The 288358-nt window shown below is 37.7% G+C and overlaps 1 protein-coding gene and 1 pseudogene across 5 annotated transcripts; both read right to left on the bottom strand.

Annotated features, from left to right (window-relative positions):
• Positions 1-9316: 9316 nt before the first annotated feature.
• On the bottom strand, positions 9317-234821 carry KCNC2 (potassium voltage-gated channel subfamily C member 2). 5 transcript variants are annotated; one of them, XM_043879717.1, is made up of 6 exons: positions 234649-234812; positions 232805-233483; positions 19254-20181; positions 17042-17203; positions 11518-11612; positions 9317-10446 (listed from the first exon to the last, which is right to left on the bottom strand). In XM_043879717.1, exons 2-5 carry the CDS (start codon positions 233462-233464, stop codon positions 11551-11553), a joined length of 1812 nt encoding a protein of 603 aa, XP_043735652.1. In that variant the 5' UTR covers positions 233465-233483; positions 234649-234812; the 3' UTR covers positions 9317-10446; positions 11518-11550. The 5 variants fall into 5 exon arrangements, with proteins under 5 accessions (XP_043735652.1, XP_043735622.1, XP_043735642.1 ...); XM_043879687.1 differs by having other exon boundaries at positions 9317-12479; positions 234649-234814; XM_043879707.1 differs by having other exon boundaries at positions 9317-11612; positions 234649-234813.
• A 43921-nt stretch (positions 234822-278742) lies between these two features.
• On the bottom strand, positions 278743-279730 carry LOC122685928 (annotated as a pseudogene).
• Positions 279731-288358: the final 8628 nt, after the last annotated feature.

Here is a 288358-nt window from a genome sequence, read left to right on the forward strand (position 1 = left end):
CTGGGCTCTGCTGATAAAGTGAGTACAGTTATCTGTTAATTGCTGGTAACCTCCAAAGCCTGCCTCCTTGGTGGCCTTGGTGAACTTACCTCCAAAGCCTGCCTCCTTCGTGGCCTTGGTGAACTTCACCATTCCACAGAGTGAGCAGTTCCAGCTTTTGCCCTCCAAGCACGTATTCTCCTCCCCCATGGAAATAGGAAGCATATTCACTGCAAATGAGCCTTAGACCCTAAACTGAGATCTCTTTCAAAGGGTGAGACAGAGAAAGAAGTGAAACAGGAAAAGTAGAGAATGATGTTAAATACTTTTTTTTCATATTAATTGCTCAGTTACACTGTTATAACCTATCCTGCTTTGGCATAAGTGTTGATATTTAATTTAGTCATTCAAAAGAACAATTTTAAACTCCAGAGTCTGCCTCAGTTAGTGAGCAATCACCTGAATGATAGACACACCTAGTATGTTGTTGGTTAAAATACCAAATAACAAATTGCTGTGTTTCAAACCTTAAGCTTTCCTATACAAAAATAATCACAGACACAACCAAAGTTAATTTGAAAACAGATTTTATCACCAGGGATAAAAGAAAAAAGTATGATATCAACTTTATGTTAGCCACTTGAAATCATGTTTAATCCAGAGCCTATGTCCTATGCTCATGTCAGGCACAATTTAAAAACATCTACCTTTATCTAGAAATAAGCAGAACTTATTTGCAAAGTATTTAAGAATATTGTCTCATTTTTTTCTGGCTAAAGAGAAATGATGTCATTTCTTCCATTTATTAAAAATAATCACTCAACTCCACTTTCCACATCTACAGTTGCCCTATTTCTCTGCTCCTTTTTCTAAAGAGAATTTCTCCATGTGTTATCTCCAGTTCTTCATTCTCTTAAACCTATCTTAATCAGATTTTTACCTCTAAGTGTCACCAAAGCTGATCTTGTCAAGGTTGCCAATGTCTCCTCAGTGCTAAATCCAATGATCAGTTCTCACAATTGATTGTTCCCTCCTCCTTCATTCATTTTATTTCTAAGCTTTCAGTTCCCTGCATGCTTTTGTTTCCATCCCTCCTCACTCTTTGGTCATTCTCAAGCTCATTTGTTGGTTGTAACAATCTCTCCCTACCTGCAAGTGTCCCAGGAATCCGTCACTAGATCTCTTCACTCTCCCATCTACACATAACTCCCTTGGTGATCTCACCCATTAGGATAGCTTTAAATGCCATCTTTATGTCAACAACTCTCAAAGGTATGTTTTCATCTCAGACCTCTTACTCAATCTGTCATATCTAGCAACCAAGCTGATTTACCCATCTACATCTTTACACAATCCACTTGCTGTTCATTGGAAATCTTATATTTATACATACGTGTGTGTGTGTGTGTGTGTGTGTGTGTGTGTGTGTGTGTGGTCACTCAGCTGCGTCTGACTCGTGACCCCGTCGACTGTAGCCTTGCTGTCCATGGAATTCTCCAGGCAAGAATACTGGAGTGGGTTGCCATTTCCTTCTCCAGGGTATCTTCCCGATACACACACACACACACACACACACATACGTAAAGAAATTAAAAATCAATTTTCCTAAGAAGCCAAAATACACAATCAACTTATTTTCTTAGAAAGAAATTTACAAGTAAAAAATATAAATACACTTTTTGTGCCTAGTCAGTTTCTTCAGTAACTGAATCTTTCACATATTAATATGAAGTTTTAGAGACAGTGCTATATATATTCTAGAAAGTATTTTTACATTAGTAAATGTGCTTTAGAAAAAGTTAAGTTTTCTTTTCCCAAGTGTGCTCTATCTTCCTTCATTCAAAGAAAAATATGCCAAGTTATATGCCTCAAGAAAGAGTTAGCTTATCTTTGCTTATTTTTATCTCAGAAGAAAACAAAACCAAAGTCTCTTACTGACATTGTTAACAATGCTGGCCACTGCTTCCACCCTTCTCAAGCTAGATGAGGGCGTGTTTTCCATTTTCACAGGATTGTGAGAAATAACTAAAGCAAATAACTATGTTACTACAACCATTGCTTTAACCAGCTCAGAATTAAACTCCCTCTTAATGTGAAAAAAAAGACAAACCACTTTTGTGGACTTGGTAATTTTTTACAGAATTCTCAATAAATTAGGCAAGTACCAATACCACATCAAAGATTATGTCAAATTTGGGTGGTCCTACTGTGACCCTGAGGATAATCTTGCAATCTCTTAAGCCTACTTTGCAGAATTAAATAGAAGTTATATATAATATTTTTATGTTCTTCAGAAAATATGCTAAGACTTTCTAAATCATATTGAACCTTTAAATTACCAGAGAGTTGGCTGATTTCTATTTATTGTTATAAAATGTAAACAACTCAATCTTTGGAGATTTAGTTTGTAAACAGTAGAAAAAAAAACCTTTGAAAATACATTCATTTTTATGCTTGGATGAATTTGAAAGGAAGGTATCATTATCTTTAAAGGCAACCTGGAAATGGATTTAGAAACGACTGCCAAAATTTTGTTCCATAATTATTACCTGCACACACACAAAAAACAATACTAGAAATAAAAACTATGTTACTACACTATGAAAATTCCTTGAAAAAAAAACGATAAGATAATAATTATAATCATAATTGCAGTTGATTTACTGAGCAGAATCTCTGTTTCAATGCTCTGCTAAGGATGCGTGCGTGCATGCTAGTCACTCAGTGGTGTCTGACTCTGTGTCACTCTCTGGACTGTAGCCCCCGGGCTCCCCTGTCCGTGGGATTCTCCAGGCAAGAAGACTGGAGTGGGCTGCCATGCCCTCCTCCGGGGGACCTTCCCGGCCCGGGGATCGAACCTGAGCCCCTCAAGTCTCCTGCACTGGCAGGCGGATCGTTGACCACTAGTGCCACCTGGAAAAGCCCCTGTGCTAAGTATGCTTCGTGCATTTTCTCATTTAGAACTCATGACAAAATCATGATTAGATATTACTATTCTCAGCAGTTTACAAGTTTCTGTAAAATTTAAATTACTTGCCCAAAATCCATATCGCTAGTAAAGGAGAACAAGATTCCAACTCAAATATACTTTGACTCTAAATGCCATTTGCTTTACCATAGGGCAACAAAGGTCCGTCTAGTCAAGGCTATGGTTTTTTCAGTGGTCATGTATGGATGTGAGAGTTGGACTATAAAAAAAGCTCAGCACCAAAGCATTGATGCTTTTGAACTGTGGTGTCGGAGAAGACTCTTGAGAGTCCCTTGGACTGCAAGGAGATCCAACCAGTCCATCCTAAAGGAGATCAGTTCTGGGTGTTCACTGGAAGGACTGATGCTGAAGCTGAAACTTCAATACTTTGGCCACCTGATGTGAAGGGCTGACTCATTTGAAAAGACCCTGATGCTGGGAAAGATTGAAGGCAGGAGGAGAAGGGGATGACAGAGGGTGAGATGGTTGGATGGCATCACGGATTCAATGGACATGAGTTTGGGTGGACTCCAGGAGTTGGTGATGGACAGGGAGGCCTGGTGTGCTGCGGTTCATGGGGTTGCAGAGTCGGACATGACTGAGTGACTGAACTGAACTGAACTGAATTGAAGGGCTTCCTAGGTAGCTCTAGAGGTAAAGAACCTGACTGGCAATGCGGGAAACATTAAGAAATGCGGGTTTGATCTCTGGGTCGGGAAGATCCCCTGGAGAAGGACATGGTAACCCACTCCAATGCTTTTGCCTGGAGAATCCCATGGACAGAGAACTCTGGCAGGTTACAGTCCTTAGGGTCACAAAGAGTCAGACAGGACTGAAGTGACTTGACACAACACACACCACAGGTTATGTAGGTTTATCTACAAATTACAATAGAATACTTATTTGTGCTAATTGGTGGGGGTGGGGGGGGAGGGTAAATCAGGGGATATCTTTAAAGTGAATTTCTGATCCTAGAAGTTAATTCTGGCATTGCTGTTGAAAAGTTTAGATAAATATATAAGAAGTTTAAAATAATAGTAAGCAGAAAATCTGTGGCAAATTGAAGTTTAACTTAGACAGTTATTTAGTGTCCAAGAAGGTCCAAACCAATAGGTGAGGCAGGACAGCAAGAGGTCCAGGGTCAGTGATGACACTGTGTCTACCATATCCCAGAGACTTTATGAAGCCCTGGAGATAGTGAACAAAGGAACGAAAGAAAATAATGAATTACTGACTATAGACAAACAAGAAAGAGCCAAATGGTAAGATATGTTGAATGGTAAACTTAAACATCTGTTTTATTCCATTGATAGATTGACAACTAGGAAAGAACATGGTGAGATGCAAATTCCAAAGATTCAGCCTAAGTAACAGTTCAATTTAACAAACATGTATTGAGATTCTTCAGTGAACTTGGAAGTTTGCCATGCAGTAGGGATACAGTGATGAATACACCTGTTGGGGGACTCTAAGGGACAGTGTCCAGAAAAAGAGTGTATCTAACGAAATCATTTTATCATATTTTGGGCAGTAAAATGAAAAGAGATGAATGGCAGCAACTTAGTTTAATTACAGCTCCCTTTCAATTTAATCATTTCAAAAAAGGAAATTTAACTCTTTCAAAAAATGAAAGCTGTTTTTTTATTTCTCAAATTATATTTATTATAGTATAAAAAATCTTCTAAATGTCTGTTTCAAGACTAACAGAGAGGGTGGAATTCCTCCTCACCTCTGTGTAAATCCTCAAAATGCTTTCTTCATTCTGTTTTTTGTGATTCACCGCAACTTACAATATCAGCTAAGGAACTAGACAAACTGCATTTCACTGGACCAGGCAAGGAAGATTTTATTTAAGATTATTGCAATAAGGGAGAGAGATTAAACTCAACTACACTGAAACATAAGTGGTAGAGTTTTTAAGCCCTGGGGTGAGCCAGTAAAAAATATCAGAGGACATTAGAGAGGAGGTTGGTTAACGTGACTGGATCATAGGTGTTTGCTAGTTGGCAGTTAAGAAAGTTAGGCTCCTACCTTCCCAGAGAGACTAGGAGTTAGAGGTGCTATCTTTTGTGATTATTATATTTCAAAGAAATGGATCCCAGGAACTTGAGAAAGGTATTCCTGGGTTGTAGAAATGGTGAGAGCTAGAAGGCTTACTACCCTTCCAAGAGGCAGAGAAAGAATTTACACTAGCAAGTTTTCAAAAGTAAATACTCTAAGAAAAAGGGCTGTCAGGGGCCAATGCCAGAAACATGTGGTGACCTAGAGGAGTGGGATAGGGGCTCGTGAGAAGGAGGCTCAAGAAAGAGGGGCTATGTGTATACTTATGGCTGATTCATACTGTTGTAGGGCAAAACCCAACACATACTGTACAGAAATCATTTTCCAGTTTAAAATAACTTAAAAAATAGCGTTTTGTGGAATTGAGGGGAACGTTAAGGCATCTTGGTCATAACCATCAGTTGGTAATTCAAAAGATAACATTTGTGATCATGAAACAGTCTCACAGTTAACCTGGTTTAGTTAGATGAAGGATTATTTGATGGTGTGAGGCTGCAGAAGTTTCTGCCCATGGATCTCGAGTGAACCACTTACATCAGAAGATGCTTTCTAAGAAGTAATTCTGTGTCCTTTTTCCACAGGTCCAACATACTGTGTGTCCATACCAGAACATTTGGTGCCAAGAAAAAATGATATTAAAGGCAAAAACGCTATTTTACCTTAACATTTTGACACTCAATGTTATGGTTGCTATGTGTTATCAGTTCTAAAAACCAAGTAGGTGGATCTGAGCCTGAAGAAATTTAATTTTGGAAAATAAAGCTTCTACTGATATTTTTCCTAGGAATCTCATTTGTGTCATTAGGGAATTTCACATTAAAAGGCAAAGTGTTCTCAGTAGTACTGTCATTTTGTGCTCTTATAACAAATTTTTTAAAAACTTATGTAAATTCATTTTATACAAATCAAAACAAATATAAAGTCAGTAGTATTAAAGCCAGTAGTATTTTATATTTTGACAGTCAACTAGTTCTGAAAATATTTAACATTAATGTAAAAGTAAAGAAAGGATATTACTTTGTCAAAACTGAAAGAAGCAAATTAAAAACAGAGCATCTAAGAGGAAACTGTATAAATTCACTAGAGAATACGAAAATTCATAGTCTCTTCTCTAGCATCCGTGTGACGGAATGTGAACCTCTCAAGGTCTCCAGTGAAAAGAATATCTGGTCTTTTTGTGCAGAATTTATTCTAACGTGACTTATGAAGCCGAATTATATAATTATTTCTTTACCTTTGATTTGTCCTTTTGTTTATTTCACACTAGCTGACCTTGCTTCAGGCGATATTCAGTGTTTGCTACTTTATCTCTGGCTTTTCTTTGTGTTTGCAGCAGTGTGTGTGTGTGTGTGTGTGTGTGTGTGTTTTGATCATTATTATCTTAGACTCTGGGGGGCTCTCTACCTGTCACCCATCTAGAATTCCTACAACTTTTTGTTACGCTTCCTGCCACCCAGTGTGAGAAGGAACATCTAGAGCAACAGGAGGAAATATCACTGTACAGTGTTAAACTAGTGTCTTTGTTTCCAGATAGAGACCAAATTACTGGTAAAATGTGGCGTCTCAGGGAAAAAGAGAAAAGAAAGGAAGAAATACACAGTCAGTCCTTAGGTCCTGACTTCATGCTTAAGTCTTTGCAATAAAATTACAGGTTTTGCTTTATTTTTTATCAGAAAATTAAGTATATATTTAAGCAATATACTTTCTCTTGGCCATTAAGAAATAACTGGTTTTAAATTAACAGTTCAGTTCATTGCTAACAGATCTCAAAAGGAGATTAAAAACACAGAGACCATTGATTAAAGTTTAATCAAAGGTTTTAGGAACTACGATCTTCAAATTACATTAAGAATCCTTTTATATCCTAGCTGTTATATCCTCACTATTCACTACTCCTAAGACAAATGTGAAATTGTCACTAATGCCAAAGTCATTTTAATCATTTTGGTGTGATGACAACTCTTCTTAACTCAGAAAAAACTGTTTACCAAATTTATCACAAAAATTAAAAAAAAAAATTTTTCCTCAAAAATAATTTATTTGAGTTAGATGGAATGTCCTTATATAACTTCTTGATCATAAGAAATACATTGAGAAATGAAGATTTAAACTCTATGGATTTATAATACACCTACAAATTTTTTTTAGTGGCATCTCAATTTGGAATCACATTTGATGACTATGAAAAAAAAAGAATTTCCTAATAAAGGTACTTGGCTGATCTGCTAGTAAAAGACTGGCTAACGTATATGGTAAATAGGGGCATGATATTTATCAAATCTCCAAGTTAAATTCATGCTCATTTTTTTTCTTTTTTATGTTTCATTTGTTAATAATATACATGTAAGTCTTCTGTAAAATAATATATATGCCTAGGCCTCATCTCCAGATATAATTTCAAAGGGTTAGAGTTGAGCACTGGCATTTGTTTTTTTAAATGACATCAACAGTTTTTCTGATGCACAGCCAGGATTAGAGATCAATATTCTAGGTGAAGTTTTCAGTGCTTGGAATGATGTCTTATGCATCTGTCCTGCCCTGGGCTGCTCTGATGGAAACTATGGACTTTGGATACGCACATATCAGTGCAGATTCATCAGTTGTAACAAACACCACTGGTGTAGGATATAGAGAGTGGGGGATGTTGTGCACCTGTGGGAGCAGGGGTAAACGGGAAGGCTGTATTTTTTGCTTAATATTTCTATGACTCTAAAGCTGTTCTAAAACATAGTTCATTTTTTAAAAAATTGAGTGCTAGGCACTGGGGTTCTCAATGGAGAGGACATAGTCTTTGAACATTTTAATGTTCAAAGTGCGTATTCACTGGTCTGTCACTTGGCCATGACAGTTTGATGAATAAAGAAACCATGCAATACTAATGCAATTAAATTATTTAATCTTTAGATAATAATGAAAACTATCATATTCTCAGAAAAAGCTGTTTCAGGGGAGAACAGGAAATAAAAGTTAAGATCAATAATAATGATACTGCAACTATGTCAGAGAAAATGTATATAAATCTATAGTATTCCTTTAGCTCTGTCTTCAAACATGTTATAAATCCTCCAAAGTCCTTGCTTTGTATTATAGCATTTTAATATATTCACTGTCTCTTTCCAAGTTAAGTTCACTCTTGCTATCCCATTCATCTGTCTTGTGATTTATTTCAAAGATAAACTGAATTTCTTCCCCTTTTTTCTATAACTATTTAATCTTGATATTTTTAATCAAAATTTGATGGCAATTATCTATTAAAATGCATTCTTTCCCCATCCTATATATTTCTCTTTTTTACAGTAAATCCTATATCCTGACACCATAGTTAACAACTTCTTGTCAGTAATTATTTTTAGACAGATTTCCTTTTCTGAATATTGGTTTCTTAATAGTCTCTTAATAATCAACAATCTCTTAATAAACTTCATAAGCAATAGTCTCTTAATAATCTAGCTTTTTTAGAGCTAGAAAAGATTCAGTGAAGTGTTGGATTTGTCAACCTTATTTCTCTTTTCCATTTTCACTTTACTCTGTTCTTGTTGGTGACATAGAACTCACATGTAAATAAAAACATAACCCCGCCATGTGAATGGAATGCCAGCCACGTGTGGTGTACTGCCGAGACACTCATCTGTTACCCAAAAGCGAGAGAGAAGTCATATTTAGAACATAAGGCCTTTACAAGAGGGCTTCCCAGGTGGCAGTGGTAGGGAGAAACCTCCTGCCAAAGCAGGGGACAGGGGTTCAGGGAAGATCCCCTGGAGGAGGAAATGGCAGCCCACTCCAGTACGCTCGCCTGGAGAATCCGTGGTCAGAGGAGCTGGGCAGGCTACAGTCCATGGGGTCACGCAGAGTGGATAGCACTGAAAGGGCTTAGCACAAGAAGCTCAGTAGATAGTTAAACAAGAAGAAACTATGACAGGAAAACTGTGACAAATACATAAGTGAACAGTCTTGCGTCTGTGATCTTTCACTTCACCACCAATAAAATGAAACAAAAAATATTTACCTCCGGAATCACTGTGATGATTAAATTGGAAAGTGTAAGTGAAAATTCAGTATTTAGTCATAAAATACCATATAACAATCAAATATCATAATAATAATTTTGCCACTTCAGAATTATAAGAGAAAAAAAATCACTTAGAAGAGGAAAACACTGGCTACATGTCTAAGGCTTGAATGAAAATGTGACCTATGTATGTTTACAAATCCTTTCATCTCAAATTCTTTATTATGCATGAGTGTCTTGTTATCACGATGCATAAAAATGGTAAAGCCTGTTGAAAACTGCAAAACAAAGAGACGAGCCAAGGAAAAAACATGAATAATTTATTCAGATAGGATTCAAGTTTATCCCCAACTTATTTGCCTTTTATTCTTCATTTTAGTTAGTTACATTTTCATTGATTATCATCAAGGTCATGCATGCACCTTGAGATGGTCACAAAAGGTCCATGATACAGGGATTCATAATTAGGTTTTATGTTATATTCAGAGTCCCAGGGGAACTAATAGATTCCAGAAATACGGATTAAGCAAGATGAATTTTTATACAGTTTCAACTACAACAGTTTTAAAGACAAGTGCAAGCTTCTTTGCCACAAAATTCACAAAAAAAGTAATAGATTGAAGAATATCTTTTTTATGCAAAATATACATTCTAGGGTATAATTCAATTAATATTCTACTATATACTGACATTATTCTTGATAATTTAATAAAAAAATATTCTCATTGCCAGAATTTTATTTTTTTATTATTTATAATTGAGGTAACAATGACAAAATACTTGAATCATGAATAATATTAATGAGTTTAAGTCAAATAACTTTTAAGAACTTAAAACAAATGTGGGACTCCAAATGGGTCAGTTTTGACAAATAGGCACTGAAAATTTTGCAACATAATATGACAAGCTGGTATAAGTGGCTTATTAAAAATAAATGATACAGTTAGTGTTCGTGGGTCTAACCAACAAAGGAGAAATAAAGGAAATTAAGACAGACTTATAGTACACCAATATCACTGCTTTTATGATCACAGCACAATCTACTGCAGGTCCACAAGGGGTAATTCACAGAGGTGCGGGCCTTACTTGAAGCTCCAGAGATGCTGATCGTGACTCTGGCTTCCTTCGATGTGAGATGGCCAAAACTGTTGACCCATGCATACATGTTGGTATTTACAGCTGTTTCACGGACACCGGCCAGTCCTCAGCAGACCACTCATATGGGGAGCACCAAATGAGTTCCAGCCACAGTTCTTGCATAGGCTTTTTTCATGCTTCATGAAGACGCCAGGATCTCTTCCAAGTGCAACCTGGTGACGTCAGGGCACATTCAGCAGCAGGAGTCTGTTTCCAGAATAGTCCTTGGTATGGCTAAATTCCACTGTCCCTTTTTCAGCAGTCAAAAATCCATGATAAATTCTGTACAACACTGCAGTCAATAACAGCAGCACCAGACAGTATATTAATTCCTTCACCATAAAGCTGTGTTTAATTATAACTTTCTATGTGTAGTGTTATCAAAAGCATCACTGAATCTCTAAATATCAGTTGTTTATGTCTGGGTAAATACATTGCTGTACAAGGTCTCTGACATGCAGGTCATGCTCTAGGACTTGGGGATATAAAGTAATACATGTTCTGTGGCCAATTCTAAAAGTGACAATTGTCTCCCTAACCAGAAATAAACATCAGCATTAGGAATTAGCAGTCTCAAGGATCCTAAATGCCTTAGAAATATTGTTTATCTCTCAGTTTATAGTATGGTATTTTCTTCCCTCGCATGTCCAATACATCAGACACACTACTGCTATTGCATTTGTAGGGATGTGCAAACAGAATGTCTCCCACTTGCACTGAATGAGACACCCTGAGGGTTTCACTGGCGTGTCCTGATGAATTCTGGTTGCTAGGGAGTAGAAACTGACACTGCAGCAGGCAATCAAATGCAAGGGTAAAACTGCTGCTTAAATCCTGCCTATGAGACAGGTTCACAGCACCGCTTAACTTAGGTAGTCTACGGGCATCACTAATTCACACACCAAGCACATAGGCTGTTCCGAGTAGTGAGGAAGGCAAGGGGCAGGGAAGAGGACCCAGTCCTAAAATCATGAACACCTCATCAAGGCATTTCTGTGCTTCATGGAGACAGATGGCATATACAAATACGACAGGGAGCTAAGACATACGGACAGAACGACATACAGGACAAAGCACCTGATTAAACACTGCCTGAAAATCTGATTAATGCTGTCAGTCAGAGATTTAAGGCTTGTCAAGAAAGCTTCCTGTGAACAACAATGCTCTTTGTTGTTTGCAAAAAAAAAATAATAATAATAAATTAAATAAAGGAAGGGGGTAAAAAAGACAAGAATTTTGAGTGATACTTTGGCACCCTGACTCTGAAAACGATGACAAATTCTGGGATTAAAAGAAAGAAAACATGATTCCAGTTCCAAATAGCAATTCCTATCTAAACGATGCAAGCCTGGCTGGCAGTTACCTTTCTCTCATGTTTTGTGCCTTCCCCAAGCCATTAAGTAAGAGATCTGGCCTCAGCTTGCGTGTAACCAGTAATGACAATCTCTTTGCAGTTATCTGTGTGCAAACAACCAGAGACATTCAGAACTCCAATACAGCATTTTGGAAGAAAAGTAAAACAATCAAGAAATTAAACTATTTAAAACAAATATTTCTTTTCAAAGAATAAAAAAAAAAAAATTGTCAAGGAGAAATTCACCCTCCCTGCCCCACAATTCAACATGCAGAACAGTCAACCAGTGCTTTCACATCAGCAGAATGGTTCGATGCAAGTACACATATCCCGAGCCATCTGTGGTCCCCGAACACTGCGACATTGCTTTCAGGTGATAGAGACAAGATGGTCCATGCAAATGAGCTGACCAAAGTCATGTTGTGTGCATTCAAAACAGAATCCCAGACATCTTCAGAATGGTTCAGAGTCACAAGAAATGAAGTTCCCATGAAGTAGCTGGCATTTGGAAGCACAATGATTTAAATTATTTCCCTGAAGATGTGTTTATGTATTAGGGTACTCGCCAATATCTGATGCTATCTGTCATTTTATTGCAAAAGGAGATCAGGGCAATTCATATGGAGAAGTAGTAGCACTACTAGGATAAGGTTCATTTAAAGCCAGGGTAAGATTCGTCAGCTACCCAAATGGCATTTTTGACTTCAGATAGTAGTATCATGCAGGATTTATACTGTATTAATGGCGTCTGGAGTAACTCTACATTTAATTATTTCCATTATGGGGTAAACAGTACTTGAATTAAGACAGTTTAGCCAACTGATGCAGTTTGGTTTACAAGATAGATGGGATGGGAGATCGAGAGCGCCTCAGAGGACAAGGAGAGTTGTAAGGTGAAGTTACTGGAGAGAGCCTCAGAGCATTGCCTGCCAAGCCCGCTATGTTGTTTAAGCTTCGGGATTTTTCATATCCTTTTATGGAAAAATGCACAGACATCAGTTGAATTCAACCAGAAAATAGACACAGACAAACAGTATCATGCAGGGTAATCAAAGTGCTATTTTTGAGCGCAAGGAATTTGTTTACAAAGAATTCAACATTGAGACAATTTACAACTCTAAAAAAAAAAAGAAGAAGCTTGCTGTAGCTGTCATTTCCAAAAGATTAAGCCAGATATCACAAATTACTATTGTAATACTTCAAAAATCTATTCTTTTCCAAATTATAGTTTGTATTGATGAAATTTTGGCATATTCAATATCAGAAAACTTATAAGAATTATGCAAAGCAACTTAAATAAGATATAAATTTGGCTAATATTTTTAAATTTCAGAATATGTTCCTGAAAAAAAATGAGCTATTTTTTTCTCTTTTTATTCTTATTTTAGTGTTTACTAAGTTAATAAAGCATGCTTAAGTTTAAGTGCACCACTCTTTCCCAGCATATTTAATCTTCCAGCTTTATGGGGTTAAAAGGATGATTCCTCAATAATGACTTTTAATGTCATTATCTAGGTAATGTAGAATGAATGCCCATTCCTAATCCCTTGTATTTAAAGAAAAAGAAAATAAATAATATAAACTGAGTCATCATTTCAGTAAATTTAAATCTGATTTTGATTATGTATTTTCAGCTGATTCTTCCCTGCCAGGAATGAAGAATAATTTGATATTAATCCACCTTTTCTTCCTATTATCTTGCGTTCTAATCTTCTGTTCATGATAATCATTGACTTACAGAATCCTTCCCACTTACATGTCTTTCCCACAAACTTTAACCCACTGATTTGCCTTAGCTGCTCAAGCCACACCCCATCAAGGACACTATTGGAAGTATATATTGTGGTATTTTTTATTAGAAAAGACTAGTGGCAGGTAAATGAGGTAGTGAGTACCTACTGTAAAGGTAGAAGTAAAATTGTATTAAAAGTCAGGCAATCATTAACTGAAAAAATAGTCATATTATACAATTCATCAAATAAATGTTCTGACAGCTCCAGTGAAAAAGTGGTATAGATCTGGAAAATGAAACAGCTCTACTGCAGGGTAAGGTTTGACTAGTAGGAACCCCCTCTCTACATATACACCCACAAACTTTCAGCAGATTAGATGTTTTCTTTGATATTTTGTAGATGAAAATTTATGTCATCCACTGATTACAGTACAGTTCTCTAGGACACAATTTCTGCTAATGAGAAAATTATCTACCTATATGTTTTATTAGTATTTTGAGCTATAAAGCATGTGAGGTGGCATATATTTCATTCTGCTCTGGTGGGTGATGGAATAGTTAATGAAAGAATGTCTTAAATAATTAAAAAGGAATTGCAAGTCATTCATTCTTACATAGGGACCCTCACATTCCTAGAGGGCTAATTATCATTATTCTTCTGTAATGTGATTGGAAATAAAACTGGGACTTGTAGAAAGAATAATTTATCCAAGTTGACTTGGATTTTTAGTGTAACCTAAAAATGTAAACTAGACTATAAACATTGATTGGTTTTGATTAAAAGCAACCTCATGAATATACATGAATCAAAGAAGTTGTTAATAACTATAAACCATTCTTGTGAAAATATACATCTTGTTCCCCACAATAACTGTGTTGCCTATGAGACTTCCAAAAAAGGTAAAAATCTGTTTAACAATTTATATTAATCATGTTATTTACATGTAAATCTTGGTTGCCCTTGTAAATGTTTAGTTACTTTTCTGAATTATAGTCATTAAGATAAATATTATTTATTCTGTTTACAAGTCCTTTTATTTTTAATAACTATGATTTCAGTGTATGAGAAGGGTTCCCTTATAATTTAGTAACAAGTATTTAATTAGTAAAATTATGTTTTTCATATAAATTTATTCTTCCTTTATTCTGCAGGTTCATTTATGATTAGAAAATTTGACAAAATTTTGCCTCATCAAGCTTTTATTGAATGGAATGACTGAAAATATAATTTATGAGAATAAACAATATTGAACTCAATTTGAACTAACATCTAAATACATGATATACATTTTATACAGGTTTTAAGAGCACATATTTGTTTAGGGCAACATTGAAACTGCCTATTTGTGCACTATCAATGAGTATGTTTGTGTTCATGTAAAATGATATATAAATAAAAATACTGTATAAAGAAAATCATAGGTTCTAAGTTTTGGGAGTTCATTCTTTTAGGTAATCCACATGTTTTCTTAATGTATGCCCAACTGCATTTACACTTGTTGATAGAAAAAGAATACAAAGGGAATCCAGTCATTTTTCTCATCTATATAGGGGAGAATTTATATAACCGAAAAGTCAGGTCAGTGTAGAAAATGATTAGAAACATACAGAAGATAAACATGTGAGTGGGAATAATAGGAGATATCTCTAATCTATATAAAGGAAACAGGAGAAGAAATGAATGGATTTCTAATAGACGTAACAAAATAAACACTGAGAAAATTAAGTGAAAATAGCCAGAAATGTTACCAGATCTAGGAAAAAAAAAACACAGACCTACAAAATAACTAAGCAAGAATGAAAAAGAATTTGTTTACAGTGAGAAATAATTAAAAATAAAAAGCTCATAGGTGGGTTTTCAAAGATGCTCTCATTGATAGAATTTGTGAAATAAGATCACGTGTATAATTTTCTCATATAAACACAATATCTTATTAATTGCTTTGCTATGGAAATTTGCCATTTTATGGGAAAACTGTATTCATATAGGTGCTTTATAGTTTGCAAAGTCTTTTAAAATATGTGACCCCTTTTGACAGTTTAAAATTCAAAATATTATCTAACATGGAAGAAAAACATTCTAGCTAGAGTCTTAACATGTAACCCTAGTATAAATGTTGCATGTGATATTTTATTAAATGATGCTTAAAATATATCCAAATATAATCACATAATACATAAAAATACATATATATACATATGGATATATGTATATACATATATAGTGATTTAAGATTACAAGGCACTTTAAGTACTATATTCTATATTATTAGCTATATACATATATTTTGCTTAAGTACTATGATAGAGTATTAATTATAAAAATATTTAAAAACTATTGTAACAATATAAAATAGTGAAAAATCAGATAATTGAAACACATTTTGGTACAAGAGATGCAAAGAGTGACAGTTCTTGGAATGAAGTATAATTTAAAATATTACACATTAAAGAAACAAAAGAAGAGTCCTCTGTCTTCTCTTTTGTTACTCACAAGTATGGAGACAGAAAGAAAAATATAAAGTCCTCAGAAGAAACAAAAAAGAAGCACAACATGGGTAATGAGTTATTTCAAAGGAAGTAGGCATTATAAATATTTTAGGCTTAAAATGGTAAGGTATTCTGTAGGGAGAAACTGCAATGAATAGCAAATAAGCACAATATTTTTAAAATGCAGTTGCACTAACATGAAAGTTTTAGAGTGGCTTTTCATTCAAATTCAGTCAATTGCCTAAGAAATTATTATTTCTTCATAAGAAATTTGTAGTTCTTTCTCTATTCTGTCGGTAAATAGAATAAAATAACCTTGGCACTAAAGCAACTGGAATTCTCAAAGTAGAAAGTATTCTAAGAGCATACCAGAACTTTGACAAGGGTGGGTTATAAGTGTCACGAAACTAAGTTCTTGAGGATAAAAAGGGTCCAATTGTTTGGTTGGTAAAGTTTACTAAAATGAAAATGAAAACTAGCAACTAAGGAATAGTCATAGATGGTTGACACAATCTAGGGAAATAAAACCACATGCTGGAGGGGAGCTTCAGTAGCCTGCTATATTCCTTAACCAAGAGGCCTATCTAACACAATGCATCCATTCAACAGATATTAAGGATCTTCTATGAGCCAGGAATTGTTCAGTGTCAATTAAAAAATAATAATAAACTTAAAATGATTATTGCCTGGAAGAGAAATTTTGTAAGTACATTTTGTAAGTACAGTAAGTAACCTTTCCACTGATTGGGTATACTGTTCTGTATGGCTGGAGGATCATGTACCTTAGCGAACTCCTGACATTCAGATTAATTACTGGGGAAAATCTGCCCAAACACTGGATAAGAGACCATTAGAGTATGTTTAATGTTTTACTTTGGAAAAAAAGTTTTATTATTGTTTTATAATTATCAACCACTTATCAAACAGATGCATAGAGTCAATTAGTGACTTTAATTCATTGTAGGAAAAATGATAACGTTTCAAGACTGCTGAATGTATTATATTAAAATAATTCGATGGTTGACTTAATTATTTAATACTTCATTACAATTCTGCCTATAGACAAGTGAAAAACCAAATAATAAAAAAAAGAAAGAAGGGTGAAAAGTCTTTCAGATATGACAATCAAGTTGGCTGTTATGATACACATTTTTAAATGTTTATAATGAGATAAGATGTAATGAGGCAAAAAGCACTATGATGTCATAGTTGTTCCCAGAAAATGATGAACGAGCATTTTACATCACTCCATACATTTGCAGCATGTAATTGCTATGTCACCTGTTAGGATCTGATGAAATGCATGCCTACCTTTCCTGATCCCTCCATCAGAAGCACACGTGTAATCACCTGCCGTCAGCAGGAAACACGTCTCCCCTCTTCTGGTTTTGTCTCTGGTGCTAGAGCGCCTGATGGGGAGCCTTTCTGGGGGCGATAACGGCGGCTCACTTCCCGCACTGTCACCTGCTAACACTGGTCACAGCACCACGCCCATTGACAGACAGTGATGATGAGGGAACGAGACAATACAAAGAGTTTACGCCCAGTGTCCAAAGTGCAGTCACTCGATAATACAAAACACAATAATCACAACATGATAAGAAAAGAATTTTCATCACTCGTCACAAAAACTTACATGGAGCAAAACGGAAATGTATTGAAAAGGAGAGATGTTCTCAGGGAAATTTTAACTTCATGTTGGATTTTATCTAATATGACAACAACTTTTACAAAACTAATATGATTCAAAGTAAGTGTGATAATGAAGTAGCACACGAATTAGTATCTTTCCACTTTTGACAGGTTATCTAGATACTGCAAATAGACATCTTTAAAAATGGAGCCTCCTGATGGAAAAAGTCCTAAGTAAATATTTGTCTTTGCAGTGCTAAAAGACATATGCTTTCATTGCTTGCTGGAAGTAATGTTTCCCAAAATTCATAATGAAAACAACCCCAAAGTTTACAGACTTTGTGTCCAGGTTCTCTGTTTTGAGCATAACAATGGAACAAGATCAACTTCTCCAAACGCCCTTGAAACGTTTATGTCTAAATACTTGCCAAAGACTTTCACATCCTATCGCCTAGATGCTAGCTCATAACAGTGCTTGCCCAAGCTGAGTGTGTCCACCTTTCCATGCCCTTCAGAAAAGCTCTGATCAAGCAGAGAACAGTCTAACAAGGGCAGCAACACAAACTACATTCCATCTTTCGTAAGGACATTCCTGGCATAGCAATTCTCAGATACATACTGACAGAATTTGCAAAACAATCTGCTAAATAAACACAAGGACTTTGAATAAAATCTTTTAAAAAGCAGTTCAGTTCCAGTCAGGTTTTATTTCCCCCCCCCCCCAATTTAACCCATAATAGCTTCTGGGAGCTAAGGAGACAACCTGTGAAAATGTCACTTGCTTTTCCCGTTTGTTTGCTAGTTTGCTTGGTTTGTTTAATTAGTGTTATTTCTAAATAATGCTAAATTATTCACATGGGATTGTCATAAATCATTTTTCTACAAAAAAAAGATTAAACCTATCTAAGTTATAGGGAATGCATATATCTTAACATTTCATAGATGACAAAAAATTAGTTAAATTGTGAGATCTACAAAATATTTCATCTTTACTAGACATAACAGACTAGAGAAGACACTATTGACTACCACTTTGGCAAACTGAATTTACAGTCAATTAACTCTAGATTATCTATGGCAACAGAGAGAAGCAGGAATTCAGCTAATTTCAAGCAGGAAGCTATCCAAAATTCCATTCTGGGAGGGAAAAGAGCCCAGTGCAGAATGCATAAATGAAGGCAATCCACAGAGAAATTCAGCCTTCCTATTGATTAGCCAAAGCAGCTCATCTAGACCCTGCATAATGCTGGGCTGATTGTACTACACAGCACTTTACCCAGAGCAAAGGAATTACATTGAAATACCCTAATTTAAGAATAATGAAAACTTAACCAACACTCCCTAATACTACTGAAGAACACCTTTACTTTCCAAAGGGCATTCTTACATATCACCTCTTCAGTGTTGAGGCCTTTGAAATGTAAACATCCATTTTTTTCACATAACTTCTTCTTGTGAATTAGGTCAAAATGCATGGCCCCATGTGGCAGAGATAAAACTGAGAAAAACACACCAAGCCAAATGACATGGAGATCAACATTTTGAGAATGAAGGATGGAAAATGTCCAATATCATACCGCCACATCGTGCAGGGAAACAAAGGAACATCGGCACGAAAGCAACAAACAGGCAAAAGAAGATATTAGCGCCGTCAGCACAGGGCATCCCCGTCAAAGCAGGAGAACTCTATAGACTAGCTATGCGGACTTCTGCTTAGCATTCATTTAGAAAAGCTACAGTCTAGCTATCTACAAGCCCGACACAGACACATCTGCAAAGGGATGGAACTGAAAACTCCGAACATCTGCAGAAAATGAGAAGGTGCCTTCTACCTAAGGGACATACTGGTCTATAAAGTATTTAACGGCATGCATTTGAACCCATGCCTTACCTGATCTGTTATGTTCCAGAAGCCGACTGTCTTTGCCCAGACACGTGTCACCCTGCTTGCTATTGCAGGCCACGTTTAATTCCGTCTTGCAAAAAGTAGGCGAGTTTGCCTGAGGAGCAGGAGGGATGTGCTTCTTTCTTTTCCTTGGAAGCTTCTGCTTTGCCATGGCCAAGGAGTAGTACATTCCAAAGTTGTTGACAATGACAGGCACCGGCATGGCTATGGTCAGTACTCCAGCCAGAGCGCACAGGGCGCCCACCAGCATGCCCGACCACGTCTGGGGGTACATATCTCCATAGCCCAAGGTAGTCATGGTCACTACAGCCCACCAGAACCCAATAGGGATGTTTTTGAACTGTGTGTGCTCGCTAGCTGAAGGATCGTTGGGCTGGGCTCCCACTCTCTCCGCATAGTAGATCATAGTAGCAAATATCAAAACTCCTAGAGCCAGGAAGATTATCAGCAGCAGAAATTCATTTGTGCTCGCTCGAAGAGTGTGTCCAAGCACCCTCAAACCTACAAAGTGGCGGGTGAGCTTGAAGATCCTCAGGATCCTCACAAATCTGACCACTCTGAGGAAGCCAAGTACATCTTTAGCAGCTTTAGATGAGAGCCCGCTGAGTCCCACCTCTAAATAGAAGGGTAGGATGGCCACAAAGTCAATGATATTCAAGAGGTTTTTGACGAATTCAAGTTTATTGGGGGAAAAAACAATACGGACTAAAAATTCAAAAGTAAACCATACCACACATACTCCTTCTACATACGTCAAGGCAGGATCTGTTTCAATTTCATACTGTGGGACCACACTGGTGCCATTGGTAACTGATTCTGTCTTGTTTTTAACAATATTGAAAGCTTCATGTGTCTCCAGGCAAAAGGTTGTGATTGAAACCAGGATGAAGAATAAAGAAGCAAAAGCAATAAACTGTAGAGGAAAAAAAAAGAAAAGAAGAAATATAGAATGATCTGAACCATAATATACTTCAATCCAAGTTTAAAAGCACTGATCCCTGTAGATGAAGACGTATAAACACATATTTGGAGATTTAACTCAGGATGTTACTCAACTGTAAGAACTTAGACATGTAGGTAACATCCATTAAAGTTGCACGGGAAGGATGTTTCAAGTTCTTCTTTCAGCTTATATAGATTAAAAGTTCTGATTTATGTTGGAAAACAATTTGACTCTTCTGTGTAAGAAAAAGAGCAAAAAAATAAAAACCTTGCAAAAGAATGTTAAAGGGCAGCAGGCTGAAAAAAAAATAAATGTAGAAAATGGCTCCAGATATTGGTTATGATCCTAGAAATCTTCACGTATTAGGTCCAGATTTACAACCATAAATATAAGGTGTAGTCTACACTGATAGAAATTTGGAAGCCACCCGTATTTAACTGCAGGCTTCTTCTCAAATGTTCAGATTATCATGACGTATGAACATGAAAAAAGTGTTTGAGCTGTGCTACCATTTAAATTATATCAACTAAAGGTGAAGTCCAAAAAGAGCAAACCTAGGGAAGAAGAGATGGCATTAAGACTGAAGAGAGAGAAAGAATTAAGGAACAAATTAAAAGGCATTCTTCCTCTCCTAAAAAAGAACTTCAAATGTTAGAAAAATATGTTATAAAACTATAAAATATATGTTATAAAGGTTTTTTTAAAATTCAACATTTCTTTGGCCAATAATATATGAATATGCACACACCTACTAATACAAAATAATAATGAAAGCTCTCACTTATATAGTTCTTACTAATACCAAACGCTCTTCAAAGCAATTTACATTATTAGCTCATATCAATACTCATAACGACAAGCTGGCAGATTCCCCATGCTCTCTGAGTGAGCTCAGATTGAGCCTGCTCACTGAGCATCAATAGATTACCAAGAGTCCTTGAATATCTAAACAAATGAATTATTCAGGAGGAAGAGGTCATCAGTCAAATAAAGGGAGATCCTTTTTAGAAATAGTATGACATATCCCAAACCCAAAGCTCTTCCCTAATACCTGCTCCTCAACTAAACACTGAAAAGATCTAAGTTTCAAGAAGGAAATGGCAACCCACTCCAGTATTCTTGCCTGGAAAATCCCATGGACAGAGGAGCCTGGTGGGCTAAAGCCTATGGGGTCGCAAAGAGTCAGACACGACTGAGCGACTTCACCTTCACCTTCAAGTTTCAAGAAGAGATTGAAATCATCTCCCTTTTTCCCTGGTTGAGTTTCAATGCAAGAGATACACAGATCTTGCCAAGTACATGAGATACACAAAAAGACTGGAAAAAAAAAAAGAAAAGGACTGAGATTATCTGCCATAAAGAAACTTCTCAAGGTGGGGGGGAAGATAGGGGTAAAGGATTAAGAGGTACAAACTATTGTGGATAAAATAAGTAAGTTATAAAGGATATATAGTATAATTAGGGAATACTATCCAATAGCTTTAATAACTAAAAATTGAATACAACTTTTTAAAAGTTGTAAATCACTATGCTGTAGATCTAAAACATATAATATTGTACATCAACTATACCTCAACTAAAAAGGAAAAGAAAGTGAAAGTGAAGTTGCTCAGTCGTGTCCCACTCTTTGCAATCCCATGGACTGTAGCCCACCAGGCTCCTCCGTCCATGCGATTTTCCAGGCAAGAATACTGGAGCAGGTTGCCATTTCCTTCTCCAAAAAATGAAAGAACCACCCCAAATTATGGACTAGTTTCTCTGCAGTGTGCTAGTAAAGTACATCATTCATATTAATATTATAAGTCATGCAAATCAAGGCTTTGACTTATTTTTCCACTCCTATCTTCCAACTTCCCTTGGTTTTGACATTACAAATTGACTATGATCTTTTCCAGATATATTGTGAGATGATGGCATTTTTTTTCACTCAGCTTTTCCTTCATATAAATAAATACACTTTTCTTTTTAAGTCAAGTACTTGTTCTAACACTTAACATCACGAGGACATCACAGATTCTTTAAAATATTACATCTTTTAGAGAAAGAATCAACTACCTTTGATTTGTGCATTACCTCTTTATCTGATCACAATTTTATCTATGGATTTGAGAGTCATGCTTATTTCTGACTCCCCCCACACTCTTCTTTTGTCATTAGAGCCTTTGCAGTGTGACATGCTGACTCCTCCATAGCCACTCCCCACACATTCCACCACGGTATCCAGAATTTTCGGCTAAGCATCTAAAGTTTCAGTGGGCAAATTCTATCTATGAGACAGAGAATACAAAGCAATTAAAGCAAGCTGCAATTTTATCTTTGATTCCAGTGTTTCTGAGTCAGCATTTTTTCTGGCTAGTTTTCGGTCTCAATGCTGTCCACCTATACTCTGCAGTGGATAGAGTGGGACCTCCAACGTTGCTCATTCAAAATTAGTCCTGACTTACCACCTCTCATACAGCAAAGACAGTTTTCAAGTATACTTTTACGCTCATCAATGTAAAGTGCTAAAATCTTTTCCAGTCAGATATTTTCCTACACTTCATTCATTAATTCAAGAAGTATGCTGAGTGCCTCTGTATGCCAGGCCACAGGGGTAGGGTCTTACTCTGACAGTAGTAAACAAAACACAATCCCATCCTTGGAGGAACTCACAATCCAATAGGTATATAGACATTAGATATTTAACTACACAAAATTACACAATTGCAATTATAATAAATTCAATGAAAGGAAAAATAACCTAAAGCTTATTTAAACTGAGAGGTTATAGAAACCTCTGAGAAAATATCAATAGACTGGACTTTGAAGGATAAGCGGAGGTCATCCTGATAGAAAGGAGAGATGTGTATCACACAAGAGAGAAGTTTTAACAAAAAAGTCTGGAATTTCTTAAGTGATGCCTTGAAGGGAACACCAAAGGAAGAGTGGATTTTCCAGGTTTGCCTCTTTTACACAAAGTGTGATGAATACATTCCAAATTAGCACAGAGATCCTCACTTTCCAAAGGTTTTAAATCAACCAAAAATACTACCTGTATTTGAATTTAAAATGAGACTGTAGGGTGACTTTTGAGGTTTGAGTGCTGGTAGAGTCCCTTTGGACTTTCTATATTGGGAGACCTATAGAATTCACTTGTCTTAAATTATTGCACCAGCCCATTGACTGGGATAAAGTGAAAATAAAAGATATATATATTAAGATGGCTTCTAATTTAAAGCACTATGAAAATATTTGAAATCATCATTACCTCAATAAGAATTACTGGAACTTACTATTTATGTTCATTAAATGAGTTATGTTACCAGGAAAAGGTCAAAAAAGCCTTAAGATACTGTGGTATACCTAGATGGCTAGGATTTAAGTAACATGAACCATTTTGTACTAGGACATTATTTAAATACCCCACTCATATTTCCAAAAATGTGCTCACATTCATTATAACACACCTGGGCAGCTTACATAAACGTGAATTTCTTAGCCCTACATCAGATGTCAGATTCCACTGTTTGGGGAGATGAAATTTGCATTCTATAGGCTTTCTAGGTGATTGCTCTGCGTAGTATAGTTTGAAACCTCTGTTTCTGTGTTTTTTCAACAGACTGATAATACAAGATTGATAATTGATTATTAAATGACTTGGAGTAGTTTTTAAATTCTAAGCATTTGTAGTCTTCCAAAACCTTAACAAGAATAGCTAACTACCTCCTATGTAACAGGATGTTTATGGCCCAAGTGTGTTTATGTGTGTTTGTGTTAAGACATAATTCTGGCTTCTACACAAATAACTGAGTAAGCAAAGCAACCGAACAGTTTCTAAATATACACAATTCTAAGACACAAAACTTTAGAAACCAAAAGTTGTCTGGTTTTATGTCATTTGGATCTTTCAATCAAACATTTTATTAGAAGTATTTAAAGAACCACATGATGATTTTTGCATTTGTATTATTCTACATTGTAGTCTTTATAACTCAATATGTCTTTAGCTTTTAAGGACTTTGTAAATCTGCTGGTGTGGTAATATTATAACAGGAAAATACAAAGAGTATGACAAATAGAAATAAACTTCGATATCCTTAGACATATACAAGATTCATCTGTATAAAATAATAGATGGTTATTTTGTTTAAAAAACAGCTAGATAGGCCATTAATAAAGGTTAAGGACACTTGATAGGGTCAAGAATAAGAAAGCTGTAACTGAAAGCCAAAGTTTACTTCACTATTACATGGCAGGGAATTGGAAGTTGGCCTCTGTCAGCCTGCAAGTGAGGATGTTAGAAGGAAGTTGAATTCTAACAAGAAGGAAATGGAAAAGGTCTCTAAAGACAAGGAGGGAATGTCCATAATGCAAGGACAAACAATTAGAAATGCCCCCACAGATATCAATCAGTAAAGAATCTGCCTGCAATGCAGGAGACCCAGGTTCGATCCCTGGGTTGGGAAGATCCCCTGGAGAAGGAAATGGCAACCCACTCCAGTATTCTTGCCTGGAGAATCCCATGGACAGAGGAACCTGGTGGGCTGCAGCCTATGGGGTCGCAAGAGTTGGACGGTTTAGCGACTAAACCACCACCACCACCACAGATACAGGAAAAGAATCTAGGGAGGCTAACGGAGAATATTAAATCCTAAGATGCCGCTTGCTTTCTGATGCCTCAATAAAAGGTGGGTTTACAAACAGCCTGGTGTTGAACGCGCTCTGAGTAATGAAGCTATTGAACCATGGGAGGATCACAGGAGGTGAGCAGGCAACCAAGGAGGCAACATACATAGTCAGATTCAAAAACACAAGATAGCAACAAGTAATAGTAAAAGGGAGTCAGGAGAACTTGAGCCCCTAGTAAAGTCCTTGGAGATATTGGGAGACAAAGCTTCCCATGGAGTGAAGAACAGGATCTCAGTTTACCAGGAATTTAGTCTGAGCATCAAATGAAAGCGTAGCTCCAGAAACCTTGAAGATCTAGGATTATCTAGAGGCTACACTTGGATTGTTTTAACAAAGAATTTAAATACTTTATTTGAACTTAAATCTAACAGTCTCAGAGATAGAAAATGTCTTCCTTTGTTTCTAATTTACAAGTTGTATCCAAATGAGTAAATGTGAGGTTAGACTGAATAATATTAAGAAAAAGAAATTCAAAGGGAAATAAATAGGGGGAAAGATGTTATTTATTTATTTATTTTTCTCTTCACTGAACTGGTAACTGTTTAAGGACTGGAATGTTGTCATATTCATTTCTAGAGCCCCTGATTCTGTCACAATAGTTAGTATTTAGTATGACTGGATGGATGAATAGAAGGGTGGAAGAATTAATTAAAAATGTATAAAATGAAAATAATAATAAGGTAGAATACATTTTGATGGGTATAAAAAATGATGTGAAAAGGAGAAATGAAAAAATAAAACATGCATATTGAAGTAAAAATTCAAATTTATAGCAGAAACAAATTAAATTGGTTTCTAGGTCCAAATGTTGCCAATGATAGCTTCCATTCATTCAGCTGATAAAGCTTGTGTCTTACCAGGGATTTGAGGAAGAAAACTATACTGCCATCTTTCCCTTCCTTTTCACCTGTGATAAGACTACAAACTCCTACAAGCATTAAATGAAAATAAAAAGAGGCATGTTAAATACTAATTAAAAATTTTAAAAGATTTCCAGACAAGATGCTGCATGTTGCCTGAATTCATAGGACTGCTACATCACCTAAGGCAGTTTCAGGATGGGAATATCCTGATAAAATACTGGCTTGTGGTTCCAAGAAGTAGTTACTTTTTCTCCATTAGCTCAGTGTCCATGCTTAGCAACATAGAGTGCCCAACACTCTCTAGTTTTTTTTTTTTTTTTTTGATTAGCAATTATGGAGAAGCAGTCCTCAGAGCCCAGGTTGTACATGTCTAAAAGCCTCAAAGCAAACATTCCAGTAGTTTCTCCAGATATACATAATAGGCTGAAAGAAAGGTGAAGAAAAATGTGGTATAGTTTTATGTTTCATCATTTTCTCTTTCGTGTAAGTATTAAAATACATACAGCTGAACTCAATAGCTAACTAACATTATCTACCATCATACACACACAAAAAAACCTCAAAATGATTAAAGACCTAAATGTAAGGCTGGAAAACTTCTAGATGAGAACCTAGGCAGAACACCCTTTTACATAAACTGCAGTAATATTTTTTTTGGATCCATATCCTAAAGTAGAGGAAATAAAAGCAAAAATACACAAATGTGACCTAATTAAACTTAAAAGCTTTTGCACAGCACAGGAAACCACTGACAAAAGAAAAAGACAGCTTAATGAATGGGAGAAAATATTTGCAAAAGATATGACTGATAAATGACTAATACCCAACATATATAAGCAGTTCCTACAACTCAACATCAAAAAAAAAAAAAAAAAAAGAAAAATTCACCTAAAGATAGGCAGGAAAAACTGAGTAGACATTTTGCCAAAGAGGAAATGCAGATGGGTAACAGGCACATCAAAAAATATTCAGCATCACTACTTATCAGGGAAATGCAAATCAAAACCATGATGAAATATCACCTTGCACTTGTTAGAATGGCTACTATCAAGAAGAATACAAGTAACAAGTATTGGCAAGGATGTGGAGAAAAGGGAACACATGTGCATTGCTGATAGGAATGCAAACTGACACAGCTACAGTGGAAAACTCACAGAAGTTTCTCAAAAAAATAAAAATATAACTACCATATGACTCAGCAATTCTACTCCTGAGTATAGACCACCTCCAAAAAACCAAAACATTAATTCAAAAAGATAAATGTACTTCAATGTTCATTGCAATATTATTTACAGTTGTCAAGATATGGAAGTCACCTAAATGTCCATCAGCAGATGAATGGATAAAGAAGATGGGTGTATGTATATATACATGTACATATATACATACATACAATGGAATATACTCAGCCACAGAAAAGACTGAAATACTGCCATTTGCAACACCATGGATGGACTTATATGGCACTATGCTAAGTGAAATCAGTAAAACAGAGAAAGACAAATACTGTGTGATATCACTTATATGTGCAACCTAAAAAATACAACCAACTAGTGAATAGAACAATAAAGAAGCAAGCTCACAGATATAGAGAACAAGCTAGTGGTTACCAGTGGGAAGGGAAGCAGGGAGGGGAAATATACAGGGGTAGGGATTAACAGGTACAAACTATTAGGTATAAAATAACCTACAAGGATGTTGTACAACATGGGAAATATAGCCAATATTTTATAATAACTATAAATGGGTGTAAGCTTTATAATTGTGAATCACTATACTATATACCTGTGACCTATGTAATACTGTATAGCAACTATACTTCAGTAATAAAGTTTTCTCTGATTCTACTCCCTGCGACCCAGTGACTGCTCCAGAGGGATTCTAACACCTTCGGGCACCTGGACGCACATCTTTGGCACTTCTCTCAGCCCAACGCTTTGGCCAGATGTTGCCAAGGAACACCGTGGTTAAGTGGAACAGCGGGAGCCCTGCACGCTCTGCTTCTTCATAGTGCGTGGGTCTTCGGCTTGTCTACAGTTGTGTTCTGCAGCCCAGGCCAAGCCTTTGGATGACTGTAGCTCCAGTCAGTTTCTCAGCAGTCTCATGAGAGACCCTGAGCCTGAGTCACACAGAGACCAGGCCCTGAGCCTCTGGAGAGACAGCACTCACTCCAAGACCCTGGACAACCAGAGAGCCAATGTTAGGTAGTATCACATAGTGAGAACTCACACAAAGGAAGCCACTTGAATACAAGACCCAGCAGCACCCAACCACCAGTAGCAACCTGTGCAGAATGCCTCATCTAAACAGCAAACAAAACAAAATACAAATGAATCATCAGCAAACAGGATTACCACCTCACTCAGCCTTGCCCATCAGAGGAGAAACAAACAAACAAGCAAAAGAAAATCGAAGTCGCTCAGTCATGTCCAACTGTTTGTGAACCCATGGACTCTTCCGTCCATGGAATTTTCCAGGTAAGGATACTGGAGTAGGTTGCCGTTTCCTTCTCCACGCAATGTTCCTGACCTAGGGATTGAACACAGGTCTTTCACACTGCAGGTAGACTCTTTGCCATCTGAGCCACCAGGGAAGCCCAAAACAAGCAAACAAACAAAAACTCAGCACAAATCTCACCCTATTTGAAGCTCACACAAACCACCGGACCAATCTTGCTGCTGCTGCTAAGTTGCTTCAGTCATATCCGACTCTGTGCGACCCCATAGACGGCAGCCCACCAGGCTCCCCTCTCCCTGGGATTCTCCAGGCAAGAACACTGGAGTGGGTTGCCATTTCCTTCTCCAATGCATGAAAGAGAAAAGTGAAAGTGAAGTCGCTCAGTCATGTCCGACTTTTAGCGACCCCATGGACTGCAGCCCACCAGGCTCCTCCATCTATGGGATTTTCCAGGCAAGAGTACTGGAGTGGGGTGCCATTGCCTTCTCTGGGACCAATCTCAGGAGCGCAGAAACCAAAAGGAAGAAAGAATTCAACCTTCTTCAAGGAAAGAATTCAACTTTCCTTGAAACCTGGGAAGAGGAGACCTCAAACACAATAACTTAAAAAAAAATTATGAAAAGGCAGAGAAATGCTGCACAAATGAGGGAAGCAACTAGAAACACAGAAGTCCAAATAAATGAAGAGGAAATAGGCAAACTACCTGAGAAAGAATTCAGAATAATGAGAGTAAAGGGGATCAAAAACCTTGAAAACAAAGTGGAGAATTTGCAAGAATCAATTAACATAGACCTAGAAGAATTAAAGAAAAAACATACAGAGACAAACAACAAAATTACTGAAATCAAACATACTCTAGAAGGAATCAATAGCAGAATATCTGAAGCAGAAGAACGAATCAGTGAGCCGGAAGAGAAAATGGTGGAAATAACTTCTGATAAAGTAAAGTAACTTCTTTATTCTGATAAAGTATAAAGGATGGAAAAAGGAAAATAGTCCATCAAGTCCAAGAGGCACAAAGAGTCCTGTACAGAATAAACCCAAGGAGAAACACCCAAGACACATACTAATCAAATTAACAAAGACTAAACACAAAGAAAGAATATTAAAAGCAGCAAGGGAGAAGCAACAAGTAATATACAGGGGAAACCCCCTACATTTAACAGCTGATCTTTCAGCAGAAACTTTGCAGGCCAGAAGGGAATGGCAGATAAATTTAAGTATTGAAAGGGAAAAATGTACAACCAAGATTACTGAACCTGGCAAGGATCTCATTCAGAATCGATGGAGAAATAAAAAGCTTTTCAGACAAGCAAAAATTAAGAGAATTGTGTACCACCAAACACATATAGATTGAAAGTGAGAGGATGGAAAAATATATTCCATGCAAATGAGAAGCAAAAGAAAGCTGGAGTACCAATCCTCATATCCGACAAAATAGACTGTAAAATAAAGAAGATTATAAGAGATAAGGAAGGACACTACATAATGATCAAGGAATCAGCCCAAGAGGAAGACATGACAATTGTATATATCTAGGCGTCAAGGCTGTATATTGTCACCCTGCTTATTTAACTTATATGCAGAGGACATCATAAGAAACGCTGGGCTGGAAGAAGCACAAACCGGAATCAAGATTGCCGGAAGAAATATCAATAACCTCAGATATGCAGATGACACCACCCTTATGGCAGAGTGAAGAGGAACTAAAAAGCCTCTTGACGAAAGTGAAAGAGGAGAGTGAAAAAGTTGGCTTAAAGCTCAACATTCAGAAAACTAAGGTCATGGCATCTGGTCCCATCACTTTATGGGAAATAGATGGGGAAACAGTGACAGATTTTATTTTGGGGGGATCCAAAATCACTGCAGATGGTAGCTGCAGCCATGAAATGAAAAGACGCTTACTCTTTGGAAGGAAACTTATGACCAACCTAGATAGCATATTAAAAAGCAGAGACATTACTTTGCCAACAAAACTCCGTCTAGTCAAGGCTATGGTTTTTCCAGTGGTCCTGTATGGATGTGAGAGTTGGACTGTGAAGAAATCTGAGCGTCAAAAAATTGATGCTTTTAAACTGTGGTGTTGGAGAAGACTCTTGAGAGTCCCTTGGACTGCAAGGAGATCCAACCAGTCCATCCTAAAGGAGTTCAGTCCTGGGTGTTCACTGGAAGGACTGATGCTGAAGCTGAAACTCCAATACTTTGGCCACCTCATGCGAAGAGTTGACTCACTGGAAAAGACCCTGATGCTGGGAGGGATTGGGGGCAGGAGGAGAAGGGGACGACAGGGGATGAGATGGCTCGATGGCATCACCAACTCGATGGACATGAGTTTGAGTAAACTCCGGGAGCTGGTGATGGACAGGGAGGCCTCGCATGCTACGATTCATGGAGTCGCCAAGAGTCGGACATGACTGAGCGACTGAAGTGAAATGAACTGAGGCACCCAACACAGGAGCACCTCAATACATAAGACAAACACTAACAGACATAAAAGGAGAAATTGATAGTAACACAATAATAGTGGGAGACTTTACCACCTCACTCACACCAAGGGACAGATCATAAAAAGAGAAAGTTAATAAGGAAACACAAGTCTTAAATGATACATAGATAAGATGGATCTCACAGATATCTTCAGGACATTCCATCCAAATGCAGAAGAATACACCTTCTTCTCAAGCACACATGGAACATTCTCCAGGATAGACCACATCTTGGGTCACAAATCAAACCCCAGTAAATTTAAGAAAATTGAAATCATATCAAGCATCTTCTCTGACCACAGCACTATGAGACTAGATAGTAATTACAAGAAAAGAAGTGTAAGAAACACAAATACATGGAGACCAAACATTATGTTTCTAAATAACCAACAGGTTACTGAAGAAATCAAAAGGGAAATAAAAAAATTTCTAGAAACAAATGACAATGAAAACATGACAACTAAAAATCTATGGGATGCAGCAAAAGCAGTTTTCTAAGAGGGAAGTTTATAGCAATACAATGCTACCTCAAGAAACAGGAAAAACATTGAATAGAAAACCTAACTTTACACCTAAAACAACTGGAAAAAAGAACAAAAAACCCCCAAAATTAGTGGAAGGAAAGAAATCATAAAGATCCAGGCAGAAACAAATAAACAAGAAATGAAAGAAACAATAGTAAAGATTAAGAAAACTAAAAGCTGGTTCTTTGAGAAGATACACAAAATTGACAAACCTTTAGCCAGACTCATCAAGAAAAAAAGAGACAAGAACCAAATTAACAAAATTAGAAATGAAAAAGGAGAGGTTACAACAGACAATGTAGAAATACAAGGAATTATAAGAGACTATTATGAATAACTATATGGCAATAAAATGGATAACCTGGAAGAAATGGACAGATTCTTAGAAAAATTCAATCTTCCCAGACTGAACCATGAAGAAATAGAAATTATGAACAACCCAATTACAAGCACTGAAACTGAAGCTGTGATTTTAAAAAAATCTCCCAGAAAACAAAAGCCCAGGACCAGATGAATTCCATCAAACATTTAGAGATGAGCTAATGCCTATTAACATTCAGAAAACTAAGATCATGGCATCTGGTCCCATCACCTCATGGGAAATAGATGGGGAGACAGTGGAAACAATGTCAGACTTTATTTTTCTGGGATCCAAAATCACTGCAGATGGTGACTGCAGCCATGAAATTAAAAGACGCTTACTCCTTGGAAGGAAAGTTATGAGCAACCTAGACAACATATTAAAAAGCAGAGACATTACTTTGCCAACAAAGGTCCATCTGGTCAAGGCTATGGTTTTTCCAGTGGTCATGCATGGATGTGAGAGCTGGACTGTGAAGAAAGCTGAGCGCCAAAATATTGCTGCTTTTGAACTGTGGTGTTGGAGAAGAGTCTTGAGAGTCCCTTGGACTGCAAGGAGATCCAACCAGTCCATCCTAAAGGAGATCAGTCCTGGGTGTTCATTGGAAGGACTGATGCTGCAGCTGAAACTCCAGTACTTTGGCCACTCATGCGAAGAGTTGACTTATTGGAAAAGATCCTGATGCTGGGAGGGATTGGGGGCAGGAAGAGAAGGGGATGACAGGGGATGAGATGGCTGGATGGCATCACCGACTTGATGGGCATGAGTCTGAGTAAACTCCGGGAGCTGGTGATGGACAGGGAGGCCTGGCGTGCTGCAATTCATGGGGTCGCAAACAGTTGGACATGACTGAGCGACTGAACTGAACTGAACTGAATGCCTATTCTTCTAAAACTGCTTCAAAAAATTGCAGAAGGAACACCTCCAAATTCATTCTACAAGGCCACCATCACCCTGATACCAAAATCAGACAAAGACAACACAAAAAAGGAAAACTACAGGCCAATATCACTGATGAACATAGATGCAAAAATCCTCAACAAATTTTAGCAAACAGAATTCAGCAACACATCTAAAAGCTCATACACCATGATCAAGTTGGGTTTATTCCAGGAATGCAAGGATTCTTCAGTATACGCAAATCAATCAATGTGATACACCATATTAACAAATTGAAAGATAAAAACCATATGATCATCTCAATAGATGCAGAAAAAGCCTTTGACAAAATCCAGCACCCATTTATGATTAAAATTCTTCAAAAAATGCACACAGAAGGAACCTACCTCAACATGGTAAAGGCCATATATGATAAGCTTGCAGCAAGCATTATTCTCAATGGTGAAAAACTGAAAGCATTCCCCCTAAGATAAGGAGCAAGACAAGGGTGTCCACTTTCACCACTATTATTCAACATAGTTCTGGAAGTTCTAGCTACAGCAATCAGAGAAGAAAAAGTAATAAAAGTAATCTAGATCAGAAAAAAAGAAGTAAAGCTCTCACTGTTTGCAGATGACATGATACTGTACATAGAAAACCCTAAGGATAGTATCAGAAAATGACTAAAGCTAATGAGTGAATTTAGCAAAGTTGCAGGATATAAAATCAATACACAGAAATCACTTTTTTATATACTAACAATGAAAAATCAGGAAGAAAAATTAAGGAATCAATCACATTCACCATTGCAACAAAAAGAATTAAATATCTAGGGATCAACTTACCTAAGGAGACAAAAGAACTGTACACAGAAAATTATGACACTAATGAAAGAAGTCAAAGATGACATAAACAGATGGAGAGATATCCCAAGTTCCTGGTAGGAAGAATCAATATTGTGAAAATGACTATACTACCAAACACAATCTACAGATTTAATGTGATCCTTATCAAATTACCAAAGGCATTTTTCACAGAACTACAACAAAAAATTTCACAATTCATATGGAAACACAAAAGACCCTGAATAGCCAAAGCAGTCTTAAGAAAGAAGAATGGAGCTGGAGGCATCAACTTTCCTGACTTCAGATTATACTACAAAGTTACAGTTATCAAGACAGTATGGTACTGGCACAAAAACAGAAATACAGACCAATGGAACAAGATAGAAAGCCCAGACATAAACCTATGCACCGATGCATACCTTATTTTTGACAAAGGAGGAAAGAATATACAATAGGACAAAGACAGCCTCTTCAATAAATGGTGCTGGGAAAACTGGACAGCTGCATGTAAAAGAAGGAAATTAGAATACTTCCTAATGCCACACACAAAGATAAACTCAAAATGGATGAAAGACATAAATGTAAGACCAGAAACTATAAAAACTGTTAGAGGAAAACATAGGCAAAACACTCGATGACATTAATCAAAGCAAGATCTTCTATGACCAACCTCCTAGAGTAATGGAAATGAAAAGAAAAGTAAACAAGTGGGACCTGATTAAAGTTAAAATCTTTTGCACAGCAAAGGAAACTATAAGCAAGGTGAAAAGACAACCCTAAGAATGGGAGAAAATAATAGCAAATGAAACAACTGACAAAGGATTAATTTCCAAAATGTACGAGCTGCTCATACAACTCAATACCAGAAAAACAAACAACCCAATCAAAAAGTGGGGAAAATACCTAAACAGACATTTCTCCAAAGAAGACATACAGATGGCTAACAAACACATAAAGAGATGCTTAACATCGCTCATTATTAGAGAAATGCAAATAAAAACTACAATGAGATATCACCTCACACTGGTCAGAATGGCTATCATCATAAAGTCTACAAACAATAAATGCTGGAGAGGGTGTAGAGAAAAGGGAACTCTCTTGGACTATTGGTAGGAATGTAAATTGATACATTTACTATGGAAGATGATATAGAAATTCCTTAACAAACTAGGAATAAAACCACCATGTGACCCAGAAATCCCACTCCTAGGCATAAACCCTGAGGAAACTAAAATTGAAAAAGACAATATGTACATATTGTTCACTGCAGTACTATTTACAATAGCTAGAACTTGGAAGCAACCTAGATGTTCATCAATAGATGAACGGATAAAGAAGTCATGGTACATATACACAATGGAATATTACTCAGCCATAAAAAGCAACACATTTGAGTCAGTTCTAATGAGGTGGATGAACCGACAACCTATTATACAGAGTGAAGTAGGTCAGAGAGAGAAAGGTAAATACCATATTCTAATGCATATAAACGGAATCTAGAAGAATGGCCCTGAAGAACTTATTTACAGGGCAGCAATGGAGAAGCAGACACAGAGAACAGACTTATGGACATGGGGAGAGGGGAGGAGAGGGTGAGATGTATGGAAACAGTAACATGGAAACTTACATCACCATGTGTAAATAGAGAGCCAACGGGAATTTGCTGTGTGGCTCAGGAAACTCAAACAGGGGCTCTGAATCAACCTAGAGGGGTGGGGTGGGGAGGGAGACGGGAGGGAGGTTCAGAAGGGAGAGACATATGTATACCTGTGGCTGATTCATGTTGAGGTTTGACAGAAAACAACAAAATTCTGTAAAGCAATTATCCTTCAATAAAAAAATTAATTAATTAACAATAAATAAATAAATAGTAAAAAGAAAGCTAGATAAATAAATAAAATTAAACTCAATAACTAATTCAAAAGTCCTAGAACTTAAAACTATAATGAGAACCAGACTGATTAAATGACCCTCCTCCATCCTCCCCTAGCCCAGGATCACTGATAATACAGTAGCACTTTTAAGCAGGAGTCGCAATACTCTAACAGTTTTGTTACTGATGCTAAGTTCCTCATTAGCATTTTGAAGAACACTTTCACAAGTTCTTCAAAGAGAAGGACTTGATATCTATCCTTAAAGCTAAGGACCAGACCTAACCCATGGCAAGAAGTAGGTGCTCAGTTCTTATGAAATTAGTAAAGCAGCACTTTTTAAAAATATGTTACATAAAAATTATGTTGGCCACAACACAGAATCTGTCTTTAAAATTCACTTCATCTTATTAATTCACAGAAATATGAACCTTCATTGCAAGTTTTAAAGGGGGAAAAAGTTGAAGAAAACTTAAACTAGCCTCTATTTTTTAACAACAGTCAATGAGATAATTTTATACTTGGACATAAACATTATAAGAAGTTTTTCTAAGGCATGCTAGCTAAAATAGATGCTAAGGAATTTGTTTTTACAATTCCACATGAAGTGCACCTATTTTTAGCCTGTATTTCAAGGGCATTATATATTTTCCAAATGAGATGCTTCATTCCTATTATGCTCATTCTGCTTTACTCTCTTAAATGAAATAAATACATGAGAAGAGCAAGGACTTCCAATGATAAAGTATCAGAACTCATGGTGCCTCCTGATCCAAAATTTCCACTTTCAGAAATTTACTCTGGTAAAATATATATATAGAAATACAAGGTTATATGTAGGGCATTCATTTAAGCATTATTTGTACAAAGAAGAAACAGAAAAAATATAAACATCCATGAGTCAATGGTATGGTCATGGTATGGTCATAAAATTGCATCACAAAAGAATGATATGAATCAGCCATGGATTTACATATCAATGTATGACAAAACCCACTGGAAAAAAAAAATAAAAATAAAAAATAAATTAAAAAAAAAAAAAGAATGATATAACAATATGTACTGACACAGAATGATCACTAATGAAACATACTGAACAAAAGCCACCTGGTTCCTAGTAATTACTCTGTACCAGACTCTATCTAAATGGCTGTGGCACAACAGTGCAGAGTTCAATCCCATTCCTTTCTTTATGTATAACTAGTACGTACAAATGCTATATTCTTAACAGTGGTTATGTTTGGGTGTAAGAATGTGGCCTTGAGTGAGTGTGTTGCTAATGGAGAATCATAACTGATTTTATAAATGCATGCTAAGTTTACATTTTTCACAAAAATTTTAATTGTGTGTTTTAAGTTTTAATTTTAAAACAAAACTCACAGAAAATAATGACCAAAACCTGGATCTTCATTCTTGATGACCATTAAGTTTATTTAATTTGTCCACAGAAATTATACATTGGCAGTTTGTAATTTTTCTTCTTTTCTACAGCATCTGAAACTCAGCAGATGCTCTTAATCATGTCTGTATTCAGATCCCATACACCAGCTTTGCTGTGTTGTTCACAGAACTGTGGTCTCTAGAGAGAGAAGTTTCTCTCATTAGTTAGTCTATCCTCAAGGGCCAACCAAACAGGGACAGCGAGAGCCCAGTGTCGGCTGGCTCCATGCAGAGTTGACAATCACTTTGGCTTCTTACACCAGTAAAATCAGTTTCTCTTCATCCAAGTTTATCATTAAGAAGAAGTTTCACATACATTATTGCATTTATGGTACAGAATTAGGTTGAAGAAAGCTGATCACCTAATGTGATTATTAGACTCAGAAATCAGTGAAGAAGATTAAGCTAGAGGTAACAGAGGAGAGTGAAAAAGCTGGCTTAAAGCTCAACATCCAGAAAACCAGTATCATGGCATCTGGTCCCATCACTTCATGGGAAATAGACAGGACAACAGTGGAAACAGTGTCAGACTTTATTTTCTTGGGCTCCAAAATCACTGCAGATGGTAGTTGCAACCATGAAATGAAAAGACACTTACTCTTTGGAAGGAAAGTTATGACCAACCTAGACAGCATATTAGAAAGCAGAGACATTACTTTGCCAACAAAGGTCTGTCTAGTCAAGGCTATGGTTTCTCTAGTGGTCCTGTATGGATGTGAGAGCTGGACTGCGAAGAAAGCTGAGCGCCGAAAAATTGATGCCTTTGAACTCTGGTGTTGGAGAAGACTCTTGAGAGTCCCTTGGACTGCAAGGAGATCCAACCAGTCCATCCTAAAGGAGATCAGTCCTGGGTGTTCATTGGAAGGACTGATGCTGAAGCTGAAACTCCAGTACTTTGGCCACCTCATGCAAAGAGTTGACTCATTGGAAAAGACCCTGATGCTGGGAGGGATTGGTGGCAGGAGGAGAAGGGGACGACAGAGGATGAGATGGCTGGATGGCATCACCGACTCAATGGACATGAGTTTGAGTAAATTCCGGGAGTTGGTGGTGGACAGGGAGGCCTGGTGTGCTGCGATTCTTGGGGTCGCAGAGAGTCGGACACGACTGAGCGACTGAACTGTATGTAATCATGTATGTGTTTATAACATGTCATGTGTTTCACATATACATATAAAATGTGTTTATGTATGGTAGATGGGTATTATATATAGTAGCTATAGATTAAATATAGACACAACATATTATATAAATAGATATAGAAATAGGTATATATAGAAATAGACAAAAACCCCAAAGACATAGGACAATAAAAGATTTAGATTTCTTAAATCAAGAAAATATACCAAAATATTACTTTTGGCTACTGAGACTTACATGATCCCTAATAAATATCTTCCATCATGTTTTTTGGTATCTTCATCCAACATATACATGATTCTATCTGCACTTTTTTTGAAATACACTGATTTCACTGAAATTTTAGTTGTTTGTAATCAAGGCCTATTCACTCACACCCAAGTATAATTTTCCAGGATACAGGCAAAAGAGGCCTGTGTATAATATTAGTATCATCATAATGGACTGTGTTATACAAACTTAGAGAACTAGAATTAAAAGTCATCAGATATGAATATGCAATGTCATTTTATGTCTCTAAGTCTCACAATACAATCTAAACTGTGTTATTAATATTCTTCATGAAAATAATTTTTGCAACTGCTTCATTAGACTAAAGAAAAATTCTATACTTTTTCAATCATAAGAATAACAGATCACATATAGCCATTTCACAACATAAACATGAATTATATACCTTAGATGCCAAATATTGAAAACTCTCCTCAAACCAAATATTCCATCTTTAGCATATATTGATTTGCCTTAAATTTATTTTTTAAATGATTCAGTTTGTCTTGAAATGATATGATGTATGCAACCATGACCTAGAATTCCTGGAGGGAGCACATTTTAAGTCCTATATCACAGGAACCCCAGTACATCTTTCTGTAGACTAACAACTACTTTCCAAAATGAATTATTTAAGAACCCTTGATTTTACTTAGTTGAAAGTGAGGGAGGTGAAGGGAGGATTAGATGAAAGTGAAAGAAGGTGACTAGTGTGAAAACACCTGCCAGAGATTCACTGACTCTGAAAAAAATGTTTCAACACTATGGCACTGTGGTTAAAACACACTCTACCCAATGACATGCACGCCTGTCTACCCTGCAGTATCACCTCTGCTATACACCAGTGTTCCCCAGCTTCACTCTCAAATATTACTGTTCCCTTTTTTCCATATGTGCTTGCTCAGTAATCCTTTCTAAAAATACGACCTATGCCCAGGTAACTGAATCCTGAGTCTTCCAACTCTAGCCATTGCTCCAATGAATCTGTCCGTTCCCCATACATACTAACATATTTGTTGGGGTTTTAGTATCCCCCTCTCCTCAAGATCATTTCGTTTAGTAAATACCTTGCTCTTCCATGTTACTCAACCTGGGTCAGGCCCCTTCAGTCCATCCTACTCTACCTCTGTGTGGATACAGGACACTAGATTCTCAGTTCCTCCTTTGCCTGAAGATCTTGAGCACTCTTGCAAATAGTTGCAAATTCTTCCCAGAAGGCAGAGGCAAATTTTCTATATGTCACAAAACAAAGCCCATGTGTAACTTGCAATTTCCTTATAAGACAGAGAAATGACATATTTAAAAATGAAAGGGGATTCATTGGCTGTGTAATTGGAAACCCAGTAGGGTTGACCTTAATATTGCTTGCCTTAGCAATTTAACGACATCAACAGCTATCACGGTATAACCTGGGGACTTATAGTGGTCCTCAGAACTTTGCGTGGGTCTATAAAATCAAAATTGACTTTGTAATAATATTAAAATAATTTTGGCCTTTTTCATTGTCATTGTCTCACCAGTTTACAGAGAAGTTTTCTAGAGGTTACATGACATGATGTGTTACAACAGACGGAATGCTCAAGGAGATGTGAGACTCCAGCCGTCTCCAGGTAAGCCAGGCATGAGATTTGCAAAAATGTAAAACGATGCCACTCTTCTCACTTTTTCTCTTTCAGAGCTGCTATTCCTTTAAAAAATTATTTTTATTAAAAAGGTTTGCTTCTATCACTGAGTCATATTCTAATCCAGGAAAACAGGTATCTCCTGATCCTTCTATAATAATTAATAGGACTCACCAATGACTCTATTTTTGGTGTTCAGTTGCTCAATTGTGTCCGACCCTTTGTGAGCTCATGAACTTCAGCATGTCAGGCTTCCCTGTCCTTCACCACCTCCTGGAGTTTCTCATGTCCATTGAGTCAGTGATGCCATCCAACAATCTCATCCTCTGACGTCCCCTTCTCCTCCTGCCTTCAATCTTTCCCAGCATCAGTCTTTTCCAAGGAGTCGGCTCTTCACATCAGGTAGCCAAAGTACTGGAACTTCAGCTTCAGTATCAGTCCTTCTGACAAATATTCAGGACTGATTTCCTTTAGGATGGAATGGTTGGATCTCCTTGCTGATCAAGGGACTCTCAAGAGTCTTATCCAGCACCACCATTTGAAGGCATTCTTCGATGCTCAGCCTTTTTTATTGTCCAGCTCTCACATCCGTACAAGACTACTGGAAAAACCATAGTTTTGACTACATGGACTTTTGTCGGCAAAGTAATGTCTCTGCTTTTTAATACAATGTCAAGTTTTGTCATTGCTTTCTCTTAAGGAGCAAATGTCTTTCAATTTCATGGCTGCAGTCACCGTCCACAGTGATTTTGGAGTCCAAGAAAATAAAGTCTGTCACTGTCTCCATTGTTTCTGCATCTATTTACCATGAAGTAACGGGACCAGATGCCATGATCTTTGTTTTGTGAATGTTGAGTTTTAAGCCAGCTTTTTCACTCTCTTCTTTCTTTGTGACTCTACACAAGACCACAAATTCTCCATGGTGATCTTTAATAGAATTATATGCTTTATTAGATTATAAAATAAATAAATCATTCATTTATTATGTTAATAATTTTAAAACTATCATGCATGAACTGAGCTATAACCTAAAGAATTCTTGGTATTCACAGAAATCTGGAATAATCAGAAATACTTGCATCCACTGATTAAGTATTGAAATCACTGGAAATCTGGTAAGCTTCTTAATTTCCACAATTCCAACTACCACCAATGCATGAAATGTTAATCTTCAGCTTATACTTTTCCTTTATGACTTATAATCATAGTTCTCCAAATCCATACAATTCTTCCATCTCAATTAAGTAACAAGTAATATGGAGGTAATCAAAACAATAACTCTCTTGGTCCAGGTTCTCTAGAGAAACAGAATCAATACGATATATCTAGGTATATACAAAGAGATTTATTATGAGGGACTGGCTCACAATATTCCCAAGGCTGAGAAGTCCTATGATCTGCTGTCTGCCAGATGAAGGCTTAAAAAACCCAGAAGAGTCCCAGTCCAAGCTTGACAGCATCAGAATTAGAGTAGCCAATGATGTAAGTCCCAGTTTGAGTCTGGTGGTCCAGGAATCATGAGTCCAAATGTCCAGGGCAGGAGAAGATGAATGTCCCCAAACAAGCAGAGACAGCTAATTTACCCTTCTAGTTTTCTGACCCTCAACAGTCCACCCACACTGGTCTACTGATCTTCTTTAATCAGTGGATAGACTAAAATGTTATTAACTTATTCCAGAAACACATTCAGAAATAATGTTTTACCAGTGATGAGGCATTCCTTATCCTAACTGACACACAAAATTAACTATCAGAGGAGATGTTATACATTTATTATTGAAGGTTTCAAAGGAACTTCAAACTGTACTTGCCTAATACATATTCAAATCTGATATTTCTCTTACACTGTATTTTCTGTTATTTTGAACCATCATTTGCCAACAAACTGTGGGAAATTCTTAAAGAGATGGGAATACCAGATCACCTGACCTGCCTGCTGAGAAATCTGTATGCAGGTCAAGAAGCAACAGTTAGAACTAGACATGGAACAGCAGACTGGTTCCAAATAGGAAAAGGAGTACATCAAGGCTGTATATTGTCACCCTGCTTATTTAACTTCTATGTGGGGTACATCATGTGGAGAAATGCCGGGCTGGATGAAGCACAAGGTGGAATCGAGATTGCCTGAAGAAATATCAATAAGCTCAGATATGCAGATGACACCACCCTTATGGCAGAAAGCGAAGAACTTAAGAGCCTCTTGATGAAAGTGAAAGAGGAGAGTGAAAAAGTTGGCTTAAAGCTCAACATTCAGAAAACTAAGATCATGGCAACTGGTCCCATTATTTTATGGCAAATAGATGGGGAAAGAAACGTAACAGCCAGAGACTTTATTTTGAGGGCTCCAAAATCACTGCAGATGGTGACTGCAGCCATGAAATTAAAAGACACCTGCTTCTTGGAAGAAAAGCTATGACCAACCTAGACAGCATATTAAAAAGCAGAGACATTACTTTACCAACAAAAGTCCATGGTCTAGTCAAAGCTATGGTTTTTCCAGTAGTCATGGATGGATGTTGAGAGTTGGACTATAAAGAAAGCTGAGCGCCAAAGAATTGATGCTTTTGAACTGTGATGTTGGAGAAGACTCTGGAGAGTCCCTTTGCCAGCAAAGATCCAACCAGTCCATCCTAAAGGAAATCAGTCCTGAATATTCATTAGAAGGATTGATGCTGAAGCTGGAACTCCAATACTTTGGCCACCTGATTGACGAAATGACTCATTGGGAAATACTCTGATGCTGGGAAAGATTGAAGGCAGAAGTAGAAGGGGACAACAGAGGATGAGATGGTGGGATGGCACCACTGATGCCATGCACCTGAGTTTGAGTAAGCTCCAGGAGTTGGTGATGGACAAGGAAGCCTGGCCTGCTGCAGTCCATGGGGTCGCAAAGAGTCAGACAAGACTGAGCGACTGAACTAACTAATATTTTCTGTTATTTTGAACCATCATTTGACCATCAACCAACTTGGTACCTAGATTCCTTATTTATTTTCCCAACACCTTCAGCTGTTGAATCACTGAGTCTTATAGTTTCTCAGACTTAACATTTCTCTAGTATTTTTCTCCTTTGTCTCTATCCCCAGTGCCAGTGGTTTAGCTTTTAATTTGCCTTTAATGAGCTTGTCCTGGATTATTAAGAATAAGCACCCCTTTAAGGGAACAAATGTGATTATGTCACTCATCAGCTTAAAGGTTTAATAACTCTCAATTACAGGATAACACACTATGTTCTTAGTATGTCATTCAAAAAATTTCTTTATGTAGACCTTACACACTTTTCTACTGTGAATGTCCCTATCTTCCATGCTGCATGGATGTTCCAATCCTCATGCATTTGTACATGCACCTCTTTGCTTTGTATGACTGGCAAAGAACTACTTAATATTCTAGACTCAACTCAGAGATCACTTGGTCTTTGAAATAAATCCCTAAAATGTGAGGCAAAATTAAGCACTTTCTTGATAGGTTCCTGTTCATATCTCTACCATAGCACCTCCCTCATTTCTATAATATTTTATTGCTGTTCCTTTGGTTGAATATAATCTTGTGACAGCAGGAATATTTATTCCTATTTTCTGTCAGTGTCATTGAGTTGGTGCTTAATAAATATTGGCAATAGAATATGGTCACAGTAAACATAAAGTTTAACACACCACTTTGATTCACTTATTTACACCCAGCTACTTCCTTCAAATGGATGTTTAAAAAGGCTTATGGAAACAACACACACAATAGATTGGAAAGAAAAGTACAAACTAAGACTAATAAAGGAACAGATTGTCAGTCTGAGTGACAAGAGCAGGGCAATGTCAGAGATGAAAAAAGAAAGAGGAAGATTCAAGGAAGAGAGATTAAAATGTCAATTTCCACAGAGTTCAAAGACGATAAAAATGGAGAAAGGTCTTCTAGATGAGATAATTAGGCCATCACTAGTTTCCCTTGATTGAGTACTTTTAGTGAAGAAATTGGAGAGAACCTAGATTTCAAGAGATTAACAAGCTGTGGGTACTGAGAAGAATGAGTTGTAAATAAACACACACACACAAATTACTGCTTTCACAAGGGTAAGTCAGTTTTGCTATTATAGATTTAGATTTTTAATTTTTTCTCTACTTGCTGTAAGAATAAACAAAATGGGCTAGCTCTGGAAAATGTAAAAAAGTTATTCAGCTAATACAGCAGCAGACCACATTTTTTAAACTGTGAAGTTAAGAGCTTAGTAATGAAAGCTAATACCAAATATCCCAAATATGATCACTGAAACTGTCTAAACCATAGACATTTTCTATCCACAACCAATCAGCAAAATATGGTAACTTGTTGTTCAGTCACTCAGTCGTGTCTGACTCTTTGGGACCCCATGGACTGCAGCACGCCAGGCCTTCCTGTTCCTCATCATTTCTCAGAGTTTGCCCAAGTTCACGTCCATGGTTTTATACAGTTTTTAACTAATTCCACCTCCCAAATCTAATTCAGTGTCCACTGTCCTCAGAGGCATCAGGAAAGTAGGAAATTGAGGGCAATACCACCAATGACAGTTTGTAGGACTAATGAGTGATTAAAAAAAAAAAACTAGGATTAGTTTTAAGATGTCAAGAGCAATATCGTCTTTGTCATTTAAAAGGTAGCAACTAAAAATAATAAAAACAAAAATCTAAAACAAAAAGCAATAATAACACTAATAGGTAAAATTCAATGAGGCTATCTGTCCTAAAAAATAATTCGCATCTGTTTTAATCCTGCAACCATATTGCAAGTAGATTCCATTATCCCATTTTAAAGAAAAGTTGCAGAGACTAAGGTCAAAGTTCTCTGTTTTCTAACGTGAATTGATTCTCTGAATTTATCTCTTATTAAAACAAGAATCTTCAACTAAACTGAACACAAATATTTAGAAAATAAGTATTACAATATTCCAACAAATAGCATTTTATACACATATATATATGTACACTCATGCACAGACACATGCTAAACTTTGGTCATCAATAGTGCAAAAGTAGCTAAGCCACGAAAATGAAATTCCTAAGCTTTATTCCTGACTTGTCTTATGGGTCTTTATATATAGTACTTTTTCAAGGTCCTAATAAAATAAATAGAATAATAACCAAATGCTGATTCTACATAAGCAAAAATAACTAAGCAAAGAAGTATCAGGCTAGAAAGCAACTGTGTGTTCATTATTTGGACAAACCATACATTTTGCTCCTAAAGTATCTTTAAAAAGTCTGAAGCTTGCATGAGTGGACACGTATGAGCTAGGTTCTTTTCCTTTACATATTTTTTAACAATCTATTTTCTAGCTAGAGAAAGAAATGGTTGTTTTCACAGATTATTTAGCTCATTTAGAGTTTCCAGAGCAAGGTTCGTAGGACTTGCCCTTGATAGAGAGACAATGAAGGGAAGCTTTGAATATTTAATAGAGCTAGAAAATCCTACAGTTAATATTCTCTTGAGCTTGCACAGTGCTGACTCAGAAAGAAACCTAAAGTGTCTCTTTTCCACATTGAAGAATCTTAAAAATGCTGTATGCTTTAAAATGATACTCACAACTTGAACTGGTTTCATTCTTAAAGATAAAACATTTCTTTTAAACTATGGGCTAAAAGTCCTTAGTTAATCAGGAAAAGGTAACTTTGACCTGTGCTTTATGTTTTTGCTAATGTCTCATTTTTTATCACTTTATTTCTTGTTTTTAGAACTTCAGCAATTTGGCAACAGCTCAAGTTTTATCTAAGTTTTGTTTTGTTCTGCTTTGTCACTTTTGCTTTGTTTGAATCAGGGACACATTTTAGGTGCTAAGCAAATCAGCCATCTAATGCCATTTTAACAGTTTTTGCACATCCAACATGCTTTGTTGATTTTGATTATATAAATGTGAAAATTTCTTTAAGACAGTAAGTTTTGAAAGAACTAGGACTGGAGAAGGAACCCCCATACAAAAAAGTCCTTCTCAAGTGGTTACAGTAGTCCTTCACTGAATATATTTAATGACCTACTGTTTTAGTTCTTCTCTGTTCTGCAGTTTTATTAATTGTGCAAGAGTCTAATTCAATTCAGTAAATGTTTCTTGTTTGACTATTAAGTTGAAGCCTCTCTGCCTGAGATTCTGGAGAAACCAAGACAAGTTCTTATATACAAAGAGCATGTATTTGGGGGGGAATATAAAAGAAATAAATGCCTCAAATAGAGATAAAAAGAGTTCATTCAATAAGAAAGAGACAAAATGTTTAAAAGTCAGCCATCCACCCACCTCATGTTTCTCCAGTTAGAGCACCCAACTCTCACAGAGGTCATCAGTTGCAAGCCAATTCGAATGGATATTTTCATGTTCTCATTCTTAAAAGCAGTAAACACTAAAGGTCCTCTCTCTTTGCGATATTCATAGTAAATGAGTTTCAGGCTACCATGTTCTTCTGATCTCCCTACTCCTCTGGACAATACTTTCCAGTTTTCTTTGCTAGGTCCTCTCTTCCACTTGATCACCAAATGATGGAGCAACATACGACTTGGCTGCAGACCCATTTTTATATCTAGGTGGCCTCATATGGTCCAATGATTAAAAATTCATCCATTTGCTTCTGATTCCAAACTTGTATCCGCAGCTCTGGCGTTGCTGAACTCTAGACTGCATTCTTGCTCAACGGCTTTCCTGTCATTGTCACTGGACGTGATGTCAAGTAGGTTCACCAAATATTTTAATTTCCCTCTGATCTGTTCTTTCTCTCTTCCTCTTTATCTCAGTGGAAAGAACACTGGTAGATATCTCAGTGGATAGATCCACCACTGGTAGATATCTCAGTAGATAGATTAACCAGTCCATCCTAAAGTCCTGAATATTCATTGGAAGGACTGATGCTGAAGCTGAAACTCCAATACTTTGGCCACCTGACACAAAAAACTGACTCATTGGAAAAGACCCTGATGCTGGGAAAGATTGAAGGAGAGAGGAGAAGGGGACGACAGAGGATGAGATGGTCTGATGGCATCACCGACTCGATGGACATGAGTTCGAGTAAGCTCTGGGAGTTGGTGATGGGCAGGGAAGCATGGCGTGTTGCAGTCCATGGGGTCGCAAAGAGTTGGACACAACTGAGCAAATGAACTGAACTGAGAAAACTGGTGTGTGTGTGTGCGCTCAGTTGTGTCCGACTCTGTGACCCATGGACTGCAGCCCGCCAGGCTCCTCTGTCCATAGCATTTTCCAGTCAAGAATACTGGAGTGGGTTGCCATTTCCTTCTCCAGGGGATTTTTCCTGACCCAGGGATTAAAGCCACATCTCTTGCGTCTTCTGCACTGCAGGCAGATTCTTTACCACAGCATCACCTGGAAAGCCCTGGAACACTGGTACTCAAGTACTCAAGTCAAAACTGAGAGTTCATCTTAGTCCTTCCTTTTACTTCTCACTTCAGGGTCTAATTCACCAACTCACTGGAGTCAGGAGGCAATCATCCCTTTGAGAAATCACCAGTCTTTAATTAATCTCCTTACTCCCATGCTTCCAGACACGAAAGTTATTATAATTATCTATTGCTATGTGAATATTGCCTCAAACTTAGCAAATTACCAGGTATTTATTATCCCGCTTCCATATCAGTTAGGGTAGGTAAGGGTGGTTTAGGCAGAGGGCTTCTCATGAAATTGTAGTAAAGATTTCAGCTAGGAGCTGTGGTCACTGGAGGCTTACCTGGGGCTGCATATATACTTCTAAGGTAGTGCAGTCACAGTCTGTTTCCAGGAGACCTCAATTCTTACTGTCTACTGAGAGAAGGCCTTAGCTTCTTACCATGTGGGCCCCTTTCCACATGGCCTTGAGGGCCTTCAAAACATCCCAGCATGGCAGCTGCCCACACCAGGGATCCATGAGGAATCCAAGAGAGAGAAAAAACAAGGAAGAAGATGCAATGTTTTTTATGACCTAGTCTCAGAAGCTGCTTTATGCACCATCACTTTCTCCACATTCAGTCTGTTAGAAACAAATCACTAAATCCAGCCCACTTTCCAAAGGGAAAAATCAAACACCACTTTTGAAGAGAGAAATATCAACATTTCGGGGAACATTTTAAAACCACCACAGCCTTTCTTTGCCCCAAGTGCAGGGCCTTTATACAAAACAACTCCAAGACAATTATAACATATGGAGAGTGGAATTAAAGGGTTCTGAAAATGATCGATTCAAGAATCGAGAGTTTGTGCAGATACCAATGCAGAGAATAATCTTTACTAAAAGAAATTTAGGTGGAAAAACCTAATGTTAACAAGCAAGACCAGAAGAGATTCAAAAATACTCTGGGTAATTTCAATGAAAAGGGATGGTCTAAATGTATAACCTACAGGGACAAACCTTCCTTCAAATGAGGAAAGCTTCAGAACATGTATTAAACTTGGCAGCAAAGAGGAAAGTGAAAAGCACCTGTTTTCAAGGAATGGCAAAAGGAGGCCCTGATAATTAAAAGCAATCTCAGGAAAAGTTAGGTTTCACTTAGGCAAGGACAAGGAAGAATGACAGGAAAGTGAGCTATAAACTATATTAGTCTGGTCCACAGGCTAGGTCACTTAAGCAAAACATCAGAAATTTATTTCTTGCAATTCTGGAGGCCAGAAGTACAAGAGGAAGGCGGGTTGTTTCTGATAAGAGCTCTCTTCCTGGCTGCCAGATGGCTACCTTCTCCCTGTGTCCTTACGTGGTCTTTCTTTGGTGTCTGCTCATTCCTGGTAGCTCTTCCTCTTCTCATAAAAAGATGACAGTTGTTGGACTAGAGTTTCACCAATGTGGCCTCATTTAACCTTAATTACTTGCTTAAAGGCTCTGTCTCCAAATACAGTCATATTAACAGTTAGAGCTTCAATATAGGAACTTGCAGGGTCGATCAGGAGACACAATTCAGTCCTTAATACAGAACTGGTTAATTCACAGTCAAAGTGCATTGTGGGTTTCATGGGACCAAATGATAAAAGAGAAGAGCATCACAGTCCAGGTTGTTGTAGGAAGGAGTTAGAAGAGATGTTAAGAAAGTGGGAACATATAATATAGAATGAGATCAGAAAGCAAGGACACAGAGTCAGATTCAAGTGTGGAAGGTAACTGACATATAATGGGGTGTTGATCTTCAAGCAAGAAAAAAATGCACTTGCAATGAGATGGAGAACATTCCATACTGAGAGAGTATAAGAAGTTGGAAATTAGAGGTTATTCAATGTTCAATTTATATATTAGAAACTTGGTTTGAATTGGGGCAAAATTATTAGCCTCCTCAGAGCATCCAGCTGCCTTGTCTGAGCCTGGAAGGGAAATTATTCTGCACACAGAAGTTATCTTCAACATCCAGATTGAAAGAAGGACAGTGATAGGAGTGTGTTAGCAATAGGTTTAGGCTGGAAGGAGAAACAGATCTGAATAAGCAGTAGCTTGTCATTTCATGAACTGAATCACCTCAAATACTTCATTCAATAAGCAATCATTGACAATGCTGGTGGTAAATTCAAGAAAATGTTTGAGATCCTTAAGCTTCTTTTTAAACATTCTGGCAGAACAGGCCTATACACCAGAGACAGGACAAACTCTGTCACAATGTATGACTAACATGTTCAGGCAGGTTAGAAGTTGAATGAGGAAAATTAGATGCAGAGGCAGGATTGGTCAAGAACGCCTACACTTCCTTAGCATGCCAATGTATTAATTTTCACAATCAATTATTATTTTTGCCCAACAAATGATTCACAATAATTTGGATGAATTTTGAAATATTTCAACTAAAATTACATAATTTTCACTTTCTTGGTGTTAAAAAAGTGATTTCCTAACTATAAGTCCCTAACAGTAGGATACAGTTAAAAAAACAAAAACTACCCATCACATTTGAAACTATTATTAAATTGTTAAAACCAGACTGATTCCAGGGCTTCCCTGATGGCTCACTAGGTAAAGCATCTGCCTGTAATGCAGGAAACACAGGAGACATGGGTTTGATCCCTGGGTCAGGAAGATCCCCTGGAAAAGTACATTACAACCCACTTCAGTATCCTTGCACCAAAAATCCCATGGACAGTTCATGGGCAACAGTCCATGCGGTCGCAAAGAGTCAGACACAACTTAGTGACTGAACGACGAGACTGAGTCCAAGGTAAATAAATACTGAGAAGCAAAAATTGATATGTATGTCACTTATCTTTCTTAGATTCTATTTTGAAATGAGCTTTCATTAGCTCCTTTGTTCTTTTTTTTTGACATGTAAATATTTAATCATAAATTTAAACAGTGGCAAAGCATGTAACAGCTGATATGTCATTAATTCTGATATTGAAAAATCAATATTTTAAAATAAAGGTCATATCATTCCTTTAAGTGTATCTAATGATATTTAAACACCATATCAAATTGATACGTAATAGCACCTTTTTTTTTTTTTTCAGGATGGGGAATACATGTAACTCCATGGCTGATTCATGTCAATGTATGACAAAACCCACTTCAATATTGTGGAGTGATTAGCCTCCAACTGGTAGAAATAAAAGCTCCTTTGTTCTTTTATTCCATTACTTCACTAATCTAAAGTGCTATAAGATCCAATCTCTCTTTGTAGATTCTAAGAGACTGTTCAGCTAACCATGCCACATTGGATAAGCAGCATCACCTCCCCACAGCACCTTTTAGTTTTTGTGACTCGGCTCCATGTTCTGGCTGTGACATTGGAATAAAGCATCCCAATTTTTCTTGAAATAATTATAACTTTTTATTTCCTGGAAAAAAGCTTGAGTATACTAGATTCTTCTGATCAAGAAGTATAGTAAGTGTTTCAGCTAATTGTATTAGGAAGACAACAAATATTTCTCTAAATTATGTTAAAAAGAAGATACAGAAATGTTTAACTTTTTGTTACTGTTGTTAGATTATGATTTCTTTCCATTGAATTTTTGCTTGCTGTTGTCAGCAGTAGCAATTATTTTCAACAAGATAGATGCTTTCAAACGTGGCCTTTGAAATGGCAATAGAAATTATGCTCAAAAATGTCATTTGCAAGCTTATTTCCTGTGACAGGGTGTATAGCCTTTTAATTTTGAATTTAACTGATCAGAAATGTTCTCTTCTTTTAAATTTTGAAGTTCCATGTTTGAATTTTGAGGACTTAACCCTAAATTAAAGTACACCATTTGCAACTTTTACTCCAGGCAAAAGTTTTTGGAGTGTTATTTAGATTCTGAGTGTATACACTCCACTATATACATGTGTGCGCAGCATAACACCAATATGCTATAAAAGTTATATAAAATTCATGAAATTGTGTGTATATTTTCCCAAATAACACAGGCAACTAGATAGGTGGAAAAGAGAAACTAATATCAGTGAATTTCTTTACCATTTGAGCATATAATAACCTTTACTCACTAATTTTATTTTATTAGCTAGAGTTTACATTATGAAAACAAAATACAAAATTAAATATAATTATCAGTATTTGAAAAATAGATTTCATTGGTAATGTAAGACTGAATCGCTGGATTCAATGATTCCCTAGTGGGGATGGAAATAGGAACAATATTTTTTGGCTCAGTTTCTTCAAAAGACTCCAAAAACGAGAGATTCAACAACAGTGTGAATGCAGTCTTTCAGAGTATCAGTGTGCCTCAGGGGAAGCCCCATTTGATTTAACGTTTTAGAAACTGATAAGCAAGTGAGTTCACTTAAATTTGATTACTTGGTGTTTATAAATTCTACATTATAATATTATAAATAAGCATGATGTTGCCAGTTATTTGTTTGCTCTGAATTTTTAATTGTATAAATGCTCAAGATAGCATTCCATATGATCAGGCTTTTCATGACTAACAACTAAAATTACATCCTTGTTTTCAATTTGCTACAAGCCCCATTTGCACCAATTATTCAAAATGAGAAATATAGTTATCAAAATCTTACCTTGCAACACTTAATATCAAATGTCTATCTCTTAAAAATAAGACATTATTCTTTTTTTATAGAAATATAAGAATAATTCAAGAAGACCTAACTTTACAATAGTAATATTTTCTTCTCAGCCTTCTTTATGACTTTTTTTATCTTTACCATTTGGCACTATTTTCTATAGTTAGCCAATGTTTAAAGTGTCATAATAAAATTTTTACTTTGCCTTAAGTGATGCTACAAATTTTGATTTTATATGATGTCTGGTATAGTAAAAATTAATATTTTCCTACAAAGACAAAGTTCAAACTATAATGCACTCCTTACACCACATAAGAAATAGTAAGTTTTTTTTTCAAGAGAGCAAGATCACTTATAAGTTGGATTACATAAATGTCATAACCTATGTCTAAAGTTTCCTAAATAATTTAAGCTTTGGGGCTATAATCGCAGTTGGAACAATTCATTTGCACATAAAAATGAAAAATCTGGATACTGAGCGAAATCCAATAATTCACTTAACTTCAATTAATGTTAATGAAATAAATAGCATACTATTACTATTTGAAAGATACAGTTACATTACAGAGATCTGATTTTAAGCCATGTGTTCTTTCTCTTTAAATAATTATTCATCATTTAATAAATAAACTTAAACTGTTAATTTCAATAAATCTAACAAATTTAAGAACTGGAATTGATCTATGTATTCTTATCCATACTAGTTAATTGAAAATAAATAAAGATTTTTCAAATTTAACAGGACGTGGTTTAAAAGTGATATTGTTACCTTAAATGTATCAAGTAAATGTATTCCAATTGGTTTTTGTCTATTACAAGTTAATAGAAAATGAAATTTTAGAGCTATAAAGAAATTTAAAAGCATTTTGTCTAATCTCTTCAATTCATGGATGAAAAAAGCCTAAGAAGTCTCATGTCCAGAGTCACCTAGTTTGTGACAAAGTCTCTAAGTAAACACCATAGTATTTACATAGTTATTTAAAAACATTTAAACACAAGTAAACACATAAATTATAAAACAATGTAGTATATTATGTCCTGTTTGAGAAATTCAGTGGGCTCAGTGGTAAAGAATCCATCTGCTAATGCAGGTGATGCAGAAGACACGGGTTTGATCCCTGGGTCAGGAAGATCTCCTGGAGGAGGAAGTCGCAACCCACTCCAGTGTTTTTGCCTGAAAAATCCAATGGACAGAACAATCTGGCGGGCTACAGTCCACGGGGTCACAAAGGAGTTGGACGAGACTGAGCGCACAGTATGCGTTTAACCAGCACTTACTGAACACATACAGTAGGTAAGACCCAGGAAAAATCAGCTAACATGGCAAATATCAATAGAATTCCTTACCAGCTGAGCCACAGGGAAGCCCAAGAATGCTGGAGTGGGTAGTCCATCCCCTCTCCAGCGGATCTTCCCGACCCAGGAATTGAACTGGGGTCTCCTGCTTTGCAGGCGGATTCTTTACCAACTGAGCTATCAGTGAAGCCCCTTGTGCACATAGAGAGCGCCTACAAAACTTCTGTTAAAGTAAACTGTGTCTAATGGAATGATCATAAGGTTTATCTCTGAAGCAATGAAACTGATTTTCCAGGGAAGGAAGAAAAAATGGAAAATGTACAGTGTTAATAGACTCTACTAGTCTGAGACAGAGTAGAGCCAATTACCCGTACTTGGAGGGTTAAACCATGGTATAGAAAGTGGTGGCCTGTTACTGGGCTTCTGCTTCCCAGTAGCTCAGACAGTAAAGGGTCTGCCTGCAATGCAGGAGACCCAGGCATGTCACTTGTGAAGTAAATGACGGGTAATGAGTTGGATCCAAATAGGGAATGGTCTTAGATGCCATATTGGAGAAAGGAATGGCAACCCACTCCAGTATCCATGCCTGGAAAATCCCATGGACGGAGGAGCCTGGTGGGCTACAATCCATGGGGCCGCAAAGAGTCGGACACGACTGAGCACCTTCACTTTAGATGCCATAATAAACAGTGTGTATTTTGTGTTCACCGTAGGTATCCAAGAAAAGTTGTAAACATGGTAGGGACATAATAAACACTGTTTTATGAATTTTAGTTAATGAGAAGGAGGAATTTGGGGAGAAAAAACTAAATAGAGTATATTCCAATCAACTAAGCAAGAGAAGATGAAGGCATGAGTGAAAGGCAGCAGTGTGAGGATGGAAAAAGGAAACAGGTTCAACATTGGTTTCTGAGGTGAGACAGATAAAAGGGACAAACACACTTTCTTAGGAATTATTTGACGAGGTGAATTTGTAGAAAGCAGGAGTCAGAAACAGTAAGAGGAGAAGCTATGCAGACAAACTGTGCTCTGCTTAGTCGCTCAGTGGCGTCCGACTCCTTGGGACCCCACAGACTGCAGCCCGCCAGGCTCCTCTGCCCATGGGGATGCTCCAGGCAAGAACACTGAAGTGGGTTGCCTTGCCTTCCTCCAGGGCATCTTCCCAATCCAGGGATCAAACCCAGGTCTCCCCCATTGCAGGCGGATTCTTCACCATCTGAGCCACCACAGAAGCCCATATAGACAAATTAAGTGTGCCTTACATCTGTGGGAATTGTCTACCAACAAAAAGATTATATTTGTGCTGATAAAGTTAAGTTGCAAAAAGCCAAAGGAGGAACAAAATTTGAGGAGAAGAGTATTATTAACTAGTTGCAAATATCAGGGGGAAATCAAAGAAAAACTTTAGATGGGTCTTTGGACTTGGGTAATGGGAACTAATCAATAACGAGAATGAGAATCTTTTCAAGAGAGTATTCAGCCCAGAAGCAAACTGAGTTTAGAAATGACTGGCATATAGGAAAGAAGGGCTAACTGTTCTTCACAAAACCCACCCTGACAGGAAAACAAAGTCTTAAAGGGCAGGAACATTTCAAGAAGGTCTGTTTGTCTGCCTGGCTTTTGTCTTCTTTTAGAAGATATTTTGAGTACAATACTCAACATAGCAGAAAGAAAGAAATCAGTGGAAAGGAAGAGCATTGAATACACCGGAGTAAGCACACATCTACGTGAAAATGTCTTTAAGAATTAAATTAAAGGACCACTGAAACTAGTCGAACTAAAACGTAGCTTTGCTTTCATATAATCTAAAAATCAAAACAACTGTCACCTTAGGCTTAGTGTACTGTTTCCACTGAATGATTACAGCGGACTGAAACTTCACTGTGCAATATTACTGCTGCACAATGACCACTGCAGACAAATTTCAATGGCTTACAGAGATCTTTATTTCGGTTCTTCCTATCTAAGCATAACTGGGCTTAATTAACCATTCTTTATTATCAAACACTTAAAAGGATGAAAGGAAATCTCTTTACTGTGTAAATCAAGAAAAGGAAAGCATTCCCTCCTCCACCTTCACCCTCTGGATAGAACCTTCTTGCAGCTCTAGGGGATAAATGAAGCTTCAAGACGAGGAGTTATCTTCTCTATGCCTCAGCTATACGGTGTGCATCTTTCCTATTTCAGGAAGACCCAGAGGAGTAAGGTTGGGCCTCAGAGGGTCATTTTTACCGCTGTAAAGTCAATTTCAATAGCCCAAATTATACATCAAGAAAACAATAAACAGGATCTAAGTGACTCTTCTGCAAAAATTTCATGAGTAGGAGATTTCTCTCTCTGGCTTTTTACTCATGCATAGAAATGTGGCTCTTACCAATCATTAGCTAAACTCTCTGAGCAAACTTAAGAAAATGCACTTAATTAATAAAAGAATAAGAATATGCTTGTTGACAGTAAAATAAATGTTTTATGATACATTTTTAGACAAAGCATAGTCACTCTTTAACTTGTATAATATTAAAAACTGCAAAAGTAAATTCTTTCGAGGAGAATGAAATATTTTCAGAGAAAAATTCCTATAGTCTTACACCTACATTGCCATTTCATCTCAATCCTCAAGGTGATACAAATAGAACTTCAAAAAAAAATGCCTGACATATTCTTAAATATAGAACTATAAAGTGATAATATACCAATGTATAAATGCATTTATAATACATTTAATGTATATATACCTTTATAAGATGTCTATGTATTAGTTTCATTTGAGAAAATGACTTTATAAATTATAAATGTTGATTAAAACAGCATTTGTGGGAAATAAATGGAGAGTGCAAATTTCAGACTAAGTGGCTGAAGTATACTCAGAGAACATATAAATGCAGAGGGAGAAAATTACATATTAAAATTATAAGCTTTAAAATTAATAGCCTATTTTATTAGCAACAAATGTATTTTTCACATTCTTATATTTATTTTCCTAAATTCTCTATTTTCATCTTTCTCATGGTTCTCCTATACCTAATCACATTTTCATGGTTTAACAGAAAGCAAATCTTACTGGAATGAAGTTGAATCGTATCTTCACCATTCACTATCTGTGCAACTCTGGCCATTAGATTCCCACTTTAAGGAGAGAGATAATAAAACTCTACCTAGTTACTATTTGATCTCCAGAATTACCTGATCTATGCAAAAGGCATTGCATAATGCCAGGGTCTCTTCTGGCATAAAAGATGTCTTGAAAGTAATTTAAATCAACAATCGCTCTGGACAGACTAATTTCCAAAAATACTACCATGCTTCACCAGGTCCCAGGATTTAAGGAACTGAAAGAAGGGATGTCGGATCCCAGCATACACCCCATGACAGAAGCCAGCACAAGCAGCATGAGCTAAGAAACCTAAATCATAGTCCTGAGCATTTATTGAGGCGGCACTTAATAAATATTAAGTTTTTTTTTTTTTAGTTTTTTTTTTCTTCATTTATTTTTATTAGTTGGAGGCTAATTACTTTACAATATTGTAGTGGTTTTTGTCATACATTGACATGAATCAGCCATGGACTTACATGTATTCCCCATCCCGATCCCCCCTCCCACCTCCCTCTCCACCCGATTCCTCTGGGTCTTCCCAGTGCACCAGGCCCGAGCACTTGTCTCATGCATCCCACCTGGGCTGGTGATCTGTTTCACCCTAGATAATATACATGTTTCAATGCTGTTCTCTTGAAACATGCCACCCTTGCCTTCTCCCACAGAGTCCAAAAGTCTGTTCTGTACATCTGTGTCTCTTTTTCTGTTTTGCATATAGGGTTATTGCTACTATCTTTCTAAATTCCATATATATGCATTAGTATACTGTATTGGTCTTTATCTTTCTGGCTTACTTCACTCTGTATAATGGGCTCCAGTTTCATCCATCTCATTAGAACTGATTCAAATGAATTCTTTTTAATGGCTGAGTAATATTCCATGGTGTATATGTACCACAGCTTCCTTATCCATTCGTCTGCTGATGGGCATCTAGGTTGCTTCCATGTCCTGGCTATTATAAACAGTGCTGTGATGAACATTGGGGTGCACGTGTCTCTTTCAGATCTGGTTTCCTTGGTGTGTATGCCCAGGAGTGGGATTGCTGGGTCATATGGCAGTTCTAATTCCAGTTTTCCCTCTTACACTGTTGGTGGGAATGCAAACTAGTACAGCCGCTATGGAGAACAGTGTGGCGATTTCTCAAAATATTAAGTTTTATCTCCCCACTTCTACTTAGACACACCAGGTTTATGAATAAGGGAGTATCCTAAAAATATATGTACACTTTTTAAAATTTATGTTTTTACATAAACACTTCAAAAGGAAACCCAACGCAGTCTTTCTTACCTTAAATGGTTAGCTTCATGACTTTTTGGGAGTTATCCTCTGTACTTTATGCATATTATATGTTTTCAAATAATTAGAAAATAATGAACTATGCTTCTTACTAAAAGCATACCCCACCAAATAAATTTCTTTTGTCCTTCACTAAACACTTCAGAGTACACTAATTCCCCAGAGCTAGCACCACAGAAACAAATAACCCTCCATCCAAGTGAGAGTCAGCTAAAGTGCTGGTTAATAGAATGCCAGATACAGAAATTATATTTTTATAAATATCTTTCAAATGAAAGCTCAGTAGGGGTATTTCTTAAAATACTGTCAATTTGATATGTGCAGCATTGCTGAGGTAGAATTAATGTCATGGAGCTAGCTGCAAAATTACATAGACTTCTATCTTTCTGTTAATGCCTCTGTTACTTGACTTTTCACAGCTGTTATTAAACATCATGTCATCAAAAGAGAGAAGAATTAAAGTGACTTTGACATTTGTGAGCACTGTGGCAAGACAATGTGATATCTAATTTGATTCAGTTAAGGCTTAAAATTATGCTAATTACTCATAAATAAATTCAACATAGATGATTTAAAATTATATTTATGGAAAAAAGCCTAATAATGGTAAAAAGGAAATTTATTCTTCTGTAATTATAAAAAAAATACTTCATAAATATATTCTTCAAGAAGATCCTTCCTGAGATCTTTCAGGAAGTCCTATTATTTAAATGTGTGTGTTACAGAGGCTTAATCTCACTACATAGCTGAAGTCTTAGAAAGATAACATCTGGGAAACCCAAAGATATGAAATGTCAGGATATTTAAAAAAGAAAACCAACAGAAAAGTCAATTAAGTCCTATATACGATAGGTCATTTTATTATTAGCTTTTCAGGAACTCTCTTATAGAGCTCAAAAATTTCTCTGGAACTTGCTGAATGCCTGGGAATGACAACCTTAACTTGGAATCTTCTTTCGCTTGTCAGTTTCAATCAGACCTTTAATGCTATTTCAGTAAAGCTTTTTGAACCAAAGATCTTGAAATGGCTTTGATCTGACATGATTTTAAGACACAAATCTGTCAAAATTGCCAAATAAATATAACTTGTAGACTATTCAGGGATTTAGGATCTCCTGATAAGACAGTTTCCACTGCAGTGGGCAGAATGGTGCCCATTCAAAGGAATAGAAATATACCCCTCATTACAAAAATGCCTATTTATATTAAAGGAAAACAAATATGATCTAAATTGCAGCAAACTGAGCTGAGAATTCTAAAGCTCATTCCCTGATTTCATAACTCTGCACAGGTTGCTTATCTGTTTTGACCTGACATTCTATCATCAAATAAAAGAGTTACTGCCATATCATTGATTATTTGATCTAAGCACACAGTATCTGTACAACTTTTTAACTTCTCTGAAACAAATGCTACCATTTGGTAATAACAATATTGCTATTTTTAAAGTAAGCATACTTTTAAAATAAGTTCTTGGCTGGTTGGATTCTGCCTAAAAAAACTTCTGACTGAAGGTAGGAAATACATTTTTAAAAAGCTTGCAAAGTCAAAGGAATATTTCTATATAAATTTCTGAAACCCACTCTCAAATTCTGTATCACTTCCTTAGATAGGCAAGATTGTCACAAAATTAAACTTGTTTGGGGCTTTCCTGGTGGCTCAGTGCTAAAGAATCTGCCTGCCAACGCACAATTAAACTTGTTTCACCATGACACCTTAACTGAGTGCTGTTAGTGTGTTTAGTAGAAATTTTCCCTCTTTAGTTGTAATCTTACATTAGCTTCAGATAGATACAGATGGTTGCATTTTGAGTATTTTGCTTATTTCTTTGCTTAAAATATTTTTCACAATTAGAAAGCCTGCACCTAAATTGAGGAGATTGTGAATTATGCATATAAGCTATGTGCAACTAAGGTATCTCTTTAAAGAAAGAAGAATATAAAATACAAAAATAGATGATTTCAAATGCCTCTATTAAATAAACCATGGGAATCGTTTAAAATTCTAGAGAGCATAGAAATGTATGGGCTACTAGATCTCACTAGTTAATTGTCCTAATATATGGCTCTGTTCCTAAATTGACAATTCTTAATTCAATGAATCCAAGTGAAAATAGATACACTTAACCTAATCAAAGTTGATATTTTACATTGGAGTTCCTCCTAAATATTCTGGGCAAGTGACTTTTCCACTTGTCAATTTCACATTAATTGCTGTTGTTCAGACCCTAAGTCATGTCCACCTCTTTCCAACCCCACAAACTGCAGCATGCCAGCTCCCTTCAATATCTCCAGGAGTTTGCTAAAATTCACATCTATTGAGTCAGTGATGCTATCTAACCATCTTTCCTCTGCCGCTCTATTCTCCTTTTGCCTTTAACCAAGGTCTTTTCCAATGAGTCCACTCTTTTCATCAGGTGGCCAAAGTACTGGAGCTTTAGCATCAGTCCTTCCAATGAATATTCAGGGCCGATTTCCTTTAGGATTGAGGTTTGATCTCCTTGTTATCCAAGGGACTCTCAAGAGTCTTCTCCAGCACTACTGTTCAAAAACATCAATTCTCGAGCACTCAGCCTTCTTTATAGTTCAGCTCTCATATCTGTACATGACAACTGGAAAACCCATAGCTTTGACTATATGAACCTTTGTCAGCCAAGTAATGTCTCTGGTTTCTTACATGCCGTCTAGATTTGTTATAACTTTTCTCCCAAAGAGCAAGCGTGTTTTAATTTCATGGCTGCAGTCATCACTTACAATGTTGCAAACGTTAGACTTGAGATACTGACACCACAGAGATATATAGGATATATTCCCTGACCTCAAAGAGACTGAGGTGCTAAACAAGTGAGCTTAGTAAAGTAATGCTTACTGTAAAGGTTTAGTAAGTACTGTGTTTGAGAGACAGTTCGCCTACAGAAGAAGAAAAGAGGCCTAACTCAGGAGCACAGGAGAACTCACGTCAACCAACGTTCAGCTCACTGAAGGAGAGAAAGGTGTTCCCAGATCAAGAAAGAGAAGGAGCAGAAATGCTAGAAAACAAGATGTGCATATTGTTGAGTGACAGTTTTATGTGGAGGAGGAGATGAATGTGAGTCTAGAAAGGTCAGACAAAAAGGAAATAATTTAGGGGTCTGAATTTAATCTACAGACACTAAACTCTAAGCCCAAAACAATATTGAAAGTCTATGCAAAATAATGATAGAATAAGATCTATGATTTATAACTCTACTAAAGTGTGAACGAACCACATGTTTTTTTTTGTTTTTGGTTATTTAATTTTGTTTTATCTATTTATCCTAAGCCCCATCCCACCAGGCAATGTTGGTAGTTAAACTATTCCAGTCAAGACGTGTTATGGTTCCTCCTCTTATTCCTTCAGAAGAAAACACCCTTTCAGGATCTGGATAATCTTCTTAACCTCTTTGTAGGAAAAATGAATGTCTCTAAACATTAAATCTAAGTCTCAGGAGAACAAAACACAAAATTCCTCATTACATATACTTTCTAATCTGAAGACTGAAAGGGAATTAACAGAAACCTCTTTAGAAGGAAAACACATAGCTAGTCTTGAATCTATTGGGGTTGGGTGGAAGGCAGATGACAGCTATGATTGTATTATTAGTTTCTAAAACGTTAAGAGTTTTGACCTTAATGTTGAAACCTCAGACTTTATAATTTTAAAAAATAATGAAATTATGGTTGCATTCATGCTCTAAATAAAATAAATTGTATACCATTACTCATATTCAGGGCTTCCCTGGTAGCTCAGACGGCAAAGTGTCTGCCTACAGTGCGGGAGACCCGGGTTCAATCCCTGGGTCGGGAAGATCACATGGAGAAGGAAATGGAAACCCACTCCAGTATTCTTGCCTGGAATATTCCATGGACTGAGGATCCTGGTAGGATAGAGTCCATGGGGTCGCAAAGAGTCAGACACGACTGAGTGACTTCACTTCACATCTTCACTCATATTCATAACTTAGGAAGTATACCTAGGAAGAGGTAAAATATAGGATCTTTCCCCATATCATTTTACAAGCATCTATTAGAATGGACCTAAATAAATTAACTCCTATCTAAATTTACCTTAAAGATTACTTTTCTACTTAACATTTGCAAATAACATGCTTATTATAAAAACAATGGCAATGTTTCCTAACAATCAAACTACTGGTAAAGTGCTCTCAGATAGAGATGCTAAATGAAGGCCCGATACACACTGAAACATTTTAGTTCCCACCAACTTAGACCAGACGTAAAAATATCAAAATGCATAAGCAGTGCCAGAACTTTCTCTGGACACAGAATTCTAGAACACTGACAGAGCCTTGCTATACGCCTAGAGTTTTCAATCAACTTCATGTCTGACTCTGTGATCCTATGGACTACAGTTCTCCAGGCTTCTCTGTCCATGGGATTTTCCCCATAAGAATACTGGAGTGGGTTGCCACTTCATGCTCCAGGAAGTCTTCCCAATCCAGGGATCAAACCCACAGCTCCTGTGTCTCTTGCATTGCAGGGGGATTCTTGACCACTGAACCATTGGGGAAACCATAATAAATGGTAGGATTATTGTTAGGTATAAATTTCTAAATTTATGTTATGATTAACCTCCAGAATGTGAGACTCTTGAAACATTCATTTCAATAATCCCAAAGCACATTACTGTAGTTTCAGCATGAAAACTGTTGACTTGTTGTGTATTTTAATATCTTATTCTGCAGCTAAATCTATCTATTTCACTCTACCAAATTAAATATATTAAAGCATTATTGAGTTTCAATAAAGCTTAAGAGTAAGATATCTTCTGGTTTGAAGTAGTTGCAAATTTAACCTAATCAATGAAAAAACATGTCAATTCATAGTTTCACCAACTTTTAATAGTAGATCTATTATATCAGTAGTACACCTTGTTAATGCCAGTGCTAGTTTCATTAGTATTTGCTGAGAAAAAAATCATTTTTGTCCTTATTATTTAAACAAAAATGCAACCATATCTATAAACCTCATTAAAATCAATTTCCTAAGACTTTATAATAAATTCCTGTTTTCATGGACCTGAATGACTCATACAAAAATTACTTTCCACACAGGGTCATTTTGGTAATATCTCATCACATGCTGTCTGGCCAAATTTGTTTCCTAATTGAATATTCCACGGCTCCTAGAAACTTTGAGAAAACAAGGTAAGGTTTCTGATGCAAATCAACTTCTTGGCAGTTCATTTGTTCTTTTATTGTTAGTCCGTTTTAAATTTGAAGGACAAAACTTCCTCTCTTCTAAAGGATTCCAAGATACACCTTAATTTGTAACCATGGACCTGTCCACTATCTTAAAATAAATATAGCAACCATTAGACCCCTGGAGGGGAAGCCTAGGTTTATTTAGGCAATACCCTTAGTTAGACTATCTAGGTAATGATGGGATAAGACCTCCCAAACATACTACAAAAATTTACAAGGAAAGGGGCAAATGAGGTGAACCTCCACTTCATAGGGTACTTCTGACAGGAAAGGAGGATGGAAAGCAGGATACTGAAGGGCAGAATACATAGTATCCAGGCTAGGAGGCTGGTGCTGCAGAAAGATATCATATGCTCTGAGTCATAAGCAGAGTCTATTCTTATTACTGCATTCCTTTCTCTGCTTCAGAACTCAAGCTCTGCGGCTGCACTGTTCTTGTCACGGGTCTTCATGCTCTGGTTCTTTCTTCCATTTTTGTGTGACTATGTTTAATAAAACATAACACATTCAGCCCATCCCAGGCAACTCATATATAATATTCATGAGGCAGAATGGTCAAGAATAAGAAACCATAAACTGTGAATAAGTGATAGGAAGAAGTAGTCTGAATGAAGATTCTGTTAGGGGAAGCACACTGATTGAAACCGCCCACCCTGGCCAAGCACCATAGTAACCATTTGTATGAGTTGTTTTATGACAGGAGATCCTGATAAGGAATACGGAACTAATAAGCCACCACCAGCCGGAAGAGTTTGGGAAAGGTCAAGAGGAGACACTACCTGTCCGTCCACTTCCCAGAATCCCTCTCGCCAGCATCCATCTTGGCTGAGCGATGCGTGCGCCACCAGGAAAGACTTTGAATTAGAATGACTGGCCAAAGACCACCCGGAAACTAATCCCGTCACCATAAAACCCAAGACTGTGAGCCACGCGGCAGAGCAGTTCTCCTGGGTTCCCTTACCCTCCTGCTCTCCACCCGGGTGCCCTTCCCAATGAAATCTCTTGCTTTGTCAGCACATGTGTCTCCTCAGACAATTCATTTCCGAGTGTTAGACAAGAGCCCAGTTTCGGGCCCTGGAAAGGATCCTCCTTCCTGCATCAATTCCAGAATGCTGGGTATGTTCCTTCACAGGCTCACAAAGCCAGAGTGGTAGTGGGAGACCAAACTGGTTGGAGTGCAGTTTACAATAACTTCGGTTTTTAGGATATATAAGTATAAAGGAGTTTAACTCAAACTTCTGTGTTTGAACATTCAATTTGACATTTCCACATAAATCTATATTCTGTCATTGTAATGATTTTCAAGAAAGTGTGATACTAAGTAAAGAATACAGAAAGAGTTGTTGAATGGTGATTGCAATTTCCTTCAGTACAATCAGTCTTCATCATCATCACAGTCAACACATATTGAGAGTTCTTATTACAAAACCAGTGTTTTCATAAATGTCCGATATATGTGCCAAATCCTGTAATCCTCAGGGAAATCCTCGTCTATAAATGAAGTGAAACACACAGACATTAACTTGTGCAAGTTCACATAGGCAAGGCTGGGATTCCCATCTAGTTTCAGCTTCTGTTTTAACTAGGAGCATAAATCTGTAAGCAAAAGGAATGACTTGAAGGTATTAGTGAGGATATTTTTTAACATAATTTATATCCCTGAGATACTGGAGTTTCAACAGCCTTTTTTAATACTACAAGTCAATCAAGTTGGGTATGACTAGAGAATATTTAAGCAATGATAGCATAAATCCCTCTAGATTCCATCTATACCCAAGGGCTTCCCCAGTGGCTCAGCAGGTGAAGAATCTGCCTGCCACGCATGAGATGCAGGAGACAGGGGTTCAATCCCCGGGTTGGGAAGATCCCCTGGAGGAGGGCATGGCGACCCACTCCAGTATTCTTGTTGGGAAAACCCCACGGACAGAAGAGCCTGCTGGGCTATGGGCCATGGGGTTGCAAAGACTCGGACACGACTGAAATGTCTGAGCACACATTTAGACCCAAGTTTAATATAAGAGCATAGGGAATTTTATGTGTATATTCTTACATCACCAAGATAAATATGTACTAAACACAAAAGCTTCATGTTTTACCATAAGAAGCTGAAATTTGACTAGGAGGTCAGAGAAATTATGTGTTTCACATACCGCCAGATGGTATATGCAACTTACAAAATGTTTTTGGTGTTGTGCTAACAGTATATAGGAATATGTTAAGCCATATTTATGGTCTGTGCCTCTTCCACTGTTAAACATGAATAACAATCAAAGGCTTGATCTTTCCGATGGATAAATTACCAAATGCTTTAGAACTATAATTTATCCATGATTCCCCAGAAGTTCTCCAGTGACCTATCTTAAGGAATGCAATTTTCTTCATTCTTGAGTAGAAAGACTATATGTAAACTTTCAATATAAAAAAAAAAAGTTCAACTGTGAAAAACAACCTAAGGTCTCTAGATCTTTAGAACAGTATATTTAGTATAATAGGCATGTAATACATATTTTGGAATACTTTGTTGACTAAATGAATGAGTGAATGAATAAATACACACTCAGCCCCTTTGCTAATGTATCTCTGTGTTTAAAATAGGTATGTTTGTATGATGGTATATATGCTTATAAGCTGTTTGATCACCATAACTAACTGCAAGGTAAATTTTATCCTGAATCATAAAAATAAGCAGTCTCTATACAAGGCCAGAATTCTAAACAAAAATAAAACAAAAACTCAGCTACTGAACATCAAAATCTGGAATAAATACAAGCATATGAAAGTCTACTGAATTTAACAGCTCTTACTCAGAGTTTCTCAATATAAAATAACCAAATAACCAAAAGTTAAGATAACTATCATATTTTTAACATTTTAGATATGGAGAGAGGGGGGAAGTATAGCACCCCTTTTTGAAATAAAGCATTTTTTTTGTGGGTACATTTCTTTCGGTGGGGAACAATGAGTTTTCTTATTTTTGTCTCTGAAGACTTTTCACATTTTATCAGCAGTGAGAATAAAGAGGAATAAATGAGCTTAATTTTACACAACCAGTTTAATTTTACACACAAAAAATCCCTTTCTTAATTTCAACATATATTGCTTTTGTTCTTATTTTCTTGCTCAACCTTGTCATCAGTTCTGTTGGCAATGAATTACCCCTCCAAAATAACTTGAGAATTTAACTGAAGATAATTTTTAAAACTCAAGAGTGTAGCAAAAATAATTAGAGAACACGCTAAGACAAGTAGATGAACTATGCAAACAATCTTTTATCTGTGGCATTTGTGCACCAAGGTTGAGGATCAGAACATCTTGTTTTGAACATGTGAGCAAGGAAATGCTTGTATTCACTATCATGCACAAGCTTCACTCACAGTGATAAAACAGAAGAAAATGCAAAATGCTGAGAAACTACTCAAGTTGTCTCTTGATATAAACCAACTAGCCATGCATAAAGAGAACACAGTTCAATTCAACACAGATGTTGAATCTGAGCTTCAGCTTTACAATGAAAAAAAAAAGGCATTTTTCAACACATATAAACATCTCTATAAATGGAAATGTTGTACTGGGCTAGAATTGTACTAAATGACACATAACAGATCAAATTTTAAGATATGATTATCCTTGAAGAATTACTTTGTAAAAATAAATACAGGAAACCTCATTTAAAAACAAACAAACATAACTAAACAAAACCAGAGACATTGATACAGGGAAGAAACAGTTACTAAAGGAGAGGGGGTGGGGGAGGAGAGAAACAGGTGAGGGAGATTAACAGTACAAATTTTCAGTTACAAAATAAATGAGTCACATATGTGAAATGTATATTGTGGGGAATATAGTCAACAATTACGTATCTTTGTATGGTGACAGATGATAACTAGACTTATCCCAGTGATCATTTTGAAATGTATAGTATATGAAATCACTATGTACCAGAAGGATTAATTAATACTTCAAAAACAAACTCATAGAAACAGAGGTCAAATACGTAGTTACCATAGGCAGGTAGAGAGAGGGGTAAAAGAGGAATTGGATGAAGGTGGTCAAAAGGTGCAAGCTTCCAGTTATAAATAAGTACCCAGAATGTGATGTACAACATGATAAATGATGTACAACACGATAATTAACATAGCTGTATGTTATATATGAAAGTTGTTAAGACAGTAAATCTCAAGAATTTTCATCAAAATATTTTTCTATTTATTGAGTGCTGTTGTCTATTTAAATGATGGATGTTCACTTTATTATTGTGGTGACCATTTCATGTGTATGTTAAGTCAAATCACTGGGCTGTACACCTTAAACTTGAACAGTGCTGTATGTTGATAATATTTCAATAAAACTAGAAGAAAACATAAAGTTGGGAAGCTCTGAGGAGGAGCTCTCACCACATATTACTCATCACAGGTCACATACTGCAGCAGGAGGAAAGGTTCCCTCCTGACCCGGCAACAAGCGGCCCACGGCCTGCAGCCAATGAAGAGCCGCCACGGCTTCCCTAGTCTCCTCCTGATACCGACTAAAGGCCAACCTCGCATCTGTCTCCTCGGACCTGCTATAGTTTGCCACAGTTTGCATGACCCAAATTGCAAATTTCTCTGATCTTCCCAAATAAATTTATTTTGCTGGTAAAATAACTGGCTCTTTTGTTTTTCGAGGTAAACAAACTTGAGGAACAGTTCTACACTGAAGCTTTCCCTGGCCCCTTTAGCACACACCACCTTTCTCTAACCCTCTCTCCTCTGGTTACACACCAGTCACCTCTCTCTGCCCACCCCCCCACCCAGCCACATACACACACTACTGCAATATGCCTATACTAGAATTTCATTCCTAGATAGTGCTTTGAGTTTGTATTTGATCACCCCATGATGGCACAACCCTCAGCACAGACTGCAGAGCTGAGCATTACTCAGAAGTCACACTAATTAACAAAAATTGATGGATCAATTATGGCTTCTTAATATTCTTATGGCAAATTCCTCCCAGAAAGAAGATATGCTAGCATAAGGTAAAATTAGTGGTTTTCAGAATGACTTTCTATTGTCTGTAATTATATTCTATAGCCTCCCTATAACTTTACACATTATGTCTTCAGTGTCCATTCTATTAGAAGAGTTATCTTTAACAACTTTTTCCCAATAATCTTTAAACGTCCTGGTACAGCATTCCAACTAAACCAAATCCCTTCCCAGAGAGTTTCTTTTCACAGCAGGACTCTGGTATGTCAACAGATTTAAATAATCAATGTATTCTGCCACATTCAATTCCGGGGCAATTTATATTTTGTTTATATCCCTGTGTTCCTATTGGAATAAAATAGAAGCACCATCTAACACTTCTTATTCTTTTCTCTTCTTCCAAATTGCTACTTTTTAAACATTTATTTTGACCTTAGAAGACTCTGGCAGAAGACGAGCTTTATAGAGATAATAAAGTATAATAATGAGACCTAAGACTGACTTGACCAACCTCAAAATACTTTTTTTCTATAGATTTACAGCTTTTGTAATAATTTGGTTGCTGGGGATAGTTTGCTAAACATTTTATCTTCAAACAGCCTGATTCACTTTTTGTAATAAATTTCCTCAGCTATCCTGGAAAACTCTAGCAATAAAAATTTCCATGGCAGGTAATGAAGTTATGCCTATATAATAGCTTGAGACTATGAGAACTATTTATACCTAAGAAGAGAGAAACATAAATGCCTCATGGAAATATACACAAATTGAAAATAATGATGCATATCTTCTAAGTTTAGAAAAACAAATACAATCCATATTAGCAGACGTGTGTGTGTGTGTGTGTGTGTGTGTGTGTGTGTGCGGGCTCCATCACTCAGTCGTGTCCTACTTTTTGCAATCCTTTAGACTGTAGTCTTCCTTGATCCTCTGTCTGTGATATTTTTCAGGCAAGAGTCCTGAAGTGGGTTGCTATTTCTTCCTCCAGGGGATCTTCCCAATCCAGGAATTAAACCCACGTCTCCCACGTCTCCTGCATTACAGGCAGACTCTACCACCGAGCCATCTAGGAAGTCCATTAGCAGACATACTTTGATCTAATTCTTTGGTACCTATAAGCGTGTGCTGGACACAAAGCCAATACAATATGGACTGGACCTTTTTACTGGTTCCTATCCATACTAAGCATCTTCAAAATGATTATGTTACCAAACTAAAAAAGTATTCCAATTTCCTAGAAGTATGCATTTCCATAGAATCTCTTGAGGACCACTTAATTTCTGCTCAAGCTTGAATAAGTTGCCTTTCTGCTAAGTACTTTCAGAATGTGTGAAAGATGAAAATTAATACTTATATCTTATTATTACCTCAGTGGTGTGAAGATTAATTAAAACACTGTTTGTTGACAACTTTGAAAAGTGCTATATAAACACAAGGTATTACAATTCTGAGGAATAAGAAACTACCTTCAGTTCAGTTCAGTTCACTTCGGTCGCTCAGTCGTGTCCAGCTCTTTGCGACCCCATGAATCGCAGTATGCCAGGTCTCCCTGTCCATCACCAACTCCCGGAGTTAACTCAAACTCATGCCCATTGAGTCGGTGATGCCATTGAGCCATCTCATCCTCTGTCGTCCCCTTCTCCTCCTGCCTTCAATCATTCCCAGCATCAGGGTCTTTTCAAATGAGTCAGCCCTTCACATCAGGTGGCCAAAGTATTGAAGTTTCAGCTTCAGCATCAGTCCTTCCAGTGAACACCCAGAACTGATCTCCTTTAGGATGGACTGGTTGGATCTCCTTGCAGTCCAAGGGACTCTCAAGAGTCTTCTCCGACACCACAGTTCAAAAGCATCAATTCTTTGGCGCTCAGCTTTCTTCACAGTCCAACTCTCACATCCATACATGACCACTGGAAAAACCATAGCCTTGACCAGACGGACCTTTGTTGGCAAAGTAATGTCTCTGCTTTTTAATATGCTATGTAGGCTGGTCATAACTTTCCTTCCAAGGAGTAAGTGTCTTTTAATTTCATGGTTGCAGTCACTATCTGCAGTGATTAGGGAAGTTTAAATCATGGAAATCAATGATTCATCAGAAGGCAGTGTAATAATAATTTTAATTAAATTTATGCCACGGGGCACAAGTGCAGCCAGGAGGAGCTACCCCTCGTCCAAGGTAAAGAGTAGTGGCTGCGCTTTGCTGGAGCAGCCGTGAAGAGACACCCCATGTTCAAGGTAAGAGAAACCCAAGTAAGACAGTAGGTGTTGCGAGAGGGCCTCAGAGGGCAGACACACTGCAACCATAATCACAGAAAACTAGCCAATCTGATCACGGGACCACAGCCTTGTCTAACTCAATGAAACTAAGCCATGCCATGTGGGGCCACCCAAGACGGTCGGGTCATGGTGGACAGGTCTGACAGAATGTGGTCCCCTGGAGAAGGGAATGGCAAACCACTTCAGTATTCTTGCCTTGAGAACCCCGTGAACAGTATGAGGAGGCAAAATGATAGGATACTGAAAGAGGAACTCCCCAGGTCGGTAGGTTCCCAACATGCTACTGGAGATCAGTGGAGAAATAACTCCAGAAAGAATGAAGGGATGGAGCCAAAGCAAAAACAATACCCAGTTGTAAATGTGACTGGTAATAGAAGCGAGGTCCGATGCTGTAAAGAGCAATATTGCATAGGAACCTGGAATGTTAGGTCCATGAATCAAGGCAAATTGGAAGTGGTCAAACAGGAGATGGCAAGAGTGAACATTGACATTCTAGAAATCAGCAAACTAAAATGGACTGGAATAGGTGAATTTCACTCAGATGACCATTATATTTAATACTATGGGCAGGAATCCGTTAGAAGAAATGGAGTAGCCATCATAGTCAACAAAAGAGTGCAAAATGCAGTACCTGGATGCAATCTCAAAAACAACAGAATGATCTCTGTTCGTTTCCAAGGCAAACCATTCAATATCACGGTAATCCAAGCCTATGCCCCAAACAGTAACGCTGAAGAAGCTTAAGTTGAACAGGTCTATGAAGACCTATGAAGACCTTCTAGAACTAAGACCCAAAAAAGATGTCCTTTCATTATAGGGGACTGGAATGCAAAAGTAGGAAATCAAGAAACACCTGGAGTAACAGGGAAATTTGGCCTTGGAGTACAGAATGAAGCAGGGCAAAGGCTAGTAAAGTTTTGCCAAGAGAACACACCGATCATAGCAAACACCCTCTTCCAACAACACAAGAGAAGACTCTACACATGGACATCACCAGATGGTCAACACCGAAATCAGATTGATTATATTCTTTGCAGCCAAAGATGGGGAAGCTCTATACAGTCAGCAAAAACAAGACCACGAGCTGACTGTGGCTAAGGTCATGAATTCCGTATTGCCAAATTCAGACTTAAATTGAAGAAAGTGGAGAAAACCACTAGACCATTCAGGTATGACCTAAATCAAATCCCTTATGACTGACTATACAGTGGAAGTGAGAAATAGATTTAAAAGACTAGATCTGATAGAGTGCCTGATGAACTATGGACGGAGGTCCGTGACATCGTACAGGAGACAGGGATCAAGGCCATCTCCATGGAAAAGAAATGCAAAAAGGCAAAATGGCTTTCTGAGGAGAGCTTACAAATAGATGTGAAAAGATGGGAAGTGAAAAGCAAAGGAAAAAAGGAAAGATATTCCCATTTGAATGCAGAGTTCCAAAGACAGCAAGGAGAGATAAGAAAGCCTTCCTCAGTGATCAGTGCAAAGAAATAGAGAAAAACAATAGAATGGGAAAGACTAGAGATCTCTTCAAGAAAATTAGAGATACCAAGGGAACATTTCATGCAAAGACGGGCTCAATAAAAGACAGAAATGGTAGGGACCTAAAAGAATCAGAAAATATTAAGAAGAGGTGGCAAGAATACACAGAAGAACTGTATAAAAAAACATCTTCATGATGAGATAATCATGATGGTGTGATCACTCACCTACAGCCAGACATCCTGGAATGTGAAGTCAAGTGGGCCTTTGGAAGCATCACTACGAACAAAGCTAGTGGAGGTGATGGAATTCCAGTTGAGCTATTTCAAATCCTGAAAGATGATGCTGTGAAAGTGCTGCACTCAATATGTCAGCAAATTTGGAAAACTCAGCAGTGGCCACAGGACTGCAAAAGGTCAGTTTTCATTCCAATCCCAAAGAAAGACAATCCCAAAGAATGTTCAAACTACTGCACAATTGCACTCATCTCACATGCTAGTAAAGTAATGCTTAAAATCCTCCAAGCCAGGCTTCAGCTATACATGAACCATGAACTTCCAGATGTTAAAGCTGGTTTTAGAAAAGGAACCAGAGATCAAATAGCCAACATTTGCTGGCTCATCTAAGAAGCAAGAGAGTTCCAGAAAAACATCTATTTCTGCTTTATTGACTATGCCAAAGCCTTTGACTGTGTGGATCACAATAAACTGTGGAAAATTCTGAAAGAAATGGGAATACCAGACCACCTGACCTGCCTCTTGAGAAACCTGTATGCAGGTCAGGAAGCAACAGTTAGAACTGGACATGGAACAACAGACTGGTTCCAAATAGGAAAAGGAGTACATCAAGGCTGTATATTGTCACCCTGCTTATTTAACTTATATGCAGAGGACATCATGAGAAACGCTGGGCTGGAGGAAGCATAAGCTGGAATCAAGATTGCCAGGAGAAATATCAATAACCTCATATATGCAGATGACACCACCCTTATGGCAGAAAATGAAGAAGAACTGAAGAGCCTCCTGATGAAAGTGAAAGAGGAGAGTGAAAAAGTTGGCTTAAAGCTCAACATTCAGAAAACTATGATCATGAAATCTGGTCCCATCACTTCATGTCAAATAGATGGGGCAACAGTGGAAACAGTGTCAGACTTTATTTTTCTGGGCTCCAAAATCATTGCAGATGGTGATTGCAGCCATGAAATTGAAAGATGCTTACTCCTTGTAAGGAAAGTTATGCTGTCTAGGAAACTGCGACAGCATATTAAAAAGCAGAGACATTACTTTGCCAACAAAGATCCATCTAGTCAAAGCTATAGTTTTCCCATTAGTCATGTATGGATGTGAGAGTTGGACTATAAAGAAATCTGAGCACTGAAGAATTGATGCTTTTGAACTGTGGTGTTGGAGAAGACTCTTGAGAGTCTCTTGGACTGCATGGAGATCCAACCAGTCCATCCTAAAGGAGATCAGTCCTGGGTGTTCACTGGAAGGACTGATGCTGAAGCTGAAACTTCAATACTTTGGCCACCTCATGCGAAGGGCTGTCTCACTGGAAAAGACCCTGATGCTGGAAATGATTGAGGGCAGGAGGAGAAGGGGACGACAGAGGATGAGATGGTTGGATGGCATCACTGACTCAATGGACATGAGTTTGGGGGGACTCCAGGAGTTGGTGATGGACAGGGAGGCGTAGCATGCTGCGGTTCATGTGGTCGCAAAGAGTCGGACACGACTGAGCGACTGAACTGAAGTGAACTGATAGAATGACATTGGAAGTGAGATTCCTCTACCTGAACCTCTTACTATCATGAACAGGTTTGTGTAAAAGAAAAGTCAATCACAGAAACCAATCTCCAGGAAAATACTGCTGCCAGCACTCTTAACACACATATGAAAGAAGGATGTGCGTGCTAAGTCGCTTCAGTCGTGTTCGCCTCCCTCTGACCCTATGGACTATAGCCCGCCAGGCTCCTCTGTCCGTGGGATTCTCCAAGCAGGAATATCGAGTGGGTTGCCAAACCGTCCTTCCAGGGGATCTTCCTGATCCAGGGATCAAACCCACATCTCCCTATTTCTCCTGCATTGGCAGGCACCACCACCTGGGAAGCCCCACCCTAGAAAAGGACAGACAGTATCTAATAAGCACTATGGTACTAGTATAGCAGACTGTGCCAATTGTTTTTACATAAAGATCTCATTTGAGACTTACAACAATCCTGAATGTAGACCGGTATAGTTTTAACTATTTCAGAGGTGATGAAACAGTCTCAACATGTTCAATAATGTGCCCAAATCAAACAGCCTTTAACTACCACAGCCAGGAATTCTATCCAGGTCTTCTGCTCTTTGCATTTCAACATGTTGCATTTATTTTAATGGTCATTGACCAAAATATAATTGATATTTCTACTATTTAGTGAGAATTTAAACTTCATAAAAGTAGAGAGACTACTCTGTGTAAGTGTAGACTCCTTCCTAGGAGTGAGTGGATATCACCTGCTATGTAGGTAGATAATGCCATAATTAAAATTCAGTGGTCACTACCACTGTGCAGAGGACAATTCAGATTGTTGACATCACATAAAATGAAGAGACAATAAACAACTTAAGAAAATGGCATTTGTAACACATGTGACCTTGATTAGCATAATTGATATGTAAAAAACTTTTATAATTATGCATTTTTAAACATATGAGTCAAAGAACACAAGCAGTGAATTCACACAGAATACAAATGTCCATTTTCCGTTCTTTAATGTTTAGCTTCACTCATAATAATAAAAAACACAATTCAAAACCATAAGATATTTGCTGCCAATCAAATGCATATTTGAGCCAATGTTTATAAAATTGGAGGATGTTTATTTTTCTTCCTGGAGTATAAATTCATACAACATTTCAGAGTAATTTAATAATCAAATAAACCCAAAATTTTAAAAATGTAAATTCTATTTGATCCAGAAACTCTTCTAGAAAATCAAAGGAATTAAGCTTTGATGTGTTAAAATTTTTGCTATGAGAATATTCATTGTGGTGCTGCTTTTCATGGTAAAAACATGGACACTACCTCAATACACACGTAATGAAGGATAATTAAGATAAATCCTGCAGCATTCATATATGGAATTACTTGCTAAACAATTAAAACAGCATTTTGGAAAAATACTACATGATATGAAAAAAAGGTTCATAAATTTACTAAAAAGTAATCAGAATGCAAGTTAATATTGAGGATGATTCTATTTTGTTTGTATAAAGACAGCATATATTTCATTTTTTATATCCAGAGATAGAGATATATATAGAAAGAGATGGAAAGACATCTCTATAGCTGAGATAGAACCAGAGATAAATTGAGAAAGACAAAGACATATATACCTCCTGAGATAGGTGTGGAAATAAAATACAGATAGAGGTACTCACATAGAGAAATAAAATATATCTATAGAGATAAAATTACACTTTCAGAAATACATGAATATAGATATGTATATATATATATATCTTTAAACAACTAAAATTTAGAAGTGGCTATCTAAAGGTAGTGAGGATTGAAATTTTTTTTCTGTTCATCTGTCTTATTTTGCTTAAAAATTTACTAATTTTAGAAATTTTTTAAAAATTAATATGCAATATTATGTTTAAAAAGTCATTTATAAAGACAAAAAATTATGAATAAAGGTCAGCATCATCTTACCAAGAACAGTATCACTGCTGTTTTCTGTTATCTGTTTTAATTCACAGAAAGAAGAAAAAATCAAGACCCTTTTAGATGTCTCCAATCACAATTTCTGTTTGTTAACTGTATCTGTAATTAATTGGCAAAATATTTTAAAACTTTCAGGTTTACAATAAAAAGTCCTTAGACACAACCACACTAGACACATTTAACTGGACAATGTGTATAGAACGTAATTATTTGTAGTTAATTTGATAAAATTAATAAGGGTACATGTTAAAGCCAAAAGAGAATAGTAAATTAGAAGTCCTGAAAATAAGAGCTATAATCCTACTTCTGCTATTTGCCATGCACAAAGCTTTGAAATGTTTCCTGAAAATTTCTATACCTCATTTACTTCATTTATGAAATTGGGCTAAAAATAACTGCCCTAGTACCTTAATAGATATATGTAAATACTAACTCTGGTAGTATGTATAAAATCTAAGAAGACTTACATAAGCATTATAATCAGTGTAATTATTATTATTATTTAACAATAAATCAAGAAATTGAGAACTTCAGTTAATTATCATGTTTGTCAATCAGTATAAAATACTTAAATTTAACATTTTAAGACTTTAAAAAATTTTACTATAATAAATACATGATTTTCTAAGTTTTTCTTACCCTTCTTTAATATTATAGACTATAAATGCACTGTACTATGATTAAAAATTCAGAAACATCAAGGTAAATAAAATATTTCATTAAATTCAAAGAATAAATAACTTCATTTTTATTCCCTCTATACCATAGTCTTGGGCCAAGTGGAAAATGTAAGCACTAATGTTCCTAAATTGGAATGTACGCTTTAATTAGAATCCTCTGTTTAATTTTTGATTTGAGTACTTCATACTTCTCTTGAAGTATCCTAGAGTTAAACCACTTCAAGTGTGTTCACAAAGAAAGCTGGAAAATGTGGACAAGAAAGAAAGTAATTCACCCAAAAGTATCTAAGGAGCAACTTCTTTACCAAATACTATATGAAAAGGAAATCTTGCTCTCCAGGGGTTCATAATCTAGTTGATTTTATATCTGTATCTACCTATCTGGCTATCTAATAAATAAAATACATATATATACATATATTTAAAAATGCAAAATGTTAGAATTTTAAACCTCTCCAAATGCTATAGGAATTCATAAAAATAGGACATCATCTTAGTTCTAGTATTTTTTGAATTATGCTGCTACAGTTAGGGAGTGACTGAGCTAGGAGTCAAACTTTTGTCATTTGAATTCAGAGCCTATGATCTTGCCATCTACAGAGAGGCTGACATTTTTGAAAATTCCATTATCTCTCTTCAGTCACATATATTTTACTGTGGTTAAGAGTGATTTCTCATATAGTGTCTCTAGGAAGTTTATTGGTCCAATAAAAGGTCATTATTATTCATCTCTCACACTAGTCTCCTATAGATAGATTCATTTCAGTTGATTATAATCCCTTATTTAGTAGCTTTCCAAATTCTCATCTCAAAATACAAAGAACAAGAAAATTAGAAAATTAAAGATGAATCTAAAGCTGTGCCATTAATGCAGTGATTGTGATGGAATAACATTATGTTGGGATTCAAAACACCTGATTTTCCCACTCTACACATTTCTTAGTGAAATTTCTTTTCTGGTGAAGGTATGAGCATAACTCATGCCCATGCTAGTTGTAAAATTTATAGTTTTAATATAATTCAGCTTTTTTAAACAAATATTTTCCACCAGTAGTATGTTCCATTCATATTCTAGAATAAAGATTTAGGTTGTAGGAAATATCAACAGTGACTATAAAATTTCTCTATGCCAAAATTCAAGAAGTCATCATTTTGCTCTAAAACCACCTGGAAGGGCTTGTGTTGGTGTGTGTGTTGGGTGAAGTGGGAGGAAGAGTAGAGGGGACAATGGGTGAGAAGTGTGATCATTAGAAGGCGTGATTTTGTGCCAAATGTGCCACAAATGGCTGGTGGCTGTTGAGCCATCTGCATTCCCTACCATCTGTCAAGTAAGCAGTTTAAGTGACTTGGAAAAACATGCATAATAAAAGGATAATGAAAAGAATTTAGCCAAAACGAGAAATAAGATGTGTTTTTCTACCTTCATTTGCTTGTTATGTTCTACTGTCTTGGTGCTCTCCTCTTGAAATACTAAAATGGATGTGACTAAGTCAGATCTATCGAATGTGTTCTTAACCTGTATTTGGTCACATAATAGACAAGCTCAAGGAGGTAGTAAGTCAGCACCAGGATTCAGGGCTAAGACATATGTTTAGTTCACCTTCAAACAAGTAGAATACAGCCCCTTAAAAAGTAGATTCACTTACCAAAATATATATAATTTACCATAAAAGATAAGAGGAAGTTTAAGAAGTGAAAAACAATGAACATCTGAAATTTCCCACAATAGCTAATAATACTATTCAAGTGAACTGAGTTTATTTAGTTAAGTCATCCTTCTGTAGTGTGGAGTCCTCAACCTCAGGATCAGCCAAAGACAGATTGAAATACTCAGGCTGAGAACTGGTTGATAGGGGTGCCTAATACTACCCCATTTCATATACTCATTCACAGATTTGGGTATCCACGGGGTCCTTGAACCAACTCCTCTCAGATACCAAGGAGAGCTGTACCTGGCTCAACCAATAAACTGGAGTGGAGTAACTATAAAATTTTTTCTTACAATGCTTCTTAATGTTCAATAGCACTTTTAGATCACTTATTCATGTAGTTATTCAACAAAAGGAAATCATCAAAATAATTCTTTTGTACCAAGTTCTTCGCTACATACTAGGGATGCAAGAATAAAGAACTTTGTCAGCCTTTACACTTATGGAGCTTGGAGTCTGAGAAGGAAAACACGTAAACAAATCATTACTGGTCTACATGAGGAGGGCCATATGAAACAATGTTCAGTGCTGAACCACTTATCTTCACCAAAACCTCCGGTTAAACTTAGTTAATGTTTGCATCCCCATACTAAAGGTAGCATTGGCCTTTGGAGGTATAGCAGATTTTTCCAAGGTCTGAGAGCTAAAGCAGAATCCTAAGACTTTCATCTCTAACATTCACCTTAGCATTAGTGCATGCCCTCTCTTCCAATTAGTAAGGATAATATTCTAGAGGTTTAGATTTATAAATGCTTTGGCTATTATTTTAGGTATACAGAGTAATATCAGTTGGTGATCTCAGCATCATTTTATAAGCAATTGTTCCTATAACTGGTCACTTCATAATTTTTAAACCTCAAATAATTGTGTAAAGACATGATACTTTTTTCTTGTTTTTTTAATTATTTGTTTTAATTGGAGGCTAATTACTTTATAATATTGTAGTGGTTTTTGCCATACATTGACACGAATCAGCCATGGGTGTACATGTGTTCCCCATCCTGAACCCCCCTCCCATCACCCTCTGCATCCCATCCCTCAGGGTCATCCCAGTGCACCAGCCCTGAGCACACTGTCTCATGCATCGAACCTGGACTGGCGATCTGTTTCACATATGGTAATATACATGTTTCAATGCTATTCTCTCAAATCATCCCACCCTCACCCTCTCCCACAGAGTCCAAAAGTCTGTTCTTTACATCTGTGTCTCTTTTGCTGTCTTGTATATAGGGTCATTGCTACCATCTTTCTAAAGAAAAACACCAATACAGTATATTAACGCATATATATGGAATTTAGAAAGATGATACATTTTTTAAATTAATCTTTTCCTAGTGCTTTCATTATTTTGAGGTTCCTGACCTTTAGCACCCAAGGCAATTACCTTTTGGTTTTTCTTTTAGATGCTTATGACCTTAGTTCAATTTGTCCACATTCAGTTCAGTTCAGTTGTTCAGTCGTGTCTGACTCTTTGCGACCCCGTGAATCGCAGCATGCCAGGCCTCCCTGTCCATCACCAACTCCTGGAGTTTACTCAAACTCATGTCCATCAAGTTGGTGATGCCATCCAGCCATCTCATCCTCTGTTGTCCCCTTCTCCTCCTGCCCCCAATCCCTCCCAGCATCAGGGTCTTTTCCAATGAGTCAACTCTTCACATGAGGTGGCCAAAGTATTGGAGTTTCAGCATCAGTCCTTCCAATGAACACCCAGGACTGATCTCCTTTAGGATGGACTGGTTGGATCTCCTTGCAGTCCACATTAAACTCTTTCAAATTAAATCTTAGGGAAACCCAGGGCAACACTGCTACTTACCTTACAGATCCCCATCCATAGGGGAATGTTACTGCTGGGTTTAACAATGCAAAACCTGTGAAGAGGCTGGGAGTGTGCCAGGGATGAGAACATGAAGATAGGCTAGTGGAACTGCCTCTTCCCCCAATAATCTGACTAAAAGTGTTTCAAATGCAACCCTGTGGCCACCAGTGTCATCCTCTTCCTTTCCCCTTAAACTCTTGATTGTCCCAAGTGACAGAACTATAACTTCCATGGTAACAGAAGTTAGCCTAATACTTGAGTGACAGACTTTTTATTTGATGGATCTGGGTTTATATCCAGCCTATGACATTTATCAGCTATATAACATTGGGCAGCATGTTTACCCCTCATCTGTGAACTGGAGGTTAAAAACGCTATTGATCCAGTAGGGTAATTATGAGGATTTAATGAGGCAATGAACGCTGTGTTCTAGCACAGTGTCTGGCTTATAGTGAAATCAATGGGATTTTTAGCAAACTGTACAAAAAATGAGGTTCTAAGTTTCAATTTCCACATCTGTGTAAGCAAAAATAAATTATCATTTAAAGTTTGAGAATCTAATGAGGTAATGCATGAAAGTATTTCACCTGGTGTCAGATCTATAAAATGAGCTCAGTATATGTGAACTTTTAAAATATTGCACAAGTGTAAAGTTACAGTGGAAGCTCGCTTAACCTCTAATTAACTAACTGCCCAGATTAACCAAAAATTCTGTTCTTTGTGCAAAACATATCAACTGATGTCCAAAGCTTCCAAACACCATGGCTAGTAACACACTTTGTAACTATGGTAAATGCAGGCCTTACTTTGCCTGGAACAATCATAATTTTATTCTCAAAAGCTTCTAGGTGTGGATGATAAATTATATGCCTACTATACAAATATGCCCATGCCCGCCACACCTGCCAGAAAATTTGTATGCTCACCAAGAACTCTCTGGATTAGTTAACAGAGCTGTTTTTGCAAGTTTTCCTTATTATTATAAACTCATTATCCAAAAAAATTTATAAAAACTCATGAAAATGCTATATTTGTTTCATATATACTTTATCTTTACCTATAAAATGCTATAGAATTAAATATAATTTAATTAAAAAATTACATAGACTAATGAAAACTTCTACAGCATTGGACATGAGAGAGGAAAAAAAAAAGATCAGAAAATGGGACTAGAGACTTTTTGAAAATATAGAAGCTTCAGCACTCTTTACTTTCCAAGTTTAAGTGCTTGTTCTCATTCACTGAAATTCAAAGTAAAAATTATAGAGAACGAAGGAAAGAAAAAATTAAATTTGTCACTGGATTCATACTCACATACATACATTACCACTGCACCTCAAAATAACCTTGCAAGGAAATAATTTGTCTAAGTCCACCAATAAGCAACAGTGCTGAATCACAAACCTAAATGTGTCTGAAACTGAAGTCCTTGCTCTCAGGAACTAGAAAATAGCTCCCCTCACTCCGATGACGAAGACACAGTATGTAAAGGCTGGCTGCTGCTGCTGCTAAGTCGCTTCAGTCGTGTCCGACTCTCTGCGACCCCATAGACGGCACCCCACCAGGCTCCTCCATCCCTGGGATTCTCCAGGCAAGAACACTGGAGTGGGTAGCCATTCCCTTCTCCAGGGGATCTTCATGACCCAAGGATCGAACCTCAGTCTCCTGAGTCTCCTGCATTGCAGGTGGACTCTTTAACCACTGAGCCATCAGGGAAGCCCATAAGGGCTGTAGACAAATATAAAGTTGTGTCCTTTAAAACATAAGCAAATACTATCCACTTTGGTTGTAAGACACAAACTTATGAGATATCAGCTAATTTTGTGATTAATGGTAAATGTTCAACTCAATTGTGGTTAACAGTTAATTGAGGAAAGCAATGTTGACTTTATAGTAGTTCCCTCAAACACCAACATTATTTCATTATAACCAATATTTCATGATAACCATGTTTCTCAAAGTGTGTTTCCTAGATCAACAGTATCAAGGTACATCTGAAACACTTGTTTGAAACATAGATTACTGGAAAATTTTGAATTTTGAAGGTAGGGCCTAATCTGCATTTTAACAATCTCCTCAAATAACTACCAGGTATTCAAAATTTAAAAACAATGCACTATGTTATTTAGAATGAAAGCAATTAAGTGATAGAATCAAAGGCAGATAAAAGGTCAGGTGGACCATTTCCCTCTCTCCTTTAAATCACACGGAACAGTTGAAGTCCTTACTTTAGACACAGGGTATGTGTGCTCAGTTGCTCAGTCATGTCTGACTCTTTGCGACCCCATGGACTGTTACCCACCAAGTTCCCCTGTCCTTGGAATTTTCCAGGCAATAGTAATGAAGTGGGTATCCATTCCGTTCTCCAGGGGAGCTTTCTGACCCAGGGATAGAACCCTTTTCTCCTGCAAGTCTCCTACATTGGCAGGCAAATTCTTTACCACCGGGCTTCCCTGGTAGCTCAGCTGGTTAAACAATTCACCTGCAATGCAGTTCAGTTCAGTTCAGTCGCGCAGTCGTGTCTGACTCCTTGTGACCCCATGAACCGTAGTACGCCAGGCCTCCCTGTCCATCACCAACTCCTGGAGTTTACCCAAACTCATGTCCATTGAGTCGGTGATGCCATCCAACCATCTCATCCTCTGTCGTCCCCTTCTCCTCCTGCCCTCAATCTTTCCCAGCATCAGGGTCTTTTCAAATGAGTCAGTTCTTCTCATCAGGTGGCCAAAGTATTGGAGTTTCAGCTTCAGCATCAGTCCTTCCAATGAACACCCAGGACTGATCTTCCTTAGGATGGACTGGTTGGATCTCCTTGCAGTCCAAGGGACTCTCAAGAGTCTTCTCCAACACCAGAGTTCAAAAGCATCAATTCTTCAGTGCTCAGCTTTCTTTATAGTCCAGCTCTCACATCCATACATGACCACTGGAAAAACCATAGACGGACCTTTGTTGGCAAAGTAATGTGTCTGCTTTTCAATGCGCTGTCTAGGTTGGTCATAACTTTCCTTCCAAGGAGCACTGCAGGAGACCCCAGTTTGATTCCTGGGTCGGGAAGATCCCCTGAAGAAGGGATCGGCCACCTACTCCTGTATTCTTGGGCTTCCCTAGTGGCTCAGATGGTAAAGAATCCACCCGCATGCTAGAGACCTGGGTTCAGTCTCTGTGTCGGGAAGATCCCTTGGAGGAGGACATGGCAACGCACTCCAGCATTCTTGCCGGAGAATCCCATGGACAGAGGAGCCTGATGGGCTACAGTCCCTGGGGTCGCACACAGCCAGGCCAACGAGAGACTAAGCACAGTGTGCATTCAGGGTGTGGTCAGCATGGTCAGCGTGGTCACTGTGGTCAGTGTGTTCACTGTGGTCAGTGTGGTCACTGTGGTCAGTGTGGTCAGCATGTGCAGTGTGGTCACTGTGGTCAGTGTGGTCACTGTGGTCAGTGTGGTCAGCATGTGCAGTGTGGTCACTGTGGTCAGTGTGGTCACTGTGGTCAGCATGGTCAGTGTGGTCACTGTGGCCAGCATGGTCAGCGTGGTCAGGATGGTCAGTGTGGTCAGCATGATCAGCGTGGTCACTGTGGTCAGCGTGGTCAGTATGGTCAGTATGCACAGTTACCCTGGAGCATAAAAGATCTGGTTTTTAAATCTTCTTGACAAAGTTTTGATAGTTTAAATAGGAAAACAGACTGATACTTATATTGCCAACATAAATTTACTTGTAAAAATATCTTCATCAGTGTAGCACTTCTCTAGGGGAAAAAAAAGTTGATTTTTCATTGCCTTGCAAACATATTCAAATATATTTTACTCAACCTAGCATTAAAATTCATTGATGACAACTTGCACAAATATCTTCAAGGCAAATTGAACACAGACATCTATTCCTAAAGAATGAGACTCTCCCTTGGCAGAGTGATAATTATGATAATCAGTTGTACAAAACTCTGAACAATGATAAAAAAATTAAAATTTCATGGTTGAGGAAAATAAAAGAATAATTGTCAATCTCCCCTTCTCCCTTTCATATTTCTGCCACAATCTCTAAGGGAAAGACATATCAAATATTACATTTAGTCCTGAAGACAATATTCTTTGAATAAAAGGAACAAATTAATAACTTTGCTCAAAATTAAACCTACTATGTGAATAAGCTTATCATATTCAATATTCTTGCATACTTTTCAATCAGCTCATCACAAATCTATCAGAATGATGCTAAAAAAAAAATAAAGAATGATGCTGACTTGAAAAGGTCATGAATCCAGTATATCATTGTAATTTGACCTTCAGTATTTTTTTTTTAAATTGGTTGAATAGTTATCTGTTATTTCTCCTATCCTTGAAACCTCTAAGAAAATTAGGATAGAGAGCGCAGAGAACCAATACAACAATTGGCAAATGTTCCTTTTTATTGTTTTATGAATTATAGACTCTAAATACTTTGGCAGACATAAACATAAAAAAATATGCATATTCAGATGGAACGGCAGCAATTCATAAATTAAATGAAATTCAAGAATGTCTTCTTTTAAAATCTGTTCCCTTTTTTCACAATATCAGTTGTCTCAGTAGTGTTAACTCTACATATGTTATAGGATTAGTTTATGTCCATTAAAAAGAAAAAACTGCATTACAGTATGTTCCTTCTCTCCTCTATTTCATGGAAAATCAATCTCTGTAAGAAGCTAATGGCCCAACAAGCCTGGTTTCTTCGGATGCAACATCTATTCTTTAGACCTCTTCAGCACTGATTGGTCATCCATGAAGACTTGAAACTCGTTTTTAATTTACTCAGGGATAGAAGGGCTTATTTCATCTAGAAGTATAGACAGCAACATAATACAAGTAAATTATTCTTAAAGTAAAAGGGCTAATGAAGTTTCATAAGACAATTTATACCTGGGACAGTATTTAGGTAGAGAACATAGCACAACCTGACACTGACTAGAGCCTACTGAACTATTTTTGGTTTAATTTAAATGACCAGCCAAGACACACGGCAATGCACAAAAGAATCAAGCTTTTCAGAAAAAAATTAACGTCTAATCTTCATGATTTACAATTAGTAAAACATACATGTGTGACTTTTCAGATGGCACTAATAAAGAATCTGCCTGTCAAAGCAGGGGGCATAAGAAATGCGGATTTGATCTCTGGGTAGGATGATCCCCCGGAGTAGGAAACTGTAACCTGCTCCAGTATTCTTGCCTGGAAAATTCCGCGGACAGAGGAGCCTGGAGGGCTACAGTCCATGGTGTTGCAAAGAGTCGGACACAACTGATCGACTGAGCACACACTAATATGTATGTACTGACTGGTGAGAAACAGGTGACGCGAGGCTGCTTTATTAGGAGGTTCCACTTTCAGAGAGCAGCTTAGTACATTCTGAATTTATAATAACGCATAGTTTCAGTATAATGCTTTACTCGGCCCTTTTTAAAAAATATTTTAAAGTAATTTAAAATTGTTCTCCAGTACACACACACACAAGCAAACTCTTGCCACCCTTTTGGGTTGAGGCTCAGAATACAGTCTGCACATTTAATGACTAGTTCACAGTTTGGGTGGATACAACTTTCTGCTTGTTAAAAGTAAAATTAAATGTGATTTCTCTTTTAAAGTTACCTTTTGATTTTTCAATTACATAAATATTGAACATACACAAGTACATATTGAAAGTAAAAAGCTATCTGCTCTTATACTAACAACAAATATTCCACCAACTAACACTTTATGAATGGACTACCAAAGCATATGGCTACCGAGATAATACATGGTTAAATGAATTGTCATTCTCAAGTTGAGTGAATTAGAAGTCTGTTTGCCAAAGGTGATACAGCAAAATATTCTGCTCTTGTATGCTTATGAGTAAATGCGCCTATTCTCTTAGCTTAAAAGTGGAAACAGAATAGCAAAATTCTCCCCTACCCTCTCGTATTTATATCCAGTAATATTTTGCCTTCTCATTTATATCCATTCTATATATAAACCTTCCCTTATCCAGGGAAATGTCTGACTCATAGAATTCTTGTTTCTACTTAGCAAAAACATTCACCTTTCTAACAGCAAGGTTTCCAAAAGGGTAATTCAAACAACCATTGAGAAGTTTCCAGGAATTTTTAATTGAATCAGAACTGATAAAAATTAATTAGCTACATCTGTCCTCATGACAGTCCTGATGTGGGAACAATAATCAAATGAAAACTCTGTCAACAGAAATTGGCAGTGATAAAGACTTACTGCATCCCTCTCTCAAATGTAAATCCCCACCGCAAAGACATTACAGAAAATGATGTTACAATGAGATGGATGATAAATGACCTGCTGTGCTTGGAAACAGACCAATGCAGTCTAGGAACATCTAGCTTTTTAAAAAGCAACAATGGGTAAAACTGGGAATTAACAACACCTAATGTCCCCTTGATTGATCAAAGTCTTAAAGGCATCATGCTTCACAGAGTGAACAATACATTGTCAGCACATTTAAATACTGAAGGAAGACTTGTGTTTATGCATTTCTGTTATATAGATAACAGAAGAAGTGTAAGGGTAGAGAATTATAAGGATGGAAAATGATTTATAGCTGATCATTAACAAAGAAAATCATACAACCATACTTTCTGCTGTCCTGTCCAATTTATGATTTTAATCCTTAAAATGTCCCTCAGTGCTGGCAGGGAATTCTACTGTAATCTCTTTTTCACCTTAAAATGCATACGTGTATTTGCACTTAGGACTCATGCTTGGTTTCATGCATAGCTTTCATAGACTTGAGTTTTTTTTTAAACAATTTATTAATAGGACTCTCACATTTTGTGTTGCCTATGCTAGTCAAATCTCTATATTCTTCTACTTTCCCAAATAATTATTATTGCTTTCTTTTATTCTTCTGGTGTCTTCTCCTTTCATCTCTCAGTTTGAAGATTTGGGTATATTATTTTACTAAAAAGGAAATGAAAACAATCAAAAGAATTTCTACCTCCTCCTGAAACCATATTCAGCAACCTACATCTGTATACATATAAAGTTGGACCTCCTTCTATTAAATTAAATAAATGTTTCTCATTTTATCTAAAACCACATAACCCACAGGGAACATAACTTCTACTTAATGCCTGGTCTACACAATCCCATGAAAAGCTGATAAATCTGCCTAATTGTGGAATGCAGTATTAGGAAACCCATTTTGCCCTTGCAACTGAGCTACAATCTCCATTCCACCTCTATTAGTACTAGAGGTAATATTTTAGGATCTCTGTCTATTCCTTCTTTGTCTTATTTTTCAGAACAAAAAAAGTTTAATGTTGTTTGAGTCCCTCAAAGACCTCAACAGCGATCTCTTAATTAAATATTTGTTCAAAGACTGAATAAGTGAAATGTGTTCTTTAACATTTGTTTACATTTACCTAATCTACCAAGTAACCTTAATTTTTAAAATTTCCTGAGTTTTACTTCCTTACCATAATTATTATATTTTTCTTATCCCATTAATAGTAACATAGATGGGTATAGGAATCTGTTTTAAGTAAGACAGTGATGCTCAAAGACTCAGTTTAGTTTACAAAATAACTTAGAATGGCTTACAGTAAAATGGTAAATTATGGATACCTCTACAGAATTGACTTTTCACCCTCTCCCTACAACTTCAATTTATAGCTTGATTAAAGTCCTTAATTTTCTCCATATACCACAATGAACAAATTCCACAATTTGCACTCTGTTACACTACTTCCCTGATCAAGGGCTTCACTGATAGCTCAATTGATAAAGAATCCGCCTGCAATGCAGGAGACCCTGGTTTGATTCCTGGGTCGGGAAGATCTGGGAAGATCCCCTGGAGAAAGGATAGGCTATCCACTCCAGTATTTTGGGGCTTCTCTTGTGGCTCAGCTGGTAAAGAATCCACCTGCAATGCAGAAGACCTGAGTTCAATCGCTGGGTTGGGAAGATCCCCTGGAGAGGGAAAGGTTACCCATACCCACTCCAGTATTCTGGCCTGGAGAATTCCATGGACTGTATACTGCATGGGGTCACAAAGAGTCAGACCCGACTGAGTGACTTTCACTTCACACTACTTCCAACCAAGTCAACTGCAAATAGCTCAGCTCAATTTTATCTCCCTTTAGGAATAAAGATACACTTTAATTTCCCATGCTTATAGGAGTTTCAAATTGAGAAGAATGGATTAGATTAATATTTTTAATATTGTTGATTTCACAAAAATATTTTAGCAAGAGTTTTGGGGAAGTGGGGAAAATAGGAACAAACTTCAGTGGATTCTCCACTTTTTATCAGAGCAAATATGTATTTGCTTTCATTATTCATTGAGTTTTCTCATAACATTTGTTTAAGATATTCTTCTGCTAAAACTTGTCTAAGTCCCCTTAATAGTTCTAAATGATTAAATAAAATATTATTGTTGAATATAGGAAAAAAGCATATAGACAATTTGTTACTCAAGGATCTATGTTAAGAAAGAAATGGCACTATGGAAAACAGTGTGGAGATTCCTTAAAAAACTGGAAATAGAACTGCCATATGACCCAGCAATCCCACTTCTGGGCATACACACTGAGGAAACCAGATCTGAAAGAGACACGTGCACCCCAATGTTCATCGCAGCACTGTTTATAATAGCCAGGACATGGAAGCAACCTAGATGCCCATCAGCAGATGAATGGATAAGGAAGCTGTGGTACATATACACCATGGAATTTTACTCAGCCGTTAAAAAGAATTCATTTGAACCAGTCCTAATGAGATGGATGAAACTGGAGCCCCTTATACAGAGTGAAGTAAGCCAGAAAGATAAAGAACATTACAGCATACTAACACATATATATGGAATTTAGAAAGATGGTAACGATAACCCTATATGCAAAACAGAAAAAGAGACACAGAAATACAAAACAGACTTTTGAACTCTGTGGGAGAAGGTGAGGGTGGGATGTTTCAAAAGAACAGCATGTATACTATCTATGGTGAAACAGATCACCAGCCCAGGTGGGATGCATGAGACAAGTGCTCGGGCCTGGTACACTGGGAAGACCCAGAGGAATCGGGTGGAGAGGGAGGTGGGAGGGGGGATCGGGATGGGGAATAAGTGTAAATCTATGGCTGATTCATATCAATGTATGACAAAACCCACTGAAATGTTGTGAAGTAATTAGCCTCCAACTAATAAAAAAATTTAAAAAAAAAAAAAGAAAGAAATGGTACACTTTTTCAGAAGAAAAACTGAGTAAAAAGCAAGTGATTAATTATACAATTATAGGGGGAAGAAAAGAATGAGTAATAAATGACAGAAGAATGAGAAAAAGTTGCAAAAGCACATATTCATCCCTATTATCATTACCCTACTCCCCTTAAGCATTTAGGAAATGAGCTTAACCAGATTTAGGAATGTTAAAAAAATTCTGCAATTCTTAGATGGAGAGATGAATTTAAAATCAAGTATAACTCATACTGCTTAGTGAATAAATAGTATCCTCACTATTTTCAGGCCTTTAAGGAATTTCCACTATGATATTATGGAGAATAATTTAATTTACATAAATATAAAACTAAAAACAGAACTACCTTATGACCCAGCAATTTCACTCCTGGGTATATATCTCAAAAATACAAAAACACTAATTTGAAAAGATATACACACCCCAGTGTTCATGGCAGCATTACTTACAATTGCTAATATATGGATATAACCTGAATGTCCATAAACAGATGAACAGATAAAGAAGATGTGGTATATATGTATGCATATATATGTATATATATGAATTCTTTACCAGCTGAGCTACCAGGAAAGCCATGTATATACATATATATTCCAATGTGGAATATTAGTCATAAGAAGAATGAAATTTTGCCATTTGCAACAACATGGATGACCATGGAGAGTATTATGCTTAGTGAAATAAGTTAGACAGAGAAAGACAAATACTGCATGATATCACTAATATGTAGAATCTAAAAAATACAACAAACTAATGAATATAACAAAAAACCAAACAAAAACAGACTCACAGATATAGAGAAGAAACTAGAAGTTACCAGTGGGGAGAGAAAAGGGGCAAGGTCAATATAATGGTAAGGGATTAAGAGGTACAAACTGTTTTGTATAAAATAAGTTACTAGGATATATTGTATAATATATAGGATCTGGCCAAAATTTTATAATAACTGTAAATGGAATATAACCTTCAAATATTGTTAATCCTTATATTGTACACCTGAAATTAATAATATAGTTATATAATAGAGTTACATAATAGAACTTACATAATCCAGTGTAGCTCAGTAAAAATAAGTAAATAAATAAAATAAGGAATGAGATATGTTCATGCAAAAACCTGTATATGAATGTTTATATCAGCTTTTATTTTATTTCTAAAACTTGGAAGTGACCAAGATATCCTTCAATAAGTGAGTGGATAAACAGGTACGTTTGTACAATGGAATATTATTCAGTGATTTTAAAAATGAGCTATCAAACCAGGAAAAGACGTGGAAGAAACTTAAATGCCTATGTTGGTAAAAGGCCAAACTATAGAGACAGCAAAAGATCAATGGTCCCCAGGAGTTTGGGGTGGGGAGTAAAGGATGAATGGATGGAGCATAGGGGATTTTTAGCACAGTGAATATACTCTGTGTGGTAATATAATGGCAGATATATGTCATTGTATATTTGTCAACACTATAGACTGTACAACACAAAGAGAAAGTGTGAGTTGAAGACTTAAATAATGATAATGTGTCAGTACTGGCCCATCAATTGTTAACAAACGTACCACTTTAATGCAAGAAGTGGAAATGGGAGGAGAGGAAGGAAGATGCAAATGGGAACTCTGCACTTTCTGCCCAATTTTTCTGAAAACCAAAACTGTTCAAAAGTAAATAAAGTCTATTTTTAAAGTCCATAAAAATGAGAGGAGAAAATAAAAGTAAACTTGTGAAGTAGTTTTACCTTATAAAATAGCACTAGAAGCCTATATATACCATGATTTCTAACAGCAAGGATTTTGAAGAGAGCTCAATCAGCATTTCAACTGAAGCTTTGCTATTTACCACCTGTTTCACCTTGGAGAAAAAGTTTTAATCACTCAAAAACTAAGTTCCATCATTTACCAAAAAAAGATGATATTTCCCTCTGTCTGTTTTATCTCAACATGAAATATTAAAATAACCAAATAATGTTCTTTTATTTGTTCTTTTGGAAATAAAAACAGTGTCATGTTATGAGATGGTTCAGTTTGAACCATTGTTTTAAATTACTACCTTCTGCCTACTCAAGTTCTATAGTAAGAAAGCTTATTATTTACATTATTATTAATATGTATAATTAAGAAGTCTTGCTCATTTTCAAGACTTAAAGAGGCGGTGAATTTATAGCAATAAGGCTCCAAACTGAGCTTCATTATGTAGATGCAGTTCTCATCCAGATAAGGGCAACTTAGAGACATGATAATATTATTGAATATTTCATGTTAAAATACATTACCACCATTTAATAGAAGAGAAATTTGCTTCTATTGTTCATTTAAGAAGTATGAGAAGCCTTTTAAGCACTTACATGTTTCACTGGGCACTTATATTACTGTGCAATCTCTTGCTATTTGTAAAATATTTATTTCACATCACCTCGGTTTGTTGATTCAGGTTTTATTTCCATGAAGAACTACAAAGAAGCTTTTCAAACACTCTTAAACTACCTTAAATCCCCCATATCTGTGGAATTCTTAAATTGTGTTGGTCTGGTGCAGGATATTATTTCTCAGAAATCATGCTGGAAGAATTCTGAAGCAATGCAAAAATCATAAGCCAGTGTGGTCTGAAAAAGGCTGGTAGAGCTGTTGATACACAGAGTAGGGCTTTGCCCTCAGAGAACTTGGAAAGATTCTGTTCTCAGTGTCCTGCTGATTCATTGTTTGACCTCTCTCAAGGACTCTTCCTCACTAGTTGCTGAAAATGAGCAAAAGATGTCAGTATCTTCTACATTCTTTAATGACAAATTATAAATTAATAACCTTATCTTATGACATAAATCTGAAACAGAAATATTGCTAAGAAATGCAAAGCATTATCATTATTTATGCAAAGTGTGATAAGAAACTGGAATGTATTAATTTGAAGAATTATGAGTAGTGTCTAGAGGGCTGGCACAAATGCAAGGCATCATTTGTTCTGAGACAAATTTACTTTCTATTTCTAAGATTCAAATGAGAGAAAGAACTTGAATATTTCACCCACAAACACACAACTCTACAATGCATCCAGGGATTTTGGAGTTGAATTTAATTCACATTCAAATAAAGTTCAGTTTTTGCACATTTTTGCTTTGTTTTGTCCATGAAAGGCCCAGCTGCTTGCTCAGCTGCCTATCAGTCATTCCAGATCATAGCTTTATTTGTGTGATTCTGTACTCCTGCTATTTCCTTTGGAACTAGAAATTGTAGACGTATATTTTCTTTGTTTGAAGGTCATACGAAAAGCTTCTGACTCTATGAACATGAAGAGTATAAAGAAGACATTATTTAGAGATTCTTATACAAACATAAGGCACTTACAAGAATTCACCCTGATTGAGTTATTATGGCTTCCTTAGCTGTTGAATGACCAATCATCTCAAGATAAAGAACTCAGCTTGTGCTCAAATACTAGATTTCTATTATCCCCATTTCAATCTCAAGTCTCCATTGAATAACTTCAAATTAAAAAACAAAATATATCACAAAAAAATGTCAGGTTTCCAAGACCCATAACATTTGTCAGAATGAACAAAACAACTGTGAGTTGTGGATAAGTGAAACAACAGACCAGGATCAGAAGAGCTTTCTCTGACTCCAAATGATGCTACGACCTTGGGAAACTATCTGGACATCCATTTACACATAACAGCTAAGGAAAATAGGCTAGATGAATGATTTTAAAATTGAATTCCAGAACATCTGGGTTCTACGAAGGTATTTGAAAGGAAGGCTAAGGTAGAAAAAACGGAGAAAGAAACGTTCAGATGGGTAGGATTTTTGCTCCCCTTCTCATTAGAATCACTCTGCACTAATATTTCTTTGGTTTAATAAAAATGTTTTCTATACATGCATTAAACAACTGGGTTATTTCTATAGTGTTTTTTATATCTAAGAGTCGAACCAGGAAAAAATTGATGAATTTCAGACAAATCCTGATCAATATGTTCCTCAAACAGGTTTACATCAAAGGGTTGCTCCTCCTTTGATTTGTTTGTTGTTAGTATGGTATTATGTACTTAAAGTACAAATCTCAGCATGTCCACACAGCAAAATACATTCTGGAAATCCAAACCAACTGACAAAGACCATAAGACAATGTAAGATTATACTAATAAATAAATTTCCCTAAAGAAGTTACTGATATACAATTTTGCATACTGAATAAAAGACACAATTTTACATGTAAATAATATTTATATAAAACATATGCACACCATAAATTTTTGGATATCATTAAGAACTCTATATTGCTCTTATTATGAACCATATTGCTACTACCATTTCAGTGGTCCTCTTTCCTTGCTGCCTACATTTAGATAGCCTTAATGTATATTCATAATGATTACAACAAATCCCAAATTATAGTATGAAATGTTGACTTCACATATTTTTAACACATTTTTGTCTTAGGGACAAATTTGACAAATCTAAATATCAAATTAATATTCCTTAGATCAGAAACTACAAGTTCTGTATAAGCAGTTAATGATAAAGGTGAAATCAAGAGTTTAAATAATCAGATATCAAGAGAAATACAACATGAAAAAATAGTAGGAATTATGAAGCAGTGGAAGTGTTTAAATAAAGCAGATCTCCAAACATCATACATAAATATCAACTCAATTTGGATGAGAGACTTAAAGGTAAAAGCAAAACTAACAATTTTTAGGGACTTCCCTATAGCTCAGATAGCAAAGAATTTGCCTGCAATGTAACCCCTGGGTTTGACCCAGGGTCAGGAAGATCCCTTAGAGAAGGAAATGGCAACCCACTCCAGCATTCTTGCCTGGGGAATCCCATGGACACAGGAGCTTGGTGGTCCATGGGGTCACAGAGTCGGACACGACTAATACAGACACACACACAATTTCTAGAAGAAAATACTTTTTAAAAATCTTTGTAAAACTCTGTTAAACTCATCCTTAGATAGGACACAAACTAAGGAGTCTTAAAAATAGATAAATAAATAAAAATTTATCAGAAGTAAAAATCTTCTATTTTCTCTTTTCATGCTAAAAACATGTCACAATAGGCAATAAACTATAAGAAAGTAATTATGAAATGCATTATTAAAGGACTTGAACCCACAATATGTAAAGAACTCTTAGAACTCAATAATATATGAAAACCAACAGTACAATCTAAAAAAGAACAAAAGATTTGAACAGACACTTCATCAGAGAAGAGATGAAGATGATGAACAGGCACATGAAAAGATGCTTAATGTTATTAGCCATCAGGGAAATGCAAATTAAACCACAGTGGGATACTACTATATGCAACTACTAGAATGGCTAAAATTTTTTTAAGAAAAGGACAATATAAAATTCTAACTAGGAAACTCTCAAACATTGCCTGGTGAGAGTGCAAAATGGTACTACTTTGGAAACCAGGTTGACAGTTTCTTATAAGATTACAATCATATCTACCATGTGACCCAATAATTCATAGAGTAATTACCCAAGAGAAATGGAAACTTGTGTCAAACAGAGGCCTATATACATAGTCTTCACTCATAATTGCCCCAAACTAGGAACAACCCACACTTCCATCAGCAGATGAATGGATAATCAAATTGTGACAGATTCACACCATGAAAACTTTACAGCAATAAAAAGCAACAACAGTGATGAATCTCAAAAGCATTAAGTTGACTGAAAGACAGAAAACTACACAAAAGCAACAACAGTGATGAATCTCAAAAGCATTAAGTTGACTGAAAGACAGAAAACTACACATTGTGTGATTCCGTTTATTGGGCATATGGAATAGGGAAAGCAGTGGTTTCCAAGGGTGGGACGACTGGGAGCAATGAAAGAAGCAAGACTGAATACAAAGGCGCATCACAGTGTGGAGTGAAGGAAATCTTCCTATTTTAATTAAGGTGTTGCTTCCACATGTATACAATCACCAGAACTCATCAAACTTTGACCTGAAAAGAATGCTGTTTCTAAAATGAAAATTATAATTCAATAAACGTATCTTTTCAAAAAACAGATCTACTGTATCTGTGGTTCAACAATAGAGAGCTATTTTTTTCAAGTCATTAGAAAAATATATGCATAGACAGAAAATTCATGGACTCTTTCAGTTTACTCAGAGCTTTTCAGTTATCACTTTAGAGAACCACGTGTGATCTGAACTTCCTTGAAAAACCCTATGCGAAATTAAAATACGAAAAAAATAAAAATGAAAATAGAAATAAAAATAGAAATACTGGTAAGGAAGAAACTTAGAAACCATAAAACAATAAGTGCTGTGGCATATCATGCATATCACAAGAGCAGTGGGGCTTTAGGTAGCACACTTTCTCAGGACCTCTATCTTGATTCACTCCAGAGTGCCTCTCACGTCACACTCCCCTTCCTGTGGCCTTCTGAGGCTGCTGAGAATGGAAGAGCGTCTTCTTATGGGATTTACTACTCTCCTTTCCCCTCAGTTCTTAAGGAATTGCCAACAGGGCCCTCCTGGTCAGACCACAGTATAAGTAAGCCATCCAGATTAGTTTTATTAGGGGGTGATAAATTTGGGAGGGCTACTCTATTAATGTATTTGCTTGTTCCTCTACTGGTTGATTTTGGGGGACACAGATAATATAGTTTGCTCCATTAATTAAATAACTGCTGATAAGGTGTTTTGAGAAGTCTAAGGAATGACAGGATTGGGCAAAGCACAATGAAAATCTTACAAAGCTTCTATTCTTTCCTTACTGTGATAGACGCTCAGCCGTGTCTGACTCTTTGCGACCCCATGGATTGTAGCCCACCCAGCTCCTCTGTCCATGGAATTCTCCAGGCAAGAATTCTGGAGTGGGTAGCTGTTCCCTTCTCGAGGAGATCTTCTCAATCCAGGGATCAAATCCAGGTCTCCCTCATGGCAGGCAGATTCTTTATGATCTGAGTTACTAGGGAGGCCCTTTCCTGACAGTATATGGCCCTAAATGCCTAGAGTGGCTAAACAGATGTCTCCATTAAAAATACCAAAAGAAAAAGGTACACAGCTTTTCAGTTTCCCCTGACATATGCTCACGTATGAACAATGATACCATACTTTGAAGGAGGGATCATACGGACAATTTGATATTGGTCATGAAAACACAGACTTCCCAAATGATTCAGAAAAAAAGGGAATGTTTATCCCAGAAGATATGAATCAAGATCACTCTGAAACTACAAGATCATCCCACCAGTGTGTAACCACAAAAAAAAAAAAAGTGGTAATTCCTAAAGTTTAGAGTTCATGCATATTTGCTATTTGCCTTGTTTTTTGTTTTTTGTTTTTTTTTTTCAGAAGCTTTAGGTGAATCATTTTGCATTCATTCCACATCCTTCTCCTATATATGGGTTTTCTAACCTTGGGTCTGCTCACAAGATTATACAGAAATACTACTACACAGAGGTCAGGAGATCTAAGTCCTTATTACCTCTGCAATCTGACCAAATCAATTAACCTCAATGACACTCAAGCTTCTTAATAGGTTCTTTAATGATGAAAGATATCATTCTATTGGATGACAAATGAAAAGGAATAAAATTTGGCTTTCTGAGCCATTTATGTCATGACGTTGAATTTAAATTATATTAATAAAATCCTAAAATTTTAATAGTCTTTAATTTTTCAAAGTACTCTCACATATCTCATTTTTAGCTCACAAAATTACTGTTTAAAATTTTGTCTTTGGTTTTATATATATTAATCAATGTAACATTAGTGAGAACTAAATATCACATGTAAGTATATACATATAAATATACTTTGGTCATATATTTATCAATGTAATTAATGAGTTACATTAATTACTACTGAATAGGTTAGAGTACAATAAGTGTATCCTGTATGTTGTCAATGTAGTATGATCTAGATGATTCCTGATTTTTCTGAGCAAGTGTAATTGTATTAATATCTCTGCTTTGGAAGAATATTTAATCAGAGTCACCTACATATATACGAAACAATTTTCTGTTGCATTGGATAGGAAATCAGCCTTGTCCTCCAAAGAAGAACTGGTTGAGAGACACTTTCAATCACATTTACTAATGGCATAGTAGTAAATTATAACACTAAATTACATATAATATCTAGCTGTTAGGAAGAGAAATAAGGGCTTCCCCAGTGGTTCAGTAGTAAAAAATTCGTCTGCAATGCAGGAGACACAGGAGACTAGAGTTCAACCCGTGGATCAGGAAGATCCCCTGGAGGAAGGCATAGCAGTCCACTCCAATATACTTGCCTGCAGAAATCCATGGACAGAGGAACCTGGCGGGTTACAGTCCATGAGTTCTAGAAGAGTTGAGCTGCACATGACTGAAGGGACTGAGCCCCCATGCAGAAAGAGAAACTACATCTTAAAGAAAGAATGTTTCCTTTCCTCTATTACAAGAGTGTGGAGCAGCTGCTGCGCAGCATAGGAGCTACCCCACGTTCAAGGTCAGGGGTGGCGCCGAGAGGAGCTACCCCACGTCCAAGGTAAGGAGCAGCGGCTGTGCTTTGCTGGAGCAGCCGTGAAGAGATACCCCACGTCCAAGGTAAGAGAAACCCAAGTAAGATGGTAGGCGCTGGGAGAGGGCCTCAGAGGGCAGAGAAACTGAAACCACAGTCACAGAAAACCAGCCAATCTGATCACGGGACCACAGCCTTGTCTAACTCAATGAAACTAAGCCATGCCGTGGGGGGCCACCCAAGACGGTCGGGTCATGGTGGACAGGTCTGACAGAATGTGGTCCCCTGGAGAAGGGAATGGCAAACCACTTCAGTATTCTTGCCTTAAGAACCCCATGAACAGTATAAGAAAGCAAAAAGATAGGACACTGAAAATGAACTTCCCAGGTCGGTAGCTGCCCAGGATGCTACTGGAGATCAGTGGAGAAATAACTCCAGAAAGAATGAAGGGATGGAGCCAAAGCAAAGACAACAACCAGTTGTGGATTTGACTGGTGATAGAAGCAAGGTTCAATGCTGTAAAGAGCAATACTGCATAGGAACCTGGAATGTTAGGTCCATGAATCAAGGCAAACTGGAAGTGGTCAAACGGGAGATGGCAAGAGTGAACATCGACATCTACCGTGGGCAGGAATCCCGTAGAAGAAATGGAGTAGCCATCATAGCCACAAAAGAGTCCAAAATGCAGTACTTGAATGCAATCTCAAAAACAACAGGATGCTCTCTGTTTGTTCCCAAGGCAAGCCATTCAAAATCACGGTAATCCAAGTCTATGCCCTGACCAGTAACACTGAAGAAGCTGAAGTTGAACAGGTCTATGAAGACCTATGAAGACCTTCTAGAACTAAGACCCAAAAAAGATGTCCTTTCATTATAGGGGACTGGAATGCAAAAGTAGGAAATCAAGAAACACCTGGAGTAACAGGGAAATTTGGCCTTGGAGTACAGAATGAAGCAGGGCAAAGGCTAATAGAGTTTTCCCAAGAAAACTCACTGGCCAGAGCAAACACCCTCTTCCAACAACACAAGAGAAGATTCGACACATGGACATCCCCAGATGGCCAACACCGAAATCAGACTGAATATATTCTTTGCAACCAAAGATGGAGAAGCTCTATAGAGTCAGCAAAAACAAGACCGGGAGCTGACTGTGGCTCAGATCATGAAATCCTTACTGCCAAATTCAGACTTAAAGAAAGCGGGAAAAACCACTAGACCATTTAGGTATGACCTAAATCAAATCCCCTATGATTATACAGAGAAATAGATTTAAGGGATTAGATGTGATAGACAGAGTGACTGATGAACTATGGGCGGAGGTTTGTGACATTGTACAGGAGACAGGAATCAATACCATCCCAAAGAAAAAGAAATGCATTAAGTAAAATGGCTGTCTGAGGAGGCCTTACAAATAGCTGTGAAAAGAAGGGAAGCGAAAAGCAAAGGAGAAAAGGAAGTATATAAGCATCTGAATGCAGAGTTCCAAAGTATAGCAAGGAGAGATAAGAAAGCCTTCCTCAGCAATCAATGCAAAGAAATAGAGGAAAACAACAGAATGGGAAAGACTAGAGATCTCTTCAAGAAAATGAGAGATATCAAGGGAACATTTCATGCAAAGATGGGCTCAATAAAGGACAGAAATGGTAGAAATTAAGAAGAGGTGGCAAGAATACACAGAAGAACTGTATAAAAAAGATCTTCATGACCTAGACAATCAAGATGGTGTGATCACTCACCTAGAGCCAGATATCCTGGAATGCAAAGTCAAGTGAGCCTTAGGAAGCATCACTATGAACAAAGCTAGTGGAGGTGATGGAATTCCAGTTGAGCTATTTCAAATCCTGAAAGATGATGCTGTGAAAGTGCTGCACTCAATATGCCAGCAAATTTGGAAAACTCAGCAGTGGCCACAGGACTGGAAATGGTCAGTTTTCATTCCAATCCCAAAGAAAGGCAATCCCAAAGAATGCTCAAACTACCACACAATTGCACTCATCTCACTCGCTAGTAAAGTAATGCTCAAAATTCTCCAAGCCAGGCTTCTGCAATACATGAACCGAGAACTTCCAGATGTTCAACCTAGTTTTAGAAAAGGCAGAGCAACCAGAGATCAAATTGCCAACATCTGCTGGATCATCGAAAAAGCAAGAGAGTTCCAGAAAAAAAAACATCTATTTCTGCTTTATTGACTATGCCAAAGCCTTTGACTGGGTGGATCACAATAAACTGTGGAAAACTCTGAAAGTGATGGGAATACCAGACCACCTGACCTGCCTCTTAAGAAACCTGTATGAGGGTCAGGAAGCAATAGTTAGAATTGGATATGGAACAACAGACTGGTTCCAAATAGGAAAAGGAGTACATCAAGGCTGTATATTGTCACCCTGCTTATTTAACTTAGATGCAGAGTACATCATGAGAAATGCTGGGCTGGAAGAAGCACAAGCTGGAATCAAGATTGCTGGGAGAAATATCAGATATGCAGATGACACCACCCTTATGGCAGAAAGTGAAAAGGAACTAAAGAGCCTCTTGATGAAAGTGAAAGAGGAGAGTGAAAAAGTTGGCTTAAAGCTCAACATTCAGAAAACAAAGATCATGGCATTGGTTCCATCACTTCATGGAAAATAGATGTGGAAATAGTGAAACAGTGCTGACTTTATTTTTGGGGGCTCCAAAATCACTGCAGATGGTGATTGCAGCCATGAAATTGAAAGACGCTTACTCCTTGGAAGGAAAGTTATGACAAACCTAGATAGCATATTAAAAAGCAGAGACATTACTTTGTCAACAAAGGTCTGTCTAGTCAAGGCTATGGTTTTTCCAGTGGTCATGTATGGATGTGAGAGTTGGACTGTGAAGAAAGCTGAGTGCTGAAAAATTGATGCTTTTGAACTGTGGTGTTGGAGAAGACTCTTGAGAGTCCCTTGGACTACAAGGAGATCCAACCAGTCCATCCTAGAGGAGATAAGTCCTGGGTGTTCATTGGAAGGACTGATGCTGAAGCTGAAACTCCAATACTTTGGCCACCTGATGCGAAGAGCTGACTCTTTTGAAAAGACCCTGATGCTGGGAAAGATTGAAGGCAGGAGGAGAAGGGGACAACAGAGGATGAGATGGTTGGATGGCATCACCGAGTCAATGGACATGGGTTTGGGTAAACTCCCATAGTTGGTGATGGACAGGGAGGCCTGGCGTGCTGTGGTTCATGGGGTCACAGACTCAGACACGACTGAGCGACTGAACTGAACTGCTCATTTAAAATGAATGTATCAACTGAGAATTGTTATTTCAGTGGCAGTCTCATTTGCCACTTTTGACATGAGACCTTTTCACATACATTTAGGTCTCTGTGGTTGGGACTGCAATCCCTAACGTCTACTCAAAAGTCAATCGAGCACAATCTAAGAGGGCAGTTTTACCTACTTTTGTTTGATAAAATGACTATTACAATTAAATTTTTAACATTAATGAGAATGGTTAGCTCAATATTACACAATGTTCAGAGATTTGCCAATTCATTATGGGGCAATTTCATAGGGTGGAACTATTCTGGGAATACATAAGCAAATGTTAGATGTGATTTGTAAAAAAGAAAAAAAAAATACCTTGTTTCAGAGTTGGCCAATTGATCTGTTACACCCTTTGACGGTGCAACTCTGAGTTTAAAAAGGCAAAAACAGCAAAAAGAATTAATTAATTCAGTGTGTGAGCATAAGGAGACCTTGATTTCCACAAAAAGAGTATTTATAAAAAAGAGAAAACCTGACTAGTTTCTAAAATCACCGTTTCTTCCTGCATGTAAGCATACTCTTCCTTAAGAAACTAAAAGGACCAAAAATAAGGATTCCATATTGTCTGCTTTAATACCAATTTCCCAAAGTTTTAGGTGCAGTGCTAGTAATTATGTGGGATTTTCCTTATTCTCAGCACCAGCGATGAAAGTAAGAACAGAAAGGAAAAATAAAAATTGCATATATATTCCTCTGCAGCCAAATTTAACAAGTCTTGAAATTGCTAGAAAATGAGATTTCATTCAAGAGGAAGAGATGGCATTTAAAACACCAAATCATCAAGTTCAAACTGCTTATCCTAGCAATGCAAACCGACAGCATATGCACACACATAATCAAATGGGAAATAATAATAGTACATCTTAACAGACTGCCCAGCATAAAAAGTCAACGGCCCAAGGGGTATGTCAAGAATAATTTCTTCACATGCATTGCTCCCATGCTGTGCTCTGTCACACAGTGATTTCATCAATGGAGAGTATATGAAGCTCTCAGGCAACAAGACTAGATCTTTATTCACACCCAGCTTCTTTACCTGGGAAGAAGAAATCAGGTTACCTTCTTAAAACAAGCAGCTCTTTTCTTGGAGTTTAGCATGAAGGCTTTTTCTAAAAACCATATTTCTGCATAAGAATCAAGAGAGAAGGAAAAGGAACTATTTTCCGGAAGCGAGTAGAGACAAAAGTATGTAGTGGGATAAGATTTGATCCTTTTACAGAGGAAAATTCTATCACTTGGAAGTTATTTCAAATATAATCATTAGATGCAAATTAGATAACTAGGGTGACATCTGCACTGGTTACATACCTCTAATTTTGGAGAGCCCTAGTAGCTAGCCCAGAACACCATCAGCAGCCAAAGCAACCCTCAATAAAAGCTATAGCAATGCAAATGTTATCCGGACATTTCTTGAAGGTCTATATTTTTTAGAATTCTCCCCCAAAATCAGTTCAATTCAGTTCAGTTCAGTCGCTCAGTCGCGTCCGACTCTGCGACCCCATGAATCGCAGCACGCCAGGCCTTCCTGTCCATCACGAACTCCCAGAGTTCACTCAAACTCATGCCCCCAAAATATTTATTACCAATAGCCAAAGAAAAGATTTTTAATTATAAATATGCTATGCTTAGTTGCTCAGTCATGTCCAACTCTTTATGACCCCTTGGAGTATAGCCTGCCAGGTTCTTCTGTCCATGGGGATTCTCCAGGCAAGAATACTGGAGTGGGTTGCCATGCCCTCCTCCAGGGGATCTTCCCAACCCAGGGATTGAACTCACGTCTCCTGCATTGCGGGCAGATTCTTCGCCGTCTGAGCCACCAGGGAAGCCCATGAATACTGGGTATACATGCATATGCGCGTGCACACACACACATTTGCAATTACACATACAAACAGGTTAAATTATGTGTGTGTGTGTGTGTGTGTGTGTATTTGTGATATATAACAATGTGCTTGTGTACATGCTCAGTCACTTCAGTCGCGTCCAACTCTTTGCGAAGCTATGGACGAGGGCCCACCAGGCTCCTCTCTCCATGAGATTCTCCAGGCAAGAATACTGGAGTGGGTTCCCATGCCTTCTTCCAGGGGATCTTCCCCACCCAGGGATCAAACCTGCATCTCCTGCGTCTCCTGCATTGGCAGGCAGGGTTCTTTACCACCAGAACCACCTGGGAAACCAAATTATATAACAGTACAATATATTAATTATAAAATAATATTATATAATAATTATATATACATACAGCTTAAATTTGGGCTTTCTTGGTGGCTCAGATGGTAAAGATTCTTCCTACAATGCAGCAGACCTGGGTTTAATCCCTGGGTGAGGAAGATTCCATGGAGAAGGGAATGGCTACCTACTCCAGTATTTTTGCCTGGGGAATTCCATGGACAAGGAGCTTGGTGGACTACAGTCCAGATTCAGTTCATGGTGTCACAAAGAGTCGGACAGGACAGAGTGACTAACACACAGTTTATATACGTATGTATTTCTAGTAGAATACATACATATATGTCTATGTTGTTTTCAAGATCGCTGAGCTGTCTCATAATGGAGCTAATTAGGGGACTACAGGAAAAATTAGGTTCTTATACCACGGTGAGCTTTCAGAGTTTTTAGAAAGCGCCACTGCCCATGGAACATGTCCCCTCCCATACAGGTTTATTGATAATGGATGCTTTAATAGAGAACAATGCCTTTGATTTTACAAGATAATTTCTTTCAAATAGAAATCTATGGATGGAATGTTTTGATTTGAACTTTTCCCGTGTAATATAAAAATCTGTAACTAACACTTCTTCAGTGCAGGTCTTCACAGTTGGAGAACACTGGGATGGAAGATGCCTCCACTGAGCACAGCATGAAAGACAAACCCGGGCGCCAAGAGGGGAAATTAAGAATGCTGAGACACACCCAGCTTTCCCTAAGAAGGTACCGAATTGCTGAAAAAATTATCTTTAAGAGCAAATCATAAGCTCTCTAAGTGAAAATGATTAAAAGGGTTAAATCTAACTCCATGGAAAACAAACAAGCCAAAGTATGTAATTGGACATTTCCAACCATGAGTCAGACTAGATGTGGGGCTTCTACGACCACTATTATCGTTTCCAAACATGTGAGGGGTCTTCTCTCCTTACTGTGCTATATAAAATTGTTAAGGAGGGCCTATTACTTGTCCTTATCCATTTGTTTGAAACCTGCAAATATAGCCCCTCGTGAAATCTCACTAGTAACTTTCCATAAGATATCAAAGCAAGGACAATATTTACGCATCCTGGGGATTGATCCTTATTCTTCACTGCCAGGGTTACTGAGTAATTGATCTACTTAGTATCAACCATTCTTCAAGACCTTCTATATCGGTTACCTCATTTGCATATTATACTAGACCTTTATGGTACAAAAGTATCCCCATTCTAAAATTAGGTGGATAAAATTTAACATTAGTAACTTGAATCCACATGGCTAGTGGGAAGACTGGAACCACAAACCAGATTCCAAAAATCCACACTCATTGTATGATGTGACATTCATAGTACATGGGGATCAGTACAGTGCAGTCCCCACAAAACAGGCTCTGAAAGAAACAATACTAATAATCAAGTACAGTCAGACTTGTTCTATGACCACCATTATATCTATACAGTTTACTTCTGAGCATAGTTTTGAAACATATCTAGTTCATATATCAATTTAATAATACTCCTTGTGCAAGATATATATATGCATATAAGGAAACTAACAGAATAATTAACTTGTCTAAGGTCACGCAAAGTAAACTGTAGAGCTGGTTTTCAAACCTGGGCAATATGGTTCCAGTCTCAAGAATCTTACCAGTAGCTTGCCCTGCCCTTTACAGAATAAAAGCATGTTCCGAGTATTAATGGCAATTTACTATAACCCACTAATTCAACAGGCTTTGATCTAAGTGCCTGAGATGGAGCTAAAATCAAAACTTATCAAGGTCCCTGACCTCAGGGAGGCTGTATTCTAGTGGAGAAATCAGGAAACAGGCATTATCAGTAAGTAAAATATATGGCATGTCAATGCTTTGGATAAAAATATAAATAAGTGAAATAAGAACGTTTAGGTATATCAGAAGTGAAGATATACTGTTTTAAATTTCCTTACTATAGAGATGGCATTTAAAGAGAGAGCTGAAGGAGGTGATGGTAGTGGTTTAAATCTGGTGGTAGAAATGGAGAGAAATATCTAATTCCAGATATATTTTTGAAAGCAGAGCAACTGGAATTTCTTAGGGGCTTCCCAGGCGGCAGCACTGGTGAAGAACCTGACTCTCACTGCAGGAGACATAAGAGATGCTGGTTCATTCCCTGGGTTGGAAGATCCCCTGAAGGAGGGCATGGCAACCCGCTCCACTATTCTTTTCTGGAGAATCCCATGGACAGCGGAGCCTGGAGGGCTATAGTCAACAGGGTTGCCAACAGTTGGACACAACAGAAGCGACTTAGCACATACACATGCAAGAATAGGATATAGGGAATAAAAAAAAAGGAGAGCTTAAACTTGACTCCAGTGTTTTGGAGTCACAGGATAAAGTTGCTGTATCTTGAGATGGGGAATGCTTTTCAAGAAGCTGTTTCAGGGCTTACCAGAATTTCACTGAGTCATGTTAAGTCTGTAATGATGGCTATAAGGCAACAAGGAAGAGATATCAATTAGAGAAGCTGAATACAAGAATCTAGTTTGGAGAATAAGACTATATGAATGAATGTATAGAATTTGACTTTCTTAGACTGGAAGAAATCACCTACAGAGGGAACTAGAGAAAGTGCAGCTTTGAGGACTGAGTTCCCGGAGACTCCACCATTAGGACATTGGGCAGAGGGGAAAACAGCAGAAGAGACGGAGAAGAACTGAGATGATCAATTGTGTCAAGGGCTGCTGGGAAGCGTTAGTGTTGCAAAGATTAATGCTTTCACCTTAGTTTCAGCAACCAGAAGTCACAGGCAACCTTGAAAAGGGCAGTCTCTCTGATATTGAGGGCTGAAAGCCTGACAGCAGCAGGTTCAAGCATGACTGGTAAAATAGAGAAAGCAGAGAGAGAAAATAGACAACTCTTGAGAAAATTTTATGTAAAAGAGAGCAGAGAAATAAGGTGGTGGCAGGAAGAAACTATAGTGTGCCTCTATGCTGATAAAAATTATTCCTGGCTAAGAGAAAAAGCAATGACAAATAAGAGAGAAGGGAGAATTGCTGGGGTGGTGTCACTGAGAAGAGGAGATGAGCTGGATTTATTGAACAAGAGGAGAGACTGCTATCAGATGGGAAGAGGGAAGATCCACCCATGGAAATAGGAGGGAAAGCAAAGGATGAGGATATGGCCAAAAGATGCAGACAAGTACCTAGAAGCCCATGTAGGTTTCTTCAAATTGCTACTATTTTCTCATTAATATATGAAGTGAATAAAATACAATATAAATACAATCACCACTAATACAGACTGAGCATCAACTGTTGGCAGGCCACAGGGCTGGGTCCATTAATTATGTGATAATACCTCTTTTAGTTTAGATACTATTCTTACATCACCGGGCTTCCCTGGTGGCTCAGCTGGTAAAGAATCCTCCTGCAGTGTGGGAGACCTGGGTTTGATCCCTGGGTTGGGAAGATCCCCTGGAGAAGGGAACGGCTACCCACTCCAGTATCCTGGCCTGGAGAATTCCATGGAGAAGGCCATGGGGTCGCAAGGAGTCGGACACGACTGAGTGACTTTCACTTTCACTTACATCACTATGGAGAAAGCTTATATCAGCAAGAAAATAATTGATATATTCAATTTCAAAAATATGTTTCTAATTCCACACAAACTAATATTTAGGGAAAGTCAAAATTAATTGAATAACAACATATAGTAACGAATAGCAGTTTTTAGAATCAAGTCAATTTTCTGTCAGCAAATTTAAAGTTATTCTTTTTTCTTTCATATTAAGAAGATAAGCCCCCAAAAATATCGCAGGGATATGAACAGAGTTGAAAGAGTAGGGATAATTGCTCATTATAAAAAGCTTTTCTAATAGAGTTTATTATGAAATCAAAAGCACATAAAAAGTCAAATAATATTTTCCATCATCTATGTATTATCTGAAATGCTGAGTCTGTTTTACTAACTTCTGTCAGGAAAAGAAAAATTTCTCTAAGATTAATCTTCAATTAATAATATGGCCACTCAGTCTTCTCAAATCTCTGTTAGATTTATGTTTTCAACTGAACAGCAGAAGGAAAACACAAGTGCATATTTTTATTTGAATATATTTCTTGCAAATATCTTTCATGTAACACAGCTATAAATTTTTTAAGTTTAAAAACCAGAGGAAGAAAAGGAATGTGATGATGACAACCATAAAGAATATAAATTTTAGAATAAGCTGTAAGAGCAAACAAAGAAAAATAAGGTCCAGGTCATTGATTTTTACCTTTTCTAAACTATTCAGGAAAACCTGGAAAAGAATTACTTTACATGATGCATATTAAAACACAGAGCACTCCAGATATTCTTGTTTTCTGAAAGTAGCAGGCAGAATCCTGCATAGAAACCTAATTTACTTTTCAATTCTTTACTCACATCACACAACATGAAAAAGAAAATAAAAAACAAAGCAGGGAAGAGAAAGAAGACAATTGCAGAGTAGAAAATAAAGCTTCCAGAGCTGTCCTTAGACCTGTGACCTCTGGGAAGTGACACATTACTTCAGTCAATAGTAAGAAAGAATGTTTGCTGAATAAATCAATAAATAAATGCCAAGTAGATATCTGGCACAGCATTTTGGGTTATTTTCCACCTATCTCTTTAGAAAATGACCTCTCTGAAGCTAACTGAATATATCCAAGAAAAATTAATTAACAGCCTGGCTTTTGACTCAGAATGATGAGTGTTTCACAAAGCAGAGATGCAATAGGCCTATGTGACCTTGGGCAAACTGTTTAACCTCTCTGATCTCTAATTTCCACATTCATTAAATAAGAAAAAAGAGTATTACTTCGTAAAGGCTTTCCCAATCTCACTGTGATGATATATTTCTCGCTTTTACTTCATAATTTTAAAAGGTTCAGAAATACCCACGTCCATTCTTTAGGAACAACATTTCCTCAGCTACTTAGCCCCTTATATTATCATATGACAGTGAATTTGAGAACAAATTTTAATTAAAAATTAGAGGAGGAAACAACAGTGACTAAAATTTGGCTCTGATTATAGATATATAAAATAATTACTAATATTTTCATATTTTTGTTTACCCTGTGTTTTCTATGACTAGTCAACTGAAAACTATTTAAGGGCAAGAAAAGGAGACCCTGCCATTTATTTTTTTAACCCCTCAACAGCTTCAAGAACAATTTGTCTAATATTGTTGTTTACCCATTCATCTTAGAAGCAATTATTTTAAAAATATATTTAGAATTGAGACTAAAGTTTACCATGACTAAGCCTTTAACTGCCCTTATCCATTCCAAAACAGCTGCTAAATTTCATAAAGCCAGCAATTACAACTTGCTCCCTCCCCCAAGCCCTCATAGCTTCTTATAAATGGATTGTTAGCTTAATTCCACTCTAAACCAAGTAAGAGTGTTTTCATGAATCCAATGTGGTTGTTTCAAGGCTGAGATGGTTTTGTTGGGCATGGATATTTAAGCATTTTTTTTTTCTAAACTGAAATTCAAACTATCAGATACAGGCACTTTACAGTAAATATCATCCCAAAGGAATACCCATGCTAGAAGGAAAGAAGGGAATATGACAGCAACTGTCACAATTCTTCTGCAATTAAGTTCAGAGTAACTCAGAAAGCAAGAGAGTTACCTCCTGGAAAGAGTGCAAAAGTCTAGAAAAGCGTGAAGTCTATAAAGTCCAGAAAAACTGGAGTCAAAAATCTTAGCCACTTACCTATGCATCTGTGAGCAGGTTACTTATTTATCTAAACCTCAGTTTCCTCACTTTAAGTGGGGCAATTACTATATACCTCAGGACACTGTGATGTGATGATTTAAAAGTAGATAAAACCTGACACATAGGAGACCCCACAAACAGTATTATCTTTTATGTAAAACTGATCAGTCTCATAAAAAGTTCTGGGAGGTTCTGGAGAGATGGCATCTCCTGAACTTAATCCTTAATGCTCCCACAATACTCCTTCTTGCTCAGTGGTTCCAGACAGCAGCCACTGAAGACAACCGTTCACTCTCTGTGTTTTGATGGAAATCAGAAACCACTGGTCCGGGGTGATTATTTGGACCTTCGTCCACCCAGAGATAATGTCATCCTGCAAAATCTGTGAGTTATTTTAGGGAAGTCATGCTTATGTGAGGTCTGAGAACCTACAGAGGAGCCAAAATTGGGGCCACACTGCTAACTGTCTTGAAAGTTAATCCAGTATTAAGACTTGCATTGTACCCCAGAAGGTCTAGGAGCGTCTGAGAAGCTCCTCCACGGTACCCCATCAGATTTCAAGTCCCCTGTCTACTCACAGGTCTAAAGGAACAAAAACCTATTGGGCTCTCTTCGCTGGTTGGCCAGCAATTACAGGATCTGCATAATCTGACCTGACGGCTACCAACAGGCATTGGAACCCAGACACCTATGGGAGGACCTTCAGGTAGATGATCCCAAACTGAAGGCTTTTACACAGTTCACTGAGAAGAGTCTGTTGATGATTTGAAACTAATAAAATAGCAATAAGACCATATAAAGATATCCTTTGGGTCTTAAAAAATAATCTGAACTTTTAAAAAATCAGCAACAGAGGAAATGAAACAGAGGCAATGTTTAGGCAAAGATCAATGAACAGGAATATCTCAAAACATACAAAAGAGACACAGAATATAAAAAGTCATGGGAGAACAGTTAAGAGTCTGAAGGAAAAATACAGGAGGTTGGATATGCAAATAATAAGAATTTCAGATAAAGGGAAAAGAACAGATGGAGGAGAGAGAATAATCAAGCCAACAATAGACAAAATGCTTTCTGAACTGAAGAAACATTTGAGCTGCAGATTGAAAAGATTCGCCACTTCCCAGAAAGGACTAATAAAAAAAAAAAAACGTATTTTTACATGTACTCCAGTAAATTATTCTGAATTCCTAAAATGAGGTAAATTCTTTTAAGCATCCACACAAAGTCACTTTCACAATAAAAAGAATTGGAGTAGCATTCAAATCATCTGAAATTCCAGAAGTTAAAAGAAGCTCATATACACAGCCTGCTGAGAATGGACAATAATCAATTACCCATATCCAGATGATACTCCTGTCACCTGGGAAAAGAAAAGTCTATCTCTGGATATACAGAGATTCTGAGATTACATCGCTCACATATTCCCATTTGAGAAGAATATGAGAAAGTATCAAACATCACCTGAGGAAGACTGCAGACCCTGGGATAGAGAAAGATGAGAAGAGGAGAGCAGTAGGCCAGGGACATTGTAGCGCACACGGTGACGTGTGTACACTGTACACACACAGCACACAGCACACGGGGACGTGTGTACACACAAGGCACACGGCACATGGGGATGATCTCCAGGAAGATGCTCGTCACTGATATGTTGTAAATATGCTCTTTCTTGAAAACATCTTAATGCAATGCTTTTAGTTATAAAATATGCATATAAAAGCTATAAAGAACAATAAGAAAAAGAATATCCACAAACCAACTGCTTGATCATTCCAAAAAACTTGAGGCTACAATACCTCTGCCTTACTGGGTCAGCAGTGGTGTGTTAGTCGCTCAGCCATGTCTGACGCTGTGTAATCCCATGGACTGTAGCCCACCAGGCTCCTCTGTCTGGGGATTCTCCAGGCAAGAATACTGGAGTGGGTTGCCATTCCCTTCTCCAGGAGATCTTCCCAACCCAGAGACTGAACCAAGGTCTCCTGCATGGAAGGCGGATCCTTTACTGTCTGAGCCACCAGCAGAGACCATTATATTTTTCTTGCTCTTTTGGAACTTATTTTTTAAACAACATATGCATATTTCTATATGATACAAGTTTTGCTTTTCTTGTTATACTATGCAACTTTCTGAACCTTGCTTTTTATGCAATAATATGCTCATTCAGTTCATGAATGTTTTTCTGTAGATGATCTGCTTTCAGTGCAAGACATATCCATTGAATGAACTCATTGCACGTTTTGTCTGTTTTTTGGTTGAAGAGACTTGGTGGTTAGTAATCATGAACAATATTGATATAAACTGTTTTATTTATATTTACTGGTACAATAGTTTCTCTAGAGAACATACCAAGATAAATATTTTAATTTTATGTTAATATAATAAATATATGTTCTACAAGGTAATGCCAATTTCATTGTCTCCAGTAATATATATGTTTTTATTGAAAGTTGTCAAGATTTGGCATTGTCAATACTAATGAGTCTTAAAAGATAAAGTGATTCAAGAGAAAACATTAAATCTAGAGTAAAGAATATTAAGCTATCTCCTCAAAAATCTAAAAACTTGAAGCAATTTAGGAAAAGATGGGAAATACATGAATTTTTAAAGCACATGAATTTAAATATCCATTTTGTGAACAGAGGAATGTTATACTTGTTTTTTTTTAAGTAATAATTACAAAATATGAATTTAAAAATTAATGATTAGAGTGGGAATGTAAGCACCAGCAGAAATGAAAGTTGTATTAAAAAGCTCTAAATTTATCAGTTTAGATAGGATAAATTCCTTACCATTTTATAAAACAAGAAATGAAAATAACTAGAAAAATTCAGAAAGCAGAATTAAAAATCAGACATAAAGTTATCATTATTTACATTAAACATGACTGACTTGACTGCTGATTTCCCCTAAGACAGGAGAAGGGCCCCTCAAGAAAGGCAATAAAACCCCTTATATTTGTTTCTTTCACACTACACATAAAACAAAAGACTTAAAATAAAACGAGACCAGCTACTAGACAAATGCAAGCAGAACCAAAGCAGAAGTGACAATAAGTCAAAGTACAAAATAGGACAAAAGGCATGTGATATAATAATAAAGACACATTTACAAATTTCTTCTACAAACTTTGCAGCTAAATATAAAAACTCAAACTTACTCAAAGTACAAGGTAACCTTGACAAACAATTACAGTGTGAGATACATCTTTCTGAATAGAACAGAATACAGAGCAAAAACATTTTGTTAAGGAATGAAGGGGTCTGAAAACTACAACTAAAATGTTCGGTTATATTGATTTATATTTTCTATCCATATCTGTATATAATTATGTCTTATACTATAAGCACTGAAATGCTATTCAGGTCTTATGATGAAGGGAAATTTATAAATATGCATCATAGGCTTAGGAATTAAAAATCTTTAACATATTTTAAAAAAGAAGAAATCAACAAGTAAACTTAGAAATAATAAAATTAAGAAACAGAGTAATTTTCCTTATAATTGCATCCAACTGATTAAGAAAAAAAGTACATATTCTTCAAATAAAAGGCCACAATATAGAAAATATATTAATGTTTATTTTTAGTCAATCAACCAATAAACTTAAAAATGAATTAATTGTAACCATACAAAGAATGAATACTGGTAAAAGTCAGCATACCAGAAACTAAAAATTTGAAAATACTGGAGATATATACACCTAGGGTATAAAGACACTCAATCTTTTCTTGACAATTAACCTCCCCTTGATATTCAAATAACTGGAATCACCCAATAAAGTCAGAAATGATAAAAGGACAACTACATAACTTACCACAACTGCACTTTCTAAATTTTTTCCTAATCCCTGAGTCAAATAAAAAACCAAAACTAAACATACAAAATGCACTTTTTTAAAAAAAGATTTATGTTAGAAAGAGTTCAAGATCTACACAGAGGAAATCTGATAGACTTGAGTGTCATCATTGCTAAAAACTGGAACTGAAAAAAGTAACTTAGCATCATTTTAAGACAAAGAAGATAAAAATAAATAAATAAACCAAGAAAGTTAAGAAGATGTAATTAAAACAGGTAAATACAATTGGCCCTCCATATCTGCTGGTTCCACATTTGCAGATTCAAACAACTGCAGATTGAAAGTATTCACAAATATAAAATTCTAGAAAGTTCCAGAAAGCAAAACCTGAATTCACCATAAACCAGCAACTATTTACATTATATTTACAGCTATTTACATAGTGTTAGAGAGCATAAGTAATCTAGGGATGATTTAAAGTATACAGGAAGTTGCGCACAGGCTGTATGCAAATACTGTTACACCATTTTATTTCTATAAGGAACCTGAGCATGGGCAGATCTTGATATCCATCGGGATCCTAGAGCCAAGCCCTCACATATATTGAAGGATGACTACACTAAAATAAAATAAATAAAAAAGGAACTTGTCGTTTCCAAACTATCTTTTAGTATTTCATTCTAGCTGCCTTTATCATCAGTGTCCATTAAAGTTAACCATTAATACCACAACTCTCATAATAATAAGGGGTCAGGAGTTTTTAGCAAGAGAGGTGGTCATAATTCATTATTGCTACATTAGTTCATTAAAACAGACCACAAAGTCAAATGCCTAAAGAATTCAGGTAAGTGACATAATTAAGTGCATCAAGACAGGTGAGGGTACAGTAGTGAAAGAGGTCACTGCCGTGACCTGGAACACCCAGGCTGATTCACGGGGACGCTGCCGGCTTCAGGCAAACACCGTCACGTGGGAGCGTGGGCCACTGTAGCCAGATCTTCCAACTTCTCAAAAGATGCCTATTAAGCTAGTTTTGTTTTATTTTATTTTGCTTTTACAAGATATTACTGGGAAGCCAATTGAAAAGTTTTAAAATACAGTGAGAAACTATACTGTATGAACTAAAATTGGTGGGCCTAGTGAAACAGCGCGTGCCTGCTCAGTCCCTTCAGGCGTGTCCAACCCTATGACCCCGTGGACCAGAGCCCGCCAGGCTCCTCTGTCCATGGGGATTCTCCAGGCAAGAATTCTGGAGTGGTGGCCATGCCCTCCCCCACAGCATCTTCCTTACCCAAGGATCGAACCAGCATCTCTACTGTCTCCTGAATTGGCAAGTGAGGTCTTTACCACCAGCGCCACCTGGGAAGCCCAGTGAAACAGATCAACAGCTAAATTCAGTCCATGGACTAGTTGCTATCACCCTCTTCCTTAAACCTCAAAATTAATGTTCCCTGGAATATTATAGCAAACATATACACAGCAGATACAACGATTTCATTTTTAAAGTTCCTCAAAAAATTATCCCATCTGTGCTGTGTGAAAAAAAATCAGACACTTTTAAAATACTCTCATTGTTTAAAAAATATTCTACAGACAAGATAAAGAAAATTATGAAAATATTGAAATCTCCATCCAATTCACATTAGAATTTTTATCTTAATTTTTAGAAATATTTTCTGTTAAAATACATAATATCTCTATTGTATTGTATTGTGAGGGGAGAAAAAAAGAAAACCTCTTACTTGTATTTTGATTCTGAAGTTTAGTCCTGTTCGTGTCTACTATAGGACATTATTAGTACATTCTCCTGCCCTGGGTCATAAGAATCATGCTGATGCTAAGAAAGAGCATCTAGACATTTAAATATCTCCTCTAGGAGAGAGAATTTTTTTTAATCAACAGAATCCAACTTACTATGTAGCTCATTTATTTTAAATCTACTTTTCCTTACCCAAAGTAACTCCCACACTCACATTTATTGTTTATGGAAGTTTACTTTCATAGGTAAGTAAAAAGAAAAATCAAACAAGTTCATTAATCTAACTCATATTTGAATGTGACTCAACTAAATTTTTAATTTTGAAACAATGAAAAACTCACAAAATATGATGGATAATACGTAAAGCAGTAAACCAAAATGAGAGTTTTTCTAACAGTTTGACTTAGAGATTCAAAACCAGCTATGAACACATATATTTTAGTATCAGATATCACTAAGCAAAAAATCCAAACTTTAAAAATAAAATTGTAGATGGCAGCCAGTCTTGACTTTGCCCTCCTTTTGTACCCTACAGCCAATCTGTCAGCAAAAATGATGGTCCTAAATATTTTTCAGGCATTATTAATTTATTTAATAAATATATAGAGAATATTTAATAAATATCAGATACTGTTTTAGCAGCAATGACATAATAGTGAGCAAAGTAGACTAAGCCTTGCCCTCTTCAGCATGTGTTCTGTGATGCAGTATTGCTGTTGGAAAAATAAATCAGGACAAGGAAATGTTAGAGGATAATATTTCAGATAGGGGATTACAACCCATGGGGTAACATTTGATCAAAGCATAAGTGATGCGTGGAACTGAGCCTTCCTCAAGGTGTGTGCAAAGGACCTGGGATCCTCTCTGCATCAAGAGTTCCATCTAGTATTTCCTTTATCTGTACCTTCGCTTGTAACTAAAATGCCCACCACCCTTTCTGCTGCCTTTTGGAATCCAAGCAGTTTCGTGCATGCTTCCAGGACCCTGTCTCAGGAAACTCCAGTCTATACTCAACTTCTGTCGTTCATGGCCAGCGCTCTCACTTACTGTGACCTGAACCAAATGTCACTGCACTTAGAATCTAAAAGAGAAATGAAGTGAAACTTTAGAATCTCTAAAATGAGCCAAGATCCCTGCCCATAGCCTTTTGTATATTATCTCACTTAATAGTCATGCTACTTCTAGAAGGTAGCTATTACTGTTCAGTTTTACAGATGTGGGAACTCACCTGAGAGATTCTGACCACACAGAGATTCTGACCACAAAGCCAAAATCCATATTCAGTTTTATACCATTTCATCTATTTTAATTAATTTATTTATTCTTGCTCCTACATCAAAACAGTTTGTCCCATGTCTTTTTTTCCAGGTGAAGGGGGTAGATGATTTTCAGTGCTTTTGCCTAGAATTCTGTTAGGTTTCTTCTCTGCATATCAAAATTTTCAGAGCCCAGCATGCTACAATGCTTTTTATTTTTATTTTTTTTTACCCCCATTTATTCAAATTACAATGCTTTTTAAAATAGTTAAGGCAGAATTGATCTCTTCTCTGAATTCCTGGTACACTTGGAATCAGAATTGCACAGACTGGAACCTGTTTATTTCTCTGCCTGTGTGGTTCTTAATCGTTTTTTTCTAAACAAAATTATTGAAAAATCTAATGTAAGCTCGAGACACCCTCCTCTGAAAAATAATGAACACAATTACACTATTGTGCCTTCCTGAAGCTCATCCCCTGGACTTCCGGCTTTGAATGCATATATTTAAACCACGCAAGAAAATTACATGCTCCTTGAGGACAGCAACTATGATTTATTTTCTCTTGAGCTCCCTGCAGTGCCTGGCACAGTGCTGAGCAGATATACGAGGTGACATACCTGTCAAAGAATCTTGTGCTATAGATGATGCCAAGTGATAGATTTTCAGCATAAGCTCATCTAATTCCAGTTTGCAAAATAAGAAAGTTGGATGTATTTTGCAATTCTCAAAGGAAGCACGATAGAGTTCATCTCCACCATTTCAAGGTCGTTGAGCTGTGAATTCTCAACCTGACTACAGAATCTGGATTTTTTTCCTTTGATTTTTAAATTAATTTTTATTGGAATATAGTTGATTTACAATCATGTTAGTTTCTGCTGTACACTATATATCCACTCACTTTTAGATTCTAGTCCCATACAGCTCATTACAGAATATTGAGTAGAGTTCCCTACGCCATAGAGTAGGTCACTAGTTATTTATCTCATCTATAGTAGCGTGTATATGTCGATCCCAATCACCCAGTTTATCTCCCCAACCCCCGCTTAGCCCTTGGTCAGCATAAGTTTGTTTTCTACATCTGTGATTCTACTTCTGTTTCGGAAATAGATTCATTTGTACCATTTTTTTTAAGATTCCACATAAAAGCAATATCATATATTTGTCTTTGTCTGAATTACTTCACTTAGTATGACAATGTCAATGTCCATCCGTCTTGCTGCAAATGGCACTACTTCATTCTTTTGTATGGATGAATAATATTCCATTATATATATACACACACACATATATATCTCACATTTTCTTCTTTATCCATTCCTCCTTTGATGGACATTTAGGTTGCTTCCTCATCCTGGCTATTGGAAATAGTGTTGCAGTGAACAATGGGATAACACATATCTTTTCCAATATGGTTTTCTCTGGATGTATACCTGGGAGTAGGACTGCTGGAGCATATGGTAGCTCTGTTTGTAGTTTCTTAAGAAACCTCCATACTGTCCTCCACAGTGGCTGTACCAACGTACATTCCCAGAAACGGTGTAGGGGGGTTCCCTTTTCTCCACAACCTTTCCAGCATTTCTTGTTTATAGATTTTTTTGATGATGGCTATTCTTGACTGGTGTGAAGTGATACCTCATGGTAGTTTTGCATTTCTCTGATAATTAGTGATGTTGAGCATCTTTTCATGTGCCTCTTGGCCTTCTGCATGTCCACCTATCCCTCCATTTCCCTTCAGACATTCCTCTTAAGCAAGAATCCATATTACTAGACATATAGAAGGAGGGCTCAAATGGGACTCACATTCCCTGCCTTAAAGAGAGTATCACACGTATAGTTTCTCCTGGTTGGAGGAATAGTCCTGCTATTGCTGGACTTGCTCATTATAAAATAATAATAAAGCAAAGGGAAATATTATTAGGTTTCAAAATCAAACTATAAAGGCAGCTACTAAAAATCACTGTTAGGAAGTCTTCCAATTCACATAATATCATTTTCCTATTCAGTTTCAAATGAAATGAACATTCACAGGGAACTGGCTGACTATACATATTCCAGCAGGAGAAAATACTGCAAGAGCAAACCAACATTTAAAAATAGCCAAATAAGCACAGCAGGAACAAAGACAAAACACAATATTTCATCTTAAAATTTAGATCACTAGATAACAAAACAATATTTAAAAGTGGAACAAAACAGTAATGAATGTAGGAAAGGTTAAGCTGCAAGATGGCCCTGTTCCTAACATTCTCTATCTTGGCACCTCAGTGCCCATGCTGCACCCACTCCTTAGCAGACCCCACACACTGACCCCTATACACATGTCTCCAATTCATGGATGATGAACTTTTTCCCTGCAGCCCACCCACCTCCAAATAAACAGCTTTACTTTAAATTATCTAACAGGAATAAATGGCATCTCACTTGCTTCAGCTGTAATTTTCAGCCTAGCATAAGAAAGTTTTCCTTTACAATTGCCCTCCCTAAAATTCCATTCACATAGCAACACATTTTTTCTTCTGTTTTGGGCACATTTACTCCATGACTCTCATTATCACTGGTAATTGGGCTTTTTTTTTTTTTGCATTGCACTTTCTTTTTTTAAGGAAAAGAAAGAGAAAACAAAAAGAAAGAAATAACTTCCAGATTTAATTACACATTTGTCTCCATACATTGAGTGGGTGTAAAGGCTTAATGTTTTTTGTTCTTTCTAATGCTCTGGGAAGGTTTTCTTCTGAATTCATTTTGCCTGCTCCTTTCAAAACATACAAAGGAGAAAGTCTGGGGAAGATACAAGCTGCCTTATCAACAGGCTGGCCCTGCATTACTTTTACTATCTTGACTGCAGCCACCAAGAGGACAGTAGACACTGTATATAAGCTACCCATAGCAACTGCCCCCCTCCCCAAAAAAACTGTAATGCTGCTATTTTTTCTTTTGTGCAATTGTTAGAATCATGGATAGTCTTCGGATCTTTCCAAACCAGGGGTCAAACCCATGTCCCCTGCATTGGCAGGTGGCTTCTTAAGCACTGGATCACCAGGGAAACCCCCTCATCAGCTTTTTATGAATATCATATGAGTTAATATTTAGAAGTGTTTAAAACAATGTGTTACATAATTTAGGGCAATGAAGCTGGGCTTAACATACCACCAATTGAAAAGTACCCCCGGAGTTGTACAATTCAGCTGCCCAGTATAGTGATCAACGAGTGTCAGTTATTTGTCTAATCCTTGCCAACCTCGCTGCATGCTGCTCTCTTCAAAACAAGCCCGATCCTTCATCCTTGTACCTCCATCCAACACAAGGCCTTGAAAGGTGGATGCTAACATTTTTCAGAGAGCATCATGAAATCTCTGGGAATTAATAGATAGAGAAGATCATTATTATCCTCTGTAGACAAATCAGGAGGCTGAATCTCAGAAAGGATAAGTGACTTAATTAAGAACTTTCACTTAAATGATCATTGGCCATTTCTGAACACCTATGATGTGCCGGACTCCAAGGGCACAGCCAAGGGTAACACGTAACCATTCCTGTAGAGTAGCTACCATTCCGCTGGGGAGAAACAGAGGAGGAGCGCGGACGTGAATAAAAGAACTTCAGATACTACTGATGAGAAAAAGGAATACGGTGGAGTGGTAGGGTCTCGAGTGGTTTGGTTGGCAGGCTTACATAATGTACTTGGGGAAGTCCTCTTGGAAGAGGCAACCTTTGCGTTTCAACCCCAGTTCTGAAAAGACTGCCTTGTAAGGAGCAGAAGAAAGCATCCCATCAGAAAAAAATCACGGATCAAGACCAGAAAGAAGCTGGCAAAGAGTAGTAAGAAACCCAGAGAGTCTGGAATGCTGTAAGTACAGAGATTTTAGGAAGAAGTCAGAAGGAAAGGCCGGGCATTACAAATCATGGTCAAGGAGGTGGACTTCTTTCTGGTTACTGTGGAAATCCACGAGATGGCTTTAAGCAAGGAAGCAGTGGGATTCAATTTAAACTTTAGACAACGTACTCCAGCTAACTGTAGAAAATAAGGTAAGAAAAGTGCATAAAGTTCAGTTAAGGGCCCAGTATCGTAATTCAGGAAAGAGACTATGTTTTGCAGTCCATTCCTTTCTACCACTATGACAGAAAGAACTAACTGGACAAAATGCAGTGCTGAATGAATATGATATCCCAACTCTTATGCTTTTATAAATTTACAAGCACAGAAAAAGGGAATTTGCTAGCAAGCCAAATGTGGAACCTGCACTTCTTATCAACTTCACTCTAAGTTACCAGGCCTTATGAGAGTCCAGCTAAATTGCAGTAAGACAGTGAAATTATGAAGAATAAAGCAATGCATCAATTACATTGAAATGTTATATGGAATATGTTTGCTGAATATCCCCTTTCATTGTATCCTTTCAGGTCTTTTCACTTCACTCAATGATTCTTTTGAATAGATTAATATTGAATGCACAACTTACTATCTGCAAGACTGGGATATTGAGGCTGCTCACATTCATTTGCAAGAATACAACAACAACAAAAAACCCTCGCAGAGACTGCCAAATGAGGCATTTCATACTAACTTCAAAATTTAGGTTTTCTTTAAAAGGTGGCCTTGACCAAACCAAATCATAGCTAGGAAGGTAGACAATCTTTCTCTCTAGTGGAGAGAGTGAAAAGGGTTTGGTTAAAAATAACTAATATTATGTATCAGTTTACTATTTGTAAACTGCTTTCCCATACAATGCCTCATTATGACCCTGAAAGTAACACTGCGATTTAGGGTAGTAATAATTATTACTATCTCTAATATAGAGATGAATAAATAAGTTTCGAGAGTTAGTGACCTAACGAAGAAAACTCAGGCAGTAACTGGTCAACTGGGTCAGAGCTTGAAGCCAGTTCTTCTGTCATTCACCATCATGCTAGTTCCATCACTCTATGCAGCTTGCATTTAGTAAAGGCTCTCTTGCCCCGGAAGCAGCAAGTTCCAGTGATAAAAACAGACTTTGAGGTCAGATGTAGCTCCATGGCGCCACACTCTCAATCTCTTACCTCATTGGCACTCTCGGTGTCTAATTGTTCCCAATTTTCTTACATGTGAAATGGGATACCAAGTTCCAACTCAAAGATCTTGTTTTGAGGATTAAGACAATATGTATAAAGAGTTTAAAACACTATCTTAAGCAACAGCAATAGCTTAATAAATGATAGCTTCAGAAGTGGATGACCCTCCCAACTAAATGAAGCATATATTCTGTCTTTAGAATACAACTGCAAAACCAGGTCAGGGATAAGGTGACACAGACAGTTATGGTACTCTGCATAAAACTTTCAAAGATGATTTCTAGCCCATCCTCTACATCCCACTTATAATTAAAGCTGGGGATTTAAATGCAATATGTACAGAATGAATACAACAGCAAATTAAGTCTCTTATGAGCATTGGTTGAATAGTTCTGGTCATCTACATTTAAGGGGTGTTTGGAATAACTCACTTCCAATTAACCCCAAATATTCTATCATATTAACAGTTGCAGAGACTCCCTAGTATGGCAGCAGTGTCTCATCAATATTCAGGATTGATTTATGTTGGAGCACATGTTGGAACACAGGGCTTCCCCGGTGTCTCCGCAGTAAAGAATCCGCCTGCAAGGCAGGAGATACAGGAGACGCAGGTTCAATCCCCAGGTTTGGAAGATCCCCTAGAGGAGGACATGGCAACCCACTCCAGTATTCTTGCCTGGAGAATCCCATAAACAGAGGATTCTGTTTATGGACTACAGTCCATGGGGTCACATAAAGTAGGGCACGACTGAAGTGACTGAGCACATAGACACACACGGAAAATACTTAGCACCTTCTTTTCTGAAGGCATGGATCATGTCTACTTTTCAACGGTATGTCCTTAGCATCTCACTCTATACCCTGCCCTGAGCTAAATAACTAGTTGTAAAATGAGAAAGGGGTCTTGTTAGCAAACTGTCCATTGGATCATCAAAAAAGCAAGAGAGTTCCAGAAAAACATCTGCTTCTACTTTATTGACTATGCCAAAACCTTTGACTGTGTGGATCACCACAAACTGTGGAAAATTCTTCAGAGATGGGAATACCAGGCCACCTGACTTGCCTCCTGAGAAATCTGCATGCAGGTCAAGAAGCAACAGTTAGAACTGGACATGGAACAACAGATTGGTTTCAAATCAGGAAAGGAGTATGTCAAGGCTGTATATTGTCACCCTGCTTATTTAACTTACATGCAGAGTACATCATGAGAAACGCTGGGCTGGAAGAAGCACAAAGTTGGAATCAAGATTGCCAGGAGAAATATCAATAAGCTCAGATATGCAGATGACACCACCCTTATGGCAGAAAGTGAAGAGGAACTAAAGAACCTCTTGATGAAAGTGAAAGAGGAGAGTGAAAAAGCTGGCTTAAAGCTCAACATTCAGAAAACTAAGATCATGGAATCTGGTCCCATCATTTCATGGCAAATAGATGGGGAGACAGGGGAAACAGTGTCAGACTTCACATTGTTGGGGCTCCAAAATCACTGCAGATGGTGATTGCAGCCATGAAATTAAAAGACACTTACTCCTTGGAAGGAAAGTTATGACCAACCTCGACAGCATATTAAAAAGCAGAGACATTACTTTGCCAATAAATGTCCATCTAATCAAAGCCATGGTTTTTCCAGTAGTGGTCTATGGATGTGAGAGTTGGACTATAAAGAAAGCTGAGGGCCAAAGAATTGATGCTTTTGAACTGTGATATTGGAGAAGAGTCTTGAGAGTCCCTTGGACTGCAAGGAGATCCAACCAGTCCATCCTAAAGGAAATCAGGCCTGAATATTCATTGGAAGGAGTGATGCTGAGGCTGAGACTCTAATACTTTGGCCACCTGATGCAAAGAGTTGACTCATTAGTAAAAACCTTGATGCTGGGAAAGACTGAAGGTGGGAGGAGAAGGGGATGACAGAGGATGAGATGGATGAATGGCATCACTGACTCAATGGACACGGCTTTGAGTAAACTCCGGGAGTTGATAATGGACAGGGAGGCCTGGCGTGTTGCAGTCCACGGGGTCACAAAGAGTTGGACACAACTAAGGAACTGAACTGAACTGAACTGAACTGAGGTATGTAGGAATTAGGGGTGAGAGGAATTAAGATCTGGAAACATCAGAAAAGCTAGAGATGGAAAAATAGAATTTATCAAGGACAAACTTGGCATTGCAGATCATGTGGCCCAGAGAGAGGTATACACAGAGGTCTAGAGTAGACAGAAGGAAAATGCTGTACAAGAGTTTGCTCTGAGTGAGTTGCACATATTAACTCATCTTAGCTGCAGAGAAGGGGGTAAATTATAGCCATCACCTATTGTTGAAAAATGCATAAAGTAAATCTCTTGTGGATTTATCATCAGAGATAGTGTTTAAGGAAAAAATGTCACAAAGATTAAAAGGAAATAAAAAGATGTATGAAGCTAAAATGAGGTCTGTATAGTCAGAGCTATGGTTTCTGCAGTAGCCATGTACAGATGTGAGAGCTGCAACATAAAGAAGGCTGAGTGCTGAAGAATTGTGCTGCTGGAGAAGACTCCTGAGAGTCCCTTGGACAGCAAGGAGATCAAACCAGTCAATTCCAAAAGAAATCAACCCTGAATATTCATTGGAAGGACTGATGCTGAAGCTGAAGCTCCAATACTTTGGCCACCTGATGTGAAGAGCCGACTCATTGGAAAAGACCCTGATGCTGGGAAAGACTGAGGGCGGGAGGAGAAGGGAACGACAGAGGATGAGATGTTTGGATGGCATCACTGACTCGATGGACATGACTTTGAGAAAGCTCCAGGAGATAGAGAAGGACAGGGAAGCCTGATGTGCTGCAGTCCATGGAGTCGCGAGTCGGACACGACTTAGTGACTGAACAACACCAACATGACAGCAGAATCTCACAACCTTCAGAAAAGAGATACGTGGAGCCCCGCTCGGGTAATTCCTACAATTCGTCTGAAAGAGACACTTTCTGAGGACCACCAAGCATCTACCTTTCCTGGAGGGCAATTAATAACCAACTGCCAAGGAATGTTTTGTTAGAGACTCTCCTTGTTGCCAAAGTCTTTCATCAAATTTAGCACTTTTGTGTTTAGGGGTCAGGACATTCCTTTGATGGCTTTGGCCTCATTTGTGGCTTCAGTTCATGCAGTTTCAGAATCTTAAAAGGGCACCATTCCCAAGGCCTTAGGATGTAGTACATGGATTTGTTCCAGCTGTGAAAGGAACTAGCTGGACTCAGGCATGGCATTATAAAGAAGCACTGCTCCATATAATCCCAGCTATAAATCCTGCTTGATTTAGAATCCTGGGTCAAAGGAGGCCAGTGGGCGAGGCGAGGGCTCCTGGTGGGAGGCAGGCTGGGACTGTGTCTGCCAAACCTGAGTGCCAGAATGCCCACAGTCTTAGCATCCTTCAGGAAAGAAGATGCTAAGCAAGGAACCACATATATAACTAGAAAGTGAAGGTTGTGATACGTGCTAGTAAAAAAGGAGAGGAGGTGGGAGGGAGTCCGAGAAGGCCCCTGAGGAAGTGATTGCCTTTGTCACAGGACCATAAGCACTCGTCTTTGCTTAATTGCACTTCTTTATGAGCTGTTGAAATCCAAATGTTGTATTAGTTCAGTTAATATTCAGCATGTGACTCAGATACTCTTTGGCTGTGCCAGAAGAGCTTGGTCCTGTTTCTTTTGGAATTTCCAGGGCAACAGAAGCATCCGTTTCCCTTGCCTATACTGGATGGATTAAAACAAGTGCAACTCACTCGGCTCAGCTGTAGCCACGTCACAGTAAAATTCTCCATCCCATATCTAGTATTCACTAAGATCCTTGGCCACCTCCCCTGTATGGAGGGGAAAAGTGAGGTCCTCTGTGCTTTAATGATCTTATCCAAAGGACTCCACAAGCTTATGACAGAGAAAAGGTCAGAACACAGAGCTCTGGGTTGTCTGCGCCTGTACACTGCCTCAGCATCTACACTGGGTGACCGGAGGCATCACACGGACGCTGCTGCAGACACTGCTCAAGAGTCTCATCACACCCTTCAGTCTCAGCCCCAACCAAAGCACACAGAAGGATGGTATGTGTCTGCATGCTAAGCTGCTTTAGTCATGTCAGACTCCTTGTGACCCCATGGACTCTAACCCACCAGGCTCCTCTGTCCATGGGATTCTACAGGCAAGAATACTAGAAGAGGTTGTCATGCCCTCCTTCAGGGGATCTTCCTGACCCAGGGACTGAACCAGCATCTCTAAGGTCTCCGGCATTGGCAGGTGGGTTCTTTACCAATAGCACCACCTGAGAAGCCCAGAAGGATGGGACACTGAAGAAGAAACTGAAAGTCACGTTCCACCATCACCAAGGCAAGAACATTAGCCCTCTTTCCAGAAAAAAATGGAGTTCTCTCTGCCCTCCCTAGACTCATAGGTAGTAGAGTTCATTTGTTAGTGTAAAGGAAGGTAGGAAATAGGAGTTATTTTATACAGTCATGATCACCCTGCAAAAATCATCATCCAAATATTACAACAACCCTAGGATATGGGATATTGTTCTACAGATGCAGAAACTAAGTCCCAGAGCCATTTATATAGTGGGAAAAAACAGCACTCATTTCAGTTCCCACACAAGTGGGAATCCAAACTGCCAAGCTTCCCATTACACCTACCAATGCTGAAATACAGGGTATGAATTAAGAGTTAAGTTTGTTGTATAACTCTCCTTGAGGAGTACCCTGTTCTATATGTTGACTTATCAACAGAACATTTTCTTTTTAAAAAGTCAGAAGAACAGGAAATAGAAGTTCAAAGCTGGTGGCTCTGAAGCTCAACATACTTGGGTTTTTATCCTGGCTGTGCTGCTCACTAGACATTTTGTCACCTGTAAAATCAGGTCAATAACTTGTATCATTCTATTTGGAATTTTTCAAGTTTGTTTTTTTTTTTTTCAAAATGTTTCAAGTATAATTTTTCAAGTATCAGTGTCTGGCACACACCCAGGAAATGTTAGCTATCTTTTTATCATCTACATTGACATGAATGAAATTGTTTTTGGAAACTGTGTTAGGTGACTTTTGAAAAGGTTCAGTTAAATGAGCATATATCATAACACATTTTCAATAAAAGTTCAGTTCCATAGTACATGTCCTAAGGCCTTTAAACCTTTTATTTAATTAAGTCTCAACCTTCTAGAAAACTTAAAGCAAAACATAAGCCATGCAATAAGTAGATGACAGATTCAGAATCCAAAGACCAAAGTTCAAGTCTCAGTTTTTCCCATTTGTGGCTTTGTGATGTTATATATTTATTTAATCCTTATGAGTTGATCAGTACCCTATATTTAAGATAAGGAAAATAGGATTCACTTCCTCCACATGGCTTCAGTATCAAAGTAAATCACTGTTAAAACAGGGAAATCTATTAAGTATGCTTTTCAATAACTACAACAGAAAAATTCAAGGACTGAATGTTCTTATTTGATGTCTTAGGCCAAATAAGCACTAAATACAATTACAAGGCATCAAAGCAAACCAGAAAGCACAAACATTTTTTGTTGTTGTTCATCTGTGGAATATTCATTATCTTCTAACATTCACTAAGATTGTATAATGAAACATCAGATACTAATTAAAATCAGAAAGCTGGAAAAATATCAGAGTGCTGTAGGTCATAGTTTTACTAAAATAAATTTATTCTTTGAAACTCAGATTTATTTTAATCAGAGGATACTTTAATTCAGGTCTTAGGCCAATCTGTCTTGATAATTTATAAAGATATTTTATGAAGTATTATGTCTTTTAAATTGAGTGTTTAGCAAATCCTAGGTGAAATAAAATCTCTACCCTAACCAGATCAGATAATTACATTAAATTAAATATATTTCTTCAAAAGTACAAATTTTGTAGGAAAAAAAAATGAAGATTGGTATATAGGTCTTGTTCATTTTTAAAGGATAAATGCTCTTTAACATCATTATATAAATTTAAGGTACCACTTAGGACAAAAATGGAAACACTTTCATAAAATTCTGCTTCAAATTTGGGTATAGCAGAGACATGCATAACAAAATAGTCTTTTTTTCAAGGCAATTTTTAATGCATCGATTAAGCCTAAACAATTGACTCAGAATCAGTGACATGTAAATCTTAGAGTATCACTTGAACCAGTTCTATTCTTAATAGTACAAAAATAGGCACAATGAAGTACTTCTCTTCTAATTAAATGTTTTAAAAATACATTTAAGAAGCAGAGCAAAACAAACAGATTGGTATCCACCCACCATTCCAAGCAACTACTTTTCCTAAATGCCTCTTTGGGGGCTGAATAGGCAGTACGTTTGTAATCCTTACTTCTACCTGAGGTCCTCTTCCCTAATCATTCATTCTGCAAAGAAAACCAATACAACAGTGTCCCCTCCTTCATGTGGGAACAACACGACTTTATCTGAGGACACGCTTTAAGGTCTTGATCCTAGATGAATTAAGTCAAGGCTTAAAAGCTAACAGGTTCCCTGACCCTCATTTCAGTCCAATACAATCTGAATACACTTCTTCCTCTGGGGTACAAACCCCTCCACATTTCCTTCTCCTTCAATTCTTCCCTACCGTGGTAGAACCCTTAGGGATCTGATGTTCTTAGAACCTCAGGAATCAGTGAGCATCACTAGAATCACATAGAAAACAGCAGAAACTTCAAAATCAGCAGCACTTGGGACACTGTACTTAGAGGAAGCTGACCAGAGGAGGATGCAAAGGTTATTTGTCAAAAACCAAATCTGAATACCACTTTTGCAACACAAGAGAGCTATCCTTCAATAAACACTACATTTTCTAAGCCTCATAGGTTCCCCATTTGAGTGAAGGGAATGAAATTTCACCTAGGATTGCTAAAGGAAGAAAGTACAAAATTCCAAAAAAGAGTCCAAACCTTTCAAATCTTTCTAATAACATTTGATTACCTTCTGTATACAGGATTTGGTTCTATATGAACTTAAATCATCCTTATTCCCCCAAATCAATTCTCACCATGTATATAACTCCAGAGGAAGAAACCAGTCTGTCCTCTACTGATCAATATTCATGCTTTAAATAAACCCAATGATATGATTATCCACACTTCACAAAACATATCCAGGGGATTTATACACCCTAAATTGCCTTTACACCACATTTTTTTTAAGTTAAAAGTCTGCACATTTACTTGATCACAATCTATAGGGATTGACTATATAGAAGTTTTATGCCTTCACTCAGGCCAGTACAAGAGTGTAGACTGCAATGAGAAGGTTTTTATGAGATTTAAATATGAACTGATGGTAAACGGGACTTTTAAGATACTTTGATAAATGATTAAGGATTAACTCTCTGAGATGGCTTAAATATTTAATCATAAGCAGAGACAAAAAATGAGCTCTGGGGATCCCTTACAGACCTATGATTCTATAGAAATGAGCCATGACACAGGTGAGTCTTTTAAGACAAAGATGTTTTCTACAATCTAACAAGGATTAAAGATGTAGAATTTGCATATTCTGTGATTAAATTTCTATCTCCTACCAGGCTCATAATACTTTAAAAACAAACACCAAAAAATTAAAATAATTTGCTTTCTCATTGGTGATTACAACATTCTGCAAAGAAGTTCATAATATTCCCATTGAAATTTACCATCCTTCATGTCTTTATTACTACTCCTATTTAGGAGATCGTAATCAAAGTGCATCAAAAGTTGTGGGCAAACGTAATGATCAAGCTGGCAAAGAACATCAAAGAGGTTCAGATGATTGGTGTGTGGTCCACCATAGCAGGAAAATAACTAAGACATGTGACAAACTCATGAGGCTACCATTCTCCTGCAACAAGTTGTTCACAGTATAACTGATAAACAGATTAACATAGCATGCAAAAGTATGCATCTCAAGTAAGTGTTTCAGAAAATAAATCTGAAATCTTGAACTTGAGCCAAAATCAGACCAATCCATTTTAGTCAATCACAAAACAGTTTAGGTTCCATGATTATATTGTTATTCTTCTTAACAGAAACTTATCAATAAGTTTACAGTTAAAAGGTATCAGCTGTGTTTTCAGCAGACGATCCAAACAAAGTGAAGAAGGAGCAGATGTTTCTTGGCAGCAGTATATGCATATATCCTTAAGAAATGGTGGCATCTTTCATGTTTGGATCTTTCTGTTTCAGAAAGTAATCATTCTGACTATCAGCCACAGCTTCTGTTTCAAGATCACCTTTTGTAAGTATCTAGCCAAGACTACTAGAACATGTAGGAGAAAACTTTAAGTCACTGCTATTTTGTGTCAAACAACCCTTCTGCCCTCCTTTCACCTTTCTGCATGCACTGTTATCAAACTTACACACTCGGGCTATGGGCCAGGATCCTCAAACTAAATGCACTTATTTTTCTCATTCCTCATCGGAATACTCCCTTTCATAGAGTCATGCACTGGGAAATAAAGTGTTCAATGCAAATTTCTACCTGAATATTTCCCTTAGGAAATACATAGACGAATAGACAGATACACAGATAGATAGATGGATAGGTAGAAATAATGAGAGAGAGTGAGATCTCATTTTGCTCCTTATAATAATCCCATAACATGAATGTTATTTTCTTCTTTTTAGATGATAAGGGAAATGAGGCCAAAGGATGGCTATCTAGTGAACTGTGGAATCAAAACTAATACCCAAGTCCCTCTTCTCTTAAACTGAAGGCCTTACTACACAAAATAGTAAAAAAAAAAAAAAAAAAAAAAAAAAAGATGATAATAATAATAATAATCTTTTTTTTTTTTAATTTTTTTATTAGTTGGAGGCTAATTACTTCACAACATTTCAGTGGGTTTTGTCATACATTGATATGAATCAGCCATAGATTTACACGTATTCCCCATCCCGATCCCCCCCCCCACCTCCCTCTCCACCCGATTCCCCCGGGTCCTCCCAGTGCACCAGGCCCGAGCACTTGTCTCATGCATCCCACCTGGGCTGGTGATCTGTTTCACCATAGATAGTATACATGCTGTTCTTTTGAAACATCCCACCCTCACCTTCTCCCACAGAGTTCAAAAGTCTGTTCTGTATTTCTGTGTCTCTTTTTCTGTTTTGCATATAGGGTTATCGTTACCATCTTTCTAAATTCCATATATATGTGTTAGTATGCTGTAATGTTCTTTATCTTTCTGGCTTACTTCACTCTGTATAAGGGGCTCCAGTTTCATCCATCTCATTAGGACTGGTTCAAATGAATTCTTTTTAACGGCTGAGTAAAATTCCATGGTGTATATGTACCACAGCTTCCTTATCCATTCATCTGCTGATGGGCATCTAGGTTGCTTCCATGTCCTGGCTATTATAAACAGTGCTGCGATGAACATTGGGGTGCACGTGTCTCTTTCAGATCTGGTTTCCTCAGTGTGTATGCCCAGAAGTGGTATTGCTGGGTCATATGGCAGTTCTATTTCCAGTTTTTTAAGGAATCTCCACACTGTTTTCCATAGTGGCTGTACTAGTTTGCATTCCCACCAACAGTGTAAGAGGGTTCCCTTTTCTCCACAGCCTCTCCAGCATTTATTGCTTGTAGACTTTTGGATAGCAGCCATCCTGACTGGTGTGTAATGGTACCTCATTGTGGTTTTGATTTGCATTTCTCTAATAATGAGTGATGTTGAGCACCTTTTCATGTGTTTGTTAGCCATCTGTATGTCTTTTTTGGAGAAATGTCTGTTTAGTTCTCTGGCCCATTTTTTGATTGGGTCATTTATTTTTCTGGAATTGAGCTGCAGGAGTTGCTTGTATATTTTTGAGATTAATCCTTTGTCTGTTTCTTCATTTGCTATTATTTTCTCCCAATCTGACGGCTGTCTTTTCACCTTACTTATAGTTTCTTTTGTAGTGCAAAAGCTTTTAAGTTTCATTAGATCCCATTTGTTTAGTTTTGCTTTTATTTCCAATATTCTGGGAGGTGGGTCATAGAGGATCTTGCTGTGATTTATGTCGGAGAGTGTTTTGCCTATGTTCTCCTCTAGGAGTTTTATAGTTTCTGGTCTTACATTTAGATCTTTAATCCATTTTGAGTTTATTTTTGTGTATGGTGTTAGAAAGTGTTCTAGTTTCATTCTTTTGCAAGTGGTTGACCAGTTTTCCCAGCACCACTTGTTAAAGAGGTTGTCTTTTTTCCATTGTATAATAATAATCTTTATAGCCTAGCCCAGGGATACATGAACTAGTTTTAAAAGTTGCATTGAAGGAGGTAAAACTAATTGAATTTACATGTCATCTCATTTATAATATTTTGCATTTTAAAAGAGAATAATTGGGTAAATTAGATCTTTAAAATAGGAAAATGAACTTCTAATGTTGAAATATCAAGCATTAATTTACTCATTCATACATTCATTCAATAAACTCACTGAGCACTGTACAATGTGCAAGTCACTATAAGCTCATTAAGGATACAATTTGAATAAGCTGTTTTTACATCTCTAAGTATTTTATATCAGGGCAGAGAGAAAACTAAACATCATTGATTACTGTGGAGTGAGATACGAGAGGTTTACAAAGGATACCACGAAAACAAAAGGAGTTTGGAGAAAATATACTATAAAGGTTTCATGTGTAATGTGACAAATGATCTGAGTTTTTTAGGATAAGGAAGTTGGTGATAGTAGAGAAAGAATGTTCCAGACACCTGGGACTGCATGAAGAAGGCACAGGTGTGAAACAGCCTGAGACGAGGAAGGAAACACAAGTCACTCAAAACGGCTCTGAATGATGTGCAAGGCTCAATGAAAGCAAAGACCGAAAATGAAGGGCCACAGGCTACACTGAAAGTTCTGAACTTCACCTTGAATCCTATGGGGTCATCAAAGGATTATAAACAACAGTGTTCAGAATAAGGCTTTTGTTATAGAAAGACCACTCTGGCAGTATTAGAAACATGCCTTTGGAGAAGGAGTTGGGGGCAGGAAGGGTTTCCCAGTGTTCTTAAATCACACTTTGGAAGAGAATCAACTCTTCAAAGTGATCTGGATATGTTAAAAGAAAAACTCATGCATAATAACCAAACATTTCAACAAACTTCCCATCATGCCTATTAAAACACAATATACCATTATATATTGTACTGTATATTGTGTGTACTGTATAATGTATATTGTTAAAAAGTTTTGCTTTTTAGTTTGTCTCAGTTAATGTTTTGGGTTTGCCACTTGTCTCAAAGATTTATGAATGAGAACTCACCATGGAAATTACAGAAGACAGGTAGTAACAATCACTCTGTTCTGGTGAAATCCACACTTTAATAAAGTGCGAATTAGTAGCTGCGTGACAGCACTAGTTGAAAATGTAGCTCAAATTAAATTCAAACATATAGAAGGTTATAGGATCTCTCACCTGCTTTCAGAGAAAAAGGTCAGTTCTCTTACTGCTGACAGGAAGGAAAAAGGGAGCTTGATATTTAAGGAAAACTGCCTATGGTTTTAGGGAGCCATTGAGAAAACTGGCAGTCTCAATGGCATGTTATATTTAAGTCTAGTGATGGCTTGGAAATAATAATTGAGCATGCCAATTGGAAAATATAAAGAAGAAGGATGGGGGAAAAAAACTAGTCCCTTATTGAGTAATCAAAACACATAAATTCTCATTCCCAAGGTGAAAAGCCTTAAAGAGGATGATGAGGCAAATATACACATTGTCCTTAGGAATGAAAATAATAAAGACTAGAAATGATGGAGAAGTGAAAAAGGGAAAGCAAATCATATTTCTCTAAAAAGAGAAAGCGAGTGGAAAAGAATTTAACATTTGAAAATGTGAGCATGTTTGGAAGACAAATGTAATGAGAAAAAAGTTTAGCCCATTAAAAAAACTCAACAGAATATTCCTATTTCACAAATCAATGTACCTTTTCAAAAAGTTATCAATTATGGAATTCCTAATATTATTCCTTTCTTATCTTTAAGAAAATATTAAAAGTTTTTCATCGATTTAACCTGGAGAGGAACAAAGACTATCATCATCTAAAAATATATAGATACAACTTGTCTTCAAACTAAGAAAAAACATATCAAGCCAAAACCTTTATTATTTCATTATAACTTCTCAATATTAAAGTTGTATAGCAATGAACATGTCCAGTAATCTAATAAAATATCCCAGTTTCAAATGCAATGTTCAAGAAAATTCTTATTACAAAGTACTTTCTACAGTAAATTTTCTATTACCTTTTCTCCTAATTAATCTACTTTCTTATTATCTTTAACCCCCAAAATTTACAATTTAGACTTTAAATGTGCATTGGAATGATAAAGGAAAATATTCAATATAATAGCCACAAAACTAGTCAATAAAGAATAGTAACTCAAATATGTTCGATCTTTTGCAGTCCACAGTAGAAGTCTATTGTATTATACTCATTTATAAGTAGAAATATATTCAACATAAAAAATGCATGTAAATTCTTAAGCCCATTTCTGAAGAACACTGTCAATGACCAAAACAATGAGAGGATATTGGAGAAAGTAAATAAATTCTTACAAATCAGCTTCATATTCAGTGTACTTTTAAACATGCCAGGGTATGTGGACTTTTCAAAGTTCCTCATAATTTTAGGATCTCAAAACCTAGTTTATAAAATCAGTGAAAAGGGCAAGCCAACAAATTCTACCATTGAATAGGTGTTGTTTAAAAAGCTTAGAGAATGAGACTCCCTTGCATTTTTAAGTGCAAGCACCTACTCTCCCCATTTACAGACTCAAGGAAAACCTATGTTCATATGTTCAAAGAGAGTAGTTCATATTTGCATTTTCAGAAATTTTAGACTTTAACATTTATGCATACCCAGTACCAGTCTCCTGTGTTAAGAAAAGAAAACCTGTCTAGGGTTTTGTCTTTCAAATCCTACAAGAGACAAATAATAGATATTCAAAAGCCTCAGGAGATTTTTCAGATTCTGGTAATATTATTCAAAAAGAAGGTTAAATTTTAAACTCATTAATTTCACATAGGATGCAAAGAGAAATGCATACAATCAGATAATCACCAGTAGTGAATCCCATTATTTGTTGATTCATGGTTTATTTATTTTCATGTTTTCTCTAGAGAAGATGCAATTAGCCTCTCACCTGCTAATCAAATGTGTGGTTTCATGCCTCTCAGCATTTCAATTTATATTGATTCAAGAAACCAAGGTCAGATTGTTACCAACTTGAAAACCCTCTCCACGGACTTCTACAAGCCAAATTATTATCCTTGTATCAGAAAAGTCTTTTTTTTAAAAAAAGAAAACTTTAATAGTCATAAAAGACACTTTAGTTTATTTTTTATTGAAATATGTTTGAAACACAATATAATGCTATTTTCAGGTGTGCCACATAGTGGCTTGACACTTACATACATTATGAAGTAATCACTATGGTAAGCCTAACATCTGTCCCCAACAAAATTACTACAATATTACTGACAGTATTCCTACACTGTATATTATATCCCCATGGCTTACTTATTTTATAATTGGAGGACTGCACCTCCTAATCCACTCACCCCTGTTTTAACTGATTTTTTGATGTTGAGTTGTAATGAGTTCTCTGTATATTTTGGATTGTTGTGTTGTTGTGCTAAGCTGTTTCAGTCATGTCTGACTCTGTGCAACCTGGGACTATAGCCCACCAGGCTCCTCTGTCCATGGGACTCTCCAGGTAAGAATACTGGAGTGGGGTGCCATTTCCTTCTCCAGGGGATCTTCCCAACCCAGGGATCAAACCTGTGTCTCATGTCTCCTGCACTGGCGAGCGGGTTCTGTACTACCAGCACCACCTGGGAATTTAACCCCTTATTGGATATATTGTTTGTGAAAATCTTCTAATCAGCAAGCTGCCTTTTACTTTTGTTGATAGTTTCCCTCACTGTGCTAAAGGTTTTTAGTTCGGTACAGTCACATTTGTTTATTTTTGCTTTTGTTTCCCTTGCCCAAGGAGGCAGATCTAAACAAATATTGCTAGGACCTATTTTATAGAGTTTGCTGACTATCTTTATTTCCAGGAGTTTTACAGTAACAGGTCTTACATTTAAGTCTTTAACCTATTTTGAGTTTATTTCTGTATATGATGTGAAAAGGTACTCTATTGTATGTAGCTATCTACTTCTCCCAACACCATTTTTAGAAGAGGCTGCCTACCCCCCCCCCCGAATATTTTTGTCTTATCACAGATTAATTGATCAGATAAGTGTAAATTTATTTTTGGGCTCTCTATTCTGTATCATTAATCTATGTGTCTGTTTATGTGCCAGTACCATACTATTTTGATAAGTGTAGCTTTGTAGTTTAGTTTTAAATCAAGGAGTATGATCCCTCCAGTTTTGTTTTTCAACATTGCTTTTGCTATTTGGGGTCTTCTGTGTTTCCATAAAAATTTTAGAAATATTTGTTCCAAGTTCTATGAAAAAATCCCCTTGGTATAAGACTGCATTGAATCAGTAGACTGCTTTGTATAGTATGGTCATTTTAACATTATTAATTCTTCCAGTCTATGAGCATGTTATATCTTTCCACTTGTACTATCTTAAATTTTCTTAACAATGTCTTATAGTTTTCAGAGTACAAGTCTTTGACCTTTTGGTTAGATTTACTCCTAGGTATTTTATTATTTTGAATGCAGTGTAAATAAAATTTTTGCTTAATTTCTATTTTTGATAGTTTGCTATTAGTGTATGGAAAGATAAAAGATTTCTGTATATTAATTTTGTATCCTGAAACTTGACTGAATTCATTTATTAGTTCTAATAGCTTTTTGGTAGTATGTTTAGGATTTTCTATACATGATATCATGTCAGTTGAAAACAGTTTTACTTCTTTCTTTCCAATGTAGGTTCCATTATTTATTTATTTATTGTCAGATCACTATGCCTAGGACTTCCAATATCATGCTAAATAAAAGTGGCAAGCATCCTTGTCTTGTTCCTAGTTGTAGAAGAAATGCTTTTAGCTTTCTACAGTTGAGTATCATATTGGCTTTGTTTATCATACATCAGTTCAGTTCAGTTCAGTCACTCAGTCATGTCCGACTCTTTGCGACCCCATGAATCACAGCACGCCAGGCCTCCCTGTCCATCACCGACTCCCGGAGTTTACTCAAACTCATGTCCATTGAGTCGGTGATGCCATCCAGCCATCTCATCCTCTGTCGTCCCCTTCTCCTCCTGCCCCCAGTCCCTCCCACCATCAGGGTCTTTTCCAATGAGTCAACTCTTCGCATGAGGTGGCCAAAGTATTGGAGTTTCAGCTTCAGCATCAGTCTTTCCAATGAACACCCAGGACTGATCTCCTTTAGGATGGACTGGTTGGATCTCCTTGCAGTCCAAAGGACTCTCAAGAGTCTTCTCCAACACCACAGTCCAAAAGCTCCAATTTTTCGGCGCTCAGCTTTCTTCACAGTCCAACTCTCACATCCATACATGACTTCTGGAAAAACCATAGCCTTGACTAGACGGACCTTTGTTGGCAAAGTAATGTCTCTGCTTTTTAATATGCTGTCTAGGTTGGTCATAACTTTCCTTCCAAGGAGTAAGCATCTTTCAACTTCATGGCTGCAATCACCATCTACGGTGATTTTGGAGCCCCAAAAAATAAAGTCAGCCACTGTTTCCACTGTTTCCCCATCTATTTCCCATGAAGTGATGAGACCAGATGCCATGATCTTAGTTTTCTGAATGTTGAGCTTTAAGCCAACTTTTTCACTCTCCTCTTTTACTTTCAAACAGTCTTCATTATATTGAGGTATGTTCCCTCTGTACCCACTTTGCTCAGAGTTTTTATCATAAGAGGATGTAGAATTCTGTCAAAAGTTTTTTCTGCATCTACTGAATTAACCATGATTTTTACTCTTCAATCTGTTAATGTGGTGTATCTCATTAATTGATTTGCAGATATTCACCCATTCTTGTATCTGTGGTATAAATCCCACTTGATCATGGTGCATTATCCTTTTAATGTGCTGTTGAATTTAGTTTGCTAATATTTTGTTGAGAAAATTTGCATCTATGCTTATTAGTGATACTGATCTGTAACTTCCTCTTAATGTGGTGTCCTTGTCTGGTGTTAGTATTAGCATGATGCTAGCTTCAAAGAGTGAGTTCAGAAGCATTCCTTCTTCTTCAATTTTTTGGAATAGTTTAAGAAGGTATGTGTTAATTCTTCTTCTTTTTTTTTAAATTCACCTGTGAAACTGGTCCTGGACCTCTGTTTGTTGGGAGTTTTCTTTTTCTTTAATTACTGTTTCAATTTTGCTACTAGTAAACTATATATTCATATTTTCTATTTCTTCCTGATTTAGTCTTGGGAGATTATACATTTCTAGGAATTTACCCATTTGTTCTAGGATGTCCATTTCATTAGCACATAACTGTTAGTAGTAATCTCTTATGATCCTTGGTATTTCTGTGGTGTTGGTATGTATATTCTCTTTTGTTTCTAATTTTTATTTATATGGGCCATCTCTCTTTTTTCTTTATGAGTCTGGCTAAAAGTGTATCAATTTCATTTATCTTTTCAAAGAACTAGCTCTTAATTTCATTGATCTCTATTTGTCTCCATTTCATTTATTTCTGCTCTAATTTTCATTATTTCTTTCTTTCTACTAACTTTGGATTTTGTTTGTTCTCTTTGATAGTTCCTTAAGATGTAAGTTTAGATTATTTATTTGAAATTTTTCTGGTTTCTTGAGGCAAGCTTGAATCACTATAGGCTTCCCTCTTGAAACTTTCTGCTGCATCTCTTACAGTTTGAATTGTTCTGTTTCCATTTTCATTTGACTCCCGGTATTTTTTTTTCTTCTTTGATTTTTTCAGTGACCTATAGGTTGTTTGATAGCATGATTTATGTTCCACATGTTTGCAGTGTTTGCTCTTTTTTTCTTGTAGTTGATTTCTACTAGTCTCATAGCATTGTGGTCAGAAAAGATGCCTGACATGATTTCAACCTTCTTGAATTTATTTAGGCTTATATTGTTGCCTAGCATGTAATCTATCCTGGCGAAATTTCTACATGCATTTAAAAACAAAAGTGCATTCTGCTTGGCTTTCTGTATATGTCTATTAATTCCATCTGGTCTAATTTGTCGTGTAAGACCACTGTTTTCTTGCTGATTTTCTGTCTGAATGACATGTCCATTTATGAATGGACATTTAAAGCATGAATCAACACTAAGGTTACCAATATGCCAACTTGGAATTCTCAAAGCCAGTTATACTTTCTCTCCCTCATGGTTATGTACTTCACTTTATATATAAACTTCTTGCAGTTTTGCAAGAGTATATAACCTCTTGCAAATCTACTGTCTTACAAAGGCAAGCTATAGTAGATCTCAAAGGAAAATGAGAAAATGGTGGCAAATCAGCACAAGTAAGTACATTAACACCACGGGATGAACAGCTCCTCAAACATATGGTCCAGCCATCCAGGAGTCGTGGCGCTAACATTCTGTGAGAGAGTCCCCATTTCCCACTATAACTCTGCCATGGTAGCCAGTTAGTCTGGATAACATGTCAGCACAAGTACCCAGGGATGGCTTTCATGGATAAAGTGGCTTACACTGAGCTCACTTCTCCCTACCATCCAGTTTACCAAGTGCCAAATGTTAAATAGTAGAGAGCATTGTGCCTTCATTGGTATTTATGTTTGACTCTGTCTATGGTCTCATTTCTTTACGGGTAAGACTGTCCCTTATTGTTCTGGTTCCCTTTTCATTGCATACCACACTGTTTGATGTACAAGAAGTGTTTCAATGTATACACCCTGAAACAAAGGAAAGTAAATAGAGACAATAGAAAAAAGAGTGAGGGAAGAAATAAAGATGATTTTCTGTTATCTGTAGCACTATATAGAAATCATGCAGAAAAAATGAGGATGGGAAGTGTTTGCTAGAAACAGAACATTCTGAACAGTCCTGATAATCATTATACTAACAAGATATTCATAGAATGTAAGATGCCTAAGAGCTCACCATATTTTAGAAGACTGAAAAAATTATAGAAGAATGGTAATTTGATTATATATTTGCTTCACTAGGTAAATAACTTATCAGAAGACATATGCAGAAATAAATTTCATGTATAGTCCTAAAATCACTAAGTCTACATAATGCTCTTTAAGCTATGTATAGTATCCATGATATGCTAGTAGGCTTGATTTTTAAAACTATAGGAACAGTCCTAATCAGTTCTGAGGTGCCATATAGATATAATTGCTTATTACATATTTTTAGCCTTAGTTCATATAATTGTATGAAAGTGCAAACACCACACAAATATTTATATCTTTCAAGTCTTTAGGCCTCAGTTGGGTCTATCTCTTCTTTGTTCCTTTAATACTCTTGATCATAGCACTCATTACTGTATTATAATAAATTTATTTGCGTGTTGTTCATTTCTGCTTGTCCAAAGACTTTTTAAGAATCTTTTTCCAATTTATCTCTCTTGTCCCAGGACTTAACAATGACTAATATAACATAGGGCCACAATAGTTCCATGCAAAAATAAGTGAATTGAAAGGATTAATCAAAATTGAGCACATATTTTGTACTAGAATCAGTATTAGGAAATGTCAGTGCTATAAATATGAGTCACATTTAAATCATGACCAGAATGAACTTACAGAAATTACTGTAACATAGAAAGTGATAAAACAATCAACAAAAATTATTATAAGGATGGGATGAAGAACTAATTCATTTGCATCAATGTGGATACTGAAACTATGTGTTATCCATACTTGTGAGGGCAAGAATTTTTTATTTGACTTTGATACTTCCACATAAGCCATACAGGGAAGCTCAGATTCAGTCTATCTACCCTACAATCCACTTTAGTTCACTGGCAATTCTGAATGAATGACCAATATCTGCCATTCACAAATAAAAGCAATTCCATCCGTTGAGTCTTCTGAACTTTTGATGCTTGGATGCACCAATGCAATGATGTGTGGGATACCCTTCAGGATATAACTAGAATAAACATATGTTGAGAAAAGACCTAAAGCTTCTGAGCAGTTGTGGCATTTTGTATATTTCCGCAAACATAAATAAGACTAGATGATTATAAATTTTCAGATATGCAATGCAGCAAGTCAGCTAGAATACCTCAAATAAAAACAGAATGACTCACAGCCTATGAAAGTGAATATTTCACAGGAAGAGGACCACAATTTTTATTGTTATCTTGAAATATTTGGTTTTCAATATATATCTAGAAATCAAAAGGTAAATATAAATATTATAATAATTTCTCACAGATCTTACCCTCAAATATTAATTAAATTCTTTATAATTTACTCTTAATAGAATTTTTGCTAATCAGGAACTCTCTTTTTAAAATAGGACTACTGAAAGCAATGGCATATAACTGTGATTGCAGCAGGCAGAGTGAACTCCTTAACATAGTCAGACTTGTAAATATGTCACTTTACATAACAACAGGGATTTTCCAAATGTTACTAAGATTATAGATACCAGAATAGGGAGATTACTCCGGTTTATTGGAGTGGATCTAGTCTAATCAGATGGGTCCTTAAAAGCAGAGAGCTTTCTCTGGCTGAAGGTAGAGAGATGAAGTAGAAGAAAAGTTAGAGATATTCGAGAATGAGAAAAATTCAACTCATCATTGCTAGAGTGGGGCCATATAGAAAGTTTAAGGAAGTCAGACAACCCCTAGGGGCAAAACGGCCCCCTTACGGATACTCAGTAAAGAACGGAGGACCTCAGCTCTACAACTGCGTGGAACTTAATTTGACCAACACATAATTGAGGTAGAATCTTCTGCAGAGCTTCCAGATAAACCAGCCCAGATAACACTTTGATTTCAGCCTTGTGAGACCTTAGACAATGGATCCAGATGAGCTATGCTCTGCACAGATTTCTGACCCACGAATCTAGGAGATAAATGGATGTTGTTTCAAGTTGCTAAGATTGTGGTCATTTGTTATAGCAACAATAAAAAACTAATACAGAAACTCTTGTTCTGGAATTAAGACTCTTTACGTTCAAATCCTAGCCCTACCACAAAGATATAATCTGAGAAAGTTTACTAGTCCTAATCAACCTTGCAAGTTGACCAACCTCTACAACTAATATTGGGGAAATTTTGCCTCCATAATTAAGATTCTGTATTTTCACCTGGAAAGTTTATTTAATAAAAGCAACACCTTTCTCATACTTTGTTGGGCGTATCAGTAAGATACTGCAAGGAACATATATAGTTAAGTGCTTGGTATAAAATAATGCACTGATCAGAGATTAGCTACTTCTATTTAAAGTCAAATGGACTTGAAATATTTAGCCAGAGCATAAGTACCTTTAATTAATCTTGAAATGTATCAAAAATAAGCAGATTGATGGATAGACATTGGGTTGGATAAATGGATAGATACATGAAAATCCAAGTATAATACATTGTTAATGGCAGAAGGGAAGTGGGTAGATGGATGCTCCCTGTGAAATTCCATCCAACTTTTGTGTGCTTGGCAATTTTTATTACAAAAAAATTGGAAAAAAATTCAAGCCAGTGGTCTTTTATGAAGAAAACACCTTATATTAAAACACAGATAGTGTTATTATTAGCAAAATTACAAGTTTTGAGAAGAAACCTTGGTTTTTGCCCTTGCTTTTTCTCTCTGACCTGTCTTCTCTGAGATGTTAAGAAAATCAAATTATATGGAAGCAAATTCTCAATGCTAAATAAAAGTGTTATATGGTATCTTTTTATTATACAATTAATTCTTCACATAGTGAAGTGATACATTAAATGTTCTAAAATAGACTCATTAAATCAAATTAAATGATTCTGCAACATTGCTGAAGAAATGTAACATAAATTTAGTGACAACCCCCCTGCTAATCTGTGCTCCCTGACACAGCATTATCACTGCTACTCAGCTTCGCTCTCATTCATTCCTTATTGACTCCCTCTCACATTGACAACTACATCCTCAAGTTGATTAATAAGCATGTGAGGTTATCTTGAGCCTTGAATCACTGTAAATTCTGAATTATTAAAGAAAAATTAATAAAGCTACTGTAAGATCAATGGTAGTCTTTATCAAGTGTATTACATACTTCACTTTTATCCAGACACTAAAAAGTTTAATAATTCTTCTTTTAATTATTAGCTGCCTGTAACCAAGGATTTTAGTTTTCATCTATTCTAGATGGTTTGGTTGAGAGTTCTGAAATTGTAAATATCTTAGCATGACCCCTTACCCTCATGTGTAGACTGTATACAAAATTTCTACCACTTAGCAGTTGGATTTTCATGAGTATTCTTACATAATATGGCAAATTTTTCCTTCCAGATTTTACTAAATCTTATATAATTTGAAATGTAATACCAAAAATATGGTCTATGGTTTATATACAAGTGAACTGGATACTAACTTGGAAAGTTAGGAAAAAGTTCATAGGCTTTAATAATCAAGTGATAATTACAAAATTCTATCTATGTAATGCATGCTCTCAATTCTAAAAGAACTGATAAATGAGTGCAACACCAGACTGCAAAACCAAGTCAAGATGAAAGCATTTATTAAGCACTGAATTTGATGTTTACCGGTTCTTATCAGCTACTCTCTGAATACTACTCAATAGACCTGGTTCTAGTATAACCTAGAACAAAATTATGTGTACTCCTTTCAGATACATGTGGAAAAAACTAAACTGACATTTTTCTAACTCATGAATAATAAATTACTTGCTCTCCTAAGTGAATGGGGAAATTATATTTCTCGTGTTTACATTACAGTGATTATGATTGATTATTCATTAGATTTTCTTTAAAATATGCATTCCCACAATCAGATAAAATGTAAAGAAAAATTTAACTCAAGGACAATATATTTCATCATAATTAAAGTAGTATTGGGGAAACCCACTGATTCTAAGAAGTTCAGCTTGATCATAGTGAACAAAAATAACCTAGCTGCTAAGAGCTGAATGCGGATGTGATTCAATTTTGTGCATGTACTCCTGATCACATTTCACTGGTACAGAGACCATTTGGATCAAGTTAGGAATCATTCCATATGCAGAAAGTCAGCACATATAAGCCAAGTGAATCAGCTCTATTCCTAGTTCAGGAGCACTGTTTTTACAGACAGTGAGTAAGTAGGGAGGGCCCAGGTGGTCCTAGTGGTAAAGAACCCTCCTGCCAATGCAAGAGACCTAAAAGACGTGGGTTTGATCCCTGGGTCGGGAAGATCCCCAGTGAAGAAAATGGCAACCCACTCTAGTATTCTTGCCTGGAGGATCCCATGGACAGAGGAGCGTGGTGGGCTACAGCCCATGAGATCGCAGAGTCGGCACGGCTGAAGCGACTGAGCATGCAGTCGCAGGACCAGGGCAAAGCAGAACCCTAACAGAGCACTAACCTCAGAAACACCTTCAGCCAGTGAGCTGGGGAAAAACTTAGGGAATAAACATACCAGTGACACTTTTGTCTCTTCAATCACATTTTCACACTTTCACACGAACGGTAACAGGACTAACATCAGGGTCAGATGATTTGAATTGTAATTAATACCTCTGCATTTGAACTAGGTGATATCTTAATTTCTCCCTGTATCAGTTAGATGAACTATGCAAAATTGACTAATTGAGGATCATTGAATACAGAATGGGGGGGGGGAGAATTTATACAGGTATGGGAAAGGTTTGGAAATCCATGACAGATGGTGAATCACCGGCGGTAGGCAATAGCAGAACCTTGTTCCCACCCCTAGGCTTGAAGACAAATGATAGGACAGTATCAGGCGGAGCTGCAGCTACAGGGGAGGGGCCTCTGGCCAGTGACACAGCTATTACCAACTTAAGCTCCAGCAAGGAGGGAGAAGAAGGAATAAGAGCAGAGACTTCCGGTATTCTTCTGGTCTCTTGCCAGTCCTTCCAAATGGCTAGACTCTACTGGGATACAGACAGGAAGGAGGGAGCCCGCTGAAGGTATCCCCAGGAGACAGAGGTGGGGAAAAGGACTGGGAGAGGCAAAGATATCCTACACATTACCTGGCATCCAATGGGACTCACTCTTTTAAACAGTAAAAAGAAAAGGATGAGGAGAAACATGAAGAAAGAAGCCAAATGTGGCGCTAGAAATCTCCACTGCTCTCCCCCAGAGGCTAAGTGGCTAAATAACTCCACTAACACAGTCCTCTCTCAAACCAGAGAAAATGGCAAAATATGGGCCTGAAATGGTAAAAGGGAACGGTTCCCCGTCCCAGTAGAAGGCACTCCGCCTTTGACCAGTGAGATACCAGCTATAAAACTGTCTTAAATGTACTTTAACTGTGCTTGGCTGCTCAGTTGTGTCCTCCTCTTTGTGACCCCATGAACTGTGCCCCCAACTCCTCTGTCCATGGAATGTTCCAGATAAGAATACTGGAATGGGTTGCCATTCTCTTCTTCAGGGGACCTTCCCGACCCAGGTCTCCTGCATTGCAGGCAGACTCTTTAGCATCAGAGCCACCAGGGAAACCTGGGGATATTCACTTTTATTCTTAATCTGTGGAAAATTTTTATCATGAACTATGATTGCTGTTTTTTCGCCTATGGAGAAAATTATACCATTTTTGTTTTACAGTTTGTTTATAAGGTGAGTTACATTGTTTTGTTCTCAAATGTTAAAACTACCTTGCTTTCTTGCAGTAAAACTCAGTTGGTTAGGAGAGATATATATATATATAACATATATATATATACATACACACACACATAAACATATATATACATATAATGTATTACTAAATTCAGTTTTCCAATAGTTGATAATGACTATTCATGAGAGATACTGATCTATTGCTTTCTTATGTTGTAATTGCTTTATTTTGAATTTGGATAAAACTGGCCTCATAAAATGAAGTGGGAAACATTCCCTCTTTGTTTACTTTCCGAAGGATTTTTGTAGAATTGCTATCATTTCTTCCTAAATGTTTTATAGACTCTACTAGTGAATGTATCTGGAATTTTTTTTTGATAGAAATGTTTTTTAGGTATTAATTTCTTTAATAAATCTTAGGCTATTCATACTATCAATTTATTTTTAACGATAATCTTATTTAGATAATTCACCATTTTGAAGTGTACAATTCAATAGTATTTAGTATATGTATAGAGTGTGCAACCACAACCATTACCTAATTTTAGGATGTTTTAATCATTCCACAAAGAAATTCTATACCCATTAGCCAACATTTTCCATTTATTCTTCCCCTGAGTCCATGACAGCTACTAATCTAATTATTGTCTCTATGGATTTACTTCTTCTGGACACTTTGTATAAATGGATCAAACAATATTTGGCCCTTTTCACTGTTGCTCTTTTTTAAATTTATTTTTAATTGGAGGATAACTGTTTTACAATATCGTGTTGGTTAACACATAGCCTTTTGTATATGGCTTCTTTCACTTAGCACAGAGTGTTCATGGTTCATCCATGTTGTAGCATGCATCAGTTCTTCATTCATTTTTATGAACAAATCATACCACATTTTATTTAGCTTTCCATCAGTTGATGGGCCTCTGGGTTGTTTCTGCTTTTTGTGTATTATGAATAATGCTGCTAGGAACACTCATGTCTCCATTTTTGTGTAGACAAATGTTTTCAATTTTCTTGGGTATATAGCTTGGAGTGAAATTGCTAGGTCATATGGTAACTCTGTGTTTAACCAGTTGAGGAAGTACCAAACTCTTTTTAAAAGTAGCTACATTTTATATTCTCACCAACAATTTATGAAGGTTCCAATTTCTCCAGTATCCTCAACAATACTACTTATTTTCCATCTTTCTTGTTACAGCCATCTTCATAGATGTAGATGGTTATCTCATTGCGTTTTATTTGCATTTCCCTAATGACTGATGACACTGAGCACCTTTTGATGTGTTACTGGCCACTTGTGTGACTTCTCTGGAGAAATATCTATTCAGATTATGTGCCCATAAATAAGTTATTTGTCCCTTCTGTTATTTAGTTGTAAGACTTCTTTTTTTTATCAAGGATACCAGTCCTTATTGATATATAATTTGTAAATATTTTATTTCAATATGTGGGTTATCCTCTTTAATTTCTTATGACTTAATGGTCACTATATTTATTTTGCTATGTTTCATTGATTTTTCTCCTGATGATTGGGCTGTATTATCCTTCTTCTTTGTGACTTTTGGTCTTTCCACTTGTCCTTGTTGGAACATGAGCTATGGCCAGTCCTCTGTGACCTTTGGGATTGTTCCACCTTCCACTTTTCAGTAGGTCTTTCCTTGTATATGCAGATGAATACGCAACCAAAATTTGAAAGAAACTCCTTTGCAAAGTTTGAGACAATCTGTGTAGTTCCACCATCTTTCATATTTTGCTCTGCAAATTACAGCAGTCCTGACACATTAGACTCTGTATCCTCCACTGAAAGGGGTTGTCTTGGGCTTTTTTCAAACTCTTTCTCCTTGCCTGTGGCCTGGAAACTCCAGGGAATCATCTAGGGCAGTGGTAGAAATCACCTTATTTGTTTTCCTTGTCTCAGGGATCACTACTCTGTGGCTTGGATATAGTTGGGAGAAAAACCAAAAGCTTGGAAAATGAGTTTAGAAAGTCATAAAATCATAAATTCTATGCTAAGAAATTTACCTCTACTATTTTTATTGTTTTCTGTTGTTTTTCCCCAAAAGGAACATAATCAGTTAATTATATGATGAGAAAATCACCAAGTAACAGTATAAAGGATGAATCACAGGGTAAAAGTCATGATGAGGGCCTGAAACAGGGTGAAAACAGATGAAATGGTGAAGGACTGTAATCACTCTAGATAGAAATTTATTCTGATGGGAATACCACTGAATCTGGAGAATAACACAAATGAAAGTATTCATCATCATACTAGGTTTTGTAGCTTAAGAAAATTGATGATAATGATTCTAGAGAAAGCATTAATGAATGAAAAAAAGGAGGAATATTTTTTATGGGAAAGTGAAAGTGAAGTCGCTCAATCATGTCTAACTCTTTGCGACCCCATGGACTGTAGCCTACCAGGCTCCTCCGTCTACGAGATTTTCTAGGCAAGAATACTGGAGTGGGTTGCCATTTCCTTCTCCAGGAGATCTTCCCGACCCAGGGATTGAACCCGGGTCTCCCACATTGTAGGTAGATGCTTTACCATCTGAGCCACCAGGGAAGTGCTTATTTTTTTTTTTTATGGGGGAAGAAGCTAATTAGTTAAAATCAGGACACACAGTTTTAGGCATTCTATGAGATACAAAGGTACATGTATTAAAACCCAAAAATGATACTCTTTGACATCTGTAGTTACCATATTTTATTTGGTTATCCTATATTATACAGTGGTCAAAGGCTGAAATTTGAGTAAACAGTGACTTTTCATTCCTTATAAGCTTTATTTAAATCTTCATTCATTAGTAATTTCTTTATCAAAATAATTGCCCGATTGCTTATCATCCTGTTTTAATTGCAGCACAATTCAATTTTAGATGCTTCAGAATTCTGCTGCGAAACCAGTGTGGATCAACTTTCATCTCCCTTGAGTCTACTTATGAGGTTTTGGCAGAAGTGTCAGGCTACCTCAACAGAGTATTAAAACCTTTGAACAAACTAAATTAAAAGATGTCTCTTACTTAAGCAGATTCTTAAAGCAAAGTTGATACAGAATTTTAAAATAAAGCCTTCTTTTCTGTATTGCCAATAGGAAAAGAATTTTGAAAGATATTCTGGGCAAAAAAATAAAAATAAGAAAATAAAGCATATGTGCTGATGGTTGGATAATTCCCCAAACTGTAATGTCTTTTCTAAATTCAACAGGCACTGAAAGTTAGCTCCTATATTGAATGAGGACCATAATTCATCAAAATTGCCCTGATCTAAATTTTTGTCTCTTATCAAAGGAAAATGAGTTCAACCAACATTTAGACTGGCATGCCAAAACCTTTCCCTGATTAATCAACTGTTCATTTCTGGCTGCAAGACTCCTTTAGAGGTTTTCAATATGTCTAAGCCTTGGAGCCTTGGAGACATACATCTATAAATCATGATATTTTAAACAAATGATAAGAATTTCAGCAACACTGTATTACAGACATCTAACAGGGACTTTTTTTTTTAAGTTTTCTATTTGACTGGCTTTTATTCCCCCTAGAACTTCTACTGGCTGGAGAAGTTTGAACATTTGTTAAAAGTTATAAATGACCTCCTGATTTCATCCATCACTGAACAAATATCTATTTGGATCTACCTTTAGAAATAAAAAGTATTAAATTAATAGTTTTAGGTTTAAATAATGTGTAAGACTCAATAACTTCAAATAAAACAACTTATAACAAGTTTATAGACAGGAAAGGATTTTGTCCAGTAATTATCTTTCATGCTTAAAAATATCTTCAAGATTTTGCTACCAGCATAACACAAATCAAAACTTGTGTTAAAGAATGGTTTATAAACCCAGTATTGATATTGACTGAGGATCATTTCGGCCAGGGGTTTGTAGTTAAGCTCAGAAGCTCAATGACGTTATGTCCCTGTCATTTAGGACAGATGAGCATTAACTGTAATTAATGATTTCCATAAAAGGAAAGCTTTCCAGAATGCACTCAAACCAATTTCAAAGTTTACACTAAGATACTACCAGGAAAATCTTCCTATGTATCCCTTCACACTTCCAATGCTAGATTTGAATCATTTCCCTTCATTTTTTTCTCAGCTGAGATGATTAATAGTACCCTTTTTTTATTTTTGGTGAGACTTCTTCAACAATTGAAGATCAGTCACTGAACTCTGTGTAAAACTGGTTACCATTTTGGGCAAACAGTATTGAATAAGGCCCAATGGAGGAAGGGACAGATAGACTCTGAAATATAAGAAACAGATTCTGATTCTGTCTCTATAAAGCTGAGCAAACATTTTGATTTCTCTGTAATTCATTTTTTGATAAAATGGGAATTCATTCATCCAACAAATATTACAAAACATATGCCCTGTGCAAGAAACTGGGCTAGACAGCAGTGACAGTAATAAACCAAGATATGGTTCTTGCCTTCAACAGAATAGTAGGGATGAACAACCAAAATAACAATAATGAACAGAAATCACAAAAAAAGAAAAAGGTTGCAGAAGTGTAAGGATAGGAGTATTACAAGAGCATATAACAGTAGGCATTAATTAATATTTATCCTAATTTCCTCAAAAGTTTGCTGTAATGTACATGTATGAGAGCCTGAAACAAATGAAACTTGTCACACAAATGAAAAACAATCTATTATTATCTTCAATAGTGATCAAAATGTGTCTGGACAGTTGTCAGAGTCACCTGGCAGACTAGCCATCATCCACTAAAAATAGTGTAATTAAAATTAAAGCATAATGAACTGCCTATAATAAACATCAAGTGATTACTTGCTGAATAAAGTACTGTGATACTCCAAATGTATAATTATACGTTTCTACTCATACCATGAAATAATATGATTAATGCAGACACATGCTTTTTAATAACACAGAAGGTGTGACATCTATAGTCTCTGAAACAAGAATATGCAATTCTATTAGCATAAATTATTATTTTTTAAACTTGATGTTAGAATGACAGAAAAATAGGTATAGCTATCTTTGTGATGACTTAAAAAAAGATTCACCATCTAAGCTCATGTTGGAGGCTGTTGTGATGCACACAAACATGTACTGTACATGTTTGTAACACTGCCAGTCCCAACCCATCCACAGACCATAAACGGCATTGTTATTCTCTTTTCAAAGACCAATCCAATGTTTTGAGTTAGATTCAGGATGGATTATGCAAGGCACTAAGATTATAAATTCTTTTAAAGTAGTATCAGTCTTTCTAGAAAGACTGATAATTCACAGATAATTAATGGATACAATTATAATCATTTTATAATACAGCGAGTTTCTTAAAGCCTACTCTGAGAAAATGCTTTCAATCTAATATTAAATGCAATGCTCATTTGCAAGTAACAAAATCACCTTTGCTTTCAATGTTCTAAAATTCAGATTTAAACTAGAGTTCTCTCCAGTTAGTCTGATTAATCAGGTTTCATACAATTATAATTACACTCACAAAAAAAACTGTTTCTAGTAAACTTAATCATAACCAGTATCAGGCCATTTTTCTCTAGATAAATACAAAATATTTTCCTATTTGCTCTCTCAAATGTTACATAGCCCCAGTCACTAAGTCAAGATTATATGGATTCTTATGACCTAGGGTCACAAATATCTGTTCTCCTCAGAATCCCTATCCACAGCGACACAGTGAATGGGAATGAGTCCAGGAGAAAACAGATGGGGAGTAGCTGGGTTCATTAGGCACCATGCCAGGGTTTGTTTCTGGCAAAATTGTAAGAAAAAAATGCCACTGAATCCCTGACTACTATGTACTCAGAGTTCTGTGGGAATGTGATAATGGTGGTAGTCAAATTAATGTGTCCTCTTTACTACCAGGCAGATTGTGTTATTTCAATCACACATTCAGACGTTTACTGCATGGAAACCCAATGTGCAGTTTCCTATTATTAGTCTCCTAAAATTCTCTATAGAGAAAATAAGAGAGATAAACAGTTCGCTAAGCAAATAAATGTGTGCATGTGTATGTGTGCTCGCTCGGTCATATCTCTGTGACCCCACAGACTGTAACCCACCAGGTTCCTGCATCCATGGAATTTTCCAGGCAAGAATACTGGAGTGGGTTTCCTGTTCCTACTCCAGGGGATCTTCCCGACTCAGGGATCAAACCCACATCTTGTGCATCTCCTGCATTGGCAGGCGGATTCTTTACCACTGTGCCACTGGGAAGCCACCCTCCCAACCCAAGGATCGAAGCCAGGCCTCCTGCATTGCAGGATTTTTTACAGTCTGAGACACCAGGAAGTCCAAACAAATAAATACTTAAATTCAAACTTCAGACAACATTCTGAAAATAACTATTTTTAGTCCAAGAGAGAATTTATAAACTAAGCTGTACAACAGATGTTACTGCAATACTTTTATAATTGCAGAACTTTTGATGAGAACTTATTACCAAAAATCAGAGGGAGAAAATGTAAGGACAGCCGACATTTGTTCTGTGCCAAATAGCTTCCCTTCTTTCTCCACACACCACAGAACTGTGGCTATCACAATGGACATGACCTCTGTCTACTCACTTCCTCAAATCAATGACTCATCTGAGCTCTTTAAAATAAAATAATTGGTTCATTATAACCCCACGTTTTTGATGATTAACTGCACAAGGGATAACTGCACCCTACATATACCCTGAGCATGTTTATTTTCTAATTTAATGTGGTTTCTTCTTTGACAAGTGTGTGATCTATAGAGAAAAAACACATTAAACTTATCTTCAACTCCTTTTCTCTAATCTCAGAGGAAAGGTGCCCGTGCAGTTAAGATTAATCTGTCAATTTAAGCATTCAGAGATCTCCATATTATCTAGGGGTTTTCCACGTGGCTCAGATGGTAAAAAAATCTGCCTGAAAAGCAGGAGATGTGGGTTCGATCCCTGGGTTGAGAAGATCCCCCAGAGAAGGGAATGGCAACCCACTCTAGTATTCTTGCCTGGAGAATTCTATGGACAGAAGAGTGGGCTCATTTCTTTGTACATATAACAACTTTCTCTCTTTGTACATATAACAACTTTCTTTACTCTCACCCTCTCTTCAGCCTGCTGGGAAACCCAAGTTCCTTCTATTTTTTAAAAATAAAGGCACCTTTACTTTACTCTGTATGATCCCACCACAATCCACTGCAACTTTTTCTCTTCCCTTCTCAACCAAACTTGCAAAAATAACTTACTCTAGCTATCTTCCTTTATTTTTTTCTTTCAAATGACTACAGTAAGTTTTTCCGCAAATGCCTTTACTAAGGTCTGATCACCTAGCAACTTAATCTGATGGACTTTTAGGGATTTTCTTCTCTCTTTGGCCCTCAGAATACTGTCTCACCTAGATCTTTCCTACCTTAGTGGTCATTCCCTTTAAGTGTACAACAGTAGGCTTTTCCCCGTTTTTGTCACATATATACTAATTCCTCAAGGATCCCATCCTCAACTCTTTTCACACATTACATGTACCACCTGGAAAATCATATAACCTACTGGTTTTACCTACCACCTCTATAAAAGAATTTTTACAACTGCATCTGTGATCCTGGTTTCTCCCCAAAGTCCCAGGATCCTATGTACAGTTGCAAATAGTCTCTCTGTATTTTATTACTGTTGTTCATCTGTCATAACTAAATTCGTTATAATACCATGGAAAAACTGGACTAATCACATTTATGAAAAAGGAGAATGTATTAAAGAAATGATGATGTGGTCAAATCCATTAAAAATAGCAGGATTATCATTAATATTTTGTCCCAACACACTGTTGTTGTATATATCTTCATGCTGAAACAATTCTGCATAGATCACTCTTATTTCTGGATGAAGAAAGCTTTACAGTCAATATGAACTTTAAAGAAAGGATATAAAGGAGACAAAGTTATATTAAATTCCCTTCCTCAGTTCACATGTCCATTAGCAAATATCTATCACCATCAAATATTCTCACCTCTTCAGCCTGGGCAGAAACAGAGTACCAATACCTCTGATTCAACCTTGGGACACAAAAATATGCTCATGAGCAGTTTACATTTATTTTAATAGCTACAAAAATGAAAGTACAGTGTTGAGTTTATTTCCCTCCTAAAGAGGAAAATCTAATTCATCAAGATTATGAGCCTGACTGAAAGCCCACTGTGGGAATGCATGGTTGTTTAGAATGAAAGTGAAAGTGAAAAGCACTCAGTCACTGTCCTACTCTTTGCAGCACCATGGACTACAGCCCACCAGGCTCCTCTGTCCATGGGATCCTCCAGGCCAGAATACTAGAGTTGGGTAGCCATTCCCTTCTCCAGGGGATCTTCCCAATTCAGGGATGGAACCCAGGTCTCCTGCATTGCAGGCGGATTCTTTACCATCTGAGCCATCAGGGAAGCCCAAGAATACTGCAGCGGGTAGCCCATCCCTTCTCCAGGGGATCTTCCTGACTCAGGGGTCTCCTGCATTATAGGCAGATTCTTTACCAGCTGAGCTACCATGGGTTGTCATTAATTGGCAGTCACCCATGCTGTGCCCTCACGTGGACTGACTCACTGATATGGACATAAACAGAATCCTGCTAATTCCATTTTTTAAAGCAATGCTCATTTTAGGAAGATTGCATATCTGTTTCCTGACATGAAAGCATAGCAACCACCTGAATATTTAGTCACTGAATTTCATCTTTGTCAAGGGAAAAAAATCCACTGTTTAGTCACTTGCTTGCTAGTGTCTCAGTTGGTAAAGAATCTGCCTGCAGTGTAGGAGACCTGGGTTCAGTCCCTGGGTCAGAAAGATCCCCTGGAGAAGGGAACGGCAAACCACTTCAGTATTCCTGCCTGGAGAATTCCATGGACAGAGAAGCCTGGCAGGCTACAGTCCATGGGGTCGCAAAGATTAGACACAGCTGAGTAACTAACACTTCACTTTACTGTCTTGTATCCACTACAAAAAACCCTATCACTTAATGTTCTCACTGTCTTTATCATAGGTCTAAAAAAACTGTTTATACAAGTATGTGACTTACCAATACCAATTAGAAGATAATAACAATATAATTATATACAAATTTAAAACTATGGTTTAGGCCATTTCAAAATCACCTGGATTCTTTTTAAAAAATAAAACACAACAAAAACATATTCCTGGAGCTTCTCAGGAAATCCACACAGTCTGAAGACTTGCAGTGAATCAAGGTCTATGGTTTAGTGGACTTCCCAGGTGATGTTTATGCACACTAAATTTGAAAAAAGACTTTCTCATTGCTTTTACTAAGTTGACTCTGAACATGAAATCAGAAAGAGGGATTGAAAGAGAACATTGTCAAAAATGTTTCACTTAAAAAAAGAGAGAGATCTCATTTACACAAGGTTCAAGGAGATTCCTGCTAGCACTCCTCACCTGAGAAAAAGCCAACATCAATGAAGGCATTCTAGCATGGCGTCCTAGAGACCTCGAGACCTAATAAATCATATTATTTACTGTCTAGTTCTTTAAGATCAGCTTGACTACCTTTGCTCTCTTTAGAGTTAAAATAACCAATTCACTTCTCTTCCTTCTGCTGCACAAAATCAGTCGCTTCCAGCATCCAAGTTGGCCCAGATAAAATAATAAGGCCATGCCTTGAAAAGGAAATGAAAAAGAATAAAACATGAACCAAAATTGTACCTCTTCCTCAAAGGAAGCTGTGAATTATGGTTAGAAATAAGCTGATAAAATTGTAGGCAATGCTCTGCTTTAAAAACAGCACAAGTGAAATACAATTTGGCAGACAGAGAGAACACAAAATTCTTTTTTAAAAAAAGAGATCACTATTGAGGGTGAAATTTCCTTATGTGAACAAGAATTTCTGGGTAAATTCAGTTCAGCTCTAACTGCTATTCCACATCCATAAATACTATCCTCACTCAGGCTTTCTCTCTTTTTTTCTAAGTGTATGTTCTGATGATGGCTAATACAACTCTTCTCCATACCGAGGAAAAAGATGTCTTAGCAGAAATACATTATAGCTACTTTTTCAAATATAAAAGAAAATAATTTTGACTTTGGAAATATGACTTATATTCTGTCTTAGAATTTTAAAAAATTTCTAAACAACTTTGGTAACATATTAGACTTTTCTTCTAAATGTGCTGAAGGAATTAATAAAATATTATAGAAGAAAACCTAGTAGCAACCCTATAGACTCCTCATGTGTAAAACTGAGACAACAAAATCTTCCCTAATGGGTTCCCAAGGTTGATATACCCACATGCTTCAAATAGCAATATGTGTATTAGTCACCTATTGCTATATAACAAATCACCCTGAAATTCAGTAATCCAAACAAAAACAATCTATTGACTTTGTATTCTTCTTTGGGATGGATTTAGCTGAAGAGTCTTCTAATCACCTCCCCCATGTTCTTGCATGAGGGGATCTAGTGGGTGTAGACGGTCCATAGTGGACTCATTCACATGCCTGGTGGTTCACTGGGACTTCTGTTCTGAGTACTTTTGTTCTTTGTATAACTTCTCCAGCATGTTCCAAGGGAGCAAGTCTTGATGAGCAAACATCAAGACTCTGCTTGCATCACACTGATGAATATACAGTTGGTTAAAGCAAGTCACATGGCCAAGCGTAGAAGTCACAGGAGGGGACTGTACAAAGATGTAGACACCAGGGGTGTGATTCATCAGGGACGGTCATTATCATAATCTAACAAAGATGTATTACAATTATTTGGGAAACTATAAAGAATCATACTAGCATTAACAATTATAACATTAAAAGTAGTAAAATAATAAAAAAAAATTAACAAAAATAGTAAAAAAAGATAATAAAAGTAAATTTGGACTAAGTCTATCAATGCATTCCTCTCTTGATCATTCCTATAATGCAGTAAATTTGATTGATTCAAATTTCATCACTTTTTAAAATCCCGTCTGGATTACATGTCAGTGGAAACATTTGAGATATATATCTGCTCAAGAATAAGTGGAAAGACCAAGAGGTAGGCCAACAGAAAGAGATATCTGCTACTTAACAAGCAAAAAAGAAAAATAAAAACCTTAGGCAAATGACTAGTCACAAACGCAAGTGAAATAAAAGTTAGAAGTAGAGATATATAATCCATCAGTTTTAAAAATGGAGTGATTTATGTTATAGACCCAGAAAGATAAGAAAAAAAATTAACGGATTGTTTACCTCCTCTAGAACACTATATAATGCCACTTCAAAAATAAAAAATAAATCTATACTTTTTAAAAAGTGAACAAAAAAATTCATCCAACTCTTCCATTAGCTCCACTCAGTAGCCTCTCATTGAAGGAAAGATGTTTTTTTTGTGCATCCAACCTACGCTACTCCCGGTAAAATGTGTACTAAATATCTTTGCCCATCTTTGAGCATGAAATGTACATGAAAACTGGTTACCTCCTTCACACAACCTCATAACCCTCCATTCACCTGAGGGATGTTCTAATGGTCTCTCTCTTTTTTCCCTTCTATAGACTAAATTTCAGTTTTATAAACTGTTCCTCAAAATGTGTTATTTTCAAACCCCTAAATCAATTTCACTTTGCTCTTCTAAATCCTCTCAAAAATTTTAACACTCATCTCAAGAGAATAAGGCTCCTTCATGTTAGATTGTGATTAAGCAAATGCAACCATAATGCAGTTAACCTCTCCAATATTAGATTGTCTTGAGGATTAAATCATTTTAGAATGAGTTTAAATAGTAGCCAGTATAAATATGGCTAGCAAACAGTTGTTATATCAATAGTCACAGTGACAAGAGCTGTTTGGCACATTAATTTTAAACCTTCTCATGTACTGGCAATTTTTACTAATAATATGTATTTTGTTACTGACTAATATGTAGCTTCTCAGCAAGTATAACTACTAGCCCTTCTTCACCTTTATTCAGACTGAATCAATGATTTCCCATTTGAGTATTCCATTGTTTAAAGTTTATTCAATTAGCAAAGTCATTCAGAATTTGAATCAATCTTCTTACTTTTTCATGTCTGAGTAAGGTTGTTAAACTAATATAAATGTTTTATTATGGATTGAGTGAGCTATGAGGTCCTGAGAAGGAGTTGGGAGAAGGACAATGCTCTTTAGAAGATATTTCTATACACCTGAGGAGAAAACAGCTGTTTGTTTTGAAGGATCGTATCATTTAATTTCAATAATAATAAATAACAGCTAACATGTTTTGAGTATTAACTATGATACATACTGTGCTATACAATTTACATGAACTAGTTCTTTTATCTTCACAAAATTATAATGCTGTACTAGGTACTTACACTGTTCTCATTTATAAATGAGAAAGTTCAGTCTTAGATGGACTGTGTGACATGGCTAATGCTGCAGACTTTTTAAGTGTCAATGTCTGATAAATCCAGGTCAGACTCTAGAAGCTGAATGTCTAATCCTTAAATAAACTTCCACAAAAGTTTACTTTTTGTGCAACTACCACAAAAAGTCTTGTAAGAGAGTTATTGGCTCAATTTCATAGGTCAAGTACATTGAGACAAAGAAAAGTTAAATAACTTGCCCAAGATCTCAACATAAATGGCAGACTAAAGATCTGAACCCAGGGCATTTTGGCTTCAGATAAAACAACAACAAAAAGATAGTAAAAACTGTGGTTCCAGAAAGCACAAATCCACAAATATAAATTTCTTGTGATGCTATCTGGGTACACAAGTCCAACTTTAAGCTTTGAAAAGAAAATGATAGAAACAATGAAACTTGTACGCTAAACAGTTTTTGAAATTCTCCTGATCATAGGGACCTTCACTCAAGTAAGCAAGCACATGGTATCCACGTGACAAACGACCCCCAAAACTTAGTGGCTGACAACAACAGTCACTTCTTATTTTACTCATGGGTCTGTAGTTTTGAGATGAACATGCCATTTCTGCTCCACACAGCATCAGCTGTTGGAGATCTGAACAAGGACTTGACAGTCTATTTCAAGATGCTTCTGCAGACTGGCAGCTTGGACTCAGCCAGGGGTATCAAGCCCCTTCCTGGACTGCATGACTTCTCTCATGGCATGGTAGCTAGTTTCCAAAAGTGAGCAACTTCAGATAACCATGTAGAAGCAGTGTTTTCTGTTATGAGTTAGCCCGGGACACAGGGACACTTTGCTGCAATCACAAGTCAGCCTGCCTGCCAACGTTCACAGGATGGGAACATGGCCACCCATCTCTTGGGAAGAGTGTCAAAGCAATAAAGTACTTAAGCTCCTGCACTTGTTTAACTCTCAAAGCTCCAGTCCTTCAACCCTGGTTAATAACTGTAGTCTCATTCTCAATTTTCATATCAGCTCTGTCTCTAGCAAAGTATATACAGAGCCAGGCCGAAGCAGTCCAGCAGCGTTGTGAGGAGTCAGACCTGGAGGCCTGTAGAAATAATAACGCTGTTCAAAGAACATTCATCCTGGAAATCAGGCCATCCGAGATCTAATGGGGGTTGGGAGGTCTCACCAACCTATGGTGAAGGACTCTACAGGCTTTGGTTCTCTCATCTATAAAATGACTGTTGGTCTAAGCAACCTCTGAAGCCTCTGAGATTTATGATGAAAGTAACTCTTTTTCTACCTATTCTCCCACATGTTATGTCTTATACCTCATATCCTACTGGCCACCCAGACACAGAATTTGCCTGCCTCTGAAAACCTACCTCTGTGAACAGGCACCTACTACCTACTCCTGCCACCCTCTCAGAGGAAAACCTGCCTTCCAGGATTTCTATCACACGTGGCTCTATCCCTCAGCTATCCCACCTGATTGCAAAGATAGACCCGAGGTTTGGTAACTCATCTGGATAAGGTTCTAGCAACCTACTCCTTATGTAGATTGACTTGTCAGGGATTTACCTTTAGACTCATGTCTGCATAACTCCACCTAGCACACCTTTCCTTGACCCCCTGCTCTCCTTGACTTTCACATGGCCAAGGTTCTAGTCAAAATCTCTGACTTTGTGGCTCAGAATTCCCCAGTCATTTGGTCCTGGGTTCTTATGTTTATTTTATGCCCTTCTTTTTCCATTACCACAAGGGCTTCTCTCGTGGCTCAGCTGGTAAAGAATCCGCCTGCAGTGTGGGAGACCTGGGTTCGATCCCTGGGTTGGGAAGATCCCCTGGAGAAGGGAAAGGCTGCCTACGCCAGTATTCTGGCCTGGAGAATTCCATGGACTGTACAGTCCACGGGGTGGCAAAGAGTCAGACATGACTGAGCAACTTTCACTCACTCTTTCCGTTATTACCTCTAACAAAAGTACTCAGTGAGTTCTTGCATTTTTTATCTTGATTTTTGCTTCTTTTTATAAAAATAGTGGCAAAACCCTTCGATAAAATTTCACGTTAAGTCAGCTTGAAAACTCCTATTATGCACGATATGTTTTGATGGGAGTTTTAATTAGACATATAAAACTAATTAAAGTGTCAGCAATATTTTTTCTAATATGCATGTAGACATACTTTTCATCTGATAATAAAACTGATACAAAAGGTAAAGAAAGAATTATTGTGTGGGAGTAAAAATTGCCTAAGAAAACATTGCAATTCATGGTGAATACCCATTTTTGTATGACTGACGTTGCATTAATAATTATTATAGTTTTACTTGTCACTGAAACAAAAAAACAATATTAGTTTTATTGTACAAAGGTAGATTCACCAAATATATTGTCTGATGAGTCTATTATTTATTTTTAAAATTATTCAATATCATCTGCTTTTTAATTAGCACATCTCAATATTCCCTGCTTGGCTCAGATGGTAAAGAATCTGTCTGCAATGCAGGAGACCTGGGTTTTATCCCTGAGTTGGGAAGATCCCCTGGAGGAGGGCATGGCAACCCACTCTAGTATTCTTGCCTGGAGAATCCCATGGACAGAGAAGTCTGGCGGGCTATAATCCATGGGATCACAAAGAGTTAAACACGACTGAGCAACTAAGCACAGTGCATAATATCCTCAGGGCACTAAATATTCTGGAATACAAGATATTGAAAGACATGGCTGTTATCCCCAAACATCTGAAAAAGATGCAAATCTATGACTCATTGTTACACCTAAATTTAACAAAGTCCCAATTCAATCTTTTACATGGCTAGTAAAAAAGTAATTAGGATAACCTCTATCCACACGGATAAAACCTTATAGCTCTTCCATGACTGACATACAATCTGTACCAATTATTCATTTAAAATGAGCTTGCAGGAGATATTCTTCCTCCTTGTCTTGCTTTTAAACTATACATTCTTAGAGGTCAGGAGGTCTTCCTGGTCTCAGTTGTATGGGTAATTTATAACAAGTGTTTTGGCCATTTTTTTCTCCTGGATATATCTTTCTAAGGTTAAAAATAGTCAATTGAATCAAAAGATTAACTTAGTGACTATGATTTCAGTATTTCCACTTAGCATATTAAAAGATTTCTTAAATGTTTTATGCTGTATTTTATAGGTAAAGATTTTACTTTGTTTTTACCAAAAACATAATGGAAACTTAATGGCAAACAGTATTATAGCTTTCTTAATATTTTTAAAATTTATTTTTGATTGGAGGATAACTGCTTTGCAATGTTGTGTTGGTTTCTGCCACACAACAACATGAGTCAGCCATAAGTATACACATGTCCGCTCCCCCTTTAACCTCTCCAGCCCCCACCCCAGGGTGTCAGAGAGCAGGGGTTGAGATGGCCGTGTTACACGGCAACTTCCCATCAGCCATGGGTCTTACATACAGGAATGTATACGTTTCAATGCCACTCTCTCAATTGGCCCACCCTCTCCTTCCCCTGCTGTATTTTTACATTTCTCCTCAAACTTTGGTCAAATTCTTCAAAGAATAATGAAATCCTTTTTTGCCTTAATTCTCCTTAACATCTGTCTAGGGAAGAAAGAGTATTTCAGCATTGCCAATTCAGTTTTTTGCCTCAATTTCACCTCAACAGTTCCAGGATTTCCCATCTGCCAACGCAAACATGTTTTAAAGTGGTTTATTGCTTATACCACTTCTTATGTCTCATGGCATTTCACGATGTCAATGAACGTGAAAAGCTTTTTGAAAACTGATTAACTGGGGGAAAAAAAAAAGATTCTTGGTGGAAATTGAAAATTGATACCATCTTATCACTGTCTACCAGAATATTAAAATGTGAAGTACAAGTGAAGAATGACCAATTTTGGATAACTCAATGAATCAAGGATGCAATTTAAGGAAACCTTTATCCAGTCATTACAAAAGGTAATGATGTGGAAAAGCTGGAGGAACTCTGTGTGTGTGTGTTTGTGTGAAGTATGCATTTTATTTTATAGTTTCCCCACTTATTCTACTCCTTATATTACTAATGTGTAAAAATGAGCATATCCTGCATCTACATATTTTCATTCACAGATGAAGACTACATACTATTTCTCATTATCTTTTAGTCATCTGAAGATCACATATTTGCCTCCCCTCCAAAAATTATTCTGTAATATGGTGAAAGCCAAAACATCTATACCACTGTAATTGTGAACACAATCCACACTGTGGAAGTTTTCCTTATCATTCTTCTAACACATACAAATGAAAAAAGCAGTCACTATCTGTGGCATGTCTTTCCACAGGTATTCTAGCTCAAATCTCCTATTAGTCACCTTTTAATCTTCATTATGTATATATGCTTAGTCCCTCAGTCGTGTCTGACTCTTTGTGACCCTTTGGACTGTTTGAGACACTTTGGACTGTAAACCACCAAGCTGCTCTATCCTTGAGATTTCCCAGACAAAAATGCTGGAGTGGGTTGCTATTTTCTCCTCCAGGGGATCTTCCCAACCCAAGGATTGAAGCTGCATCTCCTGTGTCTCCTGCATTATAGGCAGATTCTTTACCTGCCAAGCCATCGGGGAAGCCCTTAATCTTCATTGGTGCCCCACATTTGTGAATTAAACAGCCAATATTTGTTTTATGTTTTGACCTCTGTCCCAAAATTTAAAATATTGGAAGGCATTTTAATTATCTGCTAAGAAGCAAAAAGTTAAGTATAATTACTACTAATAATAAGTTCAGTTCAGTTCAGTTCAGGCACTCAGTCATGTCCAACTCTTTGCAACCCCATGAATCGCAGCACACCAGGCCTCCCTGTCCATCATCAACTCCCGGAGTTTATTCAAACTCATGCCCATCGAGTCGGTGATGCCATCCAGCCATCTCATCCTCTGTCATCCCCTTCTCCTCCTGCCCCCAATCCCTCCCAGCATCAGGGTCTTTTCCAATGAGTCAACTCTTTGCATGAGGTGGCCAAAGTATTGTGGAGTTTCACCTTCAGCATAAGTCCTTCCAACAATTAACACCCAGGATTGATCTCCTTTAGGATGGACTGGTTGGATCTCCTTGCAGTCCAAGGGACTCTCAAGAGTCTTCTCCAGCACCACAGTTCAAAAGCATCAATTTTTCGGTGCTCAGCTTTCTTCACAGTCCAACTCTCACATCCATACATGACCACTGGAAAAACCATAGCCTTGACCAGACGGACCTTTGTTGGCAAAGTAATGTCTCTGCTTTTTAATATGCTGTCTAGGTTGGTCATAACTTTTCTTCCAAGGAGTAAGCGTCTTTCAATTTCATGGCTTCAATCACCATCTGCACTGATTTTGGAGCCCAGAAAAATAAAGTCAGCCACAGTTTCCACTGTTTCCCCATCTATTTCCCATGAACTGATGGGACCAGATGCCATGATCTTAGTTTTCTGAACGTTAAGCTTTAAGCCAACTTTTTCACTCTCCTCTTTCACTTTCATCAAGAGGCTTTTCAGTTCCTCTTCACTCTCTGCCATAAGGGTGGTGTCATCTGCATATCTGAGGTTATTGATATTTCTCCTGGCAATCTTGATTCCAGTTTGTGCTTCTTCCAGCCCAACGTTTCTCATGATGTACTCTGCATGTAAGTTAAATAAGCAGGGTGACAATATACAGCCTTGATGTACTCCTTTTCCTCTTTGGAACCAGGCTGTTGTTCCATGTCCAGTTCTTACTGTTGCTTCCTGACCTGCATATAGGTTTCTCAAGAGTCAGGTCAGGTGGTCTGGTATTCCCATCTCTTTCAGAATTTTCCACAGTTTATTGTGATCCACACAGTCAAAGGCTTTGGTGTAGTCAATAAAGCAGAAATAGATGTTTTTCTGGAATTCTCTTGCTTTTTCGATGATCCAGCAGATGTTGGCAATTTGAACTCTGGTTCCTCTGCCTTTTCTAAATCCAGCTTGAACATCTGGAAGTTCTTGGTTCACGTATTGCTGAAGCCTGGCTTGGAGAATTTTGAGCATTACTTTGCTAGTGTGTGAGACGAGTGCAATTATGCGGTAGTTTGAGCATTCTTTGGGATTGCCTTTCTTTGGGATTGGAATGAAAACTGATCTTTTCCAGTCCTGTGGCCACTGCTGAGTTTTCCAAATTTGTTGGCATACTGAGTGCAGCACTTTCACAGCATCATCTTTCAGGATTTGAAATAGCTCAACTGGAATTCCATCACCTCCACTAGCTTTGTTCGTAGTGATGCTTCTAAGGCCCACCTCAATTCATATTCCAGGATGTCTGGCTCTAGGTGAGTGATCACACCATCGTGATTATTACTACTAATAATAATTACCTAATAATATTTTTAAAGAAAGATAAATCAAAATACATGCATTTATTTATTAAATTTGGACAGGAAAAAACAACAGTTTCTTACTGAAGTCATGGACATCTTAACTAAGAGATACAATTGAAGATCATTGAGATAATTCAGCAACAATTTCTATTTTATGCAATAAGCAGATACAGTGCTATTGAAACACTAAATTTAAATATTGTTCGGTTGGGCAAAGACTCGGTTGACCACAGCACCCTCATATCTTACTATAAGCCACTGCTTGTTACCTGCCTGACCCCTGAAGGCACTTGACTGCAACAAGCGCAAATAAAAACCAACACACTGATCCTCCATTCAGAGTCTACTAGAGCTCACTTCTGCTATATATGTATTTCTGCATAGGCTTTGTTCTATTGCCTGTGCTACTTTCAAAAAATCAGAAAATCATTCAGTTTCAATTATGTGGATGATTAAAAAAATAACTTTAGTGACCTCTGCTTAACAATTTTTTCCTTTTACACTACACCCTCATAACACACTATATACCCTCTAGTAATAGTAAGCTTAGAGTTCTATATTATACTGCTCTGCATATAATGCTATGCCTTTATAAACTATTGTCACCACTGTCTCCAATGTATTCACTTGGTAAATGCCTGTTACATATCAAGACTCTTCTTAAAAGTTCCTTGATTCTCACAGGCAGACTGAGTGGATCCTTCCTCTAAACACCATTAATATGTACATGCATTTTGAGGTATCTAGTTACTTGATTGCATGGGTATCCATTTACTAAACTATGAGCTTCATCAAAGCAGGAACATCCCATGTGCTTTGGGAAATCTTGGGACATAGTAAGCATTCAAGAAATAATTTTCAAATGAAGGAATAAATTGTTACATAAATATCCCCAACATTCCAAGTCACTTAGAGAATGAGTATATGTACTGTAAATGTATTAGAATTAGTAAATACACTGTTATTTAAGAAAACTGGATTCTGAAGCTGTACTGTCTGGGTTCTAAATCGGGCATGGCTACAACTAACTGTGTAAATATGGGTGAGCTACTCAGACTCTCTGACCTCAGTTTTTTCATATATAAAACAAGTATTAAAAAGTACCTTCCTCAAAGGGTCATGACAAGGGCTGAGTAAAGAAGTTTTAAAAATTTAGAACAGTCTCTAGCACATAGAGGTGCTCAACAAACTTAGCTATTTTTATTACTAAAGAAATAATGCCTTTTTACGGACACCATAAACAAATCATTCCTAAAGTTAAACAAACGAAAATGTGTAATTCTCACAGTTCTTTCATTTTTAACAGAAATTTTTAAAAGTCTGGAAAGGCTTACTGGCCAAGTATATTTTTGTATATGCACATGAAATACTGCAAAAAAAATTACATGATCACATTATTCTAATAAAAGATTTTATAGTTATGTATAATATAAATAATACATCAATAATTTATACATTCACTTTTAATAAATTATGTCCATCTGAATATCAACAATGCTTCATTCACCAAATCTGTCTTCATTTGGTTTCAAGAAAAAAATGTACATTATATAATAAAACCTCAGCTATGTAAAACATTCCCTTCAAAACCCTACAGTAAAATTAGGTGTTAAAATCAATCTTTATGCACTTGCAGTTCTTAACACCCAAAATATCTAGTTCCATTTTTACAGTGGATTATATACCTTCAGTGCCTCAGATGGTAGAGAATCTGCCCGTGATGAAAGAGACCTGGGTTCAGGTCTCTGGTTCACGAAAATCTCCTGCGGAAGAGAATGTCAACCACTCTAGAATCTTGGCTGGAGAATCCTATGGACTAAGGAGCCTAGCAGGCTACATGGATTTGCAGTGAGTCGGCCAGAACTGAGACACTAACACTTTCACTTCCATATACCCTGCTTGACGCTCCTTACTGAGGAATTAAAATTTCAAGTAAGTGTCTGTGCCAGTGTGCATGTCTGCGTAATACGTGTTATTCTGAACACATCACTGAACTCATGCAAAAATACAAGAGAGGAAGCAAGAGCTCTGGAAAGTGAGCAAATACCACAGGTGATTTTTACCTGGACATTTTTTGCCTGAAACCAAAAGACTTTGAGCTTCCATTGTGATTACTGCACCAAAGAACAAAACTGGTAGAGCCTGAGGTTCTCACAATGCAGCGAAACTAGTAGAAAGCTTTGCACAGAAGATTAAGCATAGGGGAAATAAACCCTTCTGTTGGGAAAGACCCATGACTGTCTAGATGCTGGATGTGGGTGAAGAGAAAAGTTAAAATTTCTCCTGAGAATCTCTAGCCACAGATGAGTTTCAAACCAGGTTTGGAGTTGGAATTCACACTATCTGTTTAAACCCAAGATCCTCATGTGGATAAGGTCAAGGTGTCCTGGGTGGTGGCCCTGCCAGATGACTATAAACTCTCTCTGGAAGAACTCAGTTTCAAACCAGACCTCAAAGAGTCCCTACAGGTAAAAATTCCAAAAGAAGTGAATAGCTCACAGTCAAAATTCACAACTTGTGCCAAAACAAGAACCAGCAGATTGTAATATATAGATGGGTAGATGAGGGAAGGAAAGAGGGAAGGGGAGAAGGAGAGAGAAAGTAGATTAGACAGATAGATATACAGAAAAATAAATAATACTCAAATAAAAACAGACAATGGATTCTGGAATTATCATATACCTATTTAATATATTTAAAGCAATTAAAATCATAGTAAAAATATTTGATAATACGACCAAGAATCAAGCAGACCTGAAAAAAAATAGTATTTAGAGAAATGGAAAATATAATAATGGAATTAAAAACTTATTGGCAAGATCAACTAAATGCATTAGTTTAAGAGAAAATTAGTGAACCACAATAAACATCTGAAATAGTGTTCAGAATATAATGCAAAAGGTTAAAGAGAAGAAAAATATGAAAAAGAGAAAATGTGACATGGAGGTAGTGGAAGCAAGTCTTATGTAAAATTGTAGGTCAAATAAGTAGCCAATAAAGAGAAAAGGGAGTAAAAAGATACAGCTGAATACATTTTCAAGACAAGGGTTAAAGATTCAATCCTGATATCCATGAAGCTCAATGAATCCTAAAGCAGAAAAATAAAAAGAAATACAGTAAAATAAAAATTACCCAATGCACGGGAAGATCATAATATCAGTGAGAGTAAAAAAACAATATTCAAAAAATGACTATTAAAATATTTGCTGGTTTTTGAACAACAGTCAGAAAAGAATGGATCCCTTGGTTTACTGAGAGTAAATAATGGTTGACACAGTTCTAAAATTTCCAGTATTGCAGATTTCAAGTCATTCAAACAAGTAATAAACAAGAGTTTCAGATACGCAGATGATAACACTCTAATGGCAGAAAGCAAAGAGGAACTAAAGAGCGCCTTAATGAGGGTGAAGGAGGACAGTGAAAGAGCTGGCTTAAGGTTAAATATTAAAAAAAAACTAAGATCACGGCATCTGCGCCCCATTACTGCATGGCAAATAGAAGCGGAAAAGGTGGAAGTAGTGACAGATTTCCTCTTCTTGGGCTCCAAAATCACTGCGGATGGTGACTGCAGCCATGAAATCAGAAGATGACTGCTTCTTGGCAGGAAAGCTGTGACAAACCTAGACAGTGTGTTGAAAAGCAGAGACATTACTCTGCTGACAAAGGTCCGTATAGTTAAGACTATGGTCTTCTCAGTGGTCACGTCTGGTTGTGAGAGCTGGACCATAAAGAAGGCAAAGTGCCAAAGAATTGATGCCTTCGAACTGTGGTGCTGGAGAAGACTCCTGAAAGTCCCTTGGACAGCCAGGAGATCAAACCAGTCAATCTTAAGGGAAATCAACCCTGAATACACCAAGCTGGGCTCTCTGTGTACTGAACCAAGCAGCTGCCCACTAGCTGGCTATTTTACATGTGGTAGTGTATATATGTTAGCTTCCCTGGTAGCTTAGCAAGGACTGATGATGAAGCTGAGGCTCCCGTATTTTGGTCATCTGATGTGAACAGATGACTCACTGGAAAAGTCCCTGATTCTGGGAAAGACTGAGGTAGAATAGGGCATCAGAGGATGAGACGGCCGGACAGCATTACCAATGCATGGACATGAACTTGGGCAAACTCTGGGGGATGGTGAGGGACGGGGAGGCCTGGCGTGCTGCAGTCCATGGGGCTGCAAAGAGTCGGACACGACTCAGTGACTAAACAACAACCAACCACAATAGTACCAAAAGACCCTCACTGAAAGAAATTTCCATCTATATCCTTCAGGACAAAGGAGAATTATCCCAGATGTGGGATTTGAGGTGTAAAAAAGAATGGTAAGATAACATAATAAATATTTGGGTAAATTTAAACAGTGACTGTCTACATTAGCTGTAAAAGTTATCCCAGATGTGGGATTTGAGATGTAAAAAAGAATGGTAAGATAACATAATAAATACTTGGGTAAATTTAAACAGTGATTGTCTACATTAGCTGTAAAAATTGTTAATTGTATGTTGGTGTGGAGTAGAGGGTAAATAGGCTAGAATTAAAATACCGAGCCAATAATAAACTAGAGTGTTCAAGGTAAAGAATTATAAAGTATTTGATTAGTTGTAAAGAAAGTTATGATATGGCATAATAATTTAGAGGCCTCAAGAAAACTATGCTTGTTATATATAGGAAGATAGGCACTAGAAAAACAACAAAGACCATACAACTTGCAAAAATTAAAGGAGAAATATATAATAAGAAAAATAAATTTGAAAACTCAATTTATCACGAAAAACTGGGGCAAGGGTGGGGCAAAGGGGGAGCAGGAAAACCATCTACAGCCAACATACATGAATTACAACATGTGATGTTGGCTGTAGATGGTTTTGTAGATGGCAAAATCAAAAGAAATGCTCTATGATTTCATTTAGCATTCACAAAAAGTTACTACTAAACCATACTATTTAGAGATACATTTAAAGGAACTGTGATTTGGAATAACAGACACTTTGAGGGAGATATACTAGCATGTGATGGGACAGGGGTCACGAAGAGTTTCCAGCATACAAATATGTCTCAGTGATGTGACAATGATGTCTACCATTTTTCCTGAAGTATGCAAATAATTTTACATAACCTAATTAGAATGATGTAGCTTTTTATTGGAGCATAATCGCTTTACAATGTTGTGTTATTCTGCTGTACAATGAAGGGAATCAGCTACATGTATACATATATCCCCTCACTCTTGGACCTCCCTTCCACCCCACCCCCATCTCACCCCTCTAGGTCGTCACAGAACACCAAGCTGGGCTCTCTTGTACTGAACCAAGCAGCTGCCCACTAGCTGGCTATTTTACATGTGGTAGTGTATATATGTTAGCTTCCCTGGTAGCTCAGCTGGCAAAGAATCCACCTGCAATGCCAGAGACCCTGGTTCGATTCCTGGGACAGGAAGATCCCCTCGCAAAGAGATAGGCTACCCACTGCAGTATTCTTGGGCTTCCCTAGTGGCTCAGATGGTAAAGAATCCGCCTGCAATGAGGGAGACCTGGGTTCAGTCTCTGAGTTGGGAAGATCCCCTGGAGGAGGACATGGCAACCCACTCCAGTACTCTTGTCTGGAGAATCCCACGGACAGAGGAGCCTGGCCGGCTGCAGTCCATGGGGCCATAGAGAGTTGGACACGACTGAGCGACTAAGGGCAGCAGAGTGTATATGCATCAACCCTTGTCTCCCAACCCATCCCACCCCGCCTTCCCCTGCTGTGTCTACATGTCCGTTCTCCACATCTGCGTCTCTAGTCAGGATTCTTTATAAAGTCACTGACTTTCATTCCATTGGGTAGCTTCATGAGGGAAATGGCAGAACAGGGCACCCTGAAGTAGATGACTCCCTGGGGTCCAGTCTGATATTTAATTATTTGGTAAAACATACAACTACTGCACTTGTTGTATCAGGAGAAATAATTGTGGAAGATTTAGACAGGAGCATCTGAAAGACTGGCATCTTAAACAGGCCATCTTCTTTAGACAAAACTGACTGTTAGGGACCAAGCAGCTGAGATCTGGGAAGCCTTCGCTGAGGTCTCCTGCCCAAGTATCATCACGCTTGTCCTCGCGGTTGCCCATTTCCAGACTCCCAGCCTGATGCTCTCACGGACATTCAGGGGCTCTCATGTTACGCAACTTTTACACCTTAGCAAATGCCAGGCATTAGGACTCTTCCTCTCTGGCATTTGTGGTGTGTGGAAGATAAGTGACAATAAATCAAACTGACTAAATTTCCTAATCCCATCTGGAGCTACCGCTGCACAGATAAATGCAATCATATTTTAAAAGAGACATCTGACTAGCAACGGTGTGTCTTGAGTCATGAAATGTGGGAGCTGGTCACCCAAATAAGTAAGAGAGGATAACTCACTTAGAGCTTTTATAATTCTGAGCTATTTCCATTTGATGTCATTTCATAAATCATATGGTACTGGTGCTACAAAGCTAAATATACAGTATATAAATAGATAATAGAAAAGCCTTTGGTTTTCTACAATAGTTACAACACAGCAACTGCTATGTGAGATTTCTTTCACATTTTAACCATTCTGAGAAACTAAAATACGCTTCTTTCAATTTTTCTGTTTTTACAGTCTCTATTGTCAAGAAGTACCTTTCAAGTTCCAACACACTTTTTCACTGGTATGCCATGCTGTGTGCTAAGTATAAAGAGAGCTTCAGAACTATCACCAAACAGTTTGGAGTTCAAAGTTCAGGGCAATTAGCATTAGATTCAGCCCTGTCTTCCAACTCCCTCTTCCCAGAAAATTTCCCTTCTTCATCATGTCTGCACAAGCCGCTGGCTCAAATGTTACCATAACAACTATCAATGCACAGATTGGATTAGGGCTGATTATATAAACTGAGGGATCCATGGAGCCTATAATGAAGCCATGTTCTCTCATGCATTCTTTCAATGGCTGATTTAGAGGCAGTGAAATAAAGCGAAAAAAAAAGAAAAACTAAGCAGGCAACAATTCTCTCCCTCCCCCACGCAGAGCTGGTCTCAAATCCGAACGTCAGGGGTAAGAAGGACAAAGGAAAATAAACTCACAATCACTCAAGAGAACAAAGTCAGTGCCGGCACAACTGCCCAAAGATGGAGTCCCAACCAATTAATGCAGGTTTCCTTCAAAAGATAATTTGTGTTTATGTTGGCAAGGCTTTACATCTAACCCTGACATAGGAGTTCATAGGCTACATTTACCGACTGATGATAGAAAATGAGAGGGCTTGTAAGACTGCAGGGGATCCTAACTTGAGAGGGTACATAGCAAGGAAGAGGACGGGAGAAGAATTAATAAGTTAAACATTGCCAAGCAGCGGAAGAGAAGCAGAGCACCATTATATAATGACAAGGTTAAGAAGCTTCAAGTACTGGCTTAAGGGCTTTTTACACAGCTCACCAGTTCTTCTTGCAATAAGACTTCAAGGTAGGTAACATTTACAGAAGAAGACAACGTAAAATCCCAAAGAAATAAGAGTATAAAGAAAGCTGAGAGCTGAAGAATTGATGCTTTTGAACTGTGGTGTTGGAGAAGACTCTCGAGAGTCCCTTGGACTGCAAAAATCCAACCAGTACATCCTAAAAGAAATCAGTCCTGAATATTCATTGGAAGGACTGATGCTGAAGCTGAAGCTTCAGTACTTTGGCCACCTGATGCATAGAACTGACTCAATTGAAAAGACCCTGATGCTGGGAAAGATTGAAGGGGACGATAGAGGATGAGATGGTTGGATGGCATCACCAGCTCAATGGACATGAGTTTGAGTAAGCTCCAGGAGTTGGTGATGGACAGGGAAGCCTGGCGTGCTGCAGTCCATGGGGTCACAGTCAGAAATGACTGAGCGACTGAACGGAACTGTGAAATGAAGTCGCTCAGTCGTGTCCGACTCTTCGCAACCCCATGGACTGTAGCCTACCAGGCTCCTCCATCCATGGAATTTTCCAGGCAAGAGTACTGGAATGGATTGCCACTGAACTGAACTGATAGTAAAAAGGGGGCTTCCCAGATGGCGCTACTGATAAAGAAACTGCCTGCCAATGCAGAAGACCAAAGAGGCGCAGGTCGATTCCCTGGGTTGGGAAGATCCCCTGAAGGAGGGCATGGCAACCCACTCCAGTATTCTTGCCTGGAGAATCCCATGGACAGAGGAGCCTGGCGGGCTCTAATCCATAGGGTCACAAAGAGTCAGACACGACTGAAGAGACAGCACAGCATAGTAAAAAGGAAGAAAAAGGAGAAAATGTTGTCATTAGGGAGCATAAACAAAAAATAAACACCTACCATGTAGCACTATGTAGTTAAAGAAAGCGGAGTTTGGCTTCAAAGTTTAGAAAAAATGCTCTAATGGTCTGATTTCAGATCACCAAGAACAGTGGTTACATATTTCTTCCTCATACTTTTTGAGGGTAGAGACTACAGATATCTAGGAAATGCTAGTTGGATATATCTACAGCAGCTAGGCATAGCAGCAAAGTCAAATACACAGGATTTAGAGCAGTGATCAGCAAGCTATGACCCATGGACCAAAGTTGACATCCCTGCCCATATTTTTGTACAGTCCACAAGCGAAGAATGGCTTATACATTCTTAAGTGGTTGAAAAATATGAGAACAAAACTAATATTCTATCACATGTGAGCATTATAACTCTTGCAATCTAAAATCTTCACCATCCGGCCCTTTACAGAGAAAGTTTTCTGACCTTGCTCTGGGTCACTGGGTCTTGAATTCAAATCCTGATTAATGTCTAGCTAAACACAATTTCTTTCAACCTCATATCTCCATCAGTAAATAATACCCATCTTGAAGGTTTATTGTGAGACAAAATGATAAGCTCAGTGGCTCAGTTGTATACGATCTTCGCATTTCTCCCCACCCACCCACCGCCCCATGGACAGTAGGCCACCAAGCTCCTCTGTCCGTGGTATTCTCCAGGCAAGAATACTGGACTGGGTTGCCATTTCCTCCTCCAGGGGATCATCCTGACCCAGGGACTGAACCCAAGTCTGTTGTGTCTCCAGCATTGGCAGGCGAATTCTTTACCACTAAGCCACCTGGGAAGCATTCTACCTCAAGACTTCTTGGCAAATCAGAAAAATAAAGCCTTCCATTTATTTTTTGGTTTCTCTGTTTCTTATAGCCAAATCCAATCTTAACTAATATATCCACCCTTAAAGAACTATTTGATCAGTATCCTAATTTGGGTCTAGGTGTCCAAACATCAAGACTACAGTTTAGTCATTTTAATCAGTTTCCTGTCATTTTTGCCTGAGTAATATTATGTAACTTACTAGCACCAAGCATCAAAAGTGAAAGAAAAAGATAAAGAAATAGGAAAAAGGAATTTGAGATGATGAACTTTAAATGAGACTCCCTGCCACTGACTACTGACAGTGGTGATCTTAACTGACAAGATCTCTGATTTGGGAGCTTGAACTCTGTAAGCAAACCAGCAATATAATTAAGTTATCACTTCAAGACATTTTCAATGGAAACTTCAAACTTCATAAGACTTTTGCTTCACCCACTCCTCTGGAAACTTCTCTCTCTTAGAAAGATTAGATTAAATGGCAGGGAGGCTTTATTGATGTCAAATCCATTTAAGTTATAACTCAGGAAGGTCACTGATTCAAGTTACGTTTGTATTTGGCCAAACTTTGTCATTAATCTGATCCTATGAACTTTACTTAAAAGATTTACATTTGAAGTCAACAGAAGTCAGTGGGAGGCTTATTTATATTTTCTCACAGGGCTCAGTAATGAATATATAAAATTTTACCAATCTCTTAGTTTATCAATTTATTGTCTGAATAAGTCTGTCATCTACCAAAACTCAAGATGTAAACAGAACAGAAACAAAACAGTGTTGCCAAAAAACTGTAGTTCTAATCTTCAACTAATAGAATCTTTTAACCTTAATTGAAAGTGGGGGCAAAGGTTACCGGCACAACTTCGCTGCCCACCTTTAATAAGAAGGAAACCATACGTATATCTGGAAATCATTCACTTTATCACTGAAGATTATACTTTCAGATATACTTCAAGGAGAAAAAAGGAAGTAGCCACACATTTTTAGCTAAAGCAAAAACAAAGTAATAGACTATATTCTCTCATCTTTACATTACCTTGATTTTCCCTACCAAGAGGGCTTGACGCTTTGAGATCCAAACCAAGGTTTTTTCTTGGTTATGAAATTCCCCATGACATTTATTTTAAAAAATCAATCTGGCTTTTCAAGTACTGGAAACAGGGCCTTGTGAAATGAGGAAACCATAACAAGGCTTCAACCAACAAAGTTACTTTGAGGCTTTTTTTTTTTTTTTTTTTTTTTGCCCAAAAACCTGAGAAGCTTTATCTGAAAATGGAACTAGTAACACATCAAAGGCAAAGACCACCTAAGCAGCTTTTTATTAACAGCAAGACTATCTTCTTCTACAGATTTAATTTTAGTCCCCTGAGACTTTAAATATAATCAAGTCATAGAGTCAATACTGAGCAAAATTTAATTTGGTCTTGTCCTAATCAGACCCAAGAAATGAAACAGGAATGACAAAATTCCTAATTTAAAAGGCTTAGAGGTATGAGGTGGAAATGTGACCTCAGTAGGGGCAGAATGAGCAGCTAAAGACCTGTGCAAATTGTATCTGAAAAGTAAATTATCAAATATATATGTGCATATATATACACATACATATATATATATGGGTCTTGATTTGGTTTTCTCCCAATAACACTTCCTTAAGTCCAGTAAAATTTATGAAATAGTTTGCTGATGGCTTTGGAAATACTATCATTGGCAGCTGTATATAAAACTCTAATGAACCCAAGTTGACAGCTGAAGATTATCTCATGAAATAATCAAGTATCTATTTATGTTAGGGAAACACAGAAACAAGGTTCAACCCAACTTCTTACTCAAACTAGATGTGCAATCTTGGGCAAAACACTGGAGATTCTCTGAAGCTTAATTTTTATCATTAGGACTACAAGGCATAATGATCAAAAAAGGACTCAGTCACTTACAAAGCACCTTTTAGATTTTCAGTTATTATTTTCCATTTGATCAGTGGAAGCCAAACTCCCATTATCTCCCAGAGAATTTTTTAATAACTACATAATTCACAGCCCACTCTGGGAGATCCTGACATATTCAGAAGTCTGAATATTTTAAAGTCCTTCTGGTCACTCTGTCATTCTGTTAGGCAGTCAAGTTTGCAATCCACTGTAACTACATTATGAGTTAATTGAGGGCAGGGGCAAGTGTGACAATCAGATGCCTTGCACCTAACACAAGCATCTGCCCCAGAGTAGGCACTTGACAATGGGTGTGCTCAGTCGCTCAGCCGTGTCTGACCCTCTGTGACCCCAGTGACCGTAGCCAACCAGGCTCCTCAGTCTGTCCATGGAATTATCCTGGCATCAGTGCTGGCACAGGTTGTCATTTCCTGCTCCAGGGCATCTTCCCAACTCAGGGATAGAACCTCTATCTCCTGTGTCTCCTGTACTGGCAGGCAGATCTTTACCACTGAGCCACCTGGGAAGCCCAGGTACTTTGTAAGTGAGTGCTAAATGAAAATATATAAATGGCTGAACAGATCATGAAAACACCTAGTTACTATTATGACTCCCTCAAAATGTACATGTTGAATCCCTAACCTTCAGCATCTCAGAATGTGACTACTTACAGACAGGGGCTTTAAAGAGGTAATCACATTAAAATGGAACTGAGTAGGCTCTAATCCAACAAGGCCATTGTCCTTAGAAGAAGAGGAAAGCTGGACACACAGAAAGATACAGCGGATGTGCCAGCATAGGAGGTATGTGAGGGAACAGAAAGAAAGTGGCTCGTCCGCAAGAAAGACAGGCCTCAGAAGAAACCAGACCTGCTGACACCTTGATCTTGGACTTACATCCTGAAGAACGGAGAGAAAATAAAGTTCTGCTGTTTAAGTCACCCAGTCTGCAGTATTTTGTTATGAGAACCCTGGGATTTGAACACTGGTCTAGCAGTTATAACTCAAACCCTTTGCCTACTGTACTATGGCATGGAACATGCTCTTTCTGTTAACAAATCCAGAATCATAACCACCTTTGAAAGATTGATCCAATCTGTAAAAAGACTAAAGTGATCTGTTTAGAAGCTGCATGCTTTTCAGATAACATCTTTGTCAAATGCACATTGATATCTTCTCTCTTTAGATCATCATTTGCTAAATCATAAGATAAATGCAACCCACTCCAATATTCTTGCCTGGAAATCCCATAGAGAGAGGAGCCTGGTGGGCTACAGTCCATGGGGTAGCAAAGAGTCAGACACGACTTAGCAACTAAATTACTCAGATAAACATACTCAAGGTTTCATTAAGATTTTAAAAAATACATGCATTTAACATCTCAGTTAAATGCACTATCATAGTTTCACAGAAGAAATGTATGGTAGGAGATAATAACCACAAGAAACAGAGAAACAGTTTTAAGACACGTAACAAAATTTTCAAGTTCATTATTGATTTGAAAAGTTTGCATCTTCCATGAAAAGCAAATGATAGATTCTGTAAGGTTCAGTTCAGTTCAGTCGCTCTGTCATGTCCGACTCTTTGCAATCCCACAGACTTCGGCATACCGGGCTTCCCTGTCCATCACCAACTCCCAGAGCTTGCTCAAAACTCATGTCCATCAAGTCAGTGATGCCATCCAACCATCTCATCCTCTGTCGTCCCCTTCTCCTCCTGCCTTCGATATATCCCAGCATCAAGGTCTTTTCTAATGAGTCAGCTCTTCACATCAGGTGGCCAAAGTATTGGAGTTTCAGCTTCAGCATCAAATATTCAGGACTGACTTCCTTTAGGATGGACTGGTTGGATCTCCTTGCAGTCCAAGGGACTCTCAAGAGTCTTCTCCAACACCACAGTTCAAAAGCATCAATTCTTGGGCACTCGGCTTTCTTTATAGTCCAACTCTCACATCCATACATGACCACTGGAAAAACCATAGCCTTGATGAGACGGACCTTTGTTGGCAAAGTAATGTCTCTGCTCTCTAGGTTGATCATAACTTTTCTTCCAAGAAGCAAGTGTCTTTAAATTTCATGGCTGCAGTCACCATCTGCAGAGATTTTGAAGCCCGAAAAGATAAAGTTTCTCACTGTTTTCATTGTTTCCCCACCTATTTGCCATGAAGTGATGGGACCAGATTCCATGATCTTAGTTTTTTGACTGTTGAGTTGTTTTTTTTTTTTTTTGGACTGTTGAGTTTTAAATCAACTTTTTCACTTAATTGGTGTATGCTCAGTTCTGTCTGACTCTCTGCAACCAGACTCCTCTGTCCATGGAAATTCTCCAGGTAAGAATATTGGAGTGGGTTGTCATTTTCTACTCCAGCAGATCTTCCCAACCCAGGATAGAATCCATGTCTCCTGCATTGATAGGTGGATTCTTTATCACTGCACAATCGGGGAAGCCCAAATACTAATCTTTGGATATCAACCAGCCTGTACCATTAAAGGTTGTAGGCACTTTCATAAATTAGATCTCATGTTTCAAGAGACACTCGATATCTTTAAATATAAACTCAGGACTCTTTTCTTTCAAAAAAAGCATGATAGCAACAATAATATTATTCAGAACTTTATATTTTCAAAGTTAAATCAAAGTTGTAATCTAAGTTATTGTTGTGAACATCTATGGATTCACCCTACAAACATACCTTTAAAGTGTAAATGACATCTACTCAAGTATCATTGAATTTAAATTGATATCAACTAATTTTACCCAAAGCCATATGGGAAGCTACTTTTAAGCAGTAGTTCAAAAACAAAGAGTTCAAAGAAACCAAAATAATCTGTCAAATGGAGCACAGTGATATCTTTTAAATGAAAACTTCATTTTTATCTAATATCAGGGTCTTTTACAGAATAAAGTTCTGCAAAATCTGAACATGAAGTTAAGGCATCCTGATTTCTGCTCGGCAGAGAACTCTATTGCCATTTCTCCTCCAGCAGTGTGAAGAAAGAAAAGTGATTACTCTAAATACCTTAGTCAAATTTATAGTTCTGGCAATTTTACAATCTAGAGCTGTCACATACACTCATGCACGTTGGCCGCTACCCAGTTCTAGAGACTTGAATGTGAATTGCAACCCTCTGTAGTCACGTAATGCTTTCTAACTGGGAAATACATCTTAACTCTAAATTTTTTTACTGAGAAAAAACAGTCTTATTCCCCTACCCATGGTAGATTACTATGACTTAAAGTGTAGGGTGGAAAAGTGAAAGTCGCTCAGTCGTGTCCAACTCTTTGTGACCCCATGGACTATACAGTCCACGGAATTCTTTACCAGCAGACACAAGGGAAGCCCGAAGGCTCAGGGTGGAGAAGGCAGTGGCAATTGAGAAGCAATACTCAGGGAGAGATATGAAAACATGCTGAAGAAGGGAAGTGATACCGTTAATAGAATTGACATCTTACAGTAACTAAATCCCTTCAGAGTTGTGAATTCTGTGCTTTTAAAATCCCAACCCATACACCATCCAATATTCATCAGCCAGTAATGTCAGGGTCCATGATGAGCAGAGAGCTATGTGAGGTTCTGTGAGGGATTACAGAAAATAAGGACATTCCCGTCATGTTCCCATCCTCTATTATAGACCAAATGCCTGTGCTCCTGGAGGCTTCATGTTGAAACCTAACCCCAAGGGGGTGGTATCTGGAGATGGGGCCTTTGGGATGTGATTAGGCCATAAGAATGGAGCTCTCATGAATAGAATTAGTGCCCTTATAAAACAGACCTCAGAGATTTCCCTTGCGCACTTCCCCATGCAAGGACACTGAGAAGATGACTGTTTATGAACTAGGAAGCAGGCCCTCATCAGGCATCTCTTTGTGCCAGGACCTTCATCTTGGACTTCCTAGGCTCCAAACTGTGAGAAATGCATCTCTGTAATTTATGAGTCATGAAGTCTATAGTATGTTTGTTATAGCAGCCTGAAAGACTAAGGTATCCCCCTCCCCACTGAGTCTTTCTGCATAATCAAGTTTTCCAATGAGCCAGTTTACTTCATTACAAAACACAACATCTTGCTTTAAAAAAAATTAATGCTGTATGAATATCTTTATAAAATGTATTAAATATAGCTTCTTTGACCAATACAGTATACTAACGCATATATATGGAATTTAAAAAGATGGTAACGATAACCCAATATGTAAAACAGAAAAAGAGACACAGATGTACAGAATAGACTTTGGGTCTCTGTGGGAGAAGGCGAGGGTGGGATGTTCTGAGAGAATAGCATTGAAACAAGTATACTATCAAGGGTGAAACAGATCACCAGCCCAGGTTGGATGCATGAGACAAGTGCTCAGGGCTGGGAAGCACCCAGAGGGATGGGATGGGGAGGGAGGTGGGAGCGGGGATCAGGATGGGGAACACATGTAAATCCATGGCTGATTCATGTCAATGTATGGCAAAAACCACTACAATATTGTAAAGTAATTAGCTTCCAACTAATAAAAATAAATGAAATAAATAAATAAATATAACTTCTTTGGCAGAATACTTGACCTTAGTTTCTTCACTTATGAAAGATTTAGGTTAGGTGGACTCCAAGGTCTGCTTTTCAAATTTTCCTAAATGATCAGCACTGTTGGTCTCAACCTACTGATAATTCTTTCCCAAGACAGCCTGAGGCCATCAGGGTTGGTCAAGTTTATGGGACTCTTTGCCAGCCCACAAGATGACACCTGGTAGCACTGTCTTTCGAATTATTAGATTACAGCTATACTTTTGTTCTTTCTTCTCTTGCTGTCACACTGTCAGAGGCTACACTTTGCTCTGCTGAACACCATTAAGTCCTTTTCCCTTCACTCATTTCCCATCTTAAATGATAAGCACATTTACAGACAACCCTGCCTACTAAAACTCCACAAAAAGAGGCTTGCCCTGTAGAAGGTTAGATTTTGAAGAGAAAGGACAGATTTACTGACATCTGTGTTGCCTACTCACCATCAGAAAACCTCACTTTCTCCCTTTCTATTCACTCCATTTTTCAAAGTAGGTAACTGCACCCCCTCTGCTTACTTGCAGATTAGTGGAAGGCAACGTTTCCAGCTCCTTGGCTGCTGCTTAGTCGCTTCAGTCATATCCAACTCTGTGCGACGCTGTGGACTGCAGCCTGTCAAGCTCCTCTGTCCATGGGATTCTCTAGGCAAGAGTACTAGAGTGGGTTGCCATGCCCTCCTTCAGAGGATATTCCCAACCCAAGGATTGAACCCAGGTCTCCAGCATTTCAGGCAGAGTCTTCACCTTTCCCACCAGGGAAGCCCCTTCCAGCTCCTTCAGCAGTCCCCATCTCAAGACATTCACACAGGAGGTGTATTTTACTAGAGATTTACTAAGGCCATGACCTACTTCCTCTTTATTTCCTGTAATTAAAGGCAGGAAGATCTCTCTTGCAGTTTGTCTTCACAGAGCAGACCTATTTAACTGGTGTAAATCCTGGAGATTTATAGATCTACAGATCTCTGTGCAGGCAAGCTTGAGTTTCAGTTCAGGGGAAGATGGCATACTCCATTTGCCAGGCTGATACTGCAGCTTGCCTGAGAAACCTAGCAAGGAGGGAGTGGGGGCCAAGGAGGAGGTGAAGGAAGACAAGTGAGATGTGCTATCATCCTGTGCTTTTCCATTAACTAATAAAGCTGATATTTTATTTCCTTTTTGTCCGTAATTTCTTGACCAAGAACCCAAAGGGAGAAGGATTGACAGGTCATCTCCAGGTAAAAGAGATTTTACTGAGAAATCACTGTGGGGAATAAACAAAGGGTTGCTGAGAGAAACCTATTTTCTCAAGTGGGATTCCTAAGCTGAAAGTCAAACAGATGGTGAAAAAGAACACTTCTCATTTGGAACAAATGTATTTAGTTTCTACACATTAATAATCTGTTTTAGGATCAGCCACTTACAGATGAAAATTTCTGAGCATTAAGTATGACACTCAGCACACACCTACTTCTATAGACTGTTAAACTTCAAAAATATGAAATAGATGCGTAACCTATATAAGAAATATCTGTTGCTGCTTACTTATTCCAACCATTTCACTCTATTTGTTTTTTTAAAAAGCTAGTGACATAATCATGAATGTAATTTAGAAAATCACACTACTACATTTGGAGAACTGTAACATCAATGACTCAAAAAATATAGGTTACATTGTGTAAAAGGAAAGATGAGCTATTTTCCTGAAATCTAAAAATTTGACATGCTAAGTGTTGATGTTATAACACTTATACTTTTGCCAGACTTCTCCAAACTGTAACCTCATTTCAAAACTGCCATGAGATTTCCTGCAAAGATTGTTGCTACTGCTGTGAAGCAAATCTCAGAAATTCCTAAACCACATTGGGGAAAATTATACTTCCCTTGGTTGGAATTTGCAAGAAATATATGAAAGAAAGCAACAGAATGACACCGAAACTCAGGAATTCTCACAACTACCATAAGAATTACCTTTTATATATGACTCAAGCTCCTGTTCCTTAACTTTTATTTTCTTCAGTCATTTGAGGGGAATGCAGGCCCAGCATCTGAACATCATTAGCCTCATGCTTATTTCCTATTGTGTTTTTAAAATATATTTTCATGAGAAGAGAAATAGTTTGGACTTAATGCATGTGTTGCCCTGCTTATGTTCACTCAGCCCAGCACAACGCACTACCATCTAATCCAAATTTCTTTCACTTCATCTTTAATGATAAGTCAGCATTCACTGTAGGGACTACTCTGGTCATGTTGTTACATGAATACCCTGGGGTATAACAGGTCATATTCTTAGCCCCACACATATTCTAACACACTTCACACTGTGCCCTCACTTGAAAATTCTAGTTCCTAGAAACTACTCAGATTTCTGATCCTTTGCCAGTAGCCACTGTCACTTAACGCATTTGGGCATAACTACTGATCCCTAACTAGAGTGCACTCCTCTGGACTAAACTGTTGCCAGGTAGAACTTGGCTAATGGACCCACCAGTCATCTGCAAGGAGACCATAAATGTTCTCTGGATAAGTCAAATGGAGTCCCTTAAACACACACCTGTAACAAATGTTGTTTGGTTTCCCCTCCCAAATCTATTTTTTATTTATGAGGACAGCCAGTGGTATGGTGCCAGAGTTTTCTATTTATATTCATAAACCAGAAATGACTGAAATAAAACTATCTTCATCTGCATGAGTTATCAAAATGTTTGTTTGATATTCATTAATATTTTGAAAGCCCATTTAACAAACTCTGTCAATATTTCAATTACATGCTTTCCTAACTTAACCACCCAAATATCCACCAGCCTACTGCAGTTAAAACCATTATCCTTAGGCCAAGCCATGACTGCTACACATACTAAAATTCCTATTTCATTTCTTAGTGATTTTAATTTGTACAGGTCAAGATAGTGATCAAGATATTTTCCTGGCAATGTCTCCCAAATCCATGGGGCCCATTTGTGAACATTCTAAGGGAAACTGATAGAAGGAAGTCTGCAGTGTTATCTTTGAATCTAATTAAAGTATTTATAAAATCTACCCTTTAACGATTATTTTCCCATATTTTATCAGTGGACCAGATAGAAAATCTCAGTAGAACTAAAACAAGTAATGAGATTTAAGAATTAATTTTAAAAGCTCCCCCCACCAGACAAACAAAAACCAACTACACTGTTTCATTAGTGAACTCCATGAAGTATTTAGAGAATTAACGCCAATCCCTCACAAGCTGTTCAGAAACAGAAGAGAAAGGAACAGTCCAGTCCTTTCTGTGAGACCATCACTGTCCTAACACACAGCCCAAAAAGATCTCTCTCTCTCTCTCTCTCTCTCTCACACACACACACACAACAATGTTCCCTATAAATATACACCAGAAAATTCTCAACAAATACTAGTTCACTGAGTTGAGTAAATTATAAAAAGGATTATATATCAAGACCAAGTGGATTTATCTCCACAATTCAAGATTAGATTAAATCTGAAAATTAATCAATGTGATCAACATTGATTAATCAATTAATCAACATTCTATTCATAGAATATAGCACTCTATTAATAGAATATAGGACAAAAGCCACATGATCATCTTGACTAATGTAGAAAAAGGCATTTGACAAAATCCAACAATCTTTCTTGATAAAAAGTACTCAAAAAAACCTGGAAATAGAAAGGAACTTGCTCATCTTGATAAAGGGAATGTACAAAAAAACACTTACACTTAATGGCAGAAACCTAAGATCAAGAACACTCTAACATCAGGAACAAGACAAGAATGTTCCCTCTTGCCACTTCTATCCAATACTGCATTGGAGGCTCTAACCAGGAAAATTATGCAAGAAAAAGAAATAAAGGGCATTTGTATTGAAAAATGAAGTATCTGTAGATCACATGATCATGATGATAAGGAATCCACTGAAAAATGTTATAACTCATAAACAACTTCAGCAAGCTTGCAGGATACAAGATAAATATGTAAGAATCAATTGCATCTCTACACACTACCAATGAACAAACTGAAAATAAAATTCAGGAGGCAATTCCATTTAAAATAGCATCAAAAATACTTGAGAATAAATTTAATAGAAGAAGTATAAGATTTGTATATTGATAATTACAAATATTTTAAAAGAAACTTAAAATCTCTAAAAAATGGAAAGATAAGTCATGTTAATGGATAGAAGAATTAATACTGCTAAAATGGTAATACTTCCCAGTTGATCTACAGACTCAAAAAAATGCTAGCTGCTTTTTTTTTTTGCAGACATTGATAAGCTGATATGCTAAAATTAATTTGGAAATTCAAAGAACTAAAATAGCCACAATAATTTTGAAAAAGAACAAAAGTTACAGGATTCATGCTTCTCAGTTATAAAACTTACTACAAAACTATGGTAACCAAGATAGTATAGTATTACCATAAAGACAGACATATTAATCAATGGAATAGGATTGACATTTCAAAATAAACCCTTAAATTTATGGTCAATCAATATTTGACAAGGGTGCTAAGACAAAGGCAGAAACAATTGTCTTTTCAACATGTGGTGCCAGAATATCCACAAGCAAAAAATGAAGTTAGTTCTTTAACTTGGACTCTATACAAAAATTAACTCCAAATGGATAACAGACCTAAGCATAAAACTATAAAACTCTCAAACACAGGCATAAATCTCCGTGACCTAGAGTGATGTTTTTTTTAGATGCTACAGAAGTGCACAGAACAGTGCCTGACATACAGTTGGGTCTTTATTTCTTAAACCGAGTTTCTTTTTGCCTGTAATTATCAGAAACTTGGATAATATGTGCTTCTGAAGTTGCTCAGTTGTGTCCGACTCTTTGTGACCCCATGGACTGTAGCCGCCAGGCTCCTCTGTTCATGGGATTCTCCAGGCAAGACTACTGGAGTGGGCAGTGTGTGCCTAGGCAGGTTTAATTTTTCTCACTGAGGGTTCCTTAAACTTCTTGAACCTGAATTTTACCAGTTTTGGAAAAGCCTCAGCCACTATCACTTTAAAGTGATTTAAAGCATTTAAAGTATTTAAATACTATTTCTCTCATTTGGACTTCCCTGGTGGCTCAGATGGTAAAGCGTCTACCTACAATGCGGGAGACCCAGGTTCAATCCCTGGGTTGGGAAGATCCCCTGGAGAAGGAAATGGCAACCCACTCCAGTATTCTTGCCTGGGAAATCCCATGGACGGAGGATCTTGTTAGGCTACAGTCCATAGGGTCGCAAAGAGTCAGACACAACTGGGCAACTTCATTTCACTTCACTTCTTCACTTCACTTCTTTCATTCATTCCCCTCTTTCTAGTACTCTAATTCCCAGATGTTTATACCATTTATTATGCCCCAAATATCTCTTAACTTTTTTCTGTTCTTACTATTCTCTTTTTCCTCTGTGTTCCAGATGTGTTTTATTGATCTGCTTTTTTGATTTCATTAAACCTATGTTCAGCTACCTCTAGTCTGTTGTTAATCCAACCTAATACACTCTTAAGTTTAGAATTATTATTAACAGAGTATTCACTGGAAATTGATAGTTCAAAAGTCTATACTAAATTCTCCAGTTTTCAAATTTCATCCTTTTAAAATACAAATTTCCTTTCTTTTTAAAATATATCCATTGTAGTTAAAGATTTTGTTTGCCAACCCTACCATGTAAATTATCTGTGTATCTGCTTCTAAAATTTTCCCTTAATATTCTTTCCATTTTACTTATAAGTTTTCATTTATATGTCAAACATTGTGCATTAAAAAAAAAATACCTACAAGCTGAAATTTAAAATCTCTTCCCTAGAGCACATTCATCCTTTCCACTGTTAAGACAGATAGTTTGAAGGGCTAAATACTTAAACCAATAAGGATCTGAGATGGATTAGAGATATTTTGCATTTTCTGTATGATTCACTACATCTTTGATTTAAATGTCTAATGCAGAGACTTGTAGAATATTTCAGGCCTCTCCCTCTAGCAGGATTTTGTTTCATCAGCAATGAGACAGTGTACAAGATTTCATTCTGCTTTCCTAGTCCAAGGTTAATCTTAGTTTTATAAATGTTATAGTTTTTATCACTAATCTATTAAATCCTCATAACCGTAAGTTAATTACTATTATAATTACTGTTTTACCTGTGAGGAAACCCAGCAACAGAATGATTTAAAAACTTTCGCAAAATTATTCATCATGAGTGGCAGAGCTGACATCTGAACAAGGGAAATCTAGATTTAGGACCATGATCTTAACCATTACATATCTATTACTACCTTTCAAAAATATTATAAATGTTCAAAAATGGGAATTTGTTAAATATACAATGCAGCTTTCTATGAATAGTATGTAACCATTAAAATTACCACGTAGATCTATATTTAGGCAGAAATGATAGTATATGTATACTGTTAAGTAAAAAAGAGAACAAAACTGTATTATATGATTTAATTTTTGCAAAATAAAACTGTGTGGTGCAGACACAGAGAACAGACTGGACACAGTGGGGGAAGGAGAGAGTGGGACGAATTGAGAGAGTCGCACTGAAACATATGCGTTACCATGTGTAAAACAGAGAGCAGTGGGGAGTTGCCGCCTAACACAGGAGCGCAGCGTAGTACTCTGACAACCTAGAGGGCTGGGGCGGGGGGAGGCTCAAACGGGACGGGGCACACGTGTACTTACGGCTGATTCATGCTGTATGCCAGAAGCCAACATAATATTGTAAAACAATTGTCCTCCGGTTAAAAAAAATTTTTTTTAAAGTGTGGTTTATGCACTCGTGTATATGTGAATATATAAAAAATGTAAATCAGTGTATGCCCAAATAGTAATGGTGGTTATCAGCAGGCATAGGGTTATAGGTGAATTTTTACTCTATTATCTGTATTTCTTTCTTCTTTTGTTTCTATTTAGTAACTATCATGTAGCACTTATTTTAATTTTTCATTCATAAAATTTATGTAGTAAATACTACAAAGCGTAAAATTTTCTCAAAAATAGAAAACAAAAGTTTCTGATGAGTCACATTTTCTTCTTTAGAAATAATGATAATTATAAGCTAGGAATCATTCATAATGTATGAAAAGAATATTATGGATAAATACTGGAATGACACAGTGAAGAAACTGCACAAAGATAATAACCTTGAGGTTAACATATGTAAAGACACATGAAATTAAAAACAAACACAAGCTGATAACCAGAGTTGTTTTAGCAGAGAGGTCTTTCTCCCACCAATCTGAGTTGTAATTGATGCATTGTGATTACAGGTCTATATTTTTGGCATTTCCGTTTTCTCAAAAGTATTACTGAGAAAGATTTAGTTACTAAATCATGCACTCTCCTGAATAATTTTTCATTATTTTCACTTTCAAAATCCTCTTTCTTTTCAGATACTTCCTATTTTATAGCAGGATTTAATCATGGCTATGTATATGACAGTATCTCAAGATTTTCTGACATACTGATGGCCTTTAATCTTTAATGCATAAAAAAGTTATCTTAAATTCTCAATCATCATTTCCAATTTTGCTTTAATCTCCACATTTTATCTTCCATATCTGAATGATAACTCTTTGTTACAAATGTATAATATGAGGCTGCAAAAGACCAAAATCAGCTAGCTCTACACATCCAAGTGATTTGGAGTACCTGTCTCCAAAATGCTAATCTCTTCTTGCTGTTCATCATTTCCCCCCCTGTAAACTGACAAAATGAATGTTGAGTTTTTTATTTTGTTTAATGAGTGACTTGAGAAAACTGAAAGGCATGGTGGATGTTGGGCTAATCAATCAAGCAGTGGAGGAAAATAATTCTTTAATGATTTTTATATCTCTTATTTTGAATATTTACTCTGTGTATGTCTAGTAGGTATACATGGTAAATATATTTGATAAGAAATAATAATGAGGGACTTCCCTGGTGGTCTATGATTAAGACTTCACCTTTCAATCAGAGAGCACAGGTTCGATCCCTGGTCTGGAAGCTAAGATCCCAAGCGCCTTGTGGCTTAAGAAACCAGAACATTAAAAAAAAACAAAAAAGACAGAAGCAATAGTGCAACAAATTCGCTTTTAAAAAAAGGAGCAATAATGGACTGTTTATTATGCACTTCTCTCTTTGCAAGGTATTGTGTTTAGTCCTTACACAGCAAATGAGAGCACCAGCCCTGTTTTGCAAACTAGAAAACTAAGTTAAGGAAGCTGATTTCCCAGAATCATCAAGAAGCTAGAAAGTGGTGGTACCAGGATGCAGAGCCAGAGATGTGGTCTAAGTCCTATGCTCTATAACTATAAATTACATGGTTTCCATACAAACAATACATTTCATTTAAACTTGCTAGGAAAATATAATGAAGTAAAAAACAAAGCACAACAATTTTGAAATTCACAAATGATAAATATAATTATTTGATTTTTTATTTTGACAACAGCATTTTCTGTTTAAAGCCATATCAGCAGAAGGAGAATTGATCGAATATTTTTAAAAATATTTATTCCCTCATCAAACTTATTCCCAAATAATTTTGTAATAAGTATGGGTTGTAAATAATGTATAAGTCTGTGACTGGCTAGAATCTGTTCAAATGTCTTTAACTCAGCCAAAATAAATATTAAAAATCTGTTTCAATATTTTTGGAAGCAATGTAGTTCACACAATCTTCATTTAAAGATTCCCTTACTTGGTTTAAGCCATTGCTATGACTATTTGTAAAGATTTGCTCACAAATACAATGCAAATATTAAGACTAACAGAAAGGCTTTCCTTTGCAAAAGTCAGGTAAATGATGTTTTAAACCATCAATCTTCTGTTGAGATAGATGCCAAATGAAAAGAACATACATTTTTTCGGTCAAAGTTTTCTCTCTACCAGGGAATTAACTTACTATGTGTAGCCTCCATTTTTGAAGGCCAGAAACCAATGTGATCAAAACTAAACCATAGTAATTAAAATAATCTCTTTCAAGCATCAAGCTAACTGGGATTGCCTTTGTCTGAGGCCTTGATAGTCTTTCCCAAGAAAATCATTATACTAGCACCTAGCATGGTGCCCAGCACAGTGAGCACTGAACAAATATATTTTTGAATAAATGGATGAATCATTGATTATCACAAAATAGATATAAAACTGCAACCACTCTGAAAAAACTAGTAGAACTAATTATAACAAATGAAATAGCACAAATTATTCACAATGTATATATAAAAAGATATTCAATGATATTCCATTACAAGTGATAAGATAATGTCATTTAGGGCAAAAAATAAAAATATTTGTGAAATCAAAAGATATATATATATATATATACCTTCTTAATGGACCAAACTTGATTTATACTTTATCTTCACTGGGCAACAAGGTTAAAAAAAAAGTTGGGAAGGAATTTTAACCAGTACAATCACTTTCAGGGTACTTTCATATCCTCCTCTTCTGAGTTCCATTGTTTCAACCTTCAGAATACACTTAATCTTTCTCAACAACAACAACAAAATAGTCATTTTAGCAACAGTAGTCTCTTTAATGGTGCTTCCCTGGTAGCTCAGCTGGTAAAGAATCCGCCTGTAATGCAGGAGACCCCGGTTCAATTCCTAGGTTGGGAAGATCCCCTGGAGTGGGATAGGCTACCCACTCCAATATTCTTGACCTTCCCTGGTGGCTCAGATGGTAAAGAATCCACCTACAATGTGGGAGACCTGGGTTTGATCCCTGCGTGGGGAAGATCCCCTGGAGGAGGGTATTCTGGCCTGGAGGATTCCATGGACTTTATAGATAGTCTCTTTAATATAGATTTTGATTCAATTTGGGTTAAATATTATTCTTCCTCAGAGCTGTAACATTTTTCCCACCTGGTTCCTTAATTTAATCGGGTGATCAAAATCATAGGAAACTTGAATATCCTAGATCACTGATTAAACTCGATCAGAATTCTTAAATATTATTAAACACATAGCTAAATTGTCATAAAACAGGTGCTTACTTTTCCAGTGTCCTTAGAATGATTGGAGGACCATTCTAATTACTTCTGATGCGCTGTCTTAATGGCACATGGATCCCCGAGTGAATATAAAACACAGAGCAGCACAAACCTGTTTTATTTTGCTTCCTTCTTACCACAAGAGAGATGGTCACTTTGCAGCACTGTCACACAGTCTAAAATCTCTTACTGAGACACAAATGAATTTCCCTCAACATAATGAATGTGTTGCCTCAGATACACTCCTTTCATATATAAAAATGATCATTTAAATCCAGTCTTCACTTAAGAGTTTAAATGTATTTAGCGAAATATATCTTTTCAGTTTATGGAAAATGAAGTCTGGATTTCTGGCAGAAATCCACCAAGATTTGCTCTTTATCCCAAAGGGATTCAAAAAGAAGTCTCATTTGAGTAGTCAACATATTTTTCTATATGTTGTATTGAATTAATTGTGGTTTTGTACACATGTGTTTATGTGTGAACATCTGTTTATCTGACCTGATTGAAAGGATAGTAGAAAAGAAAAAGGTTAAAGGAAATTAATATCAGATTAATTCCTCTAAGCTAAAAACAGCAGTAGTAAAGAGGTACAAAAAGAAAAGAATTTTTACTGTCCAGAAGCAGACGAATCTTGCCTGCCATGTAGAACCTCTGGGTAAACAGCCTGGTAAATGAGAAGCAGAGGGGAGCCCATATCTGAAGGACCAATGAAGACCACAACAGTGTACGTCTCAACAGCAAAGCTCAGATGAAATCACAACTTCACACAGCGCTGTCCGAGAGAAAGGTGGTGGTGTTGTTGCTTAGTTACTACATACCCAACTCTTTTGCAACCCTGTGGACCGTGGCCTTCCAGGCTCCTGTCCAAGGGATCCTCCAGGCAAGAATACTGGAGTGGGTTGCCATTTCCTTCTCCAGGGGATCTTCCCAACCCAGCAGTCTAACCCACGTCTCCTGCATTGGCAAGCAGATTCTTCACCACTGAGCCACCAGTGAAGCCTCAGAGAGAGATGAGTGAGGCACAAATGTAAGATGAATTCAACACACATGGATTGAACTTACACTCTCTGTCAATATAATTCCAGGTTCTGCCTCTCAAATAATTTATCCCAAAAAGATTAAATAAGTAGAAAATGGTTAAACTGCAAATTAAAATAAGATAAATATGATTAGGAAATTACAAATAAATCCCAAGGGGCTCTAGAAAGGGAAGATTACACCCATGGCAAATTGCACCTAGAAATTATATCATTCCTGCTTCCCCTAGCTCCAGTCTAGCTCCAGCCCCCTCCTTCCCAGGATATGATAGAACTGAACTCTTATTCCTCTTTAGCCGATGGGCCCAAAAGACTTTTCTGGCCAATGAGTTGCAAATGGCAGTTATGTTTGTTACTTTCAGGCCAGAGCAATTACTTGCTAATGTGAAATTCTGCAAAGCTCTCCCTCTGGCATCATAAGAAGCAACTTTGAAATGGTAGTCTCTGAAGAACTAAATTAAGAGAGCTTCTGCTATGCTGTAAAGTACATGTAGCATAAACAGGAAATAAAACTTGGTTGTGTAAAGTCTCTAAGACTTTGGAGTGGCATAACAAAACCTATCCTCATTGAAACTTCAGTGCTCATTGAAACTTGAGCACTAAAGCACTAACCTGTAAATTAATTACAGCTTATTTATAGTGTTGCCAGATAAAATTCCTGGCTTGCAGATGAATCCTAATTTTAATAAACAATGAAAAGTAGTAAACTATGTCCCATAGTTCTACTTTTAAATTATTCATTGTTTATCTGAAATTCAAATTTGACTGGACCTCCTATGTTTTTACTTGCTAAATTTGACAACCTTATTTATGAAGACAGTAGTATCTGAGATGAATCTTAAATCATGAAAACAATTTGACATGTAGGAAAGATAAACAAATGCTCAGGTAAAGGGCCAAAGAGCAAAAAGGACAGAAGAATGTCCAAAGATCAGGAAGTCTAACTTAACTGAAACACTGTGTACCCAGCATGGCAGATCCCCTTGCATTTTGCTGTTTCCTAGTCTTCCATCCACGGCACGACTATCGTTATTCTACCTGCTTGCTCCAAGCACTGTTATCCAGTCCAGCTTCCTCTCATCTGAGCTGGAATGGGACAGAAACGGTAGATTGGGCTATAACTCACTTCGAGAACTTCCTCTTTGTTGAGAGCCAGCATATCTAGCCTATATTCTTACAACAGCCCCCTAACCCAGATTCAGCCCTTGCTGTCACTCCTACAATAGGTTCCACAATAGTGACCACAGTAATCATTTCAAAAAGAAGCCAGGTCATGTCACTCTTCTGCTTACAATGTGTCAATGAGTCTGACTCAGAGAAAAAACTGAAGTCCTTACAGCAGCCTCAGGCCCCGCAAGCTCTCTGGCTTTGCTTACCACTGCTCTCCACCAACCCCGCACCAGGCAAACGCGTCCTCAAAGACAATAGGCACACGTTCCAGCACGGAATCTTTGCACTTGCTCCTGTCTCCACCTGGAGATACTTTTCACCTAAATTTTTGCCCAGCCTCTTATCTTACAACCTTCAGGCCTCTGCTCAAACATCCCCTTTCCGCTGTAGCCTTTTCTTCTAGTTATGAAACTGAAGCCCTCATTTCTTGTCAAACATTTTTCTCCACACTTTCATCACCATATAATACATGGTATTTAATATTTGTTAATTTTCTGTCTGCACCCTCAATATAATGTAAATCCACAAGAGGAAAGGTTTTGTTTGCTTTATGCATTTCTGTATCTCCAGGTCCCAAAACAGCAAGTTGCACATGAAGATACTCAATATTTTTAAATGAATGAATGTATCCATTACATGGACCACAAGAATAATGCTGGCTGGTCTGAAGTCAGTAAGCATGTTGCCTGAGTTGTGCTCTATTAAGATTAGTGACAGACTTTAAGGGTAGTGGACATACCCCAAATAAATGACTTAAAAAAAAATTAAACCATAAAATAAGTGTAGGAAAGTCTAATAAAGTTATCTTTTCCAAAATGTTGCTTTCAATGTATTTTTTATCTTTTATTTCTTTCTATGTATTTTTAAAAATATCTAATACCAATTTTTTAAGAAAAATAAATGTTCCAACTTTCCCAATACCATAATATTCCCATGAATAACCGATGCACGGGAGATAGGAAGTTCATTGTGGAATCTATTTCTGTAATATCAAAAGAGCAACAGTCGTGGGAATCAGAGTATGTATGTGAGAGAACAAGATAAAAATTTTAGAATTTAGTAATCAAATGGATAAAGAGAAAATTGTGGAAAAGTTTTTAAGGTAACTCTAGAGTTTGAGACCCATATGATTTCACTGACAGTTGGAATTTTTATGCTTTATGGACTATTCTTACTTTCTTTGGTCACTTTTTAAAGTCCATAATTTATCTCTTAACAGACCATGACTCCGTCAACTTTGCTCATCCCTAGCCCATGTCAATAAGCAAACTATTTGCATTATCCTCAGAATATGACTTATGTGAAGTTCAGGAAGCAACAGTTAGCACTGGACACGGAACAACAGACTGGTTCCAAAGAGGAAAAGGAGTACGTCAAGACTGTATATTGTCACCCTGCTTATTTAACTTAGATGCAGAGTACATCATGAGAAATGCTGGGCTGGAAGAAGTACAAGCTGGAATCACGATTGCTGGGAAAAATCTCAATAACCTCAGATACGCAGATGACACCACCCTTATGGCAGACAGTGAAGAGGAACTAAAAAGCCTCTTGATGAAAGTGAAAGAGAGTGAAAAAGTTGGCTTAAAGCTCAACATTCAGAAAACTAAGATCATGGCATCTGGTCCCATCACATCATGGGAAATACATGGGGAAACAGTGGAAACAGTGTCAGACTTTATCTTTTTCGGTTCCAAAATCACTGCAAATGGTGACTGCAGCCATGAAATGAAGATGCTTACTCCTTGGAAGGAAAGTTATGACCAACCTAGATAGCATTTTAAAAAGGAGAGATATTATTTTGCCTAAAAAGGTCCGTCTAATCAGTTCAGTTCAGTCACTCAGTTGTGTCCAACTATTTGCAACCCCATGAATCGCGGCACCCCAGGCCTCCCTGTCTATCACCAATTCACGGAGTTTACTCAAACTCATGTCCATCGAGGTGTGATGTTTTCCAGCCATCTCATTTTCTTGTCCCCTTCTCCTACTGCCCCCAATCCCTCCCAGCATCAGGGTCTTTTCCAATGAGTCAACTCTTCCCATGAGGTGGCCAAGTTTCAGCTTTAGCATCAGTCCTTCCAGTGAACACCCAGGACCAATCTCCTTTAGGATAGACTGGTTGGATCTCCTTGCAGTCCAAGGGACTCTCAAGAGTCTTCTCCAACACCACAGTTCAAAAGCATCAATTCTTCAGTGCTCAGCTTTCTTCACAGTCCAACTCTCACATCCACACATGACTACTGGAAGAACGATAGCCTTGACTAGATGGACCTTTGTGGGCAAAGTAATGTCTCTGCTTTTTAATATGCTGTCTAGGTTGGTCATAACTTTTCTTCCAAGGAGTAAGCGTCTTTTAATTTCATGGCTGCAATCACCATCTGCAGTGATTTTGGAGCCGAAAAAAATAAAGTCTGACACTGTTTCCACTGTTCCCCATCTACGTCCCATGAAGTGATGGGACCAATGCCATGATCTTAGTTTTCTAAATGTTGAGCTTTAAGCCAACTTTTTCACTCTCCTCTTTCACTTTCATCAAGAGGCTCTTTAGTTCTTCTTCACTTTCTGCCATAAGGGTGGTGTCATCTGCATATCTGAGGTTATTGATATTTCTCCTAGCAATCTTGATTCCAGCTTATGCTTCCTCCAGCCCAGCATTTCTCATGATGTACTCTGCATATAAGTTAAAAAGGCAGGGTGACAATATACAGCCTTGACGTACTCCTTTTCCTCTTTGGAACCAGTCTGTTGTTCCATGTCCAGTTCTAACTGGTGCTTCCTGACCTCCATATAGGTTTCTCAAGAGGCAGGTCAGGTGGTCTGGTATTCCCATCTCTTTCAGAATTTTCCACAGTTTATTGTGATTCACACAGTCAAAGGCTTTGGCATAGTCAGTAAAGCAGAAATAGATGATTTTTCTGGAACTCTCTTGCTTTATCGATGACCCAGCGGATGTTGGCAATTTGATCTCTGGTTCCCCTGCCTTTTCTAAAACCAACTTGAACATCTGGAAGTTCACGGATCACGTATTGCTGAAGACTGGCTCGGAGAATTTTGAGCATTACTTTACTACTGTGTGAGATGAGTGCAATTGTGCAATAGTTTGAGCATTCTTTGGGATTGCCTTTCTTTGGGATTGGAATGAAAACTGACCTTTTCCAGTCCTGTAGCCACTGCTGAGTTTTCCAAATTTGCTGGCATATTGAGTGCAGCATTTTCACAGCATCATATTTCAGGATTTGAAATAGCTCAACTAGAATTCCATCACCTCCACTAGCTTTGTTCATAGTGGTGCTTTCTAAGGCCCACTTGACTTCACATTCCAGGATGTCTGGCTCTAGGTGAGTGATCACACCATCGTGATTATCTGGGTTGTGAAGATATTTTTTGTACAGTTCTTCTGTGTATTCTTACCACCTCTTCTTAATATCTTCTGCTTCTGTTAGTTCCGTACCATTTCGGTCCTTTATCAGACCCATCTTTGCATGGAATGTTCCCTTGGTAGCTCTAATTTTCTTAAAGAGATCTCTAGTCTTTCCCATTCTATTGTTTTCCTCTATTTCTTTGCATTGATCCCTGAGGAAGGCTTCCTTATCTCTCCTTGCTATTCTTTGGAACTCTGCATTCGAATGGGAATATCTTTCCTTTTCTCCTTTGCTTTTCGCTTCTCTTCTTTTCACAGCTATTTGTAAGGCCTCCTCAGACAACCATTTTGCCTTTTTGCATTTCTTTTCCATGGGGATGGCTTGATCCCCATCTCCTGTACAATGTCACGAAACTCCGTCCATAGTTCATCAGGCACTCTGTCTATCAGATCTAGTCCCTTAAATCTATTTCTCACTTCCACTGTATAGTCATAAGGGACTTGATTTAGGTCATACCTGAATGGTCTAGTGGTTTTCCCTACTTTCTGAAATTTCAGTCTGAATTTGGCAATAAGGAGTTCATGATCTGAGCCACAGTCAGCTCCTGGTCTTGTTTTTGCTGACTGTATAGAGCTTCCCCATCTTTGGCTGCAAAGAATATAATCAATCTGATTTCAGTGTTGGCCATCTGGTGATGTCCATGTGTAGAGTCTTCTCTTGTGTTGTTGGAAGACGGTGTTTGCTATAACCAGTGCATTCTCTTGGCAAAACTCTATTAGTGTTTGCCCTGCTTCATTCCATACTCCAAGGCCAAATTTCCCTGTTACTCCAGGTGTTTCTTGACTTCCTACTTTTGCATTCCAGTCCCCTATAATGAAAAGGACATCCCTTTGGGGTGTTAGTTCTAAAAGATCTTGTAGGTCTTCATAGAACCATTCAACTTCAGCTTCTTCAGCGTTACTGGTTCGGGCATAGACTTGGATTACCGTGATATTGAATGGTTTGCCTTGGAAACGAACAGAGATCATTCTGTCATTTTTGAGATTGCATTTCAGACTCTTTTGTTGACCATGATGGCTACTCCATTTCTTCTAAGGGTTTTCTGCCCGCAGTAGTAGATATAATGGTCATCTGAGTTAAATTCACCCATTCCTGTCCATTTTAGTTCATTGATTCCTAGAATGTCGACATTCACTCTTGCCATCTCCTGTTTGACCACTTCCAATTTGCCTTGATTCATTGACCTAACATTCCAGGTTTCTATGCAATATTGCTCTTTACAGAATCAGACCTTGCTTCTATCACCAGTCACATCCACAAATGGGTATTGTTTTTGCTTTGGCTCCATCCCTTCATTCTTTTTGGAGTTATTTCTCCACTGATTTCCAGTAGCATATTGGGCACCTACCAGCCTGGGGAGATCATCTTCAGTATCCTATCTTTCTGCCTTTTCATACTGTTTCTTTCTGACAGAATATGGTCCACTGGAAAAGGGAATGGCAAACCACTTCAGTATTCTTGCCTTTAGAACCCCATGAACAGTATGAGAACCCGTTAGTCAAGGCTATGGTTTTTCCAGTGGTCATGTATGGATGTGAGAGTTGGACTGTGAAGAAAGCTGAGCACCGAAAAATTGATGTTTTTGAACTGTGGTGTTGGAGAAGACTCTTGAGACTCTTTTGGACTTCAAGGAGACCCAACCAGTCTATCCTAAAGGAGATCAGTCCTGGGTGTTCATTGGAAGGACTGATGCTGAAGCTGGAACTCCAATACTTTGGCCACCTCATGCAAAGAGTTGACTCACTGGAAAAGACCCTGATGCTTGGAGGGATTGGGGGCAGGAGGAGAAGGGGACGGCAGAGGATGAGATGGTTGGATGGTGTCACGGCCTCGATGGGCATGAGTTTGAGTAAACTCCGGGAGTTTGTGATGGACAGGGAGGCCTGGTGTGCTGCGATTCATGGGATCGCAAAGAGTCGGACATAACTGAGCAACTGAACTGAACTGAACTGAAGAATATAAGAGCCGTTTTATTGTAGCCTAATTTTCAATAAATAGGGACATTCTTCCAGGACATATGTGACTTTCATTTTTAGTAGTTTAATTTTATATAGTATAATTTCAGCTATTATGCTTCCTTGTTCATACAATTAAAAAGTAATTCATGTGATGACTTATCATTAAAACAGATAAAAGTAATATAAAAGTCTTATAAAAAATGTAGGGGTAGGAACCATGATGTTGGATACAGCAACTATTCCTTACATATGGTAGCAAAAGCACAGTAAACAAAGGAAAATATATAAATTAGACTTTATCAAAATTAAACACTTTTATACATCAAAAGATATTATCAACAGAGTGAAAAGGCAACCTGCAGGGTAAAGAAAATTTGAAAAAATTTTCAAATCCTATATCTGATATGGAAATAATATTTAGAATATATAAGAAATTCCACAAGTCAACAACAGCAGAAACAAAAACCACCTGATAAAAATATGGGCAAAGGACTTAGACATTTCTCCAGACAAGATATGCAAATGGCCAATAAGCCCACTGAAAGATGCTGAACATCTCCGGTCATCAGAGACATGCAAATCAGAACCACACTGAGACACAAACTTCACACTCATTTAAAATGGCTAGCGTGGTTAAGACTCTGTGCTTCCACTGCAGGGGGCATGGGTTCCATCCTTGGCTGGGCAACTAATTTCCCGCAAGCCATGCAGCATGACCATTTAAAAAAAAAAAAAAAAAAAACTAGGTATTTTTTAAACAACTATTATCAGAAAAACAGAAAATAACAAGTGTTAGAAAGAAAGTGGAGATGTTGGAAACCATGAGCATTGCTGATGGGAATGGAAAAGTGTGCAGCTGCTAATTGGTATGGCGATTTCTCACTAAACTAGATGCAATTAAACGTTTCTCACTAAATTAAACGTGATCTAGAAATTCCACTTCTGCTTAAGGGTCCAAAAGAACTGAAACCTGGAATGTGAGCAGATATCTGTACACCCACGTCCACAGCAACATTATTCATAATAGCCAAATATTAAGCAACCCAAGTGCCCACCCAGAGATAAATGGATAAACAAAATGGGACACATACATACAACAGAATAGCATTCAGTCTAAAAAGGGGAGGAAATTTTAACATATGCCATATAACACAAATGAAACTTCGGGACAGCGTGTTAAGTGAAACAAGCCAGTCACAAAAGAAAAAATAATGTATTAGTCCTCTTATATGAAATTTCTAGAGAGGCCTGATCCATAGAGACAGAAAGTAGAATGACAGTTGCCAGGGGTAGGGGAAGATGGGAAGGGAAATTAGTGTTTAATGGGTACAGAATTTCAGTAGGGGAAGATGGGAACACTCTGGAGATGGATAGTGATGAAAGTTGCAGAACAATCTGGATGTATTTAATTCCATAAAATTGATCACATAAAAATAATTGGAATGAGGAATTTTACATTATTTGTATTTTACCATAATATTTTTTAAAATCAGATAGCGTGTATCCAATGTGTACTGCACCCAACTCACTTTTTTCAGCTTTGAATTCAAATCCTCTCATTAAAAAAAACACAAAAATGGATAACAACATGACATACACTGAAGAGAAATAATACAACATACCATATTTCTTGGCAAGACCCATTAGTTGTTATCTTAGTGAGATGGGAATCAAGAGATTTGCCCTAATCGCCCTCTCCTGTCCACATTCATCTTTCTTCATTGAGAAAAGTCTCCAAACACAGATAATATTATAGTTATGTAGCAATCTTTCCTTCCTGATAAATTTTCTTTTTCTCAGTAGTTTAATGTGTATGGTACAAGCTTTTAATATCCTCTCAAATGTCCTACTCAACTTCTCGCCTTCTATTTCATCATAAACACCAAAACCTCAGATATAAACTGGCTCATCTCCTGACTGGTTCAGAATTTATCTACATTTACACCTAATACTATACAATTATCTTCATTCTCAGAGGATTTGTGATTCTTCTGCTATTCACTAATCCTTCACCTATATCCACTCATTTATTCATTTAGGAAATATTGAGTCAACCATGAGTCATTTCATTTTCTGCCTTTTCTTTGATTCATTTCAAGATCCTTTTATTTTCCTTTTTTCCAATTTATTGATCTCTCCCAGCTCTGAATACAATCAAATCATCCGTGTATGTGAGCTTAGTTGCTTCAGGCGGGTCCAACACTTTGTGACCCCAGGGACTGTAACCCACCAGCCTCCTCTGTCTGTGGCATTATCTAGGCAAGAATATTGGAGTAGGTTGCCATGCCATCCTCCAGATGATCTTCCCAACCCAGGGATCAAACCTATGTCTCTTTTGTCTTTTGCATTATAGACAGATTCTTTTACCACTGAACCACCAGGGAAGGCCCATGATCAAGTCATACCCAATCTCAAACAATATCCTTCTTTTAATCCAAATGCACACTTCTCTGAACCTACAATTCTTTCTTATGAAAAGAAATTCTTCACCCTCAATTCTTTCACCCTCTTTTCGTAGACAATCTTCTTGAAATAATGCTTTATGCCAGACTTTACTATTTCCCCTCATCCTACTGGAATATGGAAACTTCCCACACAGAAACTGCTCATTCTAAAGTCATCCGTAATCACCATGTCTATAAACTGGATAGCCACTTTTCAGGCCTTATATTATTGGACTTCTAGACTGTACATGACATGTTCATCTTTGTTTGAAATCTTTATAAATATTTCACTCCCTTAGTTTGATGGTTGGCTCTATTGTGGGTGATGATATCTTACCTCCATGGCCATTATTTATCAAAGTACTTTGTGAGTCCTCTTTGCCCACTCTACATTTTTGCCATCTCCCAGGTTTTATACTTAGAATAACTCAGAGGGCTTCCCTGTTGGCTCAGACAGTAAAGAATCCACCTGTAATACAAGGGACCCGCATTCGATCCCTGGGTTGGGAAGATCCCCTGGAAATGGAAATGGCTACCCACTCCAGTATTCTTGTACAGAACTCCATGGACAGAACCTGGCGGGCTACAGTCCATGGGGTTGCAAAGCATCACACACGACTGAGCGTCTAACACACACTCACTAGTCTCACTACTCTAAATGCTTGCTCTTGACCCTGTAATACATTCCAGTCTTTCCTCTCACTAAGCCTCAGGCATTCAATTGCCTGATGGACACACGCATCTGCATAGCCCACGAACACATCAATTCAACATGCCTAAACTGCATTTATCATCTTTCTCTTACAGTCTCCGTCTCAGTAACGACACCTGTCACTCAGACCAAAACCTAGGAGTTATCTTACTCTCTCACTCCCTACACATAATCGCTGTGGCATTGTGTTAAAATCGTATCCTTAATGTATTTCAACTACAAGTTTCTTTTCCATGTTTACTAACATTGCTTTAATTGAAATAATCATTATAGCCCATAAATAACTGGTGAAACCTCCTTTCTACTTTCATTCTTGCTTTAATTTCTATAAAGCCATCTTCCTTACTATAGTAAGAGTGATCTATAGATCTGATTAAACTCTTCCCCCACTTCAGTTAACAATGAATCCCTACCATCTCAACTTTAGAAACAGAATGATTCATTTCAAATTATACAATAAATTTATGTAATCTCTTTGGATATTAATTTAGCAATTCTCATTTAACATTTAAAAGTATTTGTTATCTCTGAAACAACAATCTAGAGTCCTGAAAGTTTGTCAAAAATTTTTTTGAAAAAATATGTGTATTTTCAAACATGTTCTTGGCACTAATGTCAACAGTGTTCTCAATCATTTAATTTGTAGAAGTGAAAAAAGAAATATAATGATGGAATATTGTGTTTCATCAGAAAGTATAAACAAGATGACTGCATGAATATTAAGTGTTAAAGAAAGTTCCGTAAAACAATGCTCCAGATTATTGTATACTGTACTTCAACTGTGCACATTGGAAAACAGGAAGAAATGAAACCAACTGTTTTAGAATATAGTAGTTTGCTACAGATGCTATAACCAAACACCACAGTCTGGATGACTTTAGCAGCAGAAATGTATGTTCTCATAGTTCTGGAGGCTGTATGGTCAAGATCAAGGCATTGACAGGTTTAGCTTCTCCCAGGATCTCTCTCCTGGGTTTGCATATGGCCACCTTCTTGCTGGGAGCTCACATGGTTGTTTCTCTATTTGGTATCTCTGTGTCCTAATCACCTCTTCTTACAAGGACTTCATAATACTGGATTAAGGCCCACCTTAATGACCCTATTTTAGCTTAATTTGTCTCTTTAAAGTAGCTAAATCCAATACAATCACATTCTGAAGGTTAGGGCCTCAATATGTGAATTTTGGAGGGCTTATAATTCAGCTCAAAACATACGGAAGTGAGACAGAGCCTCTGTTTGAGTTTCCTGAGCCACACAGCAAATTCCCACTGGCTGTCTATTTTACACATGGTGATGTAAGTTTCCATGGTACTCTCTCCACACATCTCACCCTCTCCCTCCCCTCTCCCCATGTCCCTAAGTCTATTCTCTATGTCTGCTTCTCTACTGCTGCCCTGCAAATAAATTCTTCAGTACCATTTTTCTAGATTCTGTATATAAGCGTGAGTATACGATATTTATCTTTCTCTTTCTGACTTACTTCACTGTATACCTATGACTAATTGATGCTGAGGTTTTACAGAAAACAACAAAATTCTGTAAAGCAATTATCTTAAATTAAAAAATAAATTTAAAAATACAGTGATGGAATTATAGTTGAAATGTTTTTATTATTTTGTCTTGTAAATATTATAATCAAATGTTAACATGAAAACAAGAACTACTTTGGGGGAAGTTGCTATGGGCTGAAGTGAGAATTAAGGAGGAAGATTTAATGAACTTATATTAGAGGATTTAATAAAATCTCATATATTCCCCTACGTCCTAGGCAAAAAAAATAAAAATAAAAAACAGTGGGGAAACGCCAGGGAGAGGTAATGCTATCCCATGGGACAGGGTTCAGGAAATGTACTTTTAATTCTATAAACTTACTGTGGAATATTAGTTTTATATATATATATTTTTTTTTAGAATCAAAATGGAAGGAAATTTCGGAACTGTGTAAACTTAGAGGCTTTCAACTGCAATAAACAAGAAACACTGACTAAATCTTACTTGAAATGTAGGAAAATTCATCTTAAATTTATGAAAACCAGGCTGGTTGACTCAGCAGCTCTCCTAGTGGTCAGGTTCATTTGATTTTTCTGCTCTAACATCCCTTGTGCTCATTTCATCCTTCATCAAAAAACTGTTTCAGTCATGGTATCTGGACATAATATTATATAGAGAAGGAAATTTAAGTTCTAACCTTGAGGCAAACTCTTTGGAAGGAAGATAATTTCTCCAAAATTTCCTTGGAGACCTGCCTAAAATGTTTTTACTGAGCCATTCATTGACAAGAGAAATGGGATTGTTCTTAGACCACTGAGGTCCATCACTGTATCTAGGCTGAGGTCAACATCACCTGTAACATACAGCTGTACACAGATAGTGGTGTCCACCTGAACAAAATCAGAATTATCTTCTAAAGGAACAAAGTGGAAAACAGAGGGAAACAACAATGTTCCTTGTCTTCATATTAACACGCTGAAGACGATATCCAGATTTGTATATTAGCACTCTAAAGGTGATACGCATAAAGACTAAACACCTTGCCCAAGAATTGAGTGACAAGACCTACCATTGATGCCCATGTCTTCTGGAATGTGGAGTGCCCATGAGAATACTAGTTAATCCTCTCAACTTTCACAAAACAATTATTCCCAAGAACACACTGAAGGCGTGGCCCAGATATGAAACACTAATGAAGTAGTCAAGACGATCTTCTACTTTCATCATTACTACAAAATAGTTCAGTTTTAAAGTTGAATCGGAGCACTAGTAAAAGAAAAAAATAGGCTTTCTATAGGAAATAATACAATGTTTTACTTGTCTATAAACATTCAGAGGCAAATAAATTTTGAAAAGTGAAAATCAATTGCTCCGTAGAAAAAAAGATCATTTATCATTTTTATCAATCTCAGTTTTATTTTTCCTATTTTGGTTAAAATATAGAAGAAATCTAACTAGTTAAAGAAATGTTCCTTAAATCAAAGAGCAAGAATAAATTTACAAAGCTTTAAAAACAATCTCCCACACATTGTTTGTTGTTGCTTAGTCGCTTAGTCATGTCCAACTCTTTGTGACCCCATGGACTGTAGCCCGCCAGGCTCCACTGTCCATGGGACTTCCCAGGCAAGAATACTGGCGTTGGTTGCCATTTCCTTCTCCCAGGGGACCTTCCTGACCCAGGGGTCAAGCCTGGGTCTCCTGCAGTGGCAGGCAGTTTCTTTACTGCTGGGCCACCAGGGAAGCCCCAATACTAGAGTGGGTTCCCATGCCCTCCTCTAGGGGATCTGCCTAACCCAGGGATCAAACCCAGATCTCCCACATTACAGGCAGATTCATTACCGCCTAAGCAACCAGGGAAGCCCAGGAATACTGGGTCGGGTAGCCTATAGTCCTCCATTCAACCTATAGCCCGCCATTTAACCTTTTTTTTTCTTTTTAACTTTTAATAGAAATTATCACAAATATAGAATGCAAAATTATAAATGGACAACTTGCAAAATGAATTTATATTTTAAAATATAAAAAATATAAATAAGTCATCAAGTTCCTTATTTTACCTCGTGGATCATTTTCTTCAGTATTGAAGATTGTCCAGGAAGGCTCTCTCTTCAAGTATTTATTGTAAAGCACTTGTACTCAACAAGCTGAAAGTGAAAGTCACTCAGTCATGTCTGACTCTTTTCAACTCCATGGACTATAAACAGTCCATGGAATTCTCCAGGCCAGAATACTGGAGTGGGTAGCATTTCCCTTCTCCAGGGGATCTTCCCAACCCAGGGATCGAACCCAGGTCTCCTATAGAAACCCATTACAGTATTCTGACAGCCTTCCTGGACAATCTTCAATACTGAAGAAAATGATCTACAAGGTAAAATAAGGAACTTGATGAATTAAGTTTCCAGGATTCCCATGGAAATGGAAGGCAAAACTCAAAGGTCAATTCATTTAAAATGCAAGAGACTTACGATCCCAGGTACAAAGGTTAAGGACCTCATGTGAATTAAAAAATAATTATAATAATTCTTCATCCTTAATTTAAGAATAATGAACTGTGTTCATAAAGTAAACCATTTCCCTACTTGTAACGATATTACTGTTCACTTTTTCCAATGCTTAATCACCCTTTTAATCACCTCTTTCTGTCTGTTCAGGACATACCTGCATATTTACACCAATGCAGATATGACCATTCCTAAACAATATTGTAGAGCAGAAAAGCTATTCTGAGCTAGCTACGCTTCAAGCTGGGCTTCAGCAGTATGTGAACTGAGAAATTCCAGATGTACAAACTGGGCTTAGAAAAAGCAGAGGAATCAAGAGTTCAAGTTGCCAACATTCAATGGATCATAAAGTGAGGGAATTCCAGAAAAACATCTACCTCTGCTTCAATGACTACACTAAAGCCTTTAACTGTGTGGATCAAAATGAGCTATGGAAAATTTTTAAAGAGTTGGGAGTACCAGACCACCTTACCTGTCTCCTGAGAAAGCTGCATGCAGGTCAAGAAGCAACAGTTAAAACCAGCCATGGAACAATGGACTGGTTCAAAATTGGGAAAGGCGTACATCAAGGCTGTATATTGTCACCCTGCTTATTTAAATTATAATCAGAGTGCATCATGTGAAATGCTGGGCTGGATGAAGCACAAGCTGGAATCAAGACTGCCAGGAGAAATATCAATAACCTCAGATATGCAGATGGTACTATTTTAATGGCAGACAGCAAAGAGGAACTAAAGAGCCTCTTGATGAAAGTGAAAGAGGGGAGTGAAAAAGCTGGCTTCAAACTCAACATTCAAAAAACTAAGATCATGGCATCTGTTCCCACAACTTCATGGCAAATAGAAAGGTGAAAAACTGGAAACAGTGACAGATTTCATTTTCTCGGGCTCCAAAATCATTGTAGACAGTCACTGCAGCCATGAAATTAAAAGATGCTTGCTCCTTCAAAGGAAAGCTATGACCAACCTAGACAGTATATTAAAAAGCAGAGACATCATTTTGTCAAAAAAAGTTCCATATAGTCAAAGCTGTGGTTTTTACAGTAGTCATGTATGGATATGAGAGTTGGATCATAAAAAAGGCTGAATGCCATAGAATTGATGCTTTCTAATTGTGGTGTTGGAGAAAATTCTTGAAAGTCCCTTGGACCGCAAGGATATCAAACCAGTCAATCCTAAAGGAAATCAACTCTTTAGAATTAGAATATTCCAATACTGTTGGAAAGACTGATTTTGAAGCTAAAGCTCCATTACTTTGACCACCTGGAGAAGGAAGAGAAGACTCATTGAAAAAGATCCTAATGCTGGGAAAGATTGAAGGCAAAAAGAAGTAGGCGGAAGAGGATAAGATGGTTAGATAGCATCACCCACTCAATGGACACGAATTTGACCATACTCTGGGAGACAGTGGAGGACAGAGGAGCCCAGCATGCTGCAGTCCATGGGGGCACAAGGAGTTGGACATGACTTAGAGACTAAATAACAACAACAACAAAAAATTTTATTTAACACTTTTATTTCAGCCTTTGATTTCTGCCTCCTCCCTTTAATATACTCAACTAAACTTTCATGGATGATGAGGGCCCCCAACTAGAGTGCCCACCCCCTGACTTTCTCTAAGCAGCCTCTCTTTCCCAATATTTTAATTGCAAGCAATTCACCAAAGCACACCTTTTTACAGAGAAGGAATAGAGTACAAGTGTGAAAAGAGTAGACTTGATGCCATCACAGGTATGGATTCAAACTCTTCTTAATGACTTTCCTGCTGTGTGAACACAGGCAAGCTATCAAACTTCGTCAGATCTGTTTCATCATCTATAAAATGACGATCATGGTGTCAATATCACAGTTTTATCAAAATGATTAATAATAATAACTCTGTGAAGCATAGTTATAAGTGCTTGGCATCTCTTAAATCATTTAATCTCCACTACAAGTCTATTAGGGAAATTTTACCTCTGTTTTGAGGTGAGAAAACTGAAGCAAAGGGAGGGGAAGGACAGTTCCCAAAGGCATACGGATGGTTAAAGATGGAGATGAAATCAATCGCAACCCAGGTAGTTCAGTGTGCAAATGCCTGATCTTTCTACCCTGCAAAACCACCTCTCATTATTGACAAGGTTACATGTGCTAATACTCAAGTGCCCCGCCTGACTTGTGGGAAGTGCTGAAGATATGCTACTTTCCAAGATCTTCAGTTTCTTACTCAAAACACTTAGGGCCAGGTGTATTTCTGAATTCTGATTTTTTTTTTAGATTTTAGAAAGGCAATACAGTATCTTTAACACATGTTATGTAATACCTCCAGCAGGGTCTGGGGCAGCGTCCCATAACCAAGCACATTAATATTTCTGCAGCAATCAAAACTTTCACACTAAGTGGGATAAATAAGGACTATAAATAGCCTCACCTCACTTCAGGACAAGCTTTACTGCAAATCAGTTCCTAAAAAAAAATGTTCTCTTCCCAGAGCTTCTCTTCCCTGCAGGATATAAGAACTGAGGACTAGATACTGTGGGCTATTTTATGCCAGGCATTGCTCTGGGTGCCACGGACACGTGATGCCAAACAGCAGACCGTGAGAGACAGAATGAAGACATCATCATTCCGACCTTCTATCCCCAAACAGAATGCTTCTTGCTTCTGACTTCTTCCAGACCCTCACTGACAAACAGTTAGCAATCTGACTGCTACTTTAGCATAGTGTCTGTGGCTTAAGAGTCCAACAAGGTCAACTCTCTCAGGAAACATATTTATATGTTAACAGAGACATTCCAAAATCACAGTGCTTTAATTTAAAGGAGTAACTTCCACTACTAGAAGTTTTTTTACAAACCAGTTTTTTTTTTTAAACAAAATAACATAACGTAGAGATTTGGGTGCCCTTAGTTCAAATATTCCCCAGAAACAGACTACTCATAGAGAGACGTCAAACCTAAATCTGAGAAATCCTTTGTGTTAACCAAGTAGGAGCTCCAATAACCACAAACACCTCTTTAAAAAAAAAAAAAAAGAAAAATGTAGTCTATTACAGCAGGTATCCACCATAATAAAAATACTTAAACTTTCTTTTCAGTGTCCAATTCAAAAAGCAAAAAATACAGAAATCACTGTGTCCAATGCACCAAAATCATCAGTCATACTCAGGAATGAAATAACCAGTGACTGAAAAGACCAGGAAATGACAAGGCCCTAGAGATGAAAGCAAACTACATTTGAAATTTCTGTAAGGCTTTGATGTGTCTTTGAAATATTATCTACATATGTTAGAAATTTTAGCATAATCATTACGCTTCTTTTAAGCCCAACTGAATGACATCTTTTTCTCCTCTCCATAAAGGGATGTAGGAATATGAAATAGCTCTCCTTGAGATGGTCCCAAAACTTTAACAAAGAATCGATTTAATAAAAAAATCAATTTTACTCTGGAATTTGAAAGGAAACTAAATAATTTTATAATATTTTGTTGGTCAAAAAAAAGTGAAGCTGCTATTTTCGCCAGATAGAAACACATAAGTAAAGTCCAGATGGTCCAGTTAAAAAAAAAAAAATTGTTTTGCTTTTAAGTAAGCTGTAGTTCAAGTTTGCTATTCACTGTGTATACTTCTAAGTAGGCAAAAACACTCTATAACAACAGCCATGAAAGGGAAGTACACTAAGATGCTCAAATATTATAGAAAAATCTCACCTAGATTAGTATAATGCCTCCTTCCCTTTTGAGTCTCCTTACATTCTTACCCTTGCTCTTTTATCCATTCTCCAATGCTGTTTCTAAACCTTACAATGGATTTTGTCACTCACTTGCCACAAATCCTTCACTCAACACTCACTGCTCTTAGGATAAGCCTCAAGTCCTTCACGTGGCTTACTGGGCTCTCCACTGTCTCCATCTGCCCTTGCAACCTCACTACCGTCTCTCCCCCGCAGATTCTTAGAACCCTAGCTTCCTTCAACTTCATTCTCTTCCTCAGGAGTAAGGGTCACATTACTGCTCATCCACCTGATAACTTTTCTGTCTTACAGCTCACACACGTTTCCTGTTCACAACCATTTCTCTTAATCCACACTCTTCCTTCATGAATCTATATGAATTTTAATTCCTGTAGGTTTTCTTTGATCATCTTTGGCTTGGTTAGATCCGCTTTCTATATGTTCCCCATATACCCACTATTATAACAATTATCATATTTGATTGTAATTATTGGTTCTAATTTTCTAGATGTAAATTCTATAAGGATTTATATAGTAACTCGCGTAGCCCCATTAGTGACAGTCTTCCCTTTCATAGAAACAGAAAATGAATAATTTTAATAATCATGCATCACTTTGTAGAAGCTAAACATTTCTGTACTATTCAAGAGCAGATACTTATTAGTGTCAATTTAATCATCTAGCTGAGAGTCTTCATAGATATCAATCAGCTAGGCTAAGGAAATTTGGGTTAATAGCACTGGATTTAATCACTAATAATATTAGGAAGCATTAGATAAGCACCTTCTATGCAAAGACAATTTACATATTGTTCTCACTTCAGGTTCAGTTCAGTTCAGTTCAGTCACTCAATCGTATCCGACCCCATGGACTGCAGCATGCCAGGCTTCCCTGTCCATCACCAACTCCCAGAGCTTACTCAAACTTCTATGTCCACTGAGTTGGTGACGCCATCCAACCATCTCATCCTCTGTCATCCCCTTCTCCTCCTGCCCTCAATCTTTCCCAGCATCAGGGTCTTTTCCAATGAGTCAGCTCTTCGCATGAGGTGGCCAAAGTATTGGAGCTTCAGCTTCAGCATCAGTCCTTCCAATGAACACCCAGGACTGATTTCCTTTAGGATGGACAGGTTGGATCTCCTTGCAGTCCAAGGGATGCTCAAGAGTCTTCTCCAACACCGCAGTTCAAAAGGATCAATTCTCTCTTAACCTCTAACTATATCTCTTTCAACAGGAAAGCAGGGTAACTTCCTGGCGATCAAAAATTTAACTGGCAGAGCTGGTATGTAAAGCCAGGTCTAATTCTGCCAGGCACTTTTTTATACTTAGATTGACTGGTAGGATGTGCTGCCACAAAGCATTTCTTTCCAGAATTAAGGAAATGAAGATAGAAGTCATGAGACACAGTCATCTCTTTTAATTATCTCATAGAACCTAAGAAAGATTATATTAAAAGTATTCATCTAGTCCTCTATGATGCATTGATTGCAGGGCCACTAACATATCTAAGTGCCTGTTTGGGAAATGATCTGTGAACCCACAAAGACAGAACAGAGTTTAAATACTAGTGATGGTTACATGACCAATCTTCACTGTTCAAAATCAGATCTGAGCATGGCCACATCAGTCCATATTCTCATGGGAAATTTTTAGTACGTAAGTATCCATTAGTGGACACATGAATGCAGGCTCTCTCTGAAGGGAAGGCTTCTCTCTGAAGAGGTATAGAGCTGGAACAATATAGAGAATATATTGGAATGGTAAGAGTAGATTCTCCATCTGAAATATTATCTGTTGAATCCTCATAGAAGAAAATGAATAGTCAAGAGTTACAAAGAAAAACAAAACTTGACGTGTAACCCTTTATAGGAATGGTAACAAATGTGTTTAACCAGATAATAGAGGACAGAATTATGAAAGACATCTTTGGACTGGCACAATGGTAACACATTTCACTTAGTTTCTGTGATTTGTTAGTTTGCATATTAGTAGCTGAGCATTGAGCATTGCAAGCTTGCTCAGTCGTGTCCAACTCTTTGTGACCCCATGGACTGTAGCCCGCCAGGCTCCGCTGTCCATGGGATTTTCCAGGCAAGAATACGGGAATGGGTTGCCATTTCTTACTTCAGGGGAGCTTCCCAACCCAGGAATCGAATCCGCATCTCTTGTGTCTCCTGCATTCCAGGCAGTCTTTGCCATCTGAGCCATCAGTTACTTACTCAGTTTGTATGTATTTCTGAAAACGCTATAAAATCTGCTACCTACTAAATAAATGTACTATCGTGGTCTCCAAAAATGTCATTTTAGTTATTAATTTCAATTTCATTGGAATGCCAATAAGGAAATTAGAGGTGTATCAGTGAAGACAGAGTACTAAAGACCCTACAAATTCTAGACTATTGGAAATTTTCTTTGAGAATGATTCTTAAAGTGCTAGAAACATTTTAAGGAAAAACACTGGGCTCTTCCTCACCATTCGTTCCATGCCTCAGTACTCTGCTCAAGCCAAAATGATTGATTTGTAGGTTGTTCTCAAACTCAACGCATTCCCAGTGTTCCCCTTCTATGAGGAACATATTTCTTTTTACTCTCCTCCCTACATGGAACCTGTCGTTTGACTGAGCTCAGGTGTTGCCTTCTCAAGTAAGCCTCTTCTGAACCTTAGGTCTGGATTAGATGCTCATGCCCAGGTCCCTAAGACAGTCTGTGTGTCTCTCACGCATTTACCAGACTGCGTAGTTGTCTGTTTACCTGCCTGCTATACCTCCAAGCCCCAGTTAGACTGTGTGATTCTTCAGGCTAGGGATGATCTCCAGCACCAATAGCATTTAGGAGGCATGAAGCTCGTTAAATATCCAATCAGTAAAAATATAAAAATTAAACTGGGTACTTATTTTTTCTCACTGAATTTGTTTCTGTGGTATGCATTAGAGTTGAAAGATTAGAACTGAGATTTTTTAAAATTTTACTAATTCCTTTAAAGCAGAAAGACTTACAGAATTTCCAGCCAGCTACATCTTCAGTGCTAAGGGCTTTATTTGCACATAGTGCTATACCTTAGAAACATGCTTTTAAAATTGGGACATTCATGCTTTTTATAAAGTTAACAAATGACCACTGGACAAAACTGAGAAATACATAACCTTTTTAGGATGAAAAAGTAAATGATCTCAAATCTCTATAGTTCAGTTATATAAATAACTTTTTACTAGTTTTCAGAGTTTATTCAATGTATATGAAAAATATGTATGTATGTATATATATATATGTATAAGCAAAATTTAAACCTGCTATTATAATGTTTTATAAATAGTTTTCCATATTACTAAGATTTTTTCATAAATATTATTTTTCAAAGTACAATAATATTCCATTATGTGGACTGCCATAATTTGCATATATCTTTTATCTCCCTTTGTTGGAAATTAAAGTTACTTCAAATTTTTATGAATATAAAATAATTATTCATGGAATATTTTTGTTCAAAGATTAGTTTCCTCATATTTAACATACTTTTAAAAATTAATCCTAACAGATGTCTAGATTGAGAAAAAAAAATTGGTTACTTACAAAGTTGACAGTAATCTTTTCTATTCACCAATCTTTTCTATTTTCTGTTAACTTGCATGAAAACATTTTTCTTTCTTTCTTTATTTTCCCACTCATAATTCCTTAATTTATGATGGAATCATGTGATCAAACTCCTCAAGTATTATCTTGTGCATGCATGTTCAGTCATTCAGTCATGTCCAACTCTTTGTGACTCCATGGACTCTAGCCCACCAGACTGCTCTGTCCATTATCCAGTATTATCCAGCAAGAATACTGGAGTGGGTTGCCATTTCCTCTTCCAGGGGATCTTCTGGACCCACCGATCAAACTCAAGTCTCCTGTGGTTTCTGTATCGGCAGGCAGATTCTTTTCCACTGAGCAAGACTGGGAAGCCCAAATATTATCTTGAATGGTGGCCAAACTCAAAGACACACTTTCATTTCACTGAGCTGAACTTTCACTTCACAAAACTGTTCTTTTCCCATTTCAGTCCTGCACTCTATTAGATGACTGAATCACAGGTGTCCTTTTCCTTCCATCAGCCATCTCAACACCTTTCCTACGATATGTGACACTAAAGCAATGGCTTTAAAACCACACAAACCAAAACTCAGATAAGCAATGACATGATCTCCTTCTTTTAAAAAATGCCCAAAGGACAGTATTTTTTGAAAGATACTCCATGAAATTGTACGTTTGCAGGGGGGAACTGGAAGATAGATACCTTTCCTTTTTGTTTTATTTATAATTAGTGGGATTTCTCAGAGGCCTAATGCACAATATGTCCTGTGGATCAGCAAGTGGAGATAGGGTGTGACTCAAGAAGAATTTGCTTTTTATGATGCAGCATCTCAAAGGACTTGTGTACTAAAGAACACACTTCTGCTTGGGGTAAGACACTTAGTAAGTAAGACACTACCATGGTTTAAAACATTTTTAGAAGTCCTCTATTAGAATCAACTTCAAGAAACAATTTACCACACTAGAAAAATCAGTCTTACCAAATTACAGTTACAGGATATGCTTTTTGTTCCAATCTCTCTCTTTGTCCTTATTTTCTCTGCTGTATTCCTTCACTTGCCTGTTCTTCACCTACTGAACCATGCAGAACTCACAGTGGGGCATGCTCGCTCTGAACACAAGGACAGTTATTTGTAGAAGAGACAGTGAAGGCCAAAGGGAATGACTGTTGGAACCAAACTGAACGCACAGGCAAGACGCAACTTTGCCCAAAGTACATCATGGAACGGACTATTTAATTGCCCACGGGCTACTGCCTGCCTGAAAATAGCACAATTACTAACATAAATAACCTGAGGATTATAAAATAAAATTATGAGAAACCAAATTCCCAGAAGTTAAGAATGCATATACCGATGTATTTTAAAACACATCTGAAATAAGATGAATTTCTCTGTAGCTCAGTAGCAGTTACTAAGTCTTCCTCAAATAACATAGCCTTTGTGTACAAGTATTTAGCAATAATTAGAAGTCCTCTTTTTTGCAATCATCATACCTGTTTTGAGTAAACTATTCTAGGAAGAGGCTACTGACATGCAAACATAAGTTGTATGAAAGCCAAGAAGAGAAAAAAAGACAGAAATGTGTTGGTCCAATAACATTTGAAAGAAAATGGTATTAAATTCTACCCTTTCTCCAGCTCTGAGATCACAGAAATGACCTCTGGCAAGGACCCAACCATCTTTGTTATTGTTCTGGCAGTGATGTCCCTGGACAGCTGGAGAAGTTATCTATCTCTATTTGAACACTAACTGCTTCAAAAATTAGAGCAAGTGCTATAGTAGACAATGCACAGCACCATGAATATATTCAGCTGGAAAATCTGTGTTTGGAATTAAACGTAAAACTGTGAGAAAGACTGCAAAATACAAGCACCAAAAGTTTATTTCTGCATTCTCTTTAAAATGCAATGCAGCATTGCCAGATTCAGCAAATAAAAATTACAGGGTGTCTGCTTCCTGGAATGTCAGATAAGAAACAGAATGCTTTTAGTGTATGACCCATCATCTGGCACACATATTTACCCAAAAGCACTTACTTTTTATCTGTAATCAAAGTTATCTAGGTGTCATGTTTTATCTGTCAAACCCGCAGTCATAAAAACATATGATATAATACAACAGCGGAGAAAATTTAAGGACAAAAACTCACAACATGCCAGGGTCCAGGAAAGTTTATACTAATTAAAGTATCTACTGATGAGAATGGTTAAGAACCAATGTTCAGAGCAGCTTTTGCGCAAACTCTTAAAGCAAACGAAACAACTGACAAAGGGTCAATTTCCAAAATATACAAGCAGCTCTTACAAGTCAATGTCAGAAAAACAAACAACACAATCAAAAAGTGGGAAAAAGACCTAAACAGACATTACACCAAAGAAGACATGCAGATGGCTAACAAACCCATGAAAAGATGCTCAAGATGACTCATTATTAGAGACTATGAGAAATCAAATTAGAGAATTAGAGAAATGCAAATCAAAACTACAATGAGATATCACCTCATACAGAATGCCATCATCAAAAAGTCTACAAAAAACAAATGCTGGAGAGGGTGTGGAGAAAAGGGAACCCTCCCACACAGTTGGTGGGAATATAAATTGATACAACCACTATGGAAGACAGTATAGAGACTCCTTAAAAAAACTAAGAATAAAACCACCATATGATCCAGCAATCCCACTACTAGGCACATACCCTGAGGAAACCAAAATTGAAAAGGACACATGTATCCCATTTGTCATTGCAGCACTGTTTACAATAGCTAGAACATGGAAGTAACGTAGACATCCATCGACAAATGAATGGATAGAGAAGCTGTGGTACATATATACAATGGAATATTACTCAGTCATAAAAAGGAACACATTTGAGCCAGTTCTATGGAGACGGATGAACCTAAAGTCTATTATACAGAGTGAAGTTAAGTCAGAAAGAGAAAAACAAATATGGTATACTAACATGTATATATGGAATCTAGAAAGATGGTACTGATGAAATTTGCAGGGCGGCCCTGAGGACAGACATAGAGAACAGACTTATGGACACGGAGAGGGGGAGGGATGAGAGAGTGGGATGCATGGTGAGAGTAACATGGAAACTTACGTTACCATGTGTACCTTAGACAGCCAACGGGAAGTTGTTATGTGACTCGGGGAACTCAAAGTGGACCTCTGTAACAACCTAGAGGGGAGGGAGGTTAAATAAGCAAGGGATATATACACACACACATATATATATGTGTATACACACACACACACATATATATATACATACCTAGGACTGATTTATGTTGATGTTTGGCAGAAACCAACATAATTCTGTAAATCAAGTATCCTTCAATTTAAAAATAAATAAATTTAACAGGTCATAGATAAACCCCCCCGCCCCCCCCCCCCCAAAAAAAAGGAATTGATTTCATAGCATCTTGTCCTCAAACTCCTGAAATGGTAGTTGGAGGAAGTGAAGACTGGCCAGGATTAGAGAAACATAAAAACTGCCTTAAGCTTAAAATTTACAGTTGATTCAGGCTTTACCTCTGACTAGGAAAATGACATTAGCTAAGAATCAGTCCCATCATTAAACCAATAATGGTTTAAAGAATGGGAACTAATTAATAAGAGGGGAGAACTTTACTTCTGTAAAAGTGTTAGTTACTTGTTTGTTACTCCTTTGATAGTTCAGAAGTGGAGAGAGCTGCCAGTGTGGTATGTTCTCTAACACCAGCAATGTACCAATGGTCAAAGGCCCCCCATTCCTTATTGTCCACTAACCATCCCAGGGAGCCACAGAGCTGGCAGAAGAAAGGTTTCTGGATGCTCCCCTCAGAGACGCACTGGTAGATGATGCAGCAGAAGCCTTTGGAGAACTGCATGCTGGGAAGTCTGCACAAGTATGTGCACGCACGCTTGGGCATGAGTGCTTAGTCACTCGGTCGTATCCGACTCTTGCAACCCCGTGGGCTATAGCCTACCAGGCTTCTCCGTCCATGGGATTTTCCAGGCAAGAATACTGGAGCAGGTTGCCATTTCCTTCTCCAGGGGATCTTCCTCTCCAAGGGATGAAACCTGGGTCTCCTGAATTGCAGGCAGATTCTTTACTATCTGAACCACAAGACTTGTCCCCAGATCTAAACATAAAACAAGCATTTGAAAGATGCCACCAATTATTAGACTGAAGATTTTGCACATCAGCCTGCCCTCAGGCTTCATATAATAATAGTTACCATTTTCAGAAGGCTTGGGCTTCCCAGGTGGCACTAGCGGTAAAGAACCTGCCTGCCAAAGCAGGGGACAGAAGAGACACTGGTTCAACCGCTAGTTTGGGAAGATATCCTGAAGAAGGGCATGGAAACCCACTCCAGCATTCCTGCCTGGAGAATGCCATGGACAGAGAAGCCTGATGGGCTACAGTCTATAGGGTCACAAAGAATCAGACACGACTAAAGCGGCTTAGCATGCCTGCACACACATAGAAGGCTTAGTTTTTGTTAGGCATCCTACTATATGCATTAGATGCACTATCTTATTTAGTTCTCCTATCATTCAATCCTCATAATACCCAGCTTATGAGGAAGTTCTTTCACAAATAATGAGACCAAATATTAAAGAAGTTAACAATGTCATCCAAGGTCATGAATCCTAATATGTCATAGGGCCATAACCAAATCCAGGTCTGCATGATGTCAAGATTTCTACTCTTAGCCACTATATATGCTTCTTCTTAAAGAGAGGTTATGCCAGAACTTAAATGGATTGGGAGGAAATTCAGGTCCATTCTGAGTCTTGGCTGCAGAACACTGAGAGAATTGGAGACTAAAGGTAGAAGCAGAAGCAGAACTTGCAGCAAGAGATATCCTGCCTGGGGCCGAGATTTGTTTAAAGCTCCTGCCTGTGCTTGTAACACATGGGAATTTCCCTATCATTGTTTTTGTCTACACTTCATTATCTCTAAATATCACATGGAAACAGCAGATTTTAGTAATCAAAACTGGGTATCCAAAAGTTCTAAACTTAGCCAAGATAATTTTCATAGGTCAATGCAACAGAAAAATATCCTCAGATACATGAATACCCACAAAAATATATCATACTCAAGTCAATCCTGAAAAATAAAATTTAAATATATATTACTAGCATATCACAAAGAAATGTTTCCAAATTGACTCAAAAATGAGAAATAACAACAAAGGAATAGTGGTAATTTGTTATATATCTGTAAATAAAGACCATAATATAGTTACAAATTATATACATATAATAAAAATTAAAAGAGAAAAGATATATTAGTTAAAACCATTAGAAATTATAAAATGTATTATCATTTACACATGTGGCATATCCACAAAACCTAAAACAATAAACTGAAATGCTATTTCTGTCAATAAGGATTCAACAAGACAACTATTGTTGTTTAGTCGCTAAGTTGAGTCCTACTCTTTTGCAACCCCATGGACTGTAGCCCACCAGGCTCCTCTGTCCATGGGATTCTGAAGACAAGAATACTGGAGCAGGTTGCCATTTCCTTCTCCAGGGGATCTTCCCGACCCGGGACCAAAGCCGAGACTCCTACATTGGCAGGCGGTTTGTTTACCACTGAACCATCAGGGAAGCCAAGCTAACTATATATATATGATTAATACACTAAAAGTAGTACTTTATTCATATGCCATCAGTAATTAGTTAAAATGTAAGGGACAGCAAGACCCCATTCACAATAGGACCTAAACATAAAATATATGTAATAATACTTGAAGTGAACACGTAGGACAAGTATGAAGTAAGCAATAAAATTATTTTATAAGATGTAAAATCAGATTTGAATTAAATCAGAAGGTACTGTGTTCCTCATTACAAAGATTAAATATTGGATAAAGAACTCTCTATGCCGCTATGTAATTTAGAATTATGTTACAGAAAATAAAAATAATTATACTAAATTTCTAATAGCCTCTGGGGGATAAAAGGGCTATTTTCTTCTTTAGCATATTATATACATTCCCTTAATTGTCCATAATCAGAACATTTACTTTCAGGATTTAAGGCTATTTTTTATTTTAAAAATAAATTACAAAGACCCCTTATCTTAAAAACATAAATTTGTTCTAAAATTACTGTTTTAAGTATCATGATTTATTTTACAATTTTTATTTTATTTACTATCTCACAATGGTTTTTCCTAAGAACAATATAGCTCTGCTTGATCTCTATAACATATGTGTGTATAAATGAAGGATTTTTCTCATCTCCTCCATCTGCATCACCACTATAGTGTATATGTTGCCATGCATGTGTGTTTCTGTAAATATCCTTCTCAGTCTATTTGCCACAACTCAGAATACCTGAGCATAATTAGGTTTTAGATGTAATTATCTTCATTACTGCACCGGTTTGATAAAGTGTATTCTAGGTAGCATGGGGAAAATTCACCTTTGGATATTTCCATTTTATTAAATGAAATGAGATAACAATACTGTGATGAATAGGAATCTTTTTTTTTTTCTGTCCTTCTTGTCTAATTTCCTTGCTGCTGACACATCCATTCTTTAGCACCTTTTCTTAGGACACAGCACCCTTCATGAAGGCCCAATTTCCATGTAATTAGCAGGACAATCAGAACCATCTATTATCATCAGTCAGATCTCTCTCTACAAAATAAGGACTAAAGCATGTGGTCTCACTGGCAATGTCTCTGTGTAAAAAATTAAAGTAGGCTAACATGTAAACGTTATTTCAGTTTGACTCTATTACTTTATCAGGAAAATTTAAGTACCACAAACATCTGTTAAACCATCCAAGTTCATGTCCTTACAAATGCATTCTCAGTGGGCAAATGATAAATTAACGTGTCACTGTTCTCCAAGTAATAATTTTCTAGGATTTTATATTAATGTTAGTCTAACAAGCCTCTTACAGTCAATGATAAAATCACACACTATACATCAGCTTTGAATTTCTTCATTAAGATTGTATATTTGGGCAGCAGAAATAGATAAAAAGTGGATATAGAAGGTGGGCCCAAAGAAGATAAGAGACAATGACTTTGCAGGGAAGAATCAAAGAGGAATGCATCTTTGTAGACAAGGAAACTCATTGAATTATTCATATGATAATTAAAAAAAAAAAAGATCACTGAGAAAACTACCAGACACTGTGCATCACTCTGGAAAATGGCAACAAGAATGGAATGGTGTCCCCATTCATGAGTTCACAACTAGTGCAAGGAGGCTATATACATACAGTCAAGTTCTACTTGGAAGATAGTACACTTCATCTCCTTGGCCAAGTCTTGTTAAAAATGATGAAAAATTATCACAGGGATAGAAAATAGGAAACACTGCTATCATTGACCCAGAAAATAATAAGATATAAAGCAAACATAATTGAGATGCAGATTTAGGGGAGAGGAAGAACAGAATTCAATATAGGTGCAAGAGAAAGCTTTGCCTGAAGTTGGTCAAGTTCTTCCCAGAGAGCAACAGAAGCCAGAGGAATCTCAAACTCAGAGGCAACAGGCCCTAGGACAAGGAGTCAACTGTAGGACAACTTCTTGGAAGACCCTGACCTCCTTTCAGTTCAATTCAGTTCAGTTCTGTTGCTCAGTCGTGTCTGACTCTCTGCGACTCCATGAATCGCAGCACGCCAGGCCTCCTGTCCATCACCAACTCCCGGAGTTTACTTAAACCCATGTCCAGTGAGGCAGTGATGCCATCCAACCATCTCATCCTCTGTCATCCCCTTCTCCTCCTGCCTCCAATCCTTCCCAGCATCACGGTCTTTTCCAATGAGTCAACTCTTCGCATGACGTGGCCAAAGTATTGAAGTTTCAGCTTCAGCATCAGTCCTTACAATGAACACCCAGGACTGATCTCCTTTAGGATGGACTGGTTGGATCTTCTTGCAGTCCAAGGGACTCTCAAGAGTCTTCTCCAACACCACAGTTCAAAAGCATCAATTTTTCTTTAGTGGCTCCTAAAGAATTTTCCCTCAGGATACAGCCAGCAAGAATAGCTCTCCAGGGGGCTTCCCAGGTGGTCCGTGGTTGGAAGTCCACCTGCCAATGCAGGGAAGCCAGGTTCAATCCCTGGTCCAGGAAGACCCACACACCACAGGGCAGCTAAGCTGGTGGGCCGCAACTACTGAGCCCACTCTCCCAGAGCAGGGGAGCTGTAACGACTGAAGCCTGCGTGCCTAGAGATCACGCTCTGAAACACGAAGCGCCACTGCAGCGGGAAGCCCGTGCAGAGCAAGAGGAGAGTAGCCCCCACGCGTTGCAACTAGAGGAAAACGGAAGAGAAGGACCACACACAGCAATGAAGACACCGCACAGCCAAAAATAAATAAATAAACATTCTTAAAAAAAGAAGCGCTCACTAAATTACCTAGAGATCAACAGAAGACAGTTTCCAGTTAGGCATGCTGTGACAGAGGGCAGTAATGTAAATTTCTTAGTGCCTCATATTTACTCAAAGTGTATGAAGAAAAAGAAGAAAGGTCACTCTGCATTAATCAAAATTCATTAAATTTATTTCCCCAAATACAGATTTCTTTCTTGGACCCTAAGAGGGTCCCTAATTTACCCAACCTGTTCCTCCCTATCCACCCTGAAGGGAATTCTTTTTTCTGCACAATCCTGCCTGTCTACACACATAACACTACAATCACTACCACCTTCTTTAAAAGGAAAAGATACCTGAAGAAAATAAATACTATAAAAAGGGACAAAAGTGAAAGAATAGAAAAAAAATCTACAGAGCAACCCAGAGTTAATACCAGAAATGAAATAGAACTTTGAAAATTATCTAACTAGTATCTTCATAAAGATTCTTAAAGACATTGTATCCATTAAGTGAGAACATACCAAAATGGCAAAGGAGAAATCAGACAATAAAAGATTTATCAGATACTATGAAATTGTTGCCCAAATGGACAAGTTAGCATCCTGGGTTAAATGGTATCTCCCCAAAACACACATTCACCTCAAACCTCAAAATGTGACCTTATTTTGTGACCTCTTTGTAGAGGTAATTTAAGTATAGCCCACAGTAATCCAGCATGACCACATCTTGATTTATTTCATTTACTCAATTTATTTAAATTAACATGTGGTCATACTGGATTACTGTGGGATATAATCCCAAAACTGCTGTCTTTTAAGAAGAGACAGCTGAGACACACCAGGATGATTCTCTTGTCAAAACGGTGGCAGAAACTGGGGTAACATACCTACAAACTGAGGAACGTGGAAGAACTACCAGCAGACTTTTCCCTCAGAACCCCAGAAGAAACAAATTCTGCTGAGGCCAGGATTTCAGGCTTTTAGCCTGCAGAGCCATAAGAGAATAAATTCTGTTGTTTAAGTCATCAAGTTTGTGGTAGTTAGCTACAACAGCGCAGGGAAACTAATACAGCCAGTTACACGCTACAATACTATAGCTACCAAGTGACATAGAAACTCAGAGGAAAAAGCAAACTGCTTTTGAAAGAGTTTAGAAGGTAAGTGAGACTTGATAATTTTACAGACTACTGAAAGATGGTCGGATCAACATGTAAAATTGAGGAGGAGAGAGCGCAGGCTGGGAGAACAACGTACAAAAACGCAGAACACTGTGAACACATCGCTTATACTCAGGAATGGCAAAGCATGCTGTCTGAGCAGGACAGCTGTGACGGCTGTTATTGCATTTGTAGATGATGGGCAGCTTCTGGAGAGCCAGGCTAAGAAAAATATGAGGGTTTTTTGTTTTTGTTTTTTTTGTTTGTTTGTTTTTTAGAAAAATATGTTTTAACACGTAGCCACTGGAAAAGGCTAACAGGCTTGTAAGCAAGAAAACAGGCTGGCACAGTAATGCTTCAGAAGGAGCCACCCTGCCCTGGATCTGAACTCACCACGTTCTTCCCAGTTTGATTCCTTCGGTGCCTGTTCCCATTTTTGTTTTTCTTCCTCATTATCTTTGCTCCTTCCTGGACTTTATCTAGAGGAAATAATTATTTAAAACAACTTTCCAAAGAGCCACAGAATCTCATTGGTATTTTTCAATCCCCAGTTCAATTTAAGCTTCTAGCTTTGGAATCTACATGAACTACTATATTGAATGAGTCAGTTACATTTCACAAAAATTATGCAAAAATTGATATTATTTTCTTGGGCATGAAACCAAAACAATATACAGCAATACAAAGCTGACATTTCTTTTAGAGAGGACTTATTCTTCACCATCTTTTACGGAGGTGAATTACTGCAACCAAAACTTTTAAGGGGCATACTCTGCATCTAATTTCACAACAATAAAATCTATGCAACAGCTATTAATAACTGAGTAATTGGTACTGAAATAGAAAAAAAAATCACAAAACATAATACAAAATACTACAGTGTTAAATCCATAAAAGAGTAATTACTGATTTCTCAAATCATATAACCACTGACTCTTGAATTAGAAAAAAGTCATAAAGGTTGTCTTGTCCCATTGGGCAAACAGAAGCTAGGGGGACATCCTTGACTTCTCTCTCTGCCTTGCTCAAATGGCGCCTAATTAATAAACAGTTCCACTTTAATTGTCTTCATTTCACTTCATCCCTCTGGTCGCTGTTTTAATTGAGATCACCAGTATCTTTTGGGCTGGTGGCTCAGATGGTAAGGAATCTGCCTGTAATGCAGGAGACCTGGGTTCAATCCCCGGGTCAGGAAGATGCCCAGGAGGATGAAATGGCAAGTATCTTTTCCAGTATTCTTGCTTGGAGAATCCCATGGACACAGGAGCCTGGCAGGCTCACAGTCCATGGGGTCGCAAAGAGTCAGACACAACTCCATGACTAACACTTTCACTTTTTAGTATCTCATACCTGGATTACCGCACTCACATGCTAAACTGTAGCTCTCGTGACAAACGCGCACTCATTTTCCCCAGCCCAATCCTGTCTTCAAGTATAAATATTTCAGAATAATAGTCCCAGTTACAAAGATGCATGCCATTGCTCTGCTTAAAATCCTTCCAAAGCTACCCAGTCCCAGAGAAAGACCAGACCCTCTCAACAGAGCTTGCCAAGGCTGCGGATCCAACCTCAACTCGTTTCTGCCAACACCTCCACATCCCTTACACAAGGCTGGGGCTGTCCTGAATTATTTAGTGTCTTGTACAGGCCTTTCCTTCCTTCCCTTCCAGGATTTTATTTCAACTTTTCCTCTTTAAAAAGTCTGGCTACCTCCTCTTCAGCCTCTGGTACCAAGAGAGGTATATTTCTTCCAGGAAGATTTTTCCCAACCTTGGCAAGACTACAGTAACTTCTCCTGGAGCTCTCCTGACATTGCACTTTAATTTCCTTTCTGTTGTTCTCTTCCAGGACACTACAGCTGCTTAAAGGCAGGAAATATACCATTATCTTACTACTTGTAAAATGTTTGGTATAGGATATATACATGTTAGATATTTTCCTAATTAATTATCATTTATTCATGTGGAATAGAATTATTCCTACAATTTCCCAGATAGCTATCCAATATTCATACATGAAAAAAACCTCAGCGATAGACAACTTACCTTTTTATGAACAATCTAAATGCTAGAATGCTCCCTTAAGGTATTCTATGCAACTATACAATCCCTCTCAAATAACCAGTGCTTGGCATAAGGAATAGTGACGATTGTGACGATGATGATAACAGTAATAATGATACAGCTAAAATTGAGATAACTAGACACCATGCTGGCTTCTGAACATGATTATGCACAATCCACCCTCATGGCAATTCTTTGAGTCAGATACAAGTATTATCTTCCCAGTCCAGATGAAAAGAGGGAGGCTTAAAGGAGCGACATTGGGAAAGTGATAGAGCGGCAAGTGGTAGAGTCAGGATTCAAACTCAGTGAACTGAGTTCAGTCCTTTGCATTAATTCACTCCTGTCTCAAAACCAACTGTCAGCTAGTATTTTAACTCTCTGCCCTGAAAAAGAGATGTAGTAAAAATGACATCAAGAAAAAGAAGACAGATTGAAAAATAAAAATCTAGTTAAAAAACTTTATTTTAAATTAGTTTCCAAATTCATCTGTCTATGGAACTCTTTTGAGGGCAACACCTGTTAACATTCTGAGATCTAAAAAACACACTTGGGGAAATACTGGTTCAAGCATGATTATTACCCTATTTCAATGTTAAATTGTATTGCTTTGGCAGCAGTCACATCACAGTACTGACATGAACTGGGTCAGTAGCCAACTACAATGCCAAAGCTGTTCATCTTATCTGAATCCTATCCCCCAAGTCCTACTGGACTGAGACCTGGGAAGTCAAACTTCTAGTCATCATCTCAAGTTATTACTACACACATCTAAGTTTTAGAACCACTATCTAAGTGGTTAGAATCACTATTTTCAAATATGCTGAGATAATATTCCTGCCCTGGACTAAATATCCATCTCATCAGAAAAATCTCAGTTATAAACCCAGAGGCCCTCTCTTCCTTTCAAACCTGTTCTCCTGCATTCTGGTCCTTTTATTACCCCTTATGACATGGCATAGGCCGCTGTGTCAAGCCCGCATGTTTGCACACTACTCTGTTGACCTAATCCTCGACTGCTGGAAAACACATCTCTTGCATGTTAACTATAAAATCTCATCCCCTCTTCATAGGACAGTGGGTCCCTCACAAATCTCTGTGTCCACAGTATGCCAACATCTCTACTATAGTTTTAATGCATTATACTGTAACCATGGACAGACAGTTGTTCTTTTCCAATAGAATACAAATGTCTTGAAGGTAAATGACAAATGTTAACCCTTACATTCTCTGTACTAACCTAGTTTTGGCCAACAGTTAAAACCCAAGGACTGTCAGCACAGAGACTCAAAAGCATCTGACAGCTTTCATCTTTGAGGCTGGGTTCTCCTCCAGTTTGTTTAATTGAGAGAAATGTACTAATACCTAGCACATTATTTCATCAACCAACCAATGCAATCAGTCCTGAATATTCATTGGAAGGACTGATGCTGAAGCTGAAGCTCCAATACTCTGGCCTCCTGATGTGAAGAACTGACTCATGGACGGCATCACCGACACAATGGACATGAGTCTGAGTAAGCTCCGGGGGTTGGTGATGGACAGGGAGGCCTGGCATGCTGCAGTCCATGGGGTCACAGAGAGTCAGACAGGACTGAGTGACTGAACTGAACTGAAGGAATGCAAGCCAAAGCAGAGGAAACACAAAAGGTTGCAAACAAAGAAACTCAGCACTGAAGCACAGTCAAGTACTCAAAACTAGAGAAATTTGAGATGAATGAAATCAATGATTAATACATAAATAGAAAAATGAATAGGTATTGAAAATAATCACTAAATTTAAAAAAAAACTAAAGAACTGACAGTATGCACATATTACAACTAAAAACTGAGCAGTGGACTCTCATAAGAAAGTGGAACAATTAAAGAACCCTGTTTTTGAATTGAGACTAACCTATCTTGATTATTGAAGCCTATTAGTGCATTAAAATACATTTGATTTCATTGCTTGGCATGAATTTTATCTCTAACATGGTACTCTAAATATCAAAGCACAGTGAACACCATTTTGAACCTGGGAATTAAGTATAAGTTCACAAATGCTTCTCCATCATGATACAAATATGATGGTTGTTCAACTTTGATGCACCCACTAATCATTTTATGTAAACTTGATAGCTCACTCAGGCCTGATGGTAAAGTTGTAGCTTTAAAAAAAAAAAAGCCTACTTGGTACTTTAGAATCTCTTGGCACAAAAAAGGGCTAGCTAAACCTTTGTTCTGTCCATTTCCTACTCAATTTATATATGAAAGATGGGTCTCACTAAGAATATTATGATAATTTTCATAATTGCCCTCTCACTGTTCACCTCAAGAGGGAAGCAGGACAATTGAAACAATAAATCAAACTGTAATGATGTACTGTTCTGCTTTCCTAAATATCAATTTTATCCAAATTAATACAGTAAGGAAGCTTCCTTTTGCCATTGTTTTCAATGCCATTACTTTGTCAGTTATCATATAATATTCAGTTATTATATAATATTCACTTCAAGCAAATGGCATTTTATCCTCAATCAATAAATATAAAAATAAGCAACCCCATATCTGAATTTATATAGTAAAATTTACAAACAAGACACAAAATTTACAGAAATTGTGAATAATCCTTGGCCCTTTCACTGAACCCAATCAGACAAACTGCTCTAGGAAAAACTGAAAAGTGAAAGTGACAGTTGCTCAATCGTGTCTGACTCTTTGCAATCACATGGATTATAGCCCGCCAGGCTCCTTATATTCATCCAAATAGAGTTTACATAAACATGCTGTCTTAAGTTTAGAATTAATAGTGTCATTTGGATATCTTGACAATATTATTTAAGATCATTTTATATAAAAAAGTTTTTGCATTTTATCATTTAATGAATGACTTTAAAATTCTGGACAGTTTTGGCGTAAAGGAAGAGAATATCTGTGGCCAAAAGGTAGCATATTTTCATCACTGAGACTTTCTCCATGAAGACAACTCAAAGTAGAACATCTTCCACTGCTGAGACTAAATCACAGAACATTTTCCAAGAGAGCTGTCTTGACTTTTGCTCCAGTTTTTAAAGACATCAACAGTGTTGTCAGATGCAGAAAGAATGGCAAAGCTCTAAGTTCTGATAGAAAACCCACCAGTGTCTTCAAAAAGAAAATTAAGACACTGAGGTGTCTGCATAGGGTTTTCTTAATACACGAACACTGAGGAAATAATCAGGTTACACAGATGTCTCTATCATTATGAGCTTTCAGAAGAAAAGGTCAGTCAAGTAACCATAGCAATTATGGAGTACTTTTTCCCCCAATACTACCAGCAACTTCTTCTGTTTGACTCCTATCAAATGCCTTCTCTCAAACACACACAAAATTATAGGGCTGCTTTACATTCCACCAATAGGGAAGGAAGCACCACCTTTGGCTAACTATCTATTAAAGAAGGTTGAAGGAAAACTTTTTCAGTCTTGTATTTATTGATTCACAAAAACATAAATCTCATTTTAGATCTTAAAAACAGCTCCGACCATCTTCACTCTAATTTACCAGCTATCCCTGTGTGAACCCAACCAAAATTTGGAGCTCCAAAATCACTGCAGATGGTGACTGCAGCCACAAAATTAAGACACTTGCTCCTTGGAAGGAAAGTTATGACCAATCTAGACAGCATATTAAAAAGCAGAGACATTACTTTACCTACAAAGGTCCGTCTAGTCAAGGCTATGGTTTTTCCAGTGGTCATGTATGGATGTGAGAGTTGGACCTCAAAGAAAGCCGAGCGCTGAAGAATTGATGCTTTTGAACTGTGGTGTTGGAGAAGACTCGAGAGTCCCTTGGACTGCAAGGAGATCCAACCAGTCCATCCTAAAGGAAATCAGTCCTGAATATTCATTGGAAGGAAACTCCAATACTTTGGCCACTTAATGCAAAGAACTGACTCACTAGAAAAGACCCTGATTCTGGGAAAGATTGAAAGCAGGAGGAGAAGGGGACAACAGAGGATGAGATGGCTGGATTGGCATCACCGACTCAATGGACATGAGTTTGAGTAAGCTCCGGGTGTTGGTGATGGACAGGGAGGCCTGGCGTGCTGCAGTCCATGGGATCTCAAAGAGTCCGACACAACTGAGCGACTGAACTGAACTGAACTAAAACCCAACCATGATCTGGTTAGTTACATGTGAGAAGAGAATGTTCTATAAAACATTAACCGTCACCAATAGGTTGAACAAGTGTTGCATTTAAAAATTCCAAAGGCAATAAAGCCAAAAAAACATATCAAAAGACACACACACAAGGATAAAGGGATAAAATAGGAGGTAAGTGAAAAAACAGGCAGATTAGTTTTGATGTTTTAAAGGCAGTAGAACATTAAGATGTAGAACTCATAGAGAAGGCAGCAATGGAAGGATGCATCTGGAGGGTATCTGGAAATAGAATAACATGAATTAGAATTAATAGTGACAATAGAATTGATAGTGACAATTTCCCTGCTATTGTTGAACAATAGGACATTGAAGAGGACAAACCCTACCCCAACTATTTCTAACAGGCTTGTTACTTTCTGAAAGCTAAAGTACTTGTTACTTTCTGTGCACTTTCTGTGTACTTTCTGGGATATTAAATCCAATTAAGACTAAGTAATCGAGATGGGATGGGAAGAGTGCCGGGAGTCAGAAGGTCTAAGTTCTAACCCTGCTACTATGACTGACTAGCCATGGCTATGAACAAGTCAGTTGCCTTTTTTGTGATTTAAGGTCACTGTTCCAGGTTTCCTGACACAATGACCGGTTTCCTTCCATCACCAGTTTCCTTCCAATTCTAAGTCTCATGAACAACAGAAGTCTGTTACACATACCAATGTCATTGAAAGATGGTGTGGTGTGGTGGTGTGCATGCTCAGTTGTGTCCGACTCTTTATGACACCATGGACTACAGCCCGCCAGGCTCCTCTGTCCAAGGGATTTCCCAGGCAAGAGTACTGGAGTGGGCTGCTATTTGCTCCTCCAGGGGATCTTCCTGACCCAGGGACGGAACCTGCATCTGCATTGACAGGTGGATTCTTTACCACTGAGCCACTAGGGAGGCCGCATTCAAAGATTATATACCACATAATATACAATACACATATGCTCACACACAAATATTCTCAATCAAAACTTTAAGCCATATTCCCATGAGTCTCTTCCTTCACTATCCATATAAACATTTTATAAATATATACAAACACAGAGTGTGTATCTACATTATGATAGTGAATATATCTTTTTTATGCAAATATGTATAGGCTGAAATAGAAAAACTATTTTTTCTCAAAAGAGAAATAGGGTACACTATATAATACATATATATTTTTCCCTTGAAATATTCTTCATTAGTGAGTACATTAAAACAGAAACTTACAAAGTGTGCTAGACAGCATACTTATGCTTATCCTGATTGAATGAGTTATGTAAAAGATTAGAACTGAATAATTTGACACTATTTGGTAAACACTTAAATGTGTTAGGCATATCTGTAAATCCTCAAGTGAATAAGGCTTTCCCTTCTCTATGAGATATGGGAAGGGGAAAAGGCTGGTGTCTTTGACAAGGCACTTTTCAAATGGAAATAAAACTGAGATTACCTAATCAGTTACCCTTGTGGGTGGATGGGTATACACCTGCACTGAATCTTAGACTTAGAAAATGACAGAGCTGATCATCTTTATGGGTTTCATGACAGAGCCACAGCAAAATGATTTCCTGAGATCAATATGTGGTTGAAAGAAAGCTGTTTTCAATGGAAACAGGAAGCTAGGAGCCAACCTGTTTCTATGGTAACCAGAGCAGCAGCTACCCAACAGCTGTAGGAAAAGAAAAGGGCAGAAAGTTAAAACCCAAAAAAAACAAACAACTAAAGAAATCCATACTAGATGACCTTATTAGTGTGATGGTCCCTAGAGGACAATCAAAATGAGTGCAGACATGCTCTTTCCCCTACCCAGGGATTTTTAGCAGTCACTATGCTTATTTTTTCCTCTAAACTTCAAAATCTTGGAGCTGGAAAGAAGTTTGAATACTTATCTAGACCAATGTGTCATCCCCATTTTTTTCTTTCAAAATAAAGCCAAAGGAAATCAAGAATTAGAAAGACAAAGTAAATTCTCAAAGGTCACACAGCTAGCTGTGAAGTCAGAATTAGTGCCTAGGACTCATGGGTTCCAACTCAGGCATTTTTCCAGTGCTCTTTCCATATATTCTCTACTTCCACTCCCTTCTCCTCCCAACACCCACACTTTAGTCACCTTCTGTGAAAATATTGACTACACAGTATTAAAATTAATCACCACCCTTCAAACTCTAAGAAAAGCAAAAGGCAGTGCTATCCTGTCATAAAAAAATCTTGACTGCTTTTCCAAAAGAAAAGCCCTTCATACTTCAAAAAGAACTGGAGCAAGTTTATATAATCTACTGATGGTTATAGTTTAGATTATCTTGCCATTATATATTTCCTTACAGCGATCTGTGTTTATACTATATCAGTCCTTTAGCCCTCTTTACTATTTCATTCAGATATATTTTTAAAGGTCGCCATAATAAAAAAAGGGTAAATGATTCAGAATTTGAAAATAAAAATGAGATCTGAAAACTCCATTCACTTTATTTGCAGTAGTTAAAATAAATAGTAATATACATATTTCTAAATGGGAAAGGTTGACCTGCATTTTTTATAAAACTACACATTTCCTCGTTTTCAGTTGCTTTGAAAATAAGCTTCTTGACAGAGAAGAAACATTTCTCTGGCTCTCATTTAGTTTTGTCAATTCGGGTCTACAAATTAGCTCTTGGGAAAACAGAACAGGAAAAAAAAAAAAAAAACCCATACATAAACTGTCCAACTATTCACCTTTGGCATGATAATGCCCCAGCAACAGATTAGGTCACCTAGTTTGGGGTCAAATACACTACCCAAAATACAGTTCTAGTAAAGTTACTTGGTTTTTTAAATTATGTGTTGAATGAGGCACTCTCTAATCTTATCCAATGCTCAGAACATATGAATAAAATTAAATATATTTGTGAACTGTATAATTAGTGGCCCAGAAAAAGTCAAGGGAGACTTAGATGCTTATATAGCAAATGCAAAACATCAGACTCTTAACAGCAGACTCTTTTCAGGGGTCTGAAGTTTGGATTTGCATTGTCATGTGATTGGCCATAACTTTTAATTGTGAGATTAAAAAGATGGTCAGATAGCATCACCGAATCAAAGGAAATGAAACTGAGCAAACTCTGGAAGATAGTGAAGGACAGAGAAGCCTGGAGAGTTGCAGTCCATGGGGTCACAAAGAGTCAGACATAACTTAAGTGACTGAACAAACAACAACAAACTTTTAATTAAAATAGAAGGGATGAAGACACTCGAACACACTGTAAATAATTTAGTTGTTTGCTCTGCAAATAATTCAGTTGTTTGATATAAGTACAGCTTGTCTCATACTCTTCAATAATATTGCAAAGAGAGAGCCTATAAATCATTCTGAAAACAGAAAAATCAAGGCTGAAAAAGCCTAACACTTTCATAATACAATAAAGACTAACAAAAGCATAAAACCGTTGTTTCTTTTTCTTTTTTTTTTTTTGGCCACACCCCACAGCTTCCAGGATCTTAGTTCCCCTATCAGGGATTGAGCCCCAGCTTCTCCTAACCAGTGGACCACCAGAGAATTACCAAGATCATCATTTCTAAATGCAGTAGTTTCTTGCACATCTCAAGCAACATTTCCACATGAGTTTTGGTTTTTTTTTTAAGGGAAACATCTTTAGTATCTCTGGAATTTTGCTTGTTGTTATTTTGTTGCACTTTTAATTGAATAGATAATGTTTTAGGAAATACTGTATTATAAATAGAGTGGTGAGCTTACTGAGGGCAAAGTACCATATCTGCTCACACACTCCTAGTATCTTATATAGTTTCTGGTCTACAATGACTGCAGAAACAATATTAATTGACTAAAGAAAATTCTAAAATTTTAATAATTAACAATATTTTACAAACAAGCTTTATTTGGCCATTATTTCTTTTAACTGGAGCAAGGCTCACAAAACAAGAATTAATATATTTTCTTTCTTTAACCTTATTGTATAACTCAAATTGTCCTTACCATATTATAATTTGTAAAAATTAAATGCTATGTCTAAACCTAGAAAATAGTTATTTAGAAGATCATTCCTTTCCTGTTTTATGCTTTGAGGTAGAGGAAAAAATGTCCCATAAAAAGTAAATTACATATATGCAATTCTGAATCCAATTCTAGATAGTCCTTTTTTAATTTTAATAGTTTTAAGGAGTATACTTTCGTAATTCTGTGGAAATAAAACCATTTAAATGCTTTTTACTGTTTGTAAATATCATTCAATGCCATCAACAGGATAATCTCTCTTCTATCCAGATCTCATTTTCTCCACAACAGGTTTCCATGACAACTTATATTTAAATTTTTATAAATTTCTAATATATTTTTAAGGATGCAATTCATAAATAAAAAATATAAACTTATTTACCAAGTTAACCTGAACAATTTAGACTGCTCAAATATGTATTTACATCATAAATTAAAAGCAACAGAGGAAGGGAAATGCCAACCAAAACGAAAGGCAAAAATACAATGTTGTAAAATTCAATTACCTAGTTCCTATCACTGTTGTTTCAGTGGGCCACTTTAGACTACACAAGTTAGAAGTAAAACAAATCTACTATATAATCAAGTCACACTCCTCAATACTGGGAAAGGATAAGGACAATGATGAAACAAGTATAACAAATTGAAAACAGAATTTGCACAGTTAAAATTGTTCATCTCAAGTACATCAATAAAAGATGAACTAATGTAAAATGAAAAAGGGTTTATAAAAGTTAAATACTTCTATTAAGAATGACATCAGTAAGACCACAGCTGAAACAAACCACTTGATAATTGATTTTATGTCTCCTCAAATCATGTCCATGAAAAATATAATTTCATCCAGTGACCTCCCAATGTAATTCTATTTACCAAAGTAGTCAGATAATATTGTCAGTCAATCATCTGAACTATAAGTGTCCATAAAAAATATTAAATCACATGTAAATAGAATGGTGACTTCTGAGTACTCTTTTTTAAGCGACCTCTAATAATTTGAAAAGGAATTTTTCTGAAGACAAGTCCCACAAATGTCAGTCAATCTGGGGGGGAAAAAGGAAAAACATTACATATAAACTGGTCAATAAAAATCAAAAGTTAGAACAGGGTTCATTTTAAGAAAACTGGAATCCCATATTTGCACTCTAATGTTGGGTAGTGCAACCAAAGACCGGGGAAAAAATGTATATGTATGCATACACACACACACATATATATATACACACACACATATATACACACACACACACAGAGACATGTCATAGATGACCTTTCAAAGTTAGAAGACTAAGGACTGTCCTATGCTGCATTAAATCTCAAGAGCAACACTACCTGCAGAGATTTCACAAGCCAGATAGTCAGTTATAATCAGTGGTTGCAGTGGAAAGGGCGTGGGGAGGGTGTCATGAGGCCTTCAGCATCATTTTGGCTTTGCTAATAACTTGCTCTACGACCTTGGCCATCACTTAGCATCTGCAGTCTTCATTTTCCTCATCTGCAAACTACAGGTTCCTCATGAGGTGACCTCAACGAAATTTTCCAGGTCTCTCATTCTCAGCTGATTCTGTTTCTAATGGCTCTTTGACCTTAAATTAATCTCTAATCTATCTGTGTTCTTTTCCTCACCTAAAATGGATGCAGGTCAAATTCTTAATATTATTACAATAAAATCTTAGTAAGATTTTTAAAAAACTGTTTTCAAGTTAATGTGCTACCCTTGGACCATTAATTCATAGAACCAAATTCCATAGCAGTAATAACCTTGAAGCTGTTCCTGTGCAACCTAGACTACAAAAAGTGCATTTTATTATCATGAATAAAAATAATAAAACACCCTGGTTTTTTATACCACATAAAATAACAAAATTATATGATGAGTCTGAAAACAAATGCAGATTATCTTTTTAGTCGCCAATTGGACTATGGCACACAGCTGGAATCCAAAACAACAGAGATAATGGTCATGAGTCTGTGATTTAATTTAAATAAATAAATAAGTGCACTTTTTTTTCCCTGAATGCCAACTCTTGCTGAATTCATAGAATGGTCTTAAAAGGAAGATCTCAGAGTTGAAGTTATTAATTCTATATTCAAATATGAGAATATGGACATAATAGAATTTATGTGTGCACTTAAATACCAGATCCCATAAAGTAGAAATGCTTTAAATTGTCTCTTTGATAGTCTATATCAACTTGCAAACAAAATACAAGCTCGGACTTCTAAAGTGGTATCAGAAGCACATCTTCTGACATGTTACCAGACAGCTGCACAATGTCTCAGCTGCAGAGACTTCTGACACGCAGAGGAACACAATGATGAGGATGGAGCCAAACTCAAGCTGGGAGAATTCCCATTTTGCACAAGGAGGATCTTTTCTGGGTGTCAGAAGCAAACTAGACACATGCAGTTGCAAAGATTTAACTAAATACAGTACTCCATTCTCACATATAATCAAAAACCATCCACATGCTGCATAATTTGGGGTTATTTATATTTCCTTTATTTCCTTTAGAATTAGAGTAACCATTATTAGTTACTTTTATCATCTCTTCACTGGGATTTTGAAGAATCAATCCAGTGTGTTAAAGACTAAATTTAAACTGTCACTCAAACTAGAAACTGAAAAGCAATATTGAGTATGGGATCAAAATCTATAGAATAAAATAAAGTTGCCTACAATCTAAATTAAGAGACTCCCACTGAACCAGGGTCACAGAAGTGTCCAATCAGCATTGAACCTGTAAAAGACACAGAGCGCAAGGGGAAAGACAAGAGACTCCAAAATTCACTGCGCAGGTGGGCTATCCCGTCAGCTCACTGGGGCAAGAGGACTCAGCACTGCTCTCCCTTGGATGGAGGCAGGACCAAACGATATTCAGGAGGTCTCTTTCCAAGATGAACCTGTTCATCTCCCGGCCCAGCCACAGACATATATTCCGTTTCCCTCTCTATTGTCCTCAGATTAGATTCCTAAGTGGGGCCACTGCTCTGGGTGAGTCAGGAGTGCCAGACCTCACTGGAAAAACCAAACCCTGATGATCGGAAGGCCTGGAGGACCCTCGGAACTCAAGAAAAGGTTGGAATAAAAGAGAAAAAGAAATTCCACAGGAAGCGTGGTAGCGATTTCAGAACGAGGTTCCAACAGACTTGCCCAGAGTAGTGGACATTTGCCCTGCTGGTCCCACCTGGGGAAGTAAATCTCGTTTTGAGTTGAGGAGGAGAGGAGGGGGAGGCTGAGGGGATCGGGGCGGGTAGAAAGGGAACGAGGGAGGGGGGCCCTGAGTTTGCCCTGAGCGACGGGCCCCCCACCTCCCGATTAGGGACACCCCGGCTGCTCCCCAAGGCCCTCTGCAGAGAGAGCAGAGGGGTTAGGAGAAGCTGGAGCAGCAGGGAAGGGGGCGCCGCTGGCCTTACCCTGGCGGCTCTGGACGAGTAGGGGTCTTCGAAGAGAGCCCACATGCGGGGCTGCAGCCTCCTCCAGCGGCCAGACTTGCCGTCGGGGCCCCCCAGGCCCGCGGCGTCCTCGATGCCCAGCCTCTTGGCCGCCAGGTCCTCGTCGTCGCCGGGGTCGCCGCCGAGGAGGTCGGGGGCCTCGAAGATGTCGAGCGCCTCCTCGGCGTCTCGGTGCTGCCGGTAGGTCATCCAGCAGCAGGGCTCCACGTCGGTCTCGTCGATGCCCCAGAAGGCCAGCTCCTCCTCGAAGAGCGGCCCGCACACGTCGGCCGGGCAGTGCAGCTTGCCGGTGCGGTAGTAGTTGAGCACGTAAGCGAAGACGCCCGGGTGCCGGTCGAAGAAAAACTCGCGGCCGCCCCCGGCGGGGTGGTCGCCGCCGCGGGCGCTGCAGTTGCGCGCGCCGCCCTCCAGGCAGCCGCCCGGCCCGGGGGACCGCGGGGGCGGCCGCGGCGGCGGCGAGCGCGCAGGGGGCGGCGGCTGCAGCGGGTCGCCCTGGGGCTCGGAGGCGGCGAGCAGGGCCAGGCGCGTCCCGGGCAGGGTCTTGAGGGTGCTGCGGTAGGTTTCGTGCCGGGTGCCCCCGACATTGAGGATCACCCTCTCGTTGCTCTCGATCTTGCCCATCTCTCTGCCTCAGACATGACTGGGGGGAGGCGAACACAGCGCCAAGTTAAAGAGCGCGGCTGGCGGAGGCGCGCTGTGTCCCCCGCCCCCACTCCCAGCCCCAGCACCCCAAGATGCAGCGTGGACGGGGAGGCGAGGGGCCACGGGGCCTCCCTGGAGAGGTACGCCGCCCAGCCCCGTCCCCGCCTCAAGCAGCACTGAGCCTCCCCCGGGTTTCTAGAGAACTGAGACAGCAGTCCCCATCTTCCTTGACCTTTCACGACCCCTCTCCCCCAGCCTCACACCTTTCTCCCTCAGCTCTGTCTCCTGCATCTTCTCACCCCTCACCTTCTCTCAAGTTGAACCCGTTTGCAGTCCCTACATCTCCCCGGCTCTCTCCCCAAACCCCTCATTTTCCCCTCCGAGATCCTCCCGCGTCTTCCTCTCCCGCCCCATCCTCTCCCCAGCCCGCTCCCTTTCCTCGCTCACATGGAGACCCGCTTCCCCCTACCCTCTCCGGGAGGCAGTTCCCTCAGGCAAGGAGTTCTCTGTGCCCAGGCAACTTGACAGTGCTGGGCGAGAAACCCCCGGACTGGGCGGCGAGCCCCCCTCAAACGCCTACCCTCGGTGAACTCTGGGCGGCCCGCCGCTCCCAGGCTCCCGGGGACTGCCCTCCGCACGACCTGTTCTCGGTTCACCTCTCCTCTGCCTCCCGGGCCAGGCAAACAGACCGAACGCAGAAGTCGGAGCAAAAACAAACGTCCCTGCTAGTGCCTTTCACCAGGAGACCTCTGCCTAATTTCCTGATCCAGTTTTCTTTTCACATGATTGCTGTGCAAATTATTATTACTTGGGAGAGGAAACGACTCACTAGAATCCATTTTGGAGAGTTGAAGTGATCCATGCATCCCACCCCATCCCCCCTTCGCAAGAGAAACAAACGCCTCTCGGGAGGAGAGTCGGGGGCTGCTTCCCAGGAGGGGCGAGTGGGGCGGCTCCCCGAGGGAAAGCCGCTGGAGGCACGCCCCCTGCACCACCGAGTTGGCAGTCCTGGTGACGGTGTCCCCGTTTCCGACCTCCCAGCCACCTCTCCCCGGGGCTTCGGCTCTCCAGTCCTGGAGCGGAACGGAGCGGGGATGCCTGCCTCGCGGGCTCTGCCAGTCCTTCCCTGCAAACCCGCCCCTCGCCCTCCCGCCCCTAGTTACCTTAAGGAGACCGAGAGGAAAGTGCTGCTGCTCCGGCGTCCGAGCGGACGAGGGGCTCGGGGCAGCCCGACTGAGTCCCGACGCCCAGCCCAGCCGCCCCGCGCCAGCGAGAAACTACTTGTTGGCGTCTTCCGGGTGCAGGTGGTTGGGCCGCTGCCCCGGGGGCCGGGCTCGCGGAGACAGCGCCCGCCGGCCGCGCGCCGCGCCGCCCGCCCTCATTCCGCGAGCGGCGGGCGCGCCCCGCGACGACCTCGGCGCCCAGAGGCAGCATCGCGCGGGGCTGGGCGGACCGTGGAGCGCGGGGCGGGCCCCGCCGGTGCGCCGCCACCCCGCCGGCAGCGGCTGCCGCGCCGCCCACCCGAGGCCGGGGGGCTCATCCGCCCGCAGGCGAGCCCGCCCTCCCGCCGACGCGGACCGCAGGTCTCCTTCCGCCCCCCAGGCGGCCACGGCCGGAGCCGCCCCTCCGCGCCGCTCGCCGCCGGCCTCTGCGCCCGAGCCCGGAGCGCGCAGAGCGGCGGGTGGGCGGCGGGTGGGTCTGGGGAAGCGCGGCTGTGCCAACCAGGTTCAGCTCGTTTCCTTCAGGGAGCCTCTGTCCCCGCCCTCTCTGGAGCGGCTGTCCGCCTTGTTTACTCCCCACTCCACACCCTTTCTCTTCCCGCTACCCCACCCCTCCCAACAAGTGAGAGCGAAAATCTGAGCCCAAGCGCGGTTTTTTGGTTTGGTTTTGTTTTTCTTAATGGCAGCCGGAGGGAGCGAGCTCTACTTACAGGTGACAAGTGAGTCCGGTCTCCGGCGTCTTATCCATGGCTGTGGCTTGCTCTTTTCAGTCAGATGTAGGTCTCCAGTCACCACATCATGGTTATATAAAACAAAACAAGTTTTAAAAGTTTATTCCAGGAGCATAAGGCTCTAGCAAGTGAAAAGTCAGGTTTATCAGAAGCTTAAAAAGACGAACTACAGATATCTAAATACCAAAGCAGTGATCTCATTAGCAGGTTTCTCCCTTTATAAAAATTGTATTGGGCCCTGTATTAGTTTGCTAGGGCTGTCAATAATAGAGTACCACGAACTGGGTTTTTTAAACAGCAGAAATTTATTATCCCCCAGTTCTGGAAGCTCAAAGCTCCAAATTAAGGTGGTGTCAGGGTTGGTTTCTTCTGAGGGCTGTGAGGCATGGACCTCTTCCAAGCCTTTCTCCTCGGTTTATAGATGGCTGTCTTCGTCCTTTGTCTCTACCTCATTTTCCGTTTATGCACGCCTGTCTCTGTGAACAGATTTCTCCTTTGAACACTAATCATACTGGATTAGGGCCCACCTTCATGATTTCATTTTAACTTAATTACGTCTGTAAAGACTCTAACCACAAAGAAAGGGACACTCTGAGGTACCGGAGGCTAGGAGTCCCACATCTCTTTTGGGGGGCCGTGGTGATTGGGGGGAGGTTTGAGGGGGAGCCTGAGACACAGTTCAACCCATATTAGACCTCACCACCAGATAGAGGGTGAGTTTCTGTGACTGTGTATATTTCTAGAAAGAAAAGGTTGGAAGAGAGAGACCACAGTCCATGGAGATAGTTTGATAGGATTGACGTTGAAGTCCATGGAGTAGGTGAAACACCAGGTTGTATGTAGGAGAAAGTGCCCGAAGAACAGATACTAACATAGACACCATGGAAAGAGCAAGAGTTGTGAGTTACTGATGGAAAAGTTTTAGCAATATACAGTACTGCAAGATAGGCAATTAACTATAAACAACTCACTAAAGAAAATTCCTACCTGTTAAAACTGTAAATACCCAAACAAAGTGAAGAAAGATCTTTGGAAGGGCACTGATGTCTAGGAAACTAATGCAAGAAAATATGGTAAGTATACATTTGTAAGAAATTTACTAACAGTATGACAGTAAATGTGTAATAATAACCTATCTAGCCTTGTGAAAGTATAAATTTGTTTTCCTAACCTGTAAAGAAAGGTAACACTTAAATACTGAGGTAATGATTCTAGTTTTACAAAGCATGGAGACATTTCTTAAAATAACAGTAATAATATATTCGGTTGTCAGAAATTTACAAAGAAAACTTGTATTCAAATTCTAACATGCATTCCCATTATTGTCTAGATAGTTCCTTATATAGCTTTAGTGTAAATTCAATAGGGAGAAAAAGGTATATGGTTTGCTTTAAAATAAATTAGCAATAGTAAGTATACTAGCAGCAGCATTTATAATAATAGCATTTACTGAGAGCTTACTATGTGCAAAATGCTTTACATAAATTACTCCTGTTGATTTAAATAGAGGAAATATTTATACTAAATTACAAGACTTCCAGAAAGATAACTCATACAGATGGCAGGAATCAATAATGAAAGCCTTCAGCTGGTAATGTTAAGGCTGTACTATAAAGGCTCTATATGGAAATGAAAAGAAGGGAGAAAAATGATGCAGAGGACTCATGGGGGAAAGAAAAAGACAAAGACCTAATGAATCAAGTTCAGTCTGAGATTATATAATCTTCTCTGGAAATAATCACATTGGCAAAAGGATCATCTTTTAGAATAATTCAGAATTTTCTTGTGATTCATAAGAATAGCTGTGAAAACAGAGAAGATTTTGGATAAATCTGAAAACAAGAATATGGGAAGATAAAAGGATAAGATGCCCTTATCAATGGAGAACTGATAAATGAAACAATGAATGAGAAATGGTCTCATTTTTTTTTCCTCTTGGTCAATATAAGAAAGGAAAATCCTAGAGCAAATGTCCAGGCTTCATATATAAGACAGGAGAAAATAGAACCCCGCACCCTCCCCACCCCCACCAGCAGCTAACTCCACTGATCCTGCTGTAAAAGACCCATAGAAGTGGGAGGTGGAAGACGGGAAGCAAATCTCTGAAAGACAGCAATGGAAAACCTAGGGGGGAAAACAGTTGTGATTTCCTGTGTTGGTTTGTGTGGAAAAAGAATTCAAAGGACTGTGTGGACATTACTTCTTGCAGAAAAGCCACTGAAATGCTCCTTCCTTTGTACCCTTAAGTCAGCATCACAGCAGGCTTCAGAAACTGAGCAGTACATCCCCACTGGAAATGGGGATCTCATGAAGCCACATTGTGGCTGTCGGATGGCATACTTGTCATATTTTAACATTTGAACAAATTAACTCTTTTAAAATCCAATAGAGGATTATTTAAATATTATTAACCTTAAGGAAGGAACATGTTCATAAGCAAGATTTCTCTGCAGTGGTCTTAATAAATGGCTGCGTTTTCCCATCCCTTCCGTTAGGTATGCCCTTTTGTAATGTGATTTTGCATCTTCTCCCACTAAGTCTGTTACTCCAGCCCTTGAATCTATACTGACTTTGCATCTTGCTTTAGCCAACAGAAAAAGTGGAAGTGATTCTGTACCAATTCAACACCTTTGCTTCAAAAGGTCTTGCATGCTTCTGCTCTCTCTCTTTCTTGGAACCTTACCCTAGAGCTATGACAAGTCTTAGCTGACCTGCTTGGTGGAAAGAGACATATATTTCAGTGTCCTCCCACCCCACCCCAAACACACACATCTCTTTGGTGCAATGAAAAATAGAACTAGAAAATAAGTAAGAGGACATAACAGAGCAAGGATTTAAAAGAAATAAACATCTAAAAGATATAAAGTACCCCCCACCCCCACCAATACCTAAAACCTTATCTCTGCCCCTAGAGGATGGCCAGCTAATCTCCAGAGTTAGAACTGCCTTGTTCTTATGCATGTGTCCAGAAGAGCTGTCCCAGACGTGCTAACACACAGAATCAAGAGCTAAAGAAAAAACTATGTATAGAGGTTATTAAGTTTTGGAATAATTTGTTATACAAGCTGATTCATCCTCTAAGGTCCCTTTATCTGAAAATTAAAGGACATGAACCTACTTACCTGCTCTCTTAACAATAACTAACATTTATATCATGTATTGTGAATTCTAAAAAACCCCAGCAATATATGATATATATTTTTCCTCAAGCTATAATTTTTTGAAAGGTAGTAATTCATGATGAATAATTCCACAGGCCTTGGAGACAGGTAAAATGAAGTTTTATCTTCTGAGTGTTGCTTGCTAGGTATCTGACCTGAAAAAAAGTACTCATCTCCTTGAGCCTCAATTTCCCTTTTCATAGAATAAAAAAGATGTCACTATAGTTACTATGGGGATTAAATGACATAAGGCCAATAAAACACTTACGTTTCTAGCATATTTTAAGCATCTATGAATAGTACTTTTTATTGTCAAATGAGGAAGACGTCTCATCCCAAAGTCACCTTGTTAATAATTGGTGGGAGCAGACCATAACCCAAGTTTTTTGATGGCAGTTCTAACCCTTAACTTTTACAGCACACTACCCTGTAGAGAGCTCAAAACTAGTTCAAATATTGAATAGTCCATAAAGATGTAATGAAACCAAAACTCTAGAATACTTGCAGTGTGTTTGCATTCTTCTCAAATTATTTTCATTCAAAAATATATGTATTAACCATCTTTTAATGACTTAGTTTATGCAATACACTTTCTACTACCCAACATAGTTACTTGTGACAATTATAAGATAGACCTACATACAAAGAATTCATGGATTACTACTTTTGCAACTTGGTCATTTGATTTGTAAGGAATACGTATTTGTGTTGGTTATCAAGAGTCAGAGGCTTTGCATAAATACTCAGCATGACAACATAGACATTGAACCAATTTGAGCTTGTCATGTGCCTAGAAAATTAATGTGCAAGAGTTCTAAGAAAAGGAATTTAGATTGAAGAAAGAGAAAAAATTCCCGTGAACATAGGATGATGTTGACTGATGAGCTTTAAAAGCAAGAGTTGAAGGTAGCCTTCTCATTATGAAGAATTCTTTATAGTCCTCTGCATCATCCATTTAAAACAGATGATGGTGATGATGATGAAGATAGGTAACTTTGGTAAATGGAGCAATGCACTATTCACATTACACATCTTGATGTCATTTTAACTTACACGGGGGTCAGTGTGCAGCAGTTTCTCCTGGTATGACTGATTGTTTTACTACTAAGGGTTAAATTATTGGCAGATACCGATAAAGTGCACTTAACATCCTATTGTCCTTGTTCCTCAATAGGCCACGGGCGCAAGATAAGATGTTTCATTAAAATTTTATAATCTGTATTTTTAGTACTTCCCTGCCTTCTCCTGCTAATTATTTCATATGTGTATGACTTACTCTACTACGTATATACATTTATAGATTCCCTCTCGTTACATTTTCTGCCTCGCTCCAGACTGGAGAGTTCTACCGTTTGAAGTGCATCAGACTCCCCTGAGAAGGTTTTTAAAATGCAAGGCTCCACCCTGAGTTTTTGTTTCAGTTGGTTTGGTCTGCACCAATTTCTGCAGTCAGAAATCTGTGTTTTTAAAAAGCATCCTACACTTTATGAAATGTCCATAGGAAGCTGTATGGAAGTGAGTGTTTATAAATATGTAACACGGAATTAGCTGAACATTGAATCTGCAAAATATATTAGAGAGGATTGGAGCAAGAAGAGAACTAACATTTATTAAGGACAAACTGTAGATATTATACTTACATATTTTTTTTATTATTACAGTAAGTGTAAGAGGCAAGTATTGAAATACTAATTTTCTTCATATTAGGTTAGGGATTGTCAGAGTGGCAAAAAAAAAAAAAAGAATTATTAGCAACTGCAGTAGTCAAAACTTTTTTAGGTACTTAGTTCAGTTCAGTTCAGTCGCTCTGTCGTGTCTGAATCATTGTGACCCCATGAATCACAGCATGCCAGGCCTCCCTGTCCATCACCAACTCCCGGAGTTCACTCAAACTCATGCCCATCGAGTCGGTGATGCCATCCAGCCATCTCATCCTCTGTCTTCCCCTTCTCCTCCTGCCCCCAATCCCTCCCAGCATCAGGGTCTTTTCCAATGAGTCAACTCTTCTCATGAGGTGGCCAAAGTATTGGAGTTTCAGCTTCAGCATCAGTCCTTCCAATGAACACCCAGGACTGATCTCCTTTAGGATGGACTGGTTGGATCTCTTTGCAGTCCAAGGGACTCTCAAGAGTCTTCTCCAACACCACAGTTCAAAAGCATCAAATTTTTTCGGTGCTCAGCTTTCTTCACAGTCCAACTCTCACATCCATACATGACCACTGGAAAAACCATAGCCTTAACCAGATGGACCTTTGTCGGCAAAGTAATGTCTCTGCTTTCTAATATGCTATCAAGGTTGGTCATGACTTTCCTTCCAAGGATTCTTTTAATTTCATGGCTGCAGTCATCATCCGCAGTGATTTTGGAGCCCAAAGAAATAAAGTCTGACACTGTTTCCACTGTCTCCCCATCTATTTCCCATGAGGTGCTGGGACCAGATGCCATGATCTTAGTTTTCTGAATGTTAAGCTTTAAGCCAACTTTTTCACTCTCCTCTTTCACTTTCATCAAGAGGCTTTTCAGTTCCTCTTCACTCTCTGCCATAAGGGTGGTGTCATCTGCATATCTGAGGTTATTGATATTTCTCCTGGCAATCTTGATTCCAGCTTGTGCTTCTTCCAGCCCAGCATTTCTCATGATGTACTCTGCATCTAAGTTAAATAAGCAGGGTGACAATATACAGCCTTGACGTACTCCTTTTCCTATTTGGAACTAGTCTGTTGTTCCATGTCCAGTTCTAACTGTTGCTTCCTGACCTGCATACAGGTTTCTCAAGAGGGAGGTCAGGTGGTCTGGTATTCCCATTTCTTTCAGAATTTTCCACAGTTTATTGTGATCCACACAGTCGAAGGCTCTGGCGTAGTCAATAAAGCAGAAATAGATGTTTTTCTGGAACTCCCTTGCCTTTTTGATGATCCAGCGGATGTTGGCAATTTGATCTCTGGTTCCTCTGCCTTTTCTAAAACCAGCTTGAACATCTGGAAGTTCTCGGTTCACGTATTGCTGAAGCCTGGCATGGAGAATTTTGAGCATTACTTTACTAGCCTCTAAGATGAGTGCAATTGTACGGTAGTTTGAGCATTCTTTGGGATTGCCTTTCTTTTGGATTGGAATGAAAACTGACCTTTTTCCAGTCCTGTGGCCACTGCTGTGTTTTCCAAATTTCTGGCATATTGAGTGCAGCACTTTCACAGCATCATCTTTCAGGATTTGAAATAGCTCAACTGGAATTCCATCACCTCCACTAGCTTTGTTCATAGTGATGCTTTCTAAGGCCCACCTGACTTCACATTCCAGGATGTCTGGCTCTAGGTGAGTGATCACACCATTGTGTTTATCTGGGTCTTGAAGGTCTTTATTTGTACAGTTCTTCTGTGTATTCTTGCCACCTCTTCTTAATATCTCCTGCTTCTGTTAGGTCCATACCATTTCTGTCCTTTATTGAGTCCATCTTTGCCTGAAATGTTCCCTTGATATCTCTAATTTTCTTGAAGAGTTCTCTCATCTTTCCCATTCTGTTGTTTTCCTCTATTTCTTTGCATTGATCACTGAGGAAGGCTTTCTTATCTCTCCTGGCTATTCTTTGGAACTCTGCATTCAAATGGGAATATCTTTCCTTTTCTCCTTTGCTTTTCGCTTCTCTTCTTTTCACAGCTATTTGTAAGGCCTCCTCAGACAACCATTTTGCCTTTTTGCATTTCTTTTCCTTGGAGATGGTCTTCATCCCTTTCTCCAGTACAATGTCAGGCAGAGAGGAACTTTCCTCTTGGTCCAGTGGTTAAGACTATAGGGGGGGACAGGTTAGATACCTGGTTGGGGAACTAAGATCCCACATGATTTTTTAAAGAGGCTAATAGCTTTAGATGTGACTCATTTAATCCTAAACCTATGATTTTACCAGCATTTTACTAGTAAGGAGACTGAGAATTTTAAAATAAGTCGCCCAATATCACACAACTAATAATATGCAACTGGTGCTGTTCAAAAACATGTGCATTTAATCTCAATACCAGTGTTCTAGTCAGAGTCAATAGGAGAGCCATGATTTGAATATATGTAACCATGATTTGAATCAGAATTAAAAGACAATAGACATAACAAAAGGTAAATACCAAATTTGATGTATACCAATTGTTTAGCTAATTGAAAACCCTTAGGTTTTTAGATCCTGTGATATTCATTATGACAGTGTCCCAGAGCTATATCTCTCCCTTCTGTTTAATTAACAGCATATGAAAAAAAGCAGAAGTCAAAATAAGAAAGTAAAGCAGATTTTTTAAAAGTACTTTGGATTTATTTAATGCAAGAGAAGAATGGAAACCATGAGTCACAAGTATTGTTTTGCAAAAAGTTGGAAATAATCTGATAGGTTTCCCTAGAAAATAAAGTAAGAGCTCAAAGAATGAGGAAAGCTTAAAGAGACTTGCAATAAGACTAAAGCAGATATAAGCACACCATTTTGGCTTTATTATTTAGAAAGATGTCTAGATAGAAAAGCAAGCTTCTGAAAAATCACTATAGCAGGTTTCAAATGGAGTTGAGAGAAGTAAAAATAATGTCAGGGCAAAGGAGGAGTTTTTATTGAAATTCTTTAACCATACTGTGGAAACCTGCTTTTCAATTTGTATTTATTTCTTTCTTTAAAGAAATGGAACTAGGGGGTAACATAGAATATCATGTAAGTTTGGGGACAGAAGTGAAAAATAATTTAAAACTCCAGTATGAATTAGCATGGCAAAACAGCCTCTCAGAGAAAATGTTAAATCCCACAATAAAACACTGTTAATTGTTTCCAAGAGATATAAAATACTTCATGAATTTTTGTCAGAAACACACACACACATCAATTTTTAACTCCATAGTAAGATATATAATCTTTGAAAGTCCAGTATTCTCTGAAAGTCCTGAATCTATTTTATTGCCATAATTAAATTTGGGCTGTTAGTTAAATAGATTTAAGAGTATCTTTAGCTGATTTCATTTCATCACACAATTTATTAATGAAATGTTAAACCAAGAGAATACTCATATACTCTTCCCTAGTCCTAAAGAGGATACTTTCTGCTTTTACTAGTAGTCATTTCAATTATTTTGTCCCCTTTTAGGCAAGGACAGAAAATCAAGGACGATAACAAAAATAAAGAAATAATTTGTCCCAAAGGCATTGCAAATAGAATTTCTAGAACTAACCTCCTCAGCCTTTGTCTTCAGTCTCCAGTTCAGCTTTCCCAACTGTTGCAGGAAGGGGGGCCCCTTCCAGGGCCCGAAACCGGGCTCTTGTCTAACACTCGGAAATGAGTTGTCCGAGGAGACACATGCTGACAAAGCAAGAGATTTTATTGGGAAAGGGCACCCGGGTGGAGAGCAGTAGGTAAGGGAACCCAGGAGAACTGCTCTGCTGCGGCTGGCAGTCTTGGGTTTTATGGTGACAGGATTAGTTTCCGGGTGGTCTTTGGCCAATCATTCTAATTCAGAGTCTTTCCTGGTGGCGCACGCATCGCTCAGCCAAGATGGATGCTAGCGAGAGGGATTCTGGGAAGTGGACGGACACACGGTTTCTCCTTTCTACCTTTCCCAACTCTTCCCAGTTGGTGGTGGCTTATTAGTTCCTATTCCTTATCAGGATCTCCTGTCATAAAACAACTCATGCAAATGGTTACTATGGTGCCTGGCCAGGGTGGGCGGTTTCAATCAGTGTGCTTCCCCTAACACAACCCCCTCCTGAAATCTGTGAGTGGTACTGATATGCTCAAAGTGAAAACTTGGGAAACAGTTGTGACTCAATCCGTCTCTATCTTATATCCAAGATCAACTCTATCACTAGGTTGAAAAAATTCTTTATCCTAAATAGCTTTCAAGTCTGTTCACTTTCTTCCATTCTTGACTGTCCAGGTAGTCAACATGTCTTATCTCCATAAAATCCACAACTCCCTAACAGAGTTCTCTGCCCTCAACATTGATACTAAAAAAGAAAAAAAAAATTATTCTGCGTGTTGCAGTCAAAATGGTCTTTCAGAGAATAAAGATGCTTATGCTGCCCTGTCCTATTTTATTACTTCTCAGTGTCTATTTCTTGCACCTGGGATAAACCCAATTTCCTTAGGATGTCCCTGTCCATCTCACCTGGGTCGTTTGTTTCTCTTGCTTTCTCCTTTTTTATACTACCTCAGGATAGTCTCAGATACTGTTCTTTCTTCATGGAAACTTCCCTTCTCTCCTCACGTCTAACTGCTACTCAACCTTCAGATCTCAGTTACAACATTATCTTGTTGCAAGCTTCCTCAATGCTGTAAAATATGTTGTACTCTGTGGATCCAAAACTATGCACGTGTACAAAGCATGCTATATTTTCTCTATCAGGACACTTAGAAGTCAGAATTACAATTCTTTTTTAATTGCTTATCTCCCATGGCAGACTATGAGGGCTGGAATCAAGTGTGTCTTGGCTACAATTATATCCCCAATGTCTAGGTTAATGTCTGCTTTACAATGATCAGTGATGGTGATGATGATGATGAAGAAATAACTGCAATTTTGATCATATTGCACTTGATGATATTATATTATATTATTGTATAACTACCAACTTCCAAGTTCTAGGCTAAATGATTTATATTTATTCCTCCATTTAATTGTCATGACAATACTTTAGTATATGTATTAGATTGCTCCCATTTTAGAGATAATGACTATTCCCATTTTAGAGATGAGAACATGTAAGTATAGAAAGGTTATTAAAATTGCCTGAAATCAAATCTCTAGTAATTGGAGGAAATGAGACTTGAATCCAGGTGTTTTAGCTCCCACGGTTGTCTTTTTCAATAATATTTGTGTTGAATTTCATTGAATGTTGCAGGCCATTTGGAGAATATTACTCTTTATGAGTTTGAGTTTCTACAACTGAGAATTTTAGATATTTTGCATTCTTATTCCATTGGATTTCTGATGTTTCCATCTTATTCATTCATAATGTAATGCTAGTGCTCTCAGCTCTGCTTCTTGTTCTTAAGAATTCTAAATGTAGTAATTCCTTGGAAAATTACAAAACTCATGTAAGTTTACAAAGTATAAGGGTTTTAATGGGTATTCAGAAGTTTATAGTCAAAGTCCTTCTAATTTTAAAATTAATTTAATGACACTATTTTTCAATGTCTTGTTCTAATATTAGTCATCTATATTCAAAAAGTAAGAGAAAATATTCCAAAATATAAGGATGCATCTCAACTTGCTTCTTACGTGAAGTTGGTTAGAGTCCAAAATCCTCTTTTCATTTTGAAATTTACCTGCCCCTTTCAGTCCAAGCTAATATAATTCTTTTAAAATTTTTGTGTATCAAATTAAGATCTATTCTATTAAACAAATGGTATAGTCATATATTTTCTTTCTCAAAGCCCATCTAAACCTTGGGTTCCCAGTGAGGCTGCTATGATACAAAACAAAAGATGTACCCTTAATAGTCTTAGTTCTATTGTTTTAACAGGGAAGGTCTTTGTGGCATGCCCTTAAATTCTTTAGATGGCTTGTGTCTAACTGAAAATATCTATGAGACATACCAACTTATATCTTTTGGGGCTTTTAACAAAGAATCTTATAGCCCTGTCTGAATTTGATTTGTTATTTTGGTAGTCTTTTGCTGGGAAAGCTTGAGAAAAGAAAAGGTTTCATTTTCAAATCTAGCAAGTTCTAGTTCATGTAATCTCTCTAAATTCAGCTCAAAAATGTAGAGGCTTCTTCTTTGGTGCATCTCTTCTGTTTTATCACAGCCAGTAAAAAGAAGCCAGCTGTCACTTTGTACATTTTGCCTGAAAATCTCCCAGCCGGACCTGACTTCATTAGGTTTCCTTTCTATTTTTCATGTGACCATAGGCAACAGTGTTGTCAAACTTGCTTCCACTATGTAACAAGAATCCCCTTGTTTTCCAAATTTCCAATAACATTTTCCTCACCTTCCTTCAAGCCTTCTCCAGTGGTTTCCTCAAGGTTATTTCCAGCTTTGGCTAATAGTCTTCATGAGATCCTTTCTGCTTTGCTCCACCACTGGGTCTCAAAGCCAGTGGAAAATGCATTGGGTTTTCATTACAGTAGTGCTACACTTACAGAATCAAATTCATTTTGCTTAGATGTACAGCACAAACTACTGCATATACTTTGTGGCTTAAAACCGGAGCCATCTTATTATTATCCCTAATGGTTCTGCAGGTCAGGCACCATAGAAAGAGATGGCCCATCCTTGCTCCATGATATCTGAGGCCCCAGATGGGAAGATTGAAATGGCTATGGGTTAGATCTGCTGAGGCTGACTGGGAGTTTGCTGTCTACATAATCTCAGGGTCTTTCCATGGGATGTCTTCTTGCAATTTTTCCAGTATGTCAGCCCAGGAGAGTCATACACTTCACATTGAAGCTTGGAGTTTCAAAAGCAATAGATCCAATAGATGATACCATAAACTACAGGATTCCTAAGAAGCTGCAAAACTAGCATTAAGTTTCAATCCTAGTAGTTTTATTTCTATTCCATAATGTACTAAATTAGTTCTATCTTGGGACTATTTCATTAACTGTTTCCTTTCCTGAATTGCTATTCTACTGGATCTTTTCCTGGATTGCCCTTTATGTCATTCAACTCTCTACTCAGACTCATCATCACACAGTGACCGTCTTGACATAGTTACCTCTTGCATCAGTCACCCAGAATCCAAGGAAGCATGTCACTTTTCTTACTGAGATGGAGGGTGTGCAGTGGAGAGGTCAAAAGGAAAAAGAGAGCCCTCTACTGCAGGTGGTGAGATACTGCAATTACTTATGACTGTTTTTTCCCCTCTGTGAATCTTTGTGGTTTTATGAAAAGCAAAATGATACACAATCTAATCATATATCACTTTTTTTCTTGCCCTTCACCTAATAGATTTGGGAACGATGTAATTATAAGGGGCTTCCCTAGTGGCTCAGCTGGTAAGGAATCTGCCTGCGATGCAGGAGACCTGGGTTCGATCCCTGGGCTGGGAAGATCCCCTGGAGAAGGGAAAGGCTACCCACTCCAGTATTCTCGCCTGGAGAATTCCACGGACTGTTTAGTCCCTGGGGTTACAAAGAGTTGGACACGACTGAGTGACTTTCATGAAGAGCTTCCCTGATAGCTCAGTTGGTAAAGAATCCACCTGCAAGCAGGAGACCCTAGTTCAGTTCCTGGGTCAGAAAGAAATAAGTTAGAATCTAGACTTTAAAAAGTGGGGACGACAGAGCAGAATATGTAACCCTTAAACTACTCAACTTGTCTCTAGTCAACTGTGTCAATCACCATCTTCCTGTTTTGTTTTACTCCCATGCCCTAACCAACAGCAACAATAGTTAAAAGAGAAAATATCCAGTATAAAACAAATGCTTATGCATTTTATTTATTCAACTATTTCTTAAACTCTAATTATTTCTCATCTGAACAATAGAATGCCAAGTGAAATTGCAAGTTTGGAAATTACATTAGAAATTAGAAAAAGTCTGATTTCAGTGGTTTTAAGTGCAATGTGTTGTGTTATCATAGCAGATGCAAAGAAATTATTAGAAAGCAATGCCTGGATCAACTTGGATGAACTCCCCCTTCAGGCAATAGAGGAAACTAGAAATTTAATTGTAGTCTTGTCCCTGTCTTAGAAATGTGCACTTCAAATTGCAAGGGAATATCATTAAACATCAGGTTTCATCACTTCTACCAGGATTTAGAAGCAAGTTAATTTCACATGCATTTTTTTCTTAGTAAGGAAAATGTTTCCACAGAATCTAACTCATGGGAATCGTACTAGAATCTATTACACTGAAAAAAAGTAAGACAGAAATATCTTTGTGCCATTGCTAGACTAGAAAGCACAGGCAAAGCCAGTAACACACAATCCATTAAGAAAGTGTACCCGGAAGCCCCATTCTCAGGCTAGCAAAATTAAGGTCTTGAATCTCTTCTTGTGAAGATAAAATTACTTTTTTGGAGTAAACTACTTGCAATGAAATGGAATGGAGGAACTCTGACTATAAAGGACAGCCAGAAATATAATTTTTCAAATTATATTTAGTAGTATATTACCATCAGAGAAGGCAATGGCACCCCACTCCAGTACTCTTGCCTGGAAAATCCTATGGACGGAGGAGCCTGGTGGGCTGCAGTCCTTGAGGTTACAAAGAGTCGGGCTTGACTGAGCGACTTCACTTTCACTTTTCACTTGCATGCATTGGAGAAGGTGATGGCAACCCACTCCAGTGTTCTTGCCTGGAGAATCCCAGGAACGGGGGAGCCTGGTGGGCTGCCGTCTATGGGGTCGCACAGAGTCAGACACGACTGAAGTGACTTAGCAGCAGCAGTATATTACCATATACTACTACCCTGGAAGAAATAAGAGACTCCACAGGGCTGGATGTTTTACTTATAGAAAAAAAAGTGGCAGCTCTCTCTCAATATGTAATAACATTAAGATTTTGTTTCTGATATCTAGGATAGCTGGTGAATGTTCTGATTGTTCACATTTTCAATTCATGTAACAATTATTCCTTTAAATTTCGAATATTTACTTTTCACTATTTCAAGAAAAGCTATTTAAAATATATTTTCTGCCTTAGTAAATTCTGTGAAGAAGCTTAATTTATCTTCTTTATTGATTTAGGAGGGAAATATTTTATTGTTTTATTACCTTATATTTAGTTTATTATTGGTGAATTTAACTTACTTGTTAAATATATATATTTAGTTACATTATATGTATATGAATTTACATTATATATATAAATATATACACATATGTATGTGTATATGAGTGTGTCTGTGAAAGGAAGCACGTGAAAATAAGCTATAGATGGCTTTATGTTTTATCTCTGATTACTTCAGTATGTGTTTCCTATAAATGGATACATTCTCTTATATGTATAATACCTAAGAAAATTAACAATTCAGTAATGTGTATATAAACATTCCATGTTGAATTTTTCCCATTCTGGGATCTACTTATGTATGAAGTGTGACATCGTTTTTTTACACAGTTGAATGTGTTCATTATGTCTCTTTAATCTCTTTTCACCTGGAACTTGTTGCCCTTTCTTTGTTTCTCAAGAGACCTGGCCATTTGTCTTGCAGGACATCTGATGGTCTAAATTTGTCTGCTTGTTCTCTCATTATCAGATTCAACTACACATTTTTGGAAAAAAATAGATGATATAGCCTTGTTTTTTATTGTATCACATCTGAAGACATGCAATAGCCAATTGTACTACTGTTGATACTAAGGTGGCCGTCTGGTAATCAAGCGACCACCAAGTCTCTTCAGATAAAGGTGCATTCAGTTCAGTTCAGTTCAGCCGCTCAGTCGTGTCTGACTTTTTGCAACCCCATGAAAGGTACATTAGACTATAGTAATTAGTAAATAATCTGTGGATGATTCTTTGTGATCACATGAAAGTTCTTTTTCCCAACACTATTTTTTTTTAGCACTCATGGATAATCTTTATCTGGCTAATTTTGATTACATTAGTTGTTATAAGAAATCCTAGAAATAAAATATATAATAAATTATTACATAAGTGTAACAGGACATTAGACACAGCTGATGAAGTAATTAGTAAAGTGGAAGTTCAGTCAACTAGTAGAAAATATCAAGACTGAAACACATATAGGGTAAAGGAGTAAAAAATGAAGAATGTAGAAGATTCTGGAACACTATAAAAGGTCTAATAAGAATTAAAAGCCCTGAAGGAAAGGAAAGAAATAAAAGGGCAAGTAACTATGCTTTTTGAACATACACAATAGTTGCCTAAAATTAAATGATGTTATTGACCTGAAAGAATATGGACTTAAAGTTTAAAGTTTTTACCTCTGGCATTACCTGTATCTGCTCATGGCAAAGATGTCTTTATTTATAACACATATCATTCAGCTTTAATGGTCTTCAGTAGCCTTAGTTTTCTAAATGGTGATTTTAAACAACACATATTGCCAACAGTAAAAAATATGTTATTATTTTACAATTATTGTTCTTCATAGAGAAAAAGTCTTGTCTTCAGATAACTTAATATGCCAAAATAAAGTCCTTTTTTCAACAAATTTAATTAAAAAGAGTGAATTCAAAATATGTAGCTATTGTTCAGTCTATCCTTGAATAACCATGCCTTGATTTACATATTGTCTGGGAGTTTGTGATGGACAGGGATGCTGTGATTCATGGGGTCACAAAGAGTTGGACATGACTGGGCAACTGAACTGAACTAAAGGTATTATTTGGAAAACATCAGAAAATAAAATCTTTATCAGAACTACAAGACAATTTACAAAATAGTTTGTACACAAATCCATTCTCTTAAAAAAATTATTGTTAGTTATGCATGTTTGCTTTTTTAATAATGTATCTACCTTTGAAGAGTCAACGTCATGAATGGACTTAAAACTGCATATACCAAGTTTATAGTTTAATAGTTTTTTTTTGTTTTAAGTGTTAGATATTAGGAATACCTTTGACCATTTTTAAGAAAAATTTTTAGGTTTGTAATATACATGTAAAGTTAAGGAAGAAAAATTTCCAACATATCCAAACTATTCCTTCACTGGCTTGCCAATCATTTCACCTTGGCTTCCAACAACAAGCATGTCTTTGTTATTTTGATGTTATGGAAAGAGAGAGATGGAGCTTCCCTGGTGGCTCAGTCAGTAAAGACTCTGCTGCAATGCCAGAGACTGGAGTTCAATCCCTGGGTCGGGAAGACCCCCTCGAGAAGGAAATGGCAGTCCACTCCAGTATTCTTGCCTGGAAAATCCCATGGATAGAGAAGCCTGGTGGGCTACAGTCCATGCGGTGGCAAAGAGTTGAACACAACTTAGTGACTAAACCACCAACGAGAGTCATTCAATATGTATCCTTTCATGTATGGCTTCTTTTCTTGGACATTATGTTTGTGAGATTCAGCCACACTGCTGAGTGTAACCACAATTCATTTATTTTCTTTTTTTTTTAAGAGATCTTATCTTTAGAGCAGTTTTAGGTTCACAGCAAAATTGAGGAGTAGGTACAATTTCTGTTTTTCTGAGAAAATTTCTATTTCTCCTTCCCTTTTGAAGCATAATTTCATAGGGTACAGATTTCTAAATTGGTGAGTTTTTTTCTCTCATTCCTTTAAATATTTTACTCTACTTTCTTCTTACTTGCATGGTTTCTGAGAAAAAGTCAGATGTGATCATCCCTTTGTTCTTTAAGGATTTTTTTATCTTTGATTTTCTACAATTGAAAAATAATATGCTAAGCTATAGTGGTTTATTTGTGTTTATCTTGCTTGCTGCTATCTGAGCTTCCTGGATGTGTGGTTTGGCATCTGATTAATTGGGGGAAGTTTTCAATCATTATAGCTTGAAATATTTCTTCTGTTCCTTTCTCTCTTTCTTGTCCTTCTGCTATTCATATTATACATGTGTTACACCTTTTGTAGTTGTCCACAATCCTTGGATATTTTATTATGTTTCTTTCCATCACTGTTCTCTTTGCTTTCAATTTTTGAGAATTCTCTGAACTGATTCTGTAGTTCAGAGATTCTTCCTTTTGCCATATCCAGTCTAGTAATAAACATATTAAAAACATTCTTCATTTGTGTTACAGTGTTCCTGATTTCTAGCTTTTATTTTTGGTTCTTTTTTAGGATTTCCATCTCTGCTTAATTGCCCATTTGTTCTTACATGCTGTCTACTTCATTCCTTAGAGCCCTTAAGCATTGTTAATCAAAGTTATCTTAAAAGTGGGGGTCTGGGACTTCCTTGGCAATTCAGTGATTAAAACCTTGCACTCCCATAGAAGGGGGCACACGTTCAATTCCTAGTCAGGGAAATATCCCACATCCACAAGGTGCAGCCAAAAATTTTGGTTGTTGTTTAGTCGCTATATCTTGTCTGACTCTTTGTGACCTCATGGATTGTAGCCTTCCAGGCTCCTCTGTCCCTGGGATTTTCCAGGCAAGAATACTGGAGTGGATTGCCATTTCCTTCTCCAAGGGATCTTCCCCACCCAAGGAATGAAACTGTGTCTCCAGTATTGGCAGGCAGATTCTTTACCATTAAGCCACCAGGGAAGCCCTGTGGCCAAAAATAAATAAATAAATAAATTCAGGGTCTGATAATTTCAATATTTCTGGCATGTCTGGTTCGCTGTATCTTCAAATTATGGTTTTTGCTTTTTGGTATGCCACTTTTTTTTTTCATTTATTTTTATTAGTTGGAGGCTAATTACTTTACAATATTGTAGTGGTTTATGTCATACATTGACACGAATCAGCCATGGAGTTACATGTATTCCCCATCCCTATCCCCCCTACCACCTCCCTCTCCACAGAATCCCTCTGGGTCTTCCCAGTGCACCAGGCCCGAGCCCTTGTCTCATGCATCCAACCTGGGCTGGTAATCTGGTGATCTGTTTCACCCTAGATAATATAACATGTTTCGATGCTATTCTCTTGAAACATCCCACCCTCGCCTTCTCCCACAGAGTCCAAAAGTCTGTTCTGTACATCTGTGTCTCGTTTTCTGTTTTGCATATAGGGTTATTGCTACTATCTTTCTAAATTCCGTATATATGCGTTAGTATACTGTATTGGTCTTTATCTTTCTGGCTTGCTTCACTCTGTATAATGAGCTCCAGTTTCATCCACCTTATTAGAACTGATTCAAATGAATTCTTTTTAATGGTTGAGTAATATTCCATGGTGTATATGTACCACAGCTTCCTTATCCATTCATCTGCTGATGGGCATCTAGGTTGCTTCCATGTCCTGGCTATTATAAACAGAGCTGCAATAAATATTGGGGTGCACGTGTCTCTTTCAGATCTGGTTTCCTCAGTGTGTATGCCCAGAAGTGGGATTGCTGGGTCATATGGCAGTTCTATTTCCAGTTTTTTAAGAAATCTCCACACTGTTCTCCATAGCGGCTGTACTAGTGTGCATTCCCACCACACTCCACACCCTTTTCTCCCTTTTCTCCACACCCTCTCCAGCATTGATTGCTTGTAGACTTTTGGATAGGAGCTATCCTGACTGGGGTGTAATGGTACCTCATTGTGGTTTTGATTTGCATGTCTCTGATGATGAGTGATGTTGAGCATCTTTTCATGTGTTTGTTAGCCATCTGTATGTCTTCTTTGGAGACATGTCTGTTTAGTTCTTTGGCCCATTTTTTGATTCAGTCATTTATTTTTCTGGAATTGAGCTGCTTGTATATTTTTGAGATTAATCCTTTGTCTGTTTCTTCATTTGCTATTATTTTCTCCCAATCTGAGGGCTGTCTTTTCACCTTGCTTATAGTTTCCTTTGTTGTGCAAAAGCTTTTAAGTTTCATTAGGTCCCATTTGTTTATTTTTGCTTTTATTTCCAATATTCTGGGAGGTGGGTCATAGATTTATGTGATTTATGTCGGAGAGTGTTTTGCCTATGTTCTCCTCTAGGAGTTTTATAGTTTCTGGTCTTACATTAGGATTTTTAATCCATTTTGAGTTTATTTTTGTGTATGGTGTTAGAAAGTGTTCTAGTTTCATTCTTTTACAAGTGGTTGACCAGTTTTCCCAGCACCACTTGTTAAAGAGGTTGTCTTTTTTCCATTGTATATCCTTGCCTCCTTTGTCAAAGATAAGGTGTCCATAAGTTCGTGGATTTATCTCTGGCCTTTGTATTCTGTTCCATTGATCTATATTTCTGTCTTTGTGCCAGTACCATACTGTCTTGATGACTGTGGCTTTGTAGTAGAGTCTGAAGTCAGGCAGGTTGATTCCTCCAGTTCCATTCTTCTTTCTCAAGATTACTTTGGCTATTCGAGGTTTTTGTATTTCCACACAAATTGTGAAATTATTTGTTCTAGTTCTGTGAAAAATACCATTGGTAGCTTGATAGGGATTGCATTGAATCTATAGATTGCTTTGGGTAGTATAGCCATTTTCACAATATTGATTCTTCCAATCCATGAACACAGTATATTTCTCCATCTATTTGTGTCCTCTTTGATTTCTTTCATCAGTGCTTTATAGTTTTCTATGTATAGGTCTTTTGTTTCTTTAGGTAGATATGCTCCTAAGTATTTTATTCTTTTTGTTGCAATGGTGAATGGTATTGTTTCCTTAATTTCTCTTTCTGTTTTCTCACTGTTAGTGTATAGGAATGCAAGGACTTTTTGCTTTTTTGTTTTTGTTTTTCCTGATAATCAAGCATGCTGTGCCAGGTAAAATAGACTGCTATAAATAGGCCTTCACTAGTATGGTGGTGAGGTATGGGAGGGTGGATGCATTCTAGAATCCCACAATTAGGTCTGAGTCTTTTAATGAACCTATGCTTCTGAATTATGAACTTCACAAATTTCTCAGTTTTCTTCTCTAATAATGGGACAGAAAGGACAGATTGAGCTGGATTTGGGTATTTCCCTTCTTAAGATCAGTTAGACTCTCATCATGCTCCAGCTGCTTAGGCTCTGATTAACTAGTTTCATCTGCAGGCATGCTTTGTTGAGAACAATGCTCTGGATGGTTCAAATTGGTTCATTTTCCGCCTCCCTCTACTGGAAGCCTTAGGGGATTTTCCTCTGATTGTTGTTCAGTCGCTCAGTCATGTCAGACTCTTTGCGACCCCATGGACTGCAGCATGCCAGGTTTCTCTGTCCTTCACCATCTCTCAGAGCTTGCTTAACCTCATGTCCATTGAGTCAGTGATGCCATCTAACCATCTCATCCTCTGTCACCCTCTTCTCCTCCTGCCTTCAATCCTTCACAGCATCAGAGTATTTTCCAATGAATTTACTCTTCACATCAGGTGGCCAAAGTATTGCAGCTTCAGCTTCAGCATCAGTCCTTCTAGTGAGTATTCAGGTTTGATTTCCTTTAGGATTGAAACAGCTTTGATCTCCCTGAAGTCCAGGGGATTCTCAAGAGTCTTCTCCAACACCACAGTTCAAAAGCTTCAATTCTTTAGTGCTCAGCCTTCCTTATGGTCCAACTCTCACATCTGTACATGACTACTGGAAAAGCCATCGCTTTCACTGTATGAACCTTTGTTGGCAAAGTGATGTCTCTGCTTTTTAATATGTGGTCTAGGTTTGTCATAGCTTTACTTCCAAGAAGCAAGAGTCTTTTAATTTCATTGCTGCAGTCACCGTTGCAGTGATTTGGGAGCCCAAGAAAATAAAGTCTGTCACTGTTTCCATTATTTCCCCATCTATTTGCCATGAAATGATGGGACTGGATGCCATGACCTTCATTTTTTGAGTGTGGAGCTTTAAGCCAGCTTTTTCAGTCTCCTCTTTCACCTTCATCAAGAGGCTCTTTAGTTCAGCTTCACTTTCTGACATAAGGGTGGTGTCATCTGCATATCTGAGGTTATTGATATTTCTCCCAGCAGTCTTGATTCCAGCTTGTGCTTCATCCAGCCCAGCATTTTGCATGATGTACTCTGCATATAAGTTAAATAAGCAGGGTGACAATGTACAGCCTTTACGGACTCCTTTCGCAATTTTGAACCAGACTGTTGTTCCATGTCGGTTCTAACTGTTAGTTCTTGACCTGCATACAGGTTTCTCAGGACGCAGGTAAGGTGGTCTGGTATTCACGTCTCGTTAAGACTTTCCCAGAGTTTGTTGTGATCCGCGTAGTGGATATCGTGTCATGCCCCTGGAGATATATTTCACACCACTGTGGGAACCCCCCATGGCTGGGTTCCCTTGGAGTTTTAAACTCTCAGAGTTGTCCACACTGAGCCTCCAGGAGTCGCTCAATTGGAGTTCAGTTTTTCTCCTACTCCTAGGACTAATTCCTGCCGCTGTTCCCGCTTGTGATTCTCTGCTCCAGTAAGCCACTGCTCCCCAGCTCTACAGTCCTGGGGACAGCACTTTGCCCTGTGGCCGTCTCGCTCTTACGTATCCTAGAAAAGTTACTGATTTTTCAGTCTGTTCAACTGTTTAGTTGATTTAAAACAGGATAGGTGACTTCCAAGCTCTTTTATGAAGAACTAGAAACTGGAAGTGTTTGCATTTTAGTCATTATTAACATAGAATTACTGCAATTTAAAGGAGATCAGTCCTGGGTGTTCAGTGGAAGGACTGATGTTGAAGCTGAAACTCCAATACTTTGGCCACCTCATGCGAAGAGCTGACTCATTTGAAAAGACCCTGATGCTGGGAAAGATTGAGGGCAGGAGGAGAAGGGGGTGACAGAGGATGAGATGGTTGGATGGCATCACCGACTCAATGGACATGGGTTTGGGTGGACTCCGGGAGTTGGTGATGGACAGGGAGGCCTGGCGTGCTGTGGTTCATGGGTTTGCAAAGAGGAGGACACGACTGAGCGACTGAACTGACTGACTGCAATTTATGTATCAATTTATGAATAATGATAATTTTATTGTTTTTTTTCAGCAGTCTTGACTTATAAAAGTCTAAAATAGCATATTTTTACCTCTTCTTGAAAATATTCAAGGGTTTTAGAATACTTTAAATTTGTTTATTTAGATTTAAATTATATTGTCATTCATTACATATACAGAGATATAACTATATAACATACATATGTATAATGTGTATCATATATATTAAATGTATATATACCAGTATTCTTGCTGGGAAAATCCCATGGACAGAGGAACCTGGTCAGCTTCAGTCCATACGGTCACAAAGATTCAGACACAATTGAGTGAATGAACACACACAGTGTGTATTAAACTCTATAAAATATTATTATTATTTTGTATAGTCACTGTTTATATATGTCCATATATTTCTGTCCATTACTCTTTATTTATTCTTCCATCTCAGTGCTCCTTACAATCTTTTTCCTTCTTCCAGAATAACAACCTTTACTATTTCCTTCAGAAGTCAGCTGATAACAAATTTTTCTAAGAATGCCTATGTTTTATCATCAGTTTTAGAGAATATTTTTTACTGAATTTAGAATTCTCATTTGGTACTTATATTCTTTCATTACTTTGAAGACATCATTCTATTATATCCTGATTTCTAATTGCTACTGAGAAATCAGGTGTCATTCTTGTTCTATTTTTCTGTTGTTATGAAAACTTTCTATTTATATGTATTAGTTTATATTTTTACAGTTTTACCTTGAGGGATCTCAATAAATCTTTTTATTATTCACCCTTTTCTGTGTTGGAAGGGCTTCTTGAATTTGTATATTGGTGTCTTTCATTAATTTTAGATCTTTGTAGCTATTAGGTCTTGAAATACTGTTTCTGTTCTGCCCTCATTTCTTTTCTTCCATTAATACAGCTGCACTTATGTAAGATCTTGTCACTGTATTTCTTATATCTTTTGTATTGCTTTCTGTATTTTTTCACTGTGTTGTTTCTCCATGGCTTGTTATGAACATTCTCTTTTGACCAATCATAACAACAATTTTCTTATAATATGCATATTTAAATCTATATATTAAATACTTAATTTTGATTTTTATAATTTTTCTTTAAGTTTGCATTTTTTTTTACAGTTTCAAGTTTTCTGTCAAAGTTTTCAATCTTTTTTTAATTCTTGAACAAGTACTACATATTTATTTTAAAATCTGTAACTCTGCTATCTCTATTTCTAATTGATCTATTTCTATATTTTATTGTTTCTCTTGGTTTTAAACCATGTTGATTGCCTCCATTAGTTACTCAATCTTTTCTTTTTAAATCTTTTTTATAAACATCATGTGCTGTGCTGTGCTTAGTCACTCGGTCATGTCCAACTCTTTGCCATCCTATGGACTGCAGCCCGCCAGGCTCCTCTGTCCATGGGCATTTTCCAGGCAAGAATACTGGAGTGGGCGGCCATGCCCTCTGCCAGGGTTGTTGCCATTCAGGGATCAAACCCAGGTCTCCCACACTGCAGGCATATTTTACCATCTGAGCCACCAGGGAAGCCCAAGAATACTAGAGTGGGTAGCCCATCCCTTCTCCAGGGGAACTTCCCTGCCCAGGAGTTGAACCAGGGTCTCCTGCTTTGCAGGTGGATTCTTTACCAGCTGAGCTATGCAGGAAGCTTAAAAACTTCATAAATGAACTTTTATGGAAATAACCTGAGGCCTATGATGACATTAACTTCTACTTTTGCTAGCTACTCTGTTACTGCTCTATGATCTTTTGCTACAAGTTACTCAAAAACATGGATTAGCTGTTCTAATTTAGCAATTATACAAAAGGGCTCAACTATTTTATTTAGCTCATTTTGGAAAAAAAATTCTGATATTTTAGTATATCCTTTATTCATCTATGTAAGCATTATTTATTGTTAAATAGTCAATAGATTCATGTATCCAAGAAAGCTAATAATAGATCAGTTACATCCGTTTACAGAGATTAAAATGACTTGATATCTTTCTTGAAAGGCTTTTCTATTTCTGATTCAACCTTATTCTTGGGTGCATTCTTTCACATTCTAACTCAAGATGGAATATTTGCCAGTGCTATTCCTTCCTGATAAATTCTTGATACTAATTTGCCTCTCTAGTCCTATAAGGCTATTTAAAACTCTGCTCAGCCCTTACCCTCTGAGACCCATTTCTCAGAATTATTATTGGCATATACTGCCCATAAGACTAGTGCCCCAAATGTCAGGATTACCTCTCTCCTTCATAATTCTTTATTACCTTGTTAATTTTCTGTGCCTTTAAGCAATTTTGATCTAATACTTAATCCATTTTTTCTAGATGTTCTATAGGGCCTGCATTTCTTTGCATGCTATTATTAGAATCACTTTTTTTGAGTAACCTTTACTAAAGGTTACTCAAAACAAGTATGAATTGGCTGTTCTGATTGAGTAATTATGTATAACAAAGAACTTCTCTACAGTTTTATTTAGTTCATTTTTGCAAAGAACATACCATTTTAATAATATCTATTACTTACCTATTTAACAATTATTTGTTGAGGATTTACTATGCACAAGTATGAAGTAATGGGAAAACACACACTTTTCCTACCTCAGCATTTACTTTCTCATTGGTGTAATATAGTAAACAAACACATAAGTATATTAACCTCAGATTGTAATTAGTACCATAAAGGGAATAAACAGCAGGTTATTATAGAAAGTAAATGTTAAGCTGAAACAAAGATTGAGAAGGAACTCACTCTATAGAATATTAGAAAAACAGTGTCCAGGCAGAGGAAAGTGAATAAATGAATGCCACATGGAAGAAAAAAGCTTGCTGTGCAACAGATCATGGGAAGTGTGAGAGCAGATTAGTATGAACTGAAGTTGGAAAGAAACAGCGTCTGGATTATACAGAGCTCTGGGCTGTAGTAAGAATAACTTGTCTTTGGTCTGTAACTGTTTTAATACAATATAGTATGACTTATGGTGCTGTGTTGTAGCTAAGTTAACTATCATAATATTTCTACCCAAATGACTACCAAACAAAAATGTTCTCAGGCCACTAAACTGGTAGGAGTACCCTGGACTGTCAAATTAATTAGTAACTAAATTGTTTCCACTGATAATGTTACCTTTAGAGGGTAGTGGAAGCAACCTGGGAAATTGCTACTCTGAACTTAATAATGACCAAGAAGGAAAAATTGGTTGGCAGAACATAGGAAAATTGGTGACAAGAACCTTGAGGACAGGAAACAGTGCTACCCTAGAGTCTTAAGTCACAATGAAAGAAAATTCTGGGTACATTCAGACAACATTTTTTTTTATGTTTTTGAAGAAAAGCTTGTTAGTCTGTTTAAGAAGAAAGTGAAAATGAACCCAGGCCATCAGAAGCTATAAGGTAAGACATTTGAACTCTTTAACATCTGAGTCGCCAGGGAAACCCATCAAAATGCTTCACAGGATATAATTCTGCTTATATTGTATGGAAGAGATACTGATGAGAAAGAATGTGGGGACAGAAACACCATGATATTTCCACCAAAAAAGCTTTCTGATAAATTTATTCAAAAAATATACTCAAAAGGCAAATAAAATAGTCACAGTATTATAATAGTAGCACTTAAGAATGTTTTCAAGAAGTCTTATTCAAAATACATTTAAAATTACAAAAATATTAAAGGCAACTAAAATAATTCTTTGCCCATTTTTGGAGCAAAAGACAACCAAAGGAGGAAGAACTTGGAGAAATGTTACGGTATAAGAAGAAAATGAAACAACTATTTTTCATTTGTATTCTCCTACAAGGTGAATTACTATATTTAGAGTAGAATAAATATGCCAAAAAGAGGGAGTTGAAAGCCAGAATGTAAGATATTAAGGAGACATAGCAACATCTCAAAATGAGGCCAATTCTCAAAGACCAGGTGAATTACTGGAGTGGTAAAATAACTTGGAAAGAATCTGCTTAAGGATGTATACTGGGCATTAAATCTTTGAGAAATTCTGGTGGATGCATGAGCTTCCAGAAGCCTGGAGAGAATCAGGTTTCCCTAATATTCAAAAAGGCAAAGAACAAAGTGAAAACCCTGGAAGACTGTCTTATCTGAAGAACATTTATAGAACAAGATATAATGGTATAATTTCTAAGCTTTATGAAATGAAGCTGTAGCTATTTGGAAATTATTAAGAAACAGTAGGAAGGTTACTAATGACAAGCGATTTAATGTTAACATGCTTCCTTTCCTTTTTGCTCTCTATGCTCCCACCGTAGAGGGTTACCTTTCATCCAAAAACCTGGCACATAATAGAAACCAAGTAAATTTTTGTTCAGTGGGTGACAGTTTTCATTCTCAATCTCTCTCACATGATATCCTCCAATCGGTTTTTCCATACATGCTGTTCCCTCTGCCTGTAAACCGCTCACTCCCTTGATTGAAACTCCCTTAAGCCCGACAGCTTTAACCTAGCTAACTTAATATGCCCTTCAGGCCTCAAATTCAACATTATTTATATGAAATCCTTCTCTAGTACCACTTTCCACACAGAAACACAAACATTGGACAGAATCCCCTGTTACAGCCTTAGTTATTCATTCATAATATTATCACCTTTATAATTGATTAATTGTCTGCATAATTATTTGTTTAATATTTGTCTTTCCCACCAGACTAAACCTCTGTCAGCACGAGAAACATGTCTGTCCTATTCATCTCTATACACCAGGCATCCGGGTCAGGGAAAGTTACGGATCATAAGCTCTTTGTAGGACGGTTTGTGGATGTAGGCAAGGTCTTTTATACAAATCTCTAAGAAAAGGTAGTGAAATATGAGCTGGTCATGGTTCAGTTAAACTGAATAGCAACCTTGGATTAAATGACTGTATCTGAGGGTTAGAGATTAAAGATTCTGAAGCAGTATATATTGTGTGTCCAGTGTCACATCAGATGATAAGGCAGTGATTCATTATCTCTAGTGTAAGTCAGAATCACCTTTGTACTTGCCAAAATAAAGGTAAACTCAGGACCCCATCCCCAGCAATTCAGGTTCATGAAGTTCTCTGTGCTCTGTCCATAGGGAAACTTTCTAAGAATTTTGTGGTTTGCAACAAGGTCTCTGACTATAATATCACAAGGGCATTCTTTCTCCCATTGATCTTTTTCTCTCAGGCATATTCAGTTACACATTACATTAGTAAGAGTCTATCTTGGTGGCTTTTCTATTTTAAGCTACTGTATGAATGACATACAGGATAGAATTAAAATCAAAGAAAACATTTTCCTGGGGTGGGGGGGGTAGAAAAATATATTCCCAGAATAGATTTATTTTTTATTTTAGTTTATAATAGCTTTAGATATACAGAAAAATTGAGACAGTAGTAAAGAAAGTGGCCATATACCCATACCCTGTTTTCACTATTAATAGCATCATACATTATTAGGGACATTTGTCACAATGAACTAATAATGATTATTGTTACTAGCTAAAGTCTATATTTTATTCATATTTCCTTAGTTTTTAACTAATGTCTTTTTTGTTGCAGGATTCTATCCAGAATGAGAATTATATTTAGTTATTATATTCACTTAAGTTCATTGTGACTGATATTTCTTAAGTTTTCCTATTTTTGCATGACTTTTACAGTTTTGAGGAGTACTGGTGAGATATTTTGTAAAATGTCTCTCAATTTGGATTCTTCTGATTCATTTTTCTAATGATTGGGCTGAGGTTATAGGTTTTTAGGAGGAAAAAAAGGTGACGTCCCATTGTCACCCCATCATATCAGTGGTAAAACAATCAACATGTCTTATCACTGTCCATGTTAACCTTGACCCCCTCAGCTGAGGTAGTCTGTGTCAGATTTTTCCACTGTAAAGTTACTCTTTTTTTTTCCTCCCATTTCCATATCGTATTCTTTGGCAGGCACTATGACAGATCACACTTAAGAAGTGGAGGATTATGTCCCAACTCCTTGAGGACAGAGCATAGTTACTTGAAATCTTCTGCTTGAAAAATTTACCTATTGTCCTCTTTTCTTTATTGATTTATTTATATCCATATGGCTCATGGACATTTCACAGCTTGGGTTGTAATGTAATAGTTATTTATTTATTTTTTTGCTCAAATTGTTCTGGCTTTGGCCATTACAAACTACCATCACTGTGGAGTTTTGGGTTGTGTTTCTGAAAAGAAGTCACCCATGATTCTTCTACTTATTGCTCTATAGTAAGATTCTCCCACCTCTTCTTCTTGGATATTTTCAACATTTTCTTTTGATTTTCTGAGGTTTGAATATGATATGCCCAAATGTGGATTCTTAATATGTATCCTGCTCCGTATTCTATAAACTTCCTGGATCTGTGGTGATTGTCATTAATTTTGAAAAATTCTCCAAGATGATTACTTTAAATATTTCTCCTGCTTTGTTTTCTTTTTCTCCTTCTGCTTTTCCAGTTACAAGTATGTTATATTTTTTGAAGTTGTTTCACAGTCTTAAATGTTCTTCCTGTTTTTTTATTGTTCTTTTTCACTGTGAATTTCAGTTTGGGAGGTTTTGTGTACCTGTAATCACTAACACAAAGAAACAATGATACATTATCTTGAGACATCTGGTTGCAGCATACCCATAGAAAAGAACTGGCAGTATAAATTTAGTCATTTGTGTTTTCAGGTAACACCTGTTCCATTTATCATTGCATTCTTTTCTATTTAATTTGTGCTTAATCGTTCAGTCATGTCCGACTCTTTGCGACCCCATGGACTGTAGCCCGCCAGGCTCCTCTCTCCGTGGTGATTCTCCAGTTGCCACGCCCTCCTCCAGGGGATCTTCCCAACCCAGGGATCAAACCCCAGTCTCCCACATTGCAGGCAGATTCTTTACCATCTGAGTCTCAAGGGAAGTCCCTATTTAATTTAGGAGGGTAAAAATACTAATACATTGCCAGTATTCTGTATAATCCAATACACAGTTTTTTCCTTTGATTGCATTTTCAAAATCCAGCAGGCATATTTTTAATCTTCAAATATACTTCTTGCATCTATAATGACTCCTTACTCTAGTTTTCTTGAACTTTAAGACATTTATAGATTTCTCAAAGTTTCTCTTTCTTATAAGTATGTTTATTTTATATGGGGGCATTTGTTCTGCTTCCTCATAATAGTCTCAATTTAAAGTGTATAGTTTTCAATGTATCAGTCAACTTTTTGGTTTACCTAACCCTAGAGAGGGAAGCTTATGTTTGAATAATGTTGAGATTGAGATGAATTGTAAGAAATTGAATAAGTCCCTGTGCAAATCATAAAAGCAAGAAAAGAAAAACATAGGTTTATCATCATTTTACTTTGGAAGATTAGTGATCAAGGACATTATAGTTGGATGCAGTCATAGCATGAATTGTCTGTTCTTTGCTGAAGAGTTTCTCCACTGTAATTATGGAGTAGTCCCAGCACTTTTCAAGAAATTCTTCTCACTGGTTTGACAGCTCTCACTGGGCACCAGCCTCAGCTGTCTCCCTGATTTAGTTGAAAGTGTAATATGAGAATAATCCGTACAGCAGGTTTCTTTCCCTGCATAAACCCTGGCATCCAGAAAATTTCTGGTGGTATGTTTAATTAGGACCAAGTTATACTTCTTACCAACTGCTCTGCAACCCACACTTTATCCAGCACATGCCATTCAAACTTAGGCAATGGTAATAATTTTTTCGGTTCTAAAATATGCTACAGTCTTATATGCAGTAAATATGGGGTGATATGGCTTCTCTGTATATTCTCATCTCTTCTGTGGCCTGCAGACTTCTCAAATCTTTGAAACAAGAACCACATTCTTTTCCAAGTTTCATTGTTGATCCATATTTTTCACTCTATTATATTCCCTTGGTAATTTAATGATTTTATGAGAGAATAATGGTACATGTCTTAAAAAGTGAGGGTTATTATTTTTTACTTTTATTATCTATATTTAAAGTTTTAAGCCAATTAAATGCCACCAATCACAAATGTTATATTCATCTAAATTTTACCACAGTGAAGTCCTCTCTCTTGATTTCCTCTAACTGCTTTTGAGATATTCTCCTCACCTGGTTTTCAGCAATTGGATTAGTGTCGTTTTCTTAAAGGTTTCCCAGGTGACCTAGTGATGAAGAATCTGCCTGCCAAAGAAGGAGACAAAAGAGACTGCAGGTTCAGTCACTGGGTTGAGAAGATCCCCTGGAGGAGGAAATGGCAATTTACTCCAGTATTCTTGCCTGGGAAAATCCCATGTAGGAGCCTGGCAGGCTACAGCCCATGGGGGTCGCAAAAGAGTTGGCCACGACTGAGCACAGTTCTAATGAGGTGGATGAAACTGGAGCCCATTATACAGAGTGAAGTAAGCCAGAAAGATAAACACCAATACAGTATACAGTATACCAATACAGCCCATTATACAGAGTGAAGTAAGCCAGAAAGATAAACACCAACACATATATATGGAATTTAGAAAGATGGTAACAATAACCCTATATGCAAGACAGAAAAAGAGACACAGATGTACAGAACAGACTTTGGACTCTGTGGGAGAAGGTGAGGGTGGGATGTTCTGAGAGAACAGCATTGAAACATGTATATTATCAAGGGTGAAACAGATCACCAGCCCAGGCTGGATGCATGAGACAAGTGCTCAGGGCTGGTGCACTGGGAAGACCCAGAGGGATGGGATGGAGAGGGAGGTGGGAGGGGGGATCGGGATGGGGAACACATGTAAATCCATGGCTGATTCATGTCAATGTATGACAAAAACCACTACAATATTGTAAAGTAATTAATTAGCCTCCAACTAATAAAAATAAATTAAAAAAAAACATTGTTTGGAGTTTGTTGAGATTCTTGAGTCTGCAGATTTGTAGTCTTTAACAAACTTGGAAAGTTTGTTATTTGAAAGTTTTTCTCTCATTCCCTATCTTTCTTTTCTCCTTTTGAGGCCACAATTGCATGTACATTAGACTGTCTGATATCATTCCATAGGTCAATGATGCTCTGTTCATTTCTTTTCTCTTTTTTGTGTCTGTGCATAATTTTGTATAATTTCTATAGCTCTGTGTTCAGGTTCACTGTTTTTCTGCTGTGTCTGATTTAATATGAACATTATCTGTCTTAGTCTTCTCAGGATGCTAGATAGTAAAAATACCATAGACAATTGTCTTAAACAACAGATATTTATTTCTCCTAGTTTTAGAGGCTGGGAAGTCCAAGATCAAGACACTGGAATATTTGTCTACTGACAGCCCACTTCCTAATTCACAGATGGCCCTGATGTGGTAACTAGGGCATTGGAGCACTCTGGGGTCTCTTTTCTAAGGAAACTAACCCTTTTTTATAAGGGTTTCACCCTCATGACTTAATCATCTTCTGAGGGACCCACCTCCAAATATCATTACATTTAGCATTAAGATTCAGATATATGAATTTGTGGAGAAAACAGTTAGCCTATATTATGATCTATTTTATTTTTCATCTCAGATACTGTATTTTTATCTCAAAAAGATAATTTAAGTCTTTTAATTCAATTTAATTTACTTCTTTTTAAGTGCTCGGGCCTGGTGCACTGGGAAGACCCAGAGGGATCGGGTACAGAGGGAGGTGGGAGGGGGAATCGGGATGGGGAATACATGTAAATCCATGGCTGATTCATGTCAATGTATGACAAAAACCACTACAATATTGTAAAGTAATTAGCCTCCAACTAATAAAAATAAATGGAAAAAAAAAACTGAGGATAAATAACCAGTAAGTTAGGGAGAAAATCAATGAAGTACAGTGTCCTGAAAATTAAATTTTTAAAAACTGAAAAAATAAATAAATAAATATTTTTAAAAAATAATCCAATTTAAGTCTTTGTGTTTTTCAGTTGTCTCTTTTTCATGACCATGTTTTTCTCTACCTTCTTGTCCACATGGGTTGTATCGATAATTAAAATAGCTGTTGTGATGTGTTTCTCTACTAATTCCTTCATCTCTTCAATTTCAGAGCTGGTTCTAGAGAGTGATTAAAATTCTCTTTGCGTTAATTCAATTCCAATATGTCTTCTAAGAACCTCAAACAAAAAACTATCAGAGTCAGTTATTCAGGTGAGATCGGGTGCATTCAGGGTGGTATGGCCATAAATGAAGCCAATCATTGATAGTAACCAGAAACTAGAAAATAATCCAAATGGATAGTCAAATTTCTGTATATTTATTCAATAAAATACTATTTGGTAATAAAAGGAAGCAAACTGCCAATATACCAAAAACAGAATTTCACAGATACATGTTGAGTGAACAGATCAGACAAATCTTTCAGAGTAGATATAGTAAAATTCTATTCAATGAATTTCTACAGCACAGAAATCTAACCTATGGTGCTAGGAATCAGAACAATAGTGGTGAGCAGGAAGCAGAGAGATGGGATCAACTGGAAGGGGATAGAAAGGAACTTTCTTTGGTGATATAACTGAACTCTACAATGATTAGAATGTTTGTCACATGGATTTACATATTTGCCAGTTCATCTAAAGTACTCTTTAAATCTGTGCATTTCACTGTAGTTAAAGTATAGCTCAATTTAAAATGTTATAGAAATTGCACTTAAAAGAAATAATTCAAAAGGTACAAACAAAATAAAATGAAAAAATTGCAGCCTACAATACAAAGAGTCAAAATCATAACTATCAGGAAATTTGGAGACTCGATAAGGAAAAGATGCCTCTCTTATAGAGGTAAGGAAAAAGAATAAAAACATGTATTTTTCCAAATAAGTTAAAATTACATGTAGGATGGTAAACTCCCTTAGTAACTGGAGAAATGAAATTTTAGATCACATTGAGATGTATATGTTTTTACCTTTCAGATGTGTTCACTTATTATAAATATCACATAGTTTCATATTTCAATACTGTAAGCCCCCTACATACAAACCTTCAAGTTGCAAACTTTTGAAGATGCAGGTATCCACTCCATCGATGTCAGCATGAGTAAAACTGCAGCTTGCCCTCTGTCTCCTAACTGCTGACAATTCTTCAGCTCTGCCATGTCCCACCTCCTCTCACTTCTCTAGTCACTAACTTTTCTTGCTTTTTACTAGGTGCCAGTCCTATATGCCCGCTATTGTACTGTACCACTGTACTTTTCAAAGTACTATACTGGAAGATTAAAAATGTTTATTTTTTCCATTTGTTTTCCTATGTTTATTTGTGTGAAAAGTATTATAAATCTATTACAATACAGTAATATATAGCCAATTGTGTCCGTCAGGCACCTAGGCTAACTTTGTTGGACTTAGGAACAAATTGGACTTACAAACACATTTTCAAAATGGAACTCGTTTGTATGAAGGGGCTTACTATACTTTTTGTATGGTAGACCCTCAAATAGTTGGTGAACGAATAAAATAATGTTAATTTAATTTAAATAGCCCATGTTTAAATTAATTAATGTTAAAAGTAAATTTTACATTTTTAATTTAAAAACTGGAATACATCCTTACAATTTAACCATAAAACATGTATCAAATTATATGACAGCCAAGCAAAACTGTAACAGAAGTATGAATTTCAGAGCTTTCATTACTTTTTTTTTCTTTTTCTCATTACTTTAAATAATATAAGTTAAAAACAATCATAAAAAGTAAACAAAACATGTATATTATCTAGGGTGAAACAGATCACCAGCCCAGGCTGGATGCACGAGATAAGTGCTCGGGGCTGGTGCACTGGGAAGACCCAGAGGGATCAGGTAGAGAGGGAGGTGGGAGGGGGGATCGGGATGGGGAACACATGTAAATTCATGGCTGATTCATGTCAATGTATGACAAAAACCACTACAATATTGTAAAGTAATTAGCCTCCAACTAATAAAAATAAATGGAAGAAAAAGTAAATAAAAAAATTATAAATAATTTACTTAAAGACAATAACAGGATTGATATCAAGAACTGATTCTTTGAGGCAGTAACAGTAAAATTAAAAATGCAATGGTAAACCTTATAAAAAAAGAAATATAAACATAAATAAAATAATACTGAAGAAGTGAAGTGAAGTGAAAGTCGCTCAATCATGTCCGACTCTTTGTGACCCAATGGACTATACAGTCCATGGAATTCTCCAGGCCTGAATACTGGAGTGGGTAGCCTTTCTCTTCTCCAGGAGATCTTCCCAAACCAGGGGTTGAACCCAGGTCTCCCGCATGGCAGGCAGATGCTTTACCAGCTGAGCGACAAGGGAAGCCTACAATACTGAAGAGATTGTAAATTATAAGAAATACACTGTTCACATTTGAATCTAATAAATTTCAAGTAGATTTATTTTTAATTATCAAATGTTAGTTTCAAATGATAAATTTCAAATGATAGTTTTAAATTATCAAATGTTTCTGAAGAAAAATCAAAAAAATTTGAAGATAAAAATAATCAAGGATGATAATGAAAAGCTAAAAAACCCCAAAGACTGAAGAATAAAACTATGGAAGTTTACTGAAGACCCGAAAGATCTGGAAAAGGAGGAGATATATCATGTATCATGAGGAGCAAATAAATCTGTGTTTAAATATCACCTCAACCAATGACAAAAGAAATTAACCAAGAACTAAATTCTAAAGTTCATAAAAAGAATAAAGTAGGAATTCTATGAAAAATATAGCTATAACATTTTTTAATTAATGAAAAAGGACGTGAATGACAGAAGTTAAGATATATCACAGACAGCATCCATAAATAGACCTACATTTCTGTTTTAATTTAGTTTGTGTTGAATATAGCATTTCAAGTAAAAATGAAAATATGGACTATTTTATTACTAGTATTTTAACAACTGGATATGCATCTTTAAAAAATAGAATAGGCCTGTGTGCCTGTGTAAATTCCAGGTTAAATTCATTAATACTACAAAAGTCATAGCAGAAAATACAAGTTAATATTGTAAGGATATTTTCTAAGTCAAATACAAAAGCCAAATTAAAAGACCAACAGATTTTATTTCATATAAATGAAAGTCTCCCTAGAACAAATAAATTATTAATAATGTTCAAATTTCAGGAAAGTTCTGGGAAAAAAATTTTTTTACCTTGTATTACTGAGAAAGATTATTAACCAGAATATACAGAGTTCCTAAAGTCAATTAAAAAAAATAATGGGCAAGATATAAAGAAACAAGTCACAAAGGATGATAGTTGCAAATGTCTACATAAATATATGTATAAGGTTGTTGAACCTGATTAGTTATAAGAAAATGCAAATTAAAAGGAATTGTTTTTCATAAGTTTGACAAGAATCACAGTGATGATATCATGCCCTGGCAAGTATACAAGAAATAGTACTTTCATACACTTTTAGTGGGAGTATAAATTGAAGAAACCATTCTGGAAAACAAGTTGACAGTCTATCAAAATAAAATTGTACATTTCCATTGACTCAGCAGTTCTATTTCTAAGAAACAATTCAAGAGAAATATTAACAGAAGAGCATCAAAATGTACATAGTAGAATGATTTCTTTGTTGTGGTAGTGAAAATTGGAAATCTGAATGTCCATCAATAAATTATTTTTACAATATTTTAATTATACAACTTTTTAAATGAACAAGATAATTTTATGTACTTATACAAACCCTTACCCCAACTCTATAAAAATAGAAGTTACAAGATACAAAGACTGAAGATCAAAGTATAAATCTCCATCTGATAGAAGTTCCAGAAAGAAAAAAATAAGACAATAGAGAGGAAAAAACTTAAAGATACCACATCAGTCAGTTCAGTCACTCAGTCATGTCCCACTTTTTGCAACCCCATGGACTGCAACATGCCAGGCTTCCCTGTCCATCACCAACTCCCAGAGTTTGCTCAAACTCATGTCCATTGAGTCGGTGATGCCATCCAACCATCTCATCCTCTGCCTCCCTCTTCTCCATTTGCCTTCAATCTTTCCCAACATCAGGGTCTTTTCCAATGAGTTGGCTCATGGCATCAGGTGGCCAGAGTACTGGAAATTTTGCATCAGTCCTTCCAATGAACATTCAGGGTTGACTGGTTTGATCTCTTGCAGACCTTTAGGATTGACTGGTTTGGTCTCCCTGCAGACCAAGGGACTCTCAAGGGTCTTCAGCACCACAATTCAAAAGAATCAATTTTCTTGGTGCTCAGTCTTCTTTATGGTCCATAAGAAAGCATCTATTCTCCAAAAAAAAAAAAATACAAAAACCTCTAAATGCTCTATTATTTTATTTTTCACATTTTTAATCTATCTCTATATCTGAAAATCTCTAAACTTGAGCCATATATTTGCCTAAAATGCTCTTTAAATCAATCATATATTCTTTTATTGTTAGTTTTTTATTGAAGGATAATTGCTTTACAGAATTTTGTTGTTTTCTGTCAAACCTCAACATGAATCAGCCATAGGTATACATACATCCCCTCCCTTTTGAACCTCCCTCCCATCTCCCACCCCATCACACCCCTCTAGATTGATACTAGATTAATCATATATTCTTATAGCTTCTCTATATTATTGATTTCCAAATTAAAATCTGTGTTTTCATCTGGATATTTATGCTTTCATAGCATTCTACTACCTCAAACTCAACATAAATCAATTGAATCTCATTATCTTCTATCCCAAAACATCTCCCATTGCCAATTGACATCTCTGGATACATTGCTATCCCAATGGACTTTAAAAAAAAGATTCATATGTTTTGCTCTTTTGCTCTTTTCCTTCTCTGATCAATCACATCAACTGCCATAAATTCACAACTGTGTTAATTTCCTATTTTAATAAAGTATTGAAAACTTAGGGCTTAAAACAACATCAATTTATTATCTTACAGTTTTAGAGGACAGACGTCTGAAACGGTGCCAATAGGGCTGCATTCCTTCAGTTCAGTTCAGTTGAGCTGCTCAGTCCTGTCCAACTCTTTGCAACCCCGTGGACTGCAGGACGCCAGGCCTCCCTGTCCATCACCAACTCCCAGAGTTTACTCAAATTCATGCCCATTGAGTCAGTGATGCCATCCAGCCATGTCATCCTCTGTCGTCCCCTTCTCCTCCCGCCTTCAAACTTTCCCAGCATCAGGGAAATCTTTTTCCCTGATGATGAGTCAGCTCTTCGCATGAGGTGGCCAAAGTATTGGAGTTTCAGCTTCAGCATCAGTCCTTCCAATGAACACCCAGGACTGCTCTCTTTTAGAATGGACTGGTTGGATCTCCTTGCAGTCCAAGGGACTCTCCAGAGTCTTCTCTAACACCACGGTTCAAAAGCATCAATTTTTTGGCACTCAGCTTTCTTCACAGTCCGGCTCTCACATCCATACATGACCACTGGAAAAACCATAGCCTTGACTAGACTGACCTTTGTTGGCAAAGTGTTGTCTCTGCTTTTCAATATGCTGTCTAGGTTGGTCATAACTTTTCATCCAAGGAGTAAGCGTCTTTTAATTTCATGGCTGCAATCACCATCCGCAGTGATTTTGGAGCCCAAAAAAGATAAAGTCTGACCCTGTTTCCACTGTCTCCCCATTTATTTCCCATGAGGTGATGCCACAAGATGCCATGATCTTAGTTTTCTGAATGTTGAGCTTTAAGCCAGCTTTTCACTGTCCTCTTTCACTTTCAGGTTCAAGGGAAGGATTCAGTTTTTGACCTTTTCCATCTTCTGCAGGCTACCCACATTCCTTAGCTCAAGGTCCCTTCTAACTTCAAAGCCAGCAATGACTAATTGAATCAGTTTTATGTTGCCTTTTCTCTAGTTCTCTTTTTTTCTGTCTCCTTCTTCCTTGATGACCCTTTAGATTACCTAGATAATCCAGAATAATTTTCTACATTAGCTGATTAGCAATCTTAATTGCAATCTCAACCTTAATTTCCCCGTCAGCTGGTAACACTCACAGATTCTGGGAATTAGGATTTGGACATCTCTTTATGTCCAAATCATTATTCTATCCATCACATTATCTAATCCAAGTCAATTCAAATATCACCTCACCCTCCCTTCTTTGGTCTCCTCCCCTTATTTCATAATTCAGGAAAAATTCTATGTAAAATTCTTTCACTTCCAAGCACTCCTGGGAGTCCCACCAGCTCCCTTACATGTGCTTAAACCAAGTCATATTTTTTAACTTTTCCCCAGTACTGTTATCTCTCTTTTCTTCCTCAACCTTGTTCGTTAAATGCAAGCATGTCTTCTTGGTAGTGATGCAGCCTCGGAGGTTCACTTCCCAGCCTTGCCCACCCTTTCTGCTGACGCTCCAGCAGTGGCAATGAAGTCCCAGAAACAACAAATCTTTGAATTGAGGGATAATACCACTTTCCATGTTTTGTATTATGTTCTGCTAAAGGATAACACAGCAGAGGTACTTGTTCCCATCTTAGAGACTTTATAAAAAAAAAAAAAAAGTTTTACTTTAAAATATAGATGTATGGAGGAGACAAATCTAACTGGCAGAAATTGTTTGTGCTGAGCATCATTATGCCCCAGGGATGACAGACGCCTGGTTTGGGTTCTGATTACAGACTGAGTCACTGACTCCCTTTTCTGTCTGGTTGAGTTCTCATCCAAGAAGCCTCCTCAGTTGGGCTGGCTAGACTCTGGGAGACCTAATCAACAGCATACAGAGCAGATCTGAAACCAGTGGTGGAAACAGTCTGGCTTAAATGCAGTTAGCTCTCACACCGATCCCTTCTTTACTTTGCCGTAATCACAAAACCTGCCCCATGAGGGAGGTTTACTTAATATTTACATAATTGCAATAGCCACAGCCATCACCCTATTGTCTATTGTCTATATATAATCCTCACCCATCCAACATGACATCATGGATTAAGATTCCTAAATCAGTGCTAGTTTTCTATTTGAGGATTTGTAGAATTTATCTGTTACTGTTTAGATAAAAGTCCAATCTATCATATAAATATCTTCCTTATATTTATAATATGACTTCCATTATTTTATTGTTAGCTATTGCCTTTCTTCATTCTAGTTCTTAGTCACACACTTTCCTTTTCAAATTGTCTAAGTCACATCATATCCACAACAAGTCCGCACTTCCTTTCAATGCAGTTGTGAAATTTTCTAGGGCAATTATAAGTCTTTATAAAAACTTGGTAAATCAGTTGATATTTAAATGATTGAAAAAGTTTCAATTTTGTTTAATATATGTCACCTGATGCTTTATTGTACTTCAGTGAGAATAGTATCTCTTAAAAGTAAAAATTAAACAATTCATCCAAGAGTTGGCATTATTTTATTATTGCTCCCCCAGGCTAACAAACCGCTGATAACAGCCCCAGGTGTTACTCTGTCCTTTCTTGCTGACTTAATAATTCAGGTTAAGTCTCATCCTGATATCCTCAAAAACCCAATTTGGCAATTCTATTATTTCCTGTCTGTACCCAGTACCCTTAGCAAGTCTCCTTTCCTGAGGACACTGCCTGCCCTTTTAGAAAAAAATTTCCTTTTATCCATTTCTCTAAACCCACAATATTTTTCAACTGGCTTGCCTTTAGTCCTTCCGGAAATGACTGCAGCTCTTTCAAGCTAGGGCAAAAATATACTTCTTGAAATTCCAAAATTTCTCATAAAAAGATTTTTTAATTCACCATTTACAGCCATACCAGGTCAAATTGCTGAGAAATGATTATTAATAAATCATGAAATTAGTTTATCAGAAGATAATGTGATCACGTTCACTGACAGGGAAAACAGGGACTATAATTCAATATCCAGTGACATTTAAGGAAGGAAGTATTTTTCACAAAGCTTTCTGGTTGAAAAATGCTGCATAATTTTAAGATAACAGAATCATTTTTGGAACAGGGGGAAAAAGCTTCAAGAGTTCTGAGGTATGTCTTTACTCATGCATTTTTAGAGATCTTTCATGAGGATGAAATAACCCTTATGGAGGAAAAAAATACCAGTGTTGCTATAACTGTTGTTAAAAGCAAATAGTACCAACAAAAGAACCATGACTTAAGACACTGTGGACAGAAGGCCGAAAGATCTGATATTTGGGCACTTTATTTATTTATTTTTTTATTTTTATTTTTTAGTTCTACCACTTTATTGCTACCAACCCACCTCCCTCCACCCTCGTGCACACATGCTCAGTCACGTAATCCCATGGACTTCAGCCCGCCAGACTCCTCTGTCCATGGACTTTTCCAGGCAAGAATACTGGAGTGGGTTGCCATTTTCTTCTCCTATTTGGGCACTTTAATGGTAAACTTGCTGAGAAACTTGTTACCTGTTTGCATGTACTGCCCTACTGTCTGTCCTAAAGAGGTTGAAAAGCACTGTGAAAACCAGTTTTTTAAAAAGGAAAGATCGTGTTTTGGGGGATTCTTCACTGTCAGCCTCTGACTTGACGGAAAAGAGTTACTGGGCTTAAGTAAGTCCTCTTGTCACCATTTCAGTTAAATATAAGACACAAGGAAGGTTGTGGTGAGGGGACTGACTCTAACACCATGAAAAAGCCCTGGATGGATGCATGAGACAAGTGCTCGGGGCTGGTGCACTGGGAGGACCCAGAGGGATCGGGTGGAGAGGGAGGTGGGAGGGGGGATCGGGATGGGGAATACGTGTAACTCCATGGCTGATTCATGTCAATGTATGACAAAACCCACTACAATATTGTAAAGTAATTAGCCTCCAACTAATAAAAAATTTAAAAAAAAGAAAAAAAGAAAAAGCCCTGGATGTATATTATCTATAGTGAAACAGATCACCAGCCCAGGTGGGATGCATGAGACAAGTGCTCGGGCCTGGTGCACTGGGAAGACCCAGAGGAATCGGGTGGAGAGGGAGGTGGGAGGGGGGATCGGGATGGGGAATACGTGTAGATCCATGGCTGATTCATGTCAATGTATGACAAAACCCACTACAATATTGTAAAGTAATTAGCCTCCAACTAATAAAAATAAATGAAAAAAAAAAAAAAAGCCCATAGTGAGAAAAAGCCCTGGATTTTTCAGCACTCTTAAAACTGGTTGAAATCTCCTCCCCATGTAGTCCTCACTACATGCCTCAGACAAGCAGAGTACAGTACTGCCTGCACACAAATGATTTTTGCAAAAGTTAAAATGGAAAATATCCAAGAACAATCACATGTGTACAATCTTCATTCCTATTTTTCTTAATCACTGAAAAATGACAACATCCTGCACTTTCTCCTCTGTTCTTTTCCTGGGCTCCTGCACTATTACTATTTTCAAATTTCCTGATCTCTCTGTTAAACTACCCAACACCCACCCTATTCGTTGCCATGCAAGATTCTTTTCTGTGGATAATGAATGCCTTGTGTTCTTTTCTTTTCTTTCAGGGTCTCCCCCTCCCTTTACCTCCTAGATAATTTTAAAGTTTTTTTTCCACATAGATGACAGTGAAAAAGAGAATCTTTGAATAACCAGAGGACTAGCTCAAAGCAGCAGTTCAGAAGTGTAAATTTTCTTTGACATTTGCTGTTTTATCATTAACATGTACATAAATTTGGCATCCTACTTCAGAATGGATCTGAGTTTCTGTTACTCTGAGGTGTATGACATTGTTTGCCAAGCATGGAAACTTGCTTCAAGACGTGCTAAGCCGCTTCAGTCGCATCCGACTCTTTCTGACCCCATAGACTGTAGGCTGCCCAGCTCCTCTGTCCATGGGATTCTCCAGGCTAGAATACTGGGTGGGTTGCTATGTCTTCCTCCAGGGCATCTTCCTTACCCAGGGTTCAAACCCTCATCTTTTATGTCCCCAGCATTGGCCACTAATGCCACCTGCTACAGAAAGACAGACCTTGATTAATTATGACTTTCAGGATTCCTATAAGCCTCTCTGTTGAAAGCTACTCTTTTCCCCATATTCACAGATAAGTGGATATTAAGAGACAGGGAGGTGACATTTCCCTGATTCCCTAATTCTTCTTCCTGACCTTTACTCTCCCATCTGACTAAAGAAATCCATCCTCATTTAAGGCTATTTATCATATATCATCCTTGTTGAGGTCATTTCATTGAATGTAGCCTTTTGGATCTGGATCACAGTCTTTTCTGCAATATTTTGCCATAATTCTCCAAGATTTTAGTGTTCATGTAGACAAAAGGTGGCATCCTGACTTCAAATTCCCTAGACCTCTTTCACCTTATCCTTTCCTCCTCTGCACTACAGCCTTTCTCCAAAGGGCATATGTTGATAGTTCACTCAGAAATTTTGAAGTTCCATATTCTATACTTTGCAAACAATTTTTTTCACCTTTCTCATACTATCCTTCCCACCAAATCTGCACAACAATTTCCACAAAACCTCCAGTACCTGGATTCCCCATTTTGGATTTACCAGTTCAATCCTGGGCTAGGCTTCTTTCTTACTGACCTTGAACTTCAGGGTTGTTTGTCTAAAGTTCAACATCATCAGCAACCTGTAAAACCCAAACCCTGGAGCAGTGACACTTCACCTTTTTTGTTTTTACATTTTTTTTTTCATTTTTTTAAATGTGTATTAGTTGGAGGCTAATTACTTTACAATATTGTAGTGGGTTTTGTCATACATTGACATGAATCAGCCGTGGATTTACATGTGTTCCCCATCCCGATCCCCCCTCCCACCTCCCTCTCTACCCGATCCCTCTGGGTCTTCCCAGTGCACCAGCCCCGAGCACTTGTCTCATGCATCCCACCTGGGCTGATGATCTGTTTCACCCTAGATAATATACATGTTTCGATGCTGTTCTCTCAAAACATCCCACCCTCGCCTTCTCCCACAGAGTCCAAAAGTCTGTTCTATACATCTGTGTCTCTTTTTCTGTTTTGCATATAGGGTTATCATTACCATCTTTCTAAATCCCATATATATGTGTTAGTATGCTGTAATGTTCTTTATCTTTCTGGCTTACTTCACTCTGTATAATGGGCTCCAGTTTCATCCATCTCATTAGAACTGATTCAAATGAATTCCTTTTAATGGTTGAGTAATATTCCATTATTTTGATATTTGAGAATACCAGATAAAAATCTCCTAATTCTTTGATTTGACACTACTTTAGATTCATGGTTTTCAGCCTTGACTGGAACCTCAGGATCACGCTCAGTACTCATCCTTGTTCCCTCCACCTTTCCCCTCAAAACATACTTCAGAACTTGCACTTCCCTCAAAACTCATCTTCACTCAGACTCTATTCTCAGCAGATTTCAGTCTTCTACTTGATATTTCATCAGGGGAAAAAAGATCCTCTCTGACTCCCTATATCCTTACTGATGAAATATGCTATCCATATGGAAAAATAGCTAAAAATTATTTAAATCAAAGAAAAAAGTGAAAGTGTCAACACAAATTATTTTCAATCATTTGAGGAGTAGGGTCCTAAACCATTCAATGGGGGGCTTCTCATGGCACTAGTGATAAAGAACCTGCCTGCCAGTGCAGGAGATGTAAGAGATGTGGGTTTGATACCTGGTCAGGAAGATCCCCTGGAGAAGAAATTGGCAACCCAGTCCAGTATTCTTACCTGGAGAATCCCCATAGACAGAGTAGCCTGGCAGGTTACAGTCTATGGAGTTGCAAAGAGTCGGACACAACTTAACAAGTAAACCACCACCAACAACCCATTTGATAGCTTAAAATATGAAAATAGACCAGATCTGATTTGAATAATTATTGACAAGAGGTGTTTCCATCTTTGTATTCCTGCCTATATAGGGACCGGACCAAAAACTACCTACTTTCCTATTTATTACTCATAAGTTATATGTATACTTTGAAGTCTGACCCAGTGCAATTAGATTTCTAAAACGGAAAGCACAGAGACTGTGCCACTTTCAAGTTGAAAAAGACAGCACGTCTTTGATCACTGACCTGGGGAGAGAACTGCTGAGACCTGATCCTCTGAAACTCACGTCTTCCAAGGCTTCACTTTCACTTTCATCAAGACAACAATCCTGTGGTATTGTTGACAACTCAGTAACATTGTAGTTGCTGTCTTAGATGGTCTGGGCTCTGTACCTGGAAGTAATCCAAACCGGTTCCTTGCAACATTCAAGAAAAAATATTCAGCTAGTCTTTTAGAAGATATTTCCCTCCAGTAACAGGACTCAGTATCATTAATTTTTGAATGCTTTATAACAAGCCAGAGAAGTTGCAGTAATTTAATGAATTATGTTTCTACTTAAGGATTGAAAAGGCACAAAACTAATACAGGTGGCTTTGCTTTTGAAAAGACTACTAGAAAATTGCAATCTTTAAGCAGAGCTTCCAATTTATCAAAGCTCAATATTTCTTTCCTTTCTGAAATATGAAGTATAATAGTCTTGTGTAAGCAAAAAAAAAGTTTAATAAGCAGTATGTTCCATTTCATAGTTCTGATTTTTTTTCCCAAAATTACTTTTTTCCTTTGTTTTCTGTCAGAAGCAATGCATTTACATTGACTAATCCGGATTACTTCTTGAGTAGATGAAACATTGCATTCTTTTTCAACTATTTTGGCAGCCAGCAAAAACAATAGACTCCAGTGAAAGACAAATTTTAGTGTCCACCTTCATAAAAGCCAAGAATCTGTCTAGAATATTGGCAACCAGGATAAAAGTTTATGTGCAAGATTGAAAATTTTAAAAGGTGCTAAAAGCCCTTAAATCTCAACATGTCTCTGTCTTCAACACACCATGTTCTTGTTCTCAGAAGTAGCCTTCAACAGGCTCAGTCATTTTTTTGTGGTTGGAACTTCTGTTCCTGTTGCAGGTAGAGTTTCAGCAGCTCAGAGAGCTGACCTTCTTCCAGACTCCCAAGACCTATGTCCCCTCCATCCTTCATTAGATGGGAGAGGGAGCCTGTGGTCTGGAGAGGGGTGAGCACAGAGGAACAGACGGACTCCACCTGGGTCAGTGACCCAGCAGCTCAACAGTCCCCCAGCAAGCACCCACCATGCCCCCGCCTCTGCCGTCTCCGCCGCAGCCTCACGGTCAAGCTCGGTGCCACTGCCCATGCCCACCCTCCTACTGGCAGCAGCTCCTCCTGCGGACTCTGGTCTCCCAGCAACTCTTCAGCAGAAACTGAAGCAAAGCTCTTCTTGTTCATCATATCTTTAATTTCCAAGGTTAAAAACTGTTCTTTGATTTTCCTTTTTTCATAATATCCCATTTTGTCTCATCAACAAATAATCTTTTTTTCTACCCTTGATGATAAACTATGACTTCCTTTTAGTTCTCTGTTCCATTGGTTGCTTTTGTCCACATTTCTTTTTTTTCTAGTTATTTTTGGCTCTGCTTCTTGAGTGGTCTTTTCTCAAACGTCCAGTGATTATCGGCACTCCTTAATACGTGAAAATGAGAAGCTGATTGGAGGAAGTGTCTAGGTGTGGGTTGGTGGAGGGTATAAACCCTGCTGTCTAACAAAGCAGGAGAAGCAGCCTGCTCGTCCAGCATTTTAATATGTAGATGTTTATATAACGCCACTGTTCTTAGTGCCAACAGTCACCCCTACCTTATCCTGTATCTGCTGTCGCTGAATCCAGAGCTCTGTGGCGTAGTTTCTCCAGACTGCACCTGGTGCCCTGAAGGATGGATGTGGTAAGGAAGTTCCCTGACTTCTCAGGGAAGTGCCGGGGAGCAGGCAATTCAACCGATGTACAGGTACTAAACCAATCATGTTGCTCATCATACCTGTCTTGTTCTAGGCATTCTGCAAGGCAAATTAGATCAGTTCTTGTAGGTACTTCACCTCCTGTAGGCATTTGGATTTCTATTCTTCTACCCAAATCCATCAAATCTCCCCCAACATTTTGTTGTCTAAACATTTTTCGAAGTCTTTCATCCATACTTGTCTCTTCTGTTGTCTTTATCCTGGTGGTTAATCCTTTTTTGATTCTTCACTGGTATTTTAGTGAAGTTTTTGGAGGGAGAGCTAATGGACAAGAGTGGTCAATCCACTAAACTTAATTGGAAGGGCTCAGTAGTTAGCAGTTGATATTTATAAAACATTGGACAGTATCATAGCATGCATATGGATGGGTTGGAGGTCATACATATTGTTATGTATCATTTGCAGCATTAGAATATCATTTACGACTCTACCTTCAAAATATGGTTGAAATTTGAACACCCCAGAAGCTGTCATCCTAATCCAGTGATGTCATTTTAAACCAGGACTCTACCATCTGCCATGCAGACTGAAACAATGTAGCAAATGAGAAAAGCCAGTCTGGATTTATCCTGACTGCCTGAAATCTGCCCAATAGCTGACTTCAGCTCCAAGTTATGCCTGATAGCCTTCAGAAGAGAGGTCCTAGCTAAGGCTTGAATTGTTCAATGAGTGCAAAGCCTAGCAGTCATTTCAAGGAATAGGCTTTCAATTTTACCCCGGATTTAAATCTGACCTAACATTCATTTCCTGCCTTAATATGTGCTCACCAGCCTCTTAACTCCCTTTCATTTCTGCCTTCTATAGAAGGGATATAGACCACTGACAACCATGTATTCTATGGCAAGAGAAAGAGTGTGGAATATAAAACAGAAAAATCTCTTTAATGCAAGAAAAGATCTTTAATACATGAACCTTCACTGACAAGGACAATCTCGGTTGATGTTTTGTCAGTCAGTCAGTCAGTACGGTCGCTCAGTCATGTCCGACTCTTTGCGACCCCATGAATCACAGCACGCCAGGCCTCCCTGTCCATCATAAACTCCCAGAGTTCACTCAAACTCATGCCCATCAAGTCGGTGATGCCATCCAGCCATCTCATCCTCTGTCATCCCCTTCTCCTCCTGCCCCCAATCTCTCCAAGCATCAGGGTCTTTTCCAATGAGTCAACTCTTCACATGAGGTGGCCAAAGTATTGGAGTTTCAGCTTCAGCATCAGTCTTTCCAATGAACACCCAGGACTTATCTCCCTCAGGATGGACTGGTTGGATCTCCTTGCAGTGCAAGGGACTCTCCAGAGTCTTCTCCAACACCACAGTTCAAAAGCATTAATTTTTCGGCGCTCAGCTTTCTTCACAGTCCAACTCTCACATCCATACATGACCACTGGAAAAACCATAGCCTTGACCAGATGGAACTTTGTTGGCAAAGTAATGTCTCTGCTTTTTAATATGCTATCCAGGTTGGTCATAACTTTCTTTCCAAAGAATAAGCGTCTTTTAATTTCATGGCTGCAGTCACCATCTGCAGTGATTTTGGAGCCCAAAGAAATAAAGTCTGTCACTGTTTCCACTGTCTCCCCATCTATTTCCCATGAGGTGCTGGGACCAGATGCCATGATCTTAGTTTTCTGAATGTTGAGATTTAAGCCAACTTTTTCACTCTCCTCTTTCACTTTCATCAAGAGGCTTTTTAGCTCCTCTTCACTTCCTTCTATAAGGGTGCTGTCATCTGCATATCTGAGGTTATTGATATTTCTCCCAGCAATCTTGATTCCAGCTTGTGCTTCTTCCAGCCTAGTGTTTCTCATGATGTACTCTGCATATAAGTTAAATAAGCAGGGTGACAATATACAGCCTTGACGTACTCCTTTTCCTGATGGGAACCAGTCTGTTGTTCCATGTCCAGTTCTAACTGTTGCTTCCTGACCTGCATACAGGTTTCTCAAGAGGCAGGTCAGGTGGTCTGGTATTCCCATCTCTGAAGAATTTTCCAGTTTATTGTGATCCACACAGTTGAAGACTTTGGCATAGACAATAAAGCAGAAACAGATGTTTTTCTGGAACTCCCTTGCTTTTTCGATGATCCTTTGGATACTGGCAATTTGATCTCTGGTTCCTCTGCCTTCTCTAAAACCACCTTGAACATCTGGAAGTTCTAGGTTCATGTATTGCTGAAGCCTGGCTTGGAGAATTTTGAGCATTACTTTACTAGCATGTGAGATGAGTGCAATTGTACAGTAGTTTGAACATTCTTTGGGATTGCCTTTCTTTTGGATTGGAATGAAAACGGACCTTTTCCAGTCCTGTGGCCACTACTGAGTTTTCCAAATTTCTGGCATATTGAGTGCAGCACTTTCACAGCATCGTCTTTCAGGATATGAAATAGCTCAACGGGAATTCCATCACATCCACTAACTTTGTTTGTAGTAATGCTTTCTAAGGCTCACTTGACTTCACATTCCAGGATGTCTGGCTCTAGGTGAGTGATCACACCATTGTGATTATCTTTGTCATGAAGATCTTTTTTGTACAGTTCTTCTCTGTATTCTTGCCACCTCTTCTTAATATCTCCTGCTTCTGTTAGGTCCATACCATTTCTGTCCTTTATTGAGCCCATTTTTGCATGAAATGTTCCCTTGGTAGCTCTAATTTTCTTGAAGAGATCTCTAGTCTTTCCCATTCTGCTGTTTTCCTCTATTTCTTTGCATTGATCGCTGAGGAAGGCCTTCTTATCTCTCCTGGCTATTCTTTGGAACTCTGCATTCAAATGGGAATATCTTTCCTTTTCTCCTTTGCTTTTCACTTCTCTTCTTTTCACAGCTATTTATATGGCCTCCTCAAACAACCATTTTGCCTTTTTGCATTTCTTTTCTTTGGGGATGGTCTTGATCCCTCTCTCTTGTACAATGTCACAAACCTCCATCCATAGTTCATCAGGCTGTCTGTCTATCAGATCTAGTCCCTTAAATCTATTTCTCACTTCCACTATATAGTCATAAAGGGTTTGATTTAGGTCATACCTGAATGGTCTAGTGGTTATCCCTACTTTCTTCAGTTTAAGTCTGAATTTGGCAATAAGGAGTTCATGATCTGAGCCACAGTCAACTCCTGGTCTTGTTTTTGCTGACTGTATAGAGCTGCTCCATCTTTGGCTGCAAAGAATATAATCAATCTGATTTCAGTGTTGGCCATCTGGTGATGTCCATGTGTAGAGTCTTCTCTTGTATTGTTGGAAGAGGGTGTTTGCTATGACCAGTGTGTTCTCTTGGCAAAATTCTATTATTAGCCTTTGCCCTGCTTCATTCCGTACTCCAAGGCCAAATTTGCCTGTTACTCCAGGTGTTTCTTGACTTCCTTGTTTGCATTCCAGTCCCCTATAATGAAAAGGACATCTTTTTGGGGTATTAGCTCTAAAAGATTTTGTAGGTCTTCATAGAACTGTTCAACTTTGGCTTCTTCAGCATTACTGGTTGGGGCATAGGCTTGCATTACCGTGATATTGAATGGTTTGCCTTGGAAACTAACAGAGATCATTCTGTCGTTTTTGAGATTGCATCCAAGTACTGCATTTCAGACTCTTTTGTTGACTATGATGTTTTGTAGTTTTGTCAAAATACATGTAGTAAACTTTCATTGAGTAGCCAACCTTCTCTTGCTGATTGTGTAAATACCATTCTTCAGCAAACCCATAAAGAAAGATATGAATCACATGGTCTTGAGAGGAGGTAGTTGGTCCAGTACTAAGATTAGGAACTTAACCTTGAAGAGTTGACCACAAGTTCAGTTAATGCAGCTGGCAGAATGGTCCTGGGAGCATATGAAATACCACTTTCAAGCCTGCCAGAATAATCTGGGAATGCTTCAAAGTGAGCTTATATATATGTATAGACACATAATTTCATTTATTTAATGTAGCTGTTTATTTCTGACTGCACTGGGTCTTCGGTGCTGTACACAGCCTTTCTCTGGTTGTGGGCGCGTGGACACTACTCTTCACTGTGTGCAAGCGCTCCTCACTGTGGGGGCTTCTCTTGTTGATCAGCGTGGGCTCTAGACGCTTGGGGCTTCAGGATTTTCAGCACTGCAGGCTTGGTAGTTGTGGCACGCGGGCTCTAGAGCACAGGTTCAGTAGTTGGGGCACGTGGGCTTAGTTGCCCCGTGGCATGTGGGATCCTCCTGGACCAGAGATCAAACCTGTGTCCCCTGCATCAACTGGCAAATTCTTATTCTCTGCACCACCAGGGAAGTCTAGGGAGCTTTTTAGAAAACCAGTGGACACAAGGGAAAATGCATCCCCCTCCCCCACTTTTACCCCAATTTTTCTAACCACAAGAGAGACCTGCAGACAATTAGGTTATGCCCATTCTCAACCACCTGAACTCTTTCTCCAAAAATCTTAAAATTCATCGTGTATACCATTGACCCCATCTTGTCCCAAGCTACCTACTACTCCATCAGTACCTCATATTTTTTAATCTTCGCTTTGACCTTATCATTCTTATGTAGTACCCTTGCTTTATTCTCGTAAATGCTTTTTGGCTTATTTTGCCCAATATTAATTTGACCAGATTAACTTTTTTTGAAGGATATATAGTTTTTTGAATAGTATATATTTCCTCACCCATTTCTGTGTAGTTTTAACTTAGGGGATTAGTTGTTTAATTTGGGTGTCCCTTACAAGCAGAATGTGCCTAAAATTTTTATTCTTATTATTCAATGTGATAAAAATCTGCCTGGTAAAATTAGCCCAATTGTATTTATTATGGTTACTACTATATTATGATTTCATTACAATCTTATTTTGTGGTTTCTGTTTATCCAAAGTTTTTCTTAGATTCCTTCCCCACTTATCTTCCATTTGATAAATACTGTTTAACTGTTTCATTTTTTATTGGGGTATACCTGATTAACAATTTTGTGATAGTTTCAGCTGAATAGCAAAGCACCTCAGCCATACATATATATGTATCCATTCTCCCCCATCTCCCCTCCCCTCCAGGCCACCACATAACATTGAGCAGAGTTCCACGTGCTCTACAATAGGCCCTTGTTGGTTATCCGTTTTAAATATAGCAATGTGTATATGTCCGTTTTTATGTTTTATTTTTTCTGTAATGGTTTTTAAAGCTGTAGATTGCATTTTTATTCTTTTTGGTGACTTCAACTAAAATGGTGACATGAGTACTTCACTGTAATTTTTAGCAAAATTTAACAGTATTTTTACCTCTACCCCAACCAATCATGTCATCTTTCACAATCCCTTCCCACACAATGTTATTGAGTTTTCATTTTATTCTTTATTTTAAATGCACACACAAAATTACTTTTTATCGTCCTCTAAGTTCTTTTAATATTTTGTCATTTGCTTGCATTTAGAGCAGAAGATATGAACTGTCTTTGAGTGGAAGCCCTTTAATCTATGAACATGTGTAAGTCTCTCCCCGCTATTCTGAGGAGTTCCAATGCTGTCAACAAGTTCTCATAGGGGAACATTATTGAAAGATTAAAAATCACTCACACTTAGCATAAAATCCAAGTCCCTTTATAAGGCATGCAAGACTATCCAGGACCGGCTCTTACCAATTCCTCTGGGCTTCTGTCACTCCTTGATGGACTAGTCAAATTCCAGTCAAAGAAAAATGGATGGGAACACACACACACACGCACACACACACCCCACCTCCTAAACTGGCCCTTACTTCTGTGCATTTGCTCATGCCTTTCTCCTCCACGCTTCTCCCATCCCTGTCCCTGATACTCACTGACTCTCCTCGTCCTTTCAGAAGTATCTCTGGGTTTGATTCCTATAAGCATTTTCCTCTGATTAGCCACCACCATCACATGGCTGGGGCTTCCATAATTCCCGATATTTTATAATTTGGCTTATATTCATACCACACAGCTGTTTCCCACATAAGATAGTCACACAAGTGTAGTACCTAGGTGGCTTGTGTTTGTATTCTCTCAGGGCATGCACAGTGCCTGGCATATAGGAAGTACTCAGTATAAACTTGCTGAAGGAAATAACAAAGAAGAACTATGGGCCTGCTTAAGGGTAAAAAGCAATTAGGCTAAACACTTTCAATTAAGATTAGTCTTTATCTATAGCTTCAGAATTAGCCGACCATAAGGAACACCAGTGAGACTCTTGACAAAGAAACTAGAATTCAGTGATTTAGTTGGAAAATAATACTCTACAGGGATTGGACAAAATAACAGTGTGTGTAAACATACACACATGAGGCATATATTTTTACTCCATTTTTCTAAAAGATGACTTCCTCTGACTGAGCCCTGAGGAAAAGCTTGCTCAGAAGATACAATTGATAGGTCCTAACTTGGGGATGGGACAGGGGAGCTTTCAAAGTAACAGAGGAAAACTGGGAAATAGTAATCTGACTTCACTGAGAAAGATCTTTAAGCCAAGAAAAGGACAGAGCTGCATATAAACATGCTGTTTATGAAACAGAGGTAGTCAAGAAAAATGTGGAGAACAGCAAATATTTAATATAAGGAATATGGATATTATACCATTGCAGTCCAGCCTTAAAATATGCAGAGAAAACTCCTGAATAGTAGAGCAAAGTTGATAATCGACATTATAACATAAAATTCTGAAATTAAAAATAACCAAAGTGAGAAATGGAAAAATTAGAAAATGTCCAGTGTTAAATGAACAAGCTGAAGTCAATACTGGGATATGTCTTAATAAAAGTCTTAAATTTCCAGGGAGAAAAAAGGAATTCTCTAAATTTCAAAAGCAGAAGAATAGTAAACAGATTCCTACCAGGAAACCAAATTGAAGAGTGCCTCGGACTACCAAAGACAGTGGAGTGATGTCTCCAAAAGTCTAAAGAGAGAGCAGGTGGTCTAAGACTCTAATCTCAAGTTGTCCCTACTGCTTGGTGACTATAGGAGCCACGCTGAAAGAGACCACTTAGAACACTGATGACTAAAATGTTACAGGAGAACTCAAAATAAATCTTTAGATGTCTTATAAACTGACTACTCACTTTAGTGATTCCTAAATAATAAAGAGGAGAAGATAAAAGTGATCATTTAAAAAGGTGAGAAGGAAACATTCAGAAGGAGAAGTTGGTGCGGAATTTAAATAACTCCAGTAATTTTTGGAACATAATCAACTTACAAAAATGTCAGTTTTTCACAAAGAAATCATAAAAAATATGACAGGATAGACAAGATAAATATATGATATAAAAATGATCCGAATGTATTGGAATTATTAAGGTAGATACAATTTTAGTATTATATCAATGAACAAATATTTATTTCGTATTTATGTGCCAGACACAAAGCCAAGAACTGTGCCAGACAATGAGAATGTAGTAATGAACAACTATAGATGTCAATTGTCTTCTCAAGGAAGATAATAATTGATTTGGACAATACCAGTGGCAAAGTGATATAAAGGGTAAAGAGAATGTTATGGAGGGTATAAAAAAAAAAAGAGCACTAATATTTCTGACATTACAGATGAAACTTGAAAGTGGTTTTAAAACTGTTCACAAGAAATTTCACAAATAGTCACCTTCTAAATGACACTAATATACAAAGAAAAACATAAATAGCAAATGCATCAAATGTGTCAAAACTTAGCCTTGTCTTCCAGCCTTCATTGCCTTAGGTGGCTCCATTTCAACTTGTTTATGTATGATCTTGTCTTTTCCCCTTTTGTATGACATATATACACACACACACACGGTCACTTAGAGTATTTTTTCTATATGTTGTCAATCACTTATCACAGTTATTATAATCACTGACTTCTGGATCTGCAATA

This window comes from Cervus elaphus, chromosome 3 (assembly GCF_910594005.1).
Source record: "Cervus elaphus chromosome 3, mCerEla1.1, whole genome shotgun sequence".
Lineage (NCBI taxonomy): Eukaryota > Metazoa > Chordata > Mammalia > Artiodactyla > Cervidae > Cervus > Cervus elaphus.

Excerpts from the sequence above, each read along its gene's own strand:
- KCNC2 (XM_043879687.1), bottom strand. The coding sequence starts at position 233,464 with ATGGGCAAGATCGAGAGCAACGAGAGGGTGATCCTCAATGTCGGGGGC. Across the intron at positions 17,204-19,253 it reads TCTGGAACATAACAGATCAG|TGTTAGCAGGTGACAGTGCG; the intron begins GTAAGGCATGGG and ends TGCTGTGACCAG. Across the intron at positions 12,480-17,041 it reads TGATGGAGGGATCAGGAAAG|GATATGAAAAATCCCGAAGC; the intron begins GTAGGCATGCAT and ends TTTCCATAAAAG.